Source organism: Nyctereutes procyonoides, unplaced genomic scaffold (assembly GCF_905146905.1).
Source record: "Nyctereutes procyonoides isolate TBG_1078 unplaced genomic scaffold, NYPRO_anot_genome, whole genome shotgun sequence".
NCBI classification, from domain to species: Eukaryota; Metazoa; Chordata; class Mammalia; order Carnivora; family Canidae; genus Nyctereutes; species Nyctereutes procyonoides.
The window spans coordinates 10,255,253-10,543,610 of NW_026575125.1; the positions used below are offsets into that span (position 1 = coordinate 10,255,253).

At 46.7% G+C, this 288,358-nt stretch overlaps 2 protein-coding genes across 6 annotated transcripts; both read right to left on the reverse strand.

Moving 5' to 3' along the window:
- Nucleotides 1-16,466: 16,466 nt before the first annotated feature.
- Nucleotides 16,467-178,867, reverse strand: GPM6B (glycoprotein M6B). 5 transcript variants are annotated; one of them, XR_008666228.1, is made up of 9 exons: nt 62,472-62,718; nt 54,266-54,385; nt 33,458-33,644; nt 31,836-31,992; nt 24,711-24,882; nt 22,783-22,856; nt 21,598-21,663; nt 19,793-20,114; nt 18,435-18,560 (listed from the first exon to the last, which is right to left on the reverse strand). XR_008666228.1 is itself a non-coding variant. In XM_055338892.1 (8 exons), the coding sequence occupies exons 1-8, from the start codon at nt 62,530-62,532 to the stop codon at nt 18,411-18,413; spliced, it is 987 nt and encodes a 328-aa protein (XP_055194867.1). In that variant the 5' UTR covers nt 62,533-62,718; the 3' UTR covers nt 16,467-18,410. The 5 variants fall into 5 exon arrangements, 4 of the variants coding, with proteins under 4 accessions (XP_055194867.1, XP_055194871.1, XP_055194870.1 ...); XM_055338892.1 differs by lacking the exon at nt 19,793-20,114 and having other exon boundaries at nt 16,467-18,560; XM_055338894.1 differs by having other exon boundaries at nt 18,419-20,114.
- Nucleotides 178,868-234,939: 56,072 nt separating this feature from the next.
- GEMIN8 (gem nuclear organelle associated protein 8) lies at nt 234,940-254,382 on the reverse strand. The gene is made up of 5 exons (XM_055338740.1): nt 254,273-254,382; nt 250,072-250,154; nt 245,942-245,986; nt 244,936-245,362; nt 234,940-235,490 (listed from the first exon to the last, which is right to left on the reverse strand). The coding sequence occupies exons 3-5, from the start codon at nt 245,951-245,953 to the stop codon at nt 235,234-235,236; spliced, it is 696 nt and encodes a 231-aa protein (XP_055194715.1). The 5' UTR covers nt 245,954-245,986; nt 250,072-250,154; nt 254,273-254,382; the 3' UTR covers nt 234,940-235,233.
- Between the last annotated feature and the right edge of the window lie 33,976 nt (nt 254,383-288,358).

The window sequence follows — 288,358 nt, forward strand, 5'->3', positions numbered from 1 at the left end:
TTGTACAAAGTCTTGTTTTCTTAATTTCTTTTCTGATGCTTCATTGTTAGTATATAGAAATGTAACTGATTTCTGTGTATTAATTTTCCATCTTGCAGCTTTACCAAATTCATGGTTTTAGCATTTCTTTTAGTAGAATCTTTAGGATTTTCTATATATAACATCATGTCATCTGCAGATAGAGACCATTTTACTACTACTTTTTGATTTGGATGGCTTTTTTCTTCCTTACTTAATTGCTCTGGCTTGGTATTCAAGGACTGTGTTGAATAAAAGTGGCAAGAGTGGGCATCTTTGTCTTGTTCCTGGTCTTAAGTGAAAAACTTAAGTTTTCCACAGCTGAGTATACCAGCTGTGGGCTTGTTGTATATGACCTTTATGGTGTTGAAGCATGTTTCTTGTATATTCAATTTTTTGAGAGTTATTATCATGAAGGGATGTTGAATTTGTGAAATGCTTTTTCTGCATCTAAGGGAATGCTTATATGATTTTTATCCTTTATTTTGTTGTAGTTCATGTGTTGTTGTTCCTGTTTCGGTACATTGATTGATGTGCAGATGTTGAATCATCCTTGAACTGTTAGAATAAATTCCACTCAATCATGGTGTTGTGTAATCCTTCTAATGTACTCTTGAATTCAATTTGCTGATATTTGGTTGAGGATTTTTTTCATCTATGTTTGTCAGGGATGTTGACCTGTAATTTTATTTTTTTATAAAGTTCTTATCTAATTTCGATATCAGGCCAATGCTGGCCTTGTAAAATGAGTTCGGAAGTGTTCGGTTTTTTGGGTTTTTTGTTTTTTGTTTTTGGTGTTTTTTTGTTTTTGTTTTTGTTTTTAAGAATTAGAGAAGAATTGGAATTAACTCTTTAGAAAATGTTTATTAGAATTCACCAGTGAAGCCATCTGGTCCTGGACTTTTCTTGTGGGAAGAGTTTTTTTTTTTTTTTCCTTTTTTTTTATTGGTGTTCAATTTACCAACATACAGAATAACACCCAGTGCTCATCCCGTCAAGTGTACCCCTCAGTGCCCGTCACCCATTCACCCCCACCCCCCACCCTCCTCCCCCTCCACCACCCCTAGTTCATTTTTGTGGGAAGAGTTTTGATGACTGCTTTGATCTCCTTACTAGTAATTGGTCTCTTTGGATTTTTTTTAAAGATTTTATTTATTCATCTGAAAGAGACTTGAGCAGGGGGAAGGGCAGAAGGAGAAGCCGACTTCCTGCTGAGCAGTGAGCCAGACATGATTCCAGGACCCCAGAATCATGAGCTGAGCCGGAGGCAGATGCTTAACTGACTGAGCCACCCAGGCACCCTAATCTCTTCAGATTTTTCTATTCATGGTTCAGGTTTGGTAGGTTGTAGATTTGGAGGAATTTATCCGTTTCTGCTAAGTTGTCAGTTTGTTGGGGTATAATAATTCCTCCTAATAGTCTCTTAGGACTCTGCATATTTATGTGGTATCAGTTGTAAAGTCTCTTCTTTCATTTATACTTTTATTTGAGTCCTTTTTTTTTTTTTTCTTTTGCTAAGGTTTTAAGGTTTGCTAAATCTAGCTAAGGTTTTATCTTTCCAAAAACCCAGCTATTCCACTGGTCTTTTCTGTTGTCTTTTTAGTCTCTAGTTTATTTATTCTGCTCTGATCTTTGTATTTCCTTCCTTCTGCTAGTTTTGGGCCTAGTTTTTCTTTTTGTAGTTCCTTGAGATGTAAAGTTAGGTTTTGTGTTTGAGCTTTTTGTTTCTTAACATAGACATTTACTGCTCTAAATTTCTCCCTTAGAACAGCACTTGCCACATGCCGTAAGTGTTGGTATGTTATGTTTCCCTTTTCATTTGCCTCAAGATGTTTTTTATTTCTCTTTCTTATTTGACCCATTTGTTGGTTAAGAGCATGTTGTTTAATTTCCATGTATTTGGTTATTTTCCAGCTTTATTCTTAAAATTGATTTCTAGTTTTATACCATTGTGGTTGTTATGATTTCAATCTTAAACTTTTTTACTTGTTTTGTAGCCTAACATATGATCTATCATGAAGAATGTTCTGTGTGAGCTTAAGAATGTCTTATGTTCCTGTTGGATTTGTGAAAATTAATAAAGGGAAATCTTACTTAGAATGGAGTTGGGAAGCCCTGTAGCAGGGAGCTCTCCCACACGTGAATTTTTCATCACAGCTTACTTCATTTCTATGCCAGAAAGAGTTTACTTTATTGCTCTAGCAGGAGGAAGGAAGATCCCGATGTCCTGGGATCGAGTCCCACGTTGGGCTCCCTGCATGGAGCCTGCTTCTCCCTCTGCCTGCGTCTCCTCTGCCTGCGTCTCTCTCTCTCTCTCTGTGTGTGTGTCTCTTATGAATAAATAAATAAAATCTTTAAAAAAAATAAAGTCAACATTACTTAGTGATCAGAAGTGGGATCTGAAGGAGATGAATACCTGAGGAACTAACAACCCTCAGAACAAATGGCAGTACCCACCTAAGCCCTTTGTGTTCTCCACTTCCCTGAGATGGCTTTTTTCTTTTGGTTGGGTAAATCTCCTCTCCAATGGAGTTCCCTCCCTTGGTTAAGCCCTCTGACTTTATTCAGTATTCGTTTTTTGTTTCTGTGGAGGCACTGCCTTGCCTGGTGAGTACTCTTTGGTTTTTATTTGTCCTCTTTCTGTTTGCTGCAGCTTCTTGGTAAGTGACCCATCCTGTCCGAGAGCGGGGGTAAAACACATTATTCCCTTGTTTCAGAACAGCTGTTCAAAACAGGGTCCCTTGTAGGTAAGACACTTTAGGGAATCTAAAGGCAGGATAGGTTCACCCTAGTCCTTGGACCAGGCTCGTGGCCTTTGTGGAAAAATAGGCAAACTTTTGGATAATTTGGAATTGTGATGGTCCATTCTGGGGAAACTTTGACTTAGATAAATCCACCTGAAGGGCCACCGTAAAGAGAGGATCCCAACCCTCTCAGAGACCATGGAGTGCATTCTGTGGTATGCAGGAGCTTCTAAAAGACAAAATTATTTCAAAAACATCTCTAAAAAGGATCCTTGGGGTGCGTGGGTGGCTCAGTCTGTTGAGCAATTAAGCAGTTAAGCGGCTGCCTTCAGCCCAGATCATGGTCCTGGGGTCCTGGGATGGAGCCCTGCACTGGTGTCCCTGCTTAGGGGGGAGCCTGCTTCTCCCTCTCCCTCTACCCCTCCCCGCCACTTGGGCGCGCTCTCCTGCCTTCTCTCTCAAATAAATAAATAAAATCTTAAAAAATTAAAAAGGATCTTTAACAGCATGCAGATAAAAATCTTTCATGAAAAAACACAAACTTTGGCCATCTGAGCAGGTAAACTTTTTTTTTTTTATTTGAGCAGGTAAACTTAGTCCCTCTTCTAGAAACACAATTTAATTTGGATCCGGCTATTCTTAGGAGTTTTGTGCTTGAGACATGGCTAAGGTTTTTGTTTTGTTTTGTTTTAAACTAGGGCAGCCCTGGTGTCGCAGTGGTTTAGTGCCGCCTGCAGCCTGGGGTGTGATCCTGGAGACCCTGTATCGAGTCCCACATCAGGCTCCCTGCATGGAGCCTGCTTCTGTCTCTGCCTCTCTCTCTGTGTGTGTATCATGAATGAATAAATAAAATCTTAAAAAAAAAAGAGTTTTTAGGTGCAATGATTATGTTTTTATGGCATGTATGGCTAAAAATAGCTTCCTCAGATATTTTTTGGTCCAAAAATCTCCAAACTTGAGAGTTTTGCTGACTTAAATGATGGAATTTCATTGAATATCTGGATACTTTTTTAAAGGAGATAAAATATTAAAACATTACTGAAAATAGACTTACCCACTTTTGACTTATTATGGAGAAACTAATGATATTTGGGTCTGTTAGTGAACACACTTCATGCCATGCTGAGAAAATGTCCTATGAGAAAAGCACATGTTTCTAGTCATAAAATATATTTATAAATTTGCAATCCATAGTTGCTTACACTTCAGTTTTTGCTGGGAATTAGGGATCCTAAGGGTTAAGAGTTCTAAACACATGTAAAAATACACCTGCTGCAAATAATAAGGATGAAAGAAAACTATATATGAAAAGTGTGCAAAGTAGGATGTGTGCTTTTAGTAAAAGGAGGTATGAGGAATGGATGTGTATTTTGTTGAGTAGAATCAAAGTGATTTTATCCTAAGAGAAAGCAGGCTGTTTTGGAAAGGGAAAGAGCAAAGAACAGACAAGTGGACAAATAAAATTGTAGGTTTGTGGGAAAGGAATCTTGGGAAAGGTATTTTATATGTAATTTAGCTAAGATTAAAATGAATTCATTTAAAAATGAGCTTTAATAAATCAAAAATATCCTAGGGTTCCTGGGCAGCTCAATTATTTGTTTCTTGGTTTCAGCTCAAGCTCTGATCTCATGGCTCGTGAGGTTGAGCCCCACGTTGGGCCCCGCACTCAGTGAGAGTTTGCTTAGATAATCTCTCCCTCTGCCCCTTCCCTCACTTGCTCTCTCTTTCAAATAAATAAATCTTTAAAAAAATAAAAATGTATCCTGGTACAAAATTAAAATTTATGGTTTTTTTGGTCCTTGTTAAAAGGAAAAGTTTTCTATTGTTATTGGCCTCTTCTTTTAAAAAAAAAATTCAAGTTAATTAACATAGTGTAACATTGGTTTCAGGAGTAGAATTCGGTGATTCATCACTTACATATAACACCCAGATGATCCCAACAAGTGCCCTCTTTAATGCCCATCACCCATTTAATCCATTGTCCACCCATCTCCCCTCCAGCAACCCTCATTTGCTCTCTACAGTTAAGAGTCTCTTATGGTTTGCCTCCTTTTCTCTTTTTATCTTATTTTTGTTTCTTCTCCTTTGTTCATCTATTTTTTTTACTAAATTCCATGCATGATTGAAAGCATATATTTGTCTTTCTCTGACCGACTTTTTCACTTAGCATAATACCCTCTAGTTCCATTCGTGTTGTTGCGAATGGCAAGATTTCATTCTTTTTGATGACTGAGTAGTATTCCTTTGCATGTTTACCATATTTTTTAAATTTTTAAATTTTTTTAAAGATTTTATTTATTCATGAAAGACACACACAGAGAGGCAGAGACACAGGCAGAGGGAGAAGCAGGCTCCACGTAGGGAGCCCGACATGGGACTCAATCCCGGGTCTCCAGGATCACACCCTGGGCTGAATGCGGCACTAAACCACTGGGCCACTGGGGCTGCCCTTAATTAATTAATTAATTTATTTATTTTCAAAGATTTCATTTTATTTATTTATTCAACTCCAGGTACTGGGTCTTAAGAAAATCTGGGCAGCGCGGAGGGCTCAGCGGTTTAGCGCCGCCTTCAGCCCAGGGTGTGATCCTGGAGACCCGGGATGGAGTCCCACATTGGGCTCCCCGCGTGGAGCCTGCTTCTCCCTCTGCCTGTGTCTCTGCCTGTCTCTCTCTCTGTGTCTATGAATAAATAAATAAAGTCTTAAATAAACAAACAAACAAACAAATAAATAAACCGCTGAGCCACCCAGGCTGCCCTACCACATTTTTTTTTTTTAAGATGGGGAGTGGTTTGAGGCAAAGGGCAAGAGAGCGAGAGAGACTCTTATGCAGGCTCCACACCCAACATGAAGCCTGAAATGGGGCTCCATCTCACAACCCAGAGATCATGACCTGAGCTGAAATCACGAGTCAGATTCTTAACCAACTGAGTGACTCTCTGGCACCACTATATACCACTTCTTTTTTGTCTATTCATCAGTCAGTAGACTTTGGGCCCTTGCCATAATTTGGCTATTGTTGATAATGCTGCTATAAACTTTGGGGTGCATGTGCCTTTTGAATCAGCATTTTTGTATCCTTTGGATATATACCTTGTGGTGCAATTGCTGGGTTGTAGGGTAGTTCTATATTTAACTTTTTGAGGAAACTCCATACTGTTTTCTAGAGTGCCTGTAGCAGTTTGCATTCCAACCAACAGTGCAAAAGTGTCTACATCCTTGCCAACATTTGTTGTTTCCCTGAGTTGTTAATTTTAATTTTAGCCATTCTGACAGGTGTGAGGTGGTATCTCATTGCGGTTTTGATTTGTATTTCCCTGATGATGAATGATGTTGAAGCATCTTTTCATGTGTCTTAGCCATTTGTACATTGTCTTTGGAGAAATATCTATTCATCTGCCCATTTGTTAACTGGTTTGTTTATCTTCTGGGTGTTGAAACTGAAGAGTTCTTTATAGATTCTAGATACTAGCCCTTTATCCAGTACTCCATTTGCAAATATCTTCTCCCATTCTGTTGTTTGCCTTTTAGTTTTGTTGTTTCCTTCTCTGTGCAGAAGCTTTTTATTCTGATGAGGTCCCAATAGTTCCTTTTTGCTTTTGTTTCCCTTGCCTCTGGGGATGTGTCTAATAAGAATTTGCTGTGGCCAAGGTCAAAGAAGTTGTTGCCTCTTTTCTCCTCTAGGATTTTGATAGTTTTCTGTCTTACATTTAGGCCTTTCTGAATTTATTTTTGGGTAGGGTGTAAGAAAGTGGTCCAGTTTCATTCTGCACGTGGCTGTCCAGTTTTCCCAACACCATTTGTTGAAGACACTGTCCTTTTCCCACTGGATATTCTTTCCTGCTTTGTCAAAGATTAGTTGACCATAGAGTTGAGGGTCCATTTCTAGGTTCTCTATCCTGTCCCATTGATCTGTGTGTCTGCTTTTGTGCCAATACCATACTGTCTTGATGATTACAGCTTTGTAATACAGCTTGAAGTCTGAGATTGTGATGCCTCCCACTTTGCTTTTGTTTTTCAACATTAGTTGGCTATTCTGGGTCTTTTCTGGTTCCATACGAATTTTAGGATTGTGTGTTTCAGGTGTGTGAAAAATGCTGCTGTTATTTTGATCAAGATTGCATTGAATGTGTAGATTGCTGTGGGTAGTATAGACATTTTAACAAAATTTGTTCTTCCAATCCATGAGCGTGGAATGCTTTTCATCTCTTTGTATCTTCTTCAGTTACTTTCATAAGTTCTATAGCTTTCAGAGTACAGATCTTTTACCTCTTTGGTTTGGTTTATTCCTAGGCTTATTCCTAAAAATCTTAGGGTTTTTGGTGCAAATGTAAATAGACTCAATTCCTTGATTTCTCTTTCTGCTGCTTCATTATTGGTATATAGAAATGCAACAGATTTTTGTTCGTTGATTTTCTGTCCTGTGCCTTGCTGAATTCATGTATGAGTTCTAGCAATTTTTTGGTGGAGTCTTTGGGATTTTCTACACAGATTATCATGTCATCTGCCAAGAGCGAAAGTTTGATTTCTTCCTTGCCAATATGGATGCCTTCTATTTATTTTTGTTGTCTGATTGCTGAGGTAGGACTTCCCAGTACTATGTTGTAACAGTGGTACATTATTGGTCTGTTCTTAATGAGAAATTGTAAACAAAGTTTCTTTACTTTTAATGTAATTTGCCTAGGAAACAAAGATGCTGTGTTATTTTTTTAAAAAGAGTTTATTTATTCATGAAAGACACATAGAGAAGCAGAGACATAGAGGGAGAAGCAGGCTCCCGGGGGAAGCCCGATGTGGGACTTGATTCCATGACCCTGGGATCATGACCTGAGCCAAAGGCAGAAGCTCAACCACTGAGCCACCCAGGTGCCCAAGATTCTATGTTCTATCTGTGTGTGTGTGTGTGTGTGTGTGTGTGTGTGTGTGTGTGACGTGACTTTTATTATTTTTTGACATTCTTTCTCTTCCAAAAATTTTTAAAAATTCTAGTTAGTTAACATATATAGTGTGATATTGGTTTCAGGAGAATTCAGTGATTCATCACTTAATATATTCATACACAGTACTCACCATAATAAGTGCTCTCCTTAGTACTCATCACCCTCTGTGTTTCAGATCTTTGATTACTTAGAAAAGCTGAGTGTTCTCCATTCAAAAAGAGTTACAGCTTTTGCAGCTGTGCAATCTATATTTGTACTTGGAATCTTTTTGTCAATTTGGGTAAGTAGATAATTAAGTATTATTTTATAATTTTCTGTGACCCTGTTTCCCAACTGTCCAAATCTTTTTATATTCTTGACAGACTTCTCAAAATTAAAAATTTTAATGAGATTTTTTTGACCTCAAACTCATGGTAAGAATTTCTAGTATGTCCCTGGAACATCTCAAAACTTTGTCTCTTTATAAAAACAGAGATGTTACACTAATTAGGCTTATTTGGTATATTAAATTACATGGGATGCATTGTCCAATAAGGAATACTAAGCCTTCTTTATTTTGTGTTTGTATAGGTGTGTGCTAATATGCATGTTCTAAAATGTTTAAAATTTTGATATGTCCTGGTACAGTCTTATCAGTCATAATTTTAAAATGTATGTCACAGATAAAGAAAATGTGGTTATACACACACACACACACACACACATAGCATTAGTCAGCCATCAAAATGAAATCTTGCCATTTGCAACAACGTGGATGGAACTAGAGGGTATTATGCTAAGTGAAATGAGTCAATCAGAGAAAGAAAATTATCATACAATCTCACTCATCTGTAGAATATAAGAAAACAGGATCATAGGGGAAGGGAGGGAAAAATAAAACAAGATTTAATCAGAGAGGGAGACAAACCATGAGGCTCTTAACCATAGGAAACAAACTGAGGGTTGCTGGAGGGGAGGAGAAGTGGGGATGGGGTAACTGGGTGATGGGCATTAAGGAGGGCACATGATGTAATGAGCACTAGGTATTATATGCAACTGATGAAGCACTGACCTCTACCTCCAAAACTAATAATACACTATATGTTAATTAATTGAATTTAAAAATAGTAACTAATTCGTCAAATGCATTAATAATTAGTATGCAAAATAAAAATAAATGTATGTCATAAAATGAACCAAATTTACTTGTCAATTGCTTCACTGTTTTGTTTTGTTTTGTTTTTTTTGATATGTGTATGTGGAATTCTTGCCAGATCTTTAACTGTGCCATCTTTAAGTCTTTTGTCATTTACAGTTATTGTCTTACTCTGATGCTTTTACAACAAATGTTTCTTTTTTTTTTAAAGATTTTATTTATTTATTCATAGAGACGGAGAGAGAGGCAGAGACACAGGCAGAGGGAGAAGCAGGCATCATACAGAAAGCCTGATGTGGGACTTGATCCAGGGTCTCCAGGATCACGCCCTGGGCTGCAGGCAGCGCTAAACCGCTGCGCCACTGGGGCTGCCCCACAACAAATGTTTCTAAAGAAATGTTTCATCTTCAGAGAGATTCTTGAAAAAGGAATTTGACAGGTGCTCTAGAATACAGGTTTTCGATTACTTTAAGATCATAACACTGAACTGGGTAAGGATTTCTAAAACTAAGGGAAAACTGATTGCTGTAATGCTTTGTTTTCCGGATTTAGAGGACCCTCCCACCTTTTCCCCTTTCTCCCCCTTCTCCTTTCAAGCTATCTATAATTTAAAACAATTTGGTACCAATGATTGAAGCATTTATCTATTTTTCTTTACTTGATCCCTCCAGAATTCTGAAACTCTTACTGAATAGTCTTCTTTTTCATGACAATATATTTGGATAAGTTCAGTGAGAATCTGTTCTTTTTGTATCAGGATGTCCAATACACCTAGCCCCTGCTTCCTTTGATCCATAGCTGGTAAAAAGGGATCTACCTCAGCCCAATCAAATCCATAGGGAATAATCACACTTTGGTGTGCATCCGCAGACCAGAGATTTTGTCATTGGTAAAGGTATCTCCAGAAAGACTCTTCAACCCCATGGAGAGGCCCTATCAGGGACTGTTAACCAGTTTTTGTGCTGCCAAACTTCAAGGAATATACTCTTGGATCCATGTATCACATCTAAGAACGTGCCAAACCATCACTGGACAAACACCATCTGGTGACCTGAAAGTAAAGATTCTTAGAAATCGAAACAGATGAAATTAAAGGGGAAGGCTTTCCCACAGGGACCAGACGAGGCCTGTGCCTTTTTCTTGCTGTTGCGTCTTAACTTTTTTTTTTTTCACTCTTGTCTGGGAGGACAGCGTTCTGATCCATATTTCCTTGTCTGTTGCAAAAAGGGGAAAGCTTACTGTCAAATCTGTCCAGAAACTGTTAGGTTCATGATGTTGGAGATCCCTTGGTCTTATGTGTCACCGGTTGTCTTAGTCCCAAATGCCACTGTTGATTATACCTGCAGGTCTATGGGTGTTACTATCCGATTCGGCTATTTATAGCTAGGTGTTCTCATACCTCGCTTCAAAGTCTCCAACTATAACTGTACTAGTTCATCCCAACATTTGCACCTTTGCCAATTATATGACATTTGCGCGCTCTTCTCCCTATCTAAATATTCATTCCCCTGCAAGGGAGATACAAATGGGCTTAATTCCTTTTTGCAAGGCTTTCGGAAAAGACTCTTTCAGGATGGGATGGTACCTCACAGAATGACATGCCAATTCCTCTGATTCCTGGCTAGAAAAGGTCAATCAGGGAATTCCTGTTAATGGATCTATCAATTAGCAGACCTTAGCTGGAGACTTCTGTACTCCACTTGGTTTCATTTTTGTCTACAGTAGAGAGCATTTCCCAGGGGCATATGAATGTTTAGATAGCTGGCAAGTTGGAGGTCAGTCCTTATTGGGATGTTTAACTGTCCCTGTCAGTAGCCATAATAAATCAGAAGTCTCCCCTACACCCCATTTAAACTCCCTAACCACCCAAAATGGGAACCTTCAGGAGGCGTATGTGACTACAGATAGGCTTCCATTGGGAGAGCTAGTCTGCTCTGCCAGCCAAAGCAGCAGCCGTCCAATAGTCATCACTTGACTCATTGGCTGAAGTAGTTTGGGACAATCACCTAGCCCTTTATTACCTACTTGATAACTAAGGAGGTGTTTGTGCAATAGCAAATACTCCCTGTTGCTCATGGGTAAATACCTCTGGATAGGTAGAAACCCAATTATAGAAAGTCAGGGAGCAGGCACACTGGTTGCAACAAATTTTACATGACTCTCCACGGTCCTTTGATCTGTTCAGTTGGCTACCTTCAAGCCTAGGGTCATAGCTCCGAACCATAATACAAATTGGAATTGTTGTGTGCTTTCTTTTTTTTTTTAAGATTTTTATTTATTGGGGGATCCCTGGGTGGCGCAGCGGTTTAGCGCCTGCCTTTGGCCCAGGGCGCGATCCTGGAGACCCGGGATCGAATCCCACGTCGGGCTCCCGGTGCATGGAGCCTGCTTCTCCCTCTGCCTGTGTCTCTGCCTCTCTCTCTCTCTCTCACTGTGTGCCTATCATAAATAAATAAAAATTAAAAAAAAAGATTTTTATTTATTGGGATCCCTGGGTGGTGCAGCGGTTGAGCTCCTGCCTTTGGCCCAGGGCGCGATCCTGGAGACCTGGGATCGAGTCCCACGTCGGGCTCCCGGTGCATGGAGCCTGCTTCTCCCTCTGCCTGTGTCTCTGCCTCTCTCTCTCTGTGTGACTATCATAAAAAAATAAAAATAAAAAAAAAGATTTTTTATTTATTTAGAGAGCAAGTGAGGACGGGGAGGGACAAAGGGGGAGAGGGAGAGAATCTCAAGCAGACTGTGGTGAGCATGGAGCCCAATGCGGAGCTTGATCTCACGACCCCAAGATCTTGACCTGAGCCAAAATCAAGAGTCGGACACTTAACCGACTAAGCCACCCAGGCACCTGTCATGGCTACTTTTTACTCTATAATTTTAAGTTTTGTACCTATGGCCTGTCCAACCTTTGTAGAAATGATGTACCCCAATAAGATGATGCTGGCTCAGTCCTTCAAACTGATCTCATGTGTACAACCTTGACAAGATACAGACTTCAGATGGGAAATGCCTGAGAGTTCTCCCTCCTAACTTTCTTGTTACACAAATGGGGTCTTAAGTGGTTTGGAACCACTATGTACTTTCCCTTTGACATGGGATGTGATAACTGGGAAAGGTCTTTCATGGCACCAAGGGACAAAAACAGTAAATACAGAGAACTCAACTCTTGATCAGTTATGCTTTGGAGAAAGATCTTGATCAAAAGAGGGAAATGTGAAAGTAAAGGGAAACTTGATTTAGAATGGAGTCAGAAAGCCCTGGAGGGGAAGCTCTCACACATATGAACTTTCTATCACAGCTTGCTTCATCTTCCCAGGCAGGAAGTTCACTTTACTGCCTTAACAGGAGGAAGGTTTTCTCCTTGCCCAGCAATTGCCTAGCCAGTGAGAAACCCATCACCACCCTGAACACTGGCTTGCCTCCAGGAGACTTTTGCTCAAAGCAGTCCCTCCTTTCTTCCTCCTTTTTCCTCTGTAGTGTTCCTCTCTTTTGTTCTCCAGACTCTGCCTGTGGTTTGCTAGAAATTGCAGGGCTCAAATTGTGATTCCTCTGCTATTCCTGAATAAACTCATTTTGCTGGTAAAATCACTGGCTGTTTTATTTTTAAGGTTAACAGATGGAATGTTCTGTAAATGTTGGTTCAGTCCATCTGGTCCAATGTGTTGTTGAAGTCCAGTGTGTCTTTATTGATTGATTTTCTGTCTGGATGATCTCCATTGTTGAAAATGGGGTATAAAATCCCCCGTTGTGATTGTATTGCTGTTGAATTCTCTCTTGAGGTCTGTTATTATTTGCTTTATATGTTTATATGCTCTGATGTTGGGTGCCTCAATATTTACAATGCTCTGTTTTTTGATGAATTTATTTTTATTGTCATATGATGAACTTGTCTCTTGTTACAGTTTTTGGCTTAAAGACTATTTTGTCTGATGTATATATAGCTACCCCTACTTTGTTTTTGGCTATATGCATTTAATATCTTTTTCTATCCCTCCACTTTCAGCCTGGTGTGTCCTTAAAGCTAAAGTGAGTGTTTTGTAGGCAGCATATTTATGGATCTTGTTTTTTTTTAACCATTTAGCCACTGTGTCTTTTGATTTGGGGAATTGAGTCCATTTAAAGTAATTATTGATAGGTACAAAATTACTATCACCATGTGGTTGTTTCTGATTGTCTTACAATTCCTTTGTTTATCTTGTTCTCTTCCTTTGTGTTTTGATGATTTTCAGTAGTGGTATGCTTGGGTTTCACCTTTTTTTTTATTCTAAGATTTTATTTGACAGAGCAAGTACAAGCAGGGGGAGTGGCAGGCAGAGGTAGCAGGGAGCCTGACATGGGGGCTTGATCCCCAGGATCATGACCTGAGCTGAAGGCAGATGCTTCACTGACTGAGCCACCCAGGTGCCTTGATCTCTTTGGTAGGTTGTAGGTTTGTGGGAATTAATCCATTTCTGCTAGGCTGTCCAGTGTGTTGGAGTATAATTGCTCATAATAGTCTCTAGAGTGGTTTGTATAGGTGAACCTCCTTCTGGCCCAAGCTCTTGGTTGCTTCTTAAATTTTTGTGATTGTCTAAGATGACTTTTTTGTTCTCGGTGCTTCCCACTAGTTGAATGTTTGTCAAGACTGCTTAGTGTTCCACTGGGTAAGATCACAGCACATAGATGCAGTTTGATTAGAAGGCAGACTCCCAAAGAGGCTGGGAAAGTATGTAAGTTAGGTCTCTTTTTTGGATAAACGGTGAGATGGATGTTTTTCTCAGTTCCTCTGCACTTGGCCTAGGTATTTAGCCATGGGGGCGGGTGAGGGGGTGGTGTTGCTCTTGCACCCATTAAAAACTGCTTTTTTTTTTTTTTTTTTTCCCTGCAGTCCCGTGGAACTCCTGAATGCAAGCACCATTGGCGGTCAGAGTCAGGTACTACTGCAGGGATACGTCCCTTGCATAGCAGCTACTCAAACTGAGACACAATGTGTGTGAGCTCCCTCCAGGGAAATACTGGTGCTTTGGAGTGGGCTAGAGGGAAATAGACGAAAGAGGCACCCACTGCCTTCCCTGGTCTTTGGTGGCAATAGCAGGCAGCCCCTAGAGAGGTGCTAAATGTGGAGGCAACAACTTTTAATATAGAACAGATCCTATCCAGGGAAAGATCAGGAGCTAGTCATCTAAGGCTGGTAAATACCATTTCTTTGTTCGTCTTATGGGTCTGGTCTCATGGATAGAAGCTCTAATTGGCTTTAAGAGTTGGGTGTTTTAGGGGTCTATCTCTCAGAGTCTTAAAAGTTGAGGTGCTAGATGTGGGGTCCAAGCTCTATTCTTCAGGGAGAACCTTGGCGTTAGCAGCTTCCACCTGATTGTGTGGCATTGTGTTGAGGGTGTGGGGCTTACAGTGAGGGCTTGGCTCAGCTTTTCCTGCCCATTTCAGTGTGTATATTTTTTTGATTGCCAAATGTATAAGAGTAGCTCAGCTAGTTTTTGCATTTGTTTCAGAAAAAACTAGGTGTAGTGGCACATCTGCTGTGTTCTCGGGAGGAGTTCAGGGGCCTCCTATGTCACCATCCTGGACCAGAACCCTCAGGTAACTTCTTAACACTTTCTGATGTGATCAGTTTCTCCCACCTTGTATTTTCAAAGACCTTGTCTAAATAACTCATTGCATACTTATTTTGTAGCTTTGGGTTTGATAGCTTCATTTTCCAGTCAACTTAAATTCTAAGCAGTAGTCTTAACATTCTACATCAGGACGTATCTCATTTAAAGACAAGACATTCTTCTATACCTTTCCAGATGGCTGCATCCTCTAGAAGGGGTCTGCATGTATGAGGTGAGAACGCCCCTGCCTACTCCCACCTGGACAAGACCACCTGAACACATCTGTGTTCACATCTTCCCCAGGTGGGTAAAGGTCAAATATCCAAACCGTGAGGAAGGCTGGGGGACAGGTTAGAAAAACGATGATCTGGCAGCCCTGGTGGCGCAGTGATTTGGTGCCGCCTGCAGGCCGGGGTGTGATCCTGGAGACCCGGGATCGAGTCCTGCATCGGGCTCCTTGCATGGAACCTGCCTCTCCCTCTGCCTGTGTCTCTGCCTCTCTCTCTCTGTGTCTCTCATGAATGGATAAATAAAATCTTAAAAAAAAAAAAAAAAGATGATCTTTGCCAAACTGACTTAATTCTACTTCTTTTTCTGTTTTTTCAAAACTTTCTGTAGTCTCATTCATCCTAACACTCATTTTGAAATTTTGCACAAACATCTAAAAATAAATGAGCCCTGCTGGCTAGAGAAAGAGGTCGTGGCTTAGTAGAAGATACTAACAAAGGGATTGTCTCTTTTAAATCTTACAGTAGTATGACTATCATAGCATTAAAAAGCCCTGAAAGGATTTTTTTTTTTAATTTATTTATTCATGAGAGATACCGAGAGAGAGAGAAGCAGAGACACAGGCAGAGGGAGAAGCAGGCTCCATGCAGGGAGCCCGACGTGGGACTCGATCCCGGGTCTCCAGGACCACACCCCGGGCCGCAGGCGGCGCTAAACCGCTGCGCCACCGGGGCTGCCCCCTCCCCCCGCCCCGAAAGGAATTCTTTCAAGTTTTTTATTGTGGACTTTTTAGTTGTCATCTCTTTACCAATTTGAAAGTCACTTCACAAGGCATAGCTAAGACAAGTGAAAAATCACTACTCTGCCTTCTAGAGGTTCCCATAGTTTGTGGCAGGATTACTGTCAATAATTAAGAGACTGCATGTGATCGCTTCTGGCCATGATTTACATAGTGTATTATTCAGGTGACTCATGTAACTTAAGAAACAACTGTAAAAAATGATACAAAAACGGAAGGTATTAAATAGTGTGACAAAAAGCATACTAATTGGGCTCCTGATTGTCCTCCTGCCGAGCATGAAGAAGGGTGACAATCTCCAGGTGGCAACTCCTTTAGAAACAGCAAGTTCTCAGTAAGTGACAAGAGCTGGTCCTTAGAAAGGTCAGATGAAGAAAATCCAAATGCATAATCGTGCTAACAGCTAAGTAGTTTATTTTTTTTAAGATTTTATTTATTCATTTGACAGAGAGAGTGCACAAGCAGGGGGAGTAGCAGGCAGAGGGAGAAGGAGAAGCAGACTCCACATTGAGCAGGAAGCCCAATGTGGGGCTCAATCCCAGGACCCTGGGATCATGATCCGAGCTGAAGGCAGATGGTTAACCCACTGAGCCACCCAGACACCCCAAGATAAGTAGTTTAAACAGATGGTAAAATGAAATCCTAAGTAACAAACTTAGCTCTGCTGCTTTAGAGAGTAATGGTTAGATCTAGAGCCTTTTTAAAAAAAACTAGATCTTTTATACCTTGGGTTTGTAAAAAAGCCAGTGGTACACAGATCCCTAGGAAGAATCAACCTTGTTTTTACTTTCCCCAAACTTAAGGGTTGTGTTCATCCCATATGTATACTTGTTTTCACATTTGTTGACACTAGTCAGAAAATTTCTATACTTCACAGAACTATAGAGAGGTCGGTAACATTCTCTCATAAACACAATTTCCATCCACACGTGAGGTCTTGATAATGCATACTATTTAAAAATGACACCATACTGCAGACAGAGAAAGATAGTATTTATGTATGGTAAAAAGGCAAGTGAGTGAAGCTATACTTTTATTGCATTACTCTTAGTACATCCACAACTATTTCCACCTAAATAGATCTTTAAAATAAGCATACACAAGTAATGACTATTATCTACAAATATTTATTGTAACACTTGAATAGAACTACAGGAAGCCCTTGGCACTGATAGAAAATATTGATTCACTGTTAGGTTACAAAAATTTATACATAGCAAAATTTAATGCTCTTTACATAAAAAATATTAGACTACTTAAACAAAACTTTCAGAAATTCCTGGTAATAGCTACCAGAATTAGAAAAGTAAAATTAGGCTTGAGACACTGCCTCTTCTAGAACACTGGACTCTAACAGCACCTCCACTGCTGGAAAAAAATATTTAAGTCTGTCATGCAACAGGAAAACAAAACAAGCTATTCTGGAACAACTGTTCTACACAGAAGAGAGCTTCTCCCAATTTAAAAAAAAAAAAAGGTGAAGATCCAAATAGGCATTTTTAGGCATTAACAACAAAAAGATCCAAATGAAATATTATACGTGATGTTCAATTTTAATAGCATCTTGATAAAGGTATGCTTCCTTTCATTTTAATACATTTCTGCACATGTATATGTTTTAAAATCCAGGAAACAGCCAAACCACAAGTTAATTCTTAACATGAATATACATAGTTAACCCTATATTATGCAGCCCCTTTTAAAAAGCACTGATGCACCCAACAGTTATATGTATCATTTCATAAAGAACAACACAAAGTTTACCATCACTAATACCCAATACCTATAATCACTTAATGTTCTGGAACACAATGATTTAGAAGGCAAGTTTCTTTTGAAAATGGCTTAAACTCAAGCAGGTGTTTTTTGCTGAACATTGAACTTGTATTATTCCAGGAAAGATTTAGATTTAAAAAATGAAATAAATACCAACCAACTCTAATTTAAATTACTTAAGTATTCAAGTCTATAAAAGTAGGAGGAGGTCTGTGGTCTATTTGTAAATTAGGTTTTTAGATAGTTGGTACGAAACTGTAAACTTGCTATTCAGACCACATAAAAATGGTTTAGAATGGTGGTCATTTTAATAAGGTAACACTTCTTAATTAAGAAAAACATTTGTGGAACAAAAGTCTATGAAGGATTTTGGGTCTCCTGTTGTAAAATAAGTTCTTAGAAATTTAAAACAAATACTTATTAAGGCAGAGCTGACATTTATTTCCCAGGAAGAAGAATGACAACTGGGCCATTTTATTCAAGGAAATCTATTATAAAATTGATTTTGGAAAGCTTGTCAATGAGTCAGAATCCAGCTTCTTCAATGGTAGGTGTAGTAGATTTATAGTAGCTCCTTTTAGCATTATTGAAAAATAGATTTCTGATTGGATCAGGAGACTAATGTGTCCTGGACTTAAAGAACAGAGAAGTCAGTTAATTTTTAAAAAAGCCAATTGTTAAGAATCACATGATCTTTGAGCCAAAGTTTAATAAATGTCAGCTGTCAGAAATGGAACCCCCATCCCCCATTCCATTTTATTCCCTGTATAGGTAAATTTACTTGAGGACGGATGGCATATGTGAATTGATGGTCACATTCCTTGATGCTGGCACATCCTCAGTCCCTCTCAAGGAGTATGCCATATTCCCATCGCCCCTCTTGGTAGGATTGCTCTACCAATAAACGTGAACATGCCACAAATTTCAGAAAGATCAACAATCATTTTGTCAAAGTGTTGCCTTTTAAAATGGCTAACATGAAACCTCCAATATCTGCTCTAAAGAAAAAGATTGACCTACTGGAATGTTTTCCTAGAAATACATCCCAGCAGCTTGAGACAGACAGTGAAGTGTTTGTACTTCTACATTTGTTTGTTTGGTGGGGTACACATCTGTACTGCAGAGCAGCTGTCTGATGAGTTGTCAGAGCTGTAAATTCGTCGGCCGTACACTCTGGCAAACATTTATGTGTAAGAATTGAGTTGTTCTTTTGACCGAGACTGGATATCTTGCAGTTCCTGTTCTTCCTTTGCTTTGATATCCTGGTAAGCCTGCATTTTGCTTGCATCCTTTAAGTAAGCCCAGTTAGAAGACAGTATCATGAGGAAGTGGATCTGGAAAAGAAGGGTGAGCATGATGGCTAGTGAGCATGTCAGAAGGCAAAGCAAGCTGCTAGGCAGATTAGACGGTCTTTACTGTCAAAAGGGAGAGAGGGTTATTCTGTATTAATACTCGTTCTGCTGTCAGAGCCATCAGATACTGGAAGCATGCTCTACTAGTATGCTTAAGAGTAAAAAGGCTGAAGAAAAGTTAGTATACAAACATAATGAACTGAAAAAAATGGCCAAAGTTATTGTTAAGAAAAAGCAAAAATGAAATAGGAGAGGATGTTTTTTTGTTTTTGTTTTTTACCATTTTGGGAGTAATTTTAACTAACGCAGACGTTCAGAAACACACTGTGTGCTTCTTTTAAAATCAGTGTGGTGCAAAGATCTTTCCTCTCTGTGGATAAAAATCAATTCCCCAAAGGTCTAGAAGTGAATAATACTTATTTTGAGTAACGAACATAAACCATGTATTTAACATGGCAAAATTACGTGAATGTCAAGACCACAATTTTAAGACCTCTAAGCAAAGCACACAGTCTGTGTTAACACATTTTTAGTAGTGAAACTCCAGTTTTTGTTCTCTAACTGCCATTAGTGCATTTCATAAAATGTACAAATCCTTCTTCTTTACAGTTGATGTACCAACACTTCTTTCCTGCTTATTTTCCTCATCTTTCCTGCAAAATCTACATCTCTAGTTCCTCATATTTCCTTTTCAACATATTTGAGACTTTCAGATCCAGGCACAATTTCTGTTTCCCTTAAAACCTGACGTGTGCGGTTGGAGACCTGGCTCTGAGGAATCAGGGACTCCGCACCAAAAAGCGACAACGCAAGGTTACTGATGGTGTGGCTCTGAAAGGAGGGACTGTGTTGTGCCGAGAGAACACATGCCCCACATTCAGATCCTGGTCTCATAGAGAACAACTGGGTGCCCTTTATTTTTCTTCACATTGTCCTCTAGCTAGCGGCCTACTTGGAGGGGCATTTATTTGGTAGTGAGCCACATAATCCGAAAACAATTTTTAGTCAAATTTAAAATATGTTTGCCTTTTTTCCCCAGAGTCTAAGAAAATAAAATCCAGATGAAAACATCTCTCTGCCATCTGCTCTCCAGCACTGGTATTGGTTATCAAGCAAGCAAAAGTAACGGACAAGGCAGGTGTTACAAAGTTTTAACACTTCATTTAGAGATACCGCTCAAAGTTCAAGAAAGTTATTTTTTAACGGATGCTCACCAATGTCAGTACATAACTGAATCGTTTTCACAACGTGGAAATAGCCAGAACTCATCATTTTGTAATTCACTCAGGGTAAGTCATCTTATTAATCTACAAAGCAAAATGAGTGGACTAAAGCTATTTACAAATTACTGTCACAAAACTGCAGCGACCTAGACTCAGCTTTAGTCTGGGGTGTCAGTGAGATTTCGGGCTACCGAGTAGAGCTCTCTAAAGCTCCTGGTTGGCCTTAAGCAATTTAGAATTTAGTGCAGCAATCTTCCCGACTCTTAAACTTCAAAACGGCATAGTTATAGGTAGTAGCCATCATGTAGATCAGCTGGTGGAAGAGAACAAAACAGGACAGTAAGATACAGGCAGTGAGGGCTGGAGCCTGCTCAGGGCCCAGGGCGGTGCTTCTCTCCCATTTATAATCACACAGAAGGGCTTCGTCCGTGGCACACAAGCTCCGTGCTACACACACAAACACACACACACACACACACACACACACTGCCACTCCTAGCCTCTGCCCTCAGTCTGCTTCTTAAGAAGACTTGGAGGTGTTGAAAGAAGGAGAGAGCTGGGTCAGTAGCCTGTGCCACGAACCTCGAGGCCCTGTGTCCCCTGGTCTTCCCCAAACCGCCGCCTCGGCAGCAGTGAGTCCCCTTCCTGCCCGTCCCTCAGCAAGAGAATAGGTGGCCACTGCGGTGAGACAGGCCATTCCTTGCAGGGGCTAGAAAGGAACGACTCCCTTTCCAAAGGCATCTGCCCTTTCCCTCATGGTCTACGGATTGTGGATGTCTTGAAATCACAAACTGAGCCCGCCTGCTTCCAGTTGTACATGCATAGACACACATACCAAAACCTGGGGCTGCGTACAGCTGAGCCTCAGCATCTGCAGCCTCCCTATGTGCCCACTTCCCTACATGCTGCCATGCCTGCTTGTGGCACGGTCACGGTCACTGGTGGGCACTCAGAGGACTGAAAAGGTTTAGGCTCCCGGCTGTGGTCGGCCAAGGCAACATACTCTGCTTTCCCGTTTCAGCCTGTAAACGGGCATCCTTGCTGCAGTCTAGTTGGTGCTCTGGGGTTTTTGCATTTTTGTGATTTTGCTCTTTACGTGCTCCCCAACCGTAGTGCTGAATGAAGTGCTCTTGAAAGTCTGTAGAGAGCAGGAAGGCTTAGGGGTGCTGTGCAAGCTTCATTCAGGTAGGGCCCCTGGGGCCGCTGGCCAGGAGTTTGTTAATAATAAAGCAGCGGTATATACTAAATAGGATGTCTTTCAATAGAAACACATAAAACAAAGTTACGTGTTGACCAGTTTGACAAAAATGTTGTGCCCAGGGCCTGGCAGAAAATGAACCCCGTGTTTTCCCCTGGGAACAGTAGCTCAGTATTTGAGGAGACTTTACAGAACAAGATCAACCGTCTAGGTATGTATGTGTACATATACATATTTCCAGTTGGAAAATAAGATTTCTTGGCAAAGAGATGGGTAATGCCTCACGTGAACATCTCTCCGGGACTGAAGTCCTAAAAGGCAGGGGTAAATATGCACCCATGCACTGGGCCCAGCCTGATTAACCGGTAGCTCAGCTACTGCGACCCTCTCTTCTTTCAACACGATCCAAATTCCACTACCTCTAATCTGTGCCAGGACAGGCAACTAGTACTGCCTGCACTCTAGATGTGGAGTAAGTCTACCCAGGTGAGATGTAAGCAAGGCTGCGTCCCCGAGTTGTACTGCTGGAAGGGAAATCTGGCATTAGAGCCTTGAGGGAGGGGAGCTTGACGAGGCCAGTCCTGGGGCCGTTACTCACCAGGGCAATGACGGTGGCACCAGCTCCGGCACAGGCCACAATGAACAGGTGATAGGACATGTAGAACTAGGAAAGAACAGGGCATGATGTGAGCATTGTATATGCAAGGAAAGGGCCTCCACCTGTTTTTTTTTTTTTTAAAGAGCTGCCACCAGGCAGGATGCCTGGGTGCACTCCCCAGCTGTACAATGCCACCACTGGGTGGAAGAGCTTCTAAAACTTTCTGATGCCCAGGCTGTACCCTAGACCACTGAAATCCGAGTATCTGGGGGCTGGGTCTCAGCTGTGAGTATAATTCTCCTGGCTGACTGCACTGGGCAGCCACCTTTGGGAGCCCCTGCTTGGAGCCAGGCCCTAGTATGGATATACAAGCTGGCTAATGAGAGGCAGGGGATCATCATTTCAGTAACTCACTGCTTCCCAAAAGCATGCTAGGATTCTCTTAGATATGTAAGCTCCCACTAAGAATGTTCTTTTATAAACAATTATAAACCAATGCCTAAAGGATATTCTAAGGTCTGATTTTAAACCAAAGTGGGGGATCCCTGGGTGGCGCAGCGGTTTGGCGCCTGCCTTTGGCCCAGGGCATGATCCTGGAGACCCAGGATCGAATCCCACATCGGGCTCCCGGTGCATGGAGCCTGCTTCTCCCTCTGCCTATGTCTCTGCCTCTCTCTCTCTCTCTCTGTGTGTGTAACTATCATAAATAAAAATAAAAATTTAAAATAAAAAAATAAACCAAAGTGGGTTAGAGTGAATGAGAAATAGTGAAGCAATGATCAACTGTGACTAGATTTATAGAAATTGGGCTTATATACAAATTCAAGGGGACCTTTTCGATGCAAATTAGTTTGCATTTGTTCTGTGATAAATGTCCCACTATGTGAAGGTGAAAGAGAAGAATCTACACATATTTTCAGATGTACAGGATTAGGATCACTCCAAATTACTGCCCAAAGAGAAAGCTCTCTGAGTGCTCAGGATCCTTCCTGAACGAGGTAGACCATGTGAAAAGGACATTTTCTAAGTCAAAAATGGGTGAATACTGGTACAGACCGTTTGATCTTAAAGAGCTTTCCTTACTAGTATTTGCACCATCTCCTGCTCTTTCTACCTGGGAGAGCCCTTTCCTCAGCCTGCTTTGCCAAGTGACCATGTCCAGGCCCTGACAGAAGAAGGGTTTACCTCATTGGTGTTGCAGATGTTCTCGAGGGCAGAGCCACATATTTTCCCTGGGAAAGCATTCCAAGGAATGATACCTGTGGAGTAAATCCCAATAGAATGTTAGTTATTAGTTCATATATACTGCAGGGCCCCATGTTCCCAGTAGGCCTCACCACTTCGGGTTTCAGTTACACCGTAATCACACATGCTGTTGTTGTTCTTCATCAGCACTTGACAGGTCTGCCCTCTGTGGACCAGGGTTTTTAGAATCAATAAGAAGTCCTCCTTGGACAGCAGGACAAGAACAAAGTCAACTAGTCCATAGTTGGACTAGTAGACTTAGAATTTGTAGGGAAAACAAATCAGGTTGTTTTGTTTAGTTGACCTCATATTTGCAAACGTTGATTTTCAAAGTGGTTTTCCCTACTATGAATTTATGAACTATAGTTAAACAGTTGTAGGACAACCGACCCCATAAAGCACTTCCTGGTCCATGGACTTCCTATAAAAGTCCTGAAATTGAGAGTCTATACCCAAAGTTTCAAGGTCATTAATTATGTAACTTGGATTTTATATGACTTCTATTCATTTTCATTGTATTTTACAGTTGTATTGGAAACACTTTGGGATTGAAAATCCAATAGGAAATTCAAAAAAAGGGAAACCCTGTGGATTCCATTCTTCTACCCTGTGTCTCCCACCAGAACCCGGATTCCTCTCTGTCATGCCATGGCCCACTAGGTTGCTGTTCTTTGTGCTGCCACTTGGGAGGTGTGTGTTTTTAAGTATTAAACACAGCTCAAGCTACTCTTCTCCTAGGAGGTATGGAAGGGTTTCTTTAAGAAGTTCCTTATCCTTTCCATCCTTGCCAGGGGCGAAGAGAAAGTCTTCATGCTTTAGGAGAATGGGAAATGACAAGTCCCCACACTGTCAGTGAAACCAGTGATTTCGAATATAGAAGACTTAAAAATAGGACCACTGATGACCAGAAATTTTTAGTGAAAATACTTTAAGGAAATGGTATACATCTAGAGATTTATTTACAAATACTTTAAAAGTCATCTTTACACTCTGTTTTCAAACCATCAGAAAGACCAATGTGGCTGAACCTTGGTCTTTATGAGAAAACAGTACTCCACAGGGCAGTTCTGGGCAAGTTTCTCATTATGTTGTAAGAGAAGATGCTGAAGCCAAGCCCCATGGGAAAAACAAGAAGCACAAATGAAATAGTCCTCTCTCTCCAGAAATCTTGTCTTCCATTTTAATGAAAAGTTCTTTTTCCCCGCCTCACTGTTTTTGCCAGGAACAGGACTCCCTAGCATCTTGGCTAGAACCACTAATTAAACTTCTTACTTAGGAGGCTGCCTTCGATTTAATTGACAGCAGGAGCAATGGCCCCCTCTGTGACTTGTCCAAATGAAGCAACCTTAGCTGCCTGCTGTGAGTATCTCATTCATTAGAAAATAGGTTTAAAGGGGTTTCCAACAGTTGGCTTTTATAGAATTCAGTCTGATGACTTTAAAAGATGTCTGGATTTTGTTGTGTTTTCCAGTACAGATGAAATTTAAGCAGTTGGTCATTTTTAAAGACCGAATTTGAAGAGTGGGACATGGAAATTAATTGGACTACTGTGCATATACCATATTTTGGATAAAAAGTTGAGTGGTATCAAACTGAAAAGAAATTGAAAAAAAGTCTGTAATCCTTTGATGTCCAGAAGTCTGATTAGAAGGCACAGCTTCTTTATAACAGAGTTCAAAAAGTCTCATTTACCGCATACTTAACTTGAACCTACAACAAAAATTTCTATGACAACTAAGAGCCTAAGTGATGTTTCCCTCCAGAAAACAGCCAACATTGTAAGTCTGTACTATTCCAAAAGAGCGTGTGAAACCTATCCACGACGCTAGAGGACAGGAGTCCGTCGGGCGAGTACAGGGAGACCATACCGTACTGCCGGATATCCACGCAGATCTGCTCCACACCAGCTGTGCCATTGGTCTGGGGGGACTTGATGACTTCACAAGTTGACCATATGTTGTAGAACATGAACACAGGTACCGCAGAGAAACCGAACACGCCCAGCCAGGCCACTCCCAGCACATAGGTGAGGAACACGAACTGAGTGGAAAATGAGAAGGAAAAAGGAAGAAAGGAACATCACTGAGGGGGGGCAGCGTGCATCCCCTGGGGAGGAGTGCTCATGGCAGCCCTAGCTGGATACTGGGCCCCTGGGATGCATTCGGCACCGCTTGGGCCACTGGAGTGACAGGCAAAGGGACAAAGGAGAGGGAAGTGTGGGCTGGGGCAGGGGGCTCATGCTCTCCACAGCTCGACCGACGATGGAGAATGTTCCCACCCGAAGCCGCTTCCGAGACTTTTCAGGTCCCTCTTTTAAGCTAACAAGGACACAAGACCCCGAGAGGTGATCTCCCTTGTCCAAGGCTGCAGAGCCAACTAGCGATGGCTGCTTACCGTGCTAGAGTGCCAGGACGCTTTCCCAGGCCACTGAATTTTAACCTCATCTCGGTTTCTCAAAACTTGCCTTTATTTTACACGACGTACGGGGAGCATGGCAACAAGGGCTACGAGAAGCCCATTCTCAAAAGGACTTCATGATCCAGTGAAATCACTAAAAGCATCAGATGTTTGAACCTTTATCAACAGTTTAAAATAGCCCTGAATGCAAGCATCACACACAGCGTAAGAGATAAAATTCCCATCTCCCTCTAATTTTTTCCTCTAGAGCAGCTCTGCACGCATAGTGGCTCTTCCTCGTGCTCCTCGACATGTGGCCATGGCCGCTTTCAGCGAGAACATACGCCTAGTGCTCAGCTTTACTTCCTAACCTGCCTTGACTACCAGTTTTCAGAGAACTTTGCAAGGCTGTTCCAAAAGCGTCATGTCATGGTATTCGTATTTTCAGAATGTGCACCCACAGAGCTTGTGGGCGATGCCTTGGAATTCTAATTTGGCTTTTTTTTTTTTTTTTCCAGGCAGTGCTGAGGACCTGAAAACTCGGTCTAACTTTCCATACTGCAGGAACTCGCTGGAGGATTAGCAGGTCTGCCATGGGGCAGGGTGGAGGGTGGGGGTGGGGACAGGCTCACACAGGCTACCACCGCCTGCTGGTCCCCCCCCCCCCCCAAACAGCAGAAGTCACTCACTTCTTCTTTTAGTTCAAGGGCATTTATACTTTCAGAAGCATTTGCATTTCTAAAGATATTCAAAGCAGCAGATTTCAGCAGTTTCAGGCTGGCTCCTGTTGCCCCCGTGCTTATGGACAGGCAACTCCAGAGTAAGCTTCTTTTTCTCACCCACCCTTCAAAAGAATACTTTCTCTTTAATAATGCCACAAAGAAATTGCCTTCCAACGGTTGTCAGGGCTCCAAAGGGCAGGCGCGGGGTGGGGGGCTGGGCAGTGGAGAGCACCCCCTGTGCCTGTCTGGGGGGGGCTTAGGCATTCAGAGTAGCTTCCTTAGTGACCACCCCCCCAAGTCCCGCAGCAGCGTCCCATAAAGGGGCCCTGAGCACCAGGCCTGCTCGTGAACCCAGGGCAGTTTTGCTGTCCTTGGGGGCAGAGCTCATGGAGCTTCTGCACCTCCCATACCTTTCTGTCCTCAGCATGTTTCCCCTCGCTGTCATCAGACCTCCCTGTCACCCCCCCAATTCCTACCATGTTCCAAGGCAGGTCTGTTCAACCATCCCCTTGCATGTACAGTGATTCCTCTAAGATACTGCAGTTTGGTTCCAGACCATCACAGTAAGGTGAGTCATGTTAATTTTCTGGTTTCCCAGTGCACGGAAGTTATATTTATACCATAGTCTATAAAGTGTGCAACAGCAGCAGGCCTGAAAAGGACATGGTGCAGCCAGACCTTCCAGAAAATATACTTTGTTGCTAACAAATGCTAACCCTCTTCTGAGCTTTCAGTGAGTCAGTCGTCTTGATGGTCTTTTTTTTTTTTTTTTTTTATGACAGTCACAGAGAGAGAGAGAGAGAGAGAGAGAGAGAGAGAGAGAGAGAGGGGCAGAGGGAGAAGCAGGCTCCATGCACCGGGAGCCTGACGTGGGATTCGATCCCAGGTCTCCAGGATCGCGCCCCGGGCCAAAGACAGGCGCCAAACCACTGCGCCACCCAGGGATCCCCGTCTTGATGGTCTTGAGGGTCTTTGCTTGATGCTGGCTGCGGTCGGTCTGATCAGGGCCCTGATCAACGCTGATCAAGATAACAGTGAAGTTTGCTGTATCAAATGACTCTTCCTTTCACTCAGGATTTCTCTGTAGCATGCACTGCTGGTTCGACAGCATTTTACCCACAGAACTCCTTTCCAGTGCACTTGCTGCTTTAGCAATAGCCCTTTTAGTCACCAGCTACTCATAAGAGAGTCAGCCTGTCCTCTGGAACTTTGAAGCCAGGCATCGGACTTCTCCTCTCCAGCTATCAAAGTCCTAGATGCCCTCTCCTTCCAACATACAAGTGTTTCATCTACATGGAAAATCTGTCCAGCGTAGCTACCTTCAGTAGTCACCTGAGCTAGATCTTCTTCTGGGTCACTTGCTGCTTCCCCTTGCACTTTGAGGTTACAGAATCTGGTTCATTCCTCAAACCTCACAAACCAATCTCTGTGAGCTTCCATCTCTTGCTTGGCAGCTTCCTCACCTCTCTCGGCCTTCATACCATTAAAGAGAGGTAGGGCCTTGCTCTGGAGTAGGTAGGCTTGGACTTAAAGGAATGTTCTAGCTGCTTTGATCTGCCCAGAGCACAACTGTCTCCAGGTCAGCAATAAGGCCGTTACACTTTTTTACCAGTTGTACGTTCACTATCTGGCTGTTTGGCACAAGAGGCCTAGCTTTTGGCCTGTCTGGGCTCTCGACATATGTTCCTCACTAAGCTTGGTCATCTCTGGCCTTGGGCTGAAAGCGAGAGATCTGCGACTCTTCCTTTTCCCTGAACACTTAGAGGCCATTGTAGGGTTATTAACGGGCCTCACTTCAATACCTTTGTGTCTCAGGGAATAGGAAGGCTGGAAGAGGAGGATGGGGAGGCTGGCCAGTCGGCGGAGCATGCATCCTATATGCATGCAGTTTGTGGCACCCCAAAGCACTGACAATAACAACTCAAAGCTCACCACAAGTAGAATAACGAAAAAGTCTGAAATACTCTAAGAATTACCAAGATGTGACAGACATAAAACGGACAAATACTTTTGGAAAAATGGCGCCACTAGACCTGCTCAACATAGGATTGCCACAAGCCTTCGATCTGTAAAAAACACAATAGCTGTGAAGCGAGGTCTACCTGTATCAAGAAAACCCATGTTCAAGGTACCAATAGTGGCCTTTTAGCTTTTTGGAACAGAGCTTAAATAAAACTGAATGTGTAAGACAGGTAAAAGTGAGCTGTGCTGGTTGGCAGGGCGGCCTGTGAGCGTGACACAATGGTCCAGAAGCGACTGTGCACACTCGTGCCTTGTCTACGAGAACTGCTCTGTGCACAGGCCCACGTGCTCTCCTACCCAGCCACCACGCACAAGCTCCTGGCACGCTCTACCATCCCCCTATTTAACACCTGCTAAAAGGTAAACTGAGGCACGTTAAAATTCTTTATGAAATTTGAAGATTTGGGCATACATCCATTTCAATGGGACAGCAGCACCTGTTTAAGCAGTTGGAGGCGCCCCAGTGACTTGAGCCTGGGGAGAGGTTTTGATAGAGCAGACGTGGCAGAGCTAGGACGCTATGTAACCAGCTGTAACTTAAGCAACTGCCTTATTTGGGAAAGCCCACTTGGCTGTTTATGATTGGTGGCTCTTAAGTTTCATTTTCTGGGATTCTAGTACATCGACTTTGGCTTAGGTTGTGGTTTGCTTACATGGGCTGCCAAGGCATTAGGGCTACCTCAGCCCCCTGGCCGCCTTATGTAATGACTTCACGAATACTCCATCCCCAAAATGTTAAACACCAGGCAGATGTGCCCTGCGTGCCGGGAGAAACTGGACCCCTTGATTTCTGAAACTTGGTATAAGTGAGGGGGGAAGCTGCCCGAAGCTCCCCCTCCATACACACTTTGTTACTCTTTCCCCTAAGCTCCTTTTTTCCTCCTACAGTCACTTCCTTCTCCCAAAAGTAAGCACTCCCCTGAGTTGTATGGTCATCACATTTTTTTCTTAGATAGTTTGCACGGTGAGTTTTAAACTCATTTACTCCCTTGTTCTGTGAACTTCACCTTAAAAATTAAGGCCGAATTGAAATGACAATCCAATAAGGGGTATGGAATTGGAGGGGTTCTGATCACTGAAGAACAAGGGAGTGGCAGCCTTCACTTCTGGAGGTAGTTTCTTTTAGTTTTCTTAACCTCGACTCTGGAGAGGATGTGTGCGTGGAGCACTGTGTGCACACGTACACATATGGATGGGTGTGCACACACGTTTTCCTTCCAGCACATGGGCACAGATTAGGCAAATAGATCCAAAAGGGGCCCAGCGCAGGCCGAAAGCCCCACTGCACGATTCTGACCCCCCTCCCACTGCGTGCACATACACAGTCATTCCGGTGAGCTGAAATGATGCCACCTGGGCCCACACAGCTTCTGCGCCAATGGCTAGGGCGGACTGGGACTGTGATTCAGAATAGGGCCTTGCTGATGGGGAAGAGTACCAGGGTGCAGCAAAGCCTCAGGATAGGTGGAGGAGCGGGGTGGGTGGGGGTGGGGCCGCAGCCGGGCCCCTGGCCTCCGGCATCGCCTCTGGCAGCCCTGCCCTCAGCCTGTCACGGTTACAGGTTGGTCTGTGTTGTGCTGCAGGAATGAAGGATGGGACCAGCCCCTGATGGAACACAGGACAGGCAGTGTGACAGCCTGCCGGGGGGCGGGCAGAGCCAGAGGGGCTGCCTGAGAAATTTCCAGAGCTCACCAGGTAAGAGCTGCCAGGCCCAGGTGCCGCTTGCCATACCCCACGGGCTCAGATGACTGGGAGGTGGGCATCCATAGCAAGAATGACATGGAGATAGGACCCGAGGCTCTATCAGATGATTTGTACCCGCTTCCTTGAGCCCCACGACACTCCTCGCATCTCTGGCTGTCTCTCCTTAGGTCCCCACAAAGCCGCCTTCTCTTTGGTCTTGCCGGTAGACCGCACCGTGCCCCAGGGCTCTGTCCTCCACACACCTCGGTGTCACCTCGTTCATGCCCACCGCGAGTCTGTCATTTCCAGCCCAGTGGGTATCTCCCCACACGGCCCCCGGTGACGGTCGAACACGGGCAGCACACGTTCTGTCCTCTCGTGCTCAGTCCCCTGTCCTGGTCCTAGCGGCCAGCTTGGCCCACCCTGACCATGTCCTCGTTCTCTGCTACCGGAGCCTCGCTGAGCTCTCCACTGCCCACCCCCGCGGGGCCCCCCGCACCCCCGTCCATGCCTCCTTCGTGTGTGGGATGCTAGCACTCCCTGTTCATCGCTGGCGCTTTATTCCTAGCCTGGCACTCGAGGCCTTTCCTGGTCTGGTCCCCATCCCCCCCAGCAGCGCCGCTTCCGTCCTTCGTCACTAGACCCTTCTGTTCCAGCTGGGCCCCTGCCCTGCTCATGCTGGTTCCTCTTCCCCCCAGCCCGCCCCACCGCCCTCCTTACTGTGCGCGGCTTCGGAGCCTCTCGGCCCGGGCCCCGCTGCCACTGGCAGCCGCCTGTGGTTCTGTTCCCAGGCCATTAGCGAAAGGACTCCACAACGTCACAGGAACCAAGGGCCACACAGGGAAGCAGCTTCCTTAGGACCGAGCATCCTTCCCGGGGTGAGCAGCTGCCACGGACACGTGCCCCGGGCTAAGGCGGCGCCTACCTTGGGCAACCTGCTGCGCGCTGTCCCAGAAGCGCACGGCAAGCTGCGGGCCTCCCGTAAGGACGGTTGTGATGCTGCTGGGCTCGCCCGGCCCCTTAGGCCAGACTGTGGGTGCTCTCCTGGGGGAGAGCAGAAAGCTCCGCCTGTGCCGAGGGCCAGGAGCCTCCATCAGCCAGCCGGGGGTCTCCCCCTCCGTGCCAGTGCTGCTCCCTCAACTCGCAAACTGTTCTCTGTACATCTGACTGCCCCGTGCGGTGCCAGACCAACGCAGCCAGCCGCTCGGGAGACTTTTTTTGACGTGAACATACCATTATACACTCAAATTCAACGTGCCCCAAATCAGACTCCACACATGCCTCTTCTCCCCCGGCCTCTCAACCGCCAGTTTCCTTTTGTGATGCAGGACTTGAGAAGCCAGGTCTTTTAATGAGCTCTTAAGCCGTGTCCTCCTCTAGGCCAGAGGTCAGCAAATGTCTGCAGAGGGCCGGACGGGGAACAGCGGAGGCCCTGCAGGCCGCACACCGACTCTGTCCCAACCATTCAGCTCTGCTGGTAGAGGCCGAAGCAGCCACACATGGTGCGCACCAACTAATGGATGTGGCCGGGGGCCAGTACAACTATGGTCACCCAGACGTGAATTTCATTTCATTTCCGTGTATAATTGTCCCCAAAAATTTAAGGATAAAAAGCCATTCTTAGCTCATGGGCTGTACAGAAACAGATGGCAGGCCAGATTTGGCCCAAGGGCTGGATTTGGCTATGAGCTTCTTGAGGACAAGAGCCTGTGTTTTCATCTTTGCACACCCACAGTGACTAGCAAAATCCACCCCCCGCCCATGCTTAGTAGAAAAAAACGCTTGGTACTTCCAGAAGGACTGTGATAATTTACCATGGTATACAGTCTCTAGGGCCACAATCCATATTCAAAGACAAATGCAAATGCAAAGGGGCACAGAGACAATATGGAAGTTACCTCCTTTCACAGTGAGAACTTTCTATCTGAAAACTCTCGGCGCTCTTACTGCCTGTATATTCATAAGGGAAATGCTTAGTACTCCAGCCAGAGGCTCTCATTTATTAATAATAATAAGTTGGCTTTTTCACACTCCCAACTCCAAGTTAGAATGACATTTGTGTCGTGGACTCTCCATCCATGCCTGATGATCTCCTAGCTTTCACCAAATACAAAGAAAGAGCCAGAGGTGTGGCTCTGGTTGAGCGTCAGACATCAGGTTCGGACTCACCATCCCGCTGATGCATCGGCCACAGGCAGTTGTTTTAAACTCGCCATGCAGCTCCTTCACTGCACTCGTGGTGTAGAAGCCTTCCGCCAATAGAATGATCCCATACAGGAAGAAGAAGGACGCGATCCCGTAGATGACATACTGCATCAGCTGTATTCTGGGGAAAGGAAGACAAGGTCCAGAGAAATGACATTTACCACAACACAAAGAGAAGACGTTTTCAGCTTCTGGAGGGAAGACGTGAGGGTGAGTGATGTCCTGTGACATCTCCACCCCACTAATGGCTGTGCTGGGCTTATGGGGCACTCCGGGCAGGCATCCCTGCCCACCCTACAGCAAGCAACTTGGGCCTTTCTTCTGACGTGGGCCCAGGGCTGAGATGGACAATGTTCCCAGGCAAGGGAGAAGTCTGCTTGGTCAGGGGGCAGCAGCCTGGTTGTCATCTTTGAATAGTCCCCCGTGTCCCTAATTTTGCATGTGAGTAAACACAGGCACGAGAAGGTAGGCTCCTCCTCCACGGTGCACAGTTAATGGCTAAGCCAGCGGGAGAACCCGAAGGATGACACGTCCTGTCCGCCACAGCAACATGCCTCCCACCCCAGGCCCAGTGACGAATGTTCCTCTGATGGAACCCCTACGTGAGCACTCGGCTTCTGCCACGAGTCAGCTCTGCACGGATGCTCTCCTTATTCGAGGCAAGCCTGGGCACGGGGATTCTGGTAAGCTTCCTGGAAGTTTAAGAGCCACTGATCAAAATCCCTGGCTAGTTACATCAGTATACCTTGCCCAGGTTCCGTTTTCATAGCTATTTCCTTACTCATCGTTGGCCCTCAGCGAGTCCCTCGTCCTGGCTGATCCTCTTCCTAACCTCCCCACCCCAGCGCATCCTTTGGACATCATTTGTGAACAGATGAATAAAATTCCCTAAGGACTCTTCGAACATCATTCCAGTACTGTTCGATAAAAATTCATCCGTGCCTTTTTCAGTCCAGTAGTCAGGGAAAGGGGAGTATGTGGAGGAAAGGAAGGCGTTGCTGCTGAGCTTGCACAGTGACAAGAATCTCTGCGTAGAGCTGCTGTGCCTCCCCTGAAAATTCCAGGAATTCTGGAAGGAACAGCTGGGGTTAAAGCCCTGAAATGTCCCCTTTTCTACGCTGGAGGCCGCACTAGGTAGGTTTTGTTCATCTCCACAAGTAAGAACCTGCTTGAGGGACGCCTGGGTGGCTCAGTGGTTGAGCACCTGCCTTTGGTTCAGGCCGTGATCCTGGGATTGAGTCCTGCATCAGGGTCCCCACAGGGAGCCTGCTCCTCCGCCTCTGTGTGTCTCATGAATAAGTAAACAAAAGCTTAAAAAAGAACCCTGCTCGGGCAGACCTAGAGGTGGGGCATCCTACGTGGGCACCTCTAGTGCCCAGGTGAGACCTGCCCTGGATGCCCCTGGGGCCAAACACAGCCTTCTCAGCCCTTTCCTTCCTCCTCTTGTGAGCTGTTTTCTATCTGCATCCAAGTAAGCTTTAACAGAAGGCCCCCCCTTTTCTGCAAGGAGAGCTCACTCCTCGTTCTGAAAACATTACAGGGTGGTCGCATGTTAAATATCTTTTTACAGGGAAGCAGGTACTTACACCTCACTCAGCAAAGCATGGTCACTGGCGTTGGTAGAGAAGTGCTGCTCAAGAATCGCCACGGTGCCCGCGAGGGCCACGTGCCCACAGCCACAGAACAAGGCGACCCCGGAGAAGCAGAGGATGGTGGCCACCAGAGAGGCATAGGGGACTCCTCCCAGACACTTGATGCAGCATTCAAAGCAGCCTGGACCCAAAGGAGAGAAAACGCAGTGGTTACGGGCAAGAGGTCTCCATCTTCATCCACACCACACCTTCGCAGGGAGGACTCTCCCTTGCCATCGCCCCTCTCATGCTCTGTGTTAGCTGGACATGCCGAGGGCCAGGGAGGGGGGGTGGGTAGCTGGCTCGGCTCACATTCTGTGGGGAGGACCCTGGGACTCCCAAGAGGGATCGCAGCTGCATTTCCTCCGGGGGAGTAGCAGAGCAACCAACTGACAAATAGGGAATGAATCACAACTCTGAGGGCTTCCTCGCTGACCTGGGGCCGGCAGGGTGGAGGGCTGCTCGAGTGACAGCGAGGACCCATGGTGCCACTGACAAAGGACAGGACAGCAGTGAAGCTGCAGTAGCGTGGAAAATCATGACCCCCCAACCTCAACCTTCGGGGGTTGCAAGTACCTCTATTTCTGTAGCAGCCAGTGGCTTTCTCCCAGCCTCTGACCTCCTGGGCAACCAGAAGAAGCAGATACAGTAATTACACTGTTGCTGCGTTCAGAAAAATATCAACATGGTCATTTTGGACAGGTGATGGCTACTTTGGTCCCTACAAGTACAAAGTCACTAACATGCACTCAAGTGGGTCCACTCAAGTTTCATTCAGGTCAGCATCAAATGCCCAACTTTCTAACAGCAGGATCTCCCCAGCGCAGGCAACACCAGCAGTATATCATTATTCCTCCTCCACCGCCTCCCACCGCTTCCACCTGCCTCCTTCCCCAATACGTGTTCACAGTAAGAATCCAGAACTGGTGGGTGACATTTAAGTACTTGAAGGAAAAGGAAAAGAAAAAAACAAAAAAAAACAAACAAAAAAGACAAAATGAGCGTCCATGAAGTGAAATGAAGAAAGAGCCACAGTTCACTATTCATCTTAGGAAGATGATTTTTCCTCATTTTTAAAATAAACCTTTAACTGGAAATGACCAGAAAGTTCTCCCCTCGGTATGTCAGTGAAAGCAGGGGTGGCCTCGGGGTAATGTGGGCACCTGTCCTGACCTCCCGCGCCTGTTTGTATCATCCAGGCCTGCCAGGGAAATCGAACCCGGAGTCCACTCTGCTGCGTAACGGCGATGGGGAGCAGCTCATTACCTCAAAGCAAACACATTCCGCCAGCTGATTCCTCCCCCTAAATGCTCTTTACAGGAGACGGAATGACGACCCGGCCTAAAGCGCTGGAGGTGGGCTTCCCCATTTTGAGGAGCAACCCTCAAGTAACATTTGGCTCCCCCCACACCCCCAGATGGCTGTAAACTCGCACCACCAGGTTTCTCTTCAGTTCACTGGAAAATAAAAAAGGTCGAGGCTTCCTAAGAAAGTGTGCTTTGCTTTTATTTCAAAAGAAGGCTGTTGTCAGGAAGAGCAACCTCCGTGGAATGGATTTCTGAAACTACGGGACCGTGGGGCCCAGTGCGCCATACGGTTCAAGTTCACGTCTGACCCTTCGGGGCTTTGGGTTCTTGAGCTTTGGGAGCAAGGACGACGGGCTTGGCTCCACCTCGCTCTGTCATACGGCGTCCTGGGAACTGAGGGGAGAAGAAGGCAACCCAGAGTCCGACTTCTCTCCAGGCTCCCAGAACCAGAGAAACCACAGCCGTCGGCCTGGTGTCCCGCTACACAGGGAGCGGGGGGCAGCCCTGGTGCGTGCTGTCGTCCGCCCTCCGCCCCTTCTCAGCCTGCACGGTGTGTGAGGGCAAGACGAGCCCCTGCTTCCCTGGCTGATGCAGTGACAGCTGGTCCTCACCGCACAGAGGTGTGTGGCACCTCTGCAGAGCAGAGCAGAGCAGAGCAGCCAACAAAAAAGCAATCTGCGCTCCTCGGGTGTGCCCGCCAGATTTCCCACGCTGCACAGCCGCGGGAGCTAGTGGCGACCGGACGGTCAACAGAGAACTTTCCATCATCACAGAACACTGCTTTCGAAGACCCATTTCTTACTCGCCGCTTACTCTATTTTCTATACAGTGAGCTGGGTTCTTTGGAGCCTTACTTTGGATTTCATGAATCCAGTGCTTTTTGAAGACCTACAGGGCGCTAAGTACCGTGCCTGGCATGGGGGAGACGAATACGAAAGGGGACGTCCTCTTCGCCTTCTGGGACATCAGCTGAAGCTGCAGGCAGGCGAGTAACAGAATTATTAAAGTACAGGGTGACGAGGGCCAAGTTAGAGACCGCTGGGGGCCGGGGGGATGTGGGGGGAGGACGGGAGGGAAGAAATTCCTATTTCGGAGGGGTCGGGAAGGGCTTTCTACAGAAAGACCTAGGATGCAGGATATGTACACAGCTGACACGCTGGCCCGGATGCACCATCTGATCAGATGCTCACTGCTTCCTGCGTGTTTCTGTTGCACACGCATTCTAGCAAACCCACATCCTTCCTCGTCGAGGCGGGCGAGGGTGAGGTGGGGTGGCGCGGCGCGCCTGCCCTTTAACGACAGAACTCAGCCTTCCAAATCCCCAGCTGCCACTTCAAAACAGTCTTTCATCCAAAGGGTTAGAGCATTCTGCTGCTTTCAAAGGAACGATCACAGCTGCTCCCTGGCTCAGAAAGACAAGTGGGGTTAGAAGAACGATGCCATTCAGTCCTAGATTTACCACCAGAGGAAGGCCCCAGTTCCCCTCCGATTTCTCTCTCTCAAGGACTCCAGATACCCCCTGCCGTGGGTCTAGTTTTATAACAGCAGGGGAAAGCAGGGACTGCAGGATTTGGGGGAGCCCTGCCAGAAGCACACTCTCAGCACATGCCAGAGCTCCTAGGTCTTCAGCCAATGATTTTATTTGGGGCTGTAGGAACTGGTTCCCACAGAACAGAAGCCACCACATAGGTCATCGCTGCTCCACACGCGCAGACAAAACTCTCACGGACCCTGCTGGCCAGTGTGAGTAGAAGCTTCTGGAACACAACCCAGGAAGAATGTACAGAAAACAATACCGCTGGATGCAGAGCATATTCTGCTCTGGCCGGCCAGTTATCTGCAGGGTGAAAACTGCATGTGTGGTGACTATCCGATCACCCCCCGCTGGACCTTCCATGTCCATCTAGAAGCTCTCTCTCTCCAAGTGTGTAAGGTATCGCTAAACACTGGGCACTTTGGTCTTACGCCACACACTTGTCCCAGAGAAACCCAAATGGACTATAAGTAGGCTTTCTAACCACGGATATCAATACTGTTAGCGTCCTCACGTTCACAGCATTTCTCACTGGAGAGACAGGCAGGTATGTATGTGGCAGAGGAGGCCGTGATGGTGACATGTGCTCAGGCCAGCCTCACAGGCATGCGACCTGTGGTCTCATGGGGCCCTGTGCTTGGTTTAGTGCTCTGTTCTTGCCACCTTGACATTCTTCAGCATTTTTGACCAGGGTTTTTCCAATTTTCATTTCGCAAGGGGCCTGCAACTCTGGGAGCCAGTTTTGAGTATATGCATGTGGGAGGACGGGATCTTTTGACTTGATCTGCCCACAGTAGCATTCTGTTTCATTTCGTAGGGTTAGACAGAAATACGGCTGAGGAAGGCAGACATTGCCTGCCCTATCATCCTGGGCACGGTGTCCCAACTCTGTAAAGACACTAGCCACGTGCCTCCCACTCAAGCGTGGGCCAAGGCTCAAAGTTCTCCTAAACCAGGGGTCTGCAAAATTACGGCCCGTGGTTTTGTAAATAAAGTTTTATTGGAACACGGTTGTGCCCCTTCGTTTACAAATTGTGGCTACATGTGCCCTACCGTGGCATGGTTGGGTAGCCAGGACACAGAGCGCAGGGCTTGCAAAGCTTGAAACATTCACCGCTTTTACAAGAAAGATCTGCAGACTCAGGCTGGGAAGCCCTGGCGCTCAGCATGTGCTCCCAGGACCAGCAGCACCTCTCAACATACTAAAAATGCAAATTCTCACATCCCACCCCAGAGCGACTGCATCAGAAACTCTGGGGGTGGACCCAGTAATCTGCGTTTAACAAGCCTTCGGGGGGCTTCTCACATATGCTCAAATTGAAGCACCACTCCCCTAAAGAATCACACAAGCTCTTTACGGCGTCTGTTGCACCTGTTTTCTTTTATTACCAGCCAAACTCCAGCACAATAAAAATCCAGCTCCGCGAAAGGATTCCTGGCCTGGGGCCAAGATGGAGTAACGGGGACCTGATTTATTCTCCGGCCTACAACAGCTGAAAAACTGGACCAAACCTATGAAACGATGGTCTGCAAGATAGGAGACGTCAGGCCATGAAGAACGGCCCACGGCTTCCAAGTCAATTATTAAAATGAACGCTCAGCAGAACCAAAGAATCAGGATTAGATGACCCAAGACGCATTTCACAGCAGCAGTGAGCACAGGTTCATGTGAAGGCCCAGCTCAGCCTCGCTCCGACGAGAGGAACGATGAGAGGAACTCCTCCCCATAACCCTGCTCCTATCATCTCCGTCCCTGGGGTCCCTAAAGGCCTTGTCTAATTGAAGGCGTCGGTTAAACGGAGTAACAAATAAGGGTGCAGGTGACAGCACTGGGCGGGAGGGGGCAGCTGTCCATTTACTGATTCCATTTCACTCCATTAACCCATAGTCAGGGCTCCCCAAGTGTCTCCGAGGTCCCACGCACCAGGCTGGGTGCTGGGGACTCGGTGCTGGGCAAAAGTGGGCACAATGCACGCTCTCACAGAGTTTACGGTCTATGGGGGAAAGGCACATGAGCCAAATGGTTTTACTTCAGAAGTGCCAGAAGGGCAACTGTGGGGACTCACGGAGGCTTGGGGTGGGGTGCGGGACGGTGTCCAGAGCTTAAACACGAAGGATGGATTTGAATTCACCTGGTAAAGGGAGAGAAGGATGGGTGAGGGAGGGTGTTCCAGGAAGCAGGAGAGCACGAATGCAAGTTCTGTGGTGGAAAAGAACAAGGTGCGTTGCCAGGCATGGAAGAAGCCAGAGCACGGAGTGGAGGGAGGGCAGGGGAAGGCAGGCAGGAGGGGTCTATCGGAGCTTGACTGCTGAGGGCTTTCTAGGCCTCGTTGAAGATTCTGGACTTTATCCTCAGAACCAGGTGAGGCCGCGGAGCATGGATATCTACAGGGAGCAGACCGGGTTGCATAGGATCAGCCCGGCTGCTGTGACAGGAACAGAGTGGACGTGGACGGGAGGAGGGACCCAGCGTCATAATTCAGGAGAAAGAGGACAGGAGCCTGGACCAGGACACAGGCAGTAGAAGCAGAAGGAATGGATGGGTCCGAGGGACGTTTAAGATGTCAGACGGGCACAACTTGGTACGGATCTGCTGGTGAGGCTGGGATGGACTGGTGAGTGCCAAGGAGGGCTGCTGAACGTCTGGCATGTATAACTGGATGGGTGTTGTGCTCTTCCTTGAGCTAGGGTTGACCAGAAGAGGGCTGGGCCTTGAGAACAAAGATGAGTTCAGTTGTAGACATGTTGAGTTTGAAGAGATTGGATGTCATCTCAAGGGAAGCTTTCTGGTGGGCAAGTGGATTCCCAGGTCTGTAGCTCTGAAGAGCTACGGTTGGACGCTGTCGGCTTCTGTTGGACGGCCACGAGAACTTGCAGAGGCCAAGACATGAGGGGATGAGGGGACCATTTATCAGCTGAAAGGGATTCAGACCCTTTCCTTCGCCAAGCATGGCCCTTGGATGACCAACAGCAACTCCACCAGGGAGCCTGGGAGCAATGCACGCTCCTGGGCCCCAGCCTGTGTCAGCTGCATCAAGGTCTGCATGTTCACAAGCCCCTAAGTTATTTGTGCCCAGGAGAGTTTGAGAAGCCCACTGCGAGCCAACGGTCCCCATCGCCCATCTTCCCAGTCCTGGGGGGTGCAACCTGACTCTCTTTCAAGGCCCTGCTTTTGTGCTCAACCCGTGTCTGGGGTTTTCTCCCTAAGAGGCAGCCCACTGGGCTTGGCCATGACACTCTAGCCTCTTGCCAATCAAATGCATGGCAGGTGCCAGGGTCTGCAATGAAGAAAAACAAAATGTTCCAAGTTGTTCAGCTGTCTTGAAAAGAGCACGAGTGGAGTGCTTTCTGCGAGCCAAGCAAGTACCGCTCACCTCAGAAGTGCTGGCAGAGATGCCGCGGTGCCCCACCGGGATAGGCCTGAGACAGCCAGGCCCGCAGTCCCCTCCCCTCCTGCAGTCCCCTCCCCTCCTGCGGGCGGCTCAGAGTGCCTCTGTGAAGGACCTGGGTCTGAGACTCTGGCTGTCACCCCCCGCCCCCTGAAGAGTCACAGGCAGGGCTAAGGTCTTCAAATCCGGAGGTGCCAGGTGTCAGCAGTGTCGGTGTCGGTGTAAGTCGGTGGAGCCAGGGAGGTCGGTGCTCTCCTTGCAGCGGCCCATAAATGCACAGGCTCCGTTCTCCCGAGCGTCAAACCAGCAGTGATGCTGGTTAACATGAACCCGAAAAGGCAGGAAAGCATTCTTTGACGACTGATCTACTCGTGTAAACAGCAAAAAGAAATCACGCTGGGGTTTCTAAGCACATTTTACCAGGCCTTGTCAGGCCCGATCACCAAAAACCCCGAACCTCGCTTAGGTCAATAATGTCTTAAGCCTTCATTCAGCCCGCCTCTGGCTAGAGGGGTTCTCAAATTTGGATTCACACAAAAAGTCCAGTGTGCCTTGGCCTAAGACGGTTTAAATATAAACCACATAGTAGGGAGAAAAAATACGCATCAGTGCCTGTAACTCTCAATGGCCATGTTGTCTCCAGCATCTCTAGAACCTTTTGTGCAGAACAACAGAATAAAACACGTTTTGTCCTCGGGCTCGCGGATGGCCGTTGCCATGGCTGAGTTCATAACAGCCCAGTGATCTGCCCCGAGCTGTCTGTGAGCCTGGCTGCAGATTTAGTGCTGGCTCAGAAGGACGGACGGCAGGAACAAGGGCTCGGATTCTTCCCCAGGGAAAGAGAGAGAGAGAGAGAGAGAGAGAGAGGGAGAGAGAGAGAGAGAGGGAGGGAGGAACAGGCACACACGGGCCCTCTGCCTCACACACACCCTCCGTGCCCTCTAAACTCGGCCTCCCTTGCTACTTTACTGGTTTCCAATGAGGCGAAAAATTAAAAAGGAGGGACGCAACCAAGGTTTGCAACTTTGAAGCAAGAGGCAACAGGAAAATACAGGCAGACAGGATCCTACTTAAGAGAAACAAAAGGCACCAGCAGCAGCCGCAGGCCTCCCAGGCTCTGAAGGGCCCTAAGCAGGGTCTCTCTCACTGGGGGTGGGGGGGTGGGGTGGGGGGCTGGCAACCAAGGTGGCAGCGACAGCAAACGAGACATGGTTTAGATCAGCGGCGTTCAAACAGGGATGCCTTTGCCCCCCGGGGATGACGGCAGCGCGTGGAGACGCTCGGGGTCCCACACGCGGGAGCGCAGTGTCGCCGTGCTGCAGGTAGAAGCCAGGGATGGCGCTGAAGCCACGCTGCCGCCGCGCACGCACACACGCAGGGATGCAGGACACAGAGCGTCAGTAGCGCCAACGGCGACACCCTCCACCCTCGGGACACACGGGCAGTCCTTGTAAGATCTAAAGTTAAATTAAAAAGAAAACCAAAACCTTAAACTCTGTTTTAAAAACACGGTAGTGGGAATCCCTGGGTGGCTCAGCGATTTAGCGCCTGCCTTCGGCCCAGGGCGTGACCCTGGAGTCCCGGGATCGAGTCCTGCGTCGGGCTCCCCGCGTGGAGCCTGCTTCTCCCTCTGCCTGTGCCTCTGCCTCTCTCTCTCATGAATAAATAAAATCTTTAAAGAAAAAAATCTTATAAAAAAAAACACAATAGCACAGAAGTCTTCAAATTCTGCTGCACATTAGAGCATTTTAAAGCCCGGGTGCCCAGACTTCACCACAGACCCATTAAATCAGAATTTCTGGGGCTGAGACTTGGGAATCAGAGGTTTTGCCTTCTTAAGGACCAAAAAAAAAAAAAAAAAAGCTCCCCAGCTGATTTCGATAAGTATCCAAGTCGGAGAACAAGTGTTCCCGAGAAGGGGGGCCGCCGACTGGGGTCCACGGGCCACACGCCACTCTTCACGTGGCCTGGGAGTTAATAATGCTTTTTTATGTTTCGAAAGGATTTTTTAATGGCAGAGAGTCGTATTATTTCATTATTTCAGGAGAGAAGTAAAAGAAGTTCAAATCCGTGTGTCCATAAATAAAGTTTGGTTGGAACACAGCCACGCTCGTTAGTTTATGGCCTGCGTGTGGCTATTTTCAAGCTGCAAAGGCAGAGTTGAGTGGTTGCCACCGATATTTACCATCTGGCCCCTTACAGAAAAGTTTGCAGAGCCCTGTTAAACAGCAGTGCTTCACAAACTAACGTGCCTAGAGGTTCCCTGGGGATCTCGTTAAAATGCCGATCCTGTTGAGGCAGGTGTGGGGAGAGAACCGAGCGTCTGCATCCCTCACGCACCCCCGGGACGTTCTGTTCGGCCAGCCCCGCGGGGCCACGGTCTGTGCAGTTCTGGGAGACCCCGAGATGCTCTTAGCAGCTCTGCGAGGTTAAAACTCTTTTTAAAATAGCACTAAGGGGAAAAAAAAGATAGCACTAAGATGTTACTGGGTTTGGTTTTTTTTTTTTTTTAATTTATTTTATTTTTTAGAGAGAGCAAGTGAGCGAGCAAGCGGGCAGGGGAGGGGGTGAGGGACAATTCCAAGCAGGCTCCACGGTCAGCACGGAGCCCCACGCGGTGCTCGATCTGACGACCCTCAGGTCATCACCTGAGCTGAAATCAAAAGAAGTCAGGTGCTTAACAGACTGAGCCACCCAGGAGCCCCTAAGATGTTACTGTTTCTTTTTTTTTTTCCTTTTTTTTTTTTTTTTTATTTATGATAGTCACACAGAGGGAGAGAGAGGCAGAGACATAGGCAGAGGGAGAAGCAGGCTTCATGCACCAGGAGCCCGACGTGGGATTCGATCCTGGGTCTCCAGGATCACGCCCTGGGCCAAAGGCAGGCGCTAAACCGCTGCGCCACCCAGGGATCCCAGATGTTACTGTTTCTACCATGCTGACGTTTGCACAGCAAACCTGGTGACAGAGGAGCACAAATGAGGCAGTGGCACCCAACGGCACCCCGCAGCAGTGCTCTCCCTGCCACACACGCACGGGGGGGGGGGGGGAACAAACAAAGGGAGGAGGGACACCAAGGTGGCTCAGTCGGTTGGGCTTCCGGCTTGATTTCACCTTGGGCCATGATCTCAGAATTGGGAGATGGAGCCCCACTTCAGGTGCCATGCTCAGTGGGGAGTCTGCTGGAGAGTCTCTCTCCCTTTACTCCCCCGCCCCACGTCACACACACTCTCTAAATAAATCTTAAAAAAAAAATAAAAAATTCGTTTCACTTAAAAAGGTCCTTGACACAGTAAAAAATGACTGATGCTATTAAATCTCAACCCAGGAGTATAAACCTTTGCAATAGTCTGTGTGGTGAACCTGGAGGGAGGCATAAAGCACATCTGCTGCCTACCAAAGTGTGATGATGGTGGTCTTTTTTTTTTTTTAAGATTTTTTAAAATTTATTTATTCATGAGACAGAGAGGGAGAGGCAGAGACACAGGCAGAGGGAGAAGCACGCTCCATGCGGGGAGCCCTGGGCTGAAGGTGGAGCTAAACTGCTGAGCCACCCGGGCTGCCCCGATGATGGCTGTCTTAAGGGAAGGGAAGGTTGTCGTGTGATTGAGCTGCGAGCCAAACCAGCATCTTTTTGTTCTGTTTTGGAACATAACTTTTTCTCGAATTAGTGACAAGCTATAGCTAGTAAGACTTGGATGTCTGGCAGAAGTTTTCTCCAAATGATCCAAGTGAGCTAGAAAACAAGGGACGCCACTGGCTGCCCATTGATTATGGAAAACATGTACGTGCCACAGTGGAAGTGCCAGTTTCCCAATGCTTAATAGACTTCAGGATGAAACCGGGACAATATTAACAAATGAGAATCTTGGTGAGGTAGTAGAATGAACTGTGTCTGTATTTGGAAGATCTGTGGGACTCAGAGAACCACTATTCTCCCCATGACCGATGTGCAAGGACATAAAATCATTCTTGCATACAGAGCCGATCAAAGCGCAGTGGAGAGCAACAGACGTGGACAGAGTACAAGAGGTCACGGATATGGCTTCAGACTCCACATTACAAATAATCTTTGGGAAACCACCACGTGTTGCATTTTGCTGTATTACCAAGGAGGAGTTCCACGAACACACGGAAAGGCCATTAAACCATTCCTCTGTTCTCCAACTACGTATCTGCGGAAGACCAAGTTTTCATCATGTACTTCAACCCAAACTAGTTATCCAAGATGCCTGTGGATGAAGGTAGAGGCAGACAGGAGAGCCCGGCAGGGTCAGATATCAAGGACGTTTACAAAATCCTAAGACAGTATTCTACTTCTCACCGAAGTTTTATTTCGTTTTGAAAAGTAGTTATCTTTCCTAAATGCTATGCTAATGTGTAATGGATGTGTTATTATGACTTTAATAAGTTCATTATTTAATAATATATTTGTTACAACTCTGAATACAGGCAATACTTCTAGATACAACCCGCATCAGCAAAGGCTTTTTGGAGTCTTCTGTTATTTTTAAGTGTAAGAAGACCTAACACCCAGAAGCCTGTGAGCCGCTGGTACAAGGCATTAAGGTCGCATGAAGTCAATGGATGGGGGCTTCCTGACCAAGCGCTCAATGAGAAATTTGCTTCTCCATTGTCTCTCGACCTTCTTCGGGTAACTGAGCTTTTAGCTCAACGGTATGACGCTAAGAACGCTGAAACTATTTTTAATGACGCAAAGGGAATGGCTTTTCAACAGATCCTTTTAAAATCTTGTCCTAAAACTCATTAAATAAGAACTTTTCAGGGTGCCCGGGTGGCTCAGCGGTTGAGCATCTGCCTTTGGCCCAGGGTGTGATCCTGGGGTCTGGGGATCGAGTCCCACATCGGACTCCCTGCATGGAGCCTGCTTCTCCCTCTGCCTATGTCTCTGCCTCTCTCTCTCTCTCTCTCTCTGCAAATCTTAAAAAAAAAAAAAAATCCTTCGTTTTTGTAGCACATTATGAAAATCTTGAAATAGATTCGCCTCTAACATTTGCAATATGGCATGAGCAGTACAGGATCCTTATTATAAAAATGATATATTCACAAGTTAAAAACAAATTCAAGAAACACTTGTTGGTGCCTTCCTTTGCCTTTTGTGGGAACTGGCTCTGGTCTTCCTAAAGATCACGTGTGCGATCTCCACCTAGTGAGGTGACGGGGTGCCACATGGGGGAAGGTGACAGGCCGCAGGGGAAGCTAGCTCTAAGTTCACACGACAGGCTGTAAAAGCATGGAGATCTGCAGGGTGTTCCAGAAACTTGAGAACTCTGTGCGATATTCAGCTTCAGCAGCACTCAGCTTCCTGGACCACCCGGGTGACCGCATCTCCGCGTCCCTGGGGAACCGCTGCTGTATGTATGGCACTGGGCTGGGGGGCGAGGGGACCCCACTTAGGAGTGGGCTGCGGGGCCTAGATACATAAGACATCATATAAGCACAACAGACAAGGGACTTGACTCGAGCATGGGGAGTGAGGCGGGGCAGGTCCCCTGTCCTAGCAGTCAGGACAGATGGACACGTGTGTGGGGGAGAGCAGGCCCATGGGCTGAGGGGTGCATGACAGAGTTTGGGGTGCGGCCTCCAACCCAGCCCGAAACGCTGTGGGCTTCACCTTGCGGGCAGTGGAGACAGGAGGTGGGTTTGTGAGCAGGCGAGTAGCGGGCCCGAAGGGTACGTGTAAGAAACTCGTCCGGGCCTGGGGAGCACAGGGTGTGTGGTGGGCGGGAGTGGGTGCGAGCAGAGCGGGCCTTCAGAGTCTTAGTCAAAGGGCACGGGGCGTGTTCACGGAGGCAGGAAGGAAGAAAATCAGAAAGGGCTGGAGCCATGAAGCAGCTGTTCCCAAGAACACCACAGGCCCAAAATGGCGTCGCTTAGGCCAAGTTCCCAAGCCACGGGCTTAACACCTAAGCTAACTGCTATTTCAACCTCTCCCAGAAATGTCGTCACAACCCGTCAGTCAGGAATTTCTTCAGTCAGCCAGCGCCAAAGAGTCTGCCACCAGGGGCTTCTCCATCCCCGGGAGAAAGATGAGGTCATGTGCGTGATAAGACCCCTTGCTCCTCCCACCCCCCCAGGAAAGAGGGGCCTGGCCCGGAACAATCCTTTCCTTCTATGAAAACCTTCCATTTTGAACAATTAAGCAGGCCCCCCTCCACCTGCTAGATGGGATGCCGATGGACTCATCAATCATTTAACAAAACCAACTGGATCTTTTAAGATTTACTCTGGAATTTTGATTATTTAACACAGTCAATGTCACCACATTTTATAGGACTGGCTTGGTGAGAAACGGTGAAGGAATTTATGGGAACAACTTGTCAGAAGGACCATTCCAGAAAATGTAAACTAATCCAGAAAATGACGGAAAACACACCAGTGGTCATGTAGAGAGGTCAGGTGAGAGGGAAGGCTGACGAAAGGGAGCCCGGGAGCCCTGCAGATCAATGGACAGGTCCCCATCTGGCTTGTGCGGCCAGTTTCACAGGCAGAGTCACATGTCAAACTTATCAAGTAGGTCACTTTTGCACTTAATGCACATCAATTATACCTTCAAGAAAGTTAAAAAAAAAAAAAAAGACCCGTTTCTTAAAAGATTGTGAATCCGTCTGGGGAACTAAGGATTGGCAGCCAAAGGCCAGAGCCACACCCCCCTGGGTGGGGTGGGCTGGGGGGACACATCCTGTGGCTGCAGAACTCACAGGCTCCTTCTGCTCGGTGACAGCTTGCGGCAGGCAGCCTTCTAAGATATTCCCAAGGGTCTCTGCCTCCTGCTGTTCACACCGTGTGACTCCCTCTCCCTGCGTGTGGCCTGGACCTAGTGACGTGCTTACCCAATGAGATCTCCAAAGACCATGGCTTCTGTCCTGCTAGCACTTTCTCTCCCGTCCACTCACTTGCTCTGATGAAGCCAGCTGCCAAGCCGTGAGGGTGCTACGGGCAGGCGTACATGGCAAAGGACCAAGGGAAGACTTGGGCCAACAGTCTGAGGGACCGAGTCCTGCCAACAAACACGGCAGTGAGCTGGGAAGCGGATTCCACGTTTGGGCCTCCAGATGAGACTGCAGCCTCAGCCGCCACTTTCATGGCGGCCGCATTGGAGACTGCTGAGCCAAGCCCAGACTCCCGAGCTACAGAAAGTGAGATAATACATGTCATTTCTCGTTGCTAAGTCCAAAATTAATTCGTCATGCAACAGTAGATAATGAGCACGCAGCCACAGCTCTGGTGTCTGCCAGCAGCTCTTCGACAGGATCCTTTTGCATTTTTCTAATACAGAGAGATACAATGACAGAATAAAAACATCGAGAGGAGCTGGTGTCAAATTCAGTAGCGCTGTCTGCTAAGGATGTGGCCATTTGGTTTGGGGCATCTTGAGAGTATGTTTACGAGTTACCTCTGAATCTCAAGCCGATGTTCTCCAGAAAAGTATTTGGAACTGAAATATACTTTGCCAAAGACGGTATAATGAGGAGCTATTCTCCTAACTGGGGTTATGATCCTCGGTGTACACGGTAGTGGCGCTCAAACTTCAGAGCGCATCTGCATTGCTGGGGAACTCATTAAAACCTACTAAATCCCTGGGACCGACCCCAAGGTGGATGGGGCCCGGGAATATGAATGTTTAACCAGCATCCTTGGGGATTCTGATTCAGGGCATCAGAGGCCCACACCATACTGTGCAACCTCACTTAAAGAAATGACCCCCAGGGGATCCCTGGGTGGCTCAGCGGTTTGGCGCCTGCCTTGGGCCCAGGGCGTGATCCTGAAGTCCCAGGATCGAGTCCCACATCGGGCTCCCTGCATGGAGCCTGCTTCTCCCTCTGCCTGTGTCTCTGCCTCTCTCTCTCTCTATGTCTATCGTGAATAAATAAATAAAATCTTAAAAAAAAAAAAAAAAGAAATGACCCCCAAGCTTAAGGAATGCACTTGTCACGATGTGCACTGGGTGATTAAAATAAAAACTTTAAAAAAAAAAAATGACCCAGCACACCTGAGGGGCCCAGTCAGTCGTGCAGACGACTCTTGGTTTCGGCTCAGGCCATGATCTCAGGGTCATGAGATCGAGCCCCATTCAGGCTCTGTGCTCGGCACGAAGTCTGCTTGGCACGAAGTCTGCTTAAGACTCTTGATCTCTCCCCCTCTCCCTCACGTGTGCTCTCGTGCTCGCTCTCTCTCTCTCTCTCAAATAAAGGAATCTTCTTTTTAAAAAATGACCCCCAATATTACACTTAATAAAATAGAAACGGTCTTTCAAGGTCACAGAACAGAAAACTTGCTAGAGTATACCAGATGGCACAGCAGATGACAACAGCTCCTTGACATCATTTCACAGGACTTGATTTATTATGGGGACACTCAGAGAGGGACCTGAAAGAGACCAGAGGGGGCAGAGCTTCCAGAAAGAGCCAAGGTACTCTGTGAAGAAGGGCTGAGCTTCAGCATAAAGCCTGAGAATGGTGGGTCCCCTCGGGGAGCAAGGATTCTGGGGCCTGGAGAGAAGGGGACAGATCCTGGGTGATGACCTCAGGGCAGTGAGCGACTAGCAGTCTTGGGTGCTGCCTTCCATAAGTAGCTTAAATTTGCGACGTGGGCTGAGAATGCAAGTACTTCAAGTCAAGGGTTGGCAGGATTTTTTTTTCCCCTGTAAAGGGCCAGATAGCAAATATTTCTGGCTTTGCAGGGCTTATGGTTGCAACCACTCGATTCTGTTGTTGTGGCAGGAAAACAGCCACGGACGATCTGTACATGAATGGGCAGGGCTGGTTCTGATGAAATTTTATTTACGAACAATGCGGTGGGTGGCATCACCAGCTTGTGTCTAAGTCAAGTCCTCCCAGGAACGTCCATAACCTCCGTTTATGACCACTGGGAAAGAGCACACGAACGTAAACAGCGTTGTTTTAAGAGCACAGAAAGGCTCATTTTGATCCCATTACTTCTCCCAGCCTGACATTTGACCACTGGAGTTATTCCTTGGGGGGGAAAGCACTGTCCACAGAACTTTCCAGATACAATGCAAGCATGATGATCTTCAGCAAAAGCCTCATCCCACCTAAATGGCTCTCTGACACGCAGAGCTTTCTATTTAGCACAAAAGCCATTTTATATAAGCTTTTGACAGACATGGAAACACGTGGGGGTGTGTGTGGGGCTTATTTGTGAGTGAACGGGAGGGATGCCCAAAAGGACACAGCCTGGGGAGGTGGGCAGGCTCGAGCTCCCTACTTCCCAGTATCTCCAGTTAGCTCTCAAGGGTGGCAAAAGGTCTCTCAAAACACAATTCATTTCCATTAACTCTAACAGCGCGGCGCACAGGGCGTAAGGAAGCAGGGACCAGATGTCACTATTTCTGAAAGACGGCGACTCGCCGCTTTGAACAATCCAAGTCGGTGTCCCTTAAAACCAGATACTATGTCTGACAGAAAGCTCCAGATCTTCCATACTGATCGATGTGCTTTCCATCTCTGCTTTCCTTGTTTGCCGACTCCGAGCTGAGGATCAGACACGAGACCAAAAGGCAAAGGGGGCTCTGAATTTGGCACCGCTGGCGGCCACTGCTGCATGATCAAGCGCTAAGCACACGCTAACAATACAGCTGATAAAAAACGAGCATTCATAAACAAGAAATTACATCTATTTGGCTGCTGTAATAACAGCCTTCGGTAAATGTGCCATGAAATCGCGAACTGCGGTCTAGGGCACGTGTTTTGGGAAGACTGCAGGTGACTTGGAAAGGAAACGATGGGTCCATGGCAGAAAACCAACCACGAAGAACTCCAGAAATGGAACCAGAAACGCTCAGTGACTTTCCGGCGTGAAGCGGGCTGTGATACGCTTGCGCCGCGCCCACCGTGGAGCCTGGTGTAAGCTGCAACTCGTGGAGCCACAAGCCCCCCGACGGCTCTGCTGGCTGCAGCTGTGTAAGGACTAGGGCTGCTCCGGCCGGACCCTCGCCATCAGGAGGGCCCGCACGCCAGAGTCCACACAGCAGGCCCATGCCACCAGGTACAGGTGACACCGAGCTGCAGATGGGCCGCAGGGCCGCAGGCGAAAAGATGAAGGGCCCCCTCCACCTGGAAACGCAGTCGCAACGCGTTCAGAGGCCTCAGCCTTAGCCCCCCCCCCCCCGCAGTGAGCGAGTAACAGAAATGCAGGAGCCCCCCCAGGACTCCATGTGCACCTGTCGCAGCAGAGTCCCAGCTCAGCCTCGCGGGGGCCAGGGGGGCACAGGCTGGAGAGGTGAGGGGGTCACCCCTGCACAACTGCCCGGCACCTCGCCGGCCATGTCACCTGCTCAGGGCAGCAGATGAGTGAGACGGGCCGGCTTGTCCCCCCACCCCCACCCCGGGCCCGCTCCGGGGCCACTCAGAGACCCAGTCTGGCCCATCAGAATCCCACGCCTGGGCTTCCCGCGCCACCCTCTGCCCAACCCCCACCTGCGCGCCCCACGCCACCCCGTGCAGTCCGTATGCGACGGCTCTCCGAATTTCTGGAATGATCCATGGCCATCTCAAACCAAGTTTCAGAAGAGTTTGGATTTGGGAAATGGGCAGGGGTGGGGAAAGGATTGGCAAAGTGGGGGGCTGGCTGCCTCTCAGCACTCAGACTGCATGCTGAACCCCGGGGGGACCGTGCAAGGGTCCTCCGGGTCCCTCCGGGGATGACCTAGGTTAAGGCACGGGGGACCGCAGGTCCTCCCAGGCCATTCCTCTCCCCCGTCTTTGCCACAGGAGAGGGACTGATCTTGCTTGCGCTGCCCCCCACCCTTGGCCAAGAGCTTTTTCCTTATTTTAGATTTTATTTATTTATTCATGAGAGACACACAGGGAGAGGCGGAGACCCAGGCAGAGGGAGAAGCGGGCTCCCTGCAGGGAGCCTGATGCAGGACTCGATCCCAAGACCCCGGGGTCACACCCTGGGCCAAAGGCAGCCGCTCAGCCGCTGAGCCCCCCAGGTGGTCCCCGCCTCCCCTTGACCAAGATCTTCAACGAAGGCACAAGAAGGGCCCGGCCTCAGCTCGAAGGTCGTTCACTGCCCGTCGGGCTACAGGCCTCGGTGCCCAGGGGAGGAGCGGGCCCCTGATCCGCAGCCCGTTCCAGGCGGAAAGCGAGCTCTCCATCCCGGGGGCTAACGGTCACTCCTTCCGGGCCGCGGGGGGGGGGGGGGTGCTCAGGGGAGAGCATCTGCCTCTGGCCCAAGGCGTGGGCCCAGGGGCCCAGGATCGAGTCCCACGTCAGGCTCCCTGCATGGGGCCTGCTTCTCCCTCTGCCTGGGTCCCTGCCTCTCCCTCTGGGTCTCATGAGTAAATACATAAAATCCTAAAAATAAATAATCATTTCTTCAGTCCGTCCCCAGTTCTCCCTCCTCCTCTGGGGCCTTCATCTAGGTTAGCGCTTCCCACCTTCCGTGTGCGCCTTGGAACCATCTGGAAATCTTGCAGAAACGCAAACCGTGAGGCAGCAGGTGTGGGCTGGGGCCCGTGACCCCCGCCACAGGCTCCAGGGGCTGCGCTCCCACTGCTCACCCCCCCCCCCCGCCCGCACCGTCCTTGTCCTGCCGCCCGCGGGGCCACTGGCCTCCGGGGAGGGTGGCAGCGACCCGGCCTGGCGCTTATGAGACCATAAAGGGAGAAAAACAAGAAACTGCTGGCAAAGGTTTAACCATCCAGGTCCTAAAACTGCCTGCGAAGTCACACCGAAGATGAGGGACACGAAAGGACAGAGGGACGTCGGCAGAGCCACACCCCTGGAATTTGTACCCGGACAGGAGGCAGGAGCGGGGGGGCGGGGGGGGTGCGGGAGGCCCTTCCTCTGCACAGATCGGCTCAGCCTCTCTTGAACCTCCCCCCCCCCCAAGAAACGGAGAACTCCAGGGGGCGGCGGGGGAACCACACCAGACCATATGGAAGTCTCTATTTTTTCCCTCACACCATCTGCTTTGGGATCTAAGTACAGGATGGCAACTGCGTCGACGGACGAGCCAACAAAATCTCCAGGCAACTGGGAAGGCGCTGGCGGGGCTGCGCTGCGGCGACGGCCCAGGCCACGGCCACCGGCGGTCCCCGACGCTGCCACCGTGCTCGGTGCACAAAGGTCCAACTACGTGTGCGTAAGGGCCGCTCACTGCGGATCTGGGAAGATGATTCGAGAAATCCGCTTTAGTGCCCTCCTCAGAGAAGAACCTGCTCGTTCACAGAACCCTCACATGACGTGTCAGCGGCAACGCGACCCTATCAGAGTCCTGCGTTTCTTGTGGCACCATTCCAGAAGTCCCCAACCTCTGAGATCCTACCTTACGTGCAGCGCGAGCGTGTGTAGACAGCAAAACCAGTTCCGATCCGAACCCACTTGGTGCCCAACCCGACCTGAGTGGCCAAGAGGCCGGTGCCAGGGTCACGGCCCAGACCTGGGCCCTCGGGCGAAAGGCCTCGGGGGCGGGGGGCGCCCAGGCCTGGGGTGGCATCGGGCAAGCACCTGCTGTGCGCCCCACGTGACTTCTCGAAAGCCCAAACTCCTCTGGACTCTGAAACGAGTTTGGCCCCAAAAGTTTGGGGGTCGGGGGGAGAAAAGCCCCGAAGCCCGTATGCTGCCCATGGGGTGCCGGGGCTGCTCGGGTGGCCCGCGTGGCGGGCGCGGCTGCAGGTGGGTGCGCGGGCATCACCGCACCCACCGGGTGCCCGGCCCCACTCAGCGTGGCACCCCGCGGCCGGGCCCCTTCTCGATCCCCAACTGGCCCCACGACTCGCAGCACATTCTTAAAGCCCCGCCATCCTCTTCCAAGCAGTTTCTGGTAACTCGGAGGCCTTCCTGTCCGGGTACCAAAGGCCTCCCCGGCCCCGCAAGCTGTGCGCACCTAATGGTGCTGGCGGGGCGGGGGGGGGGGGGCGCTTTCTAGAAACAGCACGACACAGTTCACCTATGCAACCCGCCTGTGTCAGCGTACGGTTCGATGGCTCAGAGTGAGTTCACAGAGCAGTGTCACCATCACCACAACGGAACGTCTAAAGCCTCCCGTCACTCCACAAAGGACCGCCTGGCCCCGTCAGCGGCCACTGCCCACCCACCCTCCCCCCAGCCTCCGACGGACACGGATCCACGCTCCGTCCCCGGACATCTGCCAACTCTGGACATTCAATGCGAAGGGAATCCGACGGCAGTTGGTCCCTCGTGTCCGGCTTCTCGGACTCAGCGTGGTGGCCCGCGGTTCCCCTGAGCTGTGCTGGACACGGACCCGCCGTGTGCCTGGTTGCTGGTCGTGTTCACAGTCTGAGTAGATCACGTCTACCAGCAACTTGCACATCGGCATTCCAGAACCCTCCCCATTCCTCAAAGGATCTATGAGAACAAATGTCTCTGGTCACTTCTTGCTCACTTTTTCTAACGGGCATTGTGCGCGTGGGGACACACACACACACACACACACACGCACAGCTGGCGCCTGACCGCCACACGTCAAGAGAAGAGATGCATAATTCAAGGTGTAGAACTAAATCCGAAATCGGATTGCACGTTAATTAACCTGAAGCCACAATTTGGGTTTGGAAAGAAAGTTTTATTAGCTCAATGAGAGGTGCGAGGCTCCGTGACTCCGCGTGTGCCCTACACCGTACCTCAGGGTTGCTCGTTCTCGGGGTGTGCATCCTACACCATCATCTCTGACTCGCTCTCCAAAAAGCGTGCAGTGCAACTACTTGGGCCGAGTAACGCTGGGGAACCCCGGAAAAGCACAGCAACACCGGAAGCCTGCTGGGTTTACCTGCCCCGCCCCTGCCCCCTTCCAAAGAGCTCGGGGTCACTGGAGTTTGTGGCTAACTGGGCCGGGAAATGGCAGGTGCAGCCGCTGGGAACGTGGAGGTTGGGCCTCCTGCCCGCTTCCAGGGCCCCCGGAGTGACCCACATCTGGCTCCAACCTAGCCCCTGGCGGTTCTGAGACACCAGCGTCCCTCGTGGGCAAGGAAACTGGAAGCCAGACCCCACGGACCTACCTGATGGGACCGAGCACCCAGTTACCGGCTCCTCATGTCATGGCCTTGGGTTTTTCCTTCTCAAAGACACTGACGTTCGCACAGAGTGTGGGGACCCCCGTGCTCTTGGAGACAAGGCTCCTCGCGCGTCCCGGCCCCGTTCTTGGTGCCGTGGGGGAGGACACGCGGGACACCCACCCACCACCCACCGCCCACCCCGCTACTGGTTCAGACACCGGCAATTTCGGAGTCAACCCAAAGCTTTGGGTCATTGCACACTGCTCCCTCTTGAGAAGAGGAGGTGAGGGCAAGGAAGAGGGGGGAGGAGGGAGAAGAAAGAGGCCGAAGATGGGGTGGAATGGAGAGGAGGAGAGAAAAACAAAAGATGATTAAAAAAATCGTCAAGGGCCAATTCCACCCGCGCCCCTGCAAACAAATTAATGCGTCAAACAAAACATAAAATATCACCACACTGAAAGAGCCATTACAAATAATAGTAAAGAGAACAGTTGACTTGCTATGAGAATTCAGCCCGAGGCTGTATTTACCTGGACTGCTCAAGGGGCCTGCCCTGTCCCCCAGGGTTGGCACGGGATGGTACTGGTGGTTCTTTGAGCCTGGGTACATCCAGTGGTACCTGCCAATTTCCATTTCAGCTCTGCTGTTCACTGCCAATTTCAGGTGGCAAAGAGTCAGTGTCTCTACCTCCAGCAAAGATTCTACATCAGCATTTATTCTTTTACCATATAGTTAAAGGCAACGAGGAGCTTAAACCAAACCACGCGGCCGGGATGCAACCTTTCCCTACCGGCTCAGCACCGAGGCAGGAGCAGTCGCGAACGCTGGAGCCTCTCCCCCCATCCGGAGGTGGACCAGACTCACCCAAATCGCCTTCTCCTTCCTTGTTGTCACCACGTCCCCCTCCCTCCCCACCCCGCCCCTGAGAAACGCTGGCGTTGGGCAGACGCTATTTATAGTGGGAGCCTGGTTTCTCCCCAGAAGGCTGCTCTTTCTGGTTGCTTCCCCTCTCAGACCAACAGAGCGTCCTTATCACCGCGGCTGCACGAGCCTAAGGGGCTGCAGGGTCACCGTCCCCTCAAAGTCTGGCCAGTGAGCCCCGAGGCCTGCCGGGTCTCGGGCAGCAGTCCTGTCCCCCGGCGGACCTCTCCGCGTCTCCGTCGGCTCGCCTTAAGCTCAGGACTTTGGAGTCTAGAATGTTCTGGATTAAATCCCGTTCCAATTACTTCCAGGGTTTGGGAGGGAGGGGCTGCTGGTCCTGGACTCACACGGATGCTGCCCAGCGGCCTCCCGGGGACGCGGGTCCCTATCTGATAAAAGGACTCGGTTTCCCACTTCTTAAGGGCCTGGCCAGCGGGATGCGGGTCTGCCCATGTCCCCGAGCCAGAGGCGGCGGCCGCCAACTCCTCGTGGGCTCACCATCCCGAAGGCCCTCATCAGGGCTCCGGGGGCCAGCCGCACAAGCCACCGCAGGGGCGAGGCCCGTGGGCGCCACGGATGCTGAAGGGGGCAGCGGTCCCTGCGGCAGGTGCGGGGGCCTGAGGCCACAGCCGCGCCGCGGGGCGACAGCAAATGCCCGCCCTGGCAGCGCCCCGGCCGTGCCCGCAAGGCCCCAGGTCACCCCCAGCGGCAGGCGGGGCCTTTCCCAGGTGCTGTTTCAGAGAAAGCCTTCGTGGCTTCAAGGGAAGGCAAAAACATCTTTTAAGAGACATTTGGAGGCTTTTAAAGATGTTTAAAGGGGGAGGAAAAAATAAAGGATGCCAGGGCCAGCCCGGAGCTGCACAGCGACACGCTTTGTGGCTGTTTTGGTTGTGTCAACGGTGCGAGGGCAGCTCGCCTTGGCGGAGCCCGTCGCCACGCCAAGTGGCACCTGCGGCCTCCGTGAGCCAAGGTCGGGCGTCGGCCGAGCCGTCCTAGGAAGTCGCTCCCGTCAGCGTCCTACCGTTAGGGACGCGGAGAGGGCCAGGGCCAGGGGAGGGGAAGCGGCCTGGGTGGGAGGCGGGCCCACCGGCCTCCCCACCAGCCTCCCCCTGGGCCTCGGGAACCACGACTCCGCCCCCACGGGCCCGGCCTCTGCCCCTGAGGGAGGTTTCCCGAGGTCAGCGTGGAGGGGAGCTGGGCTTCTGTGCCTCCCAAAGGAATGTCTCGGGTCCCTCGCTCCTGGTGTTATTTCAGGGTCCCCGAAAGGACTTAACTCTCAGCCTTCCCTGGATTTAGGTTTTTTGCTCCAGCGCTCAGGAGAGTCTCTCTCGGGCATGGGTTGTGCTGCATTGTCTGAGAGCAAAGACACCCAGTGGGGCTGGTGGAAAGAACCAGAAGCGGTGGCTTAAGTGGCTGGGAGCCCTCCACATGGACCCCGAGCAAAGCCCTGCGAGGAGCTCGAGCACTCCTGATCTGGAAATTTCAAATCGTCCTCTAAAAAAAAAAAAGTCCCCTCTCCACGCCCAATGCACAGGCGCCCAATAAATGTCAGCTGAAAGCTCATTTGGTCGAAGGCGAGGAAGCACCCTGGGACCCCGGGGACCAAGATCCGGACCTCCAGGTCCCCCCCACGCTGACCTCACCCAAGCCAGGCCATGCAATCCCCTGCGTCTCTGCACAGGATGCATCCACTCTCTGTTCTCATCTCCTCACATGCAAGGGGCAGTGTCCAGACCTTCGGGCCACCAGGCACAGGCTGCTAGGCAAGGACAATCTAAGCCATGGACTGCCCCAAGCCTCCGTGTTCTCTGCCAAGAACATGGCAGCCATGCCAGACTTGCTGAACTCAGCAGAAAAATGCTACTCCTCCAGCAGATGTGGAGACGGGGTCAGCAAGCGGATGGCTGTTTTCCAGTACTTCTGGGAAGGCCATTCTACCACAGTAAATCTTTAGACGTGAAAGAAAAGAAAATCCTGTCCATTCTCTATTTTTGAGCCAAGCTTGGAGACGTAACGTATAAAAGTGATCCTAAAATTCCAAAGAGCACAGTATATACAGTTTTGTTTAAAAGGACAGGGTCCCAGCGTCTAGGAGGAAGCCACGTGACTGCAAGGACAGGCCTCAGCCTGAGGGGTCCATTAAGACACAGTCGATGCTGGGCAACGGGCAAGAAGAAATGGGTAAAATGTCCACACCCGCCGGGAAGATCCTGGCTCATGCCCTACCGAGGGAAGGCCGCAGATGTTCCCCTTAGGGAGCGGTGGTGGCTGACCGGGGACGGTCACAACCGTGGGTGGTCGTCAGCAAAGGTGGGCATGGAGCAAACAATGGGGGAATCGAGGAAAGGAAAACAAAACAATGCCTTGTGCCTCTTCTTTTCTGGTCTTTTTCCCCCATTTACTTAGGGTGATAGTCTTCTGTGACAGGGCTGAACAACTGACCTGCAGGCTGGTCTACTTTCCGGCACCTACAAAATGACCACCGGAGGCGACTAGGTGACAACGGCTGAGCTTCCTTAGAAAGGCCATCCTCCTGAGGCAAGGTCTTTGAGAGCTGGATCTGCCGTCTTTCCTTTCCAGGTAGGATTTAAAATATTAAGGGAAAGCTCGGACACCATCACGAAATACAAGCAGGGGCCAGCCAACGATGGCCACCTGTTGTTGTCAATAAAGCTTTATTGGTACTTGGCCACCTTTATTGGTCTCAGGCTACAACCGCAGGTCTGAGGAGTTACAACAGAGACGGGGAGGCCTACAGAGCCTAAAATGGTTACTCTCTGGCCCTTCCTGGATGAAGTGTGCGCACCCTGGATATGGAACGTGGCTACTCAAGGCCTGGATGCAGAATGAAGTCAATGCACTCAATCAAATCAGCCCACAGAAGAGGAAGTCCGTTTCTTTTCTCTTTGTACACGTGTCTGGAAGAGAGAGGTCCCTGGGCTGCCTGGGGAGGAAAATCCTCCACCCGGGTACTGTCGTCCTGCTACCTAATCTGCCACTGGGTGGCAAAATCACAGGTAAAACCAAGATCCTGTTACACACAGTGGTCCCTAAGATGAGTTAGGCACCCCTGTACTCTACATGTGCTGGGAGGCCTGAGGAGGAGGATGTCTCAAAGGAGAGTATTATTAAATGAATGAATGAATGAATGACCAGGTACAAGCGTGCAGCTGGGACTGGAGCCTCCCTTTCTTCCAAGCCAGCGTGTGTCACCTTGTTCCTCCATCCCACAGCCATCCTGATTCCTGGCCGGCCACCTCACAGGGCTGGGAGTTTGGTCCCAAGGAGAAAAACGCAAGGGCGCGTCTCTGGAACAATCCAATTCATCACCAAAGTCCCAGTGAGGGGCAATTTGCTTCGTGGGGACACTCGCTGCCTACTTCACAGGTTCTCAGACCCATCAAGGCTCCCAAGTCATGTTATTAAGGTTTTTCACCCTAAATCGACTTGCAGTTTCACAGGTAATGGGAAAACGTGATCTGTGACATTACAATCTGAACACGGGACTTCCGCCCAATTTCCAGGAAGGCAAATCTAAACTTCCAGAAATGGGTCAGAATTCTTTGTCTAATGAAACAGCAGGGCCAAGTCTCGACAGATATGCTAATAGAAACAATAATATAAAAGCAGGAGATGCGCCAAATGGCTTCACCGAGATCTTCTCCACCCTTACATTTTCTAAAAAAAATAAAATAAGGTAAAAGCAAGCTGTATCATACCTACCACATCCGTCCAGCACCATCTGGCCGGTCATGCTTTTCTCTACAACCTATTCCCCAGACACCTTCTCTTCAAATGTCCTCCTTGGCAGACTCTCAGAGGGAAAACCTGCATCTAAAACTTTCTCTGTACTGTATTCCTAATCGAGTTAGGAAATGTCAATAAAAACCTCAATATCAAGTCATTTCTAGATCACCAGGAGAAGCGTAACATTAAATGTGTCCCTCAGGGTTTTCAGCACACAGGCCATATATTCTAGAAGAGTGCTTTTCTTACTAAAAAAAAGAAAAAAAAAAATAGAGAGCGCCCAAAGTGCACACAATTAAAATAAAACGAACAAACACAACCCCGAACACCTAAGACATTAAGATCTATTTGCCCCCCAAATTTAAATGAATGTGTTAATTTTTTAAACAAGTCAACAGTTTGAATTCATTTCTTACGTTGCTTACGTCCCAGAATTTATTTTCAATTACACATTATTTCCAATTTACTACATTTTTCTTCCCGTGTGGTTTGATGCCTGGAACTCTCAAAATTATTTCAGCAGTAATTCCAGGCACTTAACTAGCTCGGCTATAATTGTTTCAGTAGATTTCAATTTCCTACATGTAATAAAAACAATTTGCATCGCAGATTTTTTTTCCACACAATACAGCAATTGATTCAATTGTTTTTCTACCCCTTGACTGAGCATTCCCTGCACTTCCAGATGCACTGGTTTTCACAAATGAATTGACATCAAGTAATACTCCACAGAAATAAATAGAAGCCTAGCTCTCCATCGCTTTGCTACTGAGGCCCATGATCTAGTTCCCTTGATTCTGTCTTCTTCATTTCTTCCAGTTATTCCATTTCAGTGAATCTGTTTAGTCAATCCTCACACTTTGATTTCATTTAATGCTTCCAAAGTAAAAACTGTTATTTGTAACAACCTGGCATTTCTTATATCCATCTGAGAAGAGCTGCTTGCTTGCCTTAAATATTTCTGGGTATCTCCTGAACACTTCTTGGGAATTTTGACCATCCGGTGGTGTTCTGTGGCAAAAGCGATGAAGCTGTTTCACACACACACACACACACACACACACACACACACACCCCAATATGCATGTGTGTGTGTGTGTGTGTGTGTTTTAGGATTTGATTATTTGTGTTTAAAATAGGAACAAAAGTCCTTCTGATTTAAAGATATGGCTCTCTGTCCTGCTGAAAAGTGAGGCCAACTAAAAAAGTTGAGGACAATTTATAAAGCTAAATTTAATTCTAGTCTTAATAATAATCCAATTAATTCTCTAATGGAATAATTATCCAAAGCTAGAATTCCCATTGTGCAATAATACCCCCCAATTAAGAGGCAGGTACAGCCCCTAGCATGAAATACTAAAAACAAATGGGAAGGAGGAACACAGGGGAAAAAATAGATGTGCGTGAAAAACTCTGTGGGAAGTGACAAAATGTATAGGATTAAATTTCGGAAATTAAATCCCTTGCTGAAAGGCCTAAAAAAAAAAAAAAAAACAGACCCACCAGCTCAAGGATTATATAATGCAGTCTCCAATTATGTCAAGATTTTAAATGTACATTTCAATGAAGTCAACATTTATCTTCTAAATTTGAAGTTAAATCTGAAGGGACACTGGAGTGACAAGCAGGCGGAAACATCTGTGACTGTCACTTCGTGCCTCTTGTGTGTGTGCGTGTGTGTGTGCTCGCCTAGAATGACAATGGGCGAGCCAACTGGGAAATGACAAAGATAATACTTGTGTGGGTTCTGACTTGGGTGCAGCTGGCACATGAACTTGTTTGTCTAAGTGAAGATTAGCAGGTAAGCCATCCTCCAGATCAGCGTTGGTGGCAGGCCACACAGTGACCACAACCCCTGTGGCTGTAGTGGTGACACACACGCCCTGGCCCGTATGCTTACACCTGAACTCTACATGTGACAACAGCTTGTGTTCACCTGGCATTTTTTAATTACCCTAACAGCTAGTGTCTATCAATTTTGGCAGTTTTTAAAGTCCCTCCAGAAATTCCTTCTTGCTTCTAATTTTGTCTCTAAAATCACAGCTAGCTAGCTAGCTAACGAGGTTTCACTTACTGACAGTCAATAGATGTAGTGCAGCCTGCAGATTTGCTAGTAAGTAGTATTTAATTGACGTAAAATAATAGCAGTCCGTACGTAAGCCTGAATGAGGACGAGATGCACAGTTGTGTAATACGGATTTTTTACTGGCTTTATGCTCCTTGCTTGCATTGGAGAGAAAAAAAAAAAGAAAGGCATGTTTTTTTTTTTTTTTGCAGAGATCAAAATGGTTTTATTAATGGTCTATCAATGGTTAATTTCGTTTATTAATATGGCAAATACCATATTAATAAAAACCGTGCGCACTAAATGAAATCATGTGTTTTAGGAAAACGTTGCTGAAAACTGCGAGAGGCTTCCTCCCAACAGCACTATTACGTGATCATGCCCCGCAAACTTCATCTCTAATCGTCACGGAGATCAATCCTTACTTCTATCTCCATTCCTCAGCTTCATAAACACTCCCCAGCGCTCCTCTTATTGCTATTCGGTCATTCATATAAATCAAAAATACAGACCTACAAGAAAAAGCAAGGTTTTTGTTTGGTTCTGTTGGTGAGGGGCGGTAGCTTGCATGCAGGCATTGAATCAAGCTGCCAATTGTAACATTAAAATGCTATGTACGTAAAACCCCACCGAAACACATACTTAAAAAAATGGTTAAGGTGGCAAGTTTCATGTTATGCAGATGTTTTCGTCATGCAGATTTTAATCATACTTCGAAGTTTAACGGATTCTAAAAAATGAAATTGCTCTGCTTAGGATATAATTGCTCTGCTTAGGATATGATGTCATTAGGGTATGGGGCACAGAAGAAATTCCCAATAAAAACAAGCAGCCTCTATCCAAGCCTGCTGTGAGGCTCAGATGCCTGAAATTGCCATGTTTGTAGGTGTAAAATGGTTGACTATTTCGGCAATTTTAGACAGTTCAACCAACACGTTCACAAGTAAGAGGGAGTTGTGCTCCCGCCCCGGAAAGTCACTATTGTTTAGGGGCTGTCACTCGATCCCAGGCCGTGGGAAATAACCTTGGCGAGCAGGCTGGCGGTATTAGAGCCACTGCAGGTGCAGAAAACGTCCTCGCGCCTTCAGGATAGTCTGTAACTTTGGGAGCAAGAGAGAGGTGGGAGGCATCTCACCGCATTGTCATTTAACGGTGGCTGAGCTGATTCTACGGGGTGTCACCCTTGGGATCAGTTTTTATCTAGGAAAAGACGGGTTAATTTTAGCTTCTATTTTGTCACTTTCTTGCTGCAAAACACGTAAGTCCGTAAAAAGGCCACTGCCTGTGTCAACAGTGTGGCAAGAGTCCCCTGCAGGGACAGGACCTTTGCTGAATTCCCTGCTCTGAATCTCCCATTTCCCGAGAGCAGGGGACCCTCCCCGCCCCTTCGCATCAGCACTAGGTGACAGAGGTGACGTCCCCGCTCCGAAGCTCCCACTGTCAGCAGTGCGTCCCGGTCACAGTCAGGGCCCGATCCGTGGGAAGGACTACCATATTCAACAAGAAGAGGAGCAAATGTCCCCAAAATCACTACGGCCTTAGCCGCACCAAAGCCTGTTTCTGGGTTGGGTCCCCCTCCGGGGGGTCCTCAGCATTAGCAGAAAACAACGCATTCCCCGGGAACAAAACATGCAGAACGTGGGACCTAAGTTCTGACTCGTTATATTAAATGGGAAAAAAAAAGAAAAAAAAGAGAGAAAGAAAAAGCAGGAGACCGTTTCCCCGGTTCGGGTACCCAAGGTGACCAACTGCGGGCGTCCCGGGGCGTCCCCCGTGGGACAGGAAGATCTGGACCGGGAACGGCCGAGCAGGGGCTGCTCTATTCATTTAACATCAGCCTGGGGGGGGTCCCCCCTCCAAAACCCCAAACCACCCAGAAGGCAAGACCATGCCAGAGGGCTCGTTGCGGAGCTGCTTGCGAAGCGACACAAAAGCGGGCAAGCCCCGGGAGAGCCCCCCCCCGGGGACAGCCTGACCCGGGCTATTGTCAGGGTGCTGGGTACCTTTTCTGTCCCGGCTTTGTTCGGCGCTTTCCTCGGCGGCACTTTCCATGGCGGGCTTCATGCTGTCCCCCCAAAAACGCTTCTGCCCCCGCGCCCCGGCTCGGCTCCTGGACGCGCGCGCGGCTCACGGTGGGCTCTGCCCCGCGGCGGAGGCGGGCGGCCGCGGTGTCCCCGGGCCGGCTGCTCCACGGCGCCGGTGGCCGTCAGCGAGCACCCCGAGACGGCGAGCCCCGCGCCTCCTCCGACGGCCGCGCCCGCCCAATGCTAATCGTCCCTCCCGGGGAAGAGCGGCTCGGTGACGTCACGGCCCGGAGGAGGCGGGGGGAGGGGACGGGAGAGCCCCCCCCCCCCCCCCCCCCCGTCACTGCGCGGCGGGGCGCCCTCCCGCGCAAGCCCCTTCCTTCCGTCCTGCCCCGGGGTGCAGGCTGCGGGGACCCCTCGCGGGGCATCCCGCTCTGGCTGAAGTCCACCCCCCCACCCTGCCCAGGAGGAGCCCGGGCGCCCCCGCCCCCGCTCGCTTTAGCATCCCTCTTGCCCGCGATCTGCAGCTAGCCGCGGCTCCTAGACATGTATGTACGCAGAATGATGCGCACACAGCGTTCTGCACTAGGTATATATGAAAGGGAGGAGGAAAAATACCCAACAGGGAGGGAAACCCCACACGTGGACTTAACAATGGCTGCATGTGCGGCGCCTGGGGGCTCAGCGCCTGAGGGTCTGCCTTGGGCCCAGGGCGTGACCCCAGGGTCCCAGGATCGAGTCCTGCATCGGACTCCCCGAGGGGAGCCTGCTTCTTCCTGTGTGTCTGCCTCTCTCTGTCTCTCCTGAATAATAAAATCTTTTAACCCCCCCCCAAAAAAAAAACCAAAAAACCAATGGCCTATGCAATTTGTCATTACAATTACAATCCGCTCCCTGTCCGGAACCAACACCCGTGACAGCAAGGGAAACGGAGCTCAAGCCCGATGCACAGAAAGGTATCGCTCCCCATGTTAAAAGTAAGCGCAACACGCTACAAGGGTATCTGGCTCACATCTTGGGGACTTCTGGGAAAGAAAATGGAAAGAGGATGCTTTCTCTTGCTGGACATGATTCTATATAGAGCTGTATTCATCAGAACCTCTCCCCCCAAGTCAAAAGGCTGTTCTCAAGAGCAGTCTAAATGTCCAGCATAAAGGCTATTATTGTACCAATAATGACTGACCGCTGCTTTCACGGCTCCTCTTGCATAGCCACATCCTAGGGGACCACAGTCCTCGGCCCAGCCAAGGACAGAAAAGCCTTTATCGTGGTCATGAGCCATATGTGTCCGAGCATTGCTGGTTTCTGTACCATGATTGAAGCACTTGCTTGACCCCTTTACCTTCACTGCCTCTATCCAAGATATTTATAGGAACTCCAGTCAACTACCGGGATGAACCCTGAAAACCACAGGGTGAAGGGTTCTCCACCCAAGGACACCCTGCCACTTGGTCGGGTTGAGCACCCACCTTAGAAGCGGACACAAAGACACGGTAGAGACCGCCCTCTCCTAGCTCATCCAAGGTTCGGCACTTTGTTGCGCAACACTTCCAAAAAAAAAAAAAAATGTGGGAGATCCCAAATCCAAATCCTGTAACCACCTGGTCTTTTAATGCCTTAGTTTGAGATAATCCCCCAAACCTTCTACATTCAATACCTCTGGCCCCTGGTTAAGCCAGAAAGGATTGTGAAAACCAGTTTAGCCTGTTCCAACATTTTCTTCTAATTTTACTTCTTGCTTCTCACTTTAACCATCCTCCTAGAAACCCACACCCACAATCAACTATTCCTTTAAATTATGGTCCCAGCCTTTTGTTGTCTCATGGCAAGAGGAGTGGGAATAGCACAGCAGCCTGACACTTCACACGCTCGGAAAGAAATCGCTTGTGATCTCCCCACCTCCACCAGAAAATTCGATGATGCGCCCGAACAGGAGGGTCTTGCACATTTTTGCAAAGGCTACTTAAGAGCATTCATGCCAAAAGGTGGCAACCGTTGCTTGCTATCTTCTTGGCAGTTTAAGGGACAATGAAAACCAAAAGAAAATTCAAGTCAGCACCAAAGGGGACAATCGAGACCGGCTAGGCTATGGGTTTTGTTTTCAAAGTGTCTACCAAGACCATGCAATCGTGGAACTGGCAGGACAGAAGACTTTCTTGGCTCTTACTTAAGAATATTATTGTTAGAGCCCCCTGAGTGGCTGCGGTGGAGCGTCTGCCTTGGGCCCAGGGCCTGATCCTGGAGACCCGGGATTGAGTCCCACGTCGGGCTCCCTGCATGGAGCCTGCTTCTCCCTCTGCCTGTGTCTCTGCCTCTCTCTCTAGAGTGCCTCTCATGAATGAATGAATAAAATCTTTTAAAAATTATGATAATATTGACTACGAACAGTAGTTTCACATGGTTCAACATTTGCACGTTGAAGGCAGAACATGGAAGACGCTCTAGATTCAATATGGAAGACATTTTCAACTTAAGGCCAACTCTGGTTTCTGTATCAGTCTTAGAAATCAAAACCATTGGGACAAAATATTCACAGGCTCTCAGGTTGATACCTTGATCCACTTTCACCTTAAAGAACAATATGCAAATGAGCATTTCCCCATTTCCGCCCTGTTCACAGCTTCACCATCTCTTCACTGGGCTCACAGCTTCACCATTTTCTCTTCACTGGGCTGACAATGTCAGATGACACTAAAAGTTACCCTTGTCACTGTATAAACAGCCTCAAAATCTCATTGATGTCTACAAAAAACCCTCTGAGTTGGAAAAGGCATGATAGAAAAATCGTTAATAGCAAGAAAGGAGAGTACACATTTATGACATTTCTGAGGTCTGCATCCATTTTTGGCCAGAACAATCAGACACATAGAATGAGTAAGATGGGAAATGTTTCAGAAAGCTAAAAAGCATCCTTTGGGCCCCATGAGTTAAGTCAGTCCGCCTGAAGGGAAAACTTCTGAAAGCCACGACGGGAATAAGAAGCATTGACACCAAATGGCTACGTTAGATCAAACCATACAAAACTGTGAATATTGAGGGCACCTGGGTGGCTCAGCGGTTGAGCAGCTGCCTTCGGTTCAGGTCGTGACCCCGGGATCCTGGGATCAAGTCCCACACCGGGCTCCCTGTGGGGAGCTTCTCCCTCTGCCTATATCTGCCTCTATGTGTCTCTCACGAATACATAAAATCTTAAAAAAAATAATATTGACTATGAACAGTAGTTTCACGTGGTTCAACATTTGCAAGTCTTCTGTAGAATTCCAGCCAGTTCCATAAACATGCCTACCAAGTGCTAACATCTACAAGAAGCACAAGACTTCACAAGAGATGGTGCCCGTCTCCAGGTGACCCACAGACTAAGGGGCCACAGAGGACCCTCCTGAAGCAGGGCAAGGACTCTTGCATCGCAACAAAGAAGTTGAGAGGAGGGAAAGAGAATTTGGGGAAAGCTTGGCAGGGCTGAGCTGGCTGCTGCTGGAGGGTAGGGAACTGCCAGGTAGGAGAGGGTAGGGAAGGGTGGAGAAGGGGAGGAGAGGGAAAGGTGGAGGAGGGGAGGAGAGGGAAGGGTGGAGAAGGGGAGGGGAGGGAAGGGTGGATAAAATAGCAGGAAGGAGGAGAGAAGAGGAAGGGGAGTGCGCCCCAGGAAAATCCGGAAAGCACAGAAAAAGGGAAGCGGTACCCTGGGTGGGTGGGGGAGGCGATTTTTTCGGACAGAGGGTGCAGAACACAGGGGGAGTGTGTGCTGGGGGTGGTGTAGGGGGGCGAACACACGGAGGGAGGAGGCTGAGCCCTAGGGTGGGAATCAGGTAGGTGAGGCCTCCTTGGTGGGGGGGGGGTGAGAACAGATCTGCTCTGCTCAAGGTCATGCTGGGACCAGGAGGGGCAGAGCGCAGAGGAAGGCGCGACCCCAGGGCCACCTCACTGCATCCGAGCGCCTGGGGGGGAAACAAAGGCTAAGAAAGGGAGTCTGGAAGCTTGGGTGAGCAAGGACCCGGCCCCAAGGAGGGAGGGGGAAGACGTGGGGGGGGGCGGGGGGGCCCCAGGGACGGCAGCCAGAAGAGGGCTGGAGGAGAAGGCCGAACACTCACAGGGAGCAGCTGGGGGAGGCCAAGGCCAGCTCTGCTCAGGTGCCACCCTCTGCCCCTGCCCCCCCCCCCCCCCCCCCCCCCCCCCCCCCGCCCCGGACTCTCAGGTCGAGGACGGTGGCCCTGCTTGGGTTTTCATCGTGGCTTTCAGCAGACCGATGCTGCCCCTCTGGCAGGTCCCCGACGTCCCCTGTCCCCCTAGAGTAGGGGCCCCAGCTCCGGGACGTCCCCGCTCCCCGCTCCGCGGGGCAGGTGCATTTTAAATGACCGGGCACAAAGCTCCGGGAGGGACGCGGCCCAACCCCACTGAGATGCGCCTTGAGGGACCGCGGGATCCTACAAAGAAAAGGAAAGCGAAAACTTGAAAGGGGGGTGAGGGGCCAAGGAGGGAAGGGGAGAAAAGCCAGGCGAGGCCGAAGTGGGAGGAGGAAGTCGAGGAGGGTCCACGAAGCGCTACATGGAGGGTCCAATGTTGTCAAATACGGTGGAAGGAGCCAAGGGGGTGCCTGGGGGACTCAGTCGGTGAAGCGGCTGCCTTCGGGTCAGGTCGTGATCTCCGGGTCCTGGGATGGAGCCCCGCCTCCGGCTCCTGCTCAGCTCCTGCTCAGCGCGGAGCCTGCTTCTCCCTCTCCCTCTGCTGCTCTCCCTCCCCCCCCCCCCAAAAAAAGAAAGGAAGGAGCCAAGAGGAAGAGGATGCTCCCAGGGGCCAGGTGACACGCTCGTCTCATGCCTAGGGCTCCTGCCTGTGCCTGCCTTCCGTGATCCAGCTCCCAACGTGTCCAGATAATTTTGATTTTTTTCTTCTGTGATCGATTCCATTTTAATATCTGCCCGGGTTTATTTTGTGACGAACAGCTCGGCCAGCAGGTGCACCGTGGGCGTGTACGTGTCGAGGGTTCCCCACTCCAGCAGGATGTCCTACGATTCAGCTCAAGTCTGACACCATCTCCCCGGGGACAGCGTCACATGGCACGGGTTAAGGGCTCAGTCCCACGAGACACCCCCCCAATACACACAACCATCCCCCAACAATTTGGATGCCAATTCCAAGTCTGGGTTGACTGGCCAGCTATAGATTGGAGGTTCCAACGACTCCCTTCCTTCTTGGATTCTATTAATTTGCTAGACCAGCTTCTAGAACTAGGAGGAACATTTTACCTACTAGATTATGGGTTTATTATAAACGATGTTAAATGATATGAATCCAAAGCTAAACAAAGAGCTGCCCAGGACAAGGTATGGGGAAATGTGGGAAGCTTCCAAGCCCTCTCCCAGCGCAGGACTGTCCCCAAATCTCCATGTGTTCAATGAACCCAGTCATTTAGGGGTTTTAGGGAGGCTTCATTACAGAGGCACAGTTGATTCGATTATTGCCAGAGGTGGGGAGTGAAGCTTCCAACCCTCTAATCACACAGTTGGCTCCACTGGTAGCCAGCCCCCAACCTGAGCTTCCAGAAGTCGCCTCATTAACATAAAAAAAGGCACCTGTGTGGCTCGCCATTACAGGAAAGTCCAAGGCTTTCAGGAACTCAGCATCAGAAGTGGATGAAGACCAAATATTTATTTCTTACAATAAATCACAATTTCACAGGCTCCTAGTAAATTTGCCTTACATATCTCATATGCCTGTGACCCAAATAATTGACAGAAGTGTTGACCATAACAAGACCACAGGGAGAGATTCTTGTGTAGGCCACTATAGACGTCCCCCTACTTAGTGGACTGGTTCGTTTGTTCGTTCGTTCGTTCATTCATTCATTCAGCCAAGGTTCATTAAGCACCAAGTGCATGCCAGAAATTGAGTCACCATTCTATGTTATATGGCCGCGATTGTTCAGGCAACTGAGAATTCATCAAGAGTGGGGTGAACACATGAGAAGGCACAATAATCTACCTACATATCCTTATCAAGGTCACAGGGCTATCAATAAAGCTTGTCGAATGCCTACTCCTTCTGAGGTGGGAAACAGGCAAAAGAAAAAATTAATGTCCTTACTGCCTACAGGCCACTGACAAGTCCCTGAAACAGGCAGAGTGACCTTCCTCTAGGGACTCAGCTGCCTCGGTGTGAATACTTGGCTAAGGGCAAAAGGCAATCTTAGCGCGACCCCCAGATTCTGTGAGTCTACTTTTTTTTTTTTTAAGATTTTATTTATTTATTCATGAGAGACACAGAGAGAGGGAGGCAGAGACACAGGCAGAGGGAGAAGCAGGCTCCATGCAGGGAGCCCGACACGGGACTCGATCCTTGGACCCCAGAATCATGCCCTGGACCGAAGGCAGGCCCCAAACCTCTGAGCCACTCAGGGATCCCAAGTCTACTTTAACATATAGAAATTCCTTTGGAAACTTCTTTTATCTCTACCACCCCGCCCCCCAGTATGTGTTGGCAATCATCCCCCCAGCATATGACCCACTGATACATATCTGAAGGGTCTCATGACAGAGTTTTTATACAAAACAGTAATAAATGACCTTTTCCCAACAATAGCTAGCCCGTCAAGGTTCTGGAAACCTTGTTTCCAAAATACCTTGGAGACTTACACTGTCCCGAACCCCCTCCCAACTTGAGAGCATCTAATCAGTCACCCGTTGCTGCAACGCCAGGGCAGCTCTTTCTGCCCGCGAGTCCTGCCCTGTGCTTTAATGAAATCTCCTTGTTGCACTGAAGTCGTGTCAAGAATTCTTTTTTGACTGTTCACTCCTGGACCCCAACATTTTTTTTTTTTTTTTAAAGAGTTTATTTATTCATGAGAGAGACTGAGAGAGACAGGCAGAGACGCAGGCAGAGGGAGAAACAGGTTCCATGTTTTGGAGCCTGATGTGGGACTCGATCCGGGGACTTCAGGATCACACCCTGGGCCAAAGGCAGGCACTAAACCGCTGAGCCGCCCAGGGAGCCCGACCCCAACATTTCTATATCACTTCCACTTTCCTGAAATTATATTATAGGTTTCTTCTGGCCTCAGAATGATTCCTCGTGGTGAGGAGTCATTCAATCACCAAAGAGGGATGTTTCCATATTTATTCAAACTACTAATTCCTCTGAAATTTGCACATTTCAACCAAGAGTTTTGCCCCCAAGGTCCAGCCTCTCAGTACTTGAGACACAGCCTCCTTGTGGCCCCACAGCTCCAGAGGTCAGAGCCTCCTTCCTCTCCTTCCCACTTACCTCTCTTTCCATTCTGTCACTGCTTGCTTGCTTTTTCTTTTTTAAGATTTATTTACTTGAGAGAGAGCAAGCATGTGCATGTGTGTACGCCGGGGATGGGGGGGGCGCTGGCAGAGGGAGAGGGAAAGAGAATCTCAAGCCGACTCCCCACTAAGCATGGCGCCTCCCCACTAAGCATGGCGCCGTTTGGGGGCTTGACCCCATGACCCTGAGATCATGACCTGAGCCAAAACCAAGAGTCAGGTGCTTAACCAACTGGGCCACCTAGGAGCCTCAGTTGACAGCCTTTATAGATCATCGATCCTCTCCTGGTGATGGATGCTCCCTCCTTTCCCATGAGCCAGCATGCCCTCCAGATTCCCCAAGCCCTTTCTTCTCACGCCTGAGTAAGGAGCATTTGTGGAAGACATCATGCTGACCACCTCCAATCAAGACAAGCAACTCACAGCCAGTGAGTTTTTCCAAGACCTATTCTTTCCACAATTTCTGGGGCCTAGGGACGACACCTGGGTGGCTCAGTGGTTGAGCCTCTGCCTTTGGCTCAGGCCATGATCCCGGGGTCCTGGGATCGAGTCCCGCATCGGGCTCCCCATAGGGAGCCTGCTTCTCCCTCTGCCTGTGTCTCTGCGTCTCTCATGAATAAATAAAATCTTAAAAAAAAATAAAAACAATTTCTGGGGCCTGGAAGGCCTCCACATGCCGGGGCATAGGCCTTCCTGGGCCCCCCAAATGAAATTGATCCCCAGAGTAGCAACCTCAAATAAACTACGTTGTTTTTTTGTTTTTTTTTTTAATTTTCTTTTTATTTATTTATGATAGTCATACAGTGAGAGAGAGAGAGAGAGAGAGAGAGAGAGAGGCAGAGACACAGGCAGAGGGAGAAGCAGGCCCCATGCACCGGGAGCCCGACGTGGGATTCGATCCCGGGTCTCCAGGATCGCGCCCTGGGCCAAAGGCAGGCGCCAAACCGCTGCGCCACCCAGGGATCCCAATAAACTACGTTTTAAAAGAAATTCTTGGGCAGCCCCAGTGGCTCAGCGGTTTAGCTCTGCCTTCAGCCCAGGGTGTGATCCTGGAGACCCGGGATCGGGTCCCACATCGGGCTCCCTGCATGGGGCCTGCTTCTCCCTCTGCCTGTGTCTCTGCCTCTCTCTCTCTCTCTCTCTCTCTGTATCTCTCATAAATAAATAAAATCTTAAAAAAATAAATAAAAGAAATTCTTGTTAAGTGACTCGTATTTCACCATATTCCCCATGATAGAATTAAAGATGTGTTCTAATAACAAGTATCTGAGCCTTGGAGGGAAAAGAATTACAGACACAAGAATTCTTAAACCTTACCTTTGAAGCAGAAAAGGTGCTTTTCATATAAAGTAGAGACAATATTCAAAATATTAATGCTTCTGTGCTGTGTTCAAAATGTTGTATCAAAAAAAAAAAAACCCACAAGAAGTAGAAATAGAGAGCCAGAAATGTGAAATAGGATTGTTTAGAATTGGGTCCTTTCCATGGCTGGACCTTCCCAGAGTTTTATCAATTTGGCAAAGCTTTGGCTTCCCTTTACCAGAATGAAATTTCTAATTTCACATCCAGTGTGGGTTTTTGATGCCTTTTGATTTCTTATTGCTCTTTCCTGATTTCCTCAGCCCCTCCTCTATACGTGTTATACTTTCCTTTATAGGAAATGACAAATCGGCTCGGATGATGTGTATAAAAACTCTTACAAAGCTCCGTAAGTACAGGCCAGCGGGACAGGTGTTCCTCTTTAATGGTGGAGGTGGCCCCCGGGCCGGCCCTTGCCCCCCAAACTGGCTAGTACCAGCCACGAGGAGCAAGCACCCAGGAGCCCCCGTGTCAGCCCAATCCCTTCCCGATCTCCTCAGCTGTTTAACAACAGCAAGTGTCCTCATGAAGCCGCAGAAGCCGCCCTAACGGTGACAGCTGCGTTTAGCAAAAGCAAACCCGTAGGGCTGACGAACCTCTCTCTGCTGGCAAAAACTCCCCTGAACGTCCTTTGCAACTGGGAGAGGGTCCAGAGGGGAGAGCCTACCAGGGCCAACCAATTCGGGGGCAGGGGCTGTCCAGCGGAAGCACTACTCTCAAAGGCTGCAGAAGTTGAAGAGCTCCTGGGCAGGGTCGTGTCCCAGAGGAGGAAGGTTCGAGAAGGAAGAGGTGGTCCACAGTCAAGGCAGCCAGAGGGGCAGACTTCCAGCTCCCTTACCAGTGTCAACAGAAAGACGACAACGGAAACCAGCCCTTGGGGGGGGGGGGCAGCTAGTGAAGTCTTGGGAAGCCAGGAGAGGCAAGCGCAGCTGGCTTTCTAGGGCTTTCTAGGGAAATCGGGGAGTGACAAGAAGGCAGGAGGAACACAGGAAGGAAGAGAGGCCCCAAGTGTAGCAGCGGGTGGAGAGATTTAAGGTGCAGGTGGAGGCGGATGGGCGAGGACTCGAGATCCGGGGAGAGGCGGGGGGCCAGCCGCAGGGAGCACGGAGCACCCCCCTGGAAAGTGGGAGTCGGGAAGTGGGGAACGAGAGGAAAGAAACGGACCCAAGATTTAAGGAATTCCATCTCAGAAGAGGGCGGCGAGGGCGATCGGATCGGGAGGTTAAAAGGCAGCGGGGGGAGATGTGAAGGGTGCCCTGCTTCCTGGATTGGGGCCCCTTCAGAGCCCCAAGACGGAGGGACCGACTGGCCCACTTTCGGGGTGACATAAGGGAAGGGAAGGCAATCTTGTTGGTCCCGGGCAGCCGCCCCGCGTCCAGATTGCTCAGGGCCTGGAGCGGGGCTGAGTCTCCAGGGGATCAGAGACCCTAGGGAACCCCAGGGGGTAGGAGAGCAGAGGGAGCGGGAGGTAGATAAAGGATGCCCCATACCCCGCTGTGCGGCTCATCACACAGGACGGAAGTGGCCCCCCCAGGTGTGCGATGGAACCACACCTAGGGCCCAAATGGCAACGAGGATCAGATGAGGAGGTGGTTTTGATTAAAACAGCCAAATCCCCACTTCTTGCCGTGCGCACGAGGCGCACCCCAGGAGGCAGGCTGCACTGACGCCTGCTTCCGAGTTATCCCGTCCCTGGGGAGCTCCGGGTCCTGGGGAGGGTGGCACCCCGTCCAGGGGCTCTCCCACCACGGCTCCCAGTGGTCGCATCCACCACACATGTACCAGCCGACGTGATGAGGACAGGCCGTCCAAGCCCCCGTTAGCTGTTCCGCTGCAGCTATTGGGATCCCAGGCATGTCTTCAGGACGGTGCCTGCTCAGCTGCCAGAAAGCACGTGGCCAGAGGACACTCTTACCCAGGGAGCTGGTGGCTCAGCCTCAAAGCGGGGTGAACCTGGGGTGCTCTGCGGGGCATTTGCCTTACATCATCTGCCAAAACCCCAACCCACACCGCCTCCCCAGCTTCTCTTCCCTTCCTGAAAGGCACAGCTCCAAAGCCCTGCTCCCTCGGGAGGGCCTCCTTGGTTCACCCCACTCGTTTTTTCTCTTCTCTGCATCCCACCCACCCCCATCTCAGTTACAAACACCTAACCACACTGGAAAGCCACTGCCTTTACCTGCTCTCCCCCCACCCCAGGTGGGAGACAAAGATACCCACCTGGATCCAACCCTATCCCTCACTGTCACCCCCCCTCCACCCCCCGCTGCCCCGGAAGGTGGGTCTCAAAATCTTTGGCCTGTCTTGCTGCAGGAAGCCACACATTTTCCAGTTCAAGGTTAACCCACAAGGCAGGTGGGCTGTGAAAATTCTCACAAGGGAAGTTGGAAAGTTATGGGCTGAGCCTGGCAGGGTGAGGGTAAAGATGATGCGGCCTCTTTACACGTCAGAAGTCTGGGTGAGCGGCAGTGCCCCCTCCTCGCCCCGATGGGTGCGGGACTTACTATCACCTTTCCCTAAAGTGGCCTCCGTGTGTGCATTAGTGGGTGTCTCTGCATCGGGCTGCTGGGTAAAGGCACCTTATCAGGTGGGCACCCCCCAGGTACCTCGGGGGGATGGGACCCCTCTGAGCCCATGCTCCACAGCGCTCTTCCTGCTGACCTGGGCAACAAGCGAGCCCAGAGAGCCCTGGGGGCCACTCTCTTGCACGGTCATCACGAGGGACCCTCGGTCAGCTCGCTTCCGGAGCCGACTGCACCTGCTACAGGTACAAGGGCGGGCAGGACGCGGAGCCCAGCGGCCAGGCTCAGCGCAGCATCCGGAGGGTCCACGGCCCCCCGCGATGCGGGACGCAGCTCGGGAGGCACCGAGAGGCCCGCGCCCAGGACCCGACGGGGCCCACGGACCGCCGCTGCCACAGGAGCCCCAACCCACCTCCTCGCTCGCCGGGATGGAGAAGCCAAGACCAAAGGGAGCCAAAGGGACGTGGCCGGGGTCACACGGCTGCTCGGAGGCTTAGCTGAACCCCAACTCGGGCCACTGGATACCAAGGCTGGGAAGTCAGGAGTTGGGCGGTGGCTGAAGATCACAAGGGCCCGAGTGACCAGGTGACCGGCTGCATCAGCTGCTGGACCCAGAGAGCCCGGGGGGCCACCCAGGACTCGCTCAGAATGGCTCTTGCACAACCAGCTCCATTCTCCCAAACCCGGTCATCTGGTGCCACCCCCCCGCCCAAACCTCTGGTAAAATACAGAGCGACACTCCTCCCCAGTGAGCGGGGCCCACGTGCGCATCCTAGCCCACCACCCCTTGCAGCCCAGCTGGACCGCGGGCGCGCCCCTGATGCCCCGGGGCCTTCCTGAGCCTCAGCTCTGCCGTCTATTAACCGGGCCCACCTGGCCCACGGAGCGCTTCGCTCATCAGGCTGCGGTAGGGCAGTGAGCAAATGACTGCACAGAAAGCCTCGGCACGACGCCTCCTAGACGCCTCCTACGTGGTACTTGGGAAGCGCGACTATTTCTATCTTGCAAGTTCTTATGCTCCCACCACCCTCGTGCAGGTCCAAGGAGGCGGCAGAGAGAGCAAGGAAGAGCCGGCGATTCTACATCCTTCCCCACCTTTCCCTGTCCCCGAGGGGTTCACTTCTGAGCCCTTGTCCGGCTGGACGGGATCTTTCAGGGCACTCCTGACTCCCGCATCTCCCCCGGACCTCCCTGAGGAGGTGCAGCTGGGAGGCAAGGTCTGTGATTAAGCTGCAAATAAATAAATGGAGCTAAGAAGACTAAGGCAATGAGATTAAAAAAGATGTGTCTCCAAGGGCGCTCTTTAACAAATTGTCAAAATTGGTTTCTGGAATCTGGAGGATGTTGCTAACACCTGGGTACTCAGAACCAAATTAGATTTGCCTCTGATTTTTATTTAAAAAGAAAAAAAAGGCACAGAGAGCCCTGCCCTCACGAAGAGCCTCAAGCTTGGTTTAATGATCTGATGTCACGGTCTTGGCATTCCTAATAATTTCATCTTTAAGTCTGTATTTTGCAAATGAAGCCTGATCGGATGCTGGGGCAGGTGCGTGAGCAGAGGAACCCCGAGCTCCTGGTCATCCGACCCGCACACGACATTCATGATGGCCCGTGAGCACAGAATCCCAGTAGGCCCACAAGGCATGGAAAGTTCAGTGAGCTTCCAAATCAGTACCAGGGAACCAGCGTGCTGTGTTTACACTGGGTAAGCCCTGGCTCTGCCACTTGCCGCCATGAGGACTTGGGCTGCTCACACCTGAGCCTCTGCTTTCTCGTCTGTCACAGGCAGGACAGATGCTTTGTGAAGCCTGTCTGGCCTCTATGGGCCACTGGGCCTTAAGTGACCAGTGCAGCAGGATGGTCATAAGAAATAAAAGAATATCACAGAAGGAATCCTGCAGCCCCTATTCCCCCATCACTGTTCCTGTCCACCTAAGTCATTTAACTGTGCAGGGCAAACCATCTTTCGCCCGCTCGAACGGACGTCTGAACACCCTGCGATGGATTGATTCCACCAGGCTCCCAGCATTCTTTGGAGTGAGGTGCCAACAATCGGTTCTTTGGAAGTATGTGGCCCAACCAAGCTGTTCTCCGCCTTGATGTCACTGACCCATGCCCTCTAACCTCTCAGAGTGGTCACATTACACTTATTTTCTTCATATGCTAAGACCACAAAGAAAGTGGCAACCAGTTAAGTGATCACCAAATTAAGTGATCACTCACTTAAAAATATATTCTAGAAATAAAATGAATAGGGGCACCTGGGTGGCTCAGTCGGTTAAGTGCTTGCCTTTGGCTCAGGTCATGATCCCTAGGTTCTGGGATGGAGCCCTGCATCGGGCTCCCTGCTCAGTGGGGAGTCTGCTTCTCCCTCTGCCTCTGTCCCTCCTCCTGCTTGTGCTCTCTCAAATAAATAATAAAGTCTTTATATATATATATATATATATATATATATATAAAAGAAAATGGATAAAACTTGGTACTATGCAGTAGACTAATACAGAAACTGAACTTGAGGGCAGCCCTGGTGGCTCAACAGTTTAGCACCTTCAGCCCAGGGCGTGATCCTGGGGTCCCAGGATCGAGTCCCGCATCAGGCTCCCTGCATGGAGCCTGCTTCTCCCTCCACCTCTGTCTCTCTCTCTCTCTCTGTCTCTCATGAATAAATAAATAAAATCTTTAAAAAAAAAAAAGGCAACTGAACTTGATATTATAATGTTTTGGGTTTTTTCCCCCCAAACACAAATCCAGTAGACTGTCTTAGCCTAAAATTGGTTAAGATCTTTTCATAGATCAGAGATTATATTTTTTTGTATAACCACAACTAATGATGTACCTTTTAACACTTAAAAAATAGACTACTGGTAGGCTCGGCTAGGAAGACTATGGTATTTGTCAGCCCTTGAACTGCTGGGGGGATTGAGGTGTTCTGGGTTAAGCACGTGGCGTCATCTTCCCCTCGTCTACTCTAGATGTGACCTCCCCAAACTACCTACTCAGATGGATGATGCACAACCCAGACAAGCAGTCACACCCCAAATTCCGATCAACACACCAATAAAAGTCTGAAAAAAGTCCAGCTCGTTTACAGAAGAGTACGATTGTCCAACGTACAGCTTGACGGCCTACTTGAGATTTGCCAATACGTAGCTTGATGGAGTATTTGAAATCTACTTTCTGGTATTAGAATGCCTGCTCTTGCTAGTTCAGGGAAACACCCAGGACCTGTGGACATGTAATTCAAAAGCCCTCAGATGGAAGGCTACAGAAAACCAGGGTCTCGCTGGGTCAGCCACTGGGTGGTCCGGAATTAGTATAAAATACGAATTGCACAAAAATGTGAGCAATTTCATTTTGTCTGCTGCTGATGAGAGTCTACACTAAAAAAGACCCCCCCATACACACTTGATTAAGAAGTGAAAAAATAAAAAAGACCTCCCAACCACATACTTTTAAATACGGTCACATTTTTTTTTTCAAATGCAGTATTTCATTAAATTGCCCCTTCTGTTTATTTTCTGGGATGGAAATTCGAAGCAGGAGGAACTCACGTAGGTCCTGCACCCCACTAAAACAGTGGGTTCTCCAAGTCGGAAACCACCAAGATGACTTGAAATAACCACCCCTGCCAGGTCAGACGTAAGATATCCTAGGGTGTAGGAAGGCCACCAATGGAGAGTAAATCTGAGCAATCTCCTTGAAATCTAATATACTATTTTACATCATTAAATCGCACACTACGTCTTCTTCCTGGGGAACAAACAGACTCGCAGGATCTCTAAGGAAAGGGCAAAATCTGAGGACCGATGTCCATATAGGTCCCAACCTCAGGGAATGGACACGGGACATGAGGCCCATCAGCTGCTGGGTCTCCACGGCCTTAGCTCGGACTCGGGTTGCACGCAGCGTGGCTACATGTGCAAGTTTACGATTTTGCCAAAAACGGAAAATCGTGACTCTAGGTCCCAAGAGCGTACGACAGAGCCCCGAAAGAACTCTGGGGCCTGGCTGCACAGCTGCTATAGGTCATCGCTTTGAAGCCAGACGGATGCTGAGGACGGACTCCGACGGTGCCCTAAGTTTCTAAGACAGAACAGAACCCTCGCTCTCTGCTGAAAAAACTAGAAGCGATTTTCAACAGGTGATTTAAGAACACTCTTAACAGGCAACCGATCTCCAGAAACCAGCATCGGTTCTTGAGGAACATGTAACACCAAAATAACCTGCTTTCTTTTTTCTAGTTAAATATTTAATCTGTGAACTGAACGCATTTCAAAAACAGTACATTAGAAAAAAGTGATCTCCCCCCACCCCCCGGCCACCTTCTGAATCAGTTTTATCCAAACTCTTCTCTTGCATCTTCAACACTGTTTGTTTAGCCATCCAGAATCTCTGTCGTTGCCAAAGCACTAGCTGGAGTCACCTCCTGGTTTCCCAGAGCCCCTTATGTTTGCTGACTTGGGAGCGGACACCCAGCGCTTCCAAACACTGCAGGTGCCGCAGCCAAGTGCACAGCAGCCAAGTGCCCACTCACGTTACGGGGGACTATACCCGGGTCAGGTAGTCATGGTTCCTCCTAAATTCTACAATGATCCTTTCTACATCAGTGGCATGACGTCTCGCTATAACAAATCTATTTTTCTTTTAAAGATAAGATTATCAGGGGGGATCCCTGGGTGGCTCAGTGGTTTGGCGCCTGCCTTTGGCCCAGGGCGTGATCCTGGGGTCCTGGGATCGGGTCCCGCATTAGGCTCCCTGTGTGGGGCCTGCTTCTCCCTCGGCCTGGGTCTGCCTCTCTCTCTCTCTCTCTCTCTCTCTGTGTGTGTGTGTGTGTCTCTCAGGAATAAATAAATAAAAATCTTTAAAAAAAAAAAAAAAAAGATTACCAGCTCAGGTGAATGCCATCTTCCACACTGACCTCACAAGCCATTGGACAAAACCCTTCCCCTGTTTGCAGGGGTCAGACAGGTGTTAATGTTGGTGACACGCCAGTATACTTTAAAACATGTTCGTTCTAGGGTTGCCTGGGTGGCACAGTCGGTTAAGCAACTGACTCTTGCTTTCAGCCCAGGTCATGATGGCAGGGTCATGAGATGGAGCCCCGCATCGGGCTCCACGCTGAGCACGGAGTCTGCTTGAGATTCTCACTCCCTCTCCTCTGCGCCTCTCGCTTGTGCGCACACACGCACTCTCTGTCTCAAATAAATCTTAAAAACCAACCGTGTTCATTCTATGTTGTCAATCAACAATTTGAGGTCACTTAATCATATACTCAAGTGGAATCAGAATAGGCTACTATGATTTCAAAGTGGCCGCTAAATGATGGGTGTCGATTCAGAGAGGAGGGTACCAAGTACTATGCCGCTGGGCTTTAACCCTGTGTGCCGTGGAGGTGGCAATGTCACCTAGGGCCCTGAGAGGGCAAGCCATTTACCTTCATTTTACCACCTAGGCATTTAAGATGAAGTTACTGGAGTCAATCTAGAATTTCTTCACAGAAGCCACAACGAGAAGAGTTTTGTTCAGTTCTTCCCTGATTTTCTGGTCCAGCTTAAAATAAATGTCACGCACACAACGAATTCTAAAGCAGGAGGAAAAATTTAAAACCGTCTAGCTCTCCTCTCCTTTTCTAGTCTGTAATTGGGAAAGACAGGACTAAACATTCAGGTTTCTTGACTCTCAGCCAAACATGCTCTTGTTTTTGCCTGATGCACAGTTATCAAAGTAAATATTCTGTTAGGATAAAGCCCAAATGCCAAATCCGCAATGCACGCACTCGACAGAGATAATTCTTCCTAAAATACACATTACATCTTTGCAGAAACACATGCATGTATTTCACAAAATACCTTTTAAAAGCAAAAGCGTATTGGGCCAAGACAGTGTAACAGTAAAGACAACATAAATCTTTGGAAATCAATGCTTGTTAACATCAATTTATCTTTTTAATGAAAAGCCACTGATAAACCATGTCATTGGATTAAGTGAGCTAATGTATGCCATGGGCTTTGCACAAGAGCTGGGAACACTCAATAAAAAGTAGCGGTTATGATTAATAGGCAAGACAAGAGTGGGGGTGAAAATTCGTTTTTCACGAAGGCAATAAAGCTCCAGGATGGAGCTTGTCAACCAGCCCCGGCCACAGGATAATGGATGGATAGTGGTCACCTGCTCCACCCGCTCTCAGGGGAGAGCCTAGGATTATGGGAAATTCCCAGCTCCCAAACTGAGGTCTCACTCATTCTTGCCCACTCAGGAAAGTAGACCAAAGTGCAAGGAAGTGACAGCAGTGTTTAAGAGTCGAAGCATACACTTATCAAAAAAAGAAAGAAAGAAAGAAAAAGGAAATCCACACACACTTCCATGCTTTATTATTAGCAACAAACTGGAACTTCTCACCAACAATTGTATAGCATGAGTGTGATACGTTCCACAGCTGAGAATGGTTGCTTTGGGAGAACATGAAATGCCTCCAAGCACTTAAAATGATAAAGCATTAAAAGAATTCAAGCTGCTGCTGCTGCTGCTGTTGTTATATCATCAAAGAAGAAATGCTCCCTAATGTTTGCAGTAAGAGAGAAAAATAAGCAAATTCTTGATTTAGGCCAATTCTTCAAATCCCCAAATTAAATATGAGTTTGTAGCTTTCTTCTTTTTTAAGTGCCTGTTTCTGAGGGTTGGCAGAGAGAGGATAAATTGAACACAGCACTGTGAAACTCATATGTATTTAGAAAATTTAAGCATTTTTTTTAAGATTTATTTATTTGAGAAAGAGAGCGCATGCGTTTGTGGAGGGCGTGGTGCAGAGGCAGAGAATCTCTAGCAGACTCCCTGCTGAGCATGGAGCCCACACAGGATTCGATCCCACCACCCATGAGATCACAACCTGGCCCTAAATCAAGAGGCTCGCCCGACAGAGCCACCCAGGTGCCCCACAAACATTTTCATTTCGAATTGGCCACCCTGATAATTAGCTTGTTTAAAATGTCAAAACTCCTATTGGAGGGATTTGCTGTATGACCTTTCCTGCTGCTCAGAGAACAGTCTCATGGGTCAAAGTGACAGGTAATTTGTCATATTCACACCCAATAGTTGATCAGTCAATATGTTAATTACCTGGTATATTTACTCCTTTTTTAAAAATTATTTTTCACTAATGACCGCTAATCTCTTGGTAATTTTCAAAAGGAAGTGAGATCTACACTTCAAACCTGTCAACCCCATACTTGTTTTTAATACATTCAGCGGGGCAAAGACAGAAATTCTTCCACGGTGTAAACAATTATCACGAACAAAAAGCGTCTACTTGCTTTTGCTCCATCATCTCACTTTGGCTGCCATAACGGCTCGCAGTCTGAAACCTCTGCCTAAAATTTTAACTTCTGAACTTTTCAGCCAGAACATTTGCATTTCCTTCTCTTTTGCCCTTGTCTTTCCCGCTCTCAAAAAAATCCAGATACCTCATTATTTCTCAATTACAGTTGTACTAAGGCTTTCAGCTGGAGGTGCACGGAAGGTGACGAAAGCCAATTCTTTCGTCTTAAATACTTGTAATTTAGTGCCAGCAGCACCGAAAACCGGTTCTAAACCTTTTAACGCTTCCTAACTCATTGGTCGAACCTGACACACATTTATCAGGCTCCAGCCACATGCCAGGGATGGTGCCAGGCTCCAGGAAGCTAAAAGGAGAGTGGAGGTGGTTTCCCATTTGGGCAGCAGAGGGGATCTTGGGCGCAGAGGGACACAACCACTTATGATCAGCAAATACCGACCGAGCCACCGAGGGGCAGGCCTCATCAAGGCAGCTGCCAGCACACTGGACGGTCCCCAGCACAGGCTCTGTGTCCAATTCGTTGCCTGGCACAGGCCCAGCATCCGGCCTGGGGCAACTGCTATGGGGGTCACTGATGAGCCAACAAGAGGGACCTGGTTCTCAGCCTCCCCAGGACACACACCATCCACCACGGGAGGATGGCAGGTATTGGGGGGGTAGGGGGGGCAGTGGGCATGGGGCAGGGATGGAGCGAAGCTCCACTCACCCCATTCACCGGAGAACGGCAGGTAAAAGCTGGGGGGTGCAAGTGCCAAGGAAGCCTCCTGGAGGCAAGACTACCTGGAGGGGTACCTGAGGGATACGGGGCAGCAGTTCTCACCCAATGATGCTTTTAGGAATTTCATACGGTCTTTCACGAGTCCCAGACCCCACTAAAAACTGAGAGGTCACTATTTCCGCCCACTCCACCTGGGGAGCAAGCGCCTCAATATCTCTAATTAGGTCCCAGATCCTCACCTGCAGGGCCTGGTCATATTGAGCCCACACACTTGAAAATGATCGAAAAGATTAAATGAGGACGCAGCCAAGTGCGGAGAACAGAGCCTGGCTTCTACACCGAGTGTTAACTATATGTTAGTGTAGATAAAAGCTGGTCATTTACACGTGCCCTTCTCAAAGCCATCATTATACAAGCCTTTTTTCCAAGTTGCCACCATTATCAGCGGCTGCCTGAGCCATTAAGAACTCTATGAGGGCTTTGCGCATCACTGAGTTTCAAAACAGGGGCAAGGAGTCCAGCTTGCAGGGGTTTGCTTAACTCCCACTTTCATTCAACTTATACATTTTTTAAAAAGATGTATTTACCTTAGAAAAAGAGAGAGAGAGAAATCGTGAGTGGGGGTTGGAGCAGAGGGGGGGAGAGAGTAAGAAAGAATCCCAAGCAGATGCCTTTGGGGAGTGCAGAGCCTAACATGGAGCTCGATCTCACAACTCATTGGATGATGACCTGAGTCAAAACTGAGAGTCGGATGCTTAACCGACTGAGCCACCCAGGCGCCCCTCAACTCTCACATTTTTTTTTAAAGATTTTATTTACTTATTCATGAGAGACACACAGAGAGAGGCAGAGACACAGGCAGAGGGAGAAGCAGGCTCCCTGCAAGGAGCCCAATGAGGGACTCGATCCAGGGACCCCGGGATCACACCCTGAGCCGAAGGCAGACGCTCAACGGTGGAGCCACCCAGGCGTCCCAACTTTTACATTTTAATAGTGAAATGCATAAGCGGACGATCACTGCTAGATGTAAGAAAAAACAAAACAAAACAAAACAAACCTCAACAATGGGTGCCTGAGGTGGGGGCTCATTCGGTTGAGCATCCGACTCTTGGTTTCTGCTCAGGCTGTGATCTCAGGGTTGTGAGAGAGACCCCCACGTTGGGCTCTGCACTCAGCACAGAGTCTGCTTAAGACTCTCGCTGCCCCTCTCCTCCCTCTCTAAAATAAACAAGATCTTTAACAACAACAAAAAAAAAATGCAACAAGATTCTGCATTAACTCACACACAGGCAAGATGCTACTCAGAATAAGATGGCTCTTGAATGCTGATCTTATGCCACCTGTCGAGGTCAAACAAATGAACAAAACACGTGTTCAAACATTGGCTGTGATTGGAGTTTGAATGAGACAAGTCTTGGGCTTGCCATCATTACCAGTTGGCACTTTAAGTCACTAAAATTAGATGGCGGATCTGCTTCTTCACTATGACTTCCTTGACCTGCTGATTTTAATCAGAAAAACAGATTATTGGTAGCTGCTGAGCGGCTGTGAGTTTAATGCCAAACCGTGCCTACCATACCAATGAACACAGCCCAGATCTCAACCTAAAGAAGAAACAAATCCACAAAGTCTGTCATTTAAAACCTGCGTGAGTCCAGTACGTGAGCTACTTCTTTGTAGAGGAACGAATGAGCTCTCACCCTAGTTTCTACCCAATGAAGTTCCATGGGTATAAATAACCTCTCCTTTTTACAGTGTAAAGATTTAGCAGCTTTTCACAATTTATGGTCATGAGAAACAAAAATGCAATGGTTAAGTTTTTTTGTTTTCTGTTTTTTTTGTTGTTAAAAAAGCACATTAGAGACCACCGCAATAAAGACATTGTATAGTTTGGGTTCGCACTGAAAGCACACCCCCTGCAGCAGCTACTAAGCACTCAACACAGACCTAGAATTCAATTAACATTCATTTTCTAGCTTCAAACGGTGGCGTAAAATTCACTTTCGGGCACTATATAGACTACACTACAAGTATACATGACAAATACACAAATTGCCTCCAATGAGTCATGTGAAATTTCAATTTGGAAGCACTTTTGTTGGTCTTAATGGCTATTTGGCAATGCGAGCATTATTCTTCAGTTATAAAATTCGCACATTTAAAGAACTAACCGAGCTAAAACGTGCCCACAGGAATTAAATCAATGCACTTCTCTGCATAAAAACCAGCCAGTCAGAGCAGGAAGGAAAACATATTTTTCCGATTGCTGAATGGGGGATTCCACATCCAGTACCGTCATCTCATTGTACCGAAATCCTGGCTCAATCTGCCACAGAAAAATCAAAGTTTAACACACGAACAGCGAGCCCCACGGTCTCCAGCCCGAGGATCCACAGGCCCCTCCGCTCGCGGCCTGGGCTTCATCGAGGTTTTGCCATCGCAAACCACCCGGTTTTTCTGTTTTCTCTTGGCTCTTCCTGGTGCTGGTTGGTGCAAGGCCTCGGGTGCCCACCCCGCCGCCCAGCGTGGGGCACCCAGCCTTCCAGCAAGGGGCCCGGGAGAGGCGGGCCCGGGCCGCGGGCCGAGCAAGCCCCTGAGAACGGGCTGAGCCCGGGGCGGCCCGCGGCCCCGGGGGCGTCACGGGTGAGCGGAGCTGCCGCCCCGCTCAGCCCCTTTGTCCCCGCACAATACGGAGCGCGGAGCCTCCCCTGATCATCATTCATATTGCAGCGATGACAGGCCCCGGGCGGGCTCGGGAGGGGAAGCGGGCCTCAAATTAGCATATTTCTCCGGTCCACACAATGGAGGCTTTTAAGCTCCTGTTTTTTAAGACCCGGGGAGAGCGGGGAGGAGGATCGAGCCGGGCCGCTCTTAGCAACAGTGTCTGAATGTAATGATTGGCCTCCCTCAAAGCGAGTTTTTTCAATCTTCTTCAAACAGGCCCCTCCAGTGGCCTCAAAACTTAGTAGACAGTGTGGATCGGGCCCCTAGGTAATCAGCGTCCTCCCTGTGGTCGTTCAATTGCAATTAAACTGTGATTTTAAAAATTCACTCTGAACCCTCAACCCTTCCTCCAATCCCTCCACGGAGCATGGCATCTCCCTTCCCCCTGGAGAGATGGACAAAGTGAAGAAATGCAGTTACTGCAACACTTATGGGGGGGGGGGGCTCAGAGGGGATGCCCTTGCCCGGTTGGTCTATAGGTTTTTGATCTTCGTAATAAAGTGGGGGGTGGTGGCTGAGAGGCAAGAGGGACGCCCTGAGACCCGACTCTGGGCTGTGCTCCCTGTTTGCTGAAGACGTCACCCTGGGCCCGAAACCTGCAACGGGCTCCGGCTGCCAGAGCAGACAGGAGCATCTGAAAGGTCACAAAAACCACCGTATCAATCCAGTAAACCTCTCCGAGGCCAGCCAGAGAAGTGATCTGTGTTTCACGCCACCAGATATAAAGTCCCCCAAAGATGGAATCGCAACCCCAGGGGGAGAAATGAAGATCTGTCCAGCTGGGAAGGAGTTCTTTTAAAGGGCTCTGCCCCCCTAACAAGAACTCCAGACCATCAGAGATCATTAAGGCGATGCCTTCGGTAGGGCTCAGGCTGATCTTGACGGGCCCCGGGCCTGGAGGCTGGCCCAGTTCGAACCTTCCCGAAGGCCAAGATGGAGCCAGGCGCCGGCTCAGGCTAAGCTTGGCTCTGGAAGGCGGCCCATGCGCTCCTGCCTTCTCCCTTCTGGAAGGGAGAAGGAGGCGGCTGAAAACGGCTGAAAACGATGCTGGGGCCATCTGCTCTGCCTCCCAACCGTGCCCCCGCAGGGCTGGCATAGCCTCCTGCCTTTAATAGATGCCTGACACTGTCCCCTCCCCCGGGCCCGTCCCCACACGGGGCCTAGGGACCCAAAGTGCACCTGTGTGTGTGGTCCAGTCTCCAGTCGCTGATCCTGGCTCAGCCTCTCCTTGTTCTCCAATGCACCCTCAAACCCCTGGCTCCCAGGCTCCCACCTCCATCTCCCTCTCTACAGTGCATACACACACACACACACACACACACACACGCACACACACGCACACCCTTTCTCTATTTACTGCTGTCTCGCTGGTCCACATCACCCGTGAGTGTGGGCCTCCCCCTAAACCCAGCTCGTCAAAGGATTTGAGCCCAATCTAAAAACTGATGTTCATGAATCACTAGACTGTACACCCGAAACTAATGGAAACACTGTATGTTGACTGGAATTACAATAAAAGCTGGGGGGGGGGAGGAAAAACACATTAGTTTTTAAAAGGAAAACCAACAAAAAGTGATGTTCAAAACAATAGCTTGATTCTCTCTGGTCAGATCTATGGATCCAATGCAATCAAGTCAAAATCCTGACAAGTCTTTTTGGAGCTATCAACAAGCTAATTCTCAGGTTCTTATGGAAAGAAAAAAAAAAAACTAGAACAGCCAAAATCATTCTGAAAAAGAACAAAGTCAGAGGATTCACATTACCCGATTTCAAGGCCTACTATAAAGCTACATCAATCAAGGCAGCGTGGTTTTGACAAAAGGACAGACACGTAGATCAGTGGAACAGAACACAGAGCCCAGAAATAGACCCACACAAATAAACTCACTTTTGAAGAAGGTAATTGTATAGGCAAAGAATATTCTTTTCAGCAAATGGTGCAGGAACATTTGGACGTCCATATGCAAAATATGAAGTTAGGCACATATGCCTCACACAAAAATTAACTCAAAATGGATCGAAGACCACAATGTTAACCTATAAACCTCTCCGAGGAAAATACAGGGGGAAATCTGCGCCATTCTGGGCTTGGTGACAAGTGTTTAACATACAACACTGGAAGCAAGATCTACAAACCATGGGGGGCCTGGGTGGCTCAGTCGGTTAAAGGTCTGCCTTTGGCTCAGGTCATGATCTCAGGGTCTGGGGATCGAGCCCCGAATCGGGTTCTCTGCTCAGTGGGGACTGTGCTTCTCCCTCTCCCTCCGATCCTTCCCCTTGCTCACGCTCCGTCTCTCCAGTAAATAAATCAGGTCTTTAAAAAAATAATAAATAATAAAACGCTAAAAAAATAATCTACCAGCCAAAAAATTGCCAAGGTAAACATGATCAAAGTGATAGCTTAGGGAGGTGTGTAGTGATTGGTTTAAAAGTTTTTAAAGACACCTGCCTCACCTGGCCCAGGAATGACGTGGAATGCCTCCCCCTGGAGGCTGCACGGCAGGGAGGCCGCCCCCAGGACAAACACCCGGGTGTCCACCCCGCCTGGCGTGCCCTCTGGCTCACCATCCTTCTGCTTGGGGTGAAGGCGTGACCTGCTCGGCTGCCTGAGGCCCCTGGACTTCCTAGTGTCACCTGTGTCCTCACGCAGCACCTGGCGCACAGGTGTCCAAGGACTTCAGAGCGAAAACACGGACGGGCACACAGACGTTCGGCAGGCTCCTGGTCGCCCTCGAGCGCTGCCTCGGACCCTTGCCCACATCAGAAGCAACCCTGGGACAGTGGGAGAGGCGCAGCGGTGGCCCCACAGGCCCCCTCGGGACGACAGCGCAGGCCCCAATTCCTCCTGGAAGCTCCCGGGGCTCGCTGACAACGCACACGCGTGTATGTGTCAACACACATTCACCCGTGAGCACATACGTACGTACATGATGGGGAGGAGGAAGGCGTTTTGATGGGGACGAGCAAAACGGATGCAGCTTAGAATACTTTGAATTTTGCATAGACGCCGGGGTGGCTCGGCGGTCTAGCACCTGGCTCAGGCCGTGACCCCGGGGTCCCGGGATCGAGTCCCCCAGCGGGCTCCCTGCGGGGAGCCTGCTTCTCCCTCTGCCTCTCTGGGTCTTTCATGAATAAAGAAATAAAATCTTAAAAAAAAAAGAACACTCTGAATCTTGAAGGATGCAAACTATTTAAGTATGTGGATGTATATAAGCCTGGGTGTACATGCATGTCAGAAGTGTGTCTCGTAATACCTACATACACACATTTGAACACGCATACATGTACATGCAGGCACAAACCCCTCAGACATGCACACATGGATGTGTGCATGTGTATATACATATAAACATGTGCACAGATGTACATTCATGCACATGCATGCACACATGCACACATAATCATATTCATATATACACGTACTTACTGTTAAACATTTTGCATCATTCTAAACTCAGAATGTGCTAAGTTGAATTCATCTCCACCCCCACCTGATGCCTCCCTCATCCTTCCCAAAGCTCTCCCTTGCTGTCAAAAGCTTCACCATCGTCTGAACAACTTAGACTGCTTAGGCATTCAGAATTTTAGCTCCTCCACTTCCTGGCTAAGTCCCTTCAGGAAGTCATTTGACTTCTACCTTCTCTGGCCATCCATGTCCACATCTGTACGAGGGACATAATAAACCCCCGAGTCAATGTGTTGTTGGGAACAGTCATTCAAATTCTACAAAATCTCTCTATACCGTACACATTCTCTAAAATATGTAATAGTTGGCCTACGACTTCTGCACATTGGATTAGTTACTGGGGGGGGGGGTGTGTTTCAGCAGTTCGATCCATCCTTGCCCTTTATCTAGCCAACCTCTCCCGACCTCAGGCTTGGATGGTTGGCAAGGGCCGTGTAGCTGGTTACTAATCCGTGCAATCTCCCATGTCTCAAATCCCAAACCAAAGCTCATCTGTCCAACCTTAACACTCTCACAATCTACAATGGAACCTCTGCCTCCTAGATCAAGTTGGCTCTTACAGACCCACGTGGACCACCTACCTCCAAACCAAGTCGTCCATGCTCACCTACGGGGCTCCTCTCCGTTACCCACGTGGAGCCTCTTGCCTCTCCTTCTTGGACCAGTTTTCTTCTCGCTCTTCCCTCTCTCCTTTCACTTGTCCTAATTCTATTCACTTTCATGGCATAACTCAAGGGCTCCAGCTTGTGGGAAACCCTCCCAATGATTCGGTTCTCACCCCATCTTAGCTCTGTACCCTGCCAATTTACCACATCATGATGTTCTAGTTTTTCCCCCAAAGTGGTCTTATATTCCAAAAAGATGCCGACCTCTGATGGGACAGGGACCGTACGCGGTACTTCTCTGGTGCCATACCCAAACACCTAGCTTAGGTTTAGAAAAATGTGGTCATGTACAATGAGAACTCATTGATTTTTCAAATAATACTTACTAGAATATTCGTAATGCTCCTTTCCTGTGGCTTCTAAAAAAGGGAGTATAATTTTTCCATCTTAAAAACATGAAAATGGACCGCACAGTACCGTCTCTTTTAAGAAACTGGTAAGTAAACAGCACTTCATCACCAGGGAGGGAACATTTGGCAAAGTACATTATAGAATGCAAACTTACATATTGAATATATTACGCCAGTAGGGCTCAACGTGTAGAAACACTAAGTGGTTTTAATTTTCCACCTACAGTTTGTGAAGCCCAGGGGCCCCGGATGACCTCAATGTGGAACAGGAGGTACATCCATCTGCCAGCAGTAATTATTTTATTGACCTGATTAAAGAACGACTATTTCCATGGTCAAAAAGATCTATCCAAACACATCAGCCTTAGGCACACAATGGCAGTAATTAGAAATGCATATTTCCCTAATTAAAATATGAGTCAATGGGCAGAACATAAAATAATGTATTAACATTTACTCAGCATATTTCGCTCACTGGTTATGATGTATGACTAGGCCAAAAACCATTTTTAAAAAGCTTTGAGAGATTATTGACACACCATATAATTCAGCCATTCAAAGTGTACAATTCAATAGTTTTTAGGCTTTTTTGTTACTCTCCACTTGTTCAGCATCTATGACTGCAACCATCACCATAATCTAATTGTGAACATTTTGGTTGCCCCTAAAAGAAACCCTGATCCTATTAGCAGTCAATCCCTATTCCTCTCTACCCTCCCCCATCCCCAACGCAGGTCCTGAGCAATCACTAATCTACTTTCTCTATAAACCTGCCTGTTCCGGGCTTGGGATATGTGGTCCTTTGTAAGTGTTTTATTTTATTCCCCTTAGCACAATGTTTGCAGGGGTCAGCCACGTTGTAGTAAGTATCCGAATTTCCTTTTTTTATTTTTTCCGAATTTCCTTTTTTTAATTGATAAATAATATCCCATGGGACAATATACCACATTTTGTTTATCCATTCTTCAGCTCGTGGGCATTTGGGTTGTTCCTATTTTTTGGCTACCATGAATAATGTTGCTATGAACATTCATGTACAAATTTTCCCGTGGACTTATGTTTTCATTTCTCTTGGGTCTATACACAAGAGCGGAATGGCTGGATCATGTGGTAACTCTGTATTTAACCATCTGAGGAACTGCCCGACTATTTCCCAAAGCAGCGGCACAATTTAAAATTTCCACCTGCAGTGTGAGAGGGTTTCACGTTTTCCATATACTGACCAATACTTGCTATTTTCTTTCTGATTCTAGCCATCCTAGTGCCTGTGAAGTAATAATCTCATTGTGGCTTTTACTTGCACTTCCCCAAGGACCAACAATGTTGGTCATCTTTTCATGTGCTATTTGCATATCTTTTAAAAAGAAATGACTATTAAATGCTTTGTCTATTTTACTTTTGGGGCTGTCTTTTATTATTGAGTTAAATATATATGTGTATTGTGTATTCTGGATATAAGTCTCTTAGATATATGATTTTCAAATATCTTTTTCCAGTCTTCTGGGTATTTTTTCACTTTCTTGATGGTGTCCTTTGCAGTACAAACCTTTTTAGTTTTGGGCCACCTGGGTGGCTCAATGGTTGGACATCTGCCTTCGGCTCAGAGCCTGATCCCGGGGTCCTGGGATCGAGTCCCACATCAGGCTCTCTGCATGGAGCCTGCTTCTCACTCTGCCTGTGTCTCTGCCTCTCTCTGTGTGTCTCTTATGAGTGAATAAAGAAAATCTTAAAAAAAAAAAAAAGAAGTGACTGGAAAAACCTAATTTCACATCTGCTCATTAGATGGCAGAAACTTGGTGCCTCCATCTTCTGACTGTTAAAAGGTGTTTTAATCAAGTACGTATCCTATGAAAGTCAAGCATCCCTAATTTAAACAATTCCACCACCTTAGTATATTCAGAGTTATTTGAACAAATAATATCAAAATTATTATTTCAGCTGGATACAATAAGATTATTGCCAAGCCTCGGACAGAAAGACTCAGGGCCCAAGGAACTGGAAAATGTCATTCTATGGTCAGTGTTGGGTTCTAGAAGGAACTGAAGCAGGGCAAAATATTCCATGGTGTGGTCCACAGCGTTTTCCAGTGTCTGCGGCTACAGGTGCTTCCCCCTCCGAACCTACCCACACATTTCCTAGCGTCGGAGCTTTTGAGCTGGTCTATACCCCTGACTACACTCGGACCAACAGTAAGAAACCCAAAGACACAACTCATTTTACTTTAACGGGAGTTAGACCAAGAAAGCTGGGAGTGATCTTGCCTCACTTACCTGGGGGATCTTCTAACATTTGCCAGAATGTTCTTCTTTTCTACAGCAAAAGTATAAGCACCTGAAAGGCTTCCAAGCTGAGTATTTATTTAGGATGGAACGCTGTTTTCCATCTCACAGAATTTGTGTTCATTTGTACGAAATGGCCTTCTAGCCAACCTATCCCAGCAACTAACTCCCAAAGCAGAAGGTTTCTTATTCCATAGAAGACAGATTGGGTTCTTCCAGGTGGGAGTAAGTTAGGAGCTACGATGCTCTGTCCTCTGATATCTATTTCTGTGTTTCTGTTCAACTACAGCTTCTTTAGCTTTCAGCTTACCGCTAGTTGTATATTTATAACTCAGTTTTTAGGGTCTTGTTTAAATCTTCAGCATTTCTACCACTTTAAGGCTTTTTTTTTTTTTAAAGATTTTATTTTTTTATTCATGAGAGACACAGAGAGAAAGAGAGAGAGAGGCAGAGACACGGGCAGAGGAAGAAGCAGGCTCCATGCAGGGAGCCTGATGTGGGACTCGATCCCCGGTCTCCAGGATCACACCTTAGGCCGAAGGCGGGCACTAAACCGCTGAGCCACCCAGGAATTCCCTGAGGGAAGGCTTTAGCTGTCCACAAGGACAGCCCAGCAACTTTGGAAGGCAGGTGTTACATTTTCAGCGCCAGGCTCTGCAAGGGGTACACGGCCACACACAACTCAGTGCAACCTCCAAATCCAGGACCCTCATGGTGCCTCTTCTCTGGAAACTCCCCGCTCTCCGGGCAGGAAGCTGCATCCTTCTGAGCATGCTCCCCAAGCCACGAAGGGCACTGTGTCCAAACTGGTGGGTTCTTTGTTTGAGTGGGGAGTCCTATTCCACAGGAAAGAATGCCAAAAGCCCTGCTCTCCACCCTCCATTCTCTTCTCCCTTTCTCATGGTCAGTCTCTCCCTTCCTCTGCCACTTGGCTGCCTCCCTGCGACATCTAAAGCTCTGGTTTTTCCACCCGAGTGCTCTTCCTTTTCCATACTGGCATTTTCCCCTGGGGAATTCTGAATTTCCACACATCTATCTATGGCAGCTCCCAATCACCCCCCGGAATTTCTAGACTTGTTTGTCTAGTTCCGCTCTGTGTTCCTGGGCACTATTATCCATGTTCCCAGGTCCTCCTTGAACCAAAAAAAGACTCAACGCCCACTACTTACAAAAAGGCCGCCTTGCACTCACTGTAGGCTCATGATTTCTGTTTTCTTGTTCCATACAGTGAAGTGTAAAGAAACTTACTCTGATCAACTGGAGCAAATACGGTCTTCTGTCTCCCCAACACTTTTTTTTTTTTTTGGTACACTCACTTTTTTTCTTCTTTGACTAATCATCATTCCAAGAACTGACTCATACTTCTACGGCAAACATCAGTACTGCAGTGGGCCGCCAACACACAACCACTGCTCACTTTCTGGTCTCATCAGATGCATGAACAGTAAGGGTGAGCGCCTTTTCTGAAGTACACCAACAAGACAACTACTAGTGGACAAGACAAGCAGATGGCTTGGATGGTCTGCCAATATGTCTATTTGTATTGAGATCTATCCCCCAGCACCTGTCACGTTTTGATCTGTTAAATACATATGAACGAGGTCCTAAAAATCCCAAATCAGTAATAACATAAAGATGAGACCCGATGAAACTATTTAAGATAAGCAAAAATATCATCTTGTGTGTCTGCAAACATCATTACACACGAGTTGCTGCCAAAGTTCTACATGTTGAGCAGAAAAATTTGGCAGAAAAATCAGTGGAGAGAGCAATAAGGCAATTTTTGCAAAAGTCCAAACAGTTTTTAATATGATTAAGTAACTGAAGACCAAAATTTAACACTTAACCAATAGGTTTCTCTCTCAGAGTCTGCTTTAAGCACATAAGAATTCCTGCTCTTTATGGATTTCAGATGATTCTAAATGCAATGCATAGACATCCCATCTAAACTCTAATGCAACATTAATCCCATCTATATTTCTGGGTAGTTTGGATACATGAATTATTATTCTATTCGGCCTTTTTGCCACTCTGGCCCTCACGATATCCATTTCTTTATAGAAAATGGAACGGCTTGCTAATCCATTAGTCACTCAGCTCTAAGTGGATTAATGCTGACGCACTAGAAAATGGCTCCTATAGATCACGTCAAATGAGTAATTCCAATTTTGGACTTTATAATCAAGCCCAAAAGGCCCTCCAAATTACTGCTTTAACACTTGCGTAGTAGGAGGCTTCTTTTCCAAGTAACTTTATGAATATTGTGATTTAAATATTGATTGATTTTTTAAAATTCTCTTATTTCTTCAATTTTTGTCTCCAGACACAAAACGTACAGAATACCTCCATTTTCTTTCTATAGTCTAAGCCAGTAACTAGATGAATTTTCAATGTCCATTACAAAGAGATATGAGAGGAGCTACCAAAAAATAAGAGTCTCAAACACTTTTCTTGTTTACACTGGCAACTGCCCCACATCACAAATGTCCCTCGCCTGGCAAAACTAAATGTGAGGGTGAGATACTACTTCACACAAACTAGAATAGGCCATAATCAAAATGATAGTAACAAGTGCTGGTGAGGATATGGAGAAACTAGACCCCTCAGCCACTGCCTGCTGGCAAGAACGTAACACAGGGCAGCCACTTTGGGAAACCATATGGAAGCATCTCAAAAAGCTAAACAGAGTTACCATGGGGAACTCCACTCCGAGGTATATACCCAAAGGAAATGAAGACAGGTGTCCACACAAAAACTTACAGGTGAAAGTTCAGAGCAGCATTAATCATAATAGCCAAAAAAATACAAACAACCAAGTGTCCGTCAACTGGTACATGGAACAACAAAACATGGTCCGTCTACACAGTGGACTACTACCTGGCAGTAAGAGCAAAGTGCTGATACGTGCTGCAACATGCATGAACTTCTAAAATATTATGTTCGGTGAGAACAGCCAGACATAAAAGAATCCATGGAAGTCCATTTATGTTCAGAAAAGGCAAACAGTGGAGAGAAAGTGGATCCGTGGGGCCCCAGGGCACCTGGGACTGGGGATGGTAACACAGGGGCCAGTTGTAAATAATCGCAAGGCATCCTACTGCGTGAGGGCGATGCTCTAAGATGGCATCGTGGTGGCAGTGGTTGTACAACTTGGCAGTTACTTCAAGTCATTCTGTTGACTTTAAAACTGGTGAACTTTCTGGTACATAGGTTATACCCCAGTACAGTTGAAAGAAAGAAGAAAAGGGAAGGAAAGGGAAGGAAAGGAAAGGAAAGGAAAGGAAAGGAAAGGAAAGGAAAGAAGGAAGGAAGGAAGGAAGGAAGGAAGGAAGGAAGGAAGGAAGGAAGGAAGAAAGAAAGAAAGAAAGAAAGAAAGAAAGAAAGAAAGAAAGAAAGAAAGGATGTCTGAGAAATCATCAGGACGCAGGTACGATAATTTGGGCCAGAGCTGATGCAGGCCTGGGTGGGGGAGGAAGGAGGTTTGAGAAAGGAGGACTCACTCAAGAGAAGCTGAGAAGAACCATCGGGATTTCCACGATGTCTCTCCTTACCCACTTGAGCTTGGCATGAACCCTCACGGCCAACACCCAGTCCCGTCCATTTGGCCATAACCACACGCTGCCTTCCAACGTGGGTCGATGCTTCGTGCGCACTCTTAGCCTGGAGGCCGGATGCGTCCGTGGGTGCACCAGAAACACTCACCAACACACGAATGGTGAAACAATGGAACAAAATCAGCCCCAGGCTGAGAATCATTGATTATTCTGGATTATATTAACAGGCATCGTAATGTGAAGACAATAAAACTAGCAATTACCTTCACAGAGGAGTTTGCCGAAGTTGTCAACACAATAACAGAGTAAAAATCAATTTGTCAGAGAATAACCACCATAATTGGGAGCAAGAAGGGAAAAGAAAACAGGATCAGGGAGTTGGCCAAAAGCAACGTTCGCAATACAGGTACTTTGAGGGAAAATTTTTTTTCCTAATTTTTTTTTTTAAGATTTTATTTATTCATGAGAGACACACACACAGAGAGAAGCAGGCTCCCTGTGGGGCCCGATGCAGGACTTGATACCAGGACCCTGGGATCATGGCCTGAGCCGAAGGCAGACGCTCAACTGCTGAGCCACCCAGGCGGCCCAAGGGAACATTCTAGGGACAGGGAGACTCTGAAGGACATGTTTGTCTTCCTGAGAGGCTGTCCATTTACTAATTCAAGCCTTCAGCCCATGGAGAGCAGGAGAGAGAACAGGGTCCAGGGGAGGAGAGTCTGGACCATGGTTGAACCACTCACGTGAGCGTGGATGATTAATACGCTTAAGCTCTAGAACAGCCAGCTTCCCTGAGACAAATGAGAACACTAGAAACATCTTTCACAAAGTCCACGGGAGACCTCAGTGAAATTATGTGCAGCCTTCGGCACGCAATGCATAAAAAAGTATTACTGCTTTTCCTGCAGGGGTGACACATCGCACGGGTGACATTCAGGGGCCACCTGGGCGACGGACCCTCCTTTCTAGAAGCATGGCCCAGGCTGTCCGGGGAAGGCCCCGGCACTGGTGACCACAGATGGGACGGACTCGAGGCCTCCTGGACTGGCCAGATTTTGGCACTCTGCCCCGGCTGAGCTGGTTCCTCGGATTCTCGCCACGATCCCTACAGCTACCCAGAGCGTGAAAAAAATAGTCAAGAGGGTTCAAGCTTCGGACAGCTCAGGGCGAAGGAAGCTCTGCCGCAAGGTCTGGGGGCTCCTGAGCTGTGGATGCGGTTTTAGGTCAGCGAGACCATAGGCATGCGAGGCATCGCTGGCTCTGATGGCTGAAGGCCAGTCTCTGTGGCTTCTTACTGGAGTGTTCTGGGACCGTGCGTGTTTAGACTGGTGTCTGAAAAAAAAATAAGATAGAGCACCTGGCTGGCTCAGTGGTTGCGCGTCTGCCTTTGGCTCAGGTCATGATCCTGGGGTCCTGGGATCGAGTCCCGCATCGGGCTCTCCGCATGGAGCCTGCTTCTCCCTCTGCCTGTGTCTCTGCCTCTCTCTGGGGCTCTCATGAATAAATCAATAAAATATTTTTTAAAAAATAAGATAATGTATGCCCCCCAAAAGTATTACTGTTTTTATTGCAATTATTCTTTAAAACATCAGCAGCGATCCATTTTATGAATGAATGGAAACCATGTCATACTCACTTCTGGGACAAAACGGAAAGGTTTATTGGAGGGGAGTTCCACCTGGCAACTAATTTCTGTCCCAAGTCACTAAAGTATATGGAGCAGAGCAGAGATTTTGAGTCCGAGCTGAGTTCTAATTTCCGCTCTGCCACTTACTGGCTGCATGACCTTGGGCAGTAACTGAAACCCCCCCAGCCTCAATTTCTTCACCTGTAAATCGAGCGTAAGGTCGTAAGGTCGACGGGAGGGTCAACAGAGCTAGCACGCACAGAGCACCCCATATGCTGCCCACGACACAGCATGTCCTTGATGAACAGTAGCTACCATCATTATTAGTCCTATAAAAAATTACCATTATTAAAAGACATGCCTTGCTTCTGGCTCTACACCACATTTTTGCTAATCACCAGATGTCTCAAAGAATAATGCCTTTTGTTCTAGAAGGATGAAAAGAGTCTTCTCAGACATGCAATTGACATGGAGGGAAAATTATCCCATCCCAGACTTCAGTTCCCCTGGGGAAATACAGTTTCCACAATTTCTGATGACATGAAACTTTGTGGACAACATCCAGGCAGGGTACCATCGCCAGGGAGGTAGATTCTTCTTTGTCTTAGAGGGATACATATTTCTGGCAAAGAGATCTGTTGTTACTTTGCTTCTTCAAATTTCTCTGCAGGTATCACCAACGGACCGATGCATCTTTGTAGAGAAGAACTCCTCTCCGCCTTCCTCCCTAACCAATCACATACCCAACACAGCACATACCAAGTTCCATGGAGATTTGTTCCAAATTTACCAAAAACGACCTCTTTGAAATGATCGCCATTGGCCTTACCTCCTACAAATGAACAACCACATCAAAGAAAAATGCATCCTGATGTCTTGAGGGCAACAACATCCACCAAGAGATGGAAACCATCACGACCCCAATCTATGATATGTTCAATGAGAATAAGAGAATTCTCTTTATACAGCCTATGTATTTTGCTCTATAAAGAGAATATCTTAAAAAAAAAAAGAGAGAATATCTAGTTTTTTGTAAAGATATCCAAGTATATGGAAAATTCCTCTGTGTACTGTATTCATTAATAAAATACAGAAAGGAGGGATCCCTGGGTGGCGCAGCGGTTTAGCGCCTGCCTTTGTCCCGGGGCACGATCCTGGAGACCCGGGATCGAATCCCACGTCGGGCTTCCGGTGCATGGAGCCTGCTTCTCCCTCTGCCTATGTCTCTGCCTCTCTCTCTCTCTCTCTCTCTCTCTCTCTCTGTGTGTGTGTGTGACTATCATAAATAAATAAAAATTAAAAAAAAATAAAATAAAATACAGAAAGGAGTACTCTAAATATTTCATGTGTGGCCCTAAAGATGACAGAATGATGGTTCATAGGAAACCTGTCTTAGTTTGAACTCCTCCAGGAACTGAGCCTGAAACACAGCTTGGCTGCAAGTCATTCATTTGGGAGTTGATCCCAGGAAGTGTGGGCAGAGGAAGTGAGAGGAGAGAAGGGAAGAGAAGGTAGGCAATAAAGAGAAGTTAACAAGCAAGTTATCACTTTGGGTGACTGGGTCTTAGTCCCACTACAGAACTCTGAGACAGTAGAAAAGATGTGCTTCCGAGTTATACGGGGCAGGAGAGCTGGGGTATTTACACACCAACTCCCACCAATCACTGTTTGGGGGCTGCTCCTGGAGGGCCTTGATTCTCTTGACACTTGTGACCTGCCAACTCATGAGTAAGGCAGAATCTGGCGGCCAAAACCCTCGGGCAAAGAAACGCGGATGCTGGCACCTGGAACTTAGAGCAGAGCTCACTGAAGTGGTGAGGGGAGGGGCCAGCATCTGCTACAGATAGGTTACTTAGGCTAGGGAAAGGAACTTTCACAAAAACATACGCTAAAACAAAACAAAACAAAACCATTTGCCAAGAGAAGGGCCAGAATGCCAATCCCTGCTCAGAAGTGAGCTATACTATGGAAAACGAATCTGATGTGAATCCAGAGTAGTGATCAGATTTTTTATCTGGTCATCTCATGTGTTTCATATAAATATGGTATTTCCTTATTTGCTTTTTATCAAGTATATTATGAGGTAAGTCATGAACTAAACAACGTTATGGGTACAGGGTCGTCACAACTTGTTTTGTAGAGGGCCGGAGAGTAAATATTCTAGGCTTTGCAGCCATATGGTCTCTGTTCCACCTACACAGCTCTACTGTTGTAGCACAAGAGCAGCCACAGACAACATGGATGAGAATGGGCGTGGCCATGTGCCAAAACGCTTTTATTTACAAAAACAGGTGGCTAGCTCCTAGGCCACAAAAACTATGGCCTAGGAGCTAGCCACCTGTTTTTGTAAAGAAACAGAAAAGTAAGCTCAAAGACTATAAATTTTTTCAGGGCACCTGGGAGGCTCAGGTCATGATCTTAGGGTTGTGAGATCGAGCCCCACATCGGGCTCTGTGCTGGGCATGGAGTCTGCCTAAGATTCTCTCTCCCTCTCCCTCTGCTCCTGTGCCTCACCCCTTCTAAAAAAAAAAAAAAATACAAATAAAATTTCTTATTTTCACTTATAATAGCATAACTTTTTTTAAAAAAGATTTTTATTTATTTATTCATGATAGACATAGAGAGAGAGGCAAAGACACAGGCAGAGGGAAAAGCAGGCTCCATGCAGGAAGCCCGACGCGGGTCTCGATCTTGGGACTCCAGGACTGTGCCCTGGGCCAAAGGCAGGCGCTAAACCGCTGAGCCACCCAGGGATCCCCTATTTTCACTTATTATAGCATGACTTTGATATTGCCTCTTCTCAAGCCCTTCTCACTTTTAATTACTTTTAAAACATTTAATAGGTAATACAAGGAAATGATTAGAAAATCAAAACAATATAAGGACCTATACTTTGAAAATTCCTACTTCTCTGGCTTCTACTCTGTCTGGCTTGCCCCCCAAAAGGTCACCATTTTTAATAAAGCGTAAGTACCCTTCCCACTTTTCCTATGCAAAAAAAAAAAAAAAAAAAAAAGCATATCACATTTACCATCCAGCACCTTTTTAATTTAATAGACACAAGAAATCTTTCTATAAAGCAATGTACAACTTCCTCAGCCTTTTCTTTTCTTTTTTCCCCCAGCTGCACAGAAATTCCTAGTGTGAATGTACCCTCTGATGGTACCCGTGGTGACTGAGCTGGCCCCACGGGCAGACACTGCTTTCTGTTCTCCGGAGACTGCCATGTCCACAGCAAGGGTTGTTCATGTCCGCCTTCCTCCCAGCAGCACACGAGAGTATCTTCTAACCTTATTTGTGTTGGAAAAAAGCAGGAAAAAAACCCTACTTTGAATGTTCACTCATGCATCTGTGTCCCCAAGACCACATCTACATTCAGAGATATGCTAGAAGGGCCGCTGGGACTCCACATACAGCTGCACTCATGGCTCCGATTTATTACAGCAACACAGACAGATCATAAGGGAAAGAGACACACGTGGAGTCTGCAGAAGTCCACGTGCAGCTTCCCTGTGCTCTCGCCCTCCCCAGAAGGGTCACTCCGAGCACATGGTGCTCTCGGCAACAGAAACACAACACGTACGAGAGCCTTCTGCCCAGGGAGGCCATCAAAGAGACTGACTGGTCACGTAGGCACCCTCTGCCTAACCAGATCCAATTCCAGACCCCAGGAAGGAAAGCAGGTGTTCAACATAAACCATACTGTTTGGACGGTCGAGGCCCCTAGAAGCAGCCTTATGGGCAAGGGAAAGTGTCGCATCCGTGTGGGGACCTGGTTTACCAGCCGAGCTCTCCGACGCCGGCCAAGGGCCACACTCGCAAGCAGGCCCCGTTACGGAGGGTGGCCCCAGGCCCTGCTTGGGGGACAGTCAACTCCTGTCCGCACGATCACACAGGACGGAATGATCTCAGGTAAGCTAACCAGCTGGCTTGAAACTACACAGCCAGTGGCAGGAAGTAGATGTGGCTTTGGGCCAACTCTGGCTCAGAGGGTCCTCCTCGCACCACTTGAACCAGGTGCTGCGGCCGGGAAATGTGCCTGGCATGACAAAGTTCCTTCCCAACAAAATTACTAGTTATTTCAAGCTGCTGCTTTGAAAAAATGACCCCATTCTTTCATTCTCTAGAACTTCAAAGAGCCAACAAGGAACCGAGGGCTGGTGCTGGCTTCGTAGACTCCCCTGCAAGAACGGCTGCCCGAGCTCAGGGAGAAAGCCCACTGCCCAACGCGTCTCTTGGGTTACGGCGGAGATCTAAACATCCACATCCCAGGGCACCCGGCTGGCTCAGTCGGGGGAGTGCGTGACTCTTGATCTCGGGGTCATGAGTTCGAGTCCCTGTGTTGGGCGTAGAGATTATTTCAGTAAATTTTTAAAAGCCTTAAGAAACAAAAATATCCAAATTCCTGACCAGGGGACATCTCTCTGTAGCATGCACTTTCTAAGGATTCTGTGAAAGTATACATGTTCTCCTGCAATCTGCCTGTGTCCCTTTACAATAAACTGAAACACTGAATTCTTCAGAGCTTAATAGGAGGAAGGCTTGTGAGAGGGTCTCGTTGTCAAGTTAATTTTTAACTGAAACGTACGTAAGTGTGCAAACAAGTGCACATCTCACCTCATTTTCACAAAATGGATACCCCCGTGTAACCACATCCTAGATTTATTTTTTGACCACATCCTAGATTTAAAAAAATACAGTACCCACGACCCCTTCCCCTTGTGCACCTTCCCGCCCTCAAAGCTAGCCACTACTGTGACTTTTACCACTACTGATATGCTTATTCAGTTTTGACTTTTATTCACTTTTTTTTTTTTAAAGGATTTTATTGATTTGACAGGGAGAGAACAAGAGAGAATACAAGCAGGGGGAGCCACGGCCAGGCCTAATCCCAGGATCCCGTGATCATGACCTGAGCCAAAGGCAGACGCCGAACCAGCTGGGCCCCCCAGGCGCCCCCAGTTTTGACTTTTATATGAACAGATCACACGGAATGTTCTCTTTTGCTCACCAACTTGCTTGTGAGACCCGTGTACGCTGCTGTGTGAGTTACTGTTGCTTATTTACTCTCGCCCCGCACAGAAATCCACTGTACGAATTCACCCCAAGTTTCTTTATTCAGGCTCCTAATGAAGCAAACTTGGGTTGGAGCCAGTTTGGGGCTATTAGGAAGAGTCTGCATGTTCCTGTTCAAAACGCGAGCAGAGGTGGTTTTGATGGACGAGTTACAGACATACGGTCGAGTACACAAACCCTAAGTCTCCGCGTGGAGGAACTGTACCCACCTGGGCACACGGCCGGGGAGACAACCCCAAAAGAGCAAGACACAGGCTACTTCCATCACCCTAGAAGGCTCCGGGGGGCTGCCTGGGTTTTCTATCACTTGGAAGGGAAAAGCCCCCCCCCCAACTGTAATCCCACAGAACACCCCCCGGCGAGGGAGAGCAGGGAGGCTGGGCAAGCCATGAGGTTTTTTTTTTTTTTTTTGGTTTTTTTTTTTTTTGGTTTTTTTTTTTTTAGATTTTATTTATTCATGAGACCCAGAGACACAGGCAAAGACACAGGCAGAGGGAGAAGCAGGCTCCCTGCGGGGGGCCAATGTAGGACTCAATCCCGGGACCCCGCGATCACCCGCTGAGCCGCCCGGGCGCTCCAAGCCACGAGGTCTGCTCCAGGCCCTGCCACTTGCTCGGGGCCTTGCCCAGGCCAGGACGAGGCGGGCCCGGACGTCCCGGCCCCTGTGCTGCCGCCCAAGGGCACACGGCCCTCCCTGCCACGCCCTCCTCCCCAGACCCGAGTGCCCTCTGCTATTTTATCCTCGGGTTGGCTCGGTCGAGACGGGCAGCAGTTAACCGGCGTTTCCCACTAATCAACTCTCCGGTTCCTTCTGTGTCAGGGTTAAATCAGCCCCGGGCCTCCTCTTCCGCAGGTTGAATAATTGGAGGTCTTTTGTTCCTCCCGTGTTGGCTCTGCTCCAAGTCTTTGCGGCTCACCCCAGAACATTCTCTGGCTCTCTGCCTGCCTCTAGAAAAGAAGGAGCCCCGACAGGATGGAGTATTTTTGCAAAGCTGACCCAAAGACAGTTGAGGAGGTGGAAGTCGAGGCAATGCAGGCCGCCTCCGGAGCTTCCTACTCAAGGTGGGGGCTGCGAGCTGCAGTCCCGGGGTCACCTGGCTCGCGGGCACCTGCGAGGGCCCATGCCCGGCCCCAGAGTCGCTGAGCAGAGGCGTTGGCGCAAGACGGCCAGGCGGGCCTACGTACACAGCGGCTGGGAAAGCACAGGCCGTGGGGTTCAAAGTGAGCCCTGAGAGGAGATGGGCTCAGGCGCTGCTGTCACAACTGAGCACAGACGTCATCATGGCTTAAAACCTTACAGGTTGCCTCTCTGATGGTTCTGGAGGCCCCAAAATCTGGAATCATTTTTATGGGCTAAAGTCTAGGTGTGTCGGAAGGGCAGCTTCCTTCCAGAGGCTCTAGGAGACAACTCCCTGGCCTTTCCCGGCTTCTAGTGGCCACCTGTATTCTTTGGCTTGTGGCCCCTTCTTCCACCTCCGGGGCCGGGCACATAACAGCTTCAAATCTCTGTCCCGCCTCTCTTGGCTTCCATCCTTGCACCTCCTTTGGACTCCGTTGCCTCCTCTTACTGGGATTATGCTGGGACCAAGACCAGGACCAGGACCAGGACCACTGGGATTACGCTGGGTTCACCTGGAGAAGCTCCCCTTCTCAAGATCCTTAATCCAGTCTGCAAAGTCTCTTTTGCCATGTAAGGTAACACATTCCCAAGTTCCAGGGATGATGGTCTGGACACTGGGGGGCTGGGGAGGGGAGAGGGGATGGGACAGCATTATGCAGCCTGCTACAGATGAGGAGGACCAGAAATAGGATACGATGAGGCATTAATGATTAGCCAGCATCACTCATCACTTACGTAGGCCAAAGAACCAGATACAAAGAAATCAAACAAAAATGTAGAAAGTTCCTATAGAGCAGATCACTTTGCACGGTAACATGCAGCAAGAAGGGACCTGTGGTTTGAAGTCCAGGGAGTTGGACCTTTCCTCCCTTCTTAGAATCACAGCATCTTGGAAGAAATCTTGACCATGAATTGCTTCAATCGCCATATCACACAAAGAAACTGGGGTGCTGGTGGACCTAGTGCCCCCCCCCCCAGCAGAAACAAGGATGTGAGCCCATGCGTCACACAATCCAATGCCCCCGCTTTTTAACGTTTAAGGCAGCCTGGGTTGGTTTTGTTTTACAGTAGCTCATTGATCTTTGGATAACCGCATGTTATCAAAAACTTGGAATTGACTATGCTCGCTCGTTATTTCCATGAGCATAGTAGCAGGTGCTAGGATACACGAGGATACAAAATTCCAGGCTCTTCTGGAGTTCACACTATTAGGGAGACAAGTAAACAAGGCTGGCACTGCAAACACGCGGTAGGAGCGATACAGTGACGAGGGCTGGTTCCCGGTCCCATTCACACCACCACTGTGGCTGCCTTCCCAGAGCCCTGGAAAGCACAGAGGAGGGGGGCCCAGCTCGGCACCGTGCGTGCTGCTAATTCAGGTGCTGCAGTGATCTCAAGTCGCGCAGGCAAGCCGGAGCCCCATTTACTGAAGGTCTGAAGACACCTCATTTTGCACAAGACGTGCTAACCCCATCCACACTTGTGGGAAAGCACGTTACTGCTCCAGTTCTCGTGGAAAACCACCCGAAGCGATCCTACTTCTCTTTTAGCACTAAATATCTGTGCCTCTTGGCCACCCATAATGGGGCTTTTTCTTTTGGCTCTTCTGACACCTCCCCAGGCTCAGCTAGATGATTCTGTTTGCTCCCCTCTGTCAAGCTCCAAGCTCATACCCATTATCGGTTACTATCAGTGGAACAGCTGACTCTCCGTGGGGTGGGCGGACCCAGACCTCCAGCATTTATTGTAAAGGCTCCCATCACAGCCATTCTTTTTTTATTTTTAAGATTTTATTTATTTATTTGAGAGCGAGCGAGTGCAAGCAGGGCAAGGACAGAGGGAGAGGGAGAAGCTGACTCCCTGCTAAGCAGGGAACCCAAAGTGGGGCTCAATCCCAGGACCCCGAGGTCATGACCTGAGCCGAAGGCAGACGCTTAACCTACTGAGCCATCCACATGCCCTAAACTTCACCCATTTTTAAGTGTACAGTTTGAGGAAATTGAGCAATTATATGCAGCTGTGTAACCACCACCACCAAGACCCAGAACAGACCCCTACTTGGCAAAGTGTCTTAGTAACTTTCTGCCACTGGTCCCCTGATCGGACCACGGCAACCACTTATCTATTTTTTATTGCTATGGTTTGACTCTTCCAGACTATCATATAAACGAAATCATACGAGATATTCACATTTACCTTCTTTCACTTAGTGTAATGTTTCCCATTCTCCCATGTTGTCATGTGTACCCCTAGGTCTTCCTTTCCACTGCTGAGCAGCATTCCACAGTATGGAGAGACCAGTTTTTTTAAATCCATTCACCAGTTGAAAGCCATTGGAGTTGTTTCCCAATGTTGGGGGCTCACTGGGAATAATGCTGCTATGAACATTTGCTTGTAAGTCTTTGTGTAAACAGATTTTATTTTTATTGCTAATTTTTAAAAATATCTTTATCAAGTTCTTTATGTATCAGGCACAGTTATAAATGTATTATACCTATCATCTCTAATGTTAACATCAACCCCCAGGGATGGGTACTTTTAGTTCATCTTTAAAAAAAAAAAAAAGTGTTGTACTTGTTTACACAGCTAAGAAGTGGAGGAGTCGGGTTGGAACCCTGTTGTCCCATATGGTTGTCATAGAGATTAGTTAATATGTATGACGTGCTTGGAACAAGAGGTTTCATACAGGTGAGCTCTAGGAAACTCTGTTCTTTCCTACCACCCACAGAATATTCCATCTCATTTGAAAGAAAGGCCATACAGCTACTTCTTCAGTAGCTTCACCAAGTAGGCCTGTTGGTTGCCTTCGTCCCTCTTCCTGGCTCATTGGCTCACTTCGCTTTTCTTGCCCAGCCTCTATTCCAATGTCAGATTGAAAAAGAAATCCGTGTCTCATTGCCTTGGCAACTGATATCGCATCATAGCAACAACTGGAACATCACTCAGTGCTAAGACAAATACTTCAGTGAGCTACAAGAAAAACCCTATTAGTTGCCCACGTGGCTTTCATGCAGGAAGGAATTTTAGAAGGCAAGAGAATCCTCATTAGGCTGTTTCTCCATCAGCAGCTTTCCCCCCTCTTAGCTATTTCCGTTTTAAGGACTTTAAGAATAGTGCACCAAAATGTCACATAAACCTGGTTGCGAAGAGTAAAATATGACTGCCATTTAAAATATACAGGAAATGTTGCAGCACTCTGGTGTCAGGAGAGATTTAGTATAAAAGATGGCTCCCATGTGGAGCCTGACCAAGGAGAAGCCCTCACTACAATTCCAGAAGATGCTTTTTACATAAAAAAAAAGATAGTCGCAGAAGATAAGCTCTGGTGAAAACCCTGTAGAGAGGTGTCAGAGTAGCTTTGCTCCTGACATGGTAATTATCTACTGTTACCCTCTTGATGCTATCAAGTAGACATTCTGGCAACTGTAAGATTTTTTTCCCACGTGAATGAGACCATTAACACAGTCAAAAACCCTGAACATACTTCTAACAGCCTTTAAATAAGGGATTTCTTTCATATTCTTCATTAAAAATAATTCAGGTAAGAATTCAACTGTTGATCATGTTCCTCTACTACTATTTTGGCTCTCACCACTGGCTTTTTTGGCAACTCCAAGGCCAGATTTTGGTATTGCAAAGGTTAATAATGTACCCTCTGCTTTCAAATGGACTCCGAGCACTCGATATTGTACTTAATCAAATAAGAAGAAAATCTATTTTAGGCTCTTGGTCTTCTAATTAATTTGTTAATTGAAAAAGTAACCTAGACCGATTCAATTAACAAAAGTAATAATATATGTAGATGGAAACAAAACTCAAAATGGAAATAAAGAACATATAGTAAAAACTAAGCCCCTCAGCATGAACTTCATGGAAGCTAGGTATCCCGACAGAACTCTGGCCAACATCCACACACATTTATATTGACACTTTTCAGAGGAGGGAGTGTAGAAGTTTCCAACACATTCTTCAAGTGGTCTGTGACCCCAAAATGGTGAGAACCAATAGTCTGGTTGGTTCTTCATCCGTTCTTCGTACGGCTCAGTGAGTTAGGTTTTAGGGTAAAGGAATGGGATGGGATGGGATGGGATGGGATGGGATGGGATGGGATGGGATGGGTGTGTGTGTGTGTCATGGATGAAGTTCTCAAGTCAGGAGATAAGGCCAAAATGGTACCAAGGTAAAAACACAGAGTCTATCAAGTGGATCTTGGTCCTTGAAAGCTCAAAACCAGCAAGAAACCCTTGTTTGCCTTCAGCTGTGGCCTTTCCTTCTGGGGGGGGGGGGCAGAGTCATCAAGATCCAGGTGGAAAGAGGACAGAGATGGGGGTTGGGGGGGGAACCCCTGGCCCTTCTCGCTGTCCTGCTAAGGTCACATGCCTGAGTTTGTGAGTTAACTGTGTAACGTGGCAGGTAGGTACAATATAGAGGATGTTAAGCAACAGTAATAACTAAAAGCACATTTTAGAGCTTTTGGAAAATACCCATGAGAAAAGTATTGTTCATATTCTCCCCCAAAGAGCTCTTTCACTTCTGACTTCATTTGTGGAAATGGAGTTCAAAAAATGGTAGAACCATAGAAAGCCATATAGCCTTAAAGTGCCACTGCACCCCCACCCCACCCCACCCCACCCACCAAGGTTTTGCGTCTTGGATGGGCAGCAAGAAGAATCTTCAGGAACAGTATCCTCCTCAGTTCTGCTCAGATAAGAGATTTTGCACATTTTTACATATTATATGAATAATTTCAACTAAACTGTCCTCCACGGGCAATCTGAAAAATGACAGCGAAAGCTAGAACTCTGCATAGTCCCAAGACATCTCACCTCTAGATAGGAGCAAACGCCCTTATCCACGTGCTACATCCATCGGAAATAAAAAAAATTTACTGAACCCCGTTTTGTTCACTTACGCCATAGAGACTGTTCCCTACGGAAATGGTGGATTACAATTCCACGATGCAGAGTGGTTTAAAAGAAGACTGACTCAGTGGAAACTTTGTTTGAAGACACCAGGGACTCAGCCTCAGAGAAAACCACAAAAGCTAAAACACCACAAGCAAAAATAAGCTAGTAGTAGTTATTCAGCCGCCAAACTGTCAATTGTGTGACCTCTTTCCAGGCTGGCCACTTCCCAGGGCTCATTATGAGAAAGGTTGTTCTCTCTCCCGAATGAATGCAGCTTTTGAACACTTTTCTAGTTACATTTGGTCCCAGCACCGATGGGTTATTTTAACCATCATCTCCTAATGGGAAATTCACTCAATTTCTTTCGAGAGAAAGAGTGGCCTTGTGATCATTCCAGCCAGTTTCAAAACTCCAGGATCTGTGGCGGTTTGAAAGGAAAGAGATGTAGTCTTTGGCAAAACAACAGAGAAAGAATTTCCCTTTGGTTCCATCCTCGTCCCTTTGCTTCAGTTTGTGGCGAAGTCGTGAAAGGCACCAGGAAGAAATGCTCATATTTGTATGGCACGTGGTAACCAAACTGCTATTTTTCATAAAGCAATTCTTGATGGGATCTCGCTTTATTCGACCCAGAACGGACAACAAATGACAGCAGGATGTGGCCCATTTGCTTCTGGGAAGCAGCGAGAGGTCAGCAAAGGCAAGAGAAAAGGTCGCCATACGCTGTATCAACAAAGTTATATTAAAAAGGTTATCTGGGGATCCGTGGGTGGTGCAGCGGTTTGGCGCCTGCCTTTGGCCCAGGGCGCGATCCTGGAGATCTGAGATCGAGTCCCACATCGGGCTCCCAGTGCATGGAGCCTGCTTCTCCCTCTGCCTGTGTCTCTGCCTCTCTCTCTCTCTCTCTGTGACTATCATAAATAAATCAAAAATTTAAAAAAAAAATAAAAATAAAAATAAAAAGGTCATCTGTTGCCTGCTTGTCCACCTTGTAATACAAAGGGACACTGGAAATCAGCCAGACCGGACCAATCTAAAAGAAATCGATGCTGGTCCCTACCCTTCCACCCAGCTCTCCGAGGACGCACACGGTCACATAAAGAAATCCCGAAGCAAATCTGTGGAGCGCCTTAATTCAGCAAGAGAATAGGTGGTCAATTCTGCATCTCCTGGCCTGGCCCTGCAGCCAGTTTCCTCCCATAGAAAGCAGCCACGGGGGCCGCTCTCTTGGACCAAACGCTGACCCTTGGGGATGAAGGTGGGGAAGTGAAGGGAGCCCCGCGAGGCAGTGGCTGGGCCTTCCACCACCGGCGCACGGACAGGGCAGGGAGGGCTTCTGGCTTTGGGGCCTTCCAGAGCTTCCAAAAATGGCAATCTTGAATCCAGGGTCAGAGTTTTTATTTATCTATTTTTTAAAGATTTACTTATTTGAGAGAGAGGAGAGAGACAGAGCATGTGAGAGAGCAGGGGCAGAGGGGTAGAAGGTGAAGCAGACTCCCCACTGAGCAGGGAGCCCGATGCAGGGCTCGATCCCAAGACCTCGAGATCATGACCTGAGCCGAAATCAAGAGGTGGCTGCTTAACCGACTGAGCGCCCCAGGTGCCCTCACGGCCAGAATTTTTAAGAGAAGACAGCTTTAGAGGCCTGGGATGATCTCAGAAGGGACCCTCTGGCAATATACTCATCCATGAGCCCCAGGAGTGGTGAAGCAGAGGAAAGATGGAATGGTTGATGGGAAGTGCCCTTCTCAGGCAGCGTATGTGGAAGGCAGGGAAGGATAGGTGCTCAAGGACAAAGAAGAATTTCAGAGGATAAAGGCAGAAACGATGAGCTTCCAGAGCATGGCAGCATGTGTGCTGAGTGCAGCAAAGGCTATGTGGGGAGAAAGCCAGGGGGTACCCAGCTCTGCTATGGACTGGGGTCATGAAGACTTGGGGAAAAATAACTCACCCCTACACGTCACTTACCCTAAGTCCAATTCTGTTTCCTCATTTCTAAAATCAGGTAGTAAAGTCACCAGCTTACAGGTTGGTTGTAAAGATCCCATGTACGTGAGAGCACTTTGCGACCTCTACAGCAGTTTAGGACATCACGATCAAAAACAGACAAGAGGGATGCCTGGGTGGCTCAGTTGGTTGGGTGTCTACCTTTGGCTTAGGTCAGGATCCTGGGGTCCTGGGATCAAGTCCCACATCGGGCTCCCCACTCAGCAGGGAGTCTACTTCTCCCTCTCCTTCCTGCTCAGCCTCTTGGTCACTATCTCTTCTCTCTTTATCAAATAAACAGGTGAAACCTTACAAAAAAATTGGCAAGAGGTCACAAGCTAAATTTCTGGGGTAATGTTCTAATTGCAACAGGTAAAAGGAAACCCGATTATCTCTTCGACTTCATTTTGCTTCTGACTCTTAGACAAGAACAAAGATCTTCGGCCAAGAAAGAAGCGGGGAAAAAAACCCTTGGAATAGAGCACTAAGGCCTCAAATCGATTAGAAGATATTCTAAAGGGACTTGCGCATCAGAGTCAAGACAGATGACACTCCAGGTACTTGCAGAATCGGAAGCGAAAAGAGTTAAATGCTCCCCCTGTAATACCAAAGGACTTGGGGGGAATGAATTTGCAATTTTCAAATGTGAAAAAGAAGATCTATGCCTCAAAAAGGATGAAGCACTGAGCTTGATGTACATCCTAGTCAAGAGTCTGTAATAGATTATTAAAGAATATCTTGTGCGCACTTAGGAGAGGATGCAGTGATTATAAGATATAAGAAGATTCGCCTCTCTCGCTTTTTTTCTCCCCCCAGAGAAGGGAATTCAATTGTAAAGTTGAGGGCATTTTCCACACACAAACTATCTGGATATGGCACAGCGCCTGTAAAGGGTTTTCCAATTGCCTTCGTTTACGAGAGAATATGAAAGAGCCGATCTTTAGTGATGTCGATTCCCAACAGATGTCCAGGCTGTGCCAGCAGTGGTGATCAAGTCTGAGGCTGCCAGGCAGTCTCCAGGGACCACAGTGGTCTAGGGCTGGCCCTTTCCCTACTGACGCATGCTGGTCAGTGGCTCACACAAAGGTACAGACGCTTTATGTCTGCAGGTGACATGATAACTAGGAGGTAAGGCCACCCCCTGAGGACACAATCATCAGATGCCACAAGGAGCTTGATAAAATAAGGAAAATCTATCTGGAGAGGTTAAACATCACGGGAACAAAGGTCACATCCTAATTTGGCTGTTAGAGACCAAATGCAGGATTTCCAGGGGGGTGCAGAAGGCGGTAGCAGGACAGGCTCATCAGCAACACACAGAGGAAGTCTGAAGGGCCCGGTTGACATAAACACCAACTCCAGCCCAAAAATGTGTTCATCCAGAAAGGTCAATTCAAGTTTTATGCTGAATAAACAAAAAAATGTAGCCAAGATAGCTTTTGTTGGGTGTTCGGTTCTGGATGCCACACGCTTAGCGTAACTAGAAGGAGCCCAGTTACTCGGCAGAAGGGCTGCGGCAAGATTAGAAATTAGGCGCACAGCTACCTCACACAGCCAGGTACTCTTAGATTCAGTGGGGTGTCTCCATTTCACATCTGTAGGACATCCGAATACTGAGAAAGACTCAAGTTGGGCAAAGGATCTTCCAGAAAGTGAAATGCTCTCCATAGACATTAAAATAGAGTGTGTGGGGGCACCTAGCTGGCTCAGCCAGAAGAACATGTGACTCAAACTCGGGGTTGGGAGTTTGAGCCCCATGTTGGGTATAGAGAGTACTTAAAAATAAAATCTCTTAGGGACGCCTGGGTGGCTTCAGTGGTTGAGCGTCTGCCTTCGGCTCAGGGTGTGATCCCGGGGTCCTGGGATTGAGTCCCACATCGGGCTCCCTGCAGGGAGCCTGCTTCTCCCTCTGCCTATGTCTCTGCCTCTCTCTCTGTGTCTCTCATGAATAAATAAAATCTTTTAAAAATAATAAAAAAATCAAGTAAAATCTTTTTTAAAAAAATAAATAGAATGTGTGCGTGCACACGCACACGTGTCTCTATATTACTGGAAAAAAAAGTTATCTAAATGATGGGAAAAATGCTTTGCATTAAAAACTTTTTACAGATCATTAACGGACAACTACTAGGTTTCAAAAAAGGTCAACATCTCAGCAAAAGCTGATCGTTTACTTGGTTTCTGAGTTTTGAAGGAAATCTTCACAACTGAGTGTTAACTACAGGATTTTCAATTCAGACCTAAAACTAGCATTGGATTTTTCTCACATTTCCTTATTTCCCCTAACTTTTGCTAATAGAACATGAATTAGATATGTAAAACAGCTCTCACTAAAAATGGAATACAGGATCTTAGTCATCTTTTCTTAGATAAAATTGTCTACTGTCGGTTATTAACCAGCCTACATAAGAAAGAATAACTTTTGAAATGAGATGGTTGCATAAGAGTTTTCCTTTACCCCTTGGGTCAAATGAGGGGAAATTCCGTGGCACAGAATAAAATGTATGCTGTTTCCACAGAACAGATTCTATTTCCACAAAGTTTGGCAACGGCATTCTTGGACAACTAACATCTTTCCTTTCTCACACTTATTCAATAAAGTAATTCACTGGGCAGCTCCCTGAAGTGGGGAGTATTGATTTGGACATCACATAACCCACATTTGTTGTCCCTCTCTGGGACCCTGGGGTCATTCCTTGCCTCAATTCTAAAGATGTTCCAAAGTGGCTATGTACACGAGTAAATAGCACCACATGGGACACTTAGAGACGGTATACACACTTACCCCAGAGAGACAAGATGTAGATGAGCAGTTGCTTACAGTCGGGGGAGGGAGTTGGGGGAAATGTCAAGGGGTGGATATGGGTATAGGTGGTTTTTTCTAGGGAGACAGAAGTGTTCTAAAATTAGATTATGGTGAGGGGCTGCAAAACCCTGCAAATATTTTGAAACAGGGAATTGTACAATTAAAATGAGTGAATGGTATGGTATGTGAATTATAGATCAATCAAGCTTGTTAAAAAACATTAGAGATTTTTAAAAATCATGAGGGTTTTGTGATGAAAATGTGCGGCCACCCAATTGTTATCAGGTTGTCCGAAGTAGTTTCTCTGTTGAACCGATGGTCTTTTCTTGAGCCTCTTTTGTCTCTTTCCAGGTTCCCCTGTTCAGTGACATTTCAATTATTTCCCACCCCTTTATAGAGAATTTCTTTTTAACCATTCCTTGGGGAGAGAGGGGTTAAGAGAACTTCAAGCTACCAGCAGTGTCACAAAAATATTAGAGAGTTTCCCAGTGTCCTTTCCGCAGCTTCTCATGTTGCTATCTTAGGTACCTACAGAACATTGACTACAGAACATTGATCGAAGCTACAAAATTAATCTCAATACAATGTTATTAAATAAAGTGCAGACCTTCTTTGCATTTGGCTCGTTTTTCCCCACTAATGCTCGCTTTCTATTCCTGGATCCAATCCAAGACCTCGCACTGCATTCAGTGGCCACATCTCCTTAGCTTCCTTCCATCTATGACAGCTGCTCAGTCTTTGGTTTTCATGACATCTCATCTTTTGAAGAGCACCGGTCATGTATTTCATGAAATGTCCCTCGGTGTGAGCTTGTCTGAGGATTCCTCTGGATTTGCTTCAGGTTGTGCATTACTGGGAAGGAAAGTAGAGAAGTGATGCCATGTCCGGTGCAATGCATCATATGGGTATGGGTGTGTGTGTGTGGAATGGTGTTGAGATGTTACCCTAATCCCTTGGCCAAGATTTAAAATCTAAAAGTTATTTCCATCCACTAAAAAATATGTATTCACTGTTGGCCACGTGCCAGAGAGAAGGTCAGGCTCTAGGGCAATGATGCCCATGCCTGTCTACAAAGTCGAGGTGGTCTGTGAAGCCTTTTAAACACACATATTCCTGGCTCAGCCTCTCGGGACTCTGAACCAGGAGGCCTGAGGGAGGCTTCCCAGGAGATTGACAGTGGCCTGGATGGAGAGGCAGAGAGAGAGGCCAGTGGCTCTACTCCAGAGGAGCGCTCAGTCTAGAAGGCATGGAGGCAAGTCCCAAGTGATAACCTTTGTAGTGAGGTATGGACTCGGGGCTCGATGAGCAGCAGAGCCCCAACACTGCTACAGGGGGCGGGTCTGATGCCCTGGACCTAGTCTCCGGAGATATCCAACTCTTAAATAGCCCTGGTTTCTATACTTACGTCTTTAAAACTGTACAATGAAGGACGCCTGACTGGCTCAGCAGTTGAGCACCTGCCTTCAGCTCAGGGTGTGATCCTGGAGTCCAGGGATCGAGTCCCGCGCATCAGGCTTCCTGCGTGGGGCCTGCTTCTCTGCCTCTCTCTGTGTGTCTCTCATGAATAAATAAATAAAATCTTAAAAAAAATAAAACTGTACAATGAATCTATGTGTGCAAAGAACTGAGTAAGTCACAGGGTTTGCATGCATTTTGTCAGAAAAGCCACACTGCCTAGAACAGTCCTGACAAAAAGGGAAGTCCTTTACAACTGCGAGGCCAAGTCGGCTTGGCAGCTTTGAGAGAGCTGTTTAAAGAAGTTAGAGCTGTCCCACCCTCTGGCAGCGTCAGGAGATTTGGGGGGCAGAGGCGGTGGGGTCCCCCCACCAGGGACATCAGGCTGAAGATGGTAGGCGTCACGCAGAAACCCCAGCGGCCCCCCAACCTGTGCTCACCGGCTCGTTCCGTGTCGTTAACCTGAAACCCATGGCAAGGTCTAGTTTGAGCAGCTCTGTCTGGGCTCGCGTTAAGTTAGAAATCACCTGAGGAGCTTCGGCCTGTGTCTGCCTCTCTCTGTGTGTCTCTCATGCATAAATAAAATCAAGATTTTATTTATTTATTCGTGAGAGACACAGAGACACAGGCCGAGGGAGAAGCAGGCCCCATGCAGGGAGCCCGATGCGGGACTCGATCCCGGGACCCCAGAGTCACGCCCTGGGCCGAAGGCAGACACTCAACTGCTGAGCCACCCAGATGTCCCATAAATGAATAAATCTTAAAAAAAAAATTACAATTCAATTAAATGTAAAAGGCAGTATCTCAGCTGCAAGAGCCCCGTCACAAGTGCTCGAGAGCCTCACGTGGGGGTAGCGGTTATCACGTTGGGCAACACAGACACAGAACGTTTCCGTCGTGGCAGAAGTTCTGTTAGCGCCGGGCTGGTGTTAAATGAGCAGTGGCCCCTGACGGCCAAGGGAGGAGGAGTGTCAGGGATCAGCGGCGGAGGCCCCTGGGTCCAGCTGTTACTCCAGGTGTGGCGATCCGATCCGCCCTCCTCCCCGGAAAACTGGTTTCCTTGCGATCAATCAAGGCGGAGAAAGCCAAGGGGGCACCACCTTTAGGCAAGAGAGTCCAGGAATCTGATTTCCATCTGCTGAATTTCAGAAGCTTTGGGGGGGGGGGGGTTGCAGCACTGGACGGGACCCCGGGACGGCAGGTGTCGGGGGCTCTGCAGGCGGCCCGGGCCTCTGGTCACCCGGGCAGGCGGTGGGAGAGAACTGGGCTAGGAGCGTCGGCCCCGCACAGACGGGAGACGGTGGGGGGAAGGCCAGGCCCGGCCGGGGCCCGCAGAGGCCGGACACCAACGATCACCAACGCTCGGAGACCGGGGCAAGAGGCGGGAAGCAGCTACGACGGGGAGGCCAGCAGAGCGGTGACGGTGGCAAGGACGGAACGTGACCTTGGAGGAGGAGCAGGGCAAGGCCAGGAGCCGCAGAGGCGGAGCGCGGACACACGGCCTGCTCTGCGGCCTGCTCTGCGGCTTCACCTGAGCAGGTGAGGGAGCTGGAAGCTTCTGAGAGGAGGGCCCGGGTGCTGCCACAGAGAAACGCGGCGGAGGAGTACGCAACGGAGGGAAACCTCGGCTGGTGCGCAGCGTGCGTGGAGGAGCCAGGGGGTGGGTGACAGAGGAAGCAGGGGTCCGGCCTGATTGCAGAGAGCTACTGTGGGGGGCTTCGAGAAGCCCCCAGGCCTCAGCGACCAGGGGTAGCTCACCGGCTGGCTTTCCAGCTGAAGATTGTCAAGATACAGGGGTGGAGGCATTGTCCCCTCCACCTCCACCCCAGTGCCTGGGGTCACAGGGGGCTCAGACTCACAGTGGCTCTTCCGATGTCCCAGTGCTCGGGTTCAAACACGGGCTCTGTCACCTGGCAGCTGGGCAACCTTAGGAAAGGGGCTTACCGACTCTGGATCGGTTTCCAGATTCTTAAAGAGATTATAGGGGCGCCTGGGTGGCTCAGTCGGTTACCCGTCCGACTCTTGATCTGAGCTCAGGTCCTGATCTCAGGGTCGTGAGACGGAGCCCTGGGTTGGGCGCCACACTGGGCGTGGAGCCTACGTTTTAAAACAAGAAAGAGACGGAGACAGAGACAGATGACAAGGCTTCCTTCTGGGGTGATGAAAATGTTGAGTCGTAAAGCACTCACTGTGAATGTACTAAATGTCACAGAGTCGCTCGATTTAAAATGGTTGATTTTAAGTTATGTGAATTTCATCTCAAAAAGAGGGAGGACTCAAAAAAAAAAAAAGAGGGAGGACTGTGTGCTTCATAGGGTGGCCTTGAGATTAAATGGGTGAATCGACATTAAGCAATTAGAACGAAGTCTGATGCGCAGTCAGCCCTCCGATGAGACCGTTTAGGATTATAACGCAGTCCAGCTGCCTCACTCATGTAAGGGCCATGAAAATGTGCTCAAGGGATCTAGACCATTCAAGTGTCTCCATTTTTGCCTAATGGATGATTTTAAAACAAGCATTTATATTTAAATATGCATTTCCTCTTAAAATGTATCTCAAGTATCCTGTCCTCCACATTTTCCATCATTGGGATGGCAAGTTCCCATTTCATTAAGCTGTACTTTGTCTTTTAAAAATTAAATAGAGCATTTAAAAAAAAAAAAACTGGGCTTCTTTAACCGACAAAAAAACACTGTGTCATCTTTTCTTACCCTGAGCAACAACACAGGAGAATACTTAATAGTACATATTGTGCAAAAAGACACATTTCAAATCAAGCTGCCAGCGATTTACAATGGATATATTAATACTATTTTTATCCAAAAAGAATGGGATTAAGGAAGACATTATGAGGCAGTCAAAGGCTTTGTTTCAACGGTTTGTAAACACATGCAAGTGAAGATTGAAGCTCTTATCTATGAATAAATCGGAACAATTTCATAAAGAAAAGCCTACACTTTTCTGAGGCTTATGGAGAAAAATGAACAAAAAGATGTGGGGGGAAAATTAATACAATCAAAGGCGTATTCCTCAGTAATTAATCAGATTCAACAAATATGCATTAGGCAATGAATATACTCAACAGACTCCACAAGGTGCTGGGGGGGGGGTACAAGAACCGGGGAGCTCATCACTGATGCCTACGATGCTGGGGCACTTACAGACTGTTGTAGGCCAAATTGTGCCCCAACAAAAATGTACGTGCAGGTCCTAACCTCCAGCACCTATGAATGGGGCCTTCTTTGGAAAGAGGGTCTTTGCAGATGAAACCCAGTCAAGGGATCCCTGGGTGGCGCAGCGGTTTGGCGCCTGCCTTTGGCCCAGGGCGCGATCCTGGAGACCCGGGATCGAATCCCACGTCGGGCTCCCGGTGCATGGAGCCTGCTTCTCCCTCTGCCTGTGTCTCTGCCTCTTTCTCTCTGTGTGTGACTATCATAAATAAATAAAAATTTAAAAAAAAAAAAAGAAACCCAGTCAAGATGAGGTCATACTTGGTTAGGGGGGACCCTAACCCCACGACTGAGGCCTTTGCAAGAAAACGGTGATTTAGGCATAGAGCAGAGACACAGGGGAAATGCGAAGGCAGAGGCAGAAATTGGGGCCAAAACACCTCTACGGGCCAAGAAATGCCAAGGGCTGCAGACAAGATGAGACCAGGAAAAGGGCATGGAAAGGATTTTCCCTCAGGGCCTCCAGAAGGAGCCAACCCTGCCAGTACCTGGTTTTGGACTTCTGGCCCCTGGAAGAGTGGGAGAATAATTTCCACTGTCTAAACCACCTTGTTACGGCAGCCCTGGGAAATGGATACACCCGCCACCCGGGGCATACCCTCTTCATGGACCACGAGTGGTTGAACAGAAAAGGCGTCAAAAGCACAGGCTGTGAGGTCAGTTTTGACCTTGCCATGTGAGAGCTGTGTGGCCTTGAGCCAGGTGCTCAATCTCCCTGTACCTCGGTTACCTTGTTGGTAAGCGGGACCAAGAGAATCCACCTCACAGGATGGTCATGAAGATTCAAGGAGACCAAAGTCAAGAACGATGCGATTACCGTTATTCTGCAAATTTTTATTTCTGCTCTCTATGCATAACAATCCCTCCCTTCAAACTCCCTCTCCCTCTTTGGCCTACTTTTTATAACTCTGACATTTTAGCATTTCAAAAATGGTAGAAGCCATCTATGATGCCTAAATTTCCATGAAAACCTGAGTTTCATGAGCAACGGAATCAAAATCTATTTTTGCAACCTCCAACTGTTACGAGAATAGCCCAACAATAGAAAGGCAAGAATAGTACCCAGTACCTTTGAGCACAAAGACCACACATCCATCTCCATCCCAGAGAGGCTGCAGCTGGGTGCAGGTAGAGGGAACGAACATCCTCAAACCCAGGAAGAACGGGGCAGATGCAAATGAAGATGGGAAAGGGCAAAAGTGAAGTTCCTCTAGGCAGAGCCGAACCAGAGGCATTCGTAGGATGGTCAAGGATGCATGAGTCATGGGAAGCCATGGGGAACGATCAGGAAAGGCATCACCATAGAGGCGAGTACTAACACGGGTTTGAAATAGAATGGACATAACGTGGTAGAGGAGGATGGCACAAGCAGAAGAACCACTGTGGGTGGTTCCTCAGTAAGTTAGACATCGAATTGCCATGAGACCCAGGAATTTCACTCCCAGCCATATACCCAGAAGAATCTGCAACAGGTGTATAAACACAAACTCAGACACACATGTTCATGACGTGCACACCGTCCACAAGGGTATCCGGTTCACCCATCACCAATGTGTGGATAAACAGAATATGGCCTAGTCTTTCGGTGGAATGGCACTGAGCCATAGGAAGGGATGAGGTACTGACACCCTGCTACGATGAGGGCGAACACTGAAAACGTGATGCTAAGTGAAAAGAGCCAAACACAAAAGGCTATACATGTTGCATGGTTCCATTTATATAAAACTTCCATAATAAGCAAATTTATAGAGACAAATCAGATTAGTGGCGGCTGCGGGGAGGGGAAGAGGCGAACGGTTATGGGGTTTCGTTTTGGGGTGATCAAAATATTCTAGAACTCAATAGTGGTGAGGTTTGTACAAGATCATCATGGACGTACTAAATGCCACTAAATTGCACGCTTTTAAAATGGTTAGTTGGTAAACTTTATACGTATCTTACTCTAAAATAAACTAAATGAAGGGGACAAAGGCAAGGAAAAATTCTACAAGAACAAAAGGCCCAGCGTGTGAGACAGAGTGATGGGTTATGCGGAAAGAAAGGAACTAACGGCAATTCATTTGTCACAGAGATGAGATTAACTTGATATAGCACCTAAGGCAATCTTTTTTAATAAAAAATCAAGGGAAGAGCTATACACAACAAATGATGGCCGTGCTCACGGCTCTACGCAGCCTCTGACTACAGATTGGGTCCTATGCTACTTTTGGATCACTCCTACGAGTATTACCACGTCTTCAGAAGGTCACTGATAAATTGTTGATTGGGAATTCATCAAGGGAGACACCCGGGTGAATATGTAAGGCATCTACTACATCTTTGCCTTCAAAATTTTAAGTCTTGCTTGTTAAAAATTTCTACATGCAAATGTTCTCTGCCGAAGGCCCCCTGGTCTTGAATTCCCAGCGTACACTGGTCACCCAGGAGTGGCACAGCAGAGGCTCTTTCTGAGTAGATAAAAAAAACAAGTTCCATGTGACCTTAAGATTTTACTTATTTATTCATGAGAGACAGAGAGAGAGAGAGAGAGAGAGAGAGAGAGAGAGGCAGAGACACAGGCAGAGGGAGAAGCAGGCCCCATGCAGGGAGCCCGATGTGGGACTCGATCCCGGGACTCCAGGATCACGCCCTGGGCCAAAGGCAGGTGCCAAACCGCTTAGCACCCAGGGATCCCCCTCACATGGAAAATGCCAGGGTGCAGGGCAGATGGTGGGACAGACCCAGCCCCATGGTCAAAGTTAGTCTGGAACAATCTACTGTAGTGAGGATGGCCTGCTGCTGACTGAGGGCATAAGAAACTTTCCACGGGACTGTGCAAGCTCAGGCACAGCACATCTACCTATAATCACTGGGGACAGTGGACAAGAGAACAGCTGTTTCCCAAAGGGACCCAGCCTCCATTATAGAGTGCCATATGCACAACTTGAGTGGGCCTGTTGTCTGACAACGTCTGAGATGACATCATGCACATACCATGATGCTGTGTCACCCCACTGTCTAGTCCCAGGAATAATAGACAAGCCACTGGGGTAATTTGGGAGCACCATCTCAACTCCCAAGCTGGGGGGGATGGTGAGCCTAGGGTTCATAGGAGTACACAGGCAAGACTATTTTCTGGGTGACATAACTTCCAGCTGGGTTTCAGTGTCTGTGCGAGGCCTGGGTCATGGGGCAGCAGAGGACACTTCCGTGACCAAACCCTCCTACAAAGCAGCTCCTTGCTGCACCCACACTGCTGAAGACCAACTGGCAAATGCACACCGGCTAGAGCTACAGATGGTTACATATCACCTTCCTTCCAAATAAGTAATGCTCTCCATCTACAATGGAGATGGGTCCTTTAGAAGTTGAGGAGGGGATTGGGATATGGGACAAAACAACATGGTCTCAACAGTCTCTAAAATGTAAAATTATGGCCCACCAAAGAGCACTGGGAATGTGTCAACTTGACAGGGACACTGAGGTAGAGGGTTTCCTTAGGGCACCCAACAAAGTGTGAGGGTTCTTTCTCCAGCAATAGTAAAAAAAAAAATCTCAATACATAAAACGATGTTCCACATCACTCACCATCAGAGAGATGGAAGTCAAAACCACAATGAGGTATCACCTCAACACCTGTCAATGGCTATAATCAACAACAAAAGAAACAAGAGTTGACGAGGATGTGGAAAAAAAAAAAAAGAGCACTCATGCACTGCTGGGAATGTGAACTGGTGCTGCCACTGTGGAACACAGTATGGAGGTTCCTCGAAAAGTTAAAAATGCAGGGGCACTTAGGTGACCTAGCCGGTTAAGCATCCAACTCTTGACTTTGGGTCAGGTCATGATCTCAGGGTTCTGAGATCAAGCCCCACATGCAGCTCTGTCCATGGGGCTCTATGCTGGGTGTGGAGCCTACCTAAGATTCTCTCTCTCTCCCTCTCCCTCTGCCCCTCCCCTCTTCTTAAAAAATTTAAAAATAGAATTACCAAAGGATCCAGAAATTCCACTACTGGGTATTTAACCAAAGAAAAAGAAAACACAGGCAGCCCTGGTGGCTCAGCAGTTTAGTGCTGCCTTTGGCCCAGGGCAGGATCCAGGAGACCCAGGATCGAGTCCTGCGTCGGGCTCCCTGCATGGAGCCTGCTTCTCCCTCTGCCTGTGTCTCTGGCCTCTCTCTCTCTCTCTCTCTCATAAATAAATAAAAATCTTTTAAAAAGAAAAAGTAAACACTAATAAAAAAGTTATGTGCACCCTGTGTTTACAGCAGCATGATTTACAATAGCCAAACTATGGAAGGAATCTGAGTGTCCATCCATAGACGGATGGATAAAGATGATTCCATTTTTTTTTTATGATAGTCACAGAGAGAGAGAGAGAGAGAGAGAGAGGCAGAGACATAGGCAGAGGGAGAAGCAGGCTCCATGCACTGGGAGCCCGATGTGGGATTCGATCCCGGGTCTCCAGGATCGCACCCTGGGCCAAAGGCAGGCGCCAAACCGCTGCGCCACCCAGGGATCCCAAGATGATTCCATTTTATACACACACGCGCACACACACACACACACATATAGTACTATCTATATACCTATATATAGATATAGATATAAAATGGAACATTACTCGGCAAGGTCTTGTCCTTTTTATGGCTATTTGCAACAACATGGATGGAGCTAGAAGGTATCATACTGTGAAATAAGAGAAAAGACAAATACTAGATCATTTCACTTATATGTGGAATCTAAACAACAACAAAAAACAGAAACAGACCCATAAATACAGAGAACTGGGGGCTGCCAAGGAGGGGGGAATGGGCAAAGTATGCAAAGGGGAGGGGGAGATACAGGCTTCCACTCATGGAATGAAGGTCATGGGGATGAAAGGTACGTGTAGGGAACACAGTCAGAGGTACTGCGCCGCACGGTGACAGGTGGGAGCTCCACTTGCGAGCACAGCGTATAGGCTTGTCGAATCACTAGGCCGCACCCCTGAAACTAAGCTAACATTAAGTGTCAACTACACTTCAATTTTTTAAAAAAGGTCTCTCCTAACTCTCAGAAATGAACAAGGGGTAGTGGAAGGGGAGGTGGGTGGGGAGACAGGTTCACTGGGTGATGGGCACTGAGGGGGGCACTGGATGGGATGAGCACTGGGTGTTATGCTGTATGTTGGCAAATCGAACTCCAATAAAAAAAATATACAAAAAAATTACACCCGGGATCCCTGGGTGGTGCAGCGGTTTGGCGCCTGCCTTTGGCCCAGGGCGCGATCCTGGAGACCCGGAATCGAATCCCACGTCGGGCTCCCGGTGCATGGAGCCTGCTTCTCCCTATGCCTATGTCTCTGTCTCTGTCTCTGTCTCTCTCTCTCTCTCTCTCTGTGACTATCATAAAGAAATAAAAATTAAAAAAAAAATTACACCAAAAAAAAAAAAAAGGTCTCAAATCGGGGCACCTGGGTGGCTCAGTTGGTGAAGTGTTTGCCTTTGGCTCAGGTCACGATCTTAGGGTCCTGGGATCAAGCCCCACATCAGGCTCCTTGCTCAGCACGGAGTCTGCTTCTCCCTCTCCCTCTGCCTGCTGCTCCCCCTACTCATGCTCTCTCTCAAATTATTTTTTAAAGATTTTACTTATTCATGAGACACACATGAGAGAGAGAGAGAGAGAGAGAGAGGCAGAGACACAGGCAGAGGGAGAAGCAGGCCCCATGCAGGGAGCCGGACGTGGGACCCAATCCCAGGTCTCCAGGATCAGGCCCTGGGCCAAAGGAGGTGCTAAACTGCTGAGCCACCCAAGCTGCCCAATAAATCAATTAAAAAAAAAATGTCTCATATAATATCTCTGAGCATCTGTGTCCTTTATTCACTTGATTGTATGGATTTAAAAAATCATTTCACCATACTTGCTTCATCTTTTTCTTCTAAAGACAACCTATTTCAACGTGCATCTAAAAAACACAAGGGGGACGCCTGGGTGACTCAGTGGTTGAGTGTCTGCCTTTGGCCCAGGGCGTGATCCTGGAGTCCTGGGATCGAGTCCCACATCAGGCTCCCTGCATGGAGCCTGCATCTCCCTCTGCCTGTGTCTCTGCCTCTCTCTGTGTGTCTCTCATGAATAAATAAATAAAATCTTTTAAAAATAAATAAAAAATAAAAAACACAAGGCGCGTTTTCCTATGTAACCGCGATACTATTATCATCACCCCTACAGGAGTTAACAACTTAATATCATCCAATGCCCATCTGTATTCCAATTTTACTAATTATCCCCCCAAAATATCAGTGACCTTTGATTTGCTTGAACCAGGATTTCACAAGGGCCTGGAGAGGAGACAGAGGCAAATCTAGAAGGCAGAGAAATAAAAATAAAAAAGTATAACTTAATAAAGGTGATTTAAAACAACAACAAAAAACGAAGCACCCAAACTTTTGTGGATTTTTTTTTTTTTTTCGATTTAGGGTTTAGAGGGAAAAATAGGAACAGCCGATCTTGGGCAGGAAGGGTGTTTCCCGCCCCCAGCACATGCCAATGCTCTGCTATCCTGGACCCCCTATCCACCTGGGGTTGGGGACCACCCACCAGTGGGGGTGCCAAGGAACACAGCAGAGGAGGGGAGGAATGAGAAGGAACCAATGTAGAGATTTGGGAACACAAAAATGTTGGCAATTTTCAGACCCTCACAAAGGCCACCAGCATTACTAAAGAACGGCCCCCTGTGCCAGCAATTTTCACACCCGTCTCATTTCATCCTCAAAGAGCGCCTTCAGGACCACTTACACCCCCGTTAAACAGGCTGGTAGGAAGGTCAGGGGCCTGCTGCCTTGTGGAACCACAGTCCCCACCCCAAAGATGTCCCCATCCTAATCCCTGAAACCTGTAAATACTTTCAATTATACAGCAATAGGGGGAGGGGGAGGGTTGCAGATGGATTTGAGGTGGCTCACCAGCTGACCTTAACACAGGGAGGTCAGCCTGGATCATCCCGGTGGGCCCACTGCAGTCACGAGGTCCTTAAGTGTGGAAGAGGAAGACAGAAGAGTCAGAGGGATGGCACGTGAGAAAAACTGGGCCCGTCCCTGCCGGCTCTGCAACCGCAGGCAGATGGCCACAAGCCAAGGAATGGGGGTGGCTTCTAGAAGCCTGAAGAGCAAGGAAAGGGCTTCTTCTCTAGAGCCTGTAGAAAGGGCCATGGCCTTGCTAACGCCTTGCTTCTAGCCCCGGGACCTAAGCTAACAAATTTGTACTTCAAGGGGATCCCTAGGTGGCTCAGTGGTTTCACACCTGCCTTTGGCCCAGGGCGCGATCCTGGAGACCCGGGATCGAATCCCGCGTCGGGCTCCCGGTATGGAGCCTGCTTCTCCCTCTGCCTGTGTCTCTGCCTCTCTATCATAAATAAATAAAAATAAATCTTTAAAAAAAATGTGCTTTAAACCACTGTTTGTGGTAACTTGTTACAGCAGCCACAGGGAACTCATTGAGCGGAAAGAGAGCATCCTTGGCTTTTACAGTATTATTTGGAATGTTTATCTGCCACTCTCCTCTACTGGTACTTTTTAGAACATACCTTAAGCTTAAAAGAAAAAAAAAAGTGCTTTCCTAAAGTGGTGCTCTGATCTGAATGTTTGTGTCCTCCTAAATTTTAGAGGCTGAAATCCCAAGCCCCAATGTGATGTGTTAGGTTAAATTAGGAGGTGGGACCTTCGGGGGGCACTTAGGTCATGAGGGTGGACGCTCATGAGTGCAATTAGTGCCCTTATAAAAGGTTCCAGAGAGCTCCCTGGCCCCCTCCACCGTGTGAGGACAGGGCCGGCAGGTGCTGGTTATGTACCACGTACCAGGGAGAGGCCTCTCCCTAGACACAGAATCTGCTGGTACCCCGATCTGGGCCCTCCTGGCCTCCAGAACTGTAGGAAATGCATTTCTGTTCTCTAGGAGCCACCCAGTCTGTGGTGTTTTGTAATCGCCATCCGAAAGGCCTAAGACCAGCAGATCATTTATAACCAAGGAAAAGACCCACAAACAGGTTGGCCGGTGGCATGAGCCACCCAGGGCTTAAAAACCCCGTGCAGACCGTGAGCCATGGGCAACGGAAAATAATGGTTTCTAAATTCAAAGACAAAGTGGCTGGTTGTTCTCAGGAAGAACTTTTTATCGGGACGGCCAGAGACTTCTTCCAATTTAGACTGTAAAATTCCACTCAGTAAGGACATGATTAGTTCAGTTCTACAACTCTGACAATTCTGATAAGCAAGCGGCCCAGGAACCATGTAAATATTACACTGTGCAGTAGCATCTGATAGGAAAAACCGAAATAAAACCCGACTAGCCTCAATCACAAAGAGCCGGAGTCAAAGGCTTAAATCCACAAGCCACCCAAACGCTCCACACGGACTTTACTGGGTCACAGTGAAAGGGACACGGCTCTGCTGGCTCCGCTCCTCGGCCACTTAGCACTTTTTACTCCGAGCAAGCATCTGTATCGGCACAAACCAACGGGTCCCCCCAGCTCTGCGGCGCATCACCTGGAGGGCCTGTGAGAGGGGCGCTGAGCCCACCTCCAGAGTCTGATTCAGTAGGGCTGCTGAGAGGGGGCCCGAGAATTTGCATTTCTAGCAAGTTCCCACGTGGTGCTGGTGCTACTTCTCAGTTTTTGAGAACCACCCGGGCGAATCTCTCATCCTCACCTGAAAATCAATCTCACGGGGACGGGCGGGCATGGGAGTTGGAGCCAGCTTCTCCTTTCCGAAGAACGGAGCCCAGCCCTCTGAATCGTTATGGACACTTTCGGGGCTTCTGGGAGGGAGGCTTTCTTTTCCCTTGCTTTGCAAAGAACACAAAAGACCCTTTGCTTACACACCCACCGACTGTCCCAGAAACGTGCAAGCACATACATGGTTATGTCATCATCTGAAGTAGCAGATCACATGAGGGTAGAGGCTTCCCTACACACCTGTACAAGCAGAAGATGATGGCTTGTGGAACCCAGGGCAGGCAGGTGAGGGGGTTGCAGGGCATGGGGAGTCGTGCCCCACCTCTCGTTTTTGTGCAACGCCGACATTCGTGCCCCCCCCACTCCCATAGAATGTAAGGAAGCCAGAGCACCGTTTTCAAAGGCAAGCCAGATCCCGCCACTTACCTGCCCCACACCTTTTATTTGGTGCTTTTTTTTTTTTTAAGATTTTATTTATTTACTCATGAGAGATACAGAGAGAGAAAGAGACAGACAGAGAGGTGCAGAGACACAGGCAGAGGGAGAAGCAGGCTCCACGCAGGGAGCCCGATGTGGGACTCGATCCTGGGTCTCCAGGATCACACCCTGGGCCAAAGCCGACGCTAAACCTCTGAGCTACCCGGGCTGCCCTTTTTTGCCACTCTTAGAACAAGATTCCAAACTCTCTACCAAACCCGGTGAGGTCTTTGAGATCCAGCCCCCACCTGCTACTTGACTTCATCTCCAACCTACACTCGGTCTATACCCAAAAAACATGAGTCAGCTTTCTCTTCTCTAAATACATCAGTTTCTACCCAGGGCCTTCGCAACCTGCCATTCCCTGGTCCAGAGGCTCCGGCCCTGATCACACCAGCTGGCTTCTGCTCATGCAGGTCTTAACTCCAACATCACCTGTCACCTCCACTTCAAAGTTTGCCTTGATCGTTTATCTAACCCACACCGCAGCTCCTCACAGTCATGCTAACCTGTTCTAGAGACACCAAAGCACCTGCTCATTCTGAAATGATTTTGCTCATCTACCCACTTGCTTGCTTACTGCCCATTGCCCTTCACTAAAATGTAAGACGTGAGAGCAGCAATCTTGTTTGCCTCATTCTCCACTCTGGCCCCAGCAACCAAAACACCAACTGGAATGTAGAAAGCACTCAGTAAATAAGCCAGTCAGAAGTGAGACAGGGGGACCTGGGTGGCACAGTCAGGTGGGCGCCCGACTCTTGGTTTTGGCTCAGGTCATGATCTCAGTGTTGTGGGATTGAGCCACGCTTGCTGAGTATGGAGTCTGCTTGAGATTCTCCCTCTGCCCCTCCCACTTGTACTTTCTCTAAAATAAATGGATCTTTCTAAAAAAAAAAAAATGAGAGGGCAACCGACCACATTTTTTTTTCCCAACCACATTTTCGATGCAAATGATCATTTAAGAGCTAATGCTGTCATCTAGTCCCTCAGTGCTAATCTGAGTCCTTTGTGTCTATTAGCTCATTTAATGTTCTTAAGCCTAGGATACAGTTACTATTCCTAGCCCAAGCCTGTGGGTGAAGAAACTTAGGCATGAAGAGTACTTTGCCCAAGACCACAAGGCTAGCTAGTAGTCGAGCCAGGATTTGAACTCATGCACATCGCTACAGAAATCATGCACTTAACCACTAGAGTACAGTAACATCTGCCCCCCAGTGTCATGGGGATCTGGTTTTTCACAAGTGTACACTAAAGAGGATGCCCTTCCAGTTCACACACAAACATTTTAGACAGTAGTTTCCCATTGTGGTCCCTGGATGAAAACAAAGATTTTATATGCAAAGTAGTTTCATTCCTAATACCAACTGTTTGAGGTTTCTAGCACATTTCTTCTCCAAGAGCTCTTTTGCTCAATGTTCAAGTCCTCTTTCTAAACCGGGGCAAGAGTCTTGATTGATCCCTCACTATCTGGGTTTAAAAGAATGAAGATCTAGAGCTTTGTTGTCCAGTATGGCAGCCACTGGCCCCATATCACCATTGAGCACTTGACTGGGGCTCTGCCCACTGAGAGGTTTATTTTAAGGGTAAAATTCACACTGCACTTCAAGAAGATCTCACATGGGGGCGTCTGGGTGGCTCAGTCAGTTAAGCACCCGACTCAGTTTCAGCTCAAGTCATGATCTAATGGGTTGTGAGATGGAGCCCCCCCAAGTCCTCGTAGTAGGGCTCTGTGCTCAGTGGGGAGTCTCCTCGAGATTCTCTTCCTCCCCCTCTGCCCCTCCCCTGCTTGTACCCATGTACTCGCTTGCTCATGCTCTAAAAATCAATCTTAAAAAAAAAAAAAAAAGATCTCGTATGAAAAATAGTGTGAAACAGCTCAGTTTTTAGGTTACATGTTGAAATATCACTTTTGGATATGTTGAGTTCAATAAGTTACATCATTAATTTTACCTGCTTTTTAATCTCTTAAATAATTTTTAATAGCCTTTTAAAAATTACACATGTGGCTCACATCAGATTTCTAATGGAGCATGTGGATCCAGAGTATTCTAGAATAGTTCATATTGGATAAAATATCTTAAATAGTCTTCCATGTTGGTAATGCATATTTTCTTAGTTTTGTTATTTTAGGGAGGCTCCACACCCAGTGTGGGGCTTGAACTCACAACCCTGAGATGACGAGTCACCAGCTCTACTGACTGAGCCAGCCAGGCGCCCCTCTTAATCAGGTTTTGTAATCTAGAAACAAGTATCTGATTCGTCTAGAGTCTGAATGTCAGATAAATTCATCAGGCCTCCTTCAACTCAGCCAAATGCACAAGGCTGACTAATGTTCTCCACTATCCATTTCAAGAGTAGTGTACTTAGTGGCCATAAAGCAATTCCACGTTTTTCTGAAGCAAAGGAAAAATGTTTTATGGACCTATCAACCGATAACGCAAACTCCCTAATCGACAGATTCTGCAGGCCCTGCCTCATCTTTATTTACTCGTATTAAGAGATGCTGGGACCCTGGTGTAAGAAGCAATAACAAGCAACCTACATTTTCTTGCCACATTTTTTCCCCTTGAGAGCTACACAATAATGCAGCATGTCATTAAGTGGGCTGAGCTTTCCCACAGACATTAGGATAATTGAGCCCGAGTTCCTGACCAAGGACTCCAGACCAAAGAGACAAAGACATAAATAAAAGACAGAAGGAAATATACAATCTCCAGCCTGCAAAAGTATTCCAAATACTGAGAGGATCCATGTCGTGGATGGGCCCAGAGGACGCGACCCCACAGAGCATCTGGCCCACCCTGAGATTCAGGGGGGAGCCGGAGACCCAGAGGAAGGGACGGGGAAACTAACATCTGCAGAGCCTCTACCTATCGTTTGCATATGTGGCCCCAGGCCACCTGATGGGGCCTTGTCACCCTCCTAAAAGGCACAGAGGTGCTCAGAACCCGGCGAGCTTACAACTTTCCTTAAGGAGAAATCAAGTAACTTGTGACTGCAGGAGTCTGGTTGCCCACTCTGCGTTCCCTGGAGAGGGCATCTGGGTTTTTTAACCATCCTGTACCATCTTTCTACCAAAGGCTACATGAACCGTGCGTACGTAAAGCTATACTTACACGCGGAGAAGTGCGTTATTGGAAAGCATACAGACACTAGATAAAAAACAAAAGTTTCTGTGACTTTATTATTTCGTCCCAAGCGTATTAGCTAATACGAGCGACTAGATACTCCTCCATTCAGCATCTTGCTTCCCACCTGAAAGCGGGCTCCTGCCGTTCAAACCGATGTCCAGAAGCGCAGCCCAATGCCTTTCTTGGCCCTCCAGGGAGCCCCCCCGGGGGGAACGGCGGCAGCCCCCCAATGTGTCTGCTGGAGGTTGAGGTGCCAAGGAGAAGGCAGGGACCTCGGAAGCGGCCCTGCTCCCCCTCTGCCCTCGGCTCCTCCTGCCCCCTCCTCTGCAAAACCTCCGGGGCCAGGAGGCGGGTGGCATGAATGGAGTGGGGCGCTGGCCCCCTCTAAGGACACAAAGGTGCACATCGCCCTGGGCGTGTGAAAACAGACCGCCTGCCAGCACCACCTCCGCCTTGTGTCCCTGCCGCAGACGGGATGGAGGGTGACAGCGAGCGAAGCGCGGCCCGATGGTGGCCGATGGTGGCCCGCAGTGAATGGGCAGCGAAGGAAAGCGGGCGTGCAAGCCGTACAGTATCCCCCGGCTGCATTTCGAGAAGTTTTCACTTTTCACCCCCATTGCTTTCAACTGTTGTTATCATAACGGGCCATAGCGAAAAACGGGCATGTCTTTTTAATTTTTTATTTTTTAAAGCTAAAACACAGAAAAAGAACATCGGAAAAGCACAAAAACTTACACTGTACGCTTCTGTGACATACTTGTAACTGGTTAAATGAGCAACAGAAATGCAATGCTGACCTTGCTCTCTATCCCCTCCTCCTGATTGTACAACTCCCAAGCATAAAATGCTTATTGTTTTTCCCATTAAGGGCGGCAAAGATTTTTACCGGATTAGTATGCTACATATGCATTGATGCAAATTTATTCAAATTTTAAGCTAATGAATTAGAAAGCAAACTCTCATCCTGAATTTTCATATTTAATCAATGATTAATTTAACCCATCGACTTTAGGTACTGATCTCTTTGTAGGCGACCACATTTTTCGCTGATGAAATCTTAGACCATTCCCCATAAATACCACACTCCTGCATCCCAATGTTTATAGTACTGTATGTATCAGGATGTAGCTGCTTTACTTGAGCATGTGAAAAATGCTTCTATACATCCACAATATTTATAAGTTCCCAGCACTGTTGACATTACAGGGCCTGGAAGGGATAGAGACCCTATGAGCCAGTCCTCTGTAGTCAAATTTCAAGACCTTTCCCCTCTGGGCCTCCGTTGTAGGGAGGCCATCAAACCCTAAACACTCCTTCTTCTGACATCGTCACTTCCTCAGCTCTCCAATAGGACTTACTCACATTGAACTAAAGAGAATGACTTCTTTGGAGTCCCATTCCTCTCCACCTTAAGTCACTGCTCAAAGCTAATGGAAGCGAAATACAGAAGCCCTTATCGTCAATGGGCGGCTCACCAAGCGGGCACGAAGCTGCAGGGGCCCCTCTGGTAGCGCCCTTCAACTTCCAACTAGGGTGCCTGCGGTGTGGTTCGGGCCTACCGGCTCCGCTGACCCATGCGGTGGGTTTCCGCTGCTGGGAACAAACAGGTGAGTCGAGCTCAAATGATGATGAGCAAAGTGCAAAGAGTTAATTCAGTTAATTACCTTGGGCTTCCTGGTTCGGAGGGCTCTGGAGCCGCCTTGGGGTAAGATACAGGGAGGCTCGAACCTCCTCAGGCTGCCTCGACTATACCAGAAACAAGGCGAGCAAGAGGACAGCGCCTCTTTCCGCACGGAAGTCCGGCGCGTGCACCGGTCAGTTCCCATCACACCTGCTGTCACCATGACCCCTCAGCCTCTTGGCTGTGCTTGAGAACCACCTGGCGGGGGCTGGGGGTGGGGGGTGTCCACAGTCCCCAGCCAGGCTGCAACCCAGAACAATTAAGTCCTAACCCCTGGAGGGCTGGGGGGCGGAAGCTGGCCAGCAGAAGCTTGTCAAGTTCCTCAGCTGATTCCAATGGACAGCAGATGGAGAACCCGTGGAATACGGGGTGTATCACAAGTAAGGATGTTTTTGGGTTTCGATGTGACCACCCCTGTGCCCTTGAAACACGTGCATTATGTTGGATGCTCCAAGCTGCAGAATTTTCTAGCCAATGGGTAGGGTGACTACAGAAAAACAGACTGAGAACCAGTGATCTGAACAATACCTAATCCCTAGGGACCCGTTCAGCACTCAGGGTCCATTTTTCTGTGATTCCAGTGGCATCTCATAGGACACATGGAACCCGATAAACACGAACGGAAAAAAAAAATGGCACAACTTTGGAACATTTCTCCATGCAGCCATGGATTCCTGTAAAGTCCGCTTTCTTGCAGGAAAACCATTTGTTTATAAGCCCCGTACTGGGAAAAAACAAAAAAAACAAAAAACTTTTCAATCATGAGGGACCCTCCAATGCTCCCAACACACCTCTGGAAGGTAAAATTAATTACCTTCAACTGTCTTTCACGTGAAGCAGCCAAGGATATAGAGCAACACACATTTCTTTCTCACCCGGGGAAATGCAATCAGGAGCTGCGACTGTCACATGGCTTCTAACCGAGCCAATATTTGGCAGTTCAAACCCTGCCCTGTCAGCCACGTCTATACTCTTTGTTCAGGGCCCTGCACACACTGAAGCATTATGCTCTGGCTCTCAGCGAGGGCAAACAGGAAACACATTCTTTTCTCTGCAAGAGAAAGATGCAACTTTCTGCCTTCTATTTTTCTTCTGCACAGGGCAAGATTATTTCATTCCATCCATTTGGTTCCTACAACTCCCCCTCCCCCCCCCCCCCCCGTTTTGCTGGGTGATGGTTTTAAGAAACCAAGAATAGAAAGGAGGAAAAAAAGAGTGTTTCTGCCTTCTGTCTCCCAAGCCAATTATCTAAAACAGAATCAACACTGATTCTGATGGTAACAATACCTCTTTCTCTGTAAAATATTTTTGCATGGCAGACCGCCCTCCGGCCTCCAGATACGTATACAACACTTTTCCTTCACCGTGGTCGCCAGCGCTCCAGGCCAACTAGAATGGGAACCAGAAAGGAACTTCCAGACCTCTCAGACATGGATATGCAAACACATTACCGGAGGGCTTTGTTAAAAGGAAGGTTCTGATCCCACGGGCCTAAGACGGTGGCTTTCCAACAAACTCCCAAGTTTTGGTGATGCTGCTAGTCTCAGGACATCTTGAGAAGCGAGGACCCGGATGGTGGTTCCCAGCCTTGGTGGCACCGCGGGGTCACCTAGAGAGCTTTATTTAGTTTTTAAAAAATATTTCATTTATTTATTCATGAGAGACACGCAGAGACATAGGCAGAGAGAGAAGCAGGCTCCATGCAGGGAGCCCCATGCGGGACTCGATCCCGGGACTCCAGGATCACGCCCTGGGCCAAAGGCAGGCGCTAAACCACTGAGCCACCCAGGGATCCCCCTAGAGAGCTTTAAATACCGATGCCCAACCCCACCGCAGAGCGACGGAGCCCGAATCCGTGGGGTGTGGCCCAGGCATTAATAGTTCACCTACCCTGGGTGATTCTGATTTAAGCCAATTCCCACAGAGTAACATCGGAAAACCAGTGCCTAGCCCCAACTCCTCCGGTAGAAGACAGAACATACTAATCTGAGTGTGTGGTTAACAACCAATTCCCTATCAGGGAGGTGAACATGGATGCTGGGGGCAGATCCAGCCAGCCAACGAGTATTTGTGGAATGCCTACTAAATCCCGAGCTGTGCTGGACATTGGGGTACGTGGGCAACACAAAACAGGTTGGTTCCTTTACCCACATAAAGCTGACGGCTTAGTGGGGGGAATGGCATCACCAGATCGCACAGGATTTTGAGCCACAGACAGGTGCTAGGAAGAAACACTGCGGGGCAGGGAGGCGGTTTCAAGGTAGGACTGGGCAAACGTACGGTTTATTGTCCGGCCAGGGATCGCAGAATCCCAGATTTTGTTTTCATTGTAGTAAATTGTGCGTGACACCAACTTTTTGATTCAGTGGTATTAAATACAACCACAATGCCATACAACCGTCACCACCATCCATTTCCAGAACTTTTCCATCTCCAGAAGCAGAAACTGCATCCCCATGAATCAGCAGTCGTCGGGAATTTGTACTTCCATAGCCTGATGCTACAGGAGGCAAGCAGACTTGACGTGCCCCGGGAGCACAGCACTGTGAAAGAGCCAGACGTTAGCTACGTGCTGTCCCTTCATCCCGCTCAGTAGTCCCTGAAGAGAGTGTTCAGGCCCCCAGTCTGTGAGGGCAGGAGTCAGGGGAGTTGGACCAGGCTACTGGATCTGCGCTGCAGAGAGGCCTGGCCCGGGCATCACAGCCCATGTAGCCGCAGCCCTGGCCTCTACTCCTCTACACTGGGTGCCAGGAGCACCCCTCTCCAGTTGTGACAAGCAAATGTGTCTCCAGACACCGCCCCAAGTCTCCTGATGGGCACCACCACCCCGGAGTCGAGAGCCGGTGGGTTAGAAGGACGCTGTCTTCAATTCCAGGGCCGAAGAACATGGCTCAGTCTGACTCAGGACCCCAAAAGGGAGCCGAATCCCCCCCCCCTCCAGAGGACACATTCACTTCTAACATGTGCAAAGCTGTGATGGCTCCACCATGGTGCATATTAAAACCACCTGGCGGGGAAGGGGGATTTAAAAAAAAATCTCCTGTCCAGGCCAAACCCCAGACCAGTGGAATGGGATCCTCCAACTGGGTGCTTGAGCATCAGTTTCCAAAGGTCCCAGGGGCAGCCCGGGTGGCCCAGTGGTTTAGCGCCGCCTTCAGCCCAGGACGTGATCCTGGAGTCCCGGGATCGAGTCCCACGTCGGACTCCCTGCATTGGAGCCTGCTTCTCCCTCTGCCTGTGTCTCTGCCTCTCTTCTCTCTCTCTCTCTCTCTCTCTCTCATAAATAAATAAAATCTTAAAGAAAAAAAAAAGGTCCCCAGGTGATCAGGACCACAGACCCAGCACTTCCTGCTTCCACTCGGCGGGGCCACGGCAAAGAAGCACCGAGAAGATCCCCTGGGGCCCCACTGCAGACCTACAAAAGCGGAATCTGCAGTTTAACTAGATCCCCAGGTGATTCGTAGGCACGTGAAAGTCTGAGAAACGCCGCTCTGGAATGCTTTAAAAAAAAAAAAAAAAGAAATAGTACCTCCTCTTGTGAGGCTAATCTTGTTTTCCAGCTGCACAAAGCAATTCAAATACACTAAAAAAAAAAAAAAACAAAAACAAAAACTAATCATCCGAGAACCCTTGCAAAGGGTCATTTTGGAACTGCTGCTCCCCAAGTCCCCTCCTGGAAGCCCAAGAGGCTGTACTTTGTTGGGGGGTGGAAGCCCCGAGGGAGAAACGGGGCATGTTTGTCCCTTGCGGACGCTGGAGCTCGCAGGGCCCCCCAAAAGGGGGGGGGGTCGGACGCACTGCTATGCACCCCGTGGGCGCTGCAGAAGTCTCTGGGGGCCGACTGACCGGCCCAGATGTGAGAAGATAGGGGTGTTAGTCTGGGGGGGGGTGGCGCTTGTCCACCTGGCCATCTCCTGGGGTTTGCCCCGAGTCCGTGGGGCCGGCCAGGGGAGGCCAGAGGGGCTGCGGGGAGCGCGTTGCTGGCCCCGTGGCCGCCCCAGAAGAGAAGCACCCCCCTCCACCCCCCCATCACCGCATAATGAATTCGCCTCTGGCTGCCAAAGTGGGAGCCGCAGAACAATGAACAATCCGAGCGGCCTGTTTCCACAATGCAGCCTTGTGCACGTCCACGGGCAGAAAATTATGCCTACGGCGCCCTGGCACTCGTGGCTGGGCCGTGTGCTCTAGGCCCCGCCGCAAGTCGTGTCCCCCAGAAACCATCCGCTCCGAACGGGACATTTGAGCTTCCTGTCCAGCGGAGGCCCTGGGCAGGCGACACTAGAACAAGGGTTCCAAGCGGCGGCGGACCGTCGAGGGGGCGCTCAACCTGACATGCAGATGGCACTTCAGGAACCTTCAGGAATCTCCTGGCCAGGGAGGCGGGTGGGGGCAACGGGGGTCCCTGGGGGCCGGGCACGGAGGAGGGCACTTGATGGCAGGAGCACTGGGCGTTATACTATAGGTTGGCAAGCTGAATTTTAATTTTTTTAAAAAGATTTTATTTATTTATTCATGAGAATACACAGAGAGGAGAGAGAGACACACACAGAGGGAGAGGCAGAGACACAGGCAGAGGGAAAAGCAGGCTCCATGCAGGGAGCCCGTGGGACTCGATCCGGGTCTCCAAGATCACACCGTGGGCTGAAGGCGATGCTAAACCGTTGAGCCACCCGGGCTGCCCTTGAATTTTAATTTTAAAAAAATGTAAGAATTAAATAAAGGGAATCTTCCTTGTCGACCTGCGCATACTCGTGCTACTGCCTTCGACTCTTCAGCCAGAAGTTGTCAACTGCTTTGACAAGCCATGGGAATCCTCCAGAAATAAGCTCTGGCAAGCACTCAACTAGACGGTGAGGAGACAACCCGCAATACCCGGGTCTGTGGATGGGGGGGTAGCAGCGGCCTACCCCAACTGCCCCCCAACTGGCATCTCGAGAAGTCGGCCCATGCTCAGTGCACTCCATACAAAAGCTGGGGGGGCTTTATTAATACTGACCTGGTGAACAGAGGACGAATCTTCGTTTCCGTGCCGCCTCTGTAAAGCTCCTCCCGAACATCAAACCTTTCCTTCTTCGCTTACACACTCACACACGCCTGAGTCAAAGGCTGGCCATGCTACTTGGCCTATCCTGAGTTCAGCTTCCCCGTGGGAACCCCGGGTTGCTGGACGCGACGGACACTGTGCAATTTCTGGGGAGACGACGGGCTCAATAGATACCTGTGACGCCCACCTGTGATGAGGGACGTCCTCAGGAAAACACGAAGGCAACATTTATATACCCTCCGGTACCCTTTTGTTTCCCGGGTCAAGTGAAGAGGAGCTTTGATTCATTCAGTTTTCTTAAAGTCCCCTATGGTAACCTGTCCTGTCCCCCTCCTCCCTCCTTCCCTCCCTTTGAGTACTCCAGCAAGCTCCATGGGGTACCAGTTGGTTCCACAAAGAACTTGGGGCCTCTTTCCTGAGGCTTCTGTCCTAAATAAATGGTCTTATATGCAGTGCACAAGGGTCCAAAAGTATGTGTTTTCACCCTTTTTCCCAAGTCTCAGTTTTTTTAATTTTTAAGGTAATCTCTATGCCCCAAACCCATGGCCCCAAGGTCAAGAGTCATATGCTCTACTGACTGAGCCACCCCCAATTTTATTTTTTTATTTACATGCCTCTATTACTTGGGAATAAAAGCTCATATATTCCCCAAACCTGGAAATTGAGGTACATATTATATAAAGTACTAGAAGTATGTATCTTTTTTTTTAATTAAAGATTTTATTTATTTATTCACGAGAGACACAGACAGAGAAAGAGGCAGAGACACAGGCAGAGGGAGAAGCAGGGTCCATGCAGAGAGCCCGACGCGGGACTCGACTCAATCCTGGGTCTCCAGGATCACACCCTGGACTGAAGGCAGCGTTAAACCACTCAGCCACCCGGGCTGCCCGTAAAGCTTGTTTTTTAAATAAATACAGAGGTTTCAGTATTTTCTTCTGGTGCCCAATGAACCACTGTGTGCATCCCACTTTGGTGACCAGGGCTCAGTTCTCCCACATTCTACTCAAGTGTGTCCCCCTGGGTAAAGATAATTTGAGGCAGTGAAAGAGAAAGAGAAAATACGAACCTGTTCTCTGATTTGTGTCATGAAAATCTAGTTTTAAGTTTAAATGCATTTAAGTTAAAAAAAAAAAAAAAAGGAGTTTCCTTTCCTTTACAGAATGTTCTGGTGTGGAATTCCAATTCTGTTTCCCTTACGGCACTTTGCTGTGCAGTGTGGTAACTCATTAGCAACCAGAGGGCAGGGTGGTCACCCTCTCGACACTCATCACTCCAAAGTCTGGTCCTACCACGAAAGCGGAAAGCCAAGGACAGGTTGAAGTATACAACTTATGAGCTCAGGGCAGCCCAGGTGGCTCAGCGGTTTAGCGCCACCTTCAGCCCAGGGCCTGATCCTGGAGACCCGAGATCGAGTCCCATGTCGGGCTCCCTGCGTGGAGCCTGCTCTCCCTCTGCCTGTGTCTCTGCCTCTCCCTCTGTGTATGTTTCACGAATAAGTAAAATCTTAAAAAAAAAAAAAAAAACAAAAAAAACCTTACAAGCTCAAAGGAATGCACTAACAACTTTTCCTAATTACAGAGAAGAAAATTCCACGAATCATCTTCTACAAACAGGAAACATCAAAAAAAAAATTAAAAAAAAAGCAAACAGGAAACCTGTTTAGTCTTCCATCCTGAGCAGGTATTTTAGTAGACTTATTCTCAGCCACCCTCCCGAGCAACTGTGACTCCTATGATTTCACTTGGAAGGTTATGGAACAAAACTTCACATAAGCATAATCTGGATCATTGAAGTCAGGGGTCAGTGAACTCCTCTGGTGAAGAGCCAGACGGTAAATAGTTCAGGCTTTGCAGGCCACAGGCGGTCTGTCGCAACAACCACAGCACAAAAACGGCCACAGACCACAGGAAAATGAATGGGCCTGGCCGTGTCACAGTGAGGCTTTATTTACTGAGACGTGAATTTCGTATAGTTTGCACAGACTGAAATATTCTTCTTCTTTTTTTCTCTCTCTCTCAACCACTTAAAAATATAAAAACCATCCTCAACCCGTAAGCCGGTCGAGACCAGGTGGCAGGCCAGATTTGGTCCATGGGCCATAGTTTGCCAACTGCTGATCCGGATGGCCATTTTATAACCAGATGTGCCCCCCAAACACCATACCTGAGTCGGCAGTCTGTGTTTCTCCTAACTTCTCCCGAGTTAAAGATTTTTCACTCTAAGTGTCGCATTTCTAACACATGGTCTCAAGGATCCTCAGGATCTTGGATCTGACAACTCCATCTGAAAGGCTCAGCATTATCTGGGTTTCTCAACCACATTTCCCTCCTAGCTTAAACTGAGTTCCCAGCTAGAGTGGGACCCCATGCAGGCCACACTTACTGAATCGACAGCAACACCACATCCCTTCTGTCGAATGCTGGCTTCCACCTTCTCTCTGACTGACGCATAACGGGAGTTGATGATGAATTCTGAAACGTACCAGCCTAAATTTCCCTTCTTTTCTGAGCCCCGTTCTGTATCTGAGGGCCGATCCTAATGAAAAAGCAATGGTCACACTTGACCTGATGGCCAAAAAGAGGCAGGCAGAGAGGAGGGAACCCGGGATCACTCTGGGCCGTGCGCTTTGGTTACTGGTCCCTGGAGAGCCAAGGGTTTTGAACACTCTGCAAGCAAAGGCTCGTACCCCAGGGGTCCCCTACTGGCTGGTGTGGTTACTTTCCCCCAGGAGCTCCACGCAGGGCCACTCTGCACAGAGCCGGTGTATTGCGCTTGCTGAGGGTGACGGAGCACGGTGCACATATGCCTCTGTCATCAGGAGGCTGCACAAGAGGAGCATCTGCCCCCGCCCGAGGTCTCTCTCCTCCTCTCCCTGGGGCCCTAAACACGCCTGCAGATCTCAAGTGACAGGCTGCAACCCTGCAGGGCTCAGGGACCTCGTGGGGAGAACTTGCTGGCATGGGGCCTGGATCCTCCCCAGGGAGAAATAAAGCTGGTTCCAAGACGGAAACTCACTGTCACTTGGGGAGGGTTTCTCGCTCCAGGACATCTCAGGGGACACTGTTTTGCCATAGCACGTAGTGGAGACAGCAGCGCCTGGCCACTCTGATCCCCCCCCCCCAGGTGACCCAAAAACATCTCTGCCCACTAAGCCTTTAAGCAAACCCACAGATTAAACGGGTGTGCCTCACAGCCACCTTCCTCTCCAAAGCAAACCCCCTACTCTGGCACCAAAAGGGGGGTGGGGGACTGTGCTATGCTACTACGGTAAATTTGGACAAAATACTGTGAAATCTAGCTAATCGGAAGCTAGATGGTAAAAGTTTATCACACAACTGCCTCCCCAAACTTGATCTATGTGAATTTGTAGAAGGCAGCTCCTTTCATCCATGGACCTCAAGCGTCTATCTCATTTGTCCTATAGTTAGAAATTAATATTCCTGGGATCCCTGGGTGGCGCAGCGGTTTAGCGCCTGCCTTTGGCCCAGGGCGCGATCTTGGAGACCAAGGATCGAATCCCACCGTCGGGCTCCCGGTGCATGGAGCCTGCTTCTCCCTCTGCCTGTGTCTCTGCCCCCCGCCCCCCCCTCTCTCTCTGTGTGTGACTATCATAAATAAATAAAAATTAAAAAAAAAATAATATTCCTAATTTAGCACACTCGTCTGAAATAGCTGGATCATAGAGGTATCTTACTGTAAGTTTTTACCTTAAACTAAATCACAGCTTCATACCCATTTGCCACCGATTATTGACATCGAACAAAAATCCGTAAAACCTCATGGGAGTAAACAGCAGATCAAATAGCTGGTGAGGAATACAGGGTTGGGTTCTTTTCTGGAAGGGGATTTGCTCTGGAACCACCTTATATTTTATAGTTTGCATCTGCAACAAAACAAATCTGAGGCTTTTAACCTATTTGAAGGAAATAACGTATAAAGTGGCTAAAGTGTGGAGGTTTGTATAAGCAGAGAGCCAAAGCAGGCCTCCCTGTATGCTCCCCCCGACCCCATCCTCTGGGACAACCTCTCAGCCCTCGGGGACATATAGGACAACAGCAAGCGAGTTGCAGTCATGCTTTCCCTGAAATGTTACAACATTTTGGTGAGAAAAGAGCTCGTCGTAACTTGCCACGCAAATATTTTCTTTTGGGGATTTTTCTCGTAAAGGGAGATCTTAATTTGAGAGTGTCCACTGGGGCATCTTGGCTGATGTTCTCTGCTTTCTTTACAGCTTCTAAATATACCCACATAATCACAACAGCCCAGAGGGCCCAATAAGCTCCTTACCCTCTCCCTGCTATGACCCGGCCTACAGTCGGGCATTGAAAATGGCCACCGTTAAACCTGCAAATCTAATTTCTGCACAACATCATAATAATCTGGTCCTTTTTTTTTTTCCACTTTTAGTTGTTTTAAGATGTCTAAACTTGTGCTGAAACATGCTGCTTTCATTTCCCTGGAGGGGAATAATATTCCTTTAGCAAAATTCTTAGGTCAAGCCCATGTGTATTTTGGAACAGAGCAAAAGCTGGGGGAAAAAAAACATATCATCTGGGGGGACAAAATCGTAGCCAATTAGTAACAAACCTTTCTGGAAAGTGACTAGCATGGAGCAGGATTTTCCAGACTGTGTAAGAAGGACTGCAAATTCCGAGAGATGTTAATATGTATTCCACAGTTAAGTATCTTTGAAACATGACACAATTTATATCTCTACCATGGAAATTAGTAACGGACTTTAGAAGATTAGCAGCGAAGCAACTATTTTTTTTTTTTTAAATCTCAGTGTTCCAGAAAGTTCTGTGACCTCAAAATCCCCATTTTTCCTCCGGGAATAGCTGTCAATATCTTAAGATATTAGTGTCCAGTTGATGGAACAGAAATGGTGAGATACAGTTAGGGTTATTTTTTTAATCTTAAATATAGTGCTTATGAACAAGAATTTAAAAGTATATATATATATATATATATATATATATATATATAGCCAGAAGATAAGTAGTTCATCATTTTAAAAGTTAAGAGAAATGAGACCTCTCTGTATGCCTGGAAAATAACAGAAGGAAGTACTGTGACTCATGCATTGTGAAGTTTCAAGTGCCACCCCTAACTGAAAGGTGTTACTGGTGTGAAACCATACCCTATATAGAGATGAAAAACACAACAGGCAGAGCCAGCTATTCAGAAAAACACACATTATACCTACATGTTACTTACTCCTTGTGCTTCTATAAGCCATGTTTTTTAAAGATTTTCTTTATTTATTTGATAGAGTGAAAGAGAAGAGGACACATTGGGGGGGGGCAGCAGGAGGAGGGAGAGGGAGAGGGGGAGGGAGAAGCAGACTCCCCGCCAAGCAGGGAGCCCGATGTGGGGCTCCATCCCAGGACTCTGGGATCATGACCTGAGCTGAAGGCAGCAGCTTAACCAACTGAGCCATCCAGGTGCCCTATAAGCTATTTTTAACACAAGACTTAAAGTACATCACTAAATATTAGACTGAACCATACACGATTGCCGATTCCGGACGTGAAAAAAGTGGTCACATGTTGGCAATTTCATCCCGTTCACTCTAACAGAGGAATTACATAGAGACAGGCAGAGAGTAGGGTAGTCTCAGATTTTAAAAATTAAACAAGAGAAATTGTGATGGTTTGGCTGATTAATTTGATTCTACGAGTGGGAACAAAAACTAAGGAACATTTATTCCAGATGACGAAGTCAACTGTTCAGCAGACATGCTTTTACTTGTAGGAAAAAGTCTGGATATCCTGGTCTTAAGTACATACAACATGCAGGCTCAACAATTCTTGCCCAACAGCTGAGCTCGGTCTACAAAATTCCAGCCACCTTGGAATTTGTGAGAACTGTATGTTTCAGATGCTTCTCTTCTTCTGGGTCACCAAGTTTTAAAATCACCTTAAAAGACCCAACAAACATTTTCTCCCTTCTAGAAGTGGATGGGTGTTATTCAGTTCACATGAGCTAACTATCATGTCCTCTTCCAAAAAAGACTATGTTAGAGTAAACTTACAAATCCCTCGCAGGAGCAAATTGCATAATATTAAAATTCTTTTAGCCCAAATGGAAAATTACACTTGACAGAGAAGAACTTTGAAATAACCCATTCTCACATGAGCTACCTTTATCTCTTGCTCTTGTTGTTTAAAATGATTGAAAGACAAACTGATTATAGTACTACATTGAAAAATCCAGGGGTGCCTGGGTGGCTCAGTGGGTTGAGCGTCAGACTCTTGGTTTCAGTCAGGTCGTGATCTCAGTGTTGTGAGATCGAGCCCTGCGTTGGGCTCCGCGCTCAGCATGGAGTCGGCTTGAGATTCTCTCCCTCTCCCGCTCATGTGCTGTCTCAAATAAATGAATCAATCTTTAAAAAATATATAAAAATCCAGATGCTGCTGCATATACATCCCATGAAACAAGGCTAGTTTGTTAATAAGCATACCTAGACCCCTGCATCAATCAGTGTGTGTTACCCTCTCGTGGGGAAAATCTTCCACAGTGAATTATTTCTATTGTTAAAGAGTCTTCAATCTGTGGATCATAACACTGCACCACTTTCCTACCCAGCTGCAAGTCATAGTCAAGAATCCAAAGGAATGTCCCAAGTCTGTCCCAGAAACGTCCAGATGGGCTCACTCATGTAACTCTCCAATAAACAGGGGCGGCCAAGCGTGCACCGCCGAGCCAGCAGCCCACCACATTCACACTCCACCAGATGCAGGCAATCGTACCCTTCCACCAGCAGGGTCTCCTGCCACACAAACATGGAGATCTCCCTGTAGACCTCAAGATTCCAAGTGTTTTCCTTTAATCTACTTAACTGCATTTCTTTAGATCACCCTTAATTTCCTGCCCCGTGTTAAAGTGATTAGAGGTATCTATTAATGCCAACGGCAGTGCTCGACCACCACAAACTATTTGGTGTTGCCATGCCACGTTAATATGACTCTTGTCAAGGAGAGGGGCCATTCGTAGGAGCCTGTGCTGCCTTCCTGGAGCAGAGTGTGTCGTTTCCTTAGGCAAGAGTATCCTATTTAAAGGCCAGAAAATTCTCTGGGGGGATCCCTGGGTGGCGCAGCGGTTTAGCGCCTGTCTTTGGCCCAGGGTGCGATCCTGGAGACCCGGGGATCGAATCCCATGTCAGGCTCCCGGTGCATGGAGCCTGCTTCTCCCTCTGCTTGTGTCTCTGCCTCTCTCTCTCTCTCTCTCTCTCTGTGTGTGACTATCATAAATAAATAAATAAATAAATAAATAAATAAATAAATAAATAAATAAATAATTCTCTGGGGTTGGGGGCCATCCCGGGCATCGTAAGATGTGTAGCAGCATCCCTGGGCTCTACCCAGTACATGCAAGTGCCACCCCCTAATGTGACAACCCCACGTGGCCCCGGCGGAACCAATCACCCCCAATTGAGAACCACTGATTTAGACTTTCTGGAATTCTGGGAATAGTCTAAAGACCCTTTATAACCACCTTTGTGTTCTCTTAGGCTATTACTGCTCCAAGTGTGGGCCCAGGACCAGCAGCATCTGGGAGCTTGTTGGATATGCAGATTCCCAGGCCCTCTCCGGTTGTAAGATTTTTTTTTAAATGTCATTAATTTGGGGGGCTTTGGCAAATAAATCTATCCTTCTTATCCGGATTCCAAATCAAAATAGAACTTGAGTAAATAATTTTATAAAGTATTTTCAGCTCCAAAATAACTGATTTGATAGGGTGAAGTCCCGTGGAAGGTTAAGTACAGAAGGTTTGCACAGTCCCTTGTGCTCCACTGCCACAAAGGCAGGCCAAACAAATCATCGCTTTTTGCAAAAACACAATAAAAAACACAGGGCTCATGGGGGGAAATGCGGTTAGCGATGCAATACTCAGAAATGTCATCAATGACACATTAAAAAAAAAGATAGAAACCTAATAAAAATGGTAGCATCATGGGACACACATTGAAGGATTAAGAGCTACAACTATAAGCATGAGGCGCCTGGTGGGCTCAGTCAGTTGAGGCCTGAGTCTCCTGATTTTGGCTCAGGTCATGATCTCCGAGTCATGAGATCAAGCCCCACATCGGGCTCCACGTGGAGCCTGCTTGGGATTCTCTCTCTTGCCCCCCCCCACCTCTCCCTCCTCCCAGCCTCTACTAAAAAAAGAAAAAAGAAAGAAATACAAGTATTTTACTTCACCTCTTAAGGCGATTATTATTGTCCCCCTAATAGATCAATCTCATTGTAACACATTTGTGGCTTCAAACAAGAGACAGCAGAACGGACTGTATTTGAGACTGTTTAACTTCTGAATCTTGTATGTTGTGTGAAACTAAGGGAGGCTTCTTCTGAAAGATATTTTAAGTCAGATCCATCAACCAGTGTGAAGCCTCCAGACATGTCCAGCCCACTTTCTGACAATGCTTCCAAGTAATAGAGTTTCACATCATTCCAGAGATTCCAGGGTTCGAGAACTCACAGAAGTAACACAATGTGCCGAACGAGGGAGGCAGCCATGGAGAGGGTTCTAGATTCACAGAGAGGAGTCTGTATGCAAACCCTTCGGTGACTTGTGACACCCCTTCATCTCCCTGGGCCCCATCATCCTACCTCTAAGCTAAGGCTGCTCTGAGGAGCAGAGGGGATAACAGATCTTGAAATTACCTAGGCCAGTGCTTGAAAACTATCAGTGGAATGTAAATCTGAATCTGGTTACAGACCCACACACAACCACGAAGGAAGCATAATCCTTACCCTTCCAAGAGTTAAGGAACACGATGTCGAAAACATCCTTTATTCTACTGACTTGGCATAAAATGGTCATTGAGATGGCTATGAAAACGCAGAGGGTGGCTCAGTGGGTTAAGCATCTGACCCTTGGTTTTGGCTGGGGTTCTGATCTCCGGGTGGTAAGATCGAGCCCCCCGGGGGCCTCTGTGCTCAGCAGGGAGTCGGCTTGTCCCTCTCCCTCCGCCCCTCCCCCTGCTCTCTTCCCTCTCAAATAAATAAACAAATAAAATCTTTAAACAAAATATTGGGGAAACAGAAAATAAACACCCCAAATACTAAGGTAGTTTATAGACACAGTAAGACGTGGTGCAAAGCAGCAGCTTCTACTGATCCAAAGAAAATTTCATTTCCTCCCTCAAGATTTTACTAGCTTTTGGGGCACCTGGGTGACTCAGTCCATTAAGCGTCTGCCTTTGGCTCAGGTCATGGTCCCAGGGTCCTGGGATCGAGCCCTTGCATCAGGCTCCCTGCTCAGCCAGTGGGGGGGGGGGGTCCTGTTTCTCCCTCTCCCTCTGCTCGTGCTCTCTCCCTCTCACTCACTCAGTCTCCCAAATAGATAAAAACCTTTTTTTTTAAAAAAAGGACTACTAGGTTGCGTCTCCCTGGCTTCTTGGGTTAGTGCAGAAGGTCCCACTTCCTGGTCTAAAAAGAAGATGCAATCTCCTGAGACTATAAAAACTCTCTTGCTCAATCCATTCCTCCTGCCGCGGCCTTTATGGTGTTTGAGGGAGTTTCGGAGCATCTGACATGGTTTCATTCTTCCCTAACCCTGCCAGGAATAAGGACCTCTTGTTCCCAAAGTCCAGCCAGACACACAGGGTCAGCACTGCGAACTCCAAAAGAATTTGGCTTGCCTGTTTTGGGGACTCCACATTCAAATCTGCTTCTGGAGCAGAGAACACGCACTTGTACCTGAAGATGGACACAGACCACAAGAACTCGGCTGCGAACTCGGCGAATTCTCCTTACCACTTCCCTCCATTCAACCCATTACTGCGACCCACACCCTAGAAAGCTTTCCCGACTACGAAAGAGACGCTTTGAAGGCCGAAGCCTGCCTACCGATTTTATTTCCCATTAGAAACTCATTAAGTGACCTCTGATTTTAAGGTGTTTTTTTTTAAAGGATTTTATTTATTTATTTGAGAGAGAGAAAGAGAGAGCAAGCGAGAGGGAGGAGAGAGCAAGCGAGCATAAGCAGAGTGAGGGGCAGAGGGAGAAGCCGACTCCTCGCTGAGCAGGGACCCTGACCCGGAACTCGATCTCAGGACCCTGGGATCATGATGTGAACCGAAGGCAGACGCCCGACCAGCTGTGTCACCCAGGCACCCTCTAAGTTTTATTTTCAAAAAAGAATTGCTAAGTGTCACACAGAAGCAAAAGGCGACGAGGTATATACTTGTTTTATCAAGACTCATCATCTGCTGGCCTGAGTTCAAAGTTCCTCTACGATCACTAGGCTATTAGTGGAGGCAGAAAATTAGCTGACTGTGTGACAGGAACCCAAGGGGGTGTTTTCCCTGGTGGGCTCAGTCCACCACCCCGGCAGCAGGAGCTTCCTAGTAGGAACACAAATAGGATCCCATGTCATAATTGACCTAGGTACCTTCAAAAAGCGAGCAGGAAATCCTCCAGGCCTGAAAAATAAATGTTTCTCCTCAACTGAGCATTACAGGCGAGTCCATAAATGTGGATTTAAATGATTTGGGCATTTGGTTCATTATCTCCCTTGACCGTTTCTGCCACTGTAGCTGGAGACAGAAGGCCTCCCCCCAGGTGACAGAAAGGCCGGGGCGGCCCCCTTGGGGCGAGGTCACTCCCGCACGCAGAGGGGAGCAGCTGGCCCAGGACTGGGAGTGCTCAGGAGAAGCCGCGGGGCTACCACCGAGGCCTGCCACCCTTTGTCCCCTACCCCTTCCGCTCGGCCCCCAGGCTCCCACCCACAAGGACTGCCCCAAAGCTGACAGGACATCAGGACGGCCACCAGACACGCCTCCAGCCCTCGTCAGGGTTGGCGACCCGCACTCACACCCAAGCGCCAAACCAATCCCAGAGAAGCCAGTCTCTTGGTCCAGACAGCCTCGACAATCCCAAAGGTCAAAGGCCGTGGGGTCCCCCCCTTCCCCTCCAGCCAATGGGTGGCAGCGCCACACGGTGGACCCCAGGAGGCTCACACAACCCAGGCACGCAGAAAAACTACGAAAGATCAGGCTCCATGGAGATGGGAGGAGCCCCAAGTGAGGGCACCCAGTTGGGACTACAGGGTCACCCCACAGTGTGACTCTACCAGGTGATCCTAGAAGCACCCCAGGGCTCCCTGGGGCCAGACAGCTGTTCCCAGAAATGACCGCAGACGACCCGTGGTGGGCGTCAGGGTCAAAGCTCACCGAAGGGGACCTCGTGAAGGGATCCCCGAATGGGGCGGCCTTGCTGTCCCGCCTCTGTCCTGGCCACTCCGTCCAAGGGGCCCCCTTTGGGCCCGTCGCTGCCCACGGGCCTCTGCAGGGTGAAAGCCCCTCGACTCCGCGGCCCAGACGCCTCGTGCCTTGGTCTTCCACCTGGGGTTTCCGGGCATCTCCGCGGTTGGGGGGCGGCTGCGAAGTCCAAGTAGGCAGCTTCCGGCCAGCCAGGGCGCACGGCACCTGCCAGGTACTGAACACCTGCCGGGCACCAGGCCCGCGCCAGGCACTTGTCCCGGCGTCACTAAGTACAATGCCCGGTTAGGGAAACTGAAGTGCAGACAGAATAAATACGGGCATTTGCCCAAAGCGGGCAGTTAGGGGACTAGAAAGGTGGGCATGTCCCCCCCGGGCTCGTGCGCGGTGGCACGTTGCCAGGGCAGGGCGAAGCTCCGGGCACGGAGTGGGGGGCTGGGTCAGCGAGGAGCCAGGTCACCATCACCGAACCGCCTTACCTGTGCAGGCCGCCCCAAGGCTGGGAGAAGCGGCTCCCTCCCCTAAGCCATCACAGACCCACTGGGTCTCCGAGGGGACGAGGGGACGAAGGGACGGTCACTAGGCCCAGGCCCAGGCCGGAAACAGAGACCGAGGGATACAACCCGACCACAAGGCGGAGCCACACGTGAGTGTCTGGGCCTGAGGCTGGGCGGGCCAGGGCTGAGGCCGAGCAGGAGACGAGCGCCCCTCAGTGGCTGGGAGCAGGGGGGCGGGATCACGTGACAAGCGGGGTCCTCTGAGAGAGGGGGCACCCGGATGGAGCCTCTGCCCCCTTGGCCATCGCCTCCACCCTCTGGACACCCTTCTCAGAATAATGTACTTACTGCATGAAACAAAACAGAGGATTTGGAAGAAAGTGCATTAAACTGAAGTACATCTTTCAAAATTGAAAACTTTAGGGTGCCTGGGTGGCTCAGTGGTTGAGCGTCTGCCTTTGGCTCAAGGTGCCATCCCGGAGTCCCGGGATCGAATCCCGCATTGGGCTCCCCGCATGGAGCCTGCTTCTCCCTCTGTCTGCGTCTCTGCCCCTCTTTCTGTGTCTCTCATGAATAAGTAAGGAAAATCTTTTTTAAAAATCTGAAATATATGTAACCACTTAACAGGTAACCGTATAGACCTGTATAATACGTATGTCCTTTATTAACGCTGCCAAGGGCATAATATACAGTTTCAAAGTAGTGATGACTGGAATATTCTGAGATCTCTGCCGCAACTATAATGAAATACGAATAGATCTGTGCTCTCCGTTAATGACAAAGTCGCAGGAACTGCTTTAGTCCCCGTGATTTCTTGCCCACATCCATAAGAAAACAAATGCTAAGTTTTCATTGCAGGTTAGTGAAAACACAAGTGTATTTTCCCCCTATTCCAATTCCTTCTGAGCCCTGTCCCCAGAGCACCCCTGGAGGGGGGTGGAGCCCTTTAGAAGCCCTTGCTTTAGACCAGGGCTCAGCAAGCTCCATCACAGAGGCCAAATCCGGCCCGCTGCCTGTTCTTATAAATAAAGTCTTATTGGCACCCGGTTACACCCATTCGTTTCCAAATTGTGCTGTTTTCGCGCTTTGACAGCATAGCTCAGTAGCTGTGACAGACTATCTGGCTCTTTCCAAAAACAGTTTGCCAATCCCTGGGGTACACAGACTCCATGAGCTGGGAATTCTCTAAATGTCTGGGGCCAGGGGCAGCCCGGGTGGCTCAGCGGTTTGGCGCCGCCTTCAGCCCAGGGCCTGATCCTGGAGACCCGGGATTGAGTCCGCGGTGCACTCCCTGCATGGAGCCTGCTTCTCCCTCTGCCTGTGTCTCTGCCTCTCTATCTCTCCGTGTGTCTCAAATAAATAAATAAAATCTTAAAAAAGTAAAACATAAATGTCTGGGGCCGGGCCGCAGTTCAGGCCGGACACTCTGGAGTTGGCAGAGGGGACGGAATATTCTAAGCAGATCTTTAAGGCTTTGACTATGCCTCACCCATCCTCAAGGCCTCCGGGTCTCCCTGCACAAGAAGCTCATCTTAGGGCCTGAGACAGAGGGAGGTCAGAACAGGCTTCCTGCAGCCCGGGCCTGCTTCTACCTTCCAGAAAAATCAAAATGTGTTTTACTGCAAGGAGGCGCTCTGGCCTTTAGAAAACCACATCACCCTGTCGTCAAACGTGGCTCTATTAAGAATTTGTGTTGGTTCTTTGGAGTTGTTTGGACTCCACGGCTGCCATGAAATACTCCCTAAATACTGTGATAAGATGATCTTTCAGGCTGGGCTCCCTTGTACAATGCACAAGTACCCGGGATGGAGCACCTCCAGGAAAGAGCGGTCTTGGCCAGCTAGACTCTGCCTCTTCCTTGTGGCCCCAGGTAATTCTGTTTTTTCGGACCAGCCACATATGCAACTTGCAGTCACAAGAGTGTCCCAGGGGGGCACCTGGGTGGCTCAGTAGTTGAGCATCTGCCTGCGGCTCAGGGCGTGATCGCGGGGTCCTGGGATCAAGTCCCGCATCGGGCCCCCCGTAGGGTGTCTGCTTCTCCCTCTGCCTCTGTGTCTCTCTCTGTGTCGCTCATGAATAAATAAATAAAATCATTAAAAACAAGAGTCCCGGGGAGCAGCTCAAGGCCCCCGACCGCCTGCCCAGCCTGCCCAGCTCTGTACCGTGTGGACTCGTTACGTGAAGCTTCGCAACCTGTCCTAAGTCTTGGATGTCAGAACATCTGGCCTGAGCCAGCTCTGTGCTCCATCGTGAGACAAGGGGACAGCACAAGCTGGCACAAAGCAGACCTCAGAACTCATCTTGACACAGACGACCGTGCAACAGGTGGAAATCCTGAAGGGACGCGAGGGCCGGGCTGACTCCGGAGTCCCCGGGGCCCCCGCTCGGGTTCGCGGACGCGTGCGTCCGCCAGCTTCGCGCACGTTCTTCATTTCATTTCTCCCCAAATAAAGGCCATAAATAGCCTTCAAAAAAAAAAACTTTATAGAGCGATCAAATGCAAAGCGAGGGCTTCCTCTTTTGATCATTCGTGCAGCTGCTGCGGCAGAACCATTTTTCTTCATCCCCTTTCACTGGGTTTTTCTCTCCAGCAGCTGCTTTTGTTTTTTGTTTGAGGGCCTCCTCCCACTTCCCCTCCCCTAACTTGTTGCAAAGTTGGGGACTGGTGTGGGGGGGTGATGCTGAAATACAAAGCAGCGCTTGTTAAAAATTTGAGTAAATCTGGGCTAATAGCCAAATTTAATTCTAAAGACCCATTTTGGAGGCTCAGGCCTAAAATGGAACCTAGTATAGGTCTGGCTGTTTCTAGGACACCATGTCCCTACTGCAGGGGGAGGGGGGGAGCGGGGCAAGAGCTCAGTTTGATTCTGTTTGCCACCATGTCTTGAAGATTTGATTCCTATTAAAAATGAACCATTTTTCATAGAGCTAAACTATAAAGGGTTTTCGTATGAAATAACACTTTACGATCGCGGGAAATTTTAAACTCAACTGGCTGTAGCACGCCATCACAATTCTTATCTTTCCCAAACCACACCTAGCTGGACCCCACCTTCCTAGAAAGAGGGCAAATCTAGCATTTTTACGGTTTTTTTTTCTTTGAAGAAATGTCCAACCTAATGTCATTCACGTTTTAGGATCAAATCCATTAGAAATATCTAGTACTTCCAAGAACAGAACAGCTGTTGGGATAGAAAATCACCACCCAAGTTCATAACTCTTTCCTATGATCACGTTCCTCGCCACATCTCGAGGCCACAGAACAATTTTAATAAAGCTAAGCCCAGTATGTCATTGTTTCACTAGTAAGTTATGTGGTAGTTCTGGAAGAGATACCCTTCTGTGTTTCACCGTCATCCCCAAGAAGATGCTGGAACAACGGTCATAAAAGTAAGGCCACTAACTTGAAAATGATGTAACTGCGCTTCGATGGGTGAGAATAAATGTACCGAAGAGTCTGCTGACTTTGCTTCCTTGTCTCCTCTTGGTTCCACAACCCACTTGCAGGTTAATTAGGACACAAGCTAATTGTTTACCTTTCCGTGCTCCGTCAACCCCTGAGGGGTCCAAAGAGCCCTGATGAGGTCCAAGCGTCCGCTGAGGTTTATTGGGCATCTCCCGGGTCCAGACACGGTGCCTGGCACATGCCTTACCTCTTATCTGGTTCTTCACAACAGGCCAGGGGAGGTTTTCGGGGGGGGGGGGGGGGGAACCTTGGCCTAGAGAAGCCGAATATAGTTTGTTAGTGAGGGGCAATACCAGGATTCAAATCCACACTTGCCTGACTTTCAGATGGACTCTGAACCGCTACACTTCCTTCTTCAAGTCAGCTGGGGCGGCGGGGGAGGACCAGCTTCATCGAATACCCCTGAGCTCGGGTACTTCATTTTCCCGGGACCCTCTCAAGTCTCGATTTATAGGCCCTTATTCATTTTTACTTTACGTACAATTTTACTGGCTTGATCATCTGCTTTATCAACAGATAGAAAATGGTGAGAAGGCATCACTGAGAGTACAAATGAGATTAAAGGGAGAAAATTACGAAAATTACACACAGAAAGCACAGCTATTTGAAACCACTTTAATGCTCGGGGCCTAATTCCTGCAGCCTCGTCCCCACGTTGTAGCACCGCCCGGGAGCGGTGCCCGTGATCAAAGATGCTTATAAAAACCGATGGGGGGGGGATCCCTGGGTGGCTCAGCGGTTTAGCGCCTGCCTTTGGCCCAGGGCACGATCCTGGAGTCCCGGGATCGAGTCCCACGTCAGGGTCCCGGCATGGAGCCTGCTTCTCCCTCCTCCTGTGTCTCTGCCTCTCTCTCTCTCTCCCCCTATGTCTATCATAAATAAATAAATAAATAAATAAATAAATAAATAAATAAATAAATAAATATTAAAAAAAAAAAAACAATCAGGGGCAGCCCCGGTGGCTTAGTGGTTTAGCACCGCCTTCAGCCCAGGGCATGATCCTGGAGACCCAGGATCAAGTCCCACGTCGGGCTCCCTGCATGGGGCCTGCTTCTCCCTCTGCCTGTGTCTCTGCCACTGTCTCTCTCTGTGTCTCTCACGAATAAATAAATAAAATCATTAAAAAAAAAAAAACAATCGGAATCCCCAGACGCCCCCCTCACCAAGCCAAGGAGAGGCATTATCAGCAGCACGAGACACGCTGATGGCACACGCCCTCGACCTGAACACACAGCAAAGGGCGACCACGTGTCGCGCCCTGTGCTATTTTCCCCCCAATGCACGACCTTGAGCCGATCACGGGAAAGCATCAGACGAGCCGGAATTGGGGGACACGCTACAAGGCGTGTGACCGGTCCACTGCCCAAAAGTCCAGGGAAGCTGAGAAGCCATCACAAATCGGAGGACACTAAGGAGATGTCCTAACAAACTGCCACGTGGGCTCCCCAACTGGATCCGCAACAGAAAGAGGGCGCCGGGGTTTGGTTGCGGGTAAGGAGGGTGCCCACCTGGACTTCCTGGGAGCATCGCACTCGAGCGACCTGGACGATTCGTGCCGGGGGAAGCTTGCTGACTGGTGTACGGGAACTCTGTACTATTTTTACACCGTTTCTCTAAAACTATTTCAAAATAAACAAAAATCTTAAACGGGCCAAATGTGGCTCCCCATGCATATGGAAAATAGATCTCAGAAATCTCTGCTCCAGAAATATTTAAAACAAAAACATCCTGGTTCTTTATGAAAGGGATAAACTTCCCATTTACTGAGAGCAGAGTTGGCACACAAACGGGTGTTGAAAAATAAATAAATCGCCTTCCCGTTTAAGAAGTACCACGTTGGCAATACCTTTCTTAAACAAACTTTTTATTTTAGAACAGTTTTAGATAGAGAGTGAGCGTGAAGACAGTACAAAGAGCTCCCATATACCCACCCCGGGTTCCCCTAGTTTTTTTTTTTTTTTGGTTCCCCTAGTATTAATGTCTTCTATTAGGACGGTGTATTGGTCACGATTACTAACAAGCCCCACCCCCAGATACCTATGTCCCTGCAGGGGCAGACACCGCTGGCTCTCTGGACAGACTCATCACACGGATGACAGTGAAGGTCATTTTGGTGCTAATCGTGTATTTACTGAGCACTTACTATGGGCCAGGCGCTGCGCTCACAGTCCGCATACATCATATGACACTTCATTCTAACAGTGACAAGCGAAGTAGGTGCCTTTGATTTGTCCTTCAAAACGGTGAAGACTGAGGCCCACCCAGTGGGGCTGTAGGACATGTTCCAGATCACCCAGGAGGAAACAGTGGAGCAGGATTCAAACACAGGACTGGTCCCTACGTGTGTACTTCTAAACGCTGTAGCTGTCAGCCAACCGAACCCCATCCCCGGCTGTTAGTCCAAGCCTCCTGTGTCCTGCACACGTTCACTTGGCTTGATCTACAGCAACTATAGGGTTTCAAATTCCTTCCTCTTTGACATCCCTTCGATTCACCCATCCTTCCCTCTAACTGGTCAGTAATGTCTTTGGCACCTGTCACCTAACATTGACCCTCTCCTTCCAGCCTATCCCTGACGTCTGGGAATCTGACCTGTATCACTGATAAAGATGAGTCACTAGGGACGCCTGGGTGGCTCAGCGGTTGAGCATCTGCCTTGGGCTCAGGTCGTGATCCCGGAATCCTTGGATCGAGTCCCGCCTCGGGCTCCCTGCATGGAGCCTGCTTCTCCCTCTCCCTGTGTCTCTGCCTCTCCGTGTGTCTCTCATGAATAAATAAATAGAATCTTAAAAAAAAATGAGGAACTAGATGGGACTCTGTGAAAATCCAGCGGCTACCTGCATCCAGGCCGGTGTGGTTCATTAACCAGCAACATTTGGGCCACGCTTTGAAAAGCGTCCACTGCATCTCACCAGGTAGAGGCTGGCCTGGTGGTTCTCAACCCTTGACTGCACGTTAGAATCACCGATGGAGCTTAAAAGTCCATTACAGCAGAGTCTCTGGGGATGTAGGATGTAGGATGTAGGCACCCGCATTTTTCAAGCTCCCTTGGTGGTTCCGGCACGCAGCTGGGTTTGAGAACCGCAGAGCAAGCATTCACTTCTCTTTATCCACAAGGAGACCGGGGATTCAACGCTGGCCAGACAGTGTGGACTCTGAGTTCTGGATCTTGACATGACCCTCCTCCCTCCATCAAACTGCCCAGTTGACAACAGATGCTAGCCACCTGCGGGTACAACAGACCCTCTCGGAGCCGAACACTGGCCCTTGAGATTTACTTCACGAGCTAAGGAACTGGAGAGATAAGAACATAAATATCACGGAGAGGGAAGCTGCTCCCAGAATTTCTCCGCATTGACATCGAGCTCCTTAATTTCTTTTCAGAAGAACCAATGATACAGCTAAAAGATCAATGAACGGGGATCCCTGGGTGGCGCAGCGGTTTGGCGCCTGCCTTTGGCCCAGGGCGCGATCCTGGAGGCCCGGGATCGAATCCCACATCGGGCTCCTGGTGCATGGAGCCTGCTTCTCCCTCTGCCTGTGTCTCTGCCTCTCTCTCTCAATCTGTGACTATCATAAATAAATAAAAATTTAAAAAATAAATAAATAAAAATATATGGAAAAAAAAATAAAATAAAAGATCAATGAACGAACCTTGAGAATGCCGGTTCTAAGTATTCTCCAAACGGGCTTCATTAATGCAGGACGACACCGGCATTCAGAAGGGACAATGTGGCCTATTTATATTCAGGTAGAGCAACACGTTGCAAAGAGGTTAAAAACGAAAACAAGAACAAAGAACACGCCAGCAAACTGAAAACATCATTTGTAACAAAAAAAAAAAAAAACACGTGATGGCACCTTAGACTCTCTGTATATGAAATAATAACACAGTTGATCCTTGAACAACAGGAGTCTGAACTGCAGGGGTGCACTCATACCGGGATTTTTTTTTTTTTAAATACAGTGCTAGAAATGTAGTCTTTTCCTTATGATTTTTCTCAATAACATGTCCTCTTCTCTAGCATACTTCAAGAAGTATATAATACCTATACAAAATATGTGTTAATCGACTGCTTAGGTTATTGGGGATGATGATGAGAATAATAGCTGAGAATTTTCTGTGAGCCAAGTATTGCTCTGTGCTCTTTATACAAATACAACCATTGACCACTCGATCTCACAGAAACTTCATTGTCCCTGTGTTTCAGAGTGGACCGTGCAGGCCCAGAGCAGCGCTCCGCTAGGTAACTGGAATCTAACTCCGGCAGGCTGGCCCCCGAGTCCACGCTCTACACCGCAAAACGGCGCTGTGACATCAGATGGACGTGTTGGCCTCGTGACGCCCGCAAACACACAGAAGTAGTGCTTGTGGCGTCCGCACGTCCGCACAAGCCAACACCGCACAGCTTTTAAGGCTCGGTTCAGAGCAGAATCCTCTGCTGGCTTCGGCCCCAAGCCTCCTCCTTGCCGACCCTGACCAGGCTTTCTCAGGGGCCTACATGCAGGCCCGCACTGGCCAAGAGAACTTTCTGCAAGGACGTGACCACGCTAGATCGCTGTTGTCCAGGAGAGGTAGCCCCTCGCCACGTGTCACTGCTGAGCATTTTAAATGCGGCCAGTGTGTCTAAAGAACTGAATTTAATTGCATTTAAATGAATTCAAATGGAAATAGCTAGCGACCATCCTATTGGAAGCACTGCGGGCCGGGCGGGCCACCGAAGGTCCCTCATTTTCGCCTCTTGCAATTATTTTGCAAATCAAATGCGCTTCCAGGCTCGGCCTCCAGGCTCGGCCTCCGAGCTCATTTAACAGCTCAGCAGCCTGGCTCCAGCCCTAATGAAATAAAAGGCCAGCGAGGGGCTTGGGGTTTGCACAAGCAGGAGTTCCGTGATCTCCCGGGGTCTTTGCCCGGCAAAATCAGCACGGCAGGCTCGGCTGGAGACTGGAACGGGTGACTCACGAAATGGAGTCAAGTCAAGGGCAATATTTGCCGAGAAAAGGCCATTGCCTGTTTCCCCGCTCACTGAGGACGCAGCTGGCTCCCAATAGCTGGGAAGGGTGTCCTGATGGGGGGGGGGGGGCCACTGGGACACTTGCCCACCAGGAGCCTGCCCTGAGGCTCCCTGACTTCCTTGTCGGCCCTCATTGTCCTTCCCAGCCTCTGAAGGCTGAGGCCAAGGCGGAGGCCAACAATCTTACCAAAGAGCCCTAGGCCTCATCCATATGAAGTCCAAGAATAAAATCCGAAATGTTGGCCTCCTACTTGCACACTCGAATGCTGCGATGCACTGCTCTCCTTGAAAGACAACCCTGCAGTTTCTCTATGGCTCAGGGAGCAAAGCCATGCTGAACCAACCAGAGACTTCACCGCTGTCGCCCTGTCACCCTGTAGCCGTGGAAAACAGTGAGTACACAGAATGCCTTATTAGCGTCTGTTTCTGCAGAAACAGGCTGCAGCACACACACCCCCACCCCATCACCTGACCCCCTCCCATTACTTGTGCTCTTTATGATTCATGCTTATAAGAAGTTTATACAGGGCACCTGGGTGGCTCAGTGGTGGAGCATCTGCCTTTGGCCCAGGGCGTGACCCCAGGGGTCCCGGGATCCAGTCCCAACATCCAACATCGGGTTCCCGGAGGGGAGCCTGCTTCTCCCTCTGCCTGTGTCTCTGCCTCTCTCTGTCTCTCATGAATAAATAAATAAAATCTTAAAAAAAAAAAAGTTTATACAATTAAGTAGAAGAGATGCCTTTGAAGCAATCCTTTTGACAGACACAACTGGAAGGAGGTCAGTATTCTTTTATATTCAAAAAAAACATTTACGTAGAAGGATCATCTACCTGGGTGGCTCAGCGGTTTGGCACCTGCCTTGGGCCCAAGGTGTGATCCTGGGGACCTGGGATCAAGTCCCGCGTCGGGTTCCCCACATGGAGCCTGCTTCTCCCTCTGCCTCTGTCTCTACCCCTCTCTCTCTCTGTGTCTCTCATGAATAAACAAATAAAAATCTTTAAAAAAAAAAAAAATCACCTACATGGGGAAGCCAGTAACGTGAAGGCAAAAGAGACTGAAGACACAAAGAAAGAATTCGGCTGTCACCAGTGGAAGGAGGGAGCACTTTAAGACCCTCACAGAGCCATGACTTCCAACGCTTGGTCCTGCTTGGATTATTTAAAAGTGGCTCCCCAGATGGTCACTGTAAGAGGACGATGAAAACTTCCCACTTTCTCATCCATTCATTTTGTTTCTACATCTTGGCCCAAAGAAAACCCCATACGGGATCAGCAACATGACCCCAACTGGATCCATCTTATACATTAGTAAGAGGAAAACAGAGGATCTAGCTTACTTTTATTTAGATAGAAGAATTAAAGTCTTATAATCCAAAGTTGAAGCACTGAAAGCTGTATGCTTGTAACATTAGGGGGACGCTAAGTATTCCCAGGAGAGGCCAGTCCTTCTGTTCTCTCCAGACCACCACACCGGACCCTGAGGTAGGGTCGTCGCGATGTTGGAGGGAACTTCAAAATGGCATAATTTTATGTCCATAAAATGTGTGCTTCCTCAATTTACACTGGCCAAAATGCGAACCCAAAGTAGGGGGTGAGCCAACCCTCTAACACAGTGTTCCAATGTTAACAAACATTGCAGTATCTTCTTGTTCTATCTTGTTTACGGTCTTAACTTTGGAACATTTCACAAAACAAGAGCATTTCTATTCAAAAATGTGTTAACCCTATCAACCGCTCCAAAAGCTCTTCCTTTTCTCCACCGTGGATGTAGTAATAGTTCTAACTTCAGCTACACGGGTTTTTAAAAATATTTGTAATAGGAATATGAAGCCTGGATGGCCAAGTGTGTCACTATTCTGAAAGGAAAATTGAATTATGACAACCTTTGAGATTTTTAAAACTCTGAAAGTTGGGATCCCTGGGTGGCGCAGCGGTTTGGCGCCTGCCTTTGGCCCAGGGCGCGATCCTGGAGACCCGGGATCGAATCCCATATCGGGCTCCCGGTGCATGGAGCCTGCTTCTCACTCTGCCTGTGTCTCTGCCTCTCTCTCTCTCTCTCTGTGACTATCATAAAAAAAAAATAAAAAATAAAAAAAATAAAAAAATAAAAACTCTGAAAGTTTATATTATACATTTTCACCAATATTACTTCTTTTAATATATAAGTATGGCAGACACTACTGCCTGTTTTCCCCACTATCTATTGCCCTCCTCTTCTACAGTAAGAGTATTTTTAGCTGGCTTCCCAGCATCACTTGCAGTTAGGTGTGGATGTATGACTAAGTTCTGGCCATGCGGATATGAAAGGAAGTGACACATGCAACTTCCACAGAATGGCGTTAGAAAGCCTGCCCAACCTATTCCTCGTCCTCTTAGCAGGAACGCAAAGGTGATGGCCGGAGCTGCAGTGACCATCTTAGACCATGAAAAGGAAGCCAAGTCTTAAATATGATAGAACAGAGCCTACACCTCTGAACCCTTTTTGGAGGAGACCCACCATACCAGCTGGGATTTTTACATCAGAAGGTTGAAAACTTCTAGCACCCACACATTATCATTCATATTTGGGGGGGGGTGTTCCATTATAGTAGATAAATCTATATCCCAGCTAATTAGTATAACAAAGTAACAAAATTATGTTTTGCTCTATCAAAAAAAATAATTACAGAAGTATACAAAGAACTGCTCTTCCAAGTCATATGGTATCCAATCGTGCTTCCAAAGTATCTTCAGAGAGGATAAGTGATTTACCTTATTTTCATGGGGTCTCCAAAATGGCAGTCTTCCAGTTGGGTCACTCATCTTTGTCACTGGAAATGGCCCAGTCGACTGTGACCACTTTTTTAAAGTGTTTAAGTTTTTACTTATTTATTCATGAGAGGCAGAGAGAGAGAGAGAGGCAGAGACACAGGCAGAGGGAGAAGCAGGCTCCATGCAGGGAGCCCGATGTGGGACTCCATCCCAGGACTTGAGCTGGAGGCAGAGCTCAACCACTGGGCCACCCAGGCGCCCCTGTGACCACTTTTAAAAACCTAACCCATCATCCATCAAAAGCGTGTCGCCATTGAGATCATTACGACAAATGAGCAACAGGTTTCCCTGTCCCCCTTCCTGCACCGGCAGAAGAAAATGAATCAGAGAAAGGGCACTTTCCATGTCCACCCCCAACCCAGCTGAAGGTCCCTTGGGGTTATAAACACCAACACCCAACAGACAAAACCAACCTTACCATTAGCGGGTATTGACTGCACCACCTGCATCAAGAAGAGGTGAGGAATACGGAGGGGAAGCCAGAGTGCTCAGGTCCAGACATGGGCATAGCCACCTCCTGGCTCGGTGACCTCAGTGGCGGTATCTGTGAAATGGTGGCGACTCCACTGGGTGACACAGGTGACGCACTGAGAATAAAGCCTACGAACAGCAAGGGCGCAGTGAAGCTTTTATATGTGCGTATGTTGTAGGGGAGCAAATTGTGCCAGCCCCAGATAGGCTTCTTTGACACATTATTTTAGGCTGCCTTTTTTTTTTTTTTTTTTTTTTTAAGAAACTGTAAACACAGGAGAAGCTCTGAAAAGCAAGAATTTACCCTTTTGTAAGGGATATTTACATGTGTTAGGGAAATCTCCATCTGTAAGGGGGCACCGGGAAGCGGGGAGGACTAAATCTCTAGAAACTCTTATCAATCTGCATAACAACACTACCCTTCTTTACTGTGCTTTGCCTGGTGACCTCCCAGAACGGGTCCCCCACCTGCAACATCTCTCCTCTTTTGTTTTTTCTTTTTCTTTTTTTAAAGATTTTTTGTATTTATTTATTCATGAGAGACACAGAGAGAGAGAGGCAGAGACACAGGCAGAGGGAGAAGCGGGCTCCACGCAGGGAGCCCTGGCCTGGGCCCAAGGCAGGCGCTAAACTGCTGAGCCCCCCAGGCTGCCCAATCTCTCATCTTTGGCTGAAGATGCTTATTTAAGGTGGTGGCCTCAGCCATTTGGGGGAGTTGCTCAGTGTTCCTGGGTCTCCTGTATACGGAAAATACACGTGAGGGCAGCCCGGGTGGCTCAGCGGTTTAGTGCCTGCCTTTGGCCCAGGGCCTGATCCTGGAGACCTGGGATCGAGTCCCACATTGGGCTCCCTGCATGGAGCCTGCTTCTCCTTCTGCCTGTGTCTCCGCGTCTCTCTCTCTCTCTCTCTCTCTCTCTCTCTCTCTCTGTGTGTCTCATAAATAAATAAAATTTTTAAAAAAAAAGGAAAATACACATGATATTAAACTTTGGTTTGATTTTTCTCCTGTTCACTGGCTTCATGTCAGCTTAATTCTGAAAGCAGCCTGAAGAACCTCGAAGGGTAGAAAATCGTTCCTCCCCCCAAAGTGTGTATATGTATCATATAAGTGTGCACACATGTGTATATACCACGTATGTATACAACAGATATGTAGCTTATACACGTGATGTGGATATGCACGCATGTCTGTCCACACACACGTGTTATGTAAGACATATCCATTTTATATAAAATGGGTATGTGTATATGTATTGTGCTGGGGGGGTCTCTATTTCTTTGTCATTGATACGCACATATATTCGGATTTCCAGGAAAACCAAGTTGATTCATAAAAATAAAGTGCCTCTCTCCCAAATTCAAAACCTTGTCAAAGCTTATTCTCTTGCATTTGTAATGAACCTAACGATTAAGTGCATCTGCTGCTTAAACATCCCCTAAGGGGCTCTGAAAGGCCCAGCAGGATTTTCAGCTGCTCTGGCCCAACCCCAAGGGGGGGGGGGGCGATGTGACACGTGGGGACAGAGCCGGAAGGGCACCTAAGGCAGCAGTCTCTAGACCTGCCTCCTGAGGCTCCCAATTGTAATTTTATCTTCTCACTGACCAAGAGAGCTTATTTGAGCCACCAAAAAAAGATGCTCACATAAAAATACAAACACTCTGCTAATGAAAGATTTCCAGAGAGTCAGAAATGGAAAAAAAAAAAAAAGAGCAGCTCACAGGACACCCCAAGTTTCTGGAATGGATATAAAAGAGGGGGGCCGCATGGTCACTGCCTCTGTCTCCAAAAAGGGACATGGTTATATCCCCAGGATGGATAGGGAACGCAATCTGTGCATGAATATATCTACACAAATTGTGACTCTCCACTTAGGCAGAATCTGAAATGTTCTGGAAGCCTCAGTCATTTGCAAAAACAGTCTAAGTATAAAAAGATGGAGTGGCCAACAGATGCTCCAAAGCCCAGTCCACACAGGAGGAGCCGAGGCCCCCAGGCACCGGGCACCCACCCCAGGCCCTTGCATGGAAACCAAGGCCTAGTAGGGCGCCCCTTGAGTTTGTATTCGTTTATTAACTTGTGGGTGTGGGCAGGTATGTGCGTGCTTTAAGGAGGTTCCAGCACCAAAAAATGTCAATTAGGTGGCAGACGGGCGCTAAGGGGACCCGCAGGACACTGTGTCCGGATGGAAGCAGGTGTTGGGGAGGCTCCAGGGAAAGTGGGCGCCTCCGCCTCAGGAGCTGTGCACTGAAGCTACCCCGTCCTGAGCTCAACTACAGTGTATCCCTGGGTCCCTCAAGGATCTAGAAACAATCCGTTCAGGTTGTTTCACTCAGTTAAACATGGCAAGGACACAAACAAGCAATGTGGAAATACTCCCATTTTTTTCAATGACAGACTTCAAAAGAACTTCAGTGCTTCATAGTAACAACCTCTGGTATTTCTCAAAAATACTATGTGATGTTACATGAGGAGTGACTTGCTGGACCTGAGAAAATGACATGGAGGGATTTTTATGGCAATAAAGCAATTTTTCAATCAAGTAAGCAGCGGCCTGCCATTTTAAGTGCAGTTACCATGGCAACAATAACATACACCTTATCTCCTGCACCCGAAAGTGGAGTATTTATAGGTAATACAATCACAGAAATAATTAAGGCTTTCCATTTAAGGCTCAACTACGGGGGCGCCTGGGTGGCTCGGCCGGTGAAGCATCCGCCTTCGGCTCAGGTCCTGATCCTGGGGTTCGGGGATCGAGCCCCCCACATGGGGCTCCCTGCTCAGAGGGGAGTCTGCTTCTCCCTCTGCCCCAAGCTCATGCGCACTCTCTCTCTCTCTCTCTCAAATAAATAAATAAAATCTTTAAAACTCAACTACAGGGCAGCCCCGGTGGTTCAGCGGTTTAGCGCCGCCTACAGCCCAGGGCCTGATCCTGGAGACCCGGGATCGAGTTCCATGTCGGGCTCCCTGCATGGGGCCTGCTTCTCCCTCTGCCTGTGTCTCTGCCTCTCTCTCTCTCTCTCTCTCTCTCTCTCTCTCTCTCTCTCTCTCGCTGTGTCTCTCATGAATAAATAAAATCTTTAAAAAAACAAAAACAAAAAAAACCCTCAACTACGAAAGGTATTCGAGCAACATCTTAATGTCAGGGTTTGGGTGAAGGGGTCACCAGGCTTCCAAGGGATGAAGCACCCATACTGCCGCCGCATTAGATCATGACAGTTACTGGCACCGCCTGCGGTTGATCCTGTGACCTAACTCGTGGTTCCGATCCGTTGCATTACCAACCATCTCGACTTTCTTAATTGCATTCAACAATGAATGATAATTTGCTACGTTCAGAAAGTGTCCCTGGACCGCCTGGCGGGGCTCAGTGGTTGAGCACCTGCCTTTGGCTCAGGGTGTGATCCCGGGGTCCCAGGATCGAGTCCCGCGTCGGGCTCCCCACATGGAGCCTGCTTCTCCCCCTGCCGGTGTCACTGCCTCTCTCTCTGTCTCTCATGAATAAATAAATTTTTTTTAAAGATAGATTTATTTATTCATTCATTCTTTATTTATTTATTTATTTATTTATTTATTTATTTATTTAAGACAGAGAGAGAGAGAGAGAGGCGCAGAGACACAGGCAGAGGGAGAAGCAGGCTCCACGCAGGGAGCCCAACATGGGACTCGATCCTGGGGTCCCCAGGATCATGCCCTGAGCTAAAGGTGGCACTAAACCACTGAGCCACGGGGGCTGCCCGAACTTTTTTTTTTAAGATTTTATTTATTTGAGAGACAGAACGAATAATAGGGAGAGGCAGAGTGAGGGAGAGAGAGAGAGAGAAGCAGACTCCCTGCTGAGCAGGGAGCCCAACCCGGGGCTCGATCCCTGGACCCCAGGATCATGAAAAAGCCAGAGCCCTTGGGAGACAAATCAGAAGGAGGCCATAGCCACCATCTGCAAAGTTTCAGGAAAAAAAAAAGAAAGAAATGAACGGGGACTTCTTTGGTCTCACAGCAGTCCAGGAAGTGGGTGGCTCTGGGGAGGGAACATTCAGGCCTCTACCTTCCTTCTAGCTTGTTGGACAGCCAGGCTGCATGAGACTGGATGCAGAATGGTCAAATATTGCCTATCTCATGTGTCTCAACCCAAGACCTTGACCAAAGATTGGGGAAGTCAGGGAAATAAGATACTAAGTCAACCACTGTACTCTTCATTAGCAGCTCTCAGAACCAAATTAAAAGGTTAAACTTATTGCTTGAAATGAAATGGTGAATGAAAAAATAATTGGTTCACTTCAGTGTTCTATGCTCTTCTTTGTTACATGAGTATCAGAGAGTTTGCTAGAGAGGAGGCTGGTCTAACAAATACATAAAACCTCTTGGGCAAAAAGAATTTTCCCAATCTAATCACTTGTGATCCATTTCACATCATACATGTGATCGCATCTCACTATTCTCATCATGAAGCGAGTCTTGATTGTCGTATGAATTCATCAGACATCAGCTGAGTTAAACTGTGTTCGGGTCAGAACCAGGTTTGTCCCATCAGAGAGGCCTGTCCTCAAGGTTCCCCTTCAGAAAGGCTCCTCCTGAACCCAGCAACTCCTACACCTGAGTCCCTTTATTTGCTATCTACTGTCCCTTGCTCTGTGGTCAGCCCCAAACCCAAACCTTCCCACAGCCTATTAGGTCTTAAAGGTCTGCAAAGATGGTCTTTCATGACTTCCAAAGTTCAGGCTAAGTCTGTGTCCCCCCACCTTGGCACTCTTCACCATGTGGTCTAGGTGACCCTTTGTTTGGGGAGGGGCAGGTCCTGGCACTGCAGAATGCTTAGCAGCACCTCTGGCCTCCATCCACCAGACGCCAGGAGCACCTCCACACCCCCAGTGTAGTCACCAAAAAAGGTCTGCAGACATTGCCAACTGTCCCCTGGGAGGTAAAATGGACCCTAGAGCCGAACTCTCGGACTGACAGACTCTTGGATCACAAAATAACCTGTTGCTTCTTTAAGAATCTGAGGCCTCCACAGCTCACCAATCTCTAAACGAGTGAGGCTCTGACTTGCCAAACGCACGACCTCCGAGCCCCAAGGAAAGAGCCTGCCCAGGCAGCTAGTCAGAGGTCTTCAAGCCACCAGCCAAGGAGTGGTTTCAACAGACCCACTCCATGTCATGATAACTTTGATCAGAGGTTTTAGTTCTCCTTTTAGTGCCATCTCACTTGTCTTGCTAGGCTGAGGAAATTGCAATTCGCTCACAGACTAGAAAGACCACCATTTTCGTTCAAATCCCTTAAATGCAAACATGAGATGACAAAAAATTAATTTCACATCGAATTTAGATTTTAATTTTAGATTCTAGAGTTTCTACATGGAGGGACCAAGACAAGCATGCGTGCCAAAAAGAGAAGAATTTTAAGAATGGATTCTCCTAAAAAATAAAAAAAATAAAAAAATAAAAAAATAAAATAAAAAAAGAACGGATTCTCCTGAGCAGAACTTTTCACTCAAATCTCAATGTATGGAGCTGGTGTTTTGTTTGTTTTTTCTAAGTAGGCTCCCCTACCCAACGTGCCGCCTGGCCAGCTCAGTTGGTCGAGCACGCCACTCTTGATCTGGGGGTCATGAGTTCAAGCCCTCTGTTAAGTGTAGAGATTACTTGAAAATTAATAAGTAAAAACTTTAAAGAATAAAAGTAAATGTATGGAGGTGTGTGCGCGTGTGTGTGTTGGTTGGTTGGTGGGGGATGGTGCCCAGGGAGGGCAGGCAGTATGTAGAAACCGTCCGACAGTCCAGTTTTGTTCTGGCCATCAGCAGCAGTAAGGGAGTAACGACCCTCTGTTAAAAATCGCATTTCCAAATATGTCCTAGGAGATTTCAAGTTTGTGATTGCTGTTGCCTCCAAATAAATAAACAAAAGTTCGAGGCCTCGTAGAGGAATATTTCTGTGAAGTGATGGGTAACAGCCGCACACATAATCTCATTTGACGGCTGAATAAACCACTTTCTGGAATAAATCAAGCTCGCTCTCCAACCCAGTGCTGGCCTCCTCTTCACAGGGTGAACAGCTATGCGAAAATATTCCAGGAAAAGTTTTCCATTAAACTACTTAGGAGAACTAGGTAAGCTTGAGTCGACCATGAAAAAGTTCCTTTTCTCAAGTAACATCACCAAATGTGGAAGTAACACTCCAACACAAGAGTGATGCTTAAACCACTCCAGGGTTACCTTAGCTGCATCGCCCTCACCGATGTGTGGAAAATTGGCCTTTCTTCCTTCTCTTTCAACTAAAGAGTTTGCATCCTGGATATAAACTTGGTCTTTGTAATGGAGCCAACTGGGTCGTATTTTTCTTTTAGAAGAAATCCACATCCTAACATATCGAAGGTTTTTTTTTTTAATTTTTATTTATTTATGAGAGAGAGAGAGAGAGAGAGAGAGAGAGAGAGGCAGAGATACAGGCAGAGGGAGAAGCAGGCTCCATGCACCGGGAGCCCGATGTGGGATTCGATCCCGGGTCTCCAGAATCGCGCCCTGGGCCAAAGGCAGGCGCTAAACCGCTGCGCCACCCAGGGATCCCATATATCGAAGGTTTTATTATCTGATCTTATTATAGCATGGCGAGGGGCAGGTCATGTAGAAAAACCCCACTTCACTTTGGATCTTACGACCTGGCAGGTGAGTGATGGCTGAGAATCCACCTCCCCCTACAGATTCTATAATCTGAACAAATGCATCCATTACGTTATACCTTCAAAATCCACAGGTCTGTGGAAGGAAACCATTACATCCCATGCAACTAGATTTGACACCGATTGATTTACTGTTTCCCTGGGGGGGGGGGGGGAAGCCACAAAAACTAGGAGACACATTTAATAGATTTTTTTTAAAGGTGTGCGAAGGGGCACCTGGGTGGCTCAGTGGTTGAGCGTCTGCCTTCTGTTCAGGTCATGATCCTGGGGCCCTGAGATCAAGTACAGTATCGGGCCCCCCACAGGGAGCCTGCTTCTCCCTCTGCCTCTCTGTGTCTCTCATGAATAAATAAATAAAATCTTTTAAAAAGTGAAAAATTAAAAAAAATAAAGGTGTGTGAAAACAGTACTGGGGAATATAAAAGAAGATCTAATTGTATGAAGAGCTGTATTATGTATACAAGTGGAAGGTTCAACATGGTAAATACACTATCATGAAAATTATGCTCTAAATTCACTGTAATCCCACTCGAAATCCTACCGGGGATGTTTGTGGAACATGAAAAGCTGATTCCAAAAGTACACCAAAAAGGAGAAAAAAAAAAAAAAAAACTAAGGCTATCTCGGGCACTTTTAAAGAAGAGCAAGAGGAGAATAATTCTCCTAGGAGATACTCAGGCTTATTATACACCTACAACAAACAGGATGGTGTATTCTTCGCACACAGACGGCAAAACAGGGCCAAGAAACAGAACAGAGTCCAGAGATGTACACACACTTACAGTAGGGAAATTTAAAACATGAGAGAAGGTATCATATAAAAATCAGTGAGGAAAGGATGAACCATTAAGTACATGGTGGCTTCTGCATAGAGAATATAAAAATTGATTTCTATCTCATACTTACACCAAAAAACTAAAATCCCAATGGAATAAAGACTGAGAAATGAAAAGCATACTTTAAAAAAACTTTACAAGAAAATATAGAAGAATAGAACATCTTCATGACCTTGGAGATAGGAGCAATTTTAAAATAAAGAGCACAAATCATAAAAGAATAAAGGAAAAGATTCATTAGGGTTTATTATAATAAAAAAAAATTTCAGTACAACAAAAGATACATTTCACAAAGGTAAAAGATTAACCAGAGAGGAAGAGGACATTGAGGACGCATTTAACCAAGGATTCGTCTCTAGAATGTATAAAGAATCACTATAAACCAGTAAGAAAAAAACAAGGATATGGGGCACCTGGCTGGTTGGGTTAGTAGAGCCTGCGACTCTTGATCTCGGGGTCGTGAGTTCAAGCCCCACATTTTAAGTAGTCACTTAAAATTTTTTAAAAAACAAAAAAAAGCCAAGGATATGAATGGAAAGAGAAAACTCAAATGGCCAATAACCTACCGAAAAGTTTCAACCTGTCTAGGGAGCTCCAATTAAAAAAAAAAAAAAAAAAAAAAAAAAAAACAATGAAACACCACTTCGTAGCTCTCAGATTTTTGAGAAATTAAACACGACTGACAACCGCAAATGCTGGTGAAGATACAGAGAAACGCGTGTTCGTGCCCTGCTGGTGGCAGCGTAAAGCGATGCCACTACTCAGGAAGCAGCACTGACACTTTGATTTATAGCCAGCTCCATGTGACGACAAAGCATTCGTTCTGCTGACGACATCATTACTTCAGTCACAAGGAGGACAAAGCTCCTCACTGAAGGAATGAAGGCAGATTATTACCTACGTCCAAACAGCACAAGAAGCTCATTTAGCAAAAACACTTTTGTATCTGTTTCTAAAACTTTTCAGGATGAAAACCAGAAATCATCTCCGGCTTCCAACCCTTTGCCAACCAGCCTTGCATTGTGCTGGGAACAGCCAACCATTCACTAGCTACTGTTAATTTGGACAGTTCTTTTCTTTTCTTTTTTTTTTTTTTTAAAGATTTACTTATTTTATTTTAGAGGGAGCAAGGGTGAGAGCATGAGCAGGAGGGGCAGAGGGAGGGGCAGAGGGAGAGGGAGAACCTCAAGCAGAATCCGTACTGAACACAGAGCCTGACGCGGGACTCGATCCCCCAATCCTGAGACTGTGACTTGAGCCGAAACCAAGAGTCAGATGCCCAACCGACTCCGCCATCCAGGCGTCCCTACTTTAGACAATTCTTAAAACTCCATCTTCTTCAGGAAACGAATTGGGAGGGGGTCTCAACAACTGTTAGATCCTTATAGCTCGAGGCCATAAAATAGTTACATTGATCGGATCCTGAATAAATATGCAACATCTACAACCACCCCTTATTTACAACCCTGCCATCGTGTACTTTCCATTTCCCAGGGAGATAATGGGGCTACCTTATCCCTGTAATCTCTTCAGCCATATGCATGTTTTTCATGTACTTGTCTCCTGGCTCATCAATTATTTTCAAAGGCCTTCTCACACCTGCTGTGTCAATGTTTTCCACTTAAAACAGAGGGGAGGGGATGCCTGGGTAGCTCACTGATTGAGCATCTGCCTTCGGCTCAGGACGTGATCCTGGGGTCCCGGGATCGAGTCCCGCATCAGGCTCCCTGCATGGGGCCTGCTTCTCCCTCTGCCTGTGTCTCTGCCCCTCTCTCTCTCTCTCTCTCTCTCTCTCTCTCTCTCTCTCTGTGTCTCATGAATAAATAAAACTTAAAAAAATAAAAATAAATAAAACAGAGGGGAGGAACCAGCGGTTTATGGACTCCCTAGCACACCTCTACATACGAAGGCATTTAATAAGTGCTTTTACCCCTAGTGATTTAGACGGAGGCCTATTTCTCAGACAGAAAACATCCTCGAGTTTTAAAATCATGTTATTAACGGTGATCAAAAGCTGCCAGACCTAAGGGTTTATCCTGTATGGTTCCATTTATATAAAGTGGAAAAACAGGCAAAACTATGTTGGCAGAAATTAGGAGTGATTACCCTTGGTCAGGGTGCCTCAAAGGGAGCTTGTGGGGTAAGGGGGGTGATTTCTGCAGCGCTGGTTATGTTCCGCTGCTTCATCTACATGCCGGTTACGTTGGTTAAAACTTACCAAGCTGTATGCTTGCGGTTTGCCTGCTTTTTGTGCACTTGCTATATACTTCAATAGCAAATTCTTAAACGATTTTTATGATACCCGTGCCTCTTACAAAACATCTAAAAGTATTCATGATGATACCATTATATAACAGAGCTCAAACCGGTTTTTGGTAATCCAGGACACTGGCTTTGCAAAAACGGTAATAATTCATGAAATGGAAATCCATCTCCTTAACGTTCTGAATTCTGTTTCGCTTACCATGGAAACTGTCAGAATATGCCACATGAGAAAACTAAAAGGAAAATATAAAATAAAGTGCTGCATCAAATAAAGTTCTCTTAAGGGTTTGAATGTCTTGGCTAATTACATCTCTCCATCCTTTGCTCCTTGTGTGATGAGCAGATGCCTGAATCCAAGCTGCCGTTACAGAGCCCCCCGGTTGAACATTCTTTTCAGGGGGTTGTGAAACCTCACGTTCCTAAACCTAGCAGAGGCACCCGATGCACATCCAGAACAGCCAGTTTCCTAGGCCCCTTCTAACCGTCCCTTCCGACGTTCTTGCACTTTTTACCCTGGAACGAGTTTCCAAGTGTGCTCAAACCTCTCTGAACAATCAATCAATCGATCAATCAATCAACAAACCTCTCTGAACAGACCAAGTGAGGGTCTCCGGCGGGGTTGGGGAGCAGGGGGGACACGGAGGGAGGGGGGTGCAGTGCAATCTGCGGCTGTGGGAAGGAGCTGCGTGGGCCACAAGGGCAAATCAGTCCCTCCCCGTGCAACACCTGCATGTCTCAGACACACGGAAAAAGGAAAGTCATGGCTACAGACCCTAAGGACAGGACGGCACAGGACAGAACGTGCAGGAAGGTTGCCTTCAAGGCTTAATCTGGGTAGATTTGATTATGGCTAAGGAGATGAATTCTAAATATGGAAAGGCCATCAGGGTAATTAAGGATATTAAAAAAATGGGACTGGATCCTTGATGTCTCTCTACTTAATGAAGAGCTCAAAAGATGATGAAAGCGATTTTAGTAAGCAAGACCAATTTCCTATAGATTTCAGGCCTTTCAGAGCTACAGCGCGCTGAACAGCGGAGCAAATTACCAAGGAACCGGGCACTCTCTGTTCCCAGGGGCGTTTGGTCTCATTTATGAGATGGTTTAGTTACCATTTTACTCCCAGGAAGGAGTGAACCAGGCGGTCTGCAAGGGTCCCTATTTTATCTCCAGAGTCTCTGATGATGTGGAAAAAAGGCTAAAAACAAAAACCAAGACCAAACCTTCCTTCAGCTAGAAAGATCAAGCATCCTTTCAACCAGAGATCTTCCTGTTCAGCAAAGGTACTGTGAGCTAAGTCCTCAATGACGCCTACTGAGATTTCAGAATACTGTGAAGCACAAGAGGTTTCGATCCCTCCCTCGTATTCTCGAGCAGGGGTTCTCAACATGGGCGGTTTTGCCCCTCACCGATGGTTATTTGGCCACGTCTGGAGACATTTCTGGTTGTCACAAGAAGGAGAGTGTTACTAGCACGTCGCGGGGGGCACCAGGGATGCTCCTAAATATCCTATGATGCACCGAACAGCCCTTCACGACAAGGAATGATCCAGCCCCCAAATGTCAACAGTACTGAGGCTGAGAAAATGCTCGAAGAGTACACCTGAGAGGGAAGGAGGGGCGCCTCGCTGGCTCAGTTGGTAGAGCATAGGACGCTTCACGTCAGAGTTGTGAGTTCCAGGCCCCACGTTGGTTATAGAGATCACTTTAAAATCTCTAATAATGGGCAGCCCCAGTGGCTCTGCGGTTTGGCTCCTGCCTTCCGCCCAGGGCGTGATCCTGAAGACCCAGGATCGAGTCCCACATCGGGCTCCCTGTATGGAGCCCGCTTCTCCCTCTGCCTGTGTCTCTGCCTCTCTCTCTCTCTGTCTCTCATGAATAAATGAATAAAATCTAAAAAACAAAAAAATAAAATCTCTAATAAAAGAAAAAAAGAAAAGGAAGGAAAGGAGACTTCTTTTATTTCAGTCTGTCTCCAGCTGTTCAAAGAAGACAGTAGAGGGGCGCCTGGGTGGCTCAGTCGGTTAAGTGTCTGCCTTTCAGCTCAGGTCCTGATCCCAGAGTTTTGGGCCAGCTCCCTGCTCAGCAGGGGGTCTGCTTCTCTCTCTCTCCCTCTCACTGTTAAAAAAAAAAAGAAAGAAAGTAGAATGTAACAGTCTTACAGAAAACAAACAGGCAACCAAATGCCAAACAGTAACTCTAACTCCACATCCTTTCCCCCTTGTCAGACCGAGCTCAAACACACGGAGTTACACAGAGCCATTAAGAATAAAAATTTAAAAGATCAGCTTTAAGTACTTTTTCCTTTGGCAGATTTTGTTTTCTAACCAAGTAAGCGGTTTTTACTTCTAGACATTAAAATCCTACTGTTCCCCACCCCCACTCTCTGCCCAGGCCAAGCCGGTTTCTTCTGGATTCCACCAGTAACTATGCTCACTCCTACCTCTCTTCCACGGAACCCTAAGCCTTTCCACTCTTCTCAAAAACACCTCAAATCCAACTCTCCACCAGAAGCTTCCCATAAGCTACAGGATCTCACCCTTCTCAGAACTCCTGGTAGACTTCCTTTTGGGATTTTACAATTAGACACTAATGATTCTCTCGCTCAATGTTTTTTTTCATCTCCTCCGATTGTCACTTCCAACTGTCACTTCCCTGCTTAAAACCCCCCTGGTAATCCTCTCCAACCGAGAGGGTGACATGAAGTTCTTCCCGGCTCTTACCTGGGCCCTGGGCCCCCTGTGGGCCTCACCGACCCACACTCAGGCCACGCCCGCCTCCTCCCCCCCACACCTGTACCCAGGGGCACATTTGTACACCAGCCCCTTCCTCCTGCTCATCCTTCAAGTCCCCAATCAAGGGAACCCCACTCTGAAATACCAACACCCAGCGCCCCCCCAACCTCATTTTCCTTGGACAGAGGAAATTACAGGGGCCGTACTTACTTCTATTATGATTGTTCATCTGTCTCTCCGAGAGGGCTGTGCTGATTTGAGGACGGAATCCAGTTTGGGGGTTTATTTTTTTTTAATTTTTTTAAATTTATTTATTCATGAGAGAGAGAGAGAGAGAGAGAGAGAGAGAGAGAAGCAGGCTCCATGCAGGGAGCCCAACGTGGGACTCGATCCCGGGTCTCCAGAATCCTGCCCTGGGCCGAAGGCGGCACCAAACCACTGAGCCACCCAGGCTGCCCCATTTTTTAGTGTTTCCAAGTCATCTCTGCACCTAAGGTCGGGTAGGACTAGAACTCACAACCCTGGGATCGAGGGCCACACGCTCTACCGACTGTCCAGGCGCCCCAGACAGAAGGCAGTTTTGCTGATTTTTTTGTGTCTAGACTCTGCCCGGCCCGGGATCACCTGACCGGCTTCCGAAGCCCGCGGTCGGCGGCTGCCTGGCCACGTGTCCCCCTGCCCGCCCGGGGCTTGGCCAGTGCTGGTGGCCCGGTGGCAGTGGGCGCCCGGTCCAGCCAACTGCGGGAAGGAATGGAAACACTCGACGGTGTGACCTTCTAGACCTGGGGCGCTGATGCATCCAGCCGCAACAGTGTTTCTCTCCCTGCTGCCCTGAACTTCAAAAATCTGCCACGAGGGAAGCACTTTTCACCAAGGACAGGAAAATATTTTAAGACATCCAATGGAAAAAGCTAAAGGCAAAGGAGGTAATGACACAACATTCAAACTGCTCTTTAAATTGGCTTTGTGTCGGTCTGCCTAGGGCAATCAAATTACTTCTGCAGCATCTTCAAGCTCTGAATTCAGTTATTCCGTGAAAATCTGGGCTGGAAGTGTTGGTATTATTAAAGAACAATAATTAATGTCATTTGCCCTGTTTAACTTGGTGTGGTTTATCCAGTTCTGCAACACATGCATATAATTGTACATACTTTGTGACCTATATACATTCATGATGTGGATAGACCTTAATAAAGTACATTTTATACAAGAAAACCCTCATCCTTTCAACAGATATTTGTGGAGCACCGACGATATACCTATCATCTGAATGAACACTGGGATATTATAATGGATAAAATGATCTTTGCGGGATCCCTGGGTGGCGCAGCGGTTTGGCGCCTGCCTTTGGCCCAGGGCGCGATCCTGGAGACCCGGGATCGAATCCCACGTCGGGCTCCCGGTGCATGGAGCCTGCTTCTCCCTCTGCCTGTGTCTCTGCCTCTCTCTCTCTCTCTCTCTCAATGTGTGACTATCATAAATAAAATAAAATTAAAAAAAAAATTAAAATGATCTTTGCTCTTGAGGAATTTGAACAGAAAAGAAGGCAAATTAAAAACACTTACCAGTCAACTAACAGTAACCAGAAAAACATTCAAGTTATTACACGGATGACACTGGCTTGAAAATACAATAGCAACTGTCCTCTTAGCCTTGACCCCATGGACCCACCCAGTTACTCCTTTTGTAAACTGTATTGACCACTGTCCACGGAACTCAGCTTCGAGGCAATTCTGCAGGACATCTATAGACTCCTTCTGCCGCCAGCTGAATCGTGTACCTAAGAGTCGGTTGTGTTTGCTCCCAAACCTATTTATGTATTTGTTACTATAATTATGAAATGTAATTCCATACCACACAGACTAATAAAACGTGTGCAAAAGAAAGAGCTTTTATTTCTTTGGAACCCAAGCTCATGGCCTTGGCAAGTCTTAAAAATGAGTCACTTGGAAAAATAGTTACCTAAAACAAGGGACAGGACAATTGCAAAGGCTTAAGGGGCGTGGGGTAGAGGACATAAGAGCATTCAGCACACAGTCTGGTTCTCGATGCCCTTAAGCCCTCAGTCTACTTTAGAAGAATCTGAAACTGGAAATCAGAAGCCAATGAACCTGGGCTGTGATCGATGGGCAAGCGAGACGTCAAGGAATCCCAACCACGGCTCACAATGAAAGCAAAGGCCTGGACTCTACAACGAAATATTGGCAAATTAATGTCTAAAGTTAAATAGAATGTTTTAAGACACCTATGTGGCACGTCTGATGATTTACCACTTTGGCATTTGCAATCAACCATCTAACTGCTTGTGCCTGGGCGCAGGGGCTCAGGATCATCTCTAGGAAACCCTTGCAGGGGTCAAGTGGTTTGGGCAATGCTTTTGCTGGAGCAAAAAATACACTATTTCCTGTCTGTCACAAACATAACCCTGTGCTATTGGACTAGGAGGGTCATTTGAAATTTCAGTGTGCATCCAGAGACTTAAAAGGGAGCTCTCTCCAAGACCTGAGGGTGGGCTCAATGTAAGATCTTGACACTCACAGGGAGGGAGGCTGGCACATTCTGGAAATACTTCCTGCCTGGCTATTCCTCAGGAGACCATTCCTTAGTCTGCAATTGCATCTGAATTCCTGAGTGAACTTCCAGAACCAAACGGGAATGTACGCCTGTATGGTTCCTCAGAGTGCTTCCTTCTGAGTCTTGCCTCCGAAGGTGATCTGGGCCCTCTGTGTGGGGTGAGGAAAGGTTCCCTGGAGCCGCCGGCTCTGAGGAGAAGAGGGGAAAGCCAGAGCTGGAAGCACCACAGCTTCCTCCACCAGGCTCCCTGGAGAAAGGCCAATATTCCTGTTGGCGGACATGCCAAGATGCCAGCATTCAGCCCTACTACAAATGACTCCTGTGATGCTGGCTTCATGGAAACAAATAGTGTTGAAACAATCAGGGAGCTGTTTTCTCATATTTTTTTCAGCATAACATTACCTTCTCCTTTCTTTTTTCGAAATTACACCCCTTTAGACCTGTAAGCCCCCAAAGAAATAACTTCATCAGCTCCTTTGACTCTGTAGTAAATAGAGATCAAGAAGACAAAATGATTTACCTAAGATCACAGAGCAAGTTAGTGGAGTTGCTGGGGCAGACACATGGCCTCTGGCTTGCCCTGTTCTTCCTCAATTTCCTCACCCGGGGACCCGCAGCACCAGCTCCCACACCCGGGAGCTTGCCAGACATGCAGAAACGCAGGTCCCATCCAGGCCCATGGAATTAAAAACTGCCCCCCCCCTTTTTTTAGACAAAAATCAAAGAGGGTTTGTATGCACATTCCAGTTAAACTGCTCTGAACCAGGTTTTTTGTAAGCTGTTTTGTGCAACGACTGTTTAAATTCATAATCCTCATAAAAAACTTCCTTACTACAAAGTGGATGAAAATAATTATTTTGCTGTCTCCGATCATTTCACATGGAATTTTCATTTAAAATTATAGGCAGCAAATGAAACAAAATAAGCATTTCTCTCTGGATACATGATCCGCATTCAGGCAGGGTGGATATTCCACAAATGCCTCCATCAGAGGTTATTACATTGATTCCACAGTTGCTAAGGTCTTCAGGCCTGTGAGTGAGGGAACAGAATAATAATTCTGGGGGTGCCTGGCTGGCGCAGCCCCTAGAGCATGGAACTCTGGATCTCAGGGTCCTGAGTCTGAGTCCCGTTGCACACAGAGATTACTTTTTAAAAAATTGTTAGGCAACATGAATTCCCAACATATAAAACCTGAGAAAAGCTGGGAATGTGTGTGGGTGGGTGTGGGTGGGTGTGCACGCACACACATGCGCACAACAGCCCAATGTGGAACTCTTCAGCCAGTGAAATAATTAGTTTCAACACGCTCCCTTAGGTGGTGTACTGCATACAAACAAAACATCAACATCTTCCCATTGTGCAAAACAACCAAAGTTACTGAATAGTCAAACGCACTTCAAACATCGTTTGGCTCACCGCATTTGCAGGAACTGTCCAGAATGGGCAAATCCCTAGATACAGAAAGTAGATTAGTGGTTGCCAGGGGAGAGGGGGGTGCGATGGGGAGGGATATCCAATGGGCACAGGATTTCTTTTTAGGGTCAGGACACTGTTAGCGGTGGTGGTGGTACAACTCTGAACACACCAAAAATCACGGGCTTTGTACACTCAAATGTGCAAACTGTGCGGAATGTAAATTATATCTCAGCAAAGCCATCCGAAAACCACAACTCCTTCAACAAGAACATGTTTTAAGGCACGCTGAAAGATAAAACTGCACGCACCACTACTGCTCAGTATTTTACCTTTCAACTGAAAGATATGGAAGGCCTTAAAACTGGAGTCCAAAGGGGGTTTTTATTTCCAGGAACCTCACCCCCTTTTACCAGTAAGTGAACTACTACCAGGTTAAGGAAGTGACTTGCGTAAGAACCACAGTCTCAACTCAGCGCACCAATGGTGAGAATTTTCCCAGCATTAAATCATTTCAATTAAAACATTCATAAGGGTACGTTGGGTAATTAAACACATCTGGAAAAATAAAGCCAGTTCATGGCCTTGTGGCGTATTTACTAAGATTCCACCAAAGGAAATCAGTATGTTTCCTTTTGGCATGAAGGGCACTTTTTTTGTTGTCGTATGTAAAAACTAAAAACTAAAACCAAGGATACTGCCAGAACCAGTGAGGTATGCACAAATTAACATAAATTGGCAATTGAAGTGTAGACCCAACAATTGTCGAGACACAAAGTACTTCCTTGAGAACAGGCCTCTGGTTTGGGCACTGGCTTCATGAGAACCGTGTCTAACCTCCACACCTATTGAAACACTAAAGCCTGGCCCTGGTGCAGCCCGGGACCTGTGAAAGCCATCCTCAAAAAGGTGCTGGGGGGGGGGGGGATTGACCCCTCGAGGTCTAACCGGTACAAATGCTAACGCCTAGCGTTAATAAACCAGAAATAACTTTATTTCAGGAAAATCAGTTAACGCTTTCATCAATACCGCACTTCTCTGTAACTTCAACATCTTTGCGCCCAACATTGCCAAAATAGTTCCAGGCTGAGCGGCAGCCATCGGATTCTTGTGTATGAAGCTCATTTAAAAGGGAGCATTGAAAAAATAAATAAAAGGGAGCATTATAAAAGGGGGGGCAGAGCACTACGGGGTGTCCGGCTGGCTCAGTTGATGGAGCAGGGGATTCTTGATCTCAGGACTGTGAGTTCGAGCCCCACCTTGGGTACAGAGATTACTTAAAAATACAATCTTAAGGGATCCCTGGGTGGCGCAGCGGTTTGGCGCCTGCCTTTGGCCCAGGGCGCAATCCTGGAGACCCGGGATCAAATCCCACGTCGGGCTCCCGGTGCATGGAGCCTGCTTCTCCCTCTGCCTGTGTCTCTTCCTCTCTCTCTCTCTGTATGACTATCATAAATAAATAAAAAAAAATTTTTTTTTTAAAAATACAATCTTAATAAGTAAAAGGGAGCATTGAGTGATGTGGCTACTCAGGTGGGGGCACTAAGAGAAGTAGGAACCAGAGTCACGGGTCACGCCATTCCGCCCTTTCTAGAAGATTTTATCCCAGCTCTCCCCTAGGTTTTTGGTAAGAAATGTTCTTGTTGGATTCAGGGGCCTTGTTTCCGTTCATATGATGATCATCGAGTGAATTTAAGAAGATTTACCTTCTACAATTCTTTGCTCTTCCCTTTAAATTCAAAATCAGCTCTCCCTGCCGTCCCTCACCAAGATTACAGTCGGCACAAAATTACGCCCCCTCACTCGCACACGCACACTCAGTAGCAGAGGGATGCAGACTGGGGAAGAGGCCACGGATGGGGATGGGGGACGGGCAGGGATCCCCAAGCCCTGACCATTAACCCGCAAGGGTTAAACCCGCGGCGGTCCTCATTCCGAATGCTTCGGCGGGGCTCTTCGGTCTGTGGCTTTTGTGGCGCTTGCGGCTGCAGTCTGGCTGCCACTAGAGAAGGACGACGGAGCAGGGAGAGAAACCCCTTCCCCAACACAGCTCTCCGACCCTTGCAGGTCCCGAGCTCCCCTCCCGATGGAGTCCCCACTTAACGACATGTTGCTGACGGCAGCATTTCGGGGTGTTAGGAGGTGACAGGAAGAAACCTACGGCCGCCCAGCGTGCGCCCCGGGCCAGGTTGGAGATCTCCGGTCTCCAGAACTGGGCTTTCACCGTTACTAGTCGACCCCCCACCCCCGCCCGCACTCGGATCCACTCGCCACACCGTCCCCCACCTGCGCCCGGGTCCGCATTTTGATGGTGGGAACAGGGGACAATGAAGAGGGGCTGACCCTCCGTCCCATCCTGTCCCTCCTCCCCTCCCCCTTCCCGGTCCCGAGGGTCACGATTCCCAGACGAGCTCTCGGCGGACCCCAGGCTTGGGCTTCAGGGCAAGAGGAGGACGACGGCAGGGTGGGACAGGACGGGCCCGGGAGCCGAGAGCCCGGGCGACGGGGACAGCGTCCCGGCAAATGAGCAAGGGGCTCCCCTCGGCCAACCCTTCCAATCGAGCCGGCGCCCGCCGCCCGGGACGCCCCGTCCGCGCTCTCCGCAGCCCCTCCGGGGAGACCGGCGGCCGCCCTGCCGCGAGCCGCACGCCCGGGGCGGGGGCGCCCCCACCGCCGCTCAGGGCCGCGCACCTGGGCGTCCGGGACACCTGCGCCGCGCCCCGGCCGCCGGGGTGGCCCAGGAGCCCCACCTGAGCGGGGCGGGGCCGGCGCGCGGGCTTACCCATGGCTGGAGACGAGCGCTCGGGCTCCCCGGGGACGGGCAGGGCCGGTGGCACAAGTTTGCGGGGCCGGCGGGCACGTGCGCGGGCCGGGCTCCGGGCGGGCTGCTGCGCTGCTGGGCCGGCGGCTGGCGGCTGGCGGCTGGCTCCGGGCTCCGGGGCCGGGGTGGGAGCGCGGCGCGGCTCCGCCTGCACTGGGGGCCGGCCGCCGAGAGGGGCCCTGACGTCAGCGCCGGGGGCTTTGTGCGCCCGCAGCCAGGGCCCGAACCCGGCAGCGGGCGCGCGGGGGCGGCAGGGGCCGCTGGCGCCTTCCTCCGGGACCCCCCTCCACCCCAGCGGGCCCCGAGGGGCGCGGGAGCCCGAGCAGCCGGGGGTGGGGGGTGGGAGACAGAGGGGGCCTGGGGGGCGCCGATCCGCGTTCCAGAAACGAGCTGTTAAGCGGCCGGAGGGGGCTTTGCGGTCCTAGTCGTCACCCATTGTGCAGATGAAGAAACTGAGGCCCGGGACACGGAACCCGGGACAGCCGGCGATGAGTGGCTTTGCCCCCATCCACAGCCCTGGATCCCTTTGTTCACATTTGAGCCGGGTGGGGGTGACCCCCGAATCCGGTGGGGCTCAACCCTGGTTGCACATTAGAACGAGCTGGGGAGCTTTGAAAACCTGGTTGCGACAGGGCCCCAGGCGTCCACGCCCGCAAAAGCTCCCCAGCTGATTCCAATGGGCACCCAGGTGGCCGCCCCCGACTTGAGTTAACGTGTGGGTAACGATGATGTAGAAGGGCCCCCCACCCCTCTCTCCAGTCTGGGGTGCCCGCGATCGGCCATCTGATCCCCAGAAGCCCCCCCCCTCCCCCCGCCCAACGGCCAGGCTCTGGGAGACTTTGCAGACTCACCCCAGTCACCGCTTCTCCCAGGCTCAGGCCTTGCACGTGAGCCTGTAAGTGAGCTAAAGGCTTAACAGCGGCCTGGCGGCGCCGCAATTCCTTCTGTCTTCCTTAGAGAACCATTGTCCTGCCTCCAAAAGTACTAGGAAAGCCCTGAGACACACACACACACACCCCTTAGCCATCTTTCTAGGGCTGATACTTTCTGAGACATTTCTGAGATTTCTGAGCCTGACACCCCCCTCTGCCATCGCTTAGGTTGTGATTCGTTGTTTTGATAATACGTGGAATCACTTAAACTATAACTGTCCATAGGACATGGACGGGATGGTCAACCCCAAAGAGAGAAACTTTCGCATTGAGAAAAGGCTGGCAGTAGCAGACATTTCATCTATTGAAATGTACTGGATTAGGGAAGATTTTTATCGAGGCAGAGCTCTAGAAAACCTAATAATATTTTGCATAAAAGGACAGATTTGTGCCGAGGAGATCACTGGCTCATTTCCACAATCCCAGGGGGAATAGTTAGTCCTCACCAATCCTTATGCGCTAAAACAGGGGGCTCATAGGTTTAACGTCTCATCCTCGTTACAGGAAAGTCATAGTGCAGGTGCAGGCATCCAGCCGCCGAGGACAAGAACCGAGATGGTCTGGAAAGACCAGAGACAAAGGTGGAAGTAGTAAGGGAGGGCAGAGAGGAATTCATTCCTGGTGGAGAGAAGATCCTTAGGTGTCGTTGGTGCCTGCATCTTGGGAGACTCCTAGGAGACATGGAAACGACAGAATGAGACTCAGGCATGACATTCTGAAATCATTTTGGCAAGCTATGACCTTAATCTGCCTCTCCAGGCCCCAAAATTCTAAGGTTTTGTGCCCTGAGATGAAAGTAAACCCTGCGGTCCACTTTCTGCCATTCCCTAGAAGTCTTGGATTTTTCTTTTTCTTTCTTTTTTTCTTTTTCTTTTTTCTTTTTTTTTTTTTTTTTTAGCCAAAGAAAAGAAATAACAGCTGTCCAAATATTAGAGCGAGCCACAATGGGATGCTGTGATAAAAACCCAAGTTATAGCAATTGTGTACACAGTGTCAAAGGAAAGCCACGTTTTAATAGAATTTTTTACTCACTTTGGAAATGTCATGGACTTATTTCAACAAGTGATTGTCCCTAACACCCTTAAGAAGAAAAAAACCCCAGCAGTTGGGAAATTAGCAAGGCTACTACAGACAGGGTACAGAAGATGGCTAATAAGTGTATTCGACTATTACTCGAAGAAATGCTATTTTTTTTAAATTTATTTATGATAGTCACACACAGAGAGAGAGAGAGAGAGAGAGAGGCAGAGACACAGGCAGAGGGAGAAGCAGGCTCCATGCACCGGGAGCCTGACGTGGGATTCGATCCCGGGTCTCAAGGATCGCGCCCTGGGCCAGGCAGGCGCCAAACCGCTGCGCCACCCAGGGTTCCCAGAAATGCTATTTTAAAATAATAAACCAATTTTCTCATATGAAGCAACTAAAATCTTTCAATAAATCAAGATTTGGGGTGCATGGCTGGCTCAGTGGGTAGAGCATGCGACTCAATCTCGGGAGTTGTAAATTCAAGCCCCCTGTTGAGTGCAGAGATTACTTAAAAATAAGATCTTTAAAGAAAATGTCAAAAGCAAGACTACTTTGCAGGTGGGCGAGTAAATTGGTAGAGCCTTTCTGGAAAGCCACTTGGCAGTATCTATCAAGAGACTTAAAAATATTCATAGCCTCTGACCTAATAATCCCACTTCTGGGACTGTCTCCTAAGTAAATAATGACTGTTTCAGTCTAAATTAGTGTAAAAAGATGTTTATCTCAGAGCAAGATGGGAGAGCAAACATAAAAAGGAAGCAACACCTATTCAATAAAAGGGGAGTAGTTACATAAATAATTGTTGATCTAGTTTGATGGCTCTCAGCCGAAGATGATTTTACCCCTCAGGAGACTTTTGGCAATTCCTGGAGACAGTTTTACTTGTCACATCTGGAGAGGGGGTGCTACTGGTTTCTGCTTTTTGGTTGGTGACTGTCAGGGATGCTGTTGAACGTCCTGCAATGCACAAGACAACCTTCCCCATACCAACCAACCACCCAGCCCCAAATGTCAATAATAAGGAGGTTGAGAGAAACCCTGATCTATATGATCATATATCATGCAGCCAGCCTTGTTTGCGAAGAATTACGTGGGAAAATCCTCGGACATTTTGGGTTTTCAGAATACAAACCTAAATGTACGATATAATCCTAGTCGTGTCCATCTGTACATATATGTATTTTAAAGGACTGAAACAAAATGCACTCTCAGATGGGGCGCCTGGGTGGCTGAGTGACCGACTCTTGGTTTCGGCTCAGGTCGTGAGCATGTGGATGGGCCGTGGGGCTCAGCCCTGCTTTCTACTCCAGGCTCAGTGGGGAGTCTGTTTGAAGAGTCTCTCCTTCTGCCCCTTCTGTCTCTCTCTCTCTTTCTCTCTCTCTCAAAAATAAATAAATAAATATTTTTAAAAATAAAATTTAAAGGAAAAGAAAATGCACTATTAGAGACTATTACCAAACACATCGGCTATCGGCCCACACAGCTGGACTACATTTCCCAGGCTACTTAGCAGTTAGGTGGGGCTAAGTGATTGAGTTCTAGGCAATGAGGTCAGGAGTAATGTCCACCACTCCCAGGCCTTACCCATAAATCCTCCAACTTGGATGCTTCTACTTGCTTTCCCCTTCTCTCAGCTGGAATGTGATGTTGACAGCAGGGTGCCTCAGCCAGCCTGGGTAACTGAATGGTTTTGCACAGCAGAGACTCACTCCCCCTGACACACTGACAGCCTGGAGCTGACTGGGGCCCTCACATGCACCAGAAATAAACTGCTGTTATGTTTGAGCCATTAGGTATTTGGGGGCTTATTGGTTACAGTGGAGGTCTGACCCTTATTAATATATCAATATATTAACATATATCAAAATATTAACAGGGTTTATCTCTGGGATCAGTGGAATTTTTAGTTTTATTTTTATACCCTTTTGTGTTTTCCCAAACTTCGACAATGAGCAAAAATGACTTTTTTTTAAGATTTTATTTATTTATTTATTTATTTATTTATTTATTTATTCATAAGACACTGAGAGAGAGAGGCGGAGACACAGGCAGAGGGAGAAGCAAGTTCCCTGCATTGAGCCTGATGCGGAACTCGATCCCGGTACCCTGGGATCATGACCTGAACCAAAGGCAGATGCTCAACCACTGAGTACACACAGATGGCCCAAGAATTACTTTTATAATCAGGAAGAAATATATAGTTGTACCTTACTCAACAGTGGAGATGTTCTCCTAATTATTTAAACTATAAATGAAATCATATTCCAACTGATTTTATACAATTTGTGATCTTACCCTCAAATGCCTCATCGAGGAGTACAAATTCATTATAAAATGTACAGATACAATTTGTCTGCTCTGATCTTTTTTGGGGGGTGTTTAATCACTTGTGCTCCACACTCCTTTCTGTTTCATAATTACTCATGAGTCTTGTGTCTGTGGCAAAAATCTCCTTTTGGACAGAATCTTGGCTTGATGTTTGATTCTTAAAATCTCCTGCTTCTCCCTTGCTGGAGTTACTTTCCTGGCACATCAGGCACAGTTTCTATACTGTAAAGCCTTCTCCTCCTGTTCCCTCAGTGAGATGGCTGCTTTCTCAAACCAGTGGGAAGTACGTGAATTGGTCTTCAACTTTGCAGTCAAAGTCACCTAATGGACAAAACAAAACACTGAGCTCTGTTTGCAGGACTAAATGAAAATGTTAGCAGACCTTGACATGTTTGAACACACCAACAAAGGCACAGCCCTCACAAAGTGGAACATGAAAGCATATGAATGAAAAGGCAACACCACTAATGCCCCCACCTGCTCTGGCGGGGGTCAGAAGATACTGCCAAGTTTGATGGGAAGAGGAATAAAGCTTTGAGAAGAGGGATGATGTAAGGGACATAAATCCTCATCCTTCATGTCAAGGAACCAGTAGATATTATCTAAAGTTAGTGAAGAGAAAATTAAGCATATTACCAAGATTAGAGCCACTGTTACGACCCTATCAGATCCAACATCATTTATAAACAAACATTTATGATGCCCCTTTGGCTCTCCATAAATGAAATTCAAATTAAAGAACAGCTCACTGTAACTGCTAAGATCCCAACCGATTGAGATGTGTTGTATTGGGCAGCTGAAGACCCAGAGCGGCCTTGCCATCAGTGTCATGGTGTTCCAAAACGGTGAACGACGTGGTAAAGTTCCAAGCAAAACAACGTGCAATCTTTCCTCAATGTATATAGTAATTGCATTCCTTAAAAAAAAAAACAAAACAAAAAACAACAACAAAATAAAAACACTGCTTAAAACCACCCCTAAATATCCTGTGTTTCTATGTAAGATGGACTTATTTTTTTTAGGTACCAGTCACTAGAAGGAGATTTTTCATCTCCATTAATGTCCAGAAGACACTAAAAAACTGGTCAAGAAATGGGGACATGTCTTCATTGTGCAAGACTATCCTGTGCCCTGCAGGGGGGCCTGTCACCCCATCCTGGGCCCGGTCAATGCCAATGGTGCCCCCTCCCCTTCCCAGTGAAAACCCAAACCGCCCATGCCAGTTTCCAGAATGCCTTACCTCCAGGAGTCTGGATTGTGGAAGTGCTGCCAGAGAAGCAGTTAGAGGAGATTGACTCTGGAAGTGAGACCACCAGTTGGAAGAGGAGGGCTGGGAGGCTTTTTCATCAAGCCCTACTATCCTATTTAATTGCTTTCCAGGCACCTGGGTGGCTCAGCGGTTGAGTGCCTGCCTTCCGCCCAGGCTATGATCCTGAGGTCCCAGGATCGAGTCCCACATTGGGCTCCTCACAGGGAGCCTGCTTCTCCCTCTGCCTGTGTCTGTGCCTCTCCCTGTGCATCTCTCATGGATAAATAAATAAAATCTTTAAAAAACATAATCGTTTTCACGGGTAGGTGCTGTGACAGCTATGTGTATTTAAATAAAGCACCCGTGCCCATCCGGTGGTTAGCTCTATGCCTTCTGGGCTCCTGAGACCTTATTTCCAGACATATCCCATCCATAAAATGGGGATAATCATAGTCCCCACCTCATATCCTTGTTGTAGGAAACCGGGTCTGGAGATATGACGTCATGTGACCCCGGTCGCACCCTGAGCACATGGCAAATCCAGATTTAGCTTTGAGGCCTGGCACTATCCAGATCCAAGCTCTGGCCACTCCACCAGGGTACCAGCCATAGACAGTGTTTCCGGATCCTAAGATTGCTGGTCTGGGCACCAGGAACAGGTGCAAACCCCCATGCCAGTGCTGGGGCCTCCTCCAGAGTCAGTCTCCAGTTCAGCTGCGGCTCTGAAAAGGAGGAATGGCCACATCCTGCTGTGAGTGTGTCCCCGAGCTCCAGTGGCAGGTAAGAGAGAAGGTGGCAGCTTCCCAGGGGGCCCGGGATTCGAAAGCTGGCCGAAAGCCCAACCTGCCTTGAAAACACAGCTCATTTCTTGCGGTCTTTTGGCGCAGCAGAGCAGTCAGCAAGCGATTTCCCTTTGGTTTGTACTCAGCATTTCAACCCCTAAGTCTGGGGTAGGTCCACGTCTAATGCTTGGGTCTTTCCTGGGACACTCTGCTTTTGGACTGTGGTGAGTTAGCCACATCCGTGCATCTAGAATCAGAGTGTGCAGCGGGGCTTCAGGAACTCACTAGAATACCAAAGAATGTAGCTTATCTGACAGTGCGTCCTTGATGTTACAGATGAAATTTATTTATTTATTTTTAAAGAATTTATTTATTTATTTCAGAGAGAGAGCATGCGTGCGTGAGAGCATGAGCAGGGGGTAGAAACAGAAGCAGACTCCCCACTGAGCAGGGAGCCCGGACTCAGGGCTCGATCCCAGGATCCCGGGATCACGGCCTGAGCCGAAGGCTGGCGCTTAACCGATTGAGCCATCTGGGCGCCCCCGCAGATGAAATTTAAAATGGAACTATGTGCAGAGCTCAAAATGATTTAATTAGCCCTTATTTTCATTTGCTGACAATAATTTCTCTTCCTCTCCCCACACTTCCCACTTGCCTGGTGATGGCAAATTTGGTAGCTGCTCAGGAAAAATAGCGTTGGGGACGCCTGGGTGGCTCAGTGGGTTGAGCGCCAGCCTTCAGCCCAGGGCGTGATCCCAGGGTCCTGGGATCGAGCCCTGAGTCTGGGCTCCCTGCTCGGTGGGGGGTCTGCTTCTCCTTCTACCCCCTGCTCATGCTCTCGCGCTCTCTCTCTCTCTCTCTCTGAAAGAAATAAATAAAATCTTTAAAATTATAGTGTTCCATGGGCACTGAGGGGGGCACTTGATGGGATGAGCACTGGGTGTTATGCTATATGTTGGCAAATTGAACTCCAATTAAAAAAAATATGTAAAAAAAAGAAAGAAAGAAAGAAAGAAAGAAGAAAGAAAGAAAGAAAGAAGAAAGAAAATGGTGTTCCTTTACTTTGGGCTAGAATTTTCCTATCTCCCCTCCCAAGTGATACTTGAAAATGTTTCGCAGAATCTCTGAGTTAAGGCGGACGTTGCAACTCCGTGTAACATCGTCCACATTCGGGAATCCCTTGTGTCCTGTCTGTGGCTGTCAGCCATTCGGGTATATTTGAGTATCTTTCAGGACAGGAAGCTCACTACTGTCATTTCTCAACACATGGGATTGTTGAAACCTTTTCGATCCCAGACTCCTGTGGGCCTCCCAGCCTCCACTGCCTATCCCTGAGGGAGGCTCCTTTGATTCCAAGCTAGGTCAAGCTCCTTCGACTGTTCTTCATTAAGAGAGTTTTCAAATTCTCTCAGCCTCCTGGTTGCTCCTGGTGGCTGACATCCTCTCATTTTGCAAAGTTCTTCTTCAAGCAGAGGGGCTCTGATTAAGATGTAAATCTCCAGCTGGTTAGGTTGGAACTCTTTGTTCCCTTGAGCTGGAAACACGCTAAGTAATAAGTATTCTTTTTGTTTTTTATTGAGGTAAAATACATACAACATAAAATCAACCGTTTTAAACTGTGGAATGCAGTGACATTTAGTACATTCACAGTGTGGTGCAAACATCAACACCGTTTAGTTCCAAAACACTCTGTCACCAGCCCAAAGGAAAACTATCCCATTAAGGAGCCGGGAGCGGCTCCCCCTGCCCCCCTCCTCCTCTCCCAGCCCCAGGCAACCGCTAAGCTACTTCCTGTCTCTATGGATTTGCCTCTTCTGGACGTTTCGTTATAAATGGAGTCATACAATAGGTGACCTTTGTGTCTTGGCCTCTTTTGCTGAGCATCGTGCCGTAGTGCGTACCCGTACTTTGTTCCTTTTTCTACAGCTGAATAATATTCCACGGTGTGGATAGACTTCGATTTGCTTATCCACGCACCCATGGGACACTTGAGTCGTTTCCACCTTTTGACTACTGTGAATTATACTCCTATGAACACTGGTGGAAAAGTATCTGTTCTCGTCCTTACCTTGAATTCTCTTGGGCATATATAGCTAGTGGAATTGCCGGGTCCTGTGGCAATTCTGTTTGACTTTCTTTCTTTCTTTCTTCTTCTTCTTCTTCTTCTTCTTCTTCTTCTTCTTCTTCTTCTTCTTCTTCTTTTTAGGATTTTATTTACTTAATCACGAGCGACACAGAAAGAGGCAGAGACACAGGCAGAGGGAGAAGCAGGCTCCCCGTGGGGAGCTCAAACCCAAGACCCTGAGATTAAAATCTGAGCTGAGATCAGGATTCGAACACTCAACCAACCGAGCACCCCAGGTGCCCCAGTAATCTATTTTTTAAGACCTCCTTGACATGGCCTCTGAGGCCCTGCCTGGGCCCTCCCTAACCTCCCTGCCTGCCCCCATTCTCCATGCTTCTGCCTTGCTGCCATCACGGGCCGTCCCTCTCAGTGCAGGGCCTTTGCACACGCCCTTCCTGTTGCCTCTTTGTCTGGCGAGAGCCCATACATCATTTGGCCCCCAAACCCGAGCGTCATTTCCCCAGGGAAGCCCTCTCTGGCCTCCCTCCTAAGTCGAATGCCCCAATTGACAGTCTCATGGCACCAATCACCTCCCCTTCGTAAGACCTGCCACAGTTGTAATTTTCCTTCGGATTACGCAAATACATGACGTCTGTTTTTCTCCTCAGTTGAGCCACAACTATAGTGGGAATAAATTAAGATCTGCTGATTAAGGATTGAAAAACTTTTTGGGGAACCTTGTGAGATTTTGAACTTGTGCCTAACTAAAGTCTGGATGTATGTTGAACATAAAGTTTCTAAGTTCATGTCCCATTTCCCCCTTGCCAGGACTCCGTTCCTACGATAATAGTCTTCTGTCTCTCCTGCTTCATCACTAGTCCCCTTTCAACCAGATCTTTCCCACTGGTTCACATACATGTTCGAGTCACTGCCTTATCTTCTCGCTCCTCTTCTTAGCAAAACTGCTCGGAAGGGCATGATACCGGCCTGCGCGCTTCCTTACCTCTCACTCTCTGAAGCCTTCTCCAATAAGCCTCTATCCCCATCATTCTGCCCAAACTGGTCTTATCAAGGACACAAATGATCGCCACGTGGCAAGATGGGACTCTGGCAGTGGAAGAAACATGTTTTAGAAACATGTTCTTACTCCAACTTCTATGAAGCCACACACTTCTGGTTTTCCTCTTACTTCACTGGGCGCAACTTCTCAGCCTTCTTGGCCACTACTTACAATGATCTTGTCATGAAAATATTTATTTCCCATGGTCAGTTTTGCCCCTAGCCTGGAGGTTCCAGGTGGGCAAGACCTTATTTATCTCCATTGCCCTAACCTCCATGCAGCGAATATATATCAGATGCTCGTGTTTTTGTTAAATAAATGAATATCTCCATTTGAACTTACATCATTTTGAACCTAAGACCCTTTAAAATTCTTGTTTTGTATAAAAAGTATCATGACAGCTTATAAGTATCTTTCTGGGTTTTGATTCTTCTACCTAAAATACTAGCTACGCCTCCTACTCTGGGTGAACGCACCTTCTGAATTTTCATCCACGTTGTGGATAAAAATACTGATTCTGACAATCTTTCTTCCTTCTGGTTGACCTCGACTTATTGGTCAGCATTCTCTGAGCATGATTGTTTGCAGCCAGCTAGGTAATCCTTGATTGTGTTGACACCCGGCACACACCTCCGTATGTTGTCCACAAGGGAATAACAACTTGTGTTGTGGAAAAAAAAGGCCATGGTCTGTTTAGCACACACAGGCTCCAGGTGGATTCAGCTGTTCAGCTGGGGCAGGCACCTGTTAACAGGGTGATTTCCAAAATGCACCATGAGCAAGGTCCATTTAAGGCTCAGAAAGGGGAACAGATGTAACAATTATGCAACCCCTGCATATCTCAATGCCCAGAAACTGCCTCATGGAGGACGAAACAGTTCTTGTACCAGATTGAAACCAAGGTCAAGGAGCAATTGCAGTGCCCCAGTTTCTGCTGCTCTAACGAGGCCATGTGATAGGGTTTCAGGACCCTCCTTCCCTCTTCTCTTGTGAATGGCTATCCCTCTGCTTCAACTCTTTTTTAAATTTATTTACTTACTTACTTACTTACTTACTTATTTATTTATTTATTTATTTATTTATTTATTTATTTATTTATGAGAGGCACAGAGAGAGAGAGAGGCAGAGACATCGGCAGAGGGAGAAGCAGGCTCCATGCAGGGAGCTGGACATGGGACTCTATCCCAGGTCTCCAGGATCACACCCTGGGCTGAAGGCAGTGCCAAACCGCTGAGCTACCAGGGCTGCCCACCTCTGCTTCAACTCTTGCAGAAGTCCAGAGAGGATATTAAGCACCTCCCTGTTTTCCCATCTAGAAACTTTATCCAGGAAAGCAATGAAGTTGGAGCAGTGTGTGTGTGTGCGCACACACGCGTGTGTGTGTGTGTGTGTGTGTGTGGACTGCTGTACCTTCACAAATGCTGTTCCCTATGATCATCTCTTTCTTTTAAAATGGCTCAGCGATCCTCACTGGCACTTCACCATACGTCTGTAGATGCGTGCTACACATCACTGGGTATTTTTCCCAGTGGATTCCTGACATAGAGGGAGGCAGGGAGGGGTAGCATTATCAAAATTTAGCAGAAGAGATCACCAAGCTTCTAGGAGTGGTGTGGTGCCAGCCGTGGGTGTGAGAATCCTGGAAGATTAGAACTAGAGCTTGTTGACTGGCGCCACTAGGACTCCTTGTCATTTCCTGTCCCCCTGCTGAGATGGGCATCCGGTTAGAAGTGTGCTGCTGTGACTAGGCCACCTGCCGTGTCCTTTGGGGCAAGAGACCCTAGTCCTTTGAACCTGTTTCTCTGTGCTTGAGAGGCAGATGGGAAAACTGCTGTCCCCACTACCTGGTGAGGTTTTGAGGAGGCTCCTGAGAGTATTTGAAAACGTGTGGCCGAGCGTAAAGCCCTGCCTTCAGGCTTACTATTTTTGTTGTTACTGCCATGAGCTGTCAAATCGATGTCTCTTTCTGGCTCATTCCCTTTATTTAAGATGGAGACTCCTGCTGCAGTCCGGTTTCCTGGTGTACGTTGACAGGAGACGAAGGGTCTGTGGTCATACCTGCGAAGCCCTAGCTGGAGTCTAGTTAAAGGAGAAGCAGGAGGTGTTCATTCCCAGCTGAGCTGGAGACACACGAAGGACCAGCGGGACTCGTCTCCCTGTGCTCCTGTGGTGTCCTCAGTCCCTCACTGATGTTTCTTGAATGAAGGAACGAATGAAGGAAGGAATGAATGAATATAAAGAGCAGATTCACCCGGGATCAAACCTCAGCTGGAGCCCCTTACTAGATGAGCCTCAGTTTTCCACTCTGCAAACTGCAGACAATAGGCTCCTTGCAGGGTTGGTAAGAGGATTTAAATAATAACTACTCAGTCTTTTTCTCTTCCCCACATTCAATTTACCCTCAGTGCCCCTTTCATAATGGTTATCTGCTTTACCTTTTATTCTTTTCCATTTTTGCTCCTTGTTAAAAGCAGAAGCAAAGTAGGAAGGGGAGAGTCCTGCCTCTCTGTCATCCCATCTGCCCCACACTTCACTTCTATCCAGTCTTTGTCCCTCTTTTGTCTGGTCATGAATTTAAAAATATCCTTTGTACCTTGTGGGTCACAAATAAAAGCACAGCACACCCAAGGATAAAATATTGGCAAATCAGCCCACCTACATAATGTCCTTTTTTTCACTAGGCAATCAAAAGCCATAATTCTAATTCTAAAAAAAAAAAAAAAAAAAAAGACACTTTTCTTTTGATTTCTTAAAATGCAATTGAATTTGAGATAAAGAATCAAAATCCTTTAAGAGAATTACATTGAAGTCGCTTTCTATCTCCAAACAGGTCATATTTGGGGGGCAATTTCCCAATATGTAAAATGAATAATGATTGCTTTAGAATAGTTATAATTATGTCCCCCAAAGGGAATTTTATCTCAGTTAATTTTTTTCTTTGTACTGTCGAATGACTGATTCTGAAGCAATTATAAAGCACAGCATTATTTTTCACCACTGAATAGCATGCCCATTACCCTTCACAGTTCCCTGTTTCCCTGCCACGCAGGCATTTGAAAACAGTGGTTTTGTGATTTAAGCTTAATCAAGCAAAATGCCATTTAGGAAGCTGATTTGCCAATTGACCTTTGAGCGTGTATGTCTTTGTAGCACAGTGAACGAAGGGCCAGGAAAAAACCATGTAGGCGGGCCGCTGTGGAGGTACGGTTAATCCTCTCTGGGTTTGGGTTCCACTTTCCTAAGGAGTTTTGTGTGGGCGTCGGGAGCAGATTGGCCGTCATGAGGAGCCAGGCTCCTTTTCTCTGTGGAAGAGAGGCCCCTTCGCAGCAGCTGTGTGCGGGGGTTTCTTCGCAGGCCCCGGGCATGACTGGGCATCTTGGGTCTGTCTTCAGGGCCAGGTCCTCTGCGGATGTGCCCCTACCTCTTCCCGGGGCCTCCTGCACTGCGCCTCGACCCCCGCACGGCCCCACCTGAGCCTGGCTCCCTCCTTGGAGAACTGTCACATCCTAGGAAGAAGGGCATGTGGGGATGGGTGCCGGCGGGTGGCCTTTGTCTGCCCCCCTCCATCCATAACATACGCACAGCTGAGACGCGTGACCTGGTGACTGGGCTAAGAATGGGCTTTGAGGTCAGGTGGACTGGGTTCCAGTCCTGCACTGGGTTTGAATCCTGCCCTGGCTTCATAGAAGCTCGGGGACCTGAACCTGGTTGAGCAGCCTTCCTCTCCTGCAGAACGGGAGAGGAATCATGCCTATCTTATATATATATATATATATATATATATTTTTATTTTTATTTTTTTTTTTTTTTTTTTTTCTTAAGTAGACTCCACGCCCAACGTGGGGCTTGAACTCAGACCCCTGAGACCAGGAGTGGCTTACTCTACCGACGGGGCCAGCCGGGCACCCCAGAAATATGCCTCCCTTAAAAGAGTTGTTCTGGGGGGATCCCTGGGTGGCTCAGCGGTTTGGCGCCTGCCTTTGGCCCAGGGTGTGATCCTGGAGACCCGAGTTCGAGTCCCATGTCGGGCTCCCTGCATGGAGCCTGCTTCTCCCTCTGCCTGTGTCTCTGCCTCTCTCTTTCTCTATGTCTATCATGAATAAATAAAAAATCTTTAAAAAAAATAAAATAAAGAGTTGTTCTGAAGAGTCAGGGAGCTACTGCACTTACAGGGCACGGTGGCAGCTCAAGGCCTCGCTTTCCGAAAGAGCTCGAAGAACGCAGGCAGAGCGGCCCAGGAGGATGGGGGCTGGCTGGCCCGCACCCCATCTCCGCTCCTCATGCTTGGCCGCTCCAGAAGGCGTTGTGTATGGATTCCTTGTAGTTTGTGTTCGGCCCAGAAACACCCTCCAGCTGCGTGGGGACTTCCAAGCCCTCCCCACGTGGGGCGGCGGCTGCGACAGAAGCCACTGGGGGCACAGACCCGGTCTCCCACCCTTGCCCGCCCATCCTTGGCACCCCACTGGTGCTGGTCGCTCCCCTGCTGCACCCACATCTCACTCACCATCACCGACTGCTCTCAATCTGCCTTTTCCTGATTTCCTTTGTCTTATTCCTCCGCCTCCTCAATATATCTTTTTTTTGGGGGGGGGGTTCCATTTCTCCCTCCGATCCCCACCAGCCCCAGGCTGGCGACACGCATCGCGGGCCAGCGTCCCCTCTGACGTGCTCTTCCAAGCCCACGGGCTGCCCAGACAGCTGGGGCCTGCTGCCCACGCTCTCTCCAGGCCCAGGGCTGGACAGGTGCCCTGCCCTGGGTAGACGCTGCCCAGCCTTTCTGCCGGCTGAAGCCGAGTGATGTCACGCGTCTGTCGGTCCCTGGGAGCAGCGGTCCCCTCCATCCGTGGACGTCTCCTCTGCACGGCCAGCTGGGCAAAGGCCCGGGGGCCCGGCCACCTATTTCCCGGTCACTGGGGTTAAGGGAGCCGCCAAGCGCCTGGTGGGAGAGGGCCTCAGAGGCTCTGCCGCTGGTCTGCCAGGCTTCCAGCTCTGTGAGTCCCTTGGGTTGTCCGGTGTCTCTGAGTGTCACTGGAAGCCACCTGGTACAGTCAGCCGGGGGTGTTTGTGAAACGACAGGCTCTTGACCTCTTAAGTCAGAAGTTACCTATCAGGGATCATGGGTCGCAACGGTGTTTTTAGGCTGCTGCTACTCAGAGCGTGGGCCTGTGCCCGCAGGATCGGCCTCACTTGAGAGCTTGCTAGAAATGCAAATACCCAGCCTCATCTCAACCTCCGATCTCCAGAAGCAGCCCTCTGGAGGCCCCCCGCCCCCCCAGGCTCGGGATGGTTCTGATCCGCTCAGGGTGGACTGGGCTAAAGTGGTGTGTCGGTTCCTTCTGGCTGCTGTGACAAATTACCACAAGGTCAGTGGCCTCAGACAACACAGATGGGTCCTCCTACGTTTCTGGAGTCCAGAAGTCTGAAGTCAGCTTCCCTGGGATCAAGTCAAGGGGTTGGCAGGGCCGTGTTCCTTCGAGAGGCTCGGGGAGGGGACCCCTTTCTCGGCCTGTCTCAACTTTTCGTGGCTGCTTGTGTATTTCTTGGCTTGGGGCTCGTTCCTCCTTCGAAGCGAGTGTCCGCCTCTGAGATTGTATCTGCTTCTCTGACTCTGACTTTCCGGCTTCCGTCTTAGAAGGGCCCCTGGGAGGACACCAGGGGATATCCCACCAGGATAACTCAGGATAAGGCCCCATCTCAAGCTCCTTGACCTAATCATATCTGCAGAGTCCTTTTTGCCATTTACAACACACCATTCACATGGTTCCTGGGATAGGACGGGGACGTGTCTGGAGGGGGCACATTCTCCAGCCTTCCACAGGCAGTGTCCAAAAAGGTCCTCGTCAATACATAATCGTGTTACCCAAAAGCAACGGACCAGTGTCTCTCCAGGGTCTCGACTGTGCCCACCCTGTTCACGTACGCAGCTCCAAAGGTAACCGAGAGGAATCCCCAAGAGCCCCTTGGAATGAGGGCTTGGGTGTTCCAAGCACTTCACAGAGATTGTCTTGATTTCGCGGGACACCCTGGTGAGCGGAAAAGGTGGTTAGATCATCCCCAGATCTGCTGACTCAGAACTCACATTTCTTTTTATTTTTTTTTTTAGAACTCACATTTTTAACAAGAACTACTGTTCCAGACAACAGGCAAATACAAGCAGTGCTTCATGGTCTTAATCCATTTCTATAAGGAAAAATCACCATCTTTTTTTTTTTAAAGATTTTATTTATTTACTCATGAGAGACACACAGAGAGAGGCAGAGACACAGGCAGAAGGAGAGCAGGGATCCCGATGCGGGACTCGATCCCAGGATCATGCCCTGAGCTGAAGGCAGACGCTCAACTGTTGAGCCACCCAAGAGGCCCGAAAAAGCACCGTCTTAATTCTTAGGATTATTACAATATTTTAAATCATTCTGTCCTGGGTCAGCCCCGGTGGCGCAGCGGTTTAGCGCCGCCTGCAGCCCGGGGCCTGATCCTGGAGACCTAGGATTGAGTCCCACGTCGGGCTCCTGGTGCATGGAGCCTGCTTCTCCCTCCTCCAGTGTCTCTGCCTCTCTCTCTCTTTGTGTATCATAAATAAATAAATAAATCATTCTATCCTAAAAAAAAAATCATTCTATCCTAAAAGTAATAAAGCTCATTATGGAAAAATAGTGAAAAGAAACAAAAAATATCACCTGCTCTCCCAACACCCTAATGTAAGCACTATTTTTTTATATGTGAACATTTCCACATAGCTACTTTGTGCATCCACATCACACTCTTCATCCTGTTAGAAGGCTTTTTTACTGAACCTGGTCTAAACATAGTTGTACTGTCATTACGTCAATGGCTTTATGATAGTGGAATAACCATTCGGTTTATTTCACCATTCTCCAATTTGGGGCAATTTTTCGCTAATCTAAGCAATTTTGTGACAAACATCTTTGTGCACATAGCTGTTCTCTACATTGAAGATTATGTCTTTAGAATGGATTTCCAAAAGTGGAATTACTGAGTCTTTGGTAATAAAAACTCAAAAAAGCACATTTTAAGATATCAGCAGTACATTGTGTGCGTGTGTGTGAGCTGGGAACTTGTTCTGGGAGGACAAAAATCTAACCTTTTTCTTTTTTTTTAAAGTTTTTATTTATTTATGATAGTCACACACACAGAGAGAGAGAGGCAGAGACACAGGCAGAGGGAGAAGCAGGCTCCATGCACCGGGAGCCCGACGTGGGATTCGATCCCGGGTCTCCAGGATCGCGCCCTGGGCCAAAGGCAGGCGCCAAACCGCTGCGCCACCCAGGGATCCCAAAATCTAATCTTTTTCAACTGGATTCCACGACAGAGTGATAATGGTTCACTCCTGCCTCTTGAACAACTGGGCCTGGGTTCAGCCTGTGAAAATGAGCCTAGCGCTAGGAGACTCCTGGCAACAGTGCTGTGAGGAAGCACCCACTCCCAACCTCGGATTTCTGTCCTCTAAGGCCATGACCTTGGTCATTAGCATCATCCCTGACAAAGTGGGTCATGGGACATGCTCACCCCTGTGGTCATTTATGCCAACAGGACTGCTTTATGGAGCTAGAGGGGTGCCAATTTTAACTGTTTTGATAGGGCATGTTAGAAAGTGACAGTGACTAAGTCACTGTCGTTTGATTCCGGTTCCTTCATTTTTCACACCAGTCAGAAAGCAAAAGTGGGACAAAGATTTGGCTGATTTTAGGGGCACCTGCGTGGCTCAGTGATTGAATGTCTACCTTCGGCTCAGGTTGTGATCCCAGGGTCCTGGCATCGAGTTTCGCATCAGGCTCCCTGCAGAGAGCCTGTTTCTCCCTCTGCCTGTGTCTCTGCCGCTCTCTCTGTGTCTCTCATGAATAAATAAAACCTTGTTTTTTTAAAAAAAAGGATTTGGGTGGTTTTCCTGGTGTACCTTTTTAAAAATATTTATTTATTTATTTATTTTTAGAGAGAACGAGTGGGAGGGGTAGAGAGAAAGTCTTAAGCAGACTCTGCACTGAGTGTGGAGCCCAATGCAGGGCTTGATCTCATGACCCTCAGATCACAACCTGAGCCAAAACCAAGAGTCAGAAGCTCAACGAACCATGCCACACAGCCACCCGAATGTGCACTTTTTGGGGTAGGTTTTGTTTAAGTAATCTCTACCCCCAATGTGGGGCTCAAACTCATGACCCCAAGATCAAGAGTCACATTCCCTAGGGGCACCCAGGTGGCTCACTCGGTTGGGCGTCCAACTTTTGGTTTTGGCTTGGATCATGGTCTTGGGGTCATGGGATCGATCCCCTAGTCAGGCTCCTTGGTCAGCATGGAGTCTGCTTGAGATTCTGTCTCCCTCTCCCTCTGCCCCTCTTCTGTGCACACGCACCCTCTCTTGCTCTCTCAAAAATAAAATAAATAAATCTTAAAAAAAAAAAAGAGTTGCATGCTCTTTCAACTGAGGCAGCCAAGGCCCCCTGGTGCACTTTTTTCTCAGTGTACAATTTCAGTAGTTTGAAACAGCAACCATCACCACAATCGATTCTATAACATTTTCATCAGTTCTAAGAAACCATAGGCCAAATAGCAGCCACTTCCAATTGTCCCCAAGTTCCCCCTCCGCCCTGCCCCCCAGACAGTCACTAATCTAGAGATGACTCTCTAGCGGTTTGCCCACCCTGGGCGTTTTATATAAATGGAACATTCAATATGTGACCTGTTGTGATGGGCCTCTTCCACTCAGCACCACATCTTCAAGGCTGGTCCACAGCGCAGCATGTCTGTATTTCATTCTTCTTATGGCAGGACAGTATTCCGTTGCATGGATGTATCGCCAGACTATCTTTTGCTTAATCATTCATCTGTTGATGGACACTTGGGTTGTTTCCACTTTTTCGCTATTATGAGTAAGTCCTGCTATGAACATTTGTGTGCGAGTTTATATGTGGACATGTTTGCATTTCTCAAGTACCCAGGCACGTACAGTTGCTGGGTGGTATGGGAAGTCTGTTTTTCACTTTTTGGGGAACCACTAGAACTGTTTTCCAAAGAGGCTGCCCCATTTTACATCCCCGCTGCACTGTATGAAGATTCCATTTCTTCCCACCTCTTCACCAACACTTGTCTGTCCTTTTTTATTCTAGCCATCCCACTGGGTGTCCCACTGTCGTTTTCATTTGCATTTCCCTCATTATTAATGGTGTTGAACATCTTTTGTTGTCTTTTGGCCATCTGTGTATCTTCTTTGAAGAAATGTCTTATTCAAATCCTTCGCCCATTTTTTAAATTGGTCTATTTGTCCTCTTGTTAGTGAGTTGCAAGAATTGTTTGCATACCCTGGTTCTAAGTCTCTTACCAGAAAAGTGATTTACAAATATTTCCTCCGAGTTTGTGGGTTGTCTTCACTGCCACCCCTTTTTCAATCTACACATCAGAGAAGCTGTAGCATTTGGAAAATTTCTTTTCCTTTCTTTTTAAAAGATTTATTTATTTGAGAGAGAGACGGGGAGAGCACAAGCAGGAGGAGGGGCAGAGGGAGAGGGAGGAGCAGACTCCTTGCTGAGTGAGGAGCCCGACATGGGGCTCGATGCAAGACCCCAGGATCATGACCTGAGCCCAAGTCAGGTGCTTTTTTTTTTTTTTTTAGATTTTATTCATTCATGAGAGACACAGAGAGAGGCAGAGACACAGGCAGAGGGAGAAGCAGGCTCCCCACAGGGAGCCCGACCTGGGACTTGATCCCAGGACCCCAGGATCACGGCCAGAGCTAAAGGCAGACGCTCAACCACTGACCCACCCAGGCGCCCAAGTCAGGTGCTTAACTGACTGAGCCACCCAGGTTTCCTTCCCTCAGCATCATTTTAAAATGGAGTGCCAGAGCAGAAGCCATTTGTTTGCTGATCTGATTCTTATGGTAAGTGAAACGGAACCAACACCAAAAACGACAGTTTCTTTTCTCTCTCCTGTGCCCCCAGCCCTCCTACCTAAACGTAGATCTCCAGAGATGGGGAAATGTAAAGAAGAGGCGATAAATCACCTATGTTTTGGCAGGATCACCTTGCAAACAACAATGAATACCTCAGCTGAGAGGATGAGTCTATCAGTTGAACCTGCGAAGTCGACCACAGATTGTCCTAATGGAAAAAAATAATAGACATTTTCAGGAAATTAGCCCCACATAGACAGGAAACAGGACTGTTCCATGTGTTGGGCAAATGGTCCTTTCTGGAGAAAAGTGCTGATTCTTACACTAATGACATGTATATGCAGGTTGCCTTAAAGCAATAGCTGAGCATCTGTAGAAAAGTAGGGACACTGTCTTCCAGAGGCCCCTGCCACGTAACAGAGAAGTATCGGGAGAAAGATGGATCTAGAATGTCCTTTCCCTTCTTCCCGGTGGCACACATGCCTACCACCCAACTCTCAAGTTCAATCGAGTCCTACCTTTCTCCTGCATGCTCCTGAGACCCCAGCAGCCACACAGATCACCTTGCTCTCTGACCGCCCCTAGGGCCTTCTGTCCCTCCCCACACGACTTTGGACTTTGGCCTTGATTCTCTGCTTCCTGAGACTTGTTTTCTCTGTTAACATCTTGTCTCCCACATCTCCCTGCAAGGTTCTAAGGCCGGAGGCTGTTGTTCCTGATATACAAAGAAGAGATTCTAGAAATGTCTGTTGAAGTGAGTGATATCATGACCTATAAGAGTGGGAAATACTGCTGGGCCAGCTCTCACCATCTCATATGGCTGTGCTTTGCCACGGTTCGCAAGGCTCCTGGCAGGAGGGGGGAACAGCAGGCCTGGGGGCCGCTGCTTCTGTCAATGTACCATTTGGCTCTTCCTCTTTGCCTCTTTCCTTCCTGTGCCTCTGTTTTCTGTTTGTGCCCTTTTCGTTCTTATTTTTATTATTATTTTTTTAATTTCTCTCCTTCCCACTAAGTGACAAGAAGAAAAATGATCATCCCAGAACTCAAAGGATGGCAAAAGGAGGAAAGCCTAGAATGATTTGTTTGGTGCTTTTTCCTCTTTCTTTTCTTTCTTGTTTCTTTTCTTGCTTGCATTTTGTACAATGAGGCCAAGGGAGTTTGGGAAATTTGTATCTATGTAGAATTGTAGACGGTGGAAGAAACTCAAGAGAGATCATGTGGCTCAACAGATACCTTTAGGATGAAGAAATGAAGGTTCAGAAAAGTGCCCCAAACAGCACAGCTAGTGAGTGGCAGGGTTGGGGCTAGAACCTGGGTCTCTGGACTCCTTGCCCAGTGCTTTTGCCCCTGTCCCTGGGGTGGGATATCTACGCATATGATGCCTGGTCCATAAAGAAAGGATGTTTGATAAATATCATTATCACGATTAGCAACGTCTCCAAACCTAGCAGAATTTAGGCTGATTCCGAAGTCTAAAAATCTAGGAGTCAAATTCAGCATCAGATGTACAGAAAGTAAAGCATTGCTCTGACAGTTTTCCTAAAACTCATCATGGCAGGGTTTCCTAAAACCCTACAGCCTCCTACCCTGTAAAAGTGTTGGCTTGTTTCTGGCAGATGATTAAACCCCAAATCCAATGCAAAAGCAGAACTTAGGAGCTGACAATTCAGAAACGCGTATGGATGTCAAGAGGCTTCTCCTGGCAACCTCATGGCTCAGCCCTGCTGCATGTGGCTTTGAGTCAGGCTGTCCAGGGCAATTAAAAGTCCTGTTATCCGTCAGGAGAGTGGCACGTTCCAGAATTAGCAAGAAATGATGCTGTAGGAAGAGGCTCTACAAAATGTATCCTTGTCGTGGGATCACATAAAATGTTATCTGTGTGAGAATCAGCCGATTTTATGGAGGGGAAGAAGGGGAAGACCATGGCCCTGAGAAATTCATCATCTTGCTTTGAGAACCTTCCAATGAAAACAGGCTTAGATAGGGCTTCCTTCAAGCGGAAGCCTTAGGATTGGCTTCTTCTACTTTCAGGGCAGTGGAAACAGCATTCTCTTATAACCCTTTCTTTTACCATAAACATCTTGGTTATATGATATAACAATGATAGAAGAAATAACAGGGAAAAAAATGAAACCAAGACACTGAGATAAAAAGCAGAGCACAATTTTTCCGTTTGATGTTTTCTGAAAAGTACCATGATCTGAGTAGATTTTTACTTCTTTCATCCTCATGATGGCTGAGACCCTGATTGTAGCAATCAAAGTCGGGTGGAGTACCAGTTGAATCAGCTCCCAGGATAATGCAACTCCGGGAGAATCCTTGAGCTCAGAGCTTTAGAAGTCATGTTCTTCAGAATCATGTGACGTGCTGGCTGCCAGGGAGATGGCCAGTGTGGGGGTCCTGGCAGCCTGCAGTCCAAAGTCTTCTAGGACCTCCTGGCCCATCAGTACACTCCAGGAGGGCACAGCCCCTGCCCAGAACGACACGGCCCCCGTGTTATTTCAATTCTGTCTCTGGTGGCTAATATCTTACAGCTAGCTCGAAGAAGGCCAATGGTAGAAACCTCAAGGCTTGTGCGTCTCTAGGTTTGCCACTTCTGATGTTGCAAATAAGCCAATCATGGGGCTTCAAAGCAAATCGTGGTTTATGGAAATATTGAAGAGCTGGAGGGCATTTGTTCTATAAATCCTCCCTGAGCATTTGTCGGAGGACCATCTCTGGGTGAGAGGCTGCGAGGGTCGGGAAACAGGACCCCCGCCCTCCGGGAATGGACAGTCTGATACCGGCTTTTGAAGAAGTACAAGTGACTCACCTCAGTCAAGGGGGATCTTATATAAAGAGTGCTTTAGTGTCAGTGATCCTGAGACCCCTCAGTCCGTACTTCACCCTACCCCAAGAGCCACAGCTCCTTAGGATCCTGGGGGTCAGGATAAGAAGGCAGGAACTGCCAGGTCAGAGAATCTCAGGATACCTTTTGGCCATGTGGCAGCCGCCACATGACAGTCAGTTGGTGCCCCACTCAGTCCCTGCCTGATTCTGGGAGTGAAAGTTTATGAGGGTTGGCAAATCTCAGTATGTCAGTGTTTGCTCTAGGCTCCTTCTGTCCCCTCTCATTAATAGGACCACCTCGCATAACACAAGCTGAGGTAGGACAGGGAACGTAATGGCTTTGTTTCGTCCATGGTTTACACCACCATGTCCTGGGTTTTAAAGATCCCGGGTTGCTTCAGTGTGAGCCATCAGGATCTGAGTTCTTTCCCGATGGTTTGGAAAACTGCAGAGTCATTGCAAAGCAATATATTGAATAAACAGAAGAAAGAGCGAGAGAGCAGGGGAACGAGGGAGTGAGAGCCTTTACGCACATGTCCAGAAAGTCCAGTGTGTTCAGCCTTGAGGTTTAATTAGCTAGATCTGTCATCTCAACCCCAGACACTTCAGAGCAGCGGTTCTCAGCCTGGTTGCGCATGAGAATCCCCTAGGGAGCTCTTAAAATGTACAGATGCCCAAGTCCTACCACAGATGAATTAAATCTGAATCTCTGGGGGTGGTTCACAGACATCAGTATTTATTAGCATTTCCACTGCTATACAGTCATCAGACAACTGAGGATCACTGAATTAGATTTCTGGTAGAGGATTTAGGAGGACTAGATTTTAAAAATCCCCTGCTCTTCTGAGTATGCTCCAATTCTATTTAAATATAAGACCCCGGCATGATGCGTGTCAGGCCTCAGTAACCTCGACTTATTATTCTCAACATTTTGAGAATGTTACCCAGAGAATACTGCTTATGTGTATGCATAAACACGTGTAAGTATATAGGAATGCATCTATATAGAGAGGTTGGGTTCTCAGTATCTTTCTGGAACCAAAGCTACATAACGGCTTCATTTTTATCACGGTGGTATTCTCCTCCTTTTGTGACCTGGGCCCTTGAAAATTCATCCATTCCTTTATTTGAAGAGCATGTGCTTGCCGGCACTGCGTGCCGCAGCAGGTACAAAGGAGATAAGAGCCCGACCAGTCTGAGGTGGGGAGGAGCATAGCCACATCCAATGAGACGGTGTTGTATTGGGTGTTAACAGAGGTTTGGGATGAGAGGATGGCTTTGGGGAAAGAGCTAGAAGAGACTTGAGAGATGAGGGGTTGCTTGCCTGGCAGCTCAGGGTGAGGATGGAATAGCAGGATGGGGGTAGGGTAGGCTCAGAGGCAGAAAAGAAAAATTCCTACATGGGCCTCCATCTTGCCCTCGTCTATATTATGCCATTAAGAAACAAGACAAAACAGGGTTATAGGCCTATTTTCTCCTAACACGGTGATGGGGTGGGCTGGACACTTCTTCACTGGGGGATCAGAATGGACCTGCAGTCCATGCTTTCCTTTTTGAAAGGATTTTTCCCAAAGCAGATTGTTGAATCTGCTACAACTGAACAGAAGACGAACCCAGTGAGAGGAATGAAAGCACCTCATTATATGTGAGTAGGCCGAGCAGCGCGCCTGGGACTTCAAGCTGGCAATAACACTCAATGGTTGTAGATCACTTTGCCATTTATTAGCGTATTTGATCTTCATAAAAGCTTTGTGAGGTAGGCGAGAGAAGACAGGCAATATTATTCCCACTTTACTTGACTCAAAGGGTCAAGTGATTGACCTGGAGTAAGGAAGTAATGAATTGCTCTAGAACCCACATCTTCCTACTCCTTATTTCATCTTTCTACATATTTCTTTCCTTCTGGCTGAATGCCAGCTTGTCACAAATGTCTCCATGTCATACCATTTGGAAAGCAGAGAAAGCTAGTCCTGGAATAACTCAATTTGAGGAGAATGTCTCAGTCCCCGGTTTAGTTTCTTAGCAACCACATATATTTAGTGGTGACTCCTTCCACGCCCATAACGCATACCCAAAGCATGCTTGGTTTCGTATGTATTCCTTGAGCTGGATCATAATTTAACTACAGCTTTGGTCTGAAAACTCTAATCACTCTTTCATATGCAGGATCCTTTTTTTTTCACCCTCTCTGCTATGCATATGATGGATGAAATTCTGACATTTTCTCATTTTAAAAAGAAATTTTCTTTAAGAGGACGATACTAAGGAGGACAGTTTTTTTCCTTTTAAGGGTGGTTGATGACTTCAGTAAACTTATGGGAATTTATATAGGTGCAACCTTTTGGGGGAACAATCTGACGGGGAGGATCAAGGACCTAAAATACGTCCTCTGTTTGACTTGTTAGCTCCACCTCTGGAATCTGTCCTATGGAAAGCAATCTAAAATGCAGACCAAAATTTAGGCATACAAATCATCACCGATGCATTATGTAGCAGACTGGTTGAGTTCAATTTTTTACAGTCATAAAATAGAATATTATGCTTTCATTAGAATCAATAATTCTTTTAGCGGTAAAATGCCTATCATTGTAGTTAAGAGATCAAGTGGAATGCGTCTATGCATATTATGAACCTGGCTAGGTGAAAGCACATGGATGAGAGAGAAACGCACCAAAATGTCAACAGTAGTTGTGTCTGGGAGGTGCCATATTGGCAAATTCTCTCTCTTTGCATATTTTTCGTTTTTTCTCAAGTTTTCTGCAGTGAGTGTGTGCTATTCCTACAACCAGGAAAAACTGAGCTTTTAAAGACTGTGCTTCTGTGTTGAGTGTAGGGTCTTCACATGCATCTACTTTGGATATAGCTCTAAGAATATGCTTCAAGGGGTGAAGTGAGGAATAACAGAATCATTCTGGCACTGACCTCCCTGCATCTATCCTCGATTCCCTACAGCTTGTTCTCCGCACAGCAGCCAGAGGGGTGCTCTTAAAATGTAAGAACAAATTTCACTCCTTCACTCAATATTCTCTAGTGGTTTCCCATCTCATTAAGGCAGTGTCGTTAGCAGAGCTGACAAAGCCCTGTGGCATCTGCTGCCTCCTCCCCACCACCCATGCTCCCTGCATCTGTCTACTCCAGCCACACTGGCTTCCTTGCCGTCCTCTCAAGAGGCCTGGAAAACTCCTGCCTCAGGAATGTTCCCTCTGCCTGGAAGGCTCTTCTCTCAAACACCAGCATGGCCGCTCCTTCCCCATCTGCGTGTCTTCCCCAAATGTCACCTTCTCAGGGAGCCTTCCTAACTGCCCAGTTCAGATCCATACACCCCACTCGCATCCTAGAGATCCATCCTACACTCCTCATCCCTTTTACTGGATTCATTTTTCTTTTGTCTGCAGCACACATCGTCTTTTAATAGCACAGCTCACTTATTCATCACAGGCTTTAATCTGTAATCGGCAGGCCAAGAGACGGAGCTCTCCTAGCTCACCTGCACTGTGATAATGTGCAAATCGCCAGTCACCTTTTGTGCCATTTTTTTCCTCTTCCAATTTTTAATTTTTGTTTTTTGGCAGGGAAATGAGCACCTTGTCTATTTCGCCTCACATTTGTCTCTGTGTATTTCTTACAACTGAACGTGTAAAGGTTCATCATATAGGTCACTGTATATGCTTTAGGTCCCTTTGAGTCACAGTCCAATCCATTTTCAAAATGGCCCTCATATAAAGATACACTTAATTTCCATTACAATTTATATTTATTTGTTTTTTTTGAAAGGATAGCCTCTGCACATGGCTCAATAGTCCAAACACAGAAAAAGGTAGACAGTGAAAGATTTCATTTGCCTCCCTGCCTTCCGGTTTTTCAGTAGTGATAACTACTGTTAGCACTTTCTTAGGTATTCTCGTAGAAAGAGGTTACCCCGACCAAAGTAAATTCACACATAATACACAGTTCCCTTTTTTACCCAAATAGCAGCATACTACACACACCATTCTCTACCTTGCTTTTATTCTTAGTGTCTCTAGGAGATCATTCTCAATGAGTAAAGATTCTCCTTATTCTTTTGTAGTGGCATATTATTCCACTGTGAGCATGCATCAAAACATTTTGTAAAGATGTTATTATTTATTTATTTATTTATTTATTTATTTATTTATTTATTTTTAAAGATTTTATTTTTTTAAGATTTTATTTATTTATTCATGAGAGAGAGAGAGAGAGGCAGAGACATAGGCAGAGGGAGAAGCAGGCTCCACGCAGGGAGCCCAATGTGGGACTTGATCCCGTGACTCCAGGATCATGCCCTGGGCCAAAGGCAGGCACTCAACCGCTGAGCCACCCAGGCTTCCCTAAAGATTTTATTTTTAAGTAATCTCTATACCCAATGTGGGACTCCAACTCATAGCCCCGAGATCATGAGTCATGTGCTCTACTGACAGAGCCAGCCAGGTGCCCCTTGTGTGTGTCAAAATTTACTTAACCAATCCCATATTGGTAGATGTCTGGATGTCTGCATTGTTTCCAATCTTTTGGCATCATAAACAATCCTTGCATATGTTATTTTGCACATAGATGACTTTATCTGTAGAATACATTTCTAGATCAGTTTGTCACTTTGTGCTTTTATAATATTACTGCATATCTTATTTCTCGGTACGAGGACACAGGAATTTCAAGATGTCATCATCTGGGGCCCCTGGCTGGCTCAGTTGGTAGAGTGTGTGACTCTTGATCTTGGGGTTGTAAGTTCAAGTCCCACATTTGGTGTGGGGATACTTAAAAAAAAAGAGAGATGTTGTCCTCTATAAATTAATGTGAGATTTCAATGTCATTGCAATCCAAATACCTATAATATCAATTTTTGGAACTATAATTCAGCTTGTGATGCACCTTTGCTCCAGTTGCTTTACTGGCTCCTCACCTTGCTCAGAGAAATATCCCAAACCTTCATTTGCCCATTAGGCCCTCTTTGATTACTCCTGTTACTTCTCTGACCTTGTTTCCTTCTCTCTTTCTCTCTCTTTCACTTAGCTCCAGGCACACTGGCTTCCCACCTCAGGGCCTTTGCATGTGTTTCTCCTGCTTGTGTGCAGTTTCATTTTCTCACTTCAACTGCCATGTTCTCAATGAGGCCTGTCTTGATCACCTGGTACTCCCCCACTTCCTATCTTCTTTCCCTATTTTGTCTTTCTCCATCTCACTTATCACCCTTTGACACTCTATGTATTTGACTGATTTAATTTGCCTCTCTCATACAGCTAGAACATAAATACCATGTGGGCAGAGATTTTCCCTGTTCTGTTTGCTGCTGTATCCCTAGGGCTTAGACCAGTGCCTGGTGCTTAGTAGTTGCCACGTCAACATTTATTGATTTAAATAAGCATGTGAGAATAGTAAGAACTCCGGGGAGAAGGGGGAAATGATTAATGGGTAAGTGGTTAGTTATTAGCTTTACTAAACAGTAAAATATATTATAAAGCAAAAGTAATTAAAACATGTTGGTTTCTGGACCAAGAATAAATTGAGAAGAAGAATAGAACAGAGAGTTCAGAAATAGACTCAAATCCATATGTGAATTAGAAATATGACGAAAGTCCCATATGAAATCAAAACAAGAAAAGATGGATTATTCCATAAATGGGTTTGGGAAATCCGTCTAGTCACTTGGAGAAAATAAAATGAAAACTCTATGTTTCCTCTTATACTAGAGGACCAAAGATATACATGGAAAAAATAAATCACAAAAAAATCCAACACGAAAATTTAGGGGAATTAATTTGTAATCATGGGGACAACCTCTTTGCAGAACAGAAACTAAGAAGAGATGTAGGAAAAGATGAATACATTTCACAAAAACCAAAAGAGCCTCTGCAGGGAAAATTACCATCAACAGTGTCAAGAGACAACACATACTAGTGAAACATTTTCAAGATATATGACTTATGACTAATTTCCTAAAGTTGCAAAAAGGTCTTATTGATTTATAAGAAAAAGATAAAGAACCTGACAGAAAAATGGGATAGGACAAGAATAAGCAGTTCTCAGAACGAGAAATCCCAATGGCCAAGACATAGTGACAAAGGGCTTGCTTTCCTTTATAGTTTTAAGAATGCAGATGAAAATATCAAGAAAATACAATTTTTTTCCATATCAGATTGGCAAAGATCCAACAATTTGTTAAGAGCTATACTGGCAAAGAAAAGAAATGGCCTTCTCACCTATTGCTGAGGGAGGGCAGTTTCGGGTGACCTCTGCAGAGCACTTTGGCAGTATCTCTGAAAATTAAAGCTGGACGATGCTTTGACCCAGCAAGTCCACATCTAGGAACCTGTACTTCAGAGGCAAGGAAAAAAAGATCAAGAATGTACATTGCAGCATTGTTTGCATTAAAGAATAGAAACCCAGGGCCCCTGGGTGGCTCAGCTGGTTAAGTGTCCCACTATTGATTTCAGCTCAGGTCATGATCTCAGGGGTGAGATGGAACCCGGTGTTGGCTTCTGTGCTAGACGTGGAGCCTGCTTAGGATTCTCTCTGTCTCCCTCTGTCCTCCCTCTCCTCCCACTGCACATGCTCTCTCTCTTAAATATAATAAAAACAAAAAAATAAAAGCTCGATTGCCCAATAATAAGGAAACACTGGTTAAATATATAATTCTTTTTTTATTTGAGAGAGAGAGTGCACGTACTCAAGTGTGGGGAGGGGCAGAGGGAGAAGGAGAGAGAGAGAATCTTAACCAGGCTCCACACCCAGCATGGAGCTTGATGAGGGGCTGGATCTCATGGTCCTGAGATTATGGCCTGAGTTGAAATCAAGATTAGGTGCTTCTGGGCAGCCCAGGGGGCTCAGAAGTTTAGCACCACCTTCATCCCAGGGCAAGATCCTGGAGACCAAGGATCAAGTCCCACATTGGGCTCCCTGCATGGAGCCTGCTTCTCCCTCTGCCTGTGTCTCTGCCTCTCTCTCTCTCTCTCTCTCTCTCTCTCTCTGTGTGTGTGTGTGTGTGTGTCTCATGAATAAATAAATAAAATCTTAAAAAAATGATTAGGTGCTTTTATTTATTTATATATTTATTCATTCATTCATGAGAGACACAGAGAGGGAGGCAGAGACATAGGCAGAGGGAAAAGCAGGCTCCATGCAGGGAGCCCGATGTGGGACTCCATCCCAGGACCCCGGGATCATGCCCTGAGCCAAAGGCAGACGCTCAACCACTAAGGCATCCAGGTGTCCCAAGAGTAGGGTGCTTAACCGGCTGAGTCACTCAGGCACCCTAAAACACCGGTAAATAAACTTCTGCATCCATACAATGGAAGACTCTATAGCTATTTCATAAATGACTTGGGATCTTTTTTTTTAAAAAAATATTTTATTGATTTATTTGACAGAGAGAGAGAGAGAGAGAGCACAAGCCGGGGGAGCAGCAGGCAGTGGGAAGGGGAGAAGCAGGCTCCGGGCTGTGCAGGGAGCCTGATACGGGGCTTAATCCCAGGACCCCAGGGCCATGACCGGAGCCAAAGGCAGACGCTCAACCAACTGAGCCACCCAGGCGCCCCTAAATGACCTGGGATCTTATATGTGATTATGCGATGCAAGATATATAGTAAATGAAAACAACATGTGTAGAGTATTTCTTTTTGTGGTAGAATGGATGTCCATATATATTACTGTATCCGTATAAAAAGCATTCTGGAAAGATCCATGATGTAGCAGGTAGTGGGACTTAGGTCTATGTTGGGGGAGAGAAAACTTTGCCTCTCATTTTGTAGCCCCTTTCTGGGCCTCACTTCTTGCAATGTGCATGTGTTACATGTATTAGAGCAGTTAAAAAAAAAAAAGGAAAGTTAACATTTACTCTAAAAATTGTCCTACCTCTAAGGACCATAGTTCAACTAGGGAAGGTAGCTTCCTCCTCATTCCTAATCACCTTTGTTAGCAAAAACAAGAAGAGCTTTGCAGAGGCTGGAAACTGGAATCCAAAGAGAATCTGTGAAATAAAGACATGACTTAAGCCCTGGAGGTCAGAGGGCATCATTCCCACTTTCCAATCCAAACACATGGATGACTGGCGGCAAGCAGGCTGCAGCCCCAGGGAGCGAGCTTTGCATTCCCCATCCACCACTACAAGGTGACCCAGAAGTTACTGAATCCCTCTGTGTCAGTTGCTAAATTGCATATAAAGCAAATCCCAAACAACAGTGGCTTAAAAGAGACAGAGGTGTTTGTTCTCTCTGACAAAAGGTAATTCGAGTTGTGCGTTCTATGGAAACTGTGAGATAATAAATTTGTGTTTCAGCTGCTAAATTAGTTTGTGGCAATCTGTTACACAGCTCTAGAGAACTGAGACAGAGGATGGTAGAACTTGATTCCTCTGGATCGGGGGTCGGTAAACTAAATCCAGCCCGCTGCCCGATTTTCCAAATAAAAGATTTTATTGGCACATAGCCATGCCTATTGTTTTACGTAGTGCCTTTGTACCTCTGTCTGCTTTTGTGCTGCAACGCTAGAGTTGAGTAGTTGCCATGCCTAACATATTCACTGTCTGGTCCTTTATGGAAAAGATGTGCTGACCCCCTGCTCTAGAAGGAGATCTTGAGATAACCCCTTGAAATCAAGCAGTTTACTTGGGTGGTGATCCCCTGAAGCCCCAGGGAAGTGGGGGAGGTGAGATAGGGAAGGAAGAGTGTCTTGTTGAACTGGCTGTCATTGTGGGTGACTGAGGCTTAATCCCACCGCAAAGCTCTGGGGAGCAGCAGGGAACATGCACCTCAGTTATCCATGTGACAGGCAGGGGCACTGGAGTGTTTACAAACTCCCATCAGTCATTGGTTGCTGGCCACTTCTGTAGCTTTGGAGAAAGTCCTTGGGCAAAAAATTGTCAATCCAGGCAGTTGGAAGTCAGCCTTGAGTGGTTAAGTCCCAGCAGGTAGAGGTGGAACAAGAACGGGGTTTGCTACTAGAGGGCAAAGACATGTGTACGAGTCCAGCTTCTCTCCACGCCCCCACCCCACTGCTCACCTCTCCCCAGAGGAGGACTGGCACATCTAATTGGTGAATTTGGAAGAAGGAGGCAAGCATGCTTGGTTCAGGGTTTGTTGAGTTGCTTCTCTTCCAGATTGCCCACGCAGGGTCCATTCTGGTTTGCTCTCTGTTATGAGGGAAGCTTGTGGGGTGGGCATTGCCCCAGAAATAGCACAGCCCACAGTTAAGTTCAAGTCAGTGAGAGTATATTGGAAAGTCCATTGGCTTCCGGAGTTAAGGCCACATTCTTCAATCATCTCCTCAGTAACAAAGTTGATAATTTCTAACTGCATTTGTTGGACTCCTGAATTTATTTCTCAGTTGGTCTTAAACTTGGGTGGAAGGAGGGTTGCAACTTTTTATTTATCTATTTTTAAGATTTTATTTATTTATGAGAGACACACACACACACAGAGGCAGAAACACAGGCAGAGGGAGAAGCAGGCTCCATGCAGGGAGCCCGATGTGGGACTCGATCCCGGGACTCCGGGATCACACCCTGGGCTGAAGGCAGGCACCAAACCGCTGAGCCACCCAGGGATCCAAGGGTTGCAACTTTTTTAAAAGATTTTATTTTTTTTAGGTAATCTCTATATCCAACATGGGGCTCGAACCTACAACTCTAAGATCAAGAGCCACTTGCTGTACCGACTGAGCCAGCCAGGTGCCCCGGGAGGGTTGCCACTGATTTGGCTCTTAGACCTCACAGATGATTATTGCTTCTATAGACTGACATACTTAGGTTCTTAACATAATGTAATAATTTACTGTGAAAATCTCAAACAATACTCAATGTATGGAATGGGTATCGTGGTTCTATTTATTCCATATATGTGTTTCCTTGTATGAAACAGGTCTAAGCACAGAGCATAGAATGCTGCATCAGAAATCTGCTTTCTGAACTAGTACACAAAACTATTTTCCTGGAAAGATGACGGCAAAGTGCTGTGTACTGAAAAATGCTCATGATAGATTCATGCTCTTTTCACATAAGTTGGGCGACAATGGACTTTTGTGACCTGAAGAGACATACTATATTTTAGAACAGAAATAACAGATGTGCATGTCCACCATGGAGAGAGACTTGCACAGGGAGTGCCATTTGCCCTAGAGAAAGTGGAAGGGGGCACAGACAAGAGAACAGTAATGCCTTTTATGGGTTCTTTTTAGAAACTTGATTTTTTTTTTAAGATTTTATTTATTCATTTGACAGAGAATGAGAGAAAGAGCACAAACGGGGAGAGTGGCAGGCAGAGGGAGGGGGAGAATCAGACTCCTTGCTGAGCAGGAAACCCCATGTGGGGCTCGATCCCAGGACCCTGAGATCATGACCTGAGCCCAAGGCAGATGGTTAACTGACTGAGCCACCCAGGCGCCCCTGGGAACTTGATTCTTAGACTCCTTTGCTTTTCACTTCATGCAAGGTTATAAGGAGATTCTCTGCTACTTGTGTTCTATTTGGTAACAACTTCTATTTCCAGTATACATTTTTTTTAAAAGGCTTAACACATCTCATGAAATGGGGTCCTGACAGAAATAGGAGGAAAAATGATACATGCAGGGCAAGAGAAGAGTCAGACAAAGTGCACTGTTATAAATGTGATTTATGGTGGGTGGAGGCTGTGAGTCAAAAATGGGAGGAGGGTGCCACGGCTGTCCCCCATCTTGACTAGTCCAGCTCCTGGCTGTCCTGACATGGGCTCTCTCACAGTATGGCTGGTGGCTACATGTATCAAAGAGCATTAGGTACAGCTGTAGGTTGAAAAAAGACTCTAAAAAAAAAAAAAAAGAAAAAGAAAAAGAAAAAAGACTCTAAATCACAGTAGTTCAAGAAGATAGAAATGTACTTCCCTCATGCAGAAGTCAGGACAGGGAGGTCCCGAGCTGGTGTGGTGGTCGTGCTTCATGAAGTCCTCAAGGATCCAAGCTCCTTTCATCCTCACTGCTCCCCAAACCTTCAATCTATGGTATAAGATGAAGATCTTATGAGAATTCTGGGCAGCAAGAGGGGAAAGGCATAAAGAAGAAAACTTCAGGGATCCCTGGGTGGCGCAGCGGTTTGGCGCCTGCCTTTGGCCCAGGGCGCAATCCTGGAGACCCGGGATCGAGTCCCATGTCGGGCTCCCGGTGCATGGAGCCTGCTTCTCTCTCTGCCTCTCTCTCTCTGTGACCATCATAAATAAATAAATTAAAAAAAAAAAAAAGAAGAAGAAGAAAACTTCACTGTGGTATGGGCCAGCTGTTTTTTTTTTTTTTTTAAAGGAGGAACCTGGCAGCAGCCATGGAACCCTTTTGTTCACACCTTGTTAGCCAGAACTTAGTCACATTGCCACCCCTAACTGCAAGGGAGGCTGGGAAATGTAGTCTTTCCATATGTCCAGCTACTATGGAAGAAGGTGCTTTGGATATTGGGGGACCACTGACAGTTCCTGCCACAGGGAGCTGGAAATCAATCACTGGGGCGTGTATGTGCCCTCCATGTGCTGTTCCCAAATGCTGGTCCTTACAACCAGTGCCAACTTCCAAAAAAATACTCACTGGGCTCTGTTGAAATGTAGACAAATCTGTGCAATGTGGTTGATTTTTTTATTTTTTTTTAAGATTTTTATTTATTTATTCATGAAAGACACACACAGAGAGAGAGAGAGAGAGGCAGAGACACAGGCAGAGGGAGAAGCAGGCTCCATGCAGGGAGCCCGACGTGGGACTTGATCCAGGGTCTCCAGGATCAGGACCTGGGCTGAAGGCAGTGCTAAACCACTGAGCCACCAGGGCTGCCCTGGTTGATTTTTTTTGATAGTTACTTTAAGGGACTGTCCACAGGAGTGTCTGTGGAGCTCCCTAAGGCGCTGTCCATTTCTGCCACCCTAGGACACATGGAACATCCTTTTACGCCCATGCCTGGCTGCCTCAGACCCCTCTGCCACAGGCTATGGGGCCATAGTTTTTCTAGGGTCTAGCTCCTGCCACGGGATTCCACGTAGGAGGCGAGACATAGCCTCCTTTAGGATCCCTGTGGGGCCTGCATTAATTAGAAAGCTTTTGGCTGCAAGTCGAGTATAGATTGAATCATCTCATATGACAAGAAGGTTGAAGTAGACAGGCTACTTCTTTGCCATTCTCTTGGCTTCCTACCCTTAGTCATAAAATACTTGCTGTGGCACGATGTATCACATTCTCTCAGGACCACATCCAAAGCAGGAAAGAGTAGTCCTTTGCTTTCTCTCAAGGAGGAAAATCTTTCCAGAACTCTTTTCCTTAACAACTCATTGGGCAGAACTGGGTCACACGGCACCCCCTAAACCACCCACTGGCCAAGGGCAGGATTACCATGGCTGGTTTAGAACAATCACAATTCATTCCCTGTGGCTCAGCACATTGTCATCCAATATCTGAACAGCATCAGGGTTCAGGACAACCAGTGGTGTCTGCCACAGGTTCTTGCTGTCCCCTCTTGCCTCAGGCTTTTCTGGAGGAGGGGTTATAAAGCCCCAAATCTATCAGCAGGTATAACTGCCCCCTCTGACAACTGCTCCTCGCGGGGGATCATTACCTGGTGGAGAGGAATGGCTCAGAGAAGGTGGCAATGCCTTCCTTAAGTTGAGCTCATCTTCTCCAAAATCCATGGTATGTGCACATACGAGTTCCACTCATCCCCCTCGAGCGGAAGGCTCTTGGAACTCAAAAGCCCAAAGATGACTCTCATTTTCTCTACTGGATCTCATCTTTTCCCGGGGTTAATGAATGACTGAGCAGGGGCTGGGTTACAGGGGAGGATACCGTCTGGTCACATTCACCGTGTCTACCCTCCTGGAGGGAAGAAGCTTGCTCTCGTGTCCCCACACCTGACAGCACCTGACAGTAAGCACTCAAGCAGTACAGGTGGGAAGGGTACAAGGCCTATCCCAGGGCGGGGCGAGAGAGGAAGCTGTCAATAAGTCAGCAGCTTCCCCACACTACCTTCCGCACTCACAAGCCAGGAGGGATGACCTTGCAGCTCCCCCAAAGTCTCGGATTTTCCTGAAAGGGAGTATCCAGATCAGGAGGACGGGCACACTAGCTGAAGCCAAGCTGATTAGAATATCATCTGAGTCACAGCAGGATTGATAAATCATGTCTGTTTCGCAGAAAGGGCATGCGAAGAGACTGCAAAAGCTGCAAACTGTTCAACACGGGAGGGATTGTCTCTAGGGCTATGATGCCAACAGAAACACGGGAGAACTTGGTTACAGAATCCTTTGACTTTATGCAAATTGTTATACCCCGAGGAAGAGAGGAAGAGCGGCTTGAGAATTAAAGCCTACCTATGAAGAGCTTTCTTAACACAGAGGATCAGGAAGCTGTTGTCTATAGTCAGTAGAAACTTAGAAAAAGCGCAGAGGTGGTCAAAGATTAGCGTTATCGAGATATAGTGTAAAACTTCCTTCTCACTGTAGATAAGACCTTTTTTATTTTTTAAGAGTTTAATGATTTTTATTTATTTATTTATTTTATTTATGATAGTCACAGAGAGAGAGAGAGAGAGAGGCAGAGACACAGGCAGAGGGAGAAGCAGGCTCCATGCACCGGGAGCCCGACGTGGGATTCGATCCTGGGTCTCCAGGATCGCGCCCTGGGCCAAAGGCAGGCGCCAAACCGCTGCGCCACCCAGGGATCCCTAAGATTTTAATGATTGAGAGAGAGAGAGAGAGAGAGCGCGCGCACAAGCAGGGGGAGCGGAAGGCAGAGGGAGAGGAGAAGGAGAAGCAGGTTCTCTGCTGAGCAGGGAGCCAGATGCAGGCTCGATCCCAGGACCCCAGGATCATGACCTGAGCCAAAGACGGACGCCCAACCAACTGAGCCACCCAGGCGCCCCTAGATAAGGCCTTCTTTGTATTTCTTCCTTCCTTCCTTTGGAGTACAGCTGACACATTAATTTCAAGCGTACAACGTAGTGATTCGACAACTCTATACGTTATGCTGTGCTCCCCACAAGTGTAGCCACCGTCTGTGACCTGCAGCGCTATTACAATACCATGGACTATATTCCCTACGCTGTACCTTTCATTGCTGTGACTTATTCATTCTGCAAGTGGGAGCCTGTGTCTCCCCTTGCCTTCACCTGTTTTGCCCCCCCCCACTCCCCACTCCCCCCACTGTAACCATCAGTTCATTCTCTGTATTTACCGGTCTGATTCTGCTTTTTGTTTATTCATTTGTTTTTTTAGATTCCACATAGAAGGGATCCCTGGGTGGCGCAGCGGTTTGGCGCCTGCCTTTGGCTCAGGGCGCGATCCTGGAGACCTGGGATCGAATCCCATATCGGGCTCCCGATGCATGGAGCCTGCTTCTCCCTCTGCCTATGTCTCTGCCCCTCTCTCTCTCTCTCTCTCTCTCTCTATCATAAATAAATAAATTTAAAAAAAAATAAAATAGATTCCACATAGAAGTGAAGTCCTGTGGTATCTCTTTCTCTAACGTACTTCACTTAGCATAATGCCCTCAAGGCCTGTTTTATAAGACCTTGTTTGTATTTCTCAGGCTTTTTAAATAACAGCTTAATTGAGATATATTCCGCATACTGAACAACTTACCCATCTAAAATGTACGATTTAATGACTTTAGTATATTCACAGAGTTGTGCAACCATCACCGAAATCAATTTTTGAACACTTTCATCATCCTGAAAAGAAATCCCAAACTCATTAACATTCTCTCCCCCTCAATCTCCTCAGCCCCTGGCAACCACCAATCTATGTTCTGTCTCTATGGATTTGCCTATTCCAGACATTTCACATAGATGGAATTATCTAATATTCAGATATTGTATGTGGCCGTGAATTTCATCATCCTCATAAGTAGTATTGCTACAGTTAAACGGACTGAAGAAACAGGTATTTATCATTAAATAGGACTAATCACATAAGTAGGCCATTGTCTAGTCATATAGAAAAACGAGAGGGGATGATTATTAATTCCCTTAAAATATCTGTGCTATTTGAAAAGTAATATTCACATGGTAAGGCCGTATTTTTGACTTGCAGTATTATTAGTGTTGCTTTTATAAAGACTGTTGTTCCTGGTATTTCTTTCATCCTTTGGCCCTCCTGCAAACTTACAAATTTGAACCCTGCCATTCTGGCTCTGCTCATTACCAAGGGAAGGGTTGACATGCACAAACTGGAGCAATGAAGAACCTCATCCTGTCTTTTAAATTTCCAAAGCCTAGTCCTTCCACCCAATTTGTGCAGAGCTGTTAGGTGGGCCCTGCTCCACGGCACTGTTGAGGTCCAGGGTGCCCTGGCAAGGGGCTGTGTTCACCACTTTGGTCCTACTTGTGCCAAGATGCCCTATGGGCTAGCAGCAGCCTTCTCAGCTGAGAACAGAAAGGGTAAGGTTTGGCAACAGATGTGGGAGGAAACCTGAGTCAGACTCAGATACAGACCCCACACATAGATGTCAGAAGGACTCGCAGAGGTGAGATCATATCCTTTCCCCCTTTAAAAACATCTGCTGGCTTCTTGACACACATGGTACAAATCTCTACTCATTTCCTCCAAAGCCAACTACAAACCAAAACTGTCCAATAGAACTTCGTGTGATGATGGAAATGTTCCATTTTGTGCCATCCATGTGGCTGCTGAGCACTTGAAGTATGGCCGGTGTGACTGAGGAACTGTATTTTAAAGTCATTTAAATTTAAGTGCCACATGTGGCTGGCAGCTACTGTACTCAACGGTGCAGACATTGAACATTTCCATCATTGGAGACATTTCTATTAGACAGCATTGTTCCTTCCAGAAACCAGCCCTGAGACAGGGTTTGGAATTTATTTGGAAGGGTCAGGGAGGGGGAAGATGAGACTGGAAAGGAAGCAGCCAGAAAAGAACACGTCCGCACTGTGGGGACCTAGAGCCCAGTGATGCAGGGAACTCTGGGAATCAATGTAGAGCACACACTGATGACCTCAGAATCATCCCCCTCAAGAGGTGCAGGACTGGTTGTATTTCTCCACCAGTTCCCATCAGCCATTGATTGAGGGTGGCTCTCAGGGGCTGTTAATTCTCAAGCACTTCCACCTGTCCAGAGCACAGCCCGAGAAGGCTCTGGGGCCAGAGAGAGCTTTCAGGCTGGGTCACAGAGAGCAGTGTCAGGCTGGCAGGGCCTGAGTGCTCGGGGTGCCAGCAGTGCCTACCTCCTTCCTCTCCTGACGTGCCCCCACCCCGTCTGCTCTCCAGACATGACCATAATGTTTCATGCATATCCTTAGAAACATTTTTCCATATATAAACATGAATACACATAATACCCATAAATATGTATTTATTTTGTAGTTTTCTATTTATACAAATGGAACGGGATCATTCCATACATGCTCTTCTGCACTTTGCATTTTGCACTTAATAGTATATCCTGGAGCTATTTCGTTGTAGCTGTTGCTTTAATTTCCGGTGCCTGGCTGTCTTTATCACGAAACAGTTCAGACTTAAAGAGAAAAAGAGCTGCAATGGCTTGGCTGAAAGAATGCAAAGAGATTGGTGTTCAGCTTATGGATTTAAAAGGCAAGCTGTTTGTTGAGACTGCAGAGTTTGGTTCAAGCCATTTCAGTATGGTGTGATGTTCCTGTTAAAAAACAAATGAGGATTTGCTGGGTGATAAACTCAGGCGGTGTGCGGGCTGAGTAGACAATAGACTTTGCAATCAATAGATGAACCTCCTAGGCTGACGCCCGAGCAGAAGGCAGCTGTCCCTGGGGCAGGGCATCTGCAGCCTGCCCCGCACACAGGCATCAGGAGTCCCGGGTTCGGGGGATCCCTGGGTGGCGCAGCGGTTTGGCGCCTGCCTTTGGCCCAGGGCACGATCCTGGAGACCCGGGATCGAATCCCACATCGGGCTCCCGGTGCATGGAGCCTGCTTCTCCCTCTGCCTGTGTCTCTGCCTCTCTCTCTCTCTTTCTCTCTCTCTCTCTGTGTGTGACTATCATAAATAAATAAAAATTAAAAAAAAAAAAAAGGAGTCCCGGGTTCGGGCCCCAGCTCTACCATGGACCTGCTGTGTCACCGTGGAGGTCTCTTGACCTCTGAGGGCCTCTATTTTCTTGTCTTTTCAGTGAGAAAGGTAATGCCTATGTTACCCTCTCTCCATGGCTTTGAGGCAAGAAGCCCCAGGAGTTGCAAATGCTTTTGGGGGCTCGCAGGCAAGCACAGGACTCAAGTGAGGCCGCTGTAGGTAAGGGGGCAGTGGGGGGAGTGGGGGCCATAGCTAAGAGGGGAAGAAATCACACACAGCCCATGTCCCAGGTAAAAATCTTTAAACGTATCTTTACCTTGGCCAAAGCCTACCTGTGGGCTGCCTGTAGCCCTTCGGCGAGAGCGTGCACCCTGTATGTCGGAGCTACGGCTTCTACACCAAGGAGGTGGCACTAGGGTGACCGCTTGCTAAGCTGCATCCCGCATCTCCCACTGTGGTGGTCCTGGGCCACACCAGTCAGGGTAAGTTAGTTTGGACCGTGGGAGTGACTCTAAAATGTGAATGGCTTTAAACAGCAAAGGTTTATTTCTTGTTCACATTAAGTGTCCCTTGTGGCACGACACTACCATGTGCCCAGCTGGAGGCTGCCCCACCACATCCTCATTGTGCAGCCAGACGGGGCTTACCAGCCAGGGCCTCGCATTCTCCACCTGCTGGGGTTGCTGGACTGGGAAAAGGAAGGGAAACTTGTGCAGAGGCTCTTAAAGGCTTCTGCTTGCACTTTGCTGGCTAGAACCGGTCATGTGGCCTGGGCTTCCACAAGGCCAGTCCTACGCTGTCTGGAAGAACTGGAAACATCTGTGCATAGCACCGATGAGGCACATACCCCTTCAGCCACGCAGCCAAAGGTGTGCATTCCTTTCTTCTATTTCTACAGCGTAATGGATAAGGTTATTCCTCATGTGGCTCGGCTCTTTATTCTTAGTTTTGTAAATATCAAGAGTGACATCCATCAGTCTCCAGGACGTTTCTTCCTCCTCGTTGCCATGGCACTCGATGCCTGAGCTCATGCTAGCCTGAGCAGTGCCATAGTGGTGGCACTGTCCCTTTTCCAGCTTCTGCTAGGAGCAGGGATCTTTAATTTGGGGTCCATTCTCTAGTAGTGTTTTTCCCCAGACTTTAGTTTTTTAGAGCAGTTTTAGGTTTACGTAAAAATTGAAAGTTACAGAGATTTCCCATTTTCTGCCACCACACATGCACAGCCTGCCCCCCTATCCATGCCACTCACTATGGCAGTACCTATGTGATACAGGATGAACCCACAGTGACCTGTCAGCATTACCCAAAGTCCACAGTTTATCGTAGGGTCCACTCTCGGTGGTGTACATCTGAGGTGTTTGGACAAATGTGTGATATGTATCCATCATTATAGTGCCATACAGAGTATTTTCACTGCCCTAAAAATCCTTTCTGCTCAGCCTATTCATCTCCTCCCCCAACCCCAACCAGCAACCACTGATCTCTTTCCACATTCTCCCTAGTTTTGCCTTTTCCAGAGTGTCCTATAGCTGGGATCGTACAGTATGTACCTTTCCAGATTGGCTTCTTTCACTTAGTAGTATGCACTGAAGGTTCCTCTGTGTCTTTTCATGGCTTGATAGTACATTTTTTTCAGCACTGAATAATATTCAGTCTGGACACATGACAGTTTATTTATCCACTCATCTACTGAAGGACACCTTGGTTGCTTCCAACTTTTGACAATTGTGATTAAAACCACTATAAACATTACGTATAGATTTTTGTGTGGACAGAAATTTTCAGCTCCTTTGGGTGAATACCAAGAAGCCTGATTATTGGATTATATGGTAAGAGTACACTTAGTTTAGTGGGAAGCTGCCAAACTGTGTTTCAAAGTGGGGGGACCATCTTGCATTCCTACCAGCAGAGTATGACAGTTCCTGTTTCACGTCCTTGCCCACGTTTGGTGCTGTTGGTGTTCTGGATTTTGGCCGTTCTCTAACAGATGTGTAGTGGTATCTCGTTATTGTTTTAATTTACATTTCCTTGATGGCATATGCTATGGTGCACCTTTTCATATGCTTATGTGGCATCTGTATATCTTCTTTGTTGATGATTTTTGCATCTATGTTCATGAGAGATATTGGTCTGTAATTTTCTTGTCCTGCCTTTATCTGGTTTGGTATTAGAGCAATGCTGGCCCCATAGGATGACTTAGAAAATATTCCCACTGCTTCCATACTTTGAAAGAGATTGTAAAGACTTGGTATAATTTCTTCCTTAAATGTTTGGTAGAATACACCAGTGAACCGATCTGGGTGGGCCTGGTGCTTTCTGTTTTGGAAGATTATAATTACTGATTCAATTTCTTGAATAGATACAGGCCTATTCAGACAATCTATTTCTTCTTGTGTGAGTTTTGGAAGATTGTGTCTTTTAAGGAATTGATCCATTGCATCTAGGTCATCAAAGTTGTGGGCATAGAAACGTTCAGAGTATTATCATCCTTTTAATTTCCATGGGATCTGTAGCAAATATCATTTCTGATATTAGTAACTTGTGCTTCATTTTTCCTTTGTCCTCATTTTAATCTACTCACTCTCTGCCTTTTGTAGTTTTAACTAAGCATTTTATATGAGTCTATTTCCTCCTTTCTTAAAATATCAGTTATAGGGACGCCTGGGTGGCTCAGCAGTTAAGTGTCTGCCTTCGGCTCAGGGCGTGATCCTGGAGTCCTGGGATCGAGTCCCACATCAGGCTCCCTGCATGGAGCCTGCTTCTCCTCCCTCTGCCTGTGGCTCTGCCCCTCTCTCTGTGTCTCTTGTGAATAAATAAATAAAATCTTTAAAAAATATATCAGTTATACTTTTTTCTTAGTTTTTTAGTGGTTGTCTAGAGTTTGAAATTACACATTTACCACAAATCCAAGTCCACTTTCAAATAACACTATGCCACTTTGCATGTTGTATGACTGCCTTAAAATAACAAAATAATCCTAATTCCTCCCTTTCATCTCTTCTATTACTGTTGCTCATTTCACTTACATAAAAGCACACATAGGCATATACACCCATAAGATATATACACAGGTATATGTAATTGAATATATTGCTGCCATTATTATTTTGAGCAAACTGTTATCTTTTAAAGAATAAGAAATAAATAAAAGTAGAAAATAAAAACATTAAATAATCAAGTGAAAAACGTATTAAAGACTTGGATATAAGACTTAAAACCACAAAACTAGAAGGAGTAAGGAGTGAAGGGTAATTACCTTGATATCAGTGTTGGCAATGATTTTTTTGGATTTGACACCAAAAGCAAAGGTTAACAAGTAAAAATCAACAAATATATAAACTAAAAAGCTTCTTACAGCAAAGGAAACCATCAATAAAATGAAAAGACAACCTATGGGATAAGAGAAAATATTTACAACTCATATATCTGATAAAGCGTTAATATCCAGGCACCTGGGTGGCTGAGTTGGTTAAGCATCTGCCTTTGGCTCTGGTTATGATCTTAGAGTCCTGAGATGGAGTCCGCATCAGCCTCCCTGCTCAGTGGGGAGCCTACTTCTCTTTCTCCCTGCTGCTCCCCCTGCCTGTGCTCTCTCTCAAGTAAATAAATATAAAAAAGGTTAATATCCAAAATATATAAGGAATTCATACAGCTCAAGAGGAAAAAACCCAATCTGATTAAAAATGGTCAGAAGAGGGCAGCCCAGGTGGCTCAGCAGTTTAGCGCCGCCTTCAGGCCAGGGTGTGATCCTGGAGACGCAGGATCAAGTCCCACGTCGGGTTCCCTGCATGGAGCCTGCTTCTCCCTCTGCCTGTGTCTGTGCTTCTCTCTCTCTCTCTCTGTGTCTCTCATGAATAAATAAAATCTTTAAAAAAATGGTCAGAAGATCTGAATAGACATTTTTCCAAGGCAGGCATACAAGTGGCCAACAGGTACAGGAAAAAGTGCTCAACATCATTCATCATCAGGGAAATACAAATCAAAGCCACAATGAGATATCATGTCACATCTTTTAGAAAGGCTAGTATCAAAAATAAATAAATAACAAGTGTCGGAGAGGATGTGGAGAAAAGGGAGAAAAGGGAACCCTAGCATACTGTTGGGGTGGGAATGTAAATTGGCACATCCACTATGGAAAACCTCAAAAAATTAAAAATAGAACTACCATATAGTCCAGCCAAGAGAGTAAATCAAAAGTTCTCATCATAAGAAAAAATTATAACTATATGTGATGATGGATGTTAAAGTAAACCTACTGTGGTGGTCATTTTGCTACATAGATATACATCAAATTATTATGCTGTACACCTAAGACTAATACAATGTTATATGTCAATTATATCTCAACCAATCTTTTTTTAAAATTTTATTTATTCATGAGAGACACAGAGAGGGAGAGACATAGGCAGAGGGAGAAGCAGTCTCCCCATGTAGAGCCTGATGTAGGATTTGATTCCAGGACCCCAGGATTATGACCTGAGCCAAAGGCAGATGCTTAACCACTGGGCCACCCAGGCGCCCCTCAACAAATGTTTTTTTAATTTACAAAAAGTGAGACCCGAATTGGAATTTAGATTCCAAAAGTGGTAGCTGGATAGGTTAACTTTTTCACACACACACACACACACACACACACACACACAGTTGAATCACTATATTATATACCTGAAACTAATATAATACTGTATGTTAACCTTACTGGAAATAAAATTAAAAGATATACTGTTAAAAAATAAAAATAAATAAAATAAAAGATATACTGTTAAATGATGGGTTTTGTTTTCAAATGATCACATTTCAGAATTATTTCTTGGCCCCCCATCTCACATGTGACTTGTTAGCACACCAACTGTATCATTTACCCACATCCATTTTGGTGGGATGGACTGCAGCATTTCCCAAAGAACCTGACTTCTAACTTGGCAAAATTAATGTACTCAGACATTCTGAAATTTTCCTTGGGGCAGACCAACTTTGTAAGTCCCTCTTGGACCAATAAATTACAAATATTTTAAAGCAAGAGTGGGAATGTAAAGCATAGCCTGATTCTCTTTCCTATAGAGATTCTATTTTACTCAAAACCTATTTTTACACTAGTTAGAATTCTGCTTTTTGGCCAAGGACTTGTCTTGCATGTCTGACCTTGCAGAGACTGGGGTGGATCGCAGCATACTAATTAAGAGAACTAGAAGTAGTTGGCAAAGCTTGCTCGCTCTTCATTTTCCCATGATCACCTCCATCAAGCAGCCCTACCACCAGCTGAGGGAACAGAGATTTTCAATTGAGGTGGGATAAATGGTCTGAAAGGCTGTGCCCAGGGGAATAGCATAAAGGAAATGTTTCCAAACTACTTGAGTGTTAAAAAAAAAAAAGTTCCAGAATAAAACAATATCATAAAGATATGCAAAGAAAATGTTTAAAAACAATTACAAACAAATTGCCAGTCATGTTTGAATTTGACAAAATGATGTAAGATAGAAGCTGTTGGTGCTTTGTTCAGGAAGGAAATGAACCACTGCACATATCCACACTATCTTGAACAATGAAATTGTATTAAAATAACATACCTTGGGCACTTGGGTGGCTCAGTGGTTGAGCGTCTGCCTTCGCCTCAGGTCCTGATCCCAGAGTCCTGGGATCGAGTCCTGCATCAGCTCCCTGCAGGTGCTTCTCCCTCTGCTTGTGTCTCTGCCTCTCTCGTTAATAAATAACATCTTTTTTAAAAAAAGATTTAAAGTAATGTACCTTTACTTTAAAGAAAATAAATAAGTAGAAAGGCAGTTTGGGGTGCTTGGCTGGTTCAGCTGATAGAGCATGTGGCTCCTGATTTTGGGGTTGTGAGTTTGAGTCCCACACTGGGAGTAGAGATTACTTAAAAAATAATAACTGAACTTTGAAATGAAAAAAAAAAAAACAAAAAATGCTTTTATGTTACCTTGACTGGTTCCTTCTTTCATGTTCTTCCTTTCCCTGTGTGATTCCTAGTTTCTGACCTGTATCATGTTCCTTCCTTCTTAACATTTGTTAGCATTTCGTGTGAGGCAACAAATTTCCTCAATTTTTGTTTGCTGGGGAAGGCTTTATTTCTCCTCCAGGTCTGAAGGATAATTTCACCAGGTACAGAATTCTCAATTGGTGGGATTTTTCTCTCAACACTTTATTTTTTTTTTAATTTTTTTTTAAATTTATTTACGATAGTCATACAGAGAGAGAGAGAGGCAGAGACACAGGCAGAGGGAGAAGCAGGCTCCATGCACCGGGAGCCCGACGTGGGACTCGATCCCGGGTCTCCAGGATCGCACCCTGGGCCAAAGGCAGGCGCCAAACCGCTGCGCCACCCAGGGATCCCTCTCTCAACACTTTAAATATTTCAGTCTACTCTCTTCTTGCTGGCACCCTTTCCAAGAAGTTGGATGTAACTCTTACCTTGGTTCCTCTCTAGGGAAGGTGTTTTATGCCTCTGCTTCTTTCTGGAGTTTTTTTCTTTATCTTTGATTTTCTGTAATTTGAAAATGATGTGCCAAGGTGTGATTTTGGTTTGCTTTTGGCATTTATACTGCTTGGTGTTCTCTGAGCCTTCTGGGTCTGAGGTTTGGTGTCTGACATTAATTTGGGGGAAATGCTGTTATTATTGTTTCAAGCATTTCTTCTGATCCTTTCTTCTCCTTCTGGTATTCCCATCATGTGTATCTCACACCTTCTGTAGCTGTTCCACCATCCTTGGATATTATGTTCTAGTTTCTCCCCCACCCCACCCCCCTTTGTTCTCTGCTTTTTGGTGTTTAAGGAGTCTATTGATCCATCCTCTAGCTCAGAGATGTTTTTCCTCAGCTGGGTCTAGTCTGCTAATAAGCCCATTAAAGGCATTCTTCATTTGTTACAGTGTTTGTGAACTCCAGCATTTCTTTTTGTTTTTTTAGGATTTCCACCTTTCTGCTGCCGTTGCCCATCTGCTCCTGCATGCTGTCTACTTTATCCATGAGAGCTCTTAGCCTATGAATCATAGCTGTTTGAGGTTCCTGGTCTGATCATTCTGACATTCCTGCTATGTCTGGTTTTGATGGCTGCTCTGTCTTTTCAAATTGTGTTTTTCGTCCTTTACTATGCCTTTTTAAGTTTTTCTTGCTAGCTGAACACGATGTTCCAGGTAAAAGGAACTGCTGTAAATAGGCCTTTAGGGATGTGGTAGTGAAGAGAGCGGGGAGGGGAAGCACGCTATAATCTGGTGATTAGGTCCCTGTTAGTGAGCCTGGGCCTCTGGACTGTACACTTAACAAGTGTGTCTCAGTTATTGCTCTCCCTCCCTTAGGTGGGACAGGATGGCTGGAGTTGGATTATTTCCCATCCCCAGGTCAGCTAGGCTCTGAGAGTCCCCTAGAAGGCTAGGCTCTGGTTAACTAGCTTCCCCTGAGGGCAGGCCCTGTTAAGAAAAACACAGTTCTCGGGATCCCTGGGTGGCGCAGCGGTTTAGCGCCTGCCTTTGGCCCAGGGCACGATCCTGGAGACCCGGGATCGAGTCCCACATCGGGCTCCCGGTGCATGGAGCCTGCTTCTCCCTCTGCCTATGTCTCTGCCTCTCTCTCTCTCTCTCACTGTGTGCCCATCATAAATAAATAAAATAAAATTAAAAAAAAAAAGAAAGAAAAACACAGTTCTCTGGGTTATTTCAAAATGGTTCCTCTTCCACTTCCCCCTGCCAGAAACCTGAGGGGATTTTCCTCCAATATTTACTGCTGGAATCTGGTCAAGCTCTGGGAGATGAAGCTTACAATATTGTAGCGGCTGCCCTATGTCAGGAAGCCCCCTGGAGCTGTTAACACCAGGCCTCCAGCAATTTGTTTTCCCACCGCCAACACTGGTTCCCAGGCCTTCCTTCCGCCTGTGAGTCTGCTGGGGTAAGCCACAACTTGTATTTGCCTGTTTCCCCAACTTTGGGCACAGCAGTTTGCTCTGTCTTCCCCTCTCTTACGGATTCTAGAAGAGTTGTTGATTTTCCGGTCTGTTCAGCTTTTACTTGTTGTTAGGATAGAGTGGTGACTCTCAAACTCCTTGCATGTGGAACCAGACTCTGCCATTTTTAAATCTCCACAAACAAGTGAACGAAAGGGCTACGTGCACCTAATTTAGAAGTCAAATAATCCCACCACACTTAATTCAGAAAAGCAGTAGTTTTGTACCCCATCATTCCACTCCCCAGAGGTCACCATTTTCAGGTGGTCCTGAGTGCCATGGAGGAGATAAAGGCTACAGAGGGGGTTAAGGAGTGCCCTCCTGGTGGAGGGGCTGCAACTTTCAACAGGACATTGAGAAGGTGACATATGGATAAAGGAGGGAGGGAGTGATTTATGTGGGTACTTGGAGGGTAAGCTGTCCGGGCAGAGAAATGAATAGAAAATCTTAGGGGCAGGAGTGTGCCAGGCTGTTCTGGATCACTGCTTCCCAGTGACGTGTGGAGGGATACCCTGGCGGGGTGTGTGTGTGTGTGTATGTCTTGTTAAAATGCAGATTCTGGTTCAGTAGGTCTAGGGTGGAACTGGAGACGTGGCATTTCTAATGAATTCCCAGTAGGTGCTGATGCTGCTGGTCCAGGAAGCACACTTTGAGTAGCAAGATTCTAGAAAGAGGACCTTAGTGGGGCTGGAGCAGAGAGGGGCAAGAAGACGGAACTGATGTCACAAAGCGAATAGGGGACCAGATCTTGCTATGCCTTAAAGGCCACTGTAAGAAGTTGAGCTATTGTTGTAAAGGAGTTGGGAGCAGAGTGGAGATGTAGTCTGGCTTCTTTTTTTAGAAGCATCTCTGTAGGGGCTGCGCTGAGAAACGATGGCAGGAGGGCAAAGGTGCTTAGGCAGCCACTGATTGACTCCAGAGCAGAGAGGGCGGTCCTTCGGCCCTGGAGGCAGCGGTGGGAAAGGGAGAGGAGGTAGCGCCAGGCGGATGTGTGATGGATTGGTTGCAGGAGTGGAAGGAGAGTTGCTTGAGCAGAGTTGTCATCTCTGCCCCATCCCTCACATCCATCTTGTCTCCAGTTCCACTGCCACTCTTCTAGTCGAGCCCCTTTAATTCTCATTACTGTAATTGCGAGCAGATACTGCCAACACCTTCTGGAGAAATGCTTTGTTCAGTCCAGGCCTTTGTAAAGACTTTGCACTTGCTTAGAGAGTCCAGAGCCTAGCAGGAAGAGCCTTAGGGAACTGGCCCTTTCCCATACTTCTGGGTCATCACTCCCTTGCCTGTACCCATTACTCTAGCCCAGGGCTTCATGACCCTCTCCCCGGCACAGGCTGAGGAGGAGGGAGAGCTGCGGGGTTATTTGTGAATCCTGACAAGGCTGCCCTAACACTGCCACATGGTCTCCCACTCAAACCCTTTCATCCACTTTTGTATCCACTGTTCCTGTATTGTTGTGTCATGTTGCTTCTATCAGTGCTACTCAGTATGGAGTCCATGGACCAGCAGCATCAACATCTCTGAGAGCTCGATAGAAATGCAGTTCATGGGCCTCACCCCAGTAGGGCCCGGGAATCTGTGTCATAGCTCCCCAGATGATTCTTTTTTTTTTTTTTTGATTCTTTTTTTATATATAAAAAATTTTTTTAAGATTTATTTATTCATTCATTCAGAGAGAGCGAGGAGAGAGGCAGAGATACAGGCAGAGGGAGAAGCAGGCTCCACGCAGGAAGCCTGATATGGGACTCGATCCCGGGTCTCCAGGATCACACCCCGGGCTGCAGGCGGCGCTAAACCGCTGCGCCACCGGGGCTGCCCTCCCCAGATGATTCTTTTTTTTTTTTTTCCCAGATGATTCTTAAACACACTTAAGTTTGAGAACTAATGAATACCGCCATACTTCCAACTGAACATCAGTAGGTCCCTACACCATATTTGAGAAAGCTCATCCAGACTAGTGGGCTACATCAGGTTCATCTGGAGAGCTTTAAAAAAACAAAAAACAAAACAAAACAAAACAAAAAAAAAAAACAGTGCCAGAAGTTCTGATATAATTGGCTGGAGTGGGATCCAAGTGATTCCAATGGGCAGCCGGGTCTGAGAGTCTTAAGAGTTTAGCAGGTGGGTTTACATTGTTTCCAACACATAGTCCTCTTTTTAGCCTCTTGCTGGTCTCTCTACCTGGAGTGTGTGTCCATGCCATTTCCATATTGCCAAATCTATCCATTGTAGGAACAGACTGAACCCAAATAAAGCTCCTCCTCAAACTGGGCTCTGGTCCTCTTCTTTCAATTTCCTGAAGCCGCATGGGTGGCTTGTGGCCAAATACATCATTCTTTTTGTTAAAATGAGACCTCAATCAATGAAGTGTTTCTCAAACTGTCTTATAGAGTATTCATGTCACCTACTAATGCCCATTTTGTGGAACAACGGTTCCTTGGTCAAAATATAAAAACTGAGACATGCCTGGGTGGCTCGGTTGATTAAGCGGCCAACCCTTGATGTCAGCTCAGGTCTTCAAATCAGGGTTGTGAGTTCAAGCCCTGGGTTGGGCTCCAGTACTCAAAAAAATAAATAAATAAATAAATAAAAATAGAGAAATGCTACACACCAGATGATTTCTGCACATCATTCTTTGGGTTTTTCTCCCATCCCTAGATTACTCTTTCTTCTTTGTTATTATACTTTCTTTCATGGAGCTTAAATTCATATAACATGAGAACAGCCATTTTGAAGTGAACAGTTCCGTGGTACACTCATGGTGCTGTCCCCACCACCACCTCTATCCAGTTCCAGAACTAGATTTTCATCACTTTGAAAGGAAACCCTGTATCCACTAGCAGGCACTCCCCATTTCTACCCAACTTCTAGTCATTAGGCATGTTCTTTTTTTTTTTTTTTACTTTGAATCTATTTGCTCATCAGAAAACCGGGGATCATACTCCATCAGGTTGTTAGAAGAAACAAGGCAGGTAATTTGTGAAAACTGTCCAGCACTATACATGTTGAGCACCTAACAAAGGTCGGATCCTTACTTTGCTCTCCCTCTGGTCTTGTCATTCTAGTGTTCAAGATGTCAGATTCCACAGCACTCAGAGGAAGAAGAAAGGCTTTGTAAATTCTTCCTTTAGAAAAATAAAAATATATCTTCCTCTTTGAAAGGTGGCACAAGAGTAAATACAGTTACCAAAAATCAATATGACATTTGTATTTTTTCTTTTAATGTTTTTTGGGTGCTCGCTTTGGCAGCACATATATTAATGTTTTTTGGGAATTATTTTAGATTTATAGAAAAGTTATAAAGATCATACAGAGTTCCTATACTTCATTGCCCCGTTTTCCAAATTAACATTTCACACAACTATGGTACATTTGTCAAAACTAGAAATTAACACTCCTGGCACATTCCTATTAAAACAACAGACCTTATATGGATTTCACCAGTTTTCCCATTAATATCCTTTTTCTGTACCAGGATCCCACATGACAATTAGTTGTGATGTCTCCTCAGTCTCCTTTGTGAGTTTCTGTCCTTGCTTATTTTTCATAATTTTGTGTTTTTGAGGAGAGCTAGTTAGGCATTTTGTAGAAGGTCCCTCCATTTGGGCTTATCTGATGTGTTTCTCAAGACGAGACTGGGCTTATGGGGTTTTCAGACTTAACTTACTAGAGGAGAAATGCCCTTCTTGTCACATCAAATCACATCAGGTAGCACAAGGTGTCCCCGGAATTATTACTCAGGATGTTAACCTTGAGCACTAGGAGAATGTGGTGGCTGCCACGTTTGTCTACTGAAGGTTTTAATTTTTTCCCTTTCAGTTCTCTGTCCTTTAGAAGCCAGTCACCAGGTTAGTCTGGACTCAGGAGAGGAGGGAGAGTAAGGTCTACCTCCTAGAAGGGACAGTATCTACAGATACTTGAAATTCTTCTGTGAAGACTTCTTTCTTCTCATTTATTATTCAATCATTTGCGTATTTCTTTTCTACTTTGGGTCACAACCCAATACCACGTCATCTATTTGTTGCTCAAATTGTTCCAGTTTGCCCACTGGGGGCTCTTTCTGATGGGTTCCTGTGTCCCTTAGACAGGCCCTGGTCCACCCCTGCCCCCACTCCAGTGTATTAGCTTTTGATGGACAATTGGGTTTTCTTCCCCACCTACCCACTGAAATTGCTTTAACGTCCTTAAGAGTACAATGGTTTCTAAATGGTCAGGCCAAAGTCCACTTTTCTGTTCTTAGTTTACCAGATCTTTCTGTGACAATACTATTCATCTCTTTCTCTCAAATTGCCTTTCATTTTCTAAAAACTTATTATGGCATTTTCAAGCACAGGCCAATCTCCAAGTGTCCATCTCCCAGCTTCAACAGTTCTCAACATTTTGCTTATCTTGTTTCACTGGTCACCTCTCGCATGCTCTGCCACTGGAATACTTTATTTTTATTTTTATTAGAGAGGGAGGGAGGGGCAGAGGGAGAGAGAGAATCTTAAGCAGGCTCCATGCCCAGTGTGAAGCCTAACAGAGGACTCGATCTCACAACCTGAGATCATGACCTGAGTCGAAATCAAGAGTCGGACACCTAACTGACTGAGCCACTCATGCACCCCACCACAATGCTTTAAAGGAAATCCTAGGCAGGGATGCCAGGCCGGCTCAGTTGGAGGAGTGTGCACCTCTTGATCTTGGGGTCATGAGTTCAAGACCCACATTGGGTACAGAGATTACTTGAATAAAACCTAAAAAAAAAAAGGCAATCCCAGGCATTCTATGAATCCAGCCATAAAGAGTATAATATCTTTAACAGGTAAGAACTTTAAACAAACAAAACAAAACAAACCATAACCATGGGATGCCTGGGTGGCTCAGTGGTTGGGTGTCTGGCTTTGGCTCAGGGTGTGATCCTGGTCTGGGGATCGAGTCCTGTATCGGGGTCCCTGCAAGGAGCCTGCTTCTCCCTCTATCTCTCTGCCTTCTGTGTCTCTCATGAATAAATAAATAAATAAATAAATAAATAAAAATCTTAAAAAAAAAGTAACCACAAAATAAGTATTACACCTAAAAAAATAATTTAGTATCCTCTAACAGTCCAGATTCAAATTTCCTCCCAAATTTTATTACTTTGTTCAAATTAGGATCCCTACAAAATGCACACATCATTAACAGTCTCTGCCACTTGCCACCACCCCTTTCTGCAACATAGACTTTTTAAAAGCCCCATTGTTGAAGAGAATGGGTTTTCCGTCCTATCAAATTTCCTACATTCTGGATTTGGAGGATTGTATCTTTATAGTGTCTTAACATGTGAGTCTACTCCTTGAACTTCCTGTAAATTTGTTCTTAGATGTAGTCTTAGATTCTGTATGTGTACATGGAGGTATTTGCAATATATTTGAGATTTCTGTCTATCTATCTATCTATCTATCTATCTATCTATCTATCTATCTACTTACCTATCTATATCTTTGAAAAAATACTTCATTGGTGGTCAACTTCCCAATGCATCACAATAAAAGCCATATTGTCTGGTTGTCCCCTTATAATGTTCCCTTTTGAGACACCCCTAGCTCCCAGCTGTCCTTTCTTTGCCATTTCTTCTCAGTTCCCTTCACAGACTCTTATGTTTTCAAGTCATTGTTCTTCTGGACTCCACTGTCACTGGCCTATATATATGGTCCCCTTTTCCATATTCCTGAGGCAGAGGACTCGAAAAGTCTGTATTTTTATTTTTTATTTTATTTTTTTAGATTTTTTATTTATTTATGATAGTCACAGAGAGAGAGGCAGAGACACAGGCAGAGGGAGAAGCAGGCTCCATGCACCGGAAGCCTGACGTGCGATTCGATCCCGGGTCTCCAGGATCGCGCCCTGGGCCAAGGGCAGGCGCCAAACCGCTGTGCCAACCAGGGATCCCTGAAAAGTCTGTATTTTTGATGTAGACCCTCTCCACTGAATTCCAAAGCCAAATATCTAGTGACTGGCAGAATGTCCTGTGAGCTCTTGAAACCCTGTCCCATATGGAATTAGTCATCCCTCGTCCCAAACCTGTTTCTCCTTGTTTTCTTTACCTCAGTGACTAGAACCACCATCCAAGACAGAAACTTGAGCCATCCTACCCTTTTCCTCACCTGTCCAAATCACCGAGCTACAGAACATCTCTACCTTCGATATCTCAGGTATGTTCTTTTCTTCTAGCTGCCAGAGCCTCAGTTCTACAGTTCAAAGAGTGCGAGTGCCCTACCCAGGGTGGCACATTCTCAAGCAGAGCAAGGACCAATACCCAACCTCCTGCTCTAGCATAGAATATACTGGAATCTTGCTGAGGGCTATAATCAGCTCCAGATTCTTTGGTGTGCTTTACACATATCATGAATATGGTTGTAGAAGCTGGCTTCAGCGGGGTGAAGCAACCCAAAGCGGGGAGTTTAAGAGTCAGAATATCTAGGTCTCACACCCATGTCCACCACTGAAAGTGCACTCAGTTAAGTCGGTTAATTCCTCTGTGTTGTTTCCTCATCTGCAAAACAGGAATTGTATTCCTTCACCACTTTTCTGAAATCCCAAAGCTCTAGAAACTGGAAGGTGTGTGTACATCTTAATTTGTTTGGCAGCAAAACCTGACTTGACGGTAAGGATTTGATGACAAAACCTGACCTCAATGGAATTGAGGTTATTTATGGTTTTTACTTATCCTACTTAGAATATCCTTCCGTTTTACTGCACAACTGTCTTTGAGGACAGGCTGCTAACCCAGCCCATTAGGACAAGTTCTAGAATATGCTGTTGACTTTTCTTTTTCTTTTATTTTTTTTTATTCATGATAGGCACACAGTGAGAGAGAGAGAGAGAGGCAGAGACACAGGCAGAGGGAGAAGCAGGCTCCATGCACCGGGAGCCCGATGTGGGATTCGATCCCGGGTCTCCAGGATCGCGCCCTGGGCCAAAGGCAGGCGCCAAACCGCTGCGCCACCCAGGGATCCCTGCTGTTGACTTTTCAAAAGTACAAACAATGTCTGTATTCAGCAACATAGCTGACCTCACGGTTTCAGAAAACAGGTTGTATAGCTAAAAGAGCTCCTGTGTTTAGTCACACAGGTTGATTGCTAAAGAAATTAGTCATTTGTAAAGCCATTAGAAAAGTGTGTGCTCACAGTAAGCCCTACAGAAGTGTTTGATAAACATTTCGTGTAATAGTTAACCCTATGAATGAAGTTAAACTATTTTATATCAGAAAAGTTTGATGAATCTTGGGGCCTCCATCACAGTGGGATCCTTTCCCGGCTCAGAACCACTATTCCTGAAAGTGGTATGAATAATGTGCATGCAAGCTTCTTGATTTTTGTATATATACATGCACCCATAGTATGTTTTTTTTTTTTTTTTTAGAACAAAGAAAGATCCAGCCTCAAATGGCAACAGTGCGGAGGCTGAGAAGCCCTGCCCTTCCCTCACTTTCATGCTCATGCATGCCTCCAGCAGCACACAGGTTGCGATTACCATCATTGTACACCTGTCTGCCTGTGCTCCTAGAAGGCAAGTTCTCTGAGGGAAGAGACTATGGCTTAGCTAACTGGAACGGAAAGGGCTCAAAAATTTGCTGAATAAATCCATGAACAAATCATGGGTCCCTCCCAGATGTCAAAAAGCCAGAGAATCCATTTGAAGAGGTGACTGGGAAACATCTCTCTGCATTTGGAAGAAGTCTCATACCCAGGACTTCCACTGGCACTCTGGCAATTTTTAAAGGCAGGAAATACATATCGGCATTTTCTGAGTCTTTACCATGTGGCCAGCACCGTATTTCACAGGCACTAACTCAAATGTGGTCTTCACAAGGGCCTCCTGCGGGGGCATCATGAACACCCACATGAGTGAGGAACTTTGCCTGCACCTGTGCTAACAAAGCCAGCAGGGCTTGGCCCAGCATGGTGGTTTCTCTGGGGAAAGGTAGGAGAGTCCTTTCTAAAGAGAACGTTTCACTCTCAAATGGCTAAGAAGCTGCTGCAATTACAGGCCTTGGTTTGTATTTGTGCCTGAGCCATACTTATTTTCTATTTCAGTGTAGGAGTTTCACAGAAACAAAACAAAACGAGAGCTACTAAGGATTTGAAATTTTAGTCATGTGTCACCTCGGGAGAAGTTAATTCTGATTTTTGTCGGCAATACCCAAGCACAAATCGCAACTCCAGGAATGCAATAAGAGCTTGGAAAAATAAGCACCTGGGGCTGATGAAAGTAATGCATTTGTTTCAGGGCAGGGGCTGAAACGTGGAGCTAAGTGTTCTTCAGGAGAAACATGTCAATACTAAATCTTTTCACCAACCTTTGATGGATGTGCTAATCTTCTCAGGTCAACATGGGCTCACCCTGGCAACACTCTGTAATAACTTATTTAAAAGGCAGCTGGCTTTTCTATAAATGGACTGTTCCATCAATTTTTAGATTTTCATCCTCAGAAATGTATTCTCTTCTCAAAGCAACATTCGCCATACGTAGTAAGAGCTCAGTTAGACCTTTCCTACAACAGAGGATACTGTAGAGGTGAGCAGGTTTGGGAATTATTGTTCTTTGCTCTCAATTCTGTGTGACATTCAAGCCCTGCAGAGATAATGGAATAACAAGAAAAATGTCAGATGGTTATTCTTATTCCATTAGAGCAGTGGGTTCACAAACTACTGCCCCTGGGCCAAATCTGCCCCGAGGCCCATTTTCATTCATAAAGTTTTGTTGGAACACACCCATACCCATTCGTTTACTTACTATCCATAGCTGCTTTCAGGCTGCCAGGGCAGAACAGAGTAGTCGCAACAAAGGTCGTGTGGCCTGCAAAGCTGAAAATGTTACCTCTCTGGTCCTTTATAGAACATGCACGCTGACCTCTGCCTCGGAGAGAAGTGGTGTTTGTCCCACTGGATCATTTTCAGTGGGGGCTAAAGGAGTTCGAGCAAGAGAGGACATCTGACTCATTTAAGGCATGTCCGTTGGAGTTTAGTTGGATTAAAGACAAGAAAATAGAAAAAGGCAAAAACACCAGGAAGTATCTCTAAATGGGGACTTTAATAACTGAACAGTATTATTGTCTTCATCAAGCATAATATGTATGAAATCATTTTAGGTCAAAGGAAAATCTTTCATTGTTGGCAACAGTATGCGTCTTGCTGACTTCAAGCGGCCAACATATTACATCCAGCCCTGAGATCGGCCCCCTGGGACTTTGGTCAACATGCTTATTTCTCAGTATAAGAGAAATTTCCCTGAGAAAATGCACAGAAGGAGAGATTTAGTGAATCCGAAAGGAAGGGGGTGCTGGCTGGGTACCCTGCGGCCCGGGCTCAGAACTTGAGCGGAATGACCGGCCAGTACTTGGGCCGCTTCCTGTCACAGTGCTTGTCGAAACTCAGCTGCACGGCGGCCTCCATGGCCTGGATCTTGGCAGCGCTGTCCCCATACAGGCGCTTCATCTCGGCCTGGCGGCGCTCGCCGGGCCTCTCGGTCGGGGGGTCCACCGAGCGGTGGCTGCTGTAGTACAGGTCGTGGTCGGCGTTCACGTAGTCTTTCAGGCGCTGGGCGTCCAGCTGCTGCTGCCGTCCTGAGAACGAAGCAACACGGGGACAGGGGGCGGGGTGAGCCCGGGGATGCGGCTGCCAGCTGCGCCGCCAGGTTGGGCCTGGCTGTGCCTGCCGAGAGGCTCACTAGGATCTAAGGCATCACCCGCACACCGTTGCCCGCGTGCCTAGGAGACGCACTGTGTGCCTATCTGGGAGGCATACGCTGCCAGAAACGGCAAACAGCCGCTGAGAAACAAGTTGCCCAGCACCCTCAAACCCGAATACAGCTCTTTCATCTATGTGACCTGCCTCGAGCTGTCCAGCTGGGAAGGGCTGGCGGGGAGCTCGCCTGTTCTCACACACTGTTCCAGGCCAGCAGGGCAACGAAATGCCTCCTGCAAAGTCCCGGGTTGCAAGAAGTAGTACTTCTGTGTACAAATGAGGTGCTGGGGGACAAAAGCTCAGCCCTGTGTTATAGGTTTTGATTTTAGGTAATCTGGCAAAGAGCAAGTGCTGGTACTACAGAGCTGCAGTGATGAGCCCCGATCCTTCCTCACAGCCAAAGCACAGAGCACACCAGGAAATGGAGTCAAATAATTCAACACTTGCGCAAGGCAACAGGGTCGAGCCAGGGCAATCCTGCCAAAGGAAGGAGGACCTGACTTCTAAGCTTCCTCTTATGTTAACAGATCTGCAACAGTGCAGTGACTTCCTCACCGTGGGACTTGACTTTCCACTTGTTTTGTTTAGGCTAAATTTCAAGTGATAGAGTTATTTGATTTTAATCCTACTAATTTAAATAGATTCTTATAAAGCAAGAAATTCATTATATTATGTGAACAGAAATAACATAAACATATCAATGAAACAACGTTGTATAAGGTAAAATTTACCCAACTGACAGATTTTTGTAAGCAACTCTTTTGGGAAGAGAGAAATGGAGAGCAGAATGCACACATCTGTAGCTTTTATTGCTACGGAGAGAAATGCTACTGAATAAGGAGTGAAGATGGTTATAGGGAATAAAACAATGACATAAATCATTCTTTCTTTCCTTGTATCTTTTTTTTTTTTTTTTTTTTAAAGCAGAAAGTTTAGAATAGAAGGGAACCCAGAGTGAGCAGCAAGGCATGTCTGTGGCTAGGCAGTCACATCTGTAATTCCATTTTTCGCACGTTATCACCTTGGGGTTGAGAGGGAAGGAGTTCTGGAAACTTGGGAACACTATAAATGTGGAAGGCCATTTCTGACTTAGCACATCTGCAGGTTATTTCTTTTGCAAGGAGGTCATCTACAGATATGCCAAATGATTGTCAAGCAAACAAGTGCAACGTAACCATTACCTTATCCCAGAAAGGAGATGTAACCGGCTTACTGTGAAATGCAGAAGTGATCCACAATACTGGCGTAAGGTGCCAACAAAGGGGAGGTCAAGATGTTTTTCTTCCTCAGTCTTGGTCTTTTTGCCAAGTTTGAAACATGACGATGTGAGCTGTTTAGTTCTCACGGGTGTTGAGATTGTATACCCCCACCCTCCAAAGACGACTCTTCTGAAAGTGTGGCATTTCCACATTAGTCGGGGACCACAGGTTCCCTCTGCCACCTAAGGGAGACTTGGGTGCTTATCAATCCTTGGGCCCAGTAGAAACAATCCCTCGAGGGGGAGCTGCGGGGGCCCCAGAGCCTGTGCAGCTAGAGAACAGAGGTTCCCAGACCACAGTCCTTTTACTTTCACATTTGTCCCAAGACTATAATCAGCCTTACTGACAGATCTAGTGACACAACAGATGTTCAGCTTCCTGTCTAAATCTGAGTTTTTGCATTTACAAGTTTTAATAAACACTGGATCCACGCTATCTTAGCAAGTGTTGTTCTCTGCCACCAGGATATGTGAATTTAACCTTATTTTTACATCTTTCTCTTTTCTTTGTAATTTAACACGGTTCTGCTACTCTTCCAACCAAAACTATCTTACAGGTAGTAAATCAGTATAACAAGTCTACATTGAAATGTTTCCTCTGATGGTTGACATGTGTAGATGAAACACTGTTAATACGAGCCAAGTGTAGCTGCCAGTCAACGTAGCCAGTGCAGCTCCACAAGTTCACAGTTGGCACATGCTCATGGGTCACCATCACAGGGTTTTAGTTAATGAAGCTCATTCAGTATAAGAAAAACAGAATAAAAGGCACAGCCCTCTGCTCTTAATTCTCTTCTTGTCTCTCCCTCCTGCTCAGGCTTCCTTATGAAAATTTAAGGCTCAACCCTTGTCCCCTCCTTGCCTCACAAGAGGCTTAGAGCTTTCCCGGTTTCCAGCAAGGTGGGTATTTATTTATTTATTTATTTATTTAAATTTTATTTATTTGAGAGAGACAGAGAGAGAGAGAGAGAGAGAGAGAGAGAGAGACCATGAGCAGGGGGAGGGAGAGGGAGAAGCGGACTTCCTGCTGATCAGAGAGCTCAACAACAAAGGGCTTGATCCCAGGACCTTGAGATCATGATGTGAGTGGAAGGCAGACAACGCTTAACCAACTGAGCCACCTAGGCGCCCACAGCATGGTGGGTAGTTGCCCTAAAACAGAGACCTAAGGGGCGGTTGGTTAGACTGTCCCCTGCACTGACTGGCTAGCACCAGAACCCACCTGTGGAAGTCATGTATGGGGAAAGGGCACTGTCGCCTTCACGACCCCCCACCATCCCCAGCCCCAGGAGGACACACAATGCCTGATACAAAGCAGGTGCTCAGGAAATGACTGCTGAGAGAAAGCTTGGACAGAGGCCATACATTATTTTTTGTAAATAGCTGTTTCTTACAGATGCTGTTGAAGAAAAATGATGACAATTCAGGGATAGAAACAGATGCTCAAATCTCAAAAGGTGATGGGCAGTGCTCCCTTAGCAAGAAAACATTCATCCTGTAGGTTCCATGGCAGAGAGGATGGGGGAGATGGGGGCACCAATAAGATGGGGTCTGATCTTGTTCTTTTACATCTGAGTCACTGTGCCTCTACTTACTTAAACAATTGGAAAAAAAAAAAAAAAGAAAGTCCTGGGATCCCTGGGTGGCGCAGCGGTTTGGCACCTGCCTTTGGCCCAGGGCGTGATCCTGGAGACCCGGGATTGAATCCCACGTCGGGCTCCCGGGGCATGGAGCCTGCTTCTCCCTCTGCCTGTGTCTCTGCCTCTCTCTCTCTCTCTGTATCTATCATAAATAAATAAAAAATTAAAAAAAAAAAAACCATAAAACTTCCTTAAAAAAAAAAAGTCTACAAATTTGAAAACCAGTTAGCTTAAAACCAAATGCCTTCACACTGGCTGGACACTGGAAGCTACCGCTAAGCACCTGAAAGTACTTTAGCTTATACTGACTTACGGGACCCAAGCAAATCTTAGAACAGAATATCCTCACTTGAAGGCATCACTTATTCTGTTTTCTTTTTATTGCTTCCTTCCTCAATGAAAGAAAGGATTCTAAATCACTAGCAGTTTTTCTTCCCATCAAAACAAGGTGAGGGCTCGACCAGATGGAGAATCATCTGACTGAAGCAGAGAAGCAGAACATCATACTTCAGACATAACAGGTGCCTTGTCATGGAGAAGTTGGTTATTTTTTTATTGAAAACAGATGTGGGACTCAATGTTACCCAGTGCTTTTTTTCCTCACAGCCTATTCAGTCATGGGAATTTGTCTTTTTTTTTTTTTAAAGATTTTTATTTATTTATTCATGAGAGACAGAGAGAGAGAGAGAGAGAGAGGCAGAGACACAGGCAGAGGGAGAAGCAGGCTCTATACAAGGAGCCCGATGTGGGACTCAATCCCGGGTCTCCAGGATCAAGGCAGGCCCTAAACCGCTGAGCCACCCAGGCTGCCCTGGGAATTTGTTTTAATACAAGTCAGAATATCTTTTTAGATTCCAGCTTTAAAACAGGGCTGTAGTGGGTTGAATGGTGCCCCCTCCCCCCAATTCACATCTATATGGAACCTCAGAATATGACCTACTTTGGAAATAGGGTCTTTGCAGATGTAATTAAGGATCCAGATGGGATCATACTGGATTAGTGTGAACCCTAAACCCAACAAGAGTGTCCGTAGGACAGACAGAAAAGGACACAAAGACACACAGGAGGGAAAGCATGTAAACAAGGGGGCAGGATTGGAACTATGCTCCCATGGGCCAGTGAACACCAGGAGCCCCTCCCAGAACCTTTGGAGGGAATGGGTCCTGCTAACACCTTGATTTCAGACTTCTGGCTTCCAGAACTGTGAGAATAAATTTCTGTTGTTTGAGCCAACCAATTTATGGTCATTTGCTACAGCAGCCCTAGGAAACTAATATAATGGCTAATATACATATAGGGTTAAAACAAGAAAACAGGGCAGCCCCTGTGGCCCAGCGGTTTAGCGCTGCCTTCAGCCCGGGGTGTGATCCTGGGATCGAGTCCCACATCGGGCTCCCTGCACGGAGCCTGCTTCTCCCTCTGCCTGTGTCTCTGCCTCTCTCTCTCTCTGTGTCTGTCATGAATAAATAAATAAAATCTAAAAAAAAAAAAAGTAACAGTAATTTCTTCTATTAAGGAGAAATGCTACTGGATCCCATCTGGGTCAGGGTATGTAACCTTGATATTTTCCCCCTCAATCTATAAATGTACATGATGCTACTACCAAGGTGGACTTACAGTCTACAAAGGAGAACAAAATCATGAGAAGTGACTTGGGTTCTAGAAGACTTGACATAGCAATAAAACATTCATCTAGTATTCCACAGATAATTAGCGCAAAGGCAGAACATTTTGGAAGACAAAGCGCTAAGACAAATGAGTGTTGAAGAACGTTATTTTTCCTTGTTTTTCCAGGATTAGCATGTCTTTCTGACTGTATTCTCTGCTATGTTGCCAGAATTAATGATTTTAGCACAACTGAGGAAAAGGACAGGCTTGATTTATATCACAAATGACTCATATCTGGCTCGTCAGCAACACCCCCAGAACACAGGTGCTTGCCAGCAGACCCGGAGCCATTTCTGATGGGTCTTCATCGTCACCTCACATCCCTCTCTGTGACAAATGAAGTCAGTGGATAATCACCAGTTTTGCTTTTAGTATAAAAGTGCATTTCCCCTCCTCCCTTCCACTTTTCTACGGCCTCTTATATGCACCCTTCCACCGACTGGTTTTATGTGCTTTGAACATCTGAGCTAGACGAGACACACACAGGATGAAACTGTGCTCAGCCAGTTAGCCGCCACGCTTTACTCCCATCGACTAGACCACAGCGGCTCCCTAAACTCGGGGCGGTACGCCTCACTGGGTCCTCCAGGTTTTCCATAGAGGGTGGAGTGAGGACAAACTGGATGGGGTTCCAGTTGACTGACAGAAGGTTCGGTAATGAAAACTCATCTAAACCTTCCAGTTCCAGTGGACACAGCATGACGGAGCAGATGTCTGCTATCAAATGTCTGGAAGCACACCTGGGCCCTGTGGTAAGAATAGCACTTTGAATGCTAAGTGGGGAGTGGACTCACCCCCTTTCTTTCCCGATCTCAACTGACCCTATCCCTCAAGGCCTCGAGCACACTCCATTTTCTACCACTACCCTGTGAAACTCCTCTGGTGGCTGAGTTCATTGGTTCTACCCATCACTGCAAAGTACCCGGGGACCATGCCATAGATGGCTCTGCTAGGTATCAGTTGTAATTTGATTTTGTCTCCTCTTCCCAACTGGGTTTAAGTTTAAGCTCTTTGTGAATATGTCTCTGTTTTAACCCCACTGTTACTCCCAAGACACAGGGGAAGCCTGAGACAAGAGTGGTGCTGTTTGTTTCGGAGGGCCTTCTTCTCCACTGGGAATGATGACTTTCACTCATTTCCAAGTATTAGGACTATAACCTTGCAGTCTCAGTTGATGGTTATTTATGACTAAAACATGATACTTTTCTTAACCTAACAATAAACATTTTTCCTAAGAAATAATTGAAAACACAGCTGACCTTTAAAGACTCCACGATTATCTACTTTCCCATAAGTAATATTACCAGTGAAGTTTTAAATAACGGAAATATCTCATTAGGAAATGACATATAACATAATCAAAAGCATGTCTGTTCCCACTGCACAGAAGGAGTTCTTTATTTACCCTACTTAATTTTTTTATCATTAAAATATGTTAGAGATTATCTGGAAGAGCAGTAATCACAAACAAGAACATGCTGTCCAGTATGAAGGATCTTATTCTAAGAAAATATAAGACTCAGATGATGATGAATTATATAACATATACTCCCATGGAAGTGAATAATACTGAAAAATAAAATCAAATTTCTCTATGTTTCTCCCTGCTAATGAAACTTCATAAAATTCTGTGTTCTCTAGATGATCCATATTCAAAGTTGAATTTGCCTTTATTGAGTAAGTAGCTTCTAGTGGTTCAAAGAGCAAAACAAAACATCTTTAACCAAGTATTCACACTGCTCAGGTCCTTAATTTTTACTAAAATATATCCCAACTGTGTATATAACTTAACTTCCATGAACATTTCTAGTGAAGTAATGGATTAGAAAGCACCATGGGCATTCAAACTGCTTACATCTGAGTTCGTCCTTCATTACTGCTTGAAGGAACATGTATTCATCCTATACGCCACCAAAAGTGCTGGTGAAAAAAATAAGGCCCGTTGTTTTTGGGGGTGCAGGGTCAGGCCCTGGCAGTTTTTAAATCTTTAGCAGTCAGAGTAGACTCTGACACCACAGCATGTTCTCACCCTTGCCAGACAATCTCCACATCTCCCAAAGACCTGATCATATTTTTAGAGCAGACCACAGATAAAAGCATCGCAGAGACCCTATGACAAGCAGTTTTCAATTATGTTACAACTACACATTTACAAAGAACAAAGAAGCAGAAGCTCAATGTGTTTAGTGCTGTTATATTAGTAATATGGAAGTACATTCATTTTTTCCATGTATTTTAGTATATTGTTATACTGAACAAGAATGGCCTTGAAACGGAATAAAAGTAGTCTTAATGACTACTTTGATGAAACTGTGTTAACTAAATTGGATCGACACCAAAACTTTGACTCTTTTGCTTTTTAAACATTCTAAGTCAATTTAAGAATTTGAAAAGTGGGGAGCAGAAATATGACTTTTTTTGAAGCACAGAACATCTTTAGTAAAATTATGCAGAATCTCAATGAAGCACTAATTAACCCAATCAGCATCAGAGTAAAATCAGTATATGGTTAATAATCCACACTAAACGATGAGTTATTAGCAACTAACCATAACAACTAACATTTCTTGGGCACTAAACTCATAGCAAGCATTGGTTCTCTAATTTATCTTTTATTATCTCATCGAATCTTCATAATTACCACTCCATTAATTAGGATCCCCATTTCAGCGGTGAGGTGACTCAGGCACAGGCCAGTTAGGGTAGGTGACCCACAAGATTAAGAACCTCTAGCTGAGAAGTAATGGAGGCGAGCAGGACCCTGTAACACGAAGTCTTCACATGGCCTTCTCCTTGGGTGCGTGTCTATCTCTGTGTGCAAATGTTTCGTTTTGTAAGGATACATACTGGGTCAGGGCTTACCCTAAGGACCTCATTTTAACTGAAGTATCCCTGTAAAGACCCTATGTCCATATAAGCTCACATCCTGAGGTTGGGGGTTGGGGACAGGACTCCAACAGATTTTTTTTTTTTTTAGGGAACACGATTCAGCTGACAGCAGTGATGATAATAACAGTGCAATCTGGAGCCTTGAAGTCACCTCAGCAGATTTGGGAATAATTAAAAAACAAAATATGAAGTTCATCAAGTTTATCAAGCATTCAAACCCTAACTTGCTTTGTAAAATGTCCTACATAAGCAAAGCAAGTTTTGCACTTTATGAGATATTTGAAAACCTCTGAATTAAGGCTCACAATTAATACTGAAACACTTCATTCATTCATTCAAAACAATATTAAGTGCCAGGTACAACTTAGCAGGTAATTTCTATGACTTTTTTTTTTTTTTGAACTTACTTAGAATCCTTCCTGACCAAGATAAGAGGAAGAACGGGAATGGCTCTTAGCCATATCTGTAACTTAACTGCTGATATTGCAAAGACACCCTCAGTCACTTTATTTTCATTATCTTCGTATCTATTTTTTATTGGATGACCATCTATCAAGTTAATTTTAAATTAGTAGATAATTCAAAATGGCCTTTTAGATGACTGGAGTTTGTTTTCATCCTTAATTAGAATTACTATCATAGAAGTATCAATCTCTGGTTGGAAAAACACGTTTTTCTACCCTCTGGTAAGGACAACAGAAAGAAACCCCACATCCATCATATTTTCTTTTTCAAAAGCTGTAAAAAACGGCATTCCAACCAAATGTGGACATGCTTGAACATGTCCTCTCCCTCATCATTGTCTACTTTTAAGATACCAAAGGGCACGATACTGTATACAAAGCCCACTGCTCAGTTCCTGGTACCTACTGGGGATCGATAAGCCCCTCATCAGGAAAACATAGATCAATCAAAGATGGAATCAAAACTTGCCCAACCTCAGACTTCTATGTTTCTGTTTATTCTGTTTGTTTCTATTTATTAAAAAATTCTAAGTAAATATCATATAATTATAAGTCACTAAAAGCAACATTGAAACTAGATCCTGGTGATAATCAGGGAACAGTGTATCTGTTTGAGACACTTCAAATGTAAACGGTCTGGTGACTTTTCATAGTAAGGAGAGCACAATAAGCAGTTCTAGTTCTTTGCGGCAACTTGGTAAGAAATTAAAAAGAGACAATTCCTTCTTTGCCACGGAACAGAGAAAAGCATGATCACACTTCTCTGACTCTAATAGCTGACTGCTTCCACGTGGGATCCAACCAGAAGGTTTGAGTCCTACACTGTTTAGGTTCACAGTGACTCTGCTCTGGACAGCGCTTCATAATTAAGACCTGGTAGCTCTCTGGCACCAGGGAGGTCTCAGCGCTCTGTGCCAGTGAGGCGGCAGCAGTATTTTAAAAACCTGGCAGTCTCAGGGCCAAACCCAATCCTGAAGCTTGCGCTAGAAGAAGCAGCACGGGGGTTGGGAGTCAGGTTGACCCCGATGTGAATCCCAACAGCTAGTGATCAGTTGTGTACCTGGAATAAGTGAATGAACCTTCTGCAGGGTTGCCTGCACTGTCTGTGAACGGGGTGGAATACGCTCGAAGGGCCGGTGTGTAGATGAGGGAACACAGGCACAGGCCCACACCCCATGTGCCCGAGGGTCTGACACCCGGGAGACGGCAGAGGTGCCCCTGGGACATGCTGTGTCCTAGGGTAGGGCTAGAGAAAGTCCTGTATTAGAATACCTCTGGAAACTCAGACAGTGGGGGTGTGGCTGGATGGGGAAGAGTAGGAAGGTATAAGATAACTAGAGGATAGAAGACAGTGCCAAAGGCAGGGCAGGGAAAGGAAGTGTGTGGGGGAGGGGCGCGCACTTACGTCGCTCTTCCCGGTGCCTCTCGGTCTGGGCGAAGTACTGGCGCAGCTCCTCTGTGATCACCATGTTGCTCAGGTCGCACTCCACACCCCCATCCGACTCAGACCCTGCCTCCTCCTCTGCCTGTTTCGTCTTGCGGGCTGGTGGATGCTGCCGGGACCTTCTAGAATGCGAAGAACCGCAGTGCGAGTCCGTGGAAGCCAGGAGATGGTCACGAGAGGGCCGAGGAGATTTGGCCTGGTTGGGGTATGAGCTTCCGGGAAGGGCCGCAGGAGGGAAGGGCCATGGACAACTGAAATAAGATTCTATGGCCTTCCTGTAGGCACCATGGTGGCTTTGCATCCAGGCCATCGCCTGATGGTAATGTTGCCAGTATCTTGCATAGACTGGATGAGAAAACCAAGGGTCGGTGGCTTTCCATGATGCTGCCTACAGAATAAAGGGAGGTGGAGGCTACATACCATATAGTTCTTTCTCAAGAGAACCTTCCAACGTTTAACCAAGTAAACATGTATCTACCGAGTATCTACTAAATACCTACTCTACATTAGGACACTACTGCTGGGCTAAGGAGGACACAGGACACGTCCATGCCCACAACACACACCAACTACGTGTGCATGAGGCACACACAGAACAATTAGTCTGAGGTTATGGCCAGGATAAAGTGGGAACAGAGGCTAGTATTTACCAGTTTTACATAAGATATAGGCAGAGATACAATGTCAACCATCTCAGCCCTCTCTACCCATGATAACTAAGCAACTCGTTCTAAGAACCACATGGACTAATGTTCTCTATTGCTCCGTCACTGCCCCCTAAACATCTGCTCACTCCTCAGTGCCTGGACAAAAGCTGTCTAGCAACTTTCCCAATGGTGCCTTTACTTTCAGCCTTTGGATGAATTGTTTCTTTGGTCTTCTCCATCATGGAATGAGAATACCAAGACTCTCAAGACTAAAATTTACCTTTTTCTCTTATGAGTTAAAAAAAAAAAAAAAGTCTTACCTTTGCTGCCATCTCTGACTGTGGAAGTACAAATGGGCACTGAAACTAGGAAAGAACCACAGTGCAAACATGTGGTCAGTACACGTGTGATATCTGTGGCTATTTCATGGTTTACAAGCGGCTCCTCAGAGATGGGCTTTCCAGTACCATGCCTGATCTCCACGCTACATACATACACTATAGGGCCCTGGCACCGGGGGTATGACCTTGTGCGCTGAAAACGAGGGATCCCCTTAGATACGATTCTGTGGTTCAAAAGACACTGCATTTTTCCAATATTTGTTAACCTATTCAAAGTAAAGACTGGAAAGAACCATACTAGTTAATATGTATATAAAAATATTAATATAGAACATGAACTAAAAATCTACAACTATTACTTTATTTACTAATCCTTAACTCATGCCGATGCCAATTTAAATTAACCCTAGATGGCCCCACGGCTTGAACAGAGTATGTCTTGCCAGCTCATTGGAAATCATTACTGGGTCTTGCCTGCCAGATTTGGGACTTGGAGAAGCCTCTCCAAATGAGATCTCTCTCCAGCCTGGGTTGTGCCTTGGGCTTTAAGCCCCCAGACAAGCCTTGTTTTGGTTTTGATTGTAATTTGCATCTCTCAGCCAGTCTATGACACCACATACTCCCTGCCTAACCACTCTGCATCTCTGTAGAAGAAACTTCCATGAAGACTCTCCACCAAGTGCCCGCATAGAATGCCTTTGCCCAACAACCTTGCTCAGCCAGGATTTACTCATTTTGCCCCTACCTACCTGCTTGTGATGGTACTGAAATAGCAGAAGATACTTAAAGTTTAATCTGCAGCTGTACCTTTTATGAACCATTTAAAATAATTTGATTTCCCCCCTTCCTGTTCAGGAGTTCAGAGCTACTAAAATGCCAGCGAACATCAGAATGTACTTAAAAAAAAAAAAGGTAAAATATCCTGGTATGTCTGGCTGGCTCAGTTGGTAGAGCACGCAACTTTTGATCTCAGGGTCATGTGAGTTCAGGTTCCACATTGGGTGTAGAGATTACTTTAAATAAAAACAAAAAGCAGGGATGCCTGGGTGGCTCAGAGATTGAGCGCCTGCCTTTGGCCCAGGGCGTGAGCCCGGAGACCCGAGATCGAGTCCCATATCGGGCTCCCTGCATGGGGCCTGCTTCTCCCTCCGCCTGTGTCTCTGCCTCTCTCTGTCTCTCATGAATGAATAAAATCTTTAAAATAAAAAGCAGAAGAAAACCAAAAGTACTATCCTAGAATGCATGAGAATTTAAGCATCTGTTAGATGAAACTACTAACACAATGTGATGCTGAGCAAACAGCTACTTGGGTTTTGAAACTCTGGGAAATCAGATGCTGAAGGAGGCCTGTTTCTCCTCATTTAATTAGAGGGTAGAATTTAAAATTCTCTAAGAACTTGCTTATTTTGTAATATCTATCAGATGTTTTGCTATGGTTAATGTGGAAAATTGAGATGTTAAATTGACCACATCTTTTTAAGATTTAGCCTGAAGAGAACTATTCACTTTCTTTTTTAAATATAATAAGCTTTCAAATAGGCTATTTTTAAGAGGGTTGACATGATCTTCTGTAAATTTATCTTAAACACAGCCCACACTTCCTGTTCACTGTTCTAAGTTCAGGAATACACACACATGCAGTGAATGTAAACTGGAAAAAAGCTAACCAAGGCAGTGAAGATGTAAGTGTAAAGTTCACATTACTCTAAAACTATAATTTAAAGGTTTAAAACGTGAGCAATTATCTGAAAACCTGGCTAAGTGCCTATGTGCTTTACAAGCTACTGAAGAAATAGAAAAGTCAATACAATTAAGGGGTTAACCACCCAGAGAAGTAACACTAACACAAATGAAATTACAGTAGAAATCAGTACATATTTGAGTGCTTAACTGTAAGGTGCAGCCTGTAAGTGGCTAATTCATTCCAGCCCGGTTTCATATTGGTATCACTGAAATCTGAATAATTTTCTGAGAGCCTGCAGCACATAATGCCATTAAAGTGAACTACATGTGTGTCTTAATCAAATTTGTTTTACAGATTAACAAGTAGCACAGGAATTAAATTTGAAAAGTCTGGGAGGCATCTACGTGTCTTCTGGAAATTAAGAGTTTTGAATCCAGACTTCTATGCCTCATAAAACATACTTAGAACCAGGATCAATGTAAATATTGATTATCCTGAACTGGGAAGTCTGGATTCAGCCTCAAATATGCCATAAACATTATTGTAATTGAACACTACTGCAGACCTTGGGAAGTCCTGTTTTTATTTATAATTGGGAAAATCCAGCCTGGCTTTAAAAGTAATAGTACAGTTATTCTGAAAATGTACAAGATGGCTTATGAGAGGTGCCACTTTGCAGAGATAGAAATGTAGGCATGTGCTATCAGGTAGACAACTGTTTAAGAGGCTCCAGTGTAATTCATCACGTTCACCAGGCTGCTCGAATGTCAATGACTGTGATTAAAAGGGGGCAGGGAGAACTAATTTGAGGAGAGGCTACTTATTTATGCCTTTGATTCGACAAATACTTTGCTAGAAGGGCTGCCACGTTATATTGTCTCAGAGATCACACAAGGCACGCTCTGAGCGCTTCCACAAGGAGGAAGCGAGGACAGTGGGCTGAGGTGGCTGAAGAAAGCCAATTCCAGGCTTCGGAGCACAAGCAGCTCGGATTCAGTCCGGTGTACCAGCACCCTAAGAGCAGACCAACTAGTTGGCTAAGGCACTAGACTCTTTCAAGACCCAGGCTGTGAAGGAAAGCCGAATTTATCTTAATGATGGAATACAGGCATCTTGGACATCAATTTTATTTTGATAGTGCTTTCTGGTTTTGGCCGTTGGGACTTCTAATCAAATCTGCTGCCATCCTTCGGCAAGTTTAGAGTCCTGGAGCTGTGTGTCACATATGCTCACTCACCCCTGGCTTTATTATTCTCCTTCCTCAAATTCCAAAACCTCTGTATCACATTCTTTTACATCTTGAGTACTTTAAGATTCTTCAATTCCTACAGATATTCAATTAAAAGTAGTTCCTGAGAATGAATGACAAACGAAGTAAACTCTCAGAAACAAAATAAAGAAGGTCTAGAAAAACGTCTAAAGGAGTAGTAGCTTGCACGCAGCTTTATAACTATTGGCTTGCACTTTCCAGCACTACTCTTGGTATTTTATGCCAGCAAATTGTTTCTATAAAGGGTCAAATAGTAAACATTTTGGGTTCGTGGGCCACATACAGTCTCTGTCACACATTCTTCTTTTTCTCCTTTTTTTTTTTTTTAAATTAAAAACAACCCTTTGGCAATATAAACACCATTCTTCGCTCCCAGGCAGTACAAAAAACAAGCTGTGGGCCATCCTTTGCCAGCCCCTGTTTCATGTGAATACGTTATTCAGTTGTATAGACTCTGCTCTCAGTACGCAGAGTGCCCTCATTGTTGCTCATTCTCCACTTGGCAAGCCGTGGAGGAACTCTGTGATTCTCACTCATCTCGTAAATTAGGCTTAGAATAAGATGAGTGGAAGCAGGACAACTGTGATGATGACCAACCAACAATCTTGGTGACCAGTTCCTAATATCTGGGATAAAAGAATCTTCTCCACAGTTAAATAAGGAAATGGAACCATTGCTTAAAGATCTACATAGGTATTTAAAGACTTAATTAAAAAACAAAACAAAACAAAAACCCCAACTCCTGCAATCAACTGGGCTTAGAATGCACAAGTACTGCCATGATTTCTGATGGAGACCCTACTAGCTGCCGTGGGCTGGACAGCAACCCACCAAGGATGGGAAGCAGGAGAGTTCCCAGCTCTTCCCTGGAAGAAGGAATACATATCCTTTTTTGCTAAGTGCATCAGTGAGTTCCTAAGGGAAAACAAAAACCTCCTCTAAGAATTGGTCCTGTTAAGTTTTTCAAAGCGGCTACTCTTTCCACCCAGAGAACTTAAGGACCCAAAAAAACGCCTGGGTTTCTGAAAAGCCAACATAAAACTAATTCTAGACATTAAAACACTTTCAGCCACCAGTTCAAAGAAAAGCAAGCTTATGATTGCAGCAGATTTAGATGTCTTTCAATGGTCCTTAATTTTATCTTTCATTCGTCACCTCTTTGGGAGTATCTCCTACTCTTTTATGGCACACGTCTTCATGGACTGAACAGCAGCTTTTCTCCTAATGGGATGGTGGAGCTGAAAGAAAAGAGAATGGCAATGTCAGGGCAGGCTGGGATCCACAGTACCAGCAAACCAGCAGCCCTCCCCAGTGAGCACAATGGCATAATAGTCACTACCCAGCTGAGCCCAGGCGAGTACAGAGACCGAATTCATTGTCTGTCCTCAACCACCAGAGAAGGAAGGAAAAAAACAGCGCTGAGGTCATTCATGAAACACTGCCGAGGCCTGGGGCCCACAGGCAAGGCAGTGCCCTGAGTCTTAAACCATGTATTTTCCCATATAGCCTTTCTTAAAGAATACACTTATTCTTCAATTAATCTGCTTATCCTGGAGATGTATGTTTATTTACTTTGGAGATTTTTTTTAAAAAAGATTTTATGTATTTATTCATGAGAGACAGAGAGAGAGAGAGAGAGAGAGAGAGGCAGAGACACAGGCAAAGGGAAAAGCACGCTCCCCACCGAGCAGAGAGCCTGATGCGGACTCGACCCCAGAACCCTGGGATCATGACCTGAGCCAAAGGCAGACACTAAACCACTGAGCCACCCAGGTGCCCCGGGGATGTATTTTTAAATGCATAAATATACATGAAGACTAACAGACAAGAGCTCTGTCGTTTTCAATGGAAGAAATTCAACTATTTCCATCAAGTCATTAAAAAATTCCACAAATAAGTAATGTGGTTTTGTTGAGAGGTTGTGACATCATACATATTTTTTTATTGTGTATCTATATTCCTATAAATACAGGATCTTGGTGTGTCATCACAATCAATAAATAAAAACACAAATTCCCCTGAAACAATAATGTATAGTCTGCAACTGGATTTTTCTATCTAGCCTCTTTTTCCAGTAGAATTCTGAAAATTAAATACATGAAAATTCACCTGCTTTGAATTTTGCATAGAAACACATTAGAAATCAATCATTAAGTTATGCTGGCTAAAGTCTCTAATGTCAAACCTTTCTTTTTTTAAAAGATTTTATTTATTTATTCATAGAGACACACAGAGAGAGAGAGAGAGGAAGAGACACAGGCAGAGGGAGAAGCAGGCTCCACGCAGGGAGCCCGACGTGGGACTCGATCCCGGGTCTCCAGGATCGTGCCCCGGGCTGAAGGCGGTGCTAAACCGCTGAGCCACCAGGGTTGCCCACGTCAAACCTTTCTGATAAGATTCCTGATTGACTTGGTTCTCTTAATCAACCAGATAATTTGGAGGATCTAATTTAGGCCTTCGGTATATGTTTTAGGGTAGAAGGGGGTCTGCTGGAGATTGCTCAAAATAAATGAAGATACAACGAGAAATGGAAATTCCATAAACTGAGTCATGTGTGGTTCTAATGAATTTCCATATATGTACTAATAACCCTATCAGAGATGTCTTTCAATAATATATACACCGGTAGGAACTTCCTCAACTAAGATAATAATAAAAGGAGGTTTTCTGACAGCATTGCTTCCTGCCCACCACCCCCAGCTGCCTGATGGGAGTTTCAACTGGCTTAATACCCTTATGGGCTCCCTCCTGTGGCTTAGCATGGTCCCTGCTGGGTAATGTGGTCAACAAAGATGGCTCAAGAATGCCTTCTACCCTCATGAATCCAAGTTCTATCTTCCGGCCAGACACAGGCCTCCCACAAGGGCACATGCTACCAAGTTCAGAGACCAAGTTCTGTAGTGTTGAGAACAACCATCGTTAAAACTAATGGGCGAGGGAGCCAAAAGTCTTATTTCCTTTTCATTCCTTCAATCCCAAACCCGTTTACTCTCTTTGGATATTGCTATTAGAAGTAATGCCACAAACGAAGGTGTGGCATGGGGAAGGGGAAAGACGGAAAGGATGTAGTTAAACATTGTTCTTTAAAAAAAAAAAAAAACAAGACAAGACATGGGGCACCTGGGTGGCTGAGTGGTTGAGCGTCTGCCTTTGGCTCAGGGCGTGATCCCGGGGTCCTGGGATCGAGTCCTGCATCGGGCTCCCTGAAGGGAGCCTGCTTCTCCCTCTGTCTCTCATGAATGGATAAATAAAAATGAAAACAAAACAAAACAAAACCCACAACCTGGCACTGTTTATCACCAGGGTGATAGATTTTTGAGTGGATTTATTTGCAAGTTCATGAAATCCCTATGGGGCCAAAGTCAAAATCTTAAGTGAAATAGGAGGCCATTGAAAAACAAAGTGACCCTCCGACTCATGAGCACAACAGGCAATGGGATAGTTGAAAACTGGGATAACCAGTAAGGATGTAACAGTAACAGAACTCAGAGGACAAAACAGTAAATTCATTTCACTGCAAGTGAATCCTTCACAAAGCAAACCTAGTGTGACTGTAAGGGACCAAGGGTTGAACAGGCAGGTTATGCAAGTTCGGAGCCTACCAGCAAAAGGCACGACTCATTAAAAATGGTTAAAACCACCAGTAGGTTTCAGGAGCTTTATTTCAAGTCTATAAAGACATACATGGTAATTCCATTTAATCAGTGTCTTTTCTGAATTTATACGGCAATTAGTACATCCCACTCATTTAGTCAATTACTTATAGGCATGGATTTTGAAATGTTTCTTTTATATTTCCTATTTTCCTTCCAGCATAAGAAGCATAGGTATATTTTCCTGCGTTTGCATGCTGGTGAGATTGTTTTTTTCCTGATAACAGCGTCTCCTCCTCCTTCTGCCTTTCCTAAATAAACTGAGTAGCTAGTCACTCAAGTAACCGTAAAGGTCCGAATCTTTTCCAAAAGCAGATGTTTAAATACATAAAGTTTTTTTTTTAAGTATTTTCAATTCATCTGATCTTTGACCAACCAGTTACACTCTTTTTTTACTTGTCCAACTGTTATATGGCTGAATTTCCTATTGGGAGAGAAGGGGTCCAAGAGTCATATACACCTAGTTTGAAATCTCTCCAGCCTCCACTTGGCCTTAATTGTTCAATTTTCCCCGATCGTTCTCATCTGACTCCACCCTTAAATGCTGGATCTTAAAAACCAAAATATCTTTCACCATGTGCAAAACAGTTTTAGAATGAATATTTCTCTCTGGAGCTTTATATACTTTCCCAGCACAGCAATGAACATAGAGATCTGTACACCCTACCGTGAACTTGCCTTCAGTTATACGTATCCCGAGTCACTAACCAACGATCTTTAAAAATACATGGTATCTGTTGGCATTACCATCCCAAAGGAGCTGTTATAAGCTCTATTTATAGGTTGTATTTGTAAAGGTTATCTCCACCCCGCAATTCATGGAAACCCTGAGAGTAAACAGACCCAGAAGTGTCATTAATGTTTAGTCTAGACTTTCGAGTAATGTTGTTCTGACTTAAGGTGCAAAACCCTAGGAATACAGAACCTAGCCTATGAAACAACTTAAAAAAAAAAAAATCATTCCTGAAAAAGGTAAAACTGTTCAGAATCGTGTGATCTGTACTAAGAAACTCCCAGGATTTCAGAACTAAAAGGCACTTAGTTGGCCCTGGTTCAACTGCACTTAAATACTTAGAAAAGTAGGCGAAGGCCTTCTCCACCCCCACGTGTAAGGCGCATAAAAGACCAGAGGTGCCAAATGTTCTCTAGGTAACTTCCACCGGAATGCTTGGCCTCCCACAGAGGTCAAAGTGTAAGGGAAAGAGAAAACCCTAAGTTTTGAGCAGACGGGTCAATCAATATTCCAGACATCCTTGCAAGGATGAGGCTGCTCTGCGTGATGTTCTGTTCAGATACTGGGCTGTAGGGCCAAAGTCCGAGTTCAGTTTCCAGACTTGGCTTTTAACACAGTATTACTCGGCACCTCAGAATCCCGGGGGGGGGGGGAGTTTAATAGGAATAGGGATGCCTGGGCCCCAGTTCTAGAAATTCGAATTTAAGTGGTCCGGGATGGAGACCCGGGCATGACAATTCTTAAAAGTCATCCACTGATTTCCTAAGCGCTGCAGCTGAGAGTCTCTGGAACGAGTGTCCAGGCGCCATTAACCAGCAAGGATTTCAGAATCTCACGGGCCCCGCGGGATGACGTTACGACCCGTGACAGGCAAGCCCTCCGCTCTCCCGGTACCAGCGGAAGCCAGGCTCCGGGGCCTGCAGGCTCCTCCCTCACTCCCCCAAGGAAACCCAGCCGTCCCCGGAGTCACCTCGTGGGCTCGTAGCTCGCGGATCTCGGACGGTGGGCGAGGAGGGGCCTACTTCCTGTGAGGAGCTAGCATGGGCGCGGGCGGGAGGGGCTGTTGCCGGGGAGACCAGAAATGCGGTTCCGGCGCGGATCACGTGGCGCGCGCGCCGGAAGTCCCGCGCGCGCCGCCGCGTCCGCGCTGCGTTCTGCGCCATGTGGGAAAGTGTCGCGAGATCCGGTTCCGCCTCCCGGGGCGGAGCGTGGGGAATGGCTGGAGACGGGCGGGGAGGCAGGGGGCGGGGCTCCCGCGGCGCGCCGCCGCCTCTCGCACCTGTGGGTCCGCGGACGCGCGTGGCGCGGCGGGAAGACGACGGTCGTTTCGGCATCGCCCTCGTCCCGCGCGCCGGTTCCTTGACCCTCGGCTTTTGGCCCTTCTCTCGGCGCTCTCGTCTTCCCCTCCCGTCTTAGCCTCTCCTGTTTTTTTGTAATTTTGTATTTTTGAACTAGGAAGGCTGGGGGTCGTGGCCCAGGAGGACACGCCCAGGCTTTGGAAATAGTCACCTGGACCTAGTTCGAGTGCGATTATTATTTTTTTAATAATAAATTTATTTCTTATTGGTGTTCCATTTGCCAACATACAGAATAACGCCCAGTGCTCATCCCGTCTAGTGCCCCCCTCAGCGCCCGATTCTATAGCGTTCATTGACCTCCCGAGCCTCGGGTTCCCGCCCAGGACGTGCGAATAATCCTATTGGCAAGTGCAGCTGCCAGTGCCTGTGACACAACGTGAACAGGGTCATTGCAGAGCATTCACTAATAACCAGGCAAAGCGCTCCGCAGCCTCAGTGGCCTATCCCTTTCCGGGGTAGTTTGCCCTAGAAGGGGCATACTTCTGCCCTAGCAGAATTTATTCCAAGGAAAAACAGACGTTAAACCTGATGGCCATTGCAGAATCCTTTTTATTTATTTTTTATTTTTAAATGTTATTTATTCATGAGAGACACACAGAGGCAGAGACACAGGCAGAGGGAGAAGCAGGCTCCACGCAGGGAGCCCGACGTGGGACTCGATCCCGGGTCTCCAGGATCACACCCTGGGCCGAAGGCAGGTGCTAAACCGCTGCGCCACCCGGGCTGCCCCAGAATCATTTTTAAAAGTGAAAACAAAACAACTTAAATGCCTAATAAGAGCAGGGGGCTAAGTGAACTAGGCTCCACACATGGCGTGAATGCTGTTACCACGTTATTCCTCTATTACAGAAGAATCAAACACTGTAGAAGATTGACTACTATGTGTCAAGTATTATTCTGCATCTGCACTGTCCACTGCGGCCACCACATGCCTGTGCCTGTTGACACGTTGCAGAGTCTGAACTGAGGTGTGCCCTAAGTGTAGATCACAGTGGATTTTGAAGAATTGGCATGAGACAAAGAATGTAAAATTCCTCATTTTACATGTCAGGGAAGGACTGTTTGGGTTAAACGAAAAGAGATTAAAACTGATTCACCTTTCTCTTTTTGCTTTCTTAATGTGACTGCTACATTTGAGACGATGGATGTCCCATGCATCATCTATTATATATTTCTCTTGGACAGTGGTGGCCTATTTACCAGATACGCGATGGTGAACAAGAAGGGTTTTGTCCTCATAAAAGTGACACTCCGTTGAGTACAGCATAGACAATGAGCAGCTAAATAATGTCATCGTACATCTTGGTTATATGAAGAACATAAAATAACTGAAAGGGCCAGAAAAGGTATATATATTGAGGAGTCTTCCTCTGCTGTTCCGAAAATGGATGTGGAAAGAATGAGATCTCTATGGATAGAGTGGGAAGGGGATGGTGGGAGTGTGGTGTCTTCTGGGCAAAGTCAGGTATGGAATGAGGCTGATAAATCATCTGGGTCTGCTGGAACCTCTGCCTTAGGGAAGAAACCACATCAGGGGAGGAAGGAAAGAGAGAAGAAGAGTAAGACACTGGGGAGACACAGCTCAAGGGGCTGCTGGGAAACACGGGACAAAGCAGGCCTACGTGGATACGTTCCAGGTGAGGGCTACTGACCAGTACGTGTGCTGTAGTACGGTGGGTGCGTGCAGCTGTACGTAAGGAGTATACTGTGGAATGACATAGGATATGACCTTGGCAGCTGTCAGTCACACAGACTCAGCAGAGTGGCTCAAACTGTTGAACTATTTCTCTCTCTCTGGGAGTCAGGTGTCCAGAGTAGTAAGGTAGGTGCATGGGGCCAGGGCCTCAAATTTCACCTGTCTTGGACCTCCACGCTCCCTGGTTTGTTGGCACGGCCCATGTGATCAAAGACCTGGTCAGAGATGATGCACCGCCACACTGTCCTTCCAGCCCTGTTTCATTCATCCTCCAGAATGAATTTTAGTTATTATTCATTCAAATTCACTTGCATAAAAATATTGTTGCTGGGAAACACTAAGTACCTGAAAAGTGAGGCTCCCATTTGAAAAGGATGGACGTTGTCAGCTCCAGAGGCCTGACCAGGCAGAGAAACCCGGTTCAGAAATGGAGGTAGCAGAAGGCTGGATTTTTGTCTTGTGTTGTCGCGCCATCTGGTGGAAATTTATGGATCCTACTACTCTCTTTGCCCTCTTGCCTGGGATGGGCTTTCACTAGTGTCAGGTGTAAACCTCAGATTATAAATAACCCTTCATTGGATTTCAAAGCAAACAAACAAACAAACAAACAAACAAACAAACACCCTCCATTGGATTTCAAAAAAATCTTAAAGATGAGGAACCCTTTAAAGTAGGGTTTCTCACCCTCTGCACTATTGACATTTGGGGCCAGATAATTCTTCATTGTGGGCCCTGTCCTATATACTGTAGGATGTTGAGCAGCCTCCCTGGCCTCCACCCACTGGATGCCAGCAGCACCCCCCTCCCTCCCCTCTCCACTCCCGACAACCCCAAATTACCAAATCTCCTTTGGGGGACAAATCACTCCCCTCCAAGGACCATTCCTTTAAATGGAGTATCTAGGAGTCCACAGTCTACTAAGGCCATCTGCCACAGCGTTTCATGTCTGTGTATCCTGGGAGTGGGAGGGGCATGTCTGGGAGAAACAGGAAGACAGTTCTGGGAGAAAACGAGGCTCCAGATGCAGCACTATGTGTCCTCTGTGTAACACCCTGGAGAACTCTGCTCCTGCTTGTCCCAGCAGCTGGGGATGAGATTGAGTGAAGGCTGCCAGAAGGCCTGGAAACTGGGTGTAGAGTTTCTTTCTTTTTTTTTTAAGCTATTATTTTTATTTATTTATTTGAGAGAGAGAGAGTGAGAGCCAGAGAGAGAGAGAGAGAGAGAGAGAGAGAGAGGAAGAGGGAGAAGCAGGCTCCCCAGTGAGTGCAGAGCCTGATGCAGGACTCGATCCCAGGACCCTAGGATCATAACCTGACCCGAAGGCAGACACTTAACCAATTGAGCTACCCAGGTGCCCTATAGAATTTCTTTAAATCTCTCAGGGGAATCTACAGAGGCCGTTACCTAAAGCACAAAGGGCCACAGAATAGTTCCAGATTGTGGTACCGGGGAAGCTCCAACGTCCTTCTTAGGGAGGAACAGGTGTGAATGATCCTGCCAGGTGTGGGAACCCATGGCTAATCTTCTGGGGGTTTCTGGATTTTCCCACCCCCTGCAACCTATCTGCTGCCCTGGTGCTGTCAAGAAGTTAGTTAGGAGCTAGTCCCTTGCGTGGGTCAAGTGGGTGGTACTAAAGCACCTGCAAACAGGTCTGATTCTTACCTGGGGGCTGCATAAAGGAAGGTCAATTTTGATTTGAAATGTTGGGATCCAGGAGTGAATGATCGAGAAGGAATTTTTGGCCAAAAAAAAAGAGGGGGTGGTATTATTAAAGCCTGGGGACAGGATCCCGTGGGCTGGAAGGGCTACGCTGGGGTTGTGAGGAGTGGCTGATTACAGACTCTCAGTTGGCAGGGGGTTAGGGAAAGCGTGGGCCTCTAGGGAATTTGGGAGCAGGTTTCCAGGACCTCGAGGCGCCAGCTGCCAGTAAGACAAGCTCACCTTCCACCGTCTAGTAGGACCTCACTCATGACACCCTCCGGATGTGTATCGGTGGCCACACGTTTGGGGGATGACTGCCAACACAGATCTTGGCGGTGAGGGGGCTCCTAGAGATAAAGGAAGTTTCCAAAGGGACTTTTACGGGATCCTGGAGGTCGGGCTCGTGTCAAGCTAAGGTTGCCCCTTGCCCTTAGCAAAGTACTTAACACTGAGGCAATTGAGTGCCAGGAGGAAGGTCACTCTGCCTGTCTCAAGTACTTGTCAATGGGCTGCAGGCTGTAAGGAGCTTTAATTGTTTTTCTGCATTTCTTTTGCTTCTGTTCTGCACATCAGGTTCCCAGGAGCATCGCCTAGTGGCGGCTCCTGGTGCCCCCACCCCCAGGGCCTCACCTACACTTTCCGCCTGATCTCACCTTCTTCGTCAGCTGTGCCCCACCATCGGGCCCTCCCTTTGGGGGGGGGACCCTCACTCCCGACAGAAATGAGAATGAGCAGGTGCAGGTGTCATGACTTGGGACTGCAGCGTCGTCTGAGCCCTGCACTCACCGTGCCTCTGGTTTCAGAGGAAGACGTACGTTTCCTGGCTTGTGCCAATCCGTCGTCGTGTTCTCTGGGTCCGGTCCCACGGCCTCACGGGCACCTTGCTCCCTCAGTTACGCACCTCTTCTCCTGTCAGTGCCTCTTTCTTCCCCTTCCCCATCAGCATCAGCCTTGCTCAGGCTCTCCGATCCCTACGGTCGGTTTGGTTGCGTATTCATCTCTCGCTCCTTACCGTTCTTTCTACTTGTCTTTTTGCTCCTACTCCTGTACAGAGTGGGCCACCTCAATTTCCTCGCCTTCCTTCTCGTCCCTCCTGCCACCACTTCTCTTCCAGCACATTCATTACAGTACAACTGTGACCCTGAGGCTCTCTGCTGACTGCTCCTCTCTGCTGCCTACTATTGTCTGGCCTCTGCAGTATTTGATACTATTGGCCATACCCCCCCTTTTTTTTTGCAATCATCACGTTCTCCTTCCCCAAACTGCAAAGTAATATGTGTTAGTGCACAGAACAAAACACAAGAAGAAAACCACAAATCTCGGAAGACACACGTACGTAAGCACAAAGGAAAACATCGAGAATCCCTCCCAACACTTATTACTTTAAAAGAACCGCTCTTTATAATTAGCGTATATCCTCCCACTTTTGTTTTATGCTGATAATTTTAAACAGATACATGCTACTCTTTTTCTTGTATGTGCACGTACAGAGCCAGATGGCTTCCTGTTGTAGATCCCTATTGGGCCACTCTTCCCCAGAAAGTTGGCTCTGTGATGGAGCTTAGGGTGGACAGTGCTTATGAAGAAATGACCTTGGCACCAACACCCATGAAAGGAAAATGGAATAAATAGGATTGGGTGGAAGGGTTTCTCGGCAGAGTATATTAACGTTCTTGAGCAGGCGATACTTTGTTGTTGGGGCTGCCCTGTGCATTGTGGGAGGTTTAGCAGCATCTCTGGTCTCTACCTTCTAGATGCCAGTATCATGCTCATGTGTGCCTATACACACACCCCTCCTCTCCTCCTCCTCCTAGTTGTGATGACCAAAAATGTCTCTAGACATTGCTAAGTATCCCTGGTGGGGCAAAATGACTCCAGTTGAGAACCATGGGGGTAGAGAGAGGAGTTGAACTAGGAAGCAGCCTAACAACCATCTTTATGGACCCCATAGGCTTCTCAGGAGCTAGGATGGCTCTTCTGAGTGGTCACCAGTTGGGTGGTGGTGGGCCCATCTCCATGGGTGGGCCATTATTCTCCCATGTGGCATGGTCACGTGGCTTCTGGAAAGGGGCCTGGCATTGGGTGAGGTGGCTTCCTGTGGCTGGAGCAACAAGTCCTTCACTGAAGGGGGGATCGGGGCCATCCCCAGTGTTCATGACCTGTGTTATTCTACAATTACTGATTTACTTCCCAGCATCTTCCACTCAATGATAAACCTCCTGAGAATTGGGGCCATGCCTTATTTGGCTCTGTGTCACCAAAACCTAGCATGGGAATAAAATACTGGTGAACTGAAATAATGAAACGAAGTGGGACAATAATTGTGGTTGTCGGGATTTTTGCAAACTGAAAATCTACAACGAAAGGATTAATTATGCATTTCCTCGAGATGTGGGAAACCCCAAAAGATTAGCCCCCATTTACATTATTGTATTTAATTATGAGTACTTTTTTGGAGAAGTAACAAGAGTCACTATCAGCTGACAGTGCTCACAGCACTGAGCCAATCTTTGACAGTGTTTTGAATCTTCGGCAGATGAGATTCCCTAACAGTAACTTATAAAGAGGATTAGGGGATTGGTGTGGGATGGAGCCAGTTAATTATGCAATATTACTCAAAATTCAAGTGATGAACATTTTTGCTTAGATAGATGGGATCATAAAGCACTGTGTTAAGTCTATGCAGAGCTCCGCAAAAACAGTACCCGCTTCGTCCACCAGAGGGCACAGCTGTATAGAGTTAGAGATGGAGAAATCCTTTTAAAAAGTAACGGGAAGGCGCGGTAACCTCAGAGCCACAGGCTTTAGTGACAAAAGCCATCGCAGGTAAATGAGTGGGACCATACATCTAACGCTCAACAAGCTGGCGTTTGTGGGCTGCATTCCTGACTCTATTCCTCCACATTTTAAAAAAAGTCACATCTTCCACAAGCTCAGGCTTAGGTTAATCTCTAAATCATAACTGTTCATTTCACCTGGCTAAAATCATCTGAGCCCAACAACGTGTAGGGGTTTTTTTGGGCAGGATTTCACGTATGGCATGTTTTCTCTTGGCACAAGGTATTTTACAGGTCATGACACAGAAGTAAAGCACACCCACATACACTGTGCAGTACTCTCCTTGTGGATTATGAAAAAAAAAATCAAGTTCATAATTCCCCACCCCCAGTATTTTCCGATTTTGCTTGGCATGGATATTGTATACCATGAGCTCAGGGAGGTGAAATGGACAGACCTGCCCTAGGGGATGGAGGATCTGGCTTTGTCCCTTACTGGTTGTGTGGCCTGGGTCAAGTGACTCCTTCTCAGAGCCAATCTTCATCTGTTACTGGAGGAACAATAATGCCCACTGGGCCCTTGTCACAGACGGAGATGTGTGCTCACGGTGTAAGCGCCGAGGGCAGGTGCTCTTCACAAGCACAGGGGCAGCTGTGCCGTAAGACGGGACTAACGGACACCACAGCAGCCGTCACGAAGTGTCCGCCAGATGGCAGCAAAATTTTCTAGCTGTCTCTGCGAAGAACCAATCTTGGGCAATTGAGAGCAGTGGGAGGAAGCAGGCTCCAAGTGGGAGGTTAGGTTGAAGCTAATCTGGGGGAGGAAGGTTTTGATTAGTGTTAAGACCACCTGAAAGCAAGTCATGCTTCAGATACATTTCTCACTTTATTGTTTTTAAAGATTTTATTTATTTATTCATGAGAGACACACAGAGAGAGGCAGAGACCCAGGCAGAGGGAGAAGCAGGCTCCCTGCGGGGGGAGACTGATGTGGGACTCGATCCCAGGACCCCGGGATCACGCCCTGAGCCAAAGGCAGACGCTCAACCGCTGAGCCACCCAGGCGGCCCCATTTCTCACTTTAGATGGCTAATTCCATTTTGGGGAATTTATCCTTTGACAGTAATCGAAAACTATAAAAGAACATAATAGCTAAATATCTATACCGCTATAGCTATAGATGTTTATTACAGTGTTGTATTAGGAAATAAAATTCAACGGAGTAAATTTATTTATTTATTTATTTATTTATTTATTTATTTATTTATTTATTTATAATACATTTATTTTTTATTGGTGTTCAATTTACCAACATACAGAATAACACCCAGTGCAACGGAGTAAATTTAAAGGTCTTGGGCGCCTGGTTGGATCAGTCGGTAGAGCATGTGATTCTGGATCTTGGGTCGTGAGTTCAAACCCCACGTTAGGCATAGAGTTTACATTACAAAAATAATGAAGATCTAATTGGCTTTATTAAGTGATTCTTCATGGAGCAGGACCCCCCAGCTAACAAGTACTTGTAGAGAGATACTGTAGTTGTGCAGAATGGAAGGTTTTTATAGGAAAGAGAGTGGGGCATAAAGTTATTAGCAAAAGAAAAGAAAGGATTTTTTTTTTTTACTTCTTTTGTTTTGGGGGGAAGGGAATAGAAGGACTTTTATCATGCAGATGACCTCACCAGTGCTAATCATAACATTTCAGGCTGACTTTTAAAAGGTCTCATTCCTGGGAGAGGTTGAAACTAATTAAGTCTGGATTTGCTTTTGGGGGGGCGGGTGGCAAATGACTCCGTTTCAGGCTTCTTGTTTTTTTCTTTCTAGAACACTCATAATTGAAGTATTTTTATTTTATGCACACAGAGTTACCACTGGGGTAGGTATCTTGGTATATGTGCTGCTGAAGCGAGCACAAGGGGTAGGTATCTTGGATATCTACAGTTGAGGTGGGTATCCTGGATGACCCATTCTAGAAAGTTCACTGAATCCAGTTTAGGGCAGCCTGTATCCTCAGTATACTGACAGAAGTGTGGGTGGTGCCTATTGAGGCTGTATTTCTGGATCAGTCCAGCCAGGTTGAGTGGACAAGGCAAGAAGGAGAACCCTGGCCAAATCTTCTCCTCCCATGGCTCTGCCAGAGCTGCTGGCGACCCATCCTGCTGTCTCAGAGGCAACAAGGGAAAAGCCTCTTGTTTCTCTCCTTCCTTCCTTCCTTCCTTCCTTCCTTCCTTCCTTCCTTCCTTCCTCCCTCCCTCCCTCCCTCCCTCCCTCCTTTCTTTCTTTCTTTTTCTTTTCTTCTCTTCTTTTTTTTTTCTTTAACAATTGTTTACGGATAATTAGTAAAATTGGAAGGAATTTAGGAACATGGAATGTTAGGCAGCCATCAAGATGAAAATTATGAATATTATCCAGGTGCATGGAAAGTAAGTCTGATGAATAAGTGAAATAAAAGCGGAATGAATTATGTGTCATGTTAATAACTGGGTCGGCACTGAGAGCATATGTGGCTGGGAAGCAAATGGCAAGAAAGACATAATAAGCCCTGACGTGTCAGAGAGTTAGGAGTCTCTTTCTGTATCTCTCTGTCTCTGTGTGTCTCTCTCTCCTTTGGGAATCACATTATTGCTGTTAGAGTGATATTTGCAGAACTTGACACTTCTAAAGAGCTTTTCATGCTTTGTTTGAAATACAGTAATGCCTAATGTATCCAGCATGTTCCAGAAGAAATGGCATATTTAAATGACTTCTGGGGGATCCCTGGGTGGCCCAGCGGTTTGGCGCCTGCCTTTGGCCCAGGGCGCGATCCTGCAGTCCCGGGATCGGGTCCCATGTCGGGCTCCCGGCATGGAGCCTGCTTCTCCCTCTGCCTGTGTCTCTGCCTCTCTCTCTATGTCTATTATAAATAAATAAATCTTTAAAAAAAATTAAAAAAAATAAATGACTTCTGAATCTGATCTTTTTTCCCTGTTATGTTTTTTTTGTTTTGTTTTTTTGTTTTTTTACAGATTAAAAAGTAAAAGATCTTTTTTGGTGGTCGGGGGGTGACTGGGTGGCTCAGTCAGTTAAGCAGCTGGCTCTTGATTTCAGCTCGGGTCATGATCTCAGGGTCCTGGGATCGAGTCTTGTGTTCGGCTCTGTGCTAAGCATGGAGTCTGCTTGAGGATTCTCTCTCTCGCCCTCTGCTCCCCACCCCCACCGCTCGTGCTCTCTCTCCCTTTCTCTAAAATAAATAAGTCTTTTCCTTTTAAAAAAAGATTTTATTCATTCATTTGACAGAGAGAGAGAGCACAAGCAGGGGGAGCAGCAGGCAGAGGGAGAGGGAGAAGGAGACGCCCTGATGAACAGGGAGCCTGACACGGGGGTTGATCCCAGGACTCCAGGATCATGACCCGAGCCAAAGGCAGACAGTTAACCGACTGAGCTACCCAGGTGCCCCTAAATAAATCTTAAGAGAAAAGATCTCTCCCCCACTCTCCAATCTTTACTCATTTAAACGCAAAAACAATAGCAAAACTGTTTTGGCTAGAAATCTTTGTAAAATGCATTGCCGTACTTCCTGCCTTCTCCATGAGTTTCCCAAACATACCTTCTTCTTGTGTTTTTATCTCAGGCTTACTGTGATGAATGTCAGTCCTCTCCCACGCTGGAATACAATGATGTCCTCACATACAGTTCAAGTATGGGGTTATTTGCTTCTAAGAAGCGTGATCAGATCTCCTCTGAGTTTTGATTCCTTGATTCCTGTTTTTCTTTTGATTCCAGGTTTTCTTTTTTTGTTCTTTGGTCTTTTTCTCTCTAAAAGCCAATCAGGTGTCATTTTCATAGTTGCCAGTGTCCCAGCCTTTGGCAACCTTCCCTTCCTAACCTCTAAACAAACTCACTGGTTTTAATGTGCTTTGCTAGAAAATCACACAGTAGAATTTACTAGAACTGTGTGCAGAGAGCTCCAAAGGGCTTTCCTATTTATGAATTTTGGACAGTGGAGGCATGGCCATATCTATTTTGCTTGCTCAGAGGTATTTTGGCTTATTTCCTAACTCTTGGCTGTTTCCTGGCTACATTGAGGTCTCTAAGAAATGACTTATATGTACCAGGGACATGCTGTTGCAGGGAAAAAAAAAATACTGGCTCTTAGAAACAAAGCATCACAGTGGTAGATCCAGTCAACACCAATAAATCGATGGAAACTGAAAGCAGAGCCAAGCAATCAATAGTCATCAAAACCCCCACACTTACACATGTTCCATACTTCTTTCTTGTCACCTCATCCTTCCATTCACAGACTTCATCCTGGGCCATATTCACCTCCAGTTTAGAAAGGAGCAATGGAATGAGAAAGAGCAGAAGTGATACAAGATAACATAGAGAATAATAATTTATGTGATTCAAGGAACGTTTCCCTAGCCAACCAATAAATAGCACACATTTTGAACATAAAAGGCATATTTTGAACACATAAAGCAGGCCCCAGATGCCATGAAGACTCAGACTCAAAAAAAAGGAGGCATTTATGTTCCCTCTGCTTTGTTTGCAAAGAGTTAACTGGAGGAGTGGACTATTTGTGCAATTAAAATAGAATTAAATGTCATTAAATTAAATGGCACATAACTCTGGGAATATATGAGTTATATGAATTCATATATTTCTGCTATCTGAGGGTTAATGCTATTTTCTTTAGGTTCTGGAGTCTAAAGTAAGTCTCCAATTCAGTATTAGCCACAGTGGATGTGTAGAAACACTTTTGAAGAGTGTTTCAACCATAATTTATTCAACCCCACCCTGCTCTTGAAAGTATTTATTTACTTCCAGGGCCTGGGAAAACTCATGACACTTCCAAGCCTTCTCTTTATTCCAAAAAATTCCCAACAAAATTGGCTATAACCACAAAGCAAAATAAACAAACCCATTCCCTAATCTTCAGAGTAGAGTAGTATTTGAAAGATAACTTGTAATTGAATGTAATTTTTGGTTTCTTTTGCTTAATTCTGATGAAGCTTATGGATTCCATGGATCGATGTGTAAGGAGTGACCTACACTTAAATCAATGTATGAGAAGTGACCATCTCCTAAGTATCAATGCAAACTGCTGGACACATTCTTGTTCAGTGTGATTAGAAATCATCATTAGTACTAGAGAAATGATTAGAAGATGTAGACTGTCCAGGGACTGAAAGGGAGGCTATTTGGAGTGAATAGCAGGGTTGTAACTCCATTAGACTAGATTTGCTGGTCATTGTGCTAGAAAGCAAGTTGAGAAAATGGTCATCTTATCCATAGTTTGAAGGCTACGTTATAAAACCTACAATGTCCTATTTTTATCTGAATAAATCTCATATTAGAAATGCATTTCATGCATCTGTTGAATTCTGGATTGTTCCTGGTGGCAGGGACAAGGTTAACTTGTAGAAAAAAAAAATCACCTAATCAAAATATTGGAATAATCTAAAAGAAACTGTTTAGAGCCCTAAACCATTCCAAATCACATTTTACCCAATAATGACAAAAAAACCTTCTTCCATCACAATTTTACATTATTGTGAACAACTATGAAATAATTGATATCATTTACATCTTTTTGTTCATTTCCTACTGGAAATGATGATGAGAAACAAGATGGCCAAAAAGTTAGGAAGTAGAGAATATTTTCCTTCTGGCTAGGGAACACTATGAACATTTATAATTTGAGGATCCCTGAATGTTGATTGTAATATATATGCTCAATTTATTAGGTAACCGTTTGGTTTTCTATTAAGCGAAACAAATGCAATCAATTTAATATACATAATTGATAAGACCCATAGAAATAATGTACTAGTTGAATAATTTATAGCAGTGGTTCTTAGCTTTGGATTCATACTAGCAGCACTTGGAGAGCTCTTACAAACCCTAAAGCCAGGCCACATCCCAGACCAATTGAATTAGAACCTCTGAACGGGGTTGGGACTCAGATATCAGTATTTTTTAAGCTCAGTAGGTGATTGTAATAAGTAGTTTGGGAAACACTGCTTTATAGAATATCTCTGTTTTTTATTTTATTTTTATATTTTTAAAAGATTTTATTTATTTATTCACGAGAGACCAGAGAGAGGGGCAGAGACACAGGCAGAGGGAGAAGCAGGCTCCATGCAGGAAGCCTGATGTGGGACTCGAATCTGGGACTCCAGGATCACACCCTGGGCCGAAGGCAGACACTCAACCGCTGAGCCACCCAGGTGTCCCTAGAATCTCTCTGTTTACTTGTAGGTAAGCTTAAGAACATCAGGGACTCTTTCCCAGTCTTCACCAGTCTCTTAGTAGCCTTTAGGGACAGTTTCTGTTTCTTTTGCTCTAAACAAAAGCAAATCAGTCCAAAAGAATAAGTGTATTTGTTTTCATTTCTTCCTCCTTTCTTTTTCTCTGCTCTTGGTTTTTCTGCCGTATTGATCAATATAGCAAAATGACATATGGCGCCAGGTCATTCTAGGTTTGAATACAGGTTGGGCTGTTCACTAGTTACCGTAGATTGGCAGTTTATTTAATCTCTAAACTAGTATCTCCCCTCCACCCCGCCCCCAACCATCTATAGCAGTGATTCTCAACTGGCAGTAATTTTACTCCTGAGGAGACATTTGGCAACGTGGGAGGCATTTTTGATCATCACCACCCGGAGGCGGGGGGGGGGCGGTTTGCTTTTGACATCTAGTGGGTAGAGGCCTGCAATATTGTTAAACATTCTCAGTGCACATAACAGCCTTCGTGGCACAGTATTATCTGACTCCAAATATCACTGGTGCTGAGGTGAAGGAACTCTGATCTACTGAGTGAGGCTCTGGCATCCAACTGCCTATATTCAAATTCTTTATATATATATATTATATATTATATATATTATATATAGATTATATATATATATAATGATTAACCATACTTTATTTTATTTATTTATTTATTTATTTATTTATTTATTTTTGTATTTTTTTTTATTGGAGTTCGATTTGCCAACATATAGCATAATACCCAGTGCTCATCCCGTCCAGTGCCCCCCTCAGTGCCCGTCACCCAGTCACCCCCACCTCCCGCCCACCTCCCCTTCCACTATCCCTTGTTCGTTTCCCAGAGTTAGGAGTCTCTTATGTTTTGTCTCCCTCACTGATATTTCCCACTCATTTTCTCTCCTTTCCCCTATGATCCCTTTCACTATTTTTTATATTCCCCACATGAATGAGACCATATAATGTTTGTCCTTCTCTGATTGACTTACTTCACTCAGCATAATATCCTCCAGGTCCATCCACGTCGAAGCAAATGGTGGGTATTTGTCATTTCTAATGGCTGAGAATATTCCATTGTATACATAGACCACAGCTTCTTTTTTTTTATAAATTTATTTTTTATTGGTGTTCAATTTGCCAGCATATAGAATAACACCCAGTGCTCATCCCGTCCAGTGCCCCCCTCAGTGCCCGTCACCCAGTCACCCCCACCCCCCGCCCATCTCCCCTTCCACCACCCCTAGTTCATTTCCCAGAGTCAGGAGTCTCATGTTCTGTCTCCCTTTCTGATATTTCCCACTCATTTTTTCTCCTTTCCCCTTTATTCCCTTTCACTATTTTTTATATTCCCCAAATGAATGAGACCATATAATGTTTGTCCTTCTTCGATTGACTTACTTCACTCAGCATAATACCCTCCAGTTCCATCCACGTTGAAGCAAATGGTGCATATTTGTTATTTCTAATGGCTGAGGAATATTCCATTGTATCCATAGACCACAGCTTCTTTATCCATCATCTTTTGATGGACACCGAGGCTCCTTCCGCAGTTTGGCTATTGTGGACATTGCTGCCATGAACATTGGGGTGCAGGTGTCCCGGCATTTCACTGCATCTGTATCTTTGGGGTAAATCCCCAGCAGTGCAGTTGCTGGGTCGTAGGGCAGGTCTATTTTTAACTCTTTGAGGAACCTCCACACAGTTTTCCAGAGTGGCTGCACCAGTTCCCATTCCCACCAACAGTGCAGGAGGGTTCCCCTTTCTCCACATCCTCTCCAACATGTGTTGTTTCCTGTCTTGTTAATTTTCCCCATTCTCACTGGTGTGAGGTGGGATCTCATGGTGGTTTTGATGTTTATTTCCCTGATGGCAAGTGATGTGGAACATTTTCTCATGTGCTTGTTGGCCATGTCTATGTCTTCTTTGGTGAAATTTCTGTTCGTGTCTTTTGTCCATTTCATGATTGGATTGTTTCTTTGCTGTTAAGTTTAATAAGTTTTTTTATATTCAAATTCTTGTTCCTCCACTTCCTAGCTGTGAAACCTTTAGCACCTTATTATTCCCACCCAAATTCATTTGAAAATGTAAATATTGTTAGCACTCACCTTGGAGCTGACATGAGGTTTAAATGGACAAATGCATGTAGAGCATTAACACAGTGCCAGGTAGCTAATTACCACTGAAATATGTCTCTTTCTATTTTGAGGCATTCATGCCTTCTTGTCAGGGTTCTTGAGATCATTTGCTTGACCCTTCTCTTTGACCATCTCAGCATTAATGTTTCATAATTTGGTGGTAGCAGGGGAAGAGGGGTTGCAAGGTGGAGTTGTCTTCGAACAGGCACCTGCTTTGGGTTCCAAGTGTATATTCAGAAGCGACAAGCCTACAGAGCACAGTTACATTCCTTCCCCCACCTTTCATGTTCTCTGCCACCTTACCTCTAGCTTGACACTTGTGTTAGTATGGAGTGTCCAAATAAACAAGCTTGTATTGGGTCCAAAAAAAAAAAAAAAGTCAAAGGTATTCTTCCAAGTGCTGATTCTAAGAGAAGAGGATTAATGCCAATGAACACAGTTTAGTGATGAACTTCATAGTTTTTATTAACAAGAGGCAGATAGCTACAGGAGTAAAACTCAGCAAAGAGCTCCATGTCATAAATAGACCGGGGAATCAAGACTACAGAGGAGTCAAGGTTATAGATGGTAAAAAAGCTGTGAGGGAGGGTGGAGGGAGGAGACAGAAGGGGCTCAGGATATAACTCAAGAAATATCTGCCCGACTAATATTTCTTACAGACCTACTATGTGTTTGCCAGTCGCTTTTCTAATCTCTTCTACTGCCTTTGACTTTTAGGGAGAGTTGCCTCGTCCTCCCTCCGTCCTTATCCCCAAGTGTTGTTAAGTCTGACTTGAAAATGCTAAATGGATCTTTATGGCAGACACCATGGAGCGCTCGGAAAACTAGCTTGCAGATCTCTGCACGGACTCCTTTCCATGAACTGGACTCATTTTTGTTATTATAATTACATAATCATGTTGCAAAACATTTTTACATTAGAACTTTTCCCTCTATGTATCTGCTTTTCTCCAGTCACAGTGTACATATAACTAGATGTGTTTTTATAGCAATTTGATTGAGATATAATTCATATACCATATAATTCACCCTTTCAAAGTGTACAGTCATTGGTTTTTAGTGTAGTCACAGAGTTGCGAACTGTCACCACAATAAAGTTTAGAGCATTTTCATCACCCCCAAAGAAACCCTGTTCCCATTGGCAGTCTCATCCTCCTAGCCATAGAGATTTTCTGTCTCTATAGATTTGCCTATTCTAGGTATTTCATATATGTGGATTAATTCTATATGTGGTGTCTTATGACTGGCTTCTTTTTTTTTCTTTTTAAAAAAGATTTATTTGGGCAGCCCGGGTGGCTCAGAGGTTTAGTGCCACTTTCAGCCCAGGGCCTGATCCTGGAGACCCGGGATCGAGTCCTGTGTCGGGCTTCTGCATGGAGTCTGCTTCTCCCTCTGCCTGTGTCTCTGCCTCTCTCTCTCTCTCTCTCATGAATAAATAAATACCTTTAAAAAAGATTTATTTATTTGAGAGAGAGAGAGTGCTCATGAGTGGGAGAAGGGGCAGAGGGAGAGAATATCCAAGCAGACTCCCACTGAGCAAGGAGCCTGATGTAGGGCAGGGCTTGGTGCGGCTCAGTTTCATAAGTCATGAGATCAAGACCTGAGCTGAATCCAAGAGTCAGATGCTTAACCGACTGAGCTACCCAGGCGCCCCTTGTGACTGGCTTCTTTCATTTATCCTAGGGTTTTCAAGGTTTACCCACATTGTGGCATCTATAAGTACTTAATCCTTTTTATGGGGGAATTCACATTCCATTGTATGTGTAAGCCACATCTTCTTTATCCAGTCATCAGAGGATGGACATTGGGTTGTTGTCACCTTTTGGCTTTCGTGAATGGTGCCCCTGTGAACTTTTTTGCATAAGTATTTGAACACCTGTTTTTCAATTCTCTTGGGTATAAGCCTGGGAGTGGAATTGTGGTTACCTGGTAACTCTGTGTTTGAGGACACACCCAAATGCTCTCTAAAGTGGCTGTACCATTTACACTCCTATCAGCCATATAGGGGTATTCATAATTCTCCACACCCTCAACAACACTTGTTATTGCCTGTCTTTTTGATTCCAGTCATTCTAGTGGCTATGAGGTGGCATATTATTCTGATATTGATGGTATGCTCTTTATTTTTATTTTTTTAAGATTTTATTTATTTATTTGACAGAGAGAGAGCATAAGCAGAGTGAGTGGCAGGCAGAGGGAGAGGGAGAAGCAGGCTCCTTGCTAAGCAGAGAGCCGGATGCGGGGCTTGATCCCAGGACTTTGAGATCATGACCTGAGTGAAGGCAGACGCTTAACCGACTGAGCCACCCAGGCGACCCTGTATGTTGTTCTTTAAAAATGTTATTTGATATGCACTTTCCGGGTCATCATCCCTCATAAAAAACATTTAAATTAGCTTCAAAATATTCTTTCAAATGGCTATATAGTGATTTGCTGGACCATTCTTCTATCTGGGGACATTTAGGTTATTTCCAGATTTTTACCATTACAGACAGATTTCTCTTTCTAATGTTTGGATTATTTTCTTAAGCTACTTACAAGATCCATTTTGAAGTCTTTCTTTATCCGTGAAGAATATATAAAAGAATATGCAACTGGAAAATCTTGTGTGGTGGAGAAAAGATTCTATCATGGATTAATATTTATCATCAAAGGTTTAAACTGGCATAAAGCTCCCATTAAAGAGAAGGATTCCAACCACGAAGTGAACACTAGTTGGGCCCACCTACTCTATCTTTGAACAGAGATGGAAAGGTCTTCGCTAATTTCCACTTGAATAAAAACAGAACTCCCAATGCTCACTATTGAGCTGGTACACTTCAATTTATTATTCCCTAAAAGTAGATTTTTATTGTATAAAAAGAACTAGGAAATGAAAGCGAAAAGAAGGAAGGAAAGTCTTCCTCCTTGGAAATAATCATTGCCTCTTTCTCCAGGGCCCCTGGGTGAGCATCTTTGAATCATTAGCGGGTCTGAACCAACTCCAGTGGTTGACTCAGAGGGAAACAACCTACAGGCAGTTTTAACAAATGCTGGGGCCCTGAGCTCTGAAACTGCTGGGCTTTCTTCAAGGAAATCCCCTCCGAGAGATGTAACATTTGTTTCTCTTTTCTTTGGTCTTCTGGTTAGTTTATATGTATCTAAAAGCAAAATTCATACAAATATGTGGAAGAAAGTTTCAGTGGGCACTTCCACTTACTTCAGAAAATTGATTTAAAATTGGAATGACGGGGCACCCAGCTGGCTCAGTCGGTAGAGTGGGACTCTTGATCTTGGGGTTGGGAGTTTGAGCCCTGTGTTCGGTGTAGAGATTACTCGAAAACAAAATCTTAAAAATATATAATAAAATCGGAGTGACACTAATTCCCAATGCATTAATTAGACAGCTTGCGGGGTCCATCTTCTGCTAATTTAAATAATTTCCCTAAGTTCGATTTTGCCACTTTTGTATGCAAAGATGTGCCACCGAACTCATTTGATTGACTTCTTTGGACTCTAAAAAAACAGACTTAAAAAAAAATCTTTGAATGTCAAATCAGGAATATAGAAATACTTGCACACATTTATTATTCACATTCAAACATGTATTGAGCACTTACTGTGCATAAGGCAAGACTCTGGGACAATGGTCTCAATTATAAAATGGGTCGGGTGCTAGGGAGAAAGACTAATCTCAAGGCAGAAAAGTTGTATTATGAATGGAAAAGGCTCCATTGCATAGGGATTCTAGACATTAGCTTTATCTCAGTTTCCCTTTGTAGAAAGGAGAGGTAAAACCCAAACAGGCTGGAGGCAGGGAAGGCCCTGGGGGTGTTTGCAGTGCTGGGGAGGAGCCGGGTGCCTGTCAGTGGGCCCCAAAGTGCAGGAAAGTAGCAGATTTATCTCACTGTGCAATTTTGCCCTGGTTCTTATATGCTGGCACGTGCCCCCAGGGAAATGTGTGCAAAGCTGTCTTCCCTTGAAATCTCTTCTGCTTCTTTAGAAAAATACAAATGGCTTGACCCCAAGCCTCAAGATTGTGACTCAGTTGGTGGGCAAGGAGCCTGGCAATCTATATTTTTACAAAGCTTCCTGGAGCAAAGCTCAGGAACAGCCAGTTTGGGGAACCTGTGCCAGTGTTGCTTTACGACCAGGATGCACTTCAGAATCATCTGGGGTCTATTAAAAGTGCCATTGCCCGGGTCCCATCCCTAGAGGTTCTGCTGTTATTGGTCTTCAGTGGGCCTGAGCTCTGGGATTTTTCCAAGTTCTCAGGAGATTGCGATGGGCAGCCAGGTTGAGAACCGATGGCTCAAAGGCATTCAGTCCTGATGAATCATCCCTCTTGCTGTCAAAGCTCAAAGTGAAGAAGAAATGGTGGCTGTTTGAACTGATTGAGAGAATTCAAGAGGATTGAGAGATCAGAAGAAAGGGTTCAGAGCAGACTGTTGGAGAGGGAGCAGACAGGCACATCCATTATCAATGCGACACCATCAAGAGCACTTCCTCTCAGGGACGTTGTGCTTTAGCCTTCAAGGCGGGACGGGGAGCAGGAGACACAACTACTCCTTAAAAGACCTGCTGCTTCTCTAAGGTTCATAAAGTGGCCAGTGCCTTCATAATGAGAGGAGGCCTTTGTTTCCAGAGGACAAGCAGTCTCAAGACTTCTCCAGGGCCGGTAGAGATGTGGGAAGAGCAGTGGCTGGTGATTTCCTCACCCAGAGGCAGGACACCCGTGCCGAGTGAGAGGTGGCCCTCACACAGGTAACAGAGAAACCAGGCTGATTGTTTTCATAGACTCTGTACTTGTAACTGTGCATTGGGTTTCCTCTCATTTACAAAGGGCACAGCAGATGGCAGTCCAAGATAAAAAGAATGAGACGGGCATGTGACCATCTCTGGTGGTGGCACCTAGGCAAGAAAACAGAGTCTGGGAACTATCCAGCATCTGCAGAAGCATTGTCCAATAGAACTTTCTGGGATGATGGAACTGTTCTATATATATGCACTGTCTAGCACAATAGCCACCAGCCACATGAGCTCTTGAGCACTTAAAATATGGCTAGTGAGAGTAAGGAACTGAAATTTTAATTTTATTTAATTTTAATTAAGTCCAGTTTAAATTTAAGTAGCAATATGAGGCTAGTGGCCTTCGTATTGGACAAGGCTGCTCTAGAGAATGAGGTGCTCTTTTTAGAGGGAGGAGGGGCAGAGGGAGAGAGAGACAGAGAATCTTAAGCAGGCTCCACACCCAGCACAGAGCCCAACATGGGGCTCGATTGCACAACCCTGAGATCATGACCTGAGCCAAAATCAAGAGTCAGATGCTTAACCGACTGAGCCACCCAGGCGCCCTTAGAGAATAAGTTTTGATTCTATCATTTACTCCCTGCTTAACCCTGGACAAATTTCAAAACTTCTTAAAGCCTTGCTTTCCTCATCTGTATTTCTTGTTTGCTGGTGCCAGAATTCCTCATAAAAACAGGACTCTCTTTGTTTGGAAAAATACCTGATGGTATCATGAAAATGAAGGCCTCAGAGAAGGGTCTAGAAAGGAAATGCAGAATACAGGAAGGGCCAGTCATTTTCTATAAGAATGCAGGAGTGATCATTTATTGTTGGCCCTGTGATAAGGAATAAGGGAGAAGGGGAAAGAGGAGCCAGTAAGAAAGGTTGGGGCTACACGGAATATTGGGGTGACTGAAAGGACTCCAGGAACAAGGAGAGCTAATCTTAGTTCCAATTTATTTCTCTTACTGTGCTGTACACCTGTTCTATCTTTCTAAATCTTTGGTACAATTTACTGTAAACAGAAATGGATTGGTTGGATGTGTGTGTGTGTGTGTGTGTGTGTGTGTGTGTGTATTGATGTGTGCATGTGCATCACATGTGTGAATTAAGGAAAGGAATGGACCAGGTGTAATGAACATAAGTGGGAAAGATGGAAGGATCAGACAGTTACAAAGCAAAACTCACTCAGCTGAAGCAGGAGCTCAGAGGCAGGGAAAGTATGAGAAAGTAAGCTCCTAAGGAAGTGCTAAAAATCATGGGGCGAGCATCAGTTCTTCACGAAATGGAAGTTCACTCCAAGCTTATACAGAGCTCAAAAGGAAGGGGCATCCTAGCTAATACTTGTAATATATGTGAACCTACTTGAAGGGTTGTGGCAAAGAACAAATGAGATCATGTGTGTAGAGTGCTAAGTTCAGTGCCTGGCACACAGTAAGAGCTTACTCCATGATTGTCAAGCTTCAGTTTCATATTTTTGAAATAAACACACCTTTTCTTTTTTAAGAAAAATACGAGAGGCACCATGTAAAGTTCTTGGCTCATAGCAAGTGTTCCTTAAATGCCACGCTCCTTCCTTTTTTGGAAAGAAAACTTCTTCCAGACCCTGACTTGCTAGCTGATAGCATTTTACACTGTAGAACCACACAGGCCCCAGAAGTTTCTTGGGAACAAATGGGGTCTCCCCTTCTGTCCCTTCTCTCAGTTACAATTGGCATCCCTCTGAGGAGTGGTGAAGTGATGCAAACTATTTTGCGGAATCACAGTACTTGTACTGGGCTGTTGTCTCATGTCCAGACTCATCTTTCATCTTCAGCCATAAGCATCTCAATGTTGTCTCTCTCTTATAGCTCACACCGGCTTAGTGCCTTCCATCGATGCACCTAGCTTTCATCTAGTTTTACCCATTTGGGGGTCTGGTTCACCCAGTCTGCTGTCATGGCCTCTCTTCTAGTGGCCTTCATTTTCTTTCTTTCTTTTTTTCTTACTTTCCTTTTTTCTTTCATTCATTTTATTTATTTGAGACAGGGGGAGAAAGAGAAAGAGAGCATGAGTGATGGGGAGAGGCAGAGCTAGAGGGAGAAGCAGACTCCCTGCTGAGCAGGGACCTCCCCCCCGCCCCCGCTGACATGGGGCTCGATCCCAGGACCCCAAGATCATGACCTGAGCCAAAGGGAGACACTTAACTGACTGAGCCACCCAGTCGCCCCTATTGCCCTTGTTTTTCAAATGTCACTAATTGCCTATTCAGTATGTGCTGCCTTTGGCTGAAATATGTTATTTGCACTTTAAAAAATCTTATTTGTGTAACCTTGGTCCTTGTTGATAAGTGAGTACTAATAGGTTATTCTTGTACATAGAAATCAAACCTCTTCCTGAGAGCAGACAGGGAAAATTCTGAGAATTCTATAGAACTTTGACTGTAGCTTTTAAAAAATTCAGAGTACAGGTTGTTCTGGTGGTCACCAGGCAGATGGCTGGTTTTCCTCACGGACGATATGATGAAGTTTGAAATTCAAAGTGTTACCAAAACACGATTACCAAAAAAAAAAAAAAAAAAAAACCACCCCAAAACAAAAAAACACCCCCCCCCATTACCGCCTCGCTTGCAATTCCTGACCTGTGGGTGGTGGTGTGGTCAGTCCAAGCCACTCATCTGCAGGTGTGGCCAACCTAAAGCCTGCTGATGGAAATAAAGATAAGCATGCCTTTTGACCCTCAAAATAGGTTTCCTATAGACAGCTGAGTGTAAGTTCCATGGCATAAGGGATCACATTTCTCACTTGAATTTTCAGCCAGCGTTTTCATCCAAGAGGTGGAGAACTGCAGGGGATCCTTGCAGATTCTGGTGCTGAGTGTTTCATGATTTAAGGCCTGGGGAATCTTGTGTTTTCCAGTATGCTTAGATTTTTAATACCAGGGCTCAGGTGTCCTGAGTAAAGACAATTGCAGCTCCACTTGTGAAAACCCAATAGCAGAATGCTAATCCAGGAAAAGCTGTGTTCCACATTCTGCTATCTCAAGAGAAACCTCATTTTGTACTCATTTCATTTCTGCTGTTCACTCTCCATGGTGAATAATAAACACAGGCATAAACTAGAAAAAGATATTTTCTCTTCCAGGGGATGGAATTGCCTAGAAAACTCTGGAATTAAAAAGAAACCACCCTAAATATAAATCTTGTCAGACCTGATAACTAATGCTTGAAATTTTTGTCTATTCTCAGTGGTGAGAGCTACCAAAGACTGTATTAAGAAAAGCATCCCAGTTTGTCTCTGAAGAGGCAGGGTGTTTATTAGTCAGTATTATATATGAAAAGTTCCCCACAGACTTAGCACATCCTGTCAAGCTCTCTTGTTTTACTGTGTTTGTAAATCAGAGCGTGTTTGAAATATAAAGTAATGGTGAGCTCTGATGTGTGGTAAAGGGTTTCCATTAGTGTCAACTTTTTCTTCCAACACCTTTACCTAGAGCTTCCGTGAGGAAAATACTAGTGTGCAAAGGGAACACCTGCTGAGGAATGGCAAATATTGGAAAAGGTGCATTGGGCATTTTGTTTTTGAGGGGTAAGTTCTTTTTAGAACTTGAGTTACAGTTTTTGAATATCCCTAAGGCTGGCATATCAGGTGAGGCACAGCCAGAAGAGAGGCCATGTAAGTTATTTGAACTCTCAGTGGAATAGTTTGTGAAGTTCTGAATTTTTCACAAAAGGTTACCTAATATTTTCTCACTGTCTCCCTGGGGCTGCAAACCATCATCATTGTGATCTGACACAAAAACTAAAGTTATTTTAGCAGTTTCCATGATTCAGACACAAAATTTCTTTAAAAAAATTATGCTTGAATCTGAAAAATCATACTGTAGAAGAAAATACTGATTATGAAGGAAAATGTTCAAGCCAAATTGTTAGGCAGACAAAGCAAGTTACCAAACAGTATGTGCAGAGGATTTCCAGTTTTAGTGATGGCAGACTAGCTTGGGTTGGACTAACCTCCCCCCACATACATAAATTGCAAACCTCTGACAAAATATTAACAGAACAACTATTTGAAGGCACTAGAAAATGACAAAAAGGCTGCAGAAACAGGATTTGACTCTTGAAAGAAGGGAACTGCACTGAAGAAGACCCAAGTTTCTGCACTCTTCCTTGGAAGGCAATCTCCAGTCTATGCTAAAACTGAAATAGAAAGTTGATGTCATATTGGCCAGGGATGTCAGAAGATCGAATCGGGAGATGCAAGAGTGGCTGGGATTTGGGTGGTAGAAAGTCTAGAAAGGAGGGAGTCACAAAGATGGCTGTATACAATTTCCCATTGAATCCTCTATGTGCATCTCATATATACATACAAATCTGAGTGTAATCTCCCCTTACGTCTTAGGCTGATCCCAGAATTGAACTTGCACCAAGGAGCATCCAAGGATACCAGTGGAAGGCAACAGCTAAAAGGCTAAAATGTGTGGGCAGAGATTTAAGCTCTTGCCTGCAATAGGGGCAAACAGACTTTGGAGTTTGAGTCCTGCCTAGTTATAGAGGTTTGGCAAGTACTTTGTGATTTCCACTGAAATTCCAGAAAGGCTATGTGTAGGGTGCTAAAACCCTGTCATAGGACTAAGATCAATTCTAAGACTAAGGACAAATCAAAACAGATCCCCCACCTGGCTAAGTGGAAAGCCAAGCCTGCAAGCTTAAGGTTATCAGCCAGTAATCTAATTATCTGGTAAAACAAAAACCAAAATTCCATCGGGGTTAACAGAGTCCGGATTCTTTAAAATATACCTTTCATAATGTCATAATGTCTGATATAAAAATCGCAAGATATGCAAACTACAGAGAAACATTTGCATACATGTAAAAGACTCTTTTTGTGCTTAATCTTCATTTCCTTAAAATTCAAGACTCTTAAAGCAAAAACAATATTTTATTTTGGCATTCATAATATATATATGTATAATAGTGTAACGATGATAAGAGAGAGGGCAATAGAATTATACTGTTACAAGGTTCTTACATTTTATGTGAAGTGGTATAATGTTAGATCTACATAGTTTTGTTTTTTTAAAGATTTTATTTATTAAAAATAAAAGATTTTATTTATTTATTTTAGAGATAGTCCGAGCAGGGGGGAGGAGCAGAGGGAGAGGGACAAGCAGACACCATGCTGAGTGCAGAGCCCAATGCGGGGCTTGGTTTCATGACTCATGAGATCACAACCTGAGCCAAAACCGAGAATCGGTCGCTTAACCAACTGAGCCGCCCAGGTGCCCCAAATCTACATAGTTTCTGACAAGTTCAGGATATATAGTGTGATGTTTAGACTAACTACTAAAAGTAATACAAAGAAGTATAGTTAAAAAGTCAATAGAGGAATTAAAATGGAGTAGTAAAAAAAATTTAAAAAACAAAATAAAATGGAGTAGTAGAACAATATTTGATCACAAAAGAGTAGAAACAGAGGGACAATGACAGATAATGGGACAAATAAAACAAATAGTATTTTAAAATTTAGCTAGAAGAGTAAAGAAATAGAGAATGACCAAGAAAAGAAAAAAATGTTCTACTTGCTATCAAAATGATAAAACTATAGTGCTTAATATATTGTAATACCAGTGTAGGAAAAGATAGATCAATGGAAATAGGGCATGAACATAGGAAGATCTGGTATTTAATAAAAATGGTATTTCAACTTGGTGGTGGCAGTGGGGAACCTGCAGCTAACATACTCATTGGTTGAAAGGCTGGCCACTTTCCCCCAAGATTGGCAAGAAGGATATCTGCTCTCCCAACTTCTACTCCACGCTGTATTGTCTTTATTTGCAGAGGACATGATTATGTCAAGCTAATCCAATGGGGCGAAGGGTAACTTTCCCAACAAATGCTCTTGGAACAACTGGCTATCCGAATGGAAAAACACCAACCTTAGCCCGGGGCACCTGGGTGGCTCATGCAGTTAAGCACCTGCCTTGGGCTCAGGTTAGGATCCCAGGGTTCTGGGTTGAGCCCTGTGTGGGGTTCTCTGCTCAGTGGTGAGTCAGCTTCTCCCTCTATCCCTCCTCTCTGCTTGTGATCTCTCTGCCCCCCAATAAATAAAATCTAAAAAAAAAAAAAAAAAAAGACTAACCTTGGCCCAAAACGGAGCCACCGACTCCACACAATTCCAATCCAAATCCCGACAGGGTTTTGGTAGAAATGGACAAGCTCATCCCAAAATGGACATGTTAATGCAAGGGACCTAGAATCATCCCAACCTTCTTGAAACAGAGAAACAAAAACAGGGGGCTTTACCTTGCTTGAAACTTGCCAGTGGTGGGTCCGATCTCACGAGGACACAGTGCCGAGCCCGTGTGACCTTTGCCTGCAGGAGCTTTATCGTGACTGCTCTCAAGAACCTTGGCAGAAGGGGTGAAAGGACTATGATGAAGCCGAGGGAGAAGTGGAATAGTAGGGGGACTGTGACGGACCCTTCCACCGATTTTTCAGGGAACCCTGCAACTGAGACAGCCCTTCGGAGCTGGCCTGCTTGAGGTGAGGGAGGACTGGCTTTTGTCCCCCCGCTGGACCCCTGGCTGCCAGCTGCCAGCTCCCCACCCCCCGGGGGAGGGAGGGACAATAGGCTCCGGTGAGTCAACCTTCTGCAGCCGAGGGCCACCAGCCACTGGCACTCACGGCAGCTTCAGCCCTGAATGGGGACCTGCAGGTGCCTCAGAGCCTCTCCTACCTTCCATCCTCCGGCTGCGTGGGTGCCCCGCGTCTTACAGTAAGTGCTGGGAACAGCTTCTCTGCAAGTCTGGTTGTTCTCGTTTCCTGCACAAACTTTTCCGAGGAAAGTCGGCGAGCAAGCCACGGGCTGGAAAACTGCTCATGCATATGGCAGAAAATGGCTAAGCAATCAAAATGAGTTCACTGGGGCCGCCTGGGGGGCTCAGCGTTTGAGCACCTGCCTTTGGCTCAGGGCGTGGTCCCGGGGTCCGGAGATCGAGTCCCGCATCGGCCCCCCCCCCCCCGCAGGGAGCCTGCTTCTCCCTCTGCCTGGGTCCCTGCCTCTCTCTGTGTGTCTCTCATGAATAAATAAATAAAATCTAAAAAAAAAAAAAAAAACCCAAACCAAAATGAGTTAATTGTTTACACGTGCAACAACGTGAATGAATCTCAAGGACGTTTGGTTGTGTGATTCCATTTTTAGGTTCAAGAACAGGCAAAACTAATCTACGGGGACAGACATCAGAACAGTGGTTGCCTAAGGAGGGGGGAGATTGACTGGAAGGAGCCCCAGGAATCCTTCCAGGGGAGATGGAAGTACAGTAGCTCTTGTTCAGGGCGGAGGTTACGTGGGTGTATAAGGTCATCACAATTCATCCAGTTGTACGCAAGACACGAGCCCAAGTGTTAACCATGTTGGAATCGGGTGAGCTGGTTTTCTTATTTGCTATCTTTGTGTTTTCCCCAATGAACACATATTTTTTGAATAGCTAGAATTTATTTTTGAGAAATAAATTGTTTGGTTCTTTGAGCTGGTGGGTTTATTTTTCTTCTGTTTGCTCATTTGGCTACTTACAAGTTGGTGTCTGAGCAAGGTCACAGTTTCCCCGGATGTACTTAACGCTGTAACATTGGAGTAGCATGTTGCTTACAGAGGATTTCAAAATTCTAGCCAATTAGAACTTTTGTATGGCCGGAAAGTAACTTGAAAAATCAGCTGGTCCAGAAGATTAATGTTCATAGCACTCAGGTGAGGTGGCAATTTAGGTTTTGCATGTATGTATGTATGTGTTTTTTTTTTCTTCTGGTATATCACTAGGCATAGAGATACTTCCTTAAGCCGCCCTCTTTCAGTGCTTTCTTGTCTCCATGGATAATTGCTTAGAAGATCCTTTTGAGGCAGGTAAAGCCAGAGAGAATACCATTATATTGAAGATGAGTGAGATGACTGATTTCTAGAATGTTCTTCCACTCACCTGATCCTACTGTTCCATCACTGATATTTCTATAGTTTGATTTTTCTATTACCTATCATGAAATTAAAGAGCTGTCTGTATGTATGAAACTCACTGTTCTTTAAAGACAATTTCCTTTTATTATTTAGGAAAGTTTTAATATCCAAGAACCTCAGCTCCGTCATGATGCTTTGTCTTTAGTTCAGAATAAAGTCGTTATATGCATCCATGCCTTCTTCTATCTAGTGGACTGCCGTTTACGTATTAAGTGAGGAAATATCCTGTCAAGAAACTTGTATAAATATCTTAAATTTGTACGAGGACCAAGTGTTTACAAATAGAGAGTCATGGCTTTGCATTCTGGGTGAGTCCATGATTACAGCTCCCTCCCTTCTCCCTCACCCCCTTCTCTCCTTCTGGTCTTCTCTCACCTCCTACTCCCTTTCCTCTCCCCTCCTCCCTTCCGCAAGCCTGCCTTGCCCTAGCATCTGAGAGGCAATCCAAAGGAAAGTTGGAGATGTTCAGGAATGCTAACTGGGACTCAGGATTCCTTACTATGTCAAATCAGAATAGGAGGAAAATTATGTCGAAATCCTTCAGTGTGGACACCGTAGGACCAAAGAATTTATCTTCTAAACCAGGACACTTTTGAAAGGGAAGGGGGCACCATTACTAATTTAGCTAGCACAATAGCCATAAATGGGACTGTCGCAGGCAATCTAGACTAAAACAAATTCATTTAAGCTGCTTTTAGCTGGTCTGTGAATGACGGTTGCAGCTGCATATTTGTGCAGGGGAGTGGAATGAGGCACCGATGTCTAAAGACAGGGAGATTCCTGGTAAGGCAGGGTTTGTTTAGGCAAAGAAGGAAAGTAATCTGCTTCTGTTGAAGTGCACAGCCATTATGAATATTGTTACAAATACAGATTTTTAAAAAGATTTTATTTATTTATTCATGAGAGACACAGAGAGAGGCAGAGGCCTAGGCAGAGGGAGAAGCAGGCTCCATGCAGGGAGCCCGATGTGGGACTTGATCCCCGGATCCTGGATCACGCCCTGGGCCCAAGGTAGACACTCAACTGCTGAGCCATCCAGGTGTCCCACAAATACAGATTTCATTACATTTTTGTGGTTTATGGTGCTCTGAACACTGGGGGGAATATGGTATGCTGGAAAGCTCTTTTATTTTGTGGTCTGTCTTCTTACTGACTTTTGTGTGTGTGCGTTGTGTCTGTTTATGAGAGACGACCCGTTTGCCTGTTCATAACTTATGAACTTATTTCATTCAGTTTTCGGTTGGCTCAGCACTTCCTTGCATTATTGTTTCGCTCTACACTGATCAAAATTGATAGCTATTGACCTACCCTGAGGCCATTCTGATTTTATGAGCATTTTTGCACACAAAGTGCTCCTTGATTATGCCGATAATTGGTAGAGTGGCTGCAGGATCATTTTTACATTTAATTGGTTGTTCTTGACTTTCTTTTGAGTAGGTTTGTGTGTGTGTGTGTGTGTGTGTGTGTGTGCAAAACAGCTCGTGAGCAGTCTGATGAGAATAGTGTACAACAGTTTAAGGACAGAGTCACATTCCTGGGTCTGCACTGGGAAGTTTGTTACGGAAAAATGTGTAGATCTTGACGTGGACCCTCAATATTCAGTCATGTCTGGGAACCAAGAAGGGCAATACAAATATGATGACTTTCACTTAATTCAATCACTTGTTACTTTGATTCTATTTAATTTGATCAAAAACCCATGAAAGCAAATCATTTGTAATAAGGGCAACACAACTCCTCCTCCTTTATTTTGATAGATGTTAATTACTGCGGGCAGGAGCTATGGAGTAATTCAATTACTGGCTGTAATAATGTTGTCATTTAATTAATAATGCATGCCTCATATCTGGGTGAGAGAGAAGAGCGTGAAGGTTTTGGAGAATGACTGCAACAACAACAAAAAATGTAATTCAGATACACGCGATGAAAAGTCTAAGAACTATTGCCGTGAGTAAAGGCCTGCTATAGCCCACAGGGAGCAGAGGAAACGATAGACCATGTCCAAATGCTTGGTGAATAAACTATTCCTCAGTGAAAGAAGGTATGAGGCATTTTGCAACAATTGTTAATAGCGAGGTTGCCAACCATTAAAAATGGAGATGTAGTGGTAAATACTAATAATAGCACTGATGATAGCAAACACATATATATTTGTTTGATACCGAACACCAAACTCATTATATGTCTGGGGATGTCTAAACACTTTATAGACACTCACTCCTTTCATCTTTACAACATCCTCCCTCATCTTCCTGCAATGGAAAGGTGTCGTCTTAGCTCAGATTCCCTTAGAAGACTCTGGAGACAAAAGTTTATTTATTTATTTATTTATTTATTTATTTATTTATTTATTGACAAGAGTTTAAATGCAAGTAGTCTATTTGGGAGGTCAGGGAGACTCTGGTAATGAGTGTGCAAGTGAGACAGGAATGGAAAGGCAGGCAATAAGGGAATCACAAGAATTTGCCACTGATGGCAACTGGTGAAATTTTGGGAGCCAATGTAAGACCGTATCTGAGTTATCTCAGCTAAAGGGCAAGGGAACTGGGGTACTTTTTAAAAAAGATTTTATTTATTTATTTATTTACTTATTTATTTATTTATTTATTTAGACAGCTCACGCAAGCTGGTGGGGGGAGGAGTAGAAGAAGGACAAGCAGACACTGAAGTGAGTGTGGAGCCCGACATGGGCTTGATCTCATGATCTCAAGATCATGACCTGAGCCAAAACCAAGAATGAGCCCCTTAACCGACTGAGCTACCCAGGCGCCCCAGAACTGGGATATTTTTATATACCAACTCCCATCAGTCATTTGTTGAGAGCTGCTCCCAGGAGGCAGTCATTCAGTGGAACTTCTAGCCTGACAACAGGTGGCCAAGGCAACTACAATGCCAGAGAGAGCCTTTAGGTAAGGAAGTGTGGGCAATGCTTGTAGAAGTTGGGCTTCAAGAGTTGCATGCTCCACCAACTGAATCAGCCAGGTGGCCCTCCCCCTAGTTTTATTGAATTCTTAAATATAGATATTTTCTTTTCAGAGTGAGTTCTAGAACTTGTTGACTTTTCATTATGGCTTCCAGGTATCTTCTGAAAATTTCATCTTTTCTTATATTAATTATTTTCAGCTTCTATTAATGTTAATTATTTTAAGATTTTATTTTATTTTTTTAAAAGGTTTTATCTTTTTACTCATGAGAGACACACAGAGAGAGGCAGAGACATGGGCAGAGGGAGAAGCAGGCTCCCTGTGGGGAGCCTGATGTGGGACTCGATCCCAGGACTTTGGGATCACAACCGGAGCCAAAGGCAGACACTCAACCACTGGACCAACCAGGCATCCCCTATTTTAAGATTTTAATGTCACAAATCACCTGCCATTCTGTTTGAATTGCTTACTTTATTTCTTTTGGTTTTTGGTCAATTATTCCTGCTTCTAATTTCTAGCATGGCCTCTAAGTTTTTAGTGGACACTAGATATTGTAGGCAGGATTTGTAGAGGCTCTGAATGATATTGTCCTCTTCCAAGGAGGGTTAATTTTTCTTTTGGCAGTCAAATAAAGCCCCAGTGGCTCACCTTGGTCTCCTTGAGCCTTGCCTTTTAGGTTTTGTGAAGGATGATCTATTTCAGTGTTCTCTTAATCCTAGAGCATATTTCTATGTCTTGGTGCCTGGCCCAGAAGTGTATACCAAGCCTAGGGTAAACACCAAGCCTAGGATGTTTATCAAGGCTTGGATACCTTGGTCGAGTTGGAGCTACCATGGTCTTCTTAGCACCATGTGGCTGCTGTGACCTCTGCCTAACTTGTTAGCCCTGGGGTCTCATCATGTGCATAGACAGTTTAGGAGGCAGCAGGTCACTTGAGGGGAAATTTGATGCAGGTTTTGGGGCTCAAAGTCTCTCTGGGACTTTTTCCTTCAAGCTCCAGCCGTGTTGGCGGCTCCAAACCGTGCCTTTCATATCCTTAGCTCAGTAACACGATGCTGTCTGCTTGGGCCATGAGTGTGAACTGCTCTCGTAGAAAATCTAGGGTGAATGTGGAGAATATTTCTTGTATTCCTCTTTTCTCAAAGCTTCTAGCCCTGCTTGGTTTGCTCACCCTGTGCTCTGAGGTGCTTTCAAATGGTTATTTTCTGTATCTTGTTCAACATTTATAATTCTTAGTCTGATATTAACTGGTCATCCTTTGGGTGATGCTGAAATGCCATTCCCTCAGAGAGGTGTTCTCTAGCTACCATACCCAAAGTGTACTCTCCCTTTATCTCTTCTTCATCTGTTTCTTAGTTTAAAACATTACAAAATGTTTTAAAAGTAATCTCTACACCCAATGTGGGGCTTGAATTCACAATCCCAAGATCAAGAGTCGCATGCTCCACTGACTGAGCCATCCTGGCATTCCTGCTTCTTAAGTTTTATCACAATATGTACTTTAATTTATTTACTTTTTTGTCCCTGTTACCCTGTGAATGAATGTGCTGGAAAAATTCTACCCATGAATCTCTTACTCATGGGCTATCTTTTAAGTTAATGGGTTGTGGAGGATGGTAAGGAAGTGTGACAAATGGGCAAGGGAGGGGCAGCAAAGAAGCTTCTGACTTTGCCAGAGGTGAGGTTGGTGGGAGGGGTTGCCAGGGCTTCCAGGGAGTGAACTGTAAGATGCTGGTGTGTGGGTGTCTTGAGCTGACAAAGCAGTTCTTGAGGTTGTTTCCTAATATGAACATACAATTCATCTGTACTCTTCCCAGGGAAATGGAGGTAGACACCATTATCTCTACTGCCCAAGGGACACACACGGAGACAGGATTTGAATCCAGCCCAAATCTGTTTCGCTTCAGAGCCAATGCTCTTTTCCTCATATCTTCATATCACACATTTTAGTGTGTATATATTTCTGATTCTAGGTCTAAGCTGAACTCAGTCATCTGCTTTTGGTGATTTGGATATTACTTGTCCAGTGGACATCCCTAGGAGTCTCCTGTTATGTCAGTGAATTAAATTCAAGGTTCAATTAGAGGCCTTATTAATAGCCTCTAATTAAAATAGACCATTATTGGGATGCCTGGGTGGCTCAGTCAGTTAAACATCTGACTCTTGATTTCAACTTAGGTCTTGATCTCAGGGTTGTGAGTTCAAACCCCATGTTGGGCTCCACACTGGGCATGGAGCCCACTTAAAAAAATAGACCATTATCATTAAATGCAAAAAAGTAAGGGGCACTCCAGTGTGTACAATATGGATATAAAAAGGGAAGGAAAAAATGGATTTGCATTTGCTTGGGTGTGCAGAGAAAACCTTTAGATGATACACAGAAACTAATATCATGGGAGGGGAAATGGGTAGAGAGGGACAAGATGAGAAGAGATTTTTTGCTGTATGCCCTTTTGTAACTTTGAATTTCGTATCGTGAAAATTTAATATGTATTCAAGAAATTAAATTAAAAATACCCACATAATAGCTATGCTAATATAAATGATTAATACTCTTTGCCTTGGACTGTCTGCTGCACCCCTTATAAACCTTCTGTTTCAGGCTCCTGCCAAGAAGACAGTATTGGGCGTATCATGCGGACATTCTGGACAAATTTCCCATAGGAATACATGGGAATTAGAATTATAATTACATATTTATATTATATTTAGCTACCCAATGGATTAAATAGGGTTTCTGACTATCTTTTTTTTTAAAGATTTTATTGATTTATTCATGAGAGACACACAGAGAGAGGCAGAGGCACAGGCAGAGGGGGAAGCAGGCTCCCTGCGGGGGGCCTGATGTGGGACTCGATCCCAGGACCCCGGGATCACAGTCTGAGCCGAAGGTAGATGCTCAAGCACTGAGCCACCCAGGTGCCTGGGTTTCTGACTGTCTTGATCCTGTATTGTACTGTTTCTATGGGATTACACATTCCAAGTTTTCTAAAATATAGACTTATTAAATGAACATAATGCAACTTTCATAAGTTGTCATCATTTAGGTAAAATATACCTATGACTAATTAAAAAAAGTTTTGTTCAGCATTTTCATTTGCATGTGAGTACAGCTGCTGACTTTTGGTGTTGAAAAGGGAAAAGTCAGGCTTTCATTTTAAAAGAGAAGACTGACTTTCTGGATGATGACAGGAGTGAAGAGTGTTAAGACATAATTCTATAATTCAAGCAGACTCATAGGAATCAAAGAAATTCTTTGATGATCCAATTGCCTACTTAAAAGAGAGGATTTTTTTCCCTCTTCTGTTCTCTCTAGGATAACTGGTATTATTCATCTGAATAAAATGTGGCTTTTAAGAGAAAGAAAGCATGTGCTACGCCTTTGCACTTAGTATATTTTTCTCCAGTGGAGTTTCTTTCACTTACTCCATTAGAGCAAAATAAGTGATTCTGCTCCTTA

Bases quoted from the DNA above. Each gene is read 5' to 3' on its own strand.
- GEMIN8 (XM_055338740.1), bottom strand. The intron at 235,491-244,935 runs GTAAGTGCGCGC...CTTCGTTCTCAG, and splicing joins GAGGCACCGGGAAGAGCGAC to GACGGCAGCAGCAGCTGGAC.
- GPM6B (XM_055338892.1), bottom strand. From the start codon at position 62,532: ATGAAGCCCGCCATGGAAAGTGCCGCCGAGGAAAGCGCCGAACAAAGC. The intron at 54,386-62,471 runs GTACCCAGCACC...TGAAATTGGCAG, and splicing joins ACAAAGCCGGGACAGAAAAG to TGAACAGCAGAGCTGAAATG. The intron at 24,883-31,835 runs GTGAGTCCGAAC...TTTTCCACTCAG, and splicing joins GCCGATGCATCAGCGGGATG to TTCGTGTTCCTCACCTATGT.